The sequence below is a fragment of the Condylostylus longicornis genome, unplaced genomic scaffold (genome assembly GCF_029603195.1).
Source record: "Condylostylus longicornis isolate FDR11 unplaced genomic scaffold, ASM2960319v2 ptg000038l, whole genome shotgun sequence".
Taxonomy (NCBI): Eukaryota; Metazoa; Arthropoda; class Insecta; order Diptera; family Dolichopodidae; genus Condylostylus; species Condylostylus longicornis.
In genome coordinates, this window is record NW_026578007.1 from 8,902,366 (window position 1) to 9,190,723 (window position 288,358).

At 24.8% G+C, this 288,358-nt stretch overlaps 16 protein-coding genes across 19 annotated transcripts; 7 read left to right on the top strand and 9 right to left on the bottom strand.

Moving 5' to 3' along the window:
* Positions 1-32,511: 32,511 nt before the first annotated feature.
* Positions 32,512-157,474, top strand: LOC129609266 (myb-like protein I). The gene is given in 6 exon segments (XM_055521201.1): positions 32,512-32,549; positions 88,514-89,756; positions 154,260-154,544; positions 154,621-156,217; positions 156,309-156,571; positions 156,635-157,474. Coding segments are annotated over 6 exon segments (3,906 nt in total). The 3' UTR covers positions 157,115-157,474.
* Positions 157,475-163,208: 5,734 nt separating this feature from the next.
* LOC129609106 (40S ribosomal protein S12) lies at positions 163,209-164,265 on the top strand. The gene is made up of 3 exons (XM_055520984.1): positions 163,209-163,346; positions 163,405-163,539; positions 163,875-164,265. The coding sequence occupies exons 1-3, from the start codon at positions 163,330-163,332 to the stop codon at positions 164,140-164,142; spliced, it is 420 nt and encodes a 139-aa protein (XP_055376959.1). The 5' UTR covers positions 163,209-163,329; the 3' UTR covers positions 164,143-164,265.
* Positions 164,233-171,479, bottom strand: LOC129609267 (zinc finger MYND domain-containing protein 10 homolog). The gene is made up of 6 exons (XM_055521202.1): positions 171,249-171,479; positions 170,862-171,136; positions 165,137-165,402; positions 164,914-165,065; positions 164,427-164,848; positions 164,233-164,324 (listed from the first exon to the last, which is right to left on the bottom strand). Exons 1-6 carry the CDS (start codon positions 171,477-171,479, stop codon positions 164,252-164,254), a joined length of 1,419 nt encoding a protein of 472 aa, XP_055377177.1. The 3' UTR covers positions 164,233-164,251.
* LOC129609105 (fatty-acid amide hydrolase 2-A) lies at positions 167,862-170,993 on the top strand. Its single transcript, XM_055520983.1, has one exon. The coding sequence runs from the start codon at positions 168,109-168,111 to the stop codon at positions 169,846-169,848; it is 1,740 nt and encodes a 579-aa protein (XP_055376958.1). The 5' UTR covers positions 167,862-168,108; the 3' UTR covers positions 169,849-170,993.
* A 184-nt stretch (positions 171,480-171,663) lies between the features above and the next one.
* On the bottom strand, positions 171,664-174,048 carry LOC129609116 (GATOR complex protein NPRL3). The gene is made up of 4 exons (XM_055520996.1): positions 173,183-174,048; positions 172,522-173,121; positions 172,304-172,462; positions 171,664-172,236 (listed from the first exon to the last, which is right to left on the bottom strand). The coding sequence occupies exons 1-4, from the start codon at positions 173,971-173,973 to the stop codon at positions 171,912-171,914; spliced, it is 1,875 nt and encodes a 624-aa protein (XP_055376971.1). The 5' UTR covers positions 173,974-174,048; the 3' UTR covers positions 171,664-171,911.
* Positions 174,049-175,045: 997 nt separating this feature from the next.
* LOC129609082 (general transcription factor IIH subunit 4) lies at positions 175,046-176,983 on the top strand. The gene is made up of 5 exons (XM_055520945.1): positions 175,046-175,300; positions 175,354-175,458; positions 175,568-175,976; positions 176,029-176,361; positions 176,420-176,983. Exons 1-5 carry the CDS (start codon positions 175,152-175,154, stop codon positions 176,891-176,893), a joined length of 1,470 nt encoding a protein of 489 aa, XP_055376920.1. The 5' UTR covers positions 175,046-175,151; the 3' UTR covers positions 176,894-176,983.
* Positions 176,984-176,987: 4 nt separating this feature from the next.
* LOC129609083 (probable prefoldin subunit 6) lies at positions 176,988-177,769 on the bottom strand. Its single transcript, XM_055520946.1, has 2 exons — positions 177,597-177,769; positions 176,988-177,431 (listed from the first exon to the last, which is right to left on the bottom strand). The coding sequence occupies exons 1-2, from the start codon at positions 177,667-177,669 to the stop codon at positions 177,133-177,135; spliced, it is 372 nt and encodes a 123-aa protein (XP_055376921.1). The 5' UTR covers positions 177,670-177,769; the 3' UTR covers positions 176,988-177,132.
* A 173-nt stretch (positions 177,770-177,942) lies between these two features.
* On the top strand, positions 177,943-179,032 carry LOC129609166 (DDRGK domain-containing protein 1). The gene is made up of 2 exons (XM_055521079.1): positions 177,943-178,142; positions 178,202-179,032. Exons 1-2 carry the CDS (start codon positions 178,052-178,054, stop codon positions 178,954-178,956), a joined length of 846 nt encoding a protein of 281 aa, XP_055377054.1. The 5' UTR covers positions 177,943-178,051; the 3' UTR covers positions 178,957-179,032.
* A 1,711-nt stretch (positions 179,033-180,743) lies between these two features.
* Positions 180,744-220,846, top strand: LOC129609293 (uncharacterized). 4 transcript variants are annotated; one of them, XM_055521231.1, is made up of 12 exons: positions 180,745-181,094; positions 204,714-206,131; positions 206,215-207,236; positions 207,305-208,100; positions 208,197-208,803; positions 210,600-211,300; positions 211,402-211,609; positions 211,706-214,728; positions 214,829-217,965; positions 218,036-218,180; positions 218,908-219,288; positions 219,671-220,845. In XM_055521231.1, exons 2-12 carry the CDS (start codon positions 205,675-205,677, stop codon positions 220,069-220,071), a joined length of 10,878 nt encoding a protein of 3,625 aa, XP_055377206.1. In that variant the 5' UTR covers positions 180,745-181,094; positions 204,714-205,674; the 3' UTR covers positions 220,072-220,845. The 4 variants fall into 4 exon arrangements, with proteins under 4 accessions (XP_055377207.1, XP_055377206.1, XP_055377205.1 ...); XM_055521230.1 differs by having other exon boundaries at positions 207,305-207,430; positions 207,494-208,803; XM_055521229.1 differs by having other exon boundaries at positions 207,305-208,803.
* A 7,246-nt stretch (positions 220,847-228,092) lies between these two features.
* LOC129609084 (T-cell immunomodulatory protein) lies at positions 228,093-230,463 on the bottom strand. Its single transcript, XM_055520947.1, has 4 exons — positions 230,106-230,463; positions 229,987-230,042; positions 229,014-229,921; positions 228,093-228,949 (listed from the first exon to the last, which is right to left on the bottom strand). The coding sequence occupies exons 1-4, from the start codon at positions 230,231-230,233 to the stop codon at positions 228,236-228,238; spliced, it is 1,806 nt and encodes a 601-aa protein (XP_055376922.1). The 5' UTR covers positions 230,234-230,463; the 3' UTR covers positions 228,093-228,235.
* Positions 230,464-231,100: 637 nt separating this feature from the next.
* LOC129609113 (protein MON2 homolog) lies at positions 231,101-236,453 on the top strand. The gene has a single exon (XM_055520992.1). It carries the CDS (start codon positions 231,197-231,199, stop codon positions 236,171-236,173), a length of 4,977 nt encoding a protein of 1,658 aa, XP_055376967.1. The 5' UTR covers positions 231,101-231,196; the 3' UTR covers positions 236,174-236,453.
* Positions 236,454-237,677: 1,224 nt separating this feature from the next.
* Positions 237,678-243,522, bottom strand: LOC129609020 (glutamate receptor ionotropic, kainate 2). The gene is made up of 5 exons (XM_055520854.1): positions 242,757-243,522; positions 242,418-242,611; positions 238,373-238,671; positions 238,175-238,287; positions 237,678-238,096 (listed from the first exon to the last, which is right to left on the bottom strand). Exons 1-5 carry the CDS (start codon positions 243,520-243,522, stop codon positions 237,678-237,680), a joined length of 1,791 nt encoding a protein of 596 aa, XP_055376829.1.
* A 15,580-nt stretch (positions 243,523-259,102) lies between these two features.
* On the bottom strand, positions 259,103-267,826 carry LOC129609269 (collagenase-like). The gene is made up of 6 exons (XM_055521203.1): positions 267,772-267,826; positions 260,390-260,392; positions 260,076-260,277; positions 259,662-259,831; positions 259,496-259,594; positions 259,103-259,311 (listed from the first exon to the last, which is right to left on the bottom strand). The coding sequence occupies exons 1-6, from the start codon at positions 267,824-267,826 to the stop codon at positions 259,103-259,105; spliced, it is 738 nt and encodes a 245-aa protein (XP_055377178.1).
* A 1,848-nt stretch (positions 267,827-269,674) lies between these two features.
* Positions 269,675-270,731, bottom strand: LOC129609270 (chymotrypsin BI-like). The gene is made up of 5 exons (XM_055521204.1): positions 270,599-270,731; positions 270,481-270,511; positions 270,243-270,406; positions 270,084-270,182; positions 269,675-270,015 (listed from the first exon to the last, which is right to left on the bottom strand). Exons 1-5 carry the CDS (start codon positions 270,729-270,731, stop codon positions 269,675-269,677), a joined length of 768 nt encoding a protein of 255 aa, XP_055377179.1.
* Positions 270,732-271,620: 889 nt separating this feature from the next.
* Positions 271,621-276,892, bottom strand: LOC129609271 (brachyurin-like). The gene is made up of 6 exons (XM_055521205.1): positions 276,886-276,892; positions 273,764-273,901; positions 273,655-273,685; positions 272,200-272,369; positions 272,027-272,125; positions 271,621-271,952 (listed from the first exon to the last, which is right to left on the bottom strand). Exons 1-6 carry the CDS (start codon positions 276,890-276,892, stop codon positions 271,621-271,623), a joined length of 777 nt encoding a protein of 258 aa, XP_055377180.1.
* LOC129609272 (leucine-rich repeat-containing protein 9) lies at positions 276,852-279,069 on the bottom strand. Its single transcript, XM_055521207.1, has 3 exons — positions 278,764-279,069; positions 277,367-278,102; positions 276,852-277,299 (listed from the first exon to the last, which is right to left on the bottom strand). The coding sequence occupies exons 1-3, from the start codon at positions 279,067-279,069 to the stop codon at positions 277,013-277,015; spliced, it is 1,329 nt and encodes a 442-aa protein (XP_055377182.1). The 3' UTR covers positions 276,852-277,012.
* Between the last annotated feature and the right edge of the window lie 9,289 nt (positions 279,070-288,358).

Here is a 288,358-nt window from a genome sequence, read left to right on the forward strand (position 1 = left end):
GTATACCATAGAAAACCAAAAAGTGTAATAATGTATTTCTTTTAGTCTCTTGCTTTTCACCTCTTTGGAACCAGTCACCTAGAAGATGAAGAGGGTAGAATTTGTGTACAAGAACAAAATTTATATGTATAACAATTCCGTCCTTAAGCTTAACACTTATGAATCTATAAAATTTGTGTTTAAAACGGTAGATTGAAATTTATATGAAAAATAAAAGATTTAGTCACAAAACGCAACTTCATTCCATATATTTAGAAATTCCCAGACAACTCAATTTAATTGAATCAAATCGAAAATAAAATTTTGAGTATTTTCCAGATCTTATTGCACTGGAGTTCCGAAATAATTACTAAACAAAAAGCCTTAAAATTTTGAAAAACTTTTTTTCAGCAAAAGTTTAGAATTTAAAATGCATGACTTTAGATTTCTTGCCGGAGCTGGATAGAGAAAAATATTTGTATAGGTTCTGTTTTCAAAGTTTTCTTGTGTTTGTTATTAAAAATTGGAAGATTTCGTATTTATGTGCTGCACAGTAAAAATTATCGTTTAAGTGTTATTCATTTTTGAGAACAATTGCAAATTTAGTATTAGAAACAGATAAGTTGTCAATTTCGAAAAGTTAATCAATTTCTAACACATACTTAAAATATTCAGTTTTAGACCGGAAAATCGTTTGAAATTAATGAATTTTTCCTATTTCTATGCAAAATATTTTTCGATTATTTAAAGTAAGAAACGCTTTCTTTGAAGATTGATTCGAAATCTCGGCTTAAGATTTCTTATTCAATTATTATATTTAAATCGGAATAGGATAATTCATTTTACCCCTGTGGACAGAGAAAAGGTTACAGAAACTTATGTTTTGCCCTTATTTTTCTGCACAAAAGATCTGAGTTCAAACCCAACTCTTTTGTGCATAATTTTAATAACGCTTTGAAAAGAATTCTAAGTCGATAGATAAAAATTATAGTCACATACTTTATAATGTGCTAAGTTGAGTATATTGAAATTCTATGGCTATGCACTGAACACATTCACAATGAATCCGTTCTTGAACTTTATTAAAATCAATTTTTAATAAAACTCGGTATAACTAGTGAGACCATATTATTATATTTCATTATAATTAAGTAATAATGAAGTGGCTTCCTAAGAGAGTCATTCAAGTGACTCGATATTATTCTCTTGTTTTAAAATATATGATTTATGGAATAATGCAATTATACAAGCGCTATGAGACCAATAATGTATGATATATTCATGATATGATGAATAATGAACGAACATAATAATAAATTATAATGTTGATAATAATAATGACAACGATAATGAAGAGAGGCGTTTCTCAAAAATAAAATAATAACAAAAAAAAAAATAAAACCGGGACTAAAAAAACATATTTTTTTTTTGCACGCTATAAATTATCAGGGATTAAATATCCTTTATTGTGTTTTGTTTCTACTCAGTTTTTTCTTCTCATGCACATTTCATACTGTTATATAGATCTGGTCTTTATTGTCACTGTTTTATTATATTTTCGTTTAATACACAAATTAAAAGGCTACGCAGGGCTGGATTTATATAATGAAAGGTATAAATATTAATGAAATAATGCCTGTACTCGGCCTTTATTCCTACTACACGATAGAATTGGCAAATTTTGAATAAAAGTCGTTTGGTTCTCAATTTCAAGGAAAATTCTAAATTTGATAGTTAACAAAAAAGAATCATTTAGGTTGATTACATATAGCATGGATTATCAAATCAATATACAAAGCGCCTTTACTCTATTGTACTGTAAGTAATTTTTATTTTCAAAAATTTTTTTACTGTTCTGCTAAAAATAAGTTTGTAATTACTGGCTCGAGTGAAATAATCTTACGTTTATGCTAAATTAAGTACGAAAATCTTTAACATCATGTTAAACAATTTTGAGAGATGTTGTCTGTCGTTACTTTGCCACAATTTTGTCACAACATCCATGATGTGAGCTACAATTTTCATTTTCCAGGTTTAGATTTTTAAGGCCTGGAGTTAATCTTCGTTTCTAAATAAATTTAGGTAATCTAAATATCAAAAAGAAATTTTGTAAATTAAAGCATCAAAGTATCAAATATTTTTCTACTCTGATTGCCAGTTTTTAACTGAATTATTCTAATAAGAATTTATGTTTTAATTTTTAAGGCCAAAATGTAAGAATTTACGGTAGGAAGAAAAGCAAAATTTATTTTCGAATGATATTTATTACATTTAATATTATTTTGAGTGATTTTGAAATTGAATTGATTCTAACACCCCATTTCAACTGATAACAAACACAAACATTGTTAGCGTCCGAGGTTCGATTACCAAATTAATTAAAGTAGCGGGATACTTCTAATGCAGAGGCAGTAATCTCCTGATACTTGTTCTATGAAAAAGTTTTTCTTTAAGCATTTGCCTCATCTCTCTTTTTGTGACGATCCGACCCTGTAGCAAATGTATAGTTCAAATTTACATTGCATATTGTTATTGTTTATTTTTTCTTCTCGCATAAATTATGAATTTTTCTTTTAATTTTTCCATGTTTTCCTTATTTTCTTGATTTTTTATAAATTTAAGAATATATGAATTATAATTTCATAATGTTTTCCCCTCATTTTTTCACCATATATTTTTTATTTTGTTATATAAAATTATGAAGTGTGTATGTAAACTTTAAAAATGAATTAACAACATTTTATCACTAAAAAACAAACCACAAACACACACCACATATTCTCTGCATAAAAAAATGCGTATTTAAATGAAAATTTACATTTTAACACACAAACAAAATACAAAATTTTTTATAGACATTGTGCAGTATGAAGAAAAATAAAGTTGGGTCAAACCAATGGTTTGTATTGTAGCACTTTTCCCTTCAACAAGTGAAAATTCTGCTTTTAAATACAGTCTATTTGTACCTACCACACTATTAAAATTATTTTCATTCATATATAAAACTATTTCTAGGATTGCCTATATTTAGGATGAGGCATATATGCAGTCTTTGAAATAAAGCAAAAATTAATATAAAGAGGGGTTAACATAATGCTCGATTTTAAGGGTTATTTGTGTGAGTTAAGAAAAATAATTATATTTTTTAGTTTTATGGAATTTACCGTTAGTTTTTTGCCTTTATAAAAATTTGAAAAAACTTACGGTTTCGGAAATATAAGGTGTCAAAAATTCAAATTTTACAAATTTCAAGAGGCGATAACTAGAGAGGGGGTGGAGATGAAAAAAAATTTTCTTCTAACGAAATAAACTATTTATTAATGTCTAAAAGCCCCTAAAATTTCAAAGTTCTACATTATGGGGTCTAGAAGAAAAAGAGATCAAAAATTTGGAAAAAAAGAACTTTAGATAACGGTAAATTTGAACGGCCATTTTGTTTTTCTAAAATTTAACTATAGTATACCGCGCTAGGGGAAGCAAATCGCTGCCTTTCTGCGTTTGAAAAATTTCAAAAATGCTTATGGTTTCATTGCAACAAATATTTAAAAAAGGCCATTTTTAGGGTTTTGGGTGGGTATAACTTCTAGAGGGGGGGAGATAGGTAAAAATTTTGTTCTACGGAAATAAGTTTCTAGAAGATCTATGTACGTATGAAATTTCAGCTTTTTATCTTCAAGGGTGTAGAAGTTTTGTAAACAAAAAAAGTGTCCACGGACGGACGGACGGACAGAGTAAAACTAATAAGCACTTTTTTCAAAAAATTTTTTGGAAAAGTGCTAAAAAGTAAAGATTAGGAAAATAATTTTTTTTTTATATAATAAGGATATTTGCAAGTACATATTTGAAATGAAAACAAAAAAAACATTGAATATTATGCATGCAACATGAAAACATGAATATGTAGGCACCACATTAAGGATAATAGTAACAAAATTAATAGTGGAAAAAAAATGATGAATAACGAATGAACGCAATGAACAAATAGTGGATAATGGGCAGGTTGAAAATGATGTATGGGTAAGAGGAAAATAAAACTAAAAATTTAGGAGAATAGGTCAATTCATTCTTAAAAAACCAGACGCGAAAATGGAATGAAAACTAATATTTTTAAAAATATAAAAAACTCAATTATGAGAAGTTTGAAAAAAAGTGTAATAACAACTAAAAATAGAATCGATTAAACCCCACAAAGCTACATAAAATAGCACTCTTTTTTTCTCCAATTTAAATATAAATTTAGAATTATATGAATAGATTTTATTCAACTAATTTTCGGATATCACAAAAGTTTGCATAAATTTAGGGGAAATTTCAAAATAATAATTTTAAGAAAAAACTTAAATTTTTAGCAAGGATAATTACTCTTTAATTCCTGATTTTATTGAATTTAGAGAATACTAGAGAAGTTTAAAGAAAAAGAGAACCGAAAATTTACATTTTGCACATTATTAGGGCTAATTACTCCGGGGAGCAAAAACACATTTTGTTTAATTAAATTGAAATATTGAAATTAAAGTTATTGACTTTTAAAATTAATAAGAAATCGGTTTCGAATTCCGGTCAATTTACCAGTTCAAAAACTTAGAATTTGCTAGCTGTTTTGTTTTGTGATTAAAGAATAATAAATATCAGGATTTACAAAAATTCATAAAAATTCTCTGTATACATCGGACAAAATTCAATTAATTTTCCATACTTTGGAGAACTGTATTTCGAAAAGAACAGGGGTCAACGTAACCATTTTATTCTATAGAAATAATAATAGAAATTCTGTTGAAAAAATTATTTTTCGATGAAATTACGAGTACAACGTTTTACTTTGAACAGTGCGATAATTTAACAAACAAGACCGATGGATAAGCGGACCGACAGAGTGAAAATAATTTTTTTGGAAATATGTTGAAAATTTGTAATAGTCAGTTGTACATAAAAAATAATATTCTTAAAAAAATAAATTACAAAATACTTAAAAAATTAATTAAATGAGAAATTTTATGAGAATTTTGTACAAGTTAATATTAAATACAAATTTGAATTGAATTTAATTCTTTAAAAATGGCTCTGTTTTTTAAGAACATCATAAGAGACATTAACACTTAATTTACAAAACGTACATTGAGTATTGTAATTTAGATAACATTAAACTTCAGAAACAAAAATCGAATTGGAGAATGCTTTTATAAGAAAATACAACCAAATATCTAAGAGTGTTAAATCAATAAAAAGAATTTTAATATTCAGAGAATTTTAATATTCAGAGGGCTCAAAGAGAAGCTTAAATTAATGAGATTAGAGATTTCGAGATTGGAGAATAAAAAGAGTTGATCAGTAATCATATTTTACGCCAAAATACAGCTTTAGCATAAAATATAATTACAATAATAAATCTATTAAAAAAAAAAATTTAACATTAAAACAAAACTAACAAAAACCAATAAATTTCGAAGCTCAAACACTAATAAATTAATAAGAAACTTAGTCAAATAAATATTAAAAATGCTATTTTTAAATTATGTGCCAAGTATGGTTACCCAACAAAGTTTTACCCATAAATTTATAAACTTTTTATTTATAAAGTTTTTTTTAATATTTTTAGTTTTTCATATAACTTTCTGTAGTTAGAGTTTATTTTTAGAAAAATAAAATAATAAATAATTAATAAATAAATAAAATTTAGTGAAAAACCCCATGTGTAAACATAATTAACAAAACACTAAGGATAGTTTTACTTTAGTACAAAAAAATCTGCCAATTTGTACGTACACGCTATTCAGTTAAATAATTTAAGAATTAAAATAAAAAATTCAAATTAAATTCAATATAAAATTATATTGAAAATAAAAATTCACAAAATGTTCAACAAAGGACAAACTCCGATATTACTATAACGGTTCAATAAACAATGCTATTGCATAATAACTAGCAATAGTAAATATTAAACGTGATGAAAAATATGAATTGAGTACATATATGCATTTTTTTTTAATACATACAACGATTTGATTTGATATTTTTCAAAGCCACGGCAGAAAATGCCATTTTGTTCTTTTCTGCAATTGTAGAATTCTGAAAATAATGTAATCACTGATATTTCGAAAAATTGCATATGCTGAGGGGCTGCAGCTTAAAAAAACTAAAAATTTGAATTTTTTCTACAAATTTAAAATATTTGTTATTTTAATTAGCAAAAATATTTACTCAAAATGTGTATGAATTAATGCACTTCATACAACTGCTCTAAAACATGAAATGAAATACTCAAGATTTTCTACATTTTCCAAAAGAAATATGATATTGGAAATTAGTTTTAAAAATACATTTAATTTGCAACATAATTACAAGAAATTAATGTCTCCTTTTGCCTTAATTATGAATTGCATTCGTGATTACATTGAATTGTTAAGATCCCGAGAATACTCCAGAATTATTTCATTCCCCATTTCTTTCTATCTCTCATTTCAAAGCAATCTTAATTCAAAGACGTCATGGATTTCGTCTTTTGTTTTTTCATAAGTTTTCTAATATTCATATGTTTCTAGGAAATAAACAGGTGGAAATTCTGTTTTCGGAGCGTTCGGCGTCAGAACTATTTATTTAAACTATACAGAGGACTATAGAACTTGATAGGACGCAAGAGCATTCTATTTTTTATAAGATTTCAAGAAAAAAAACATTACGTTGAATACGAGTAGTAACAATAGTAATAAATTATACGTAATTTCTATATTTCACAGTAATTAATATTTGAAAGCTCCAGAAAATTATACAAATCTCATATAATTCGAATCACTAAACCCGTTTTGTATTAATACTTTTGTGACATTCAAAATTCATTTCCTAATTTATATAAATATTATTCCGAATTTAATATAAAATTTCATATTGTAACGTTGGAGAAAATTTGCACTAACAATTATTATTATTAAAAACCATATTCGCCTAAAAATATGCAAAATTTTCAAAATTTAAATTTAATCCTCTTCAAAACCATACAATGCATAAATTAAATTTTAATATAGATTTTAAATAGAATTAAATGACACAATCAAATAATTAATAGTCAATCATCAATATTTTTGAAATTTCATATAACTATTATCCTTGCATTCAATCTTTCACTCAACCAACTATCATACTTCAAAAAGTTATCAAATGTAAGAAATTTTTACATTAAATTCTCTACTATTTATTCTACTTTATGTAAAAAAATTTCTTTATAAATTTATAGTCAATTGAAAGGTTAAAACTATAATATATTCGAAATTCTAGTACGTTTCAAATAATAGAATATTCGGAATGAGGAAGAAAATAATTTTGCCTAAAGTGAATGCAATTTTTAACATAAGTTTCATATTCCGTTCGACATAATTTTTAAGTTTCTGATGAAATTCTGAAATTTTTCATTATTTAACAATTTATTCAGGATTAAATGTTAAATTTCAACAAAATATATATATATTTAAATTTATAAACACACACATATGTATGACATGTACATAAACATTTAATCATACATACATGTAGAGTATATCACTTGTACGTCATATTTTAAACTTCTTCGTCATACTTTGCAGTCATTTCCTTTGCTCCAAATTTTTCTTGTCATTTTCTTTCTTTTTTTTTGTTTTTTTCTGTTTTTTAATCCATAACCAGTTCTATATTTAGTGCATGGCCTTATGTATATATACTTAGCTATCATAAATATAATGTAGGTATATGTAATGTACACGTAGTCCTTTTAATAATAATATAGGAAAAAATATTCATTCAAGGAATGTTGTAGGTATATATATGAAAAAAATTTTATATAAAATGGAAAAATATCATACCATCCGATAAAATGTCTCAGGTGTGACTTGTAAAAAATCATTTCCCTCATAAATTTCAATGAATTATAGTACGTGATGGATATGATATGGGATCTAAAAGAATAATAAGCAAAAATAATAATAATAAAAAAAAGAAAAACGAAAACACTGGGTGTTCCCTAACTTAATGATATTTCAGCAACTGGCTGACCGAGATCCTAGATGAAAAAAGAATCTTTAGGAACATTTTTTCCTTAACTTATTCGAATGTGGAAATATTGAACGCTAAAAGCATTCATTTTGTTACATAAAATAATTATTACGTCTATGGAAATTTTTTAATATTTTTAATCCAAGGCTCAACTTGCAATATAAATCTATTTTAAAATTCATGAAATTCTTTACTTGGCCACCGTACACGTTTCCGGTTTGAATAGTTTGAATTTCATAAGAATACGTAAAAATTTTGAGCCTATACTCAATAGCTGAGGGAGTAGAGAAACACAAAAACTTTCCAATTGAATTTTTCGTTCCTTAATTTCTCCATTTCGCTTTGAAAATACTTTTAAGCCCAGAATGTCCTGTACATTTTATATTTTATTTTTGATTCTCTACATACATACATACACACACTTGCATAACTATCCTTATTTTTATTTTTCCACAATCCTTCTTTTCTTTTAGTGGCTGATTCTTCCTTTCCTTCTTCATATATCCAGTTTTTTTTTTTTTTTTCTTATAGCCATTCATCTAAAATATGATGTTTCGTTTATGAAATGAATATATTTTGTATACATGGTTACTATATAACATATTTTTATCTAGGCAGTAATTGTGAACCATATAATTCCATTTTGGGTCGGCATATAGAAATTCATCTTAAGCCGCCTGCAGACATTATTAATACATTTCGTTGCAGAAATTGCATAATATTCCCCGGATTATTCTTAGCTTACGGGGTTGTTAATTATTCGTTTTCATAAATGTCATGAAATTGCTTAATAATAGAAAGTAAGCTTTTCTCTTAGTACGATGTAGTGTTTTCTCGCAATATTAGTGGAAGATATTAATTAAGAAATTTTTTAAAATTACAAGGAATTTTTAAATTCCATTAGTGTTAAAGATGAAAATTATAATCAATTTTAGTTTCAAATATTGATTTCTTTGGCAGTCTCGGTATATCTGAAGTTCTTATCAGTTTGACTTCATTTCATTAAAATTTCTATCTGAATATATAAAATCGTTCGCTTTTAGAAAGAGCTAATCGAATTTTAATTGGACTATACACTTGCCAAGTAAGCTCAGTTTAATTTTTGATTTGAACTATAAATTTGTGCTGAAAGTCTCGATTATAGACAAGTAAATCGAATATATTTTTTAAGTCCCTATTTAAGTACATTTTGTGAATTAAATTAAAGTTTTAAAAAATATTGAATCTATTATTGAATTGCCCAACTTTATTCAAATTCATTAAACCATCCACAACAAACAGAATTCAAAATTTTGTATATGGGCCAAAATAATTAAATTTTTGTACTATTTTGGCCCGTATACAAAAAAAAAAAGTTGTATAACTTTGCGCTAGGCCTATATAAAAAAATTTTTTAATATAAACCTTTGCATAAATGTTACACATATATACACACACACATATATATGTACTCATATTTTATCACTTAAAAAAAGGTTTTTTTTTTTCTTCACTTATCATTTGTACGTATAAAATTTCCTAAATTCTCTGACCTCAAACTGCCAAGTCATTTTTATGCTATTTTCGGTTCGAATCATTCTTATAACAATTTATGCTTTTTATCATAATATATAAGAGATTCATATTATATGTACATAATATTATGTAAAAATAAAAATAGAAAAAAAAAACATGAATACATTTATGTACTTGACTTCTATCTATTCTGATTATACAATTTTAAATAGTCTTATATCATATTTAATCGCGTCCATGTGGAAATTTTTTTATATCAAAAATTCACACATGTGGCTCCTAAATATATCAAATATACATGAGATAAGGATATTTTTTAAATTCATATATATATATATAAATATGTGTATATAGCACGCATATTATGTATAAATTTCGTTTCTCTAAAAAAAAAAAAAGTAAGTATTCTTAAAAAAGGAAATATTCACAACTCTTATACATAAAATTATCGTAGTTAAATAAATTATTATAAAAGAATGCAAGAAAATGCAAATATAACAAAAAGCAAAAAAAAAAAAAAATTAAGAAATTTATAGTAGGTCAAACCATCTTAAGGATATCCGCAATAATGAATGAATTTTACCCCAAAAACAAAACAAAAAACTGAAACTTCTTATTAGAAAAATGGGAAAATTCCCCATAATAATTTCTAAAATAGAAAAATTTTACAAATTAGTTACAACATTAACAGGTTGTAAATTTAAAATATGATTTTTTTCGAATATTTGGATGAATTGGGGCAGATAGAAAATTAATTCGGATTTAAAAGAAACACACACAATGGGGAAAATATGAAAAATAATTTTATTTTTGAAAAGATTTTTAAAAATATCTATGCTTCTTAGCTTTTTTATGCCATCCTCGTAGCATTCAAACAATACACCATGTTGATCTAAAATAATGTGGAGCAGAAGTTTCTTAACCTATATATATAAAAAATTCTAATTCATAAAATTACAATAAAAAATCTTATTGGACACCTAAAAATATGTAAGCAAAAACTTACACACAAAGTATAATTTTTTTATAGTTGAATATTTTTAAGATTTTTTAGTTTAATTTTGGTTTTGTCATAAATTCCATCATAATAAATTTTCTAAGAAAGTTCCTAATTACAAATTTTCAATAAATTCTTTTTCAATTTCGATTCTGTTTCAATGATATACCGCAACCCGATATCCCTGAAATAGCAATTTTACTTTCTTTTATTTTGCTTTTCACTTTCCGAAATTTTTAAAAACAGGTTCATGGAGTTTTGAAACAATATAAATTTGATTATATTGCGCTCGGAACCTTATTTATTAATTATAAAATTGCAGAAAAAATTATGCAATCTGATTTCGACAAATTCTAATAGATTCACTCCAAAACTATAGTAACTATAATTCACTCAAAAAATAAATTAACATGAGGAGTTCAGTAAAATTTCCTCGAAAACGAACTAAACAATTGGTCGTGTCTGAGACAAATTAAAATCAATCGGAGTATTAGAAATCATTTTACATTTTAAGACGGATTTATCTCGTAAGCATTTCTTAATGAACTGAAATTTTCAAGTCATAAGGTGAAAATAGAAAATTTTCTCATATTTACATTCTTATATTCAATAATAATCGCATTTAGTTTCTCTATCAATACAATTATAACTCAGTAATATCCGCTTAAGTGCATCTAAAACAAAATCAAATTTTTGTAAGCACTCTACTTTTGTAAGGTAGAGCTCTTAACCAAATCCGTTTAACTGCGAAAATGTTTGACACATTATTCAAAATATTGAAGTAAAGATGAAATTTTAATGTTTATCATTATAATATCATTAGACGTATGCGCATTCTATGAAAACAATTTATTTATGTGTAAACGACTTATTGGATGTAATGGAGGAAGTAAAGTTTCTAAAAAAGATTGACGAACTTAAATTGGAACCTGGAAGCAGCTGAACAGGTATTACGTATTGGATTGTATTAGTATTTTATGCACTATGCTTTTTCAACAAGTGGGTAAAATATAAAAGAAGAATGAAAGCACTAATACAATTTATGTCTTCATACAGTTTTTACAGCCCCGATTAATTCCAAAAATTTAAATGTTACAATATTTTATTTATTCAAAAGAAAATGTGTATAAGAGCGGAATAGCCACACTTTCTAAGTTGGATGAATTATTAATTTTCACCTAAATAAATACCTATTCATAATTTCATAATCAAAGACATTACAAATGGAAAACGTAAAATTTTATATTATTTCAAATTCTCTTTAACTATAAAAGATTTAACTGGATATTTTTAAAATAGTGATAAAAATCCTGATTTTTATATCACTTGTTTTAAATATAGAACTACATTCACAAATATCCTCATAAATCGTTCTATTTACCTTATACATAAACTATAATCATAATCTTATATACTTACCTGCACCTGTATTATATTATACACATATATACAAATTATACATAATATTTAAAATGTGCGTGAATTTGTATAACATTTTATTTTTTAATGGGAATTTAATTATAGTAATTAAAAGTATAAAAATACTCGTATAAGAGAAAAAATACAAAATATTCCAAAAAAAATTGTACATAAATAATAAAAAATGAATTTATTTTATGGGTAAGGATATGTTCATGTTTTGAATATTGAAATGAAGAGAAGAGAAATAATAACAAGAAAATAAAAAATTAAGAGAAAAAATATTTATAATCCAACTTGAAAACTCTTTAAATATACACAAATATTAAATACAAAAATGTGTAATTGTGTATGTGTTATACAACATATACAATATTATGTACGTAGCTTTTCATATACCAATTAAAAAATGAAGATAAAAATCTTTAGAAATTACAAAAAAAAAATTTACAATTTAATTCTGTAACACACTCAAATTAATTTGAATTTAAAAAAAAAAATTGTGGGAGAAATTTTACAAAAACAAATTTTTAAAAAAAAAAGTAAAAGCATAAATTAGAAATTAAAAAATAATTTTTTTTTTTTTAATATTTTTAAAGCTCCAAGAATGAAAATTGCCCCCAGAGTACTATAAAAGTTTACATATTTTTATTATGAAGGTATACAGATTTAGAAAATTATTTTAGAGGTTAATACTCTGGGATTTTAAAAATGAGAATTCTAAAAACTTGAATATTAAAAATTCTCTCTCATCACTTAAGGGATTGAAAAAAAAAAAAAAGAAAACAAACATCTCTAATAATAATTGAAATAAAATTTTAATTTTACATACCATTTACCAATATGACAAGACAACAAATATTAAGGCTACAATTATAACAGTATTACTAATACTGTTGCTAAATACTTCTCTTGCTTGAATTAATTATTTGTTCTAATTTCTCTTCACTACCTTCTCTTTTTGTTTCTCGCTCTATATGTTGCTCTGTTTACTACTTTCGTAATAATTTGACATAAATTGTAAAAATATGACATACAAGTATGTCATATTTTTGACCTCGAATTTCATAATATTTTTTCTATTATATTTAAAAAAAAAAAATATTTATTTTAACCTTTCCGGAATAAATTTCATCCATAACCTCAATATTTTAAAATTTTTTGTTTTTTTGCGAAAATTGCGTTCTTGTACACACGCAAATATAGGTACAATATGCAACCATTAATCAGTGGTGGATTAAAAGTATTATTAATAAATTTTTTAAAATTATTTATAGTTTTTATAATAATTATTCGCTTCAATAATATCAATATTGTTTTATATTATAATATTAAATGTATTAACTATATGAGCATGTATTAGAAATTTAAATTTAAAATATTTCTTAATATTATTAAATAAAATGTTGATCTTCAAAATGTGTAATATAAATACAACAGGCCCTATACAGAATTATTAAAAATCCTATCAGTTCATCTTAAATGACAAGAACTTTTTTTATGATTCGCAATCCGTTTATATGCGCACTATATTTAGGTCCTCTGACAAATCTTAGTATTATACATTAATATAATAATTACTTATAATCCTCATAATTAATATTCGTGAGACCTCCGTATAGACCACAAATTTTCACCTGAAGTATCTTAGCCTTAAGCGGGCCATAGTCTTATATTCACACAGCAAATGTTCAGCTGTTTTATCCTCTTCTAAGCAGAGAGTATACAGCTCACTCTCCACGTTTTCAAGCGAACGTTATGAATGGACAAGTATATTATATTTAAAGTATATTATTAAATACATTATTAAACTTAAATTTAAATAAATCAATAAATTCCGAGTTTCATTAATTCATTTTAATAGAAAAAAGTGAGTTACATTTTTGAATTAGCCTAAAAGTTTACTGTGATGTAAGGATTCATTAAGAACATACAATTCAGTTCGAACAATAGTAACTAATGCTAATGATTATAGTTTACCAGCTACTAAGCCTGTTATTAACCCTGTATTTAACCCAATTGGTTCCTGAGATATAATTCAAATTCATTTTAAAGTTGTAAATGAACGCTCTTCAAATCAGTGTTTTCATCTAATTGAAATTTAAAAGTATTCTGATACTATAGTGTCATAAATTTTTAGGGAATATTTGTTGAATATTGCCAAATTTAATCTCGAGGCATATTCGAGTAAATGACCAGTTAGTTAAACGGATAGACGAACAAATATGACTAATCAATTCAGAATCAATGGCTATAATGTAATTTTTGCAGCATTACAAACAGTGTGGTGAATTTAAACTAGACTATAAACATACTTACATAAATATGCATAATTATAATAACAAAATGAAGAGGTAAGTGGACAAAGTGGTTAGCTAACATTTTGACGTAAATCGAGCTTTTCGGATAGAACATCATTAAATTTCATATATTTTCAACTGTGATTACTCTTATAGCTAGAAACTTCTCGCTCTTATAACTAGAAGAATAGAATACCAAATTAACATAGGAGTTAAATAACAAAAAAATTAATAGTCTTACAATTTGTTAATGAAAAAATGTGTCAAGATGCAAAAGTAAGTTAACTTCTTGTCCACTTACCGCTTCAATCTTCACTTCTTGTTAGTAACTCGAAAATTTTAACTCTCAAACGTTTTCTTTACAATTTTTTTCTGCTCTACCAATCAAATTTTCGTCTTCTCAGTTTTTTCGCCTTCTCGTTGTGGGCCACATACTTGTATTCTTAAATTAATCCGACTCTGGATCGTTGAATAATTTTTGCTCTTAATTTTAAAAAAATATATTTTAAAAGGTACTGTTATGCGTTAAGATTATATACAAAATCTCTTATGTTATACTTGTATATAGTCACACACACACAATATTTTAAATTCATCTTTATTAGAGAATTTAAATTCTAAGATTGCGAACAATTTTTTTTTCTGTTCTTAATTAATTTTAATATTTTAAACATGAACACATGTATTTCATGCTCGAGTAAATCCTTTTTTTTGTTCTTGCTTTTTTCTTCTTGTTGTTTTTATATTTTCTCCTCTTGTATGGTTTTAACTCTTTTTTTTTTTCTTATATTTTTTTTTGTATTGTTTTTATTAAGGATAATTGTTTTTATGTTGTTATTTTTGATTTACTTTTACGCTTAATTTATGCAGAATGATTTATATATATAAAAAAAAAATCATAAAATATGAGGAGAAAAAAAAGGGTTAAACAAGAGATCTAGAGATAATTTGAGGCAATAAATTGAAATCGTTCAAGTCAAATATTTTAATTTTACAAATTTTCTTTACAAAAAAATTATTTATAAAAAATGAGATTAATTAAAATTCATATTTGGTTTTGAAGGTTGAAATTTATAGGAATATGCACTTGTCAAATCAATTTATAATATTGTGCTTACGTCAGTTAAAATTTCTAAATGAATAAAAAAAAAATTGTGGCTGTACAGTGTATGACTCCATAAAATGATTCGTAAATTGTAAGTATAACAATATTTAGTAAATGTATGTAAAACCTTGACTAATTGACAATAAAATTTTACTGCTTGTTAATCATATTTAAGTTATTAACAGGGTAAAAATGTGAACACTAATATAGTGGACGCACACGAAAATTTCAAGCGGAAATCGATTACGTTTTAATCGATAAGCAAAAACTAAGTGAAACCGGCTAAAACTGGCTGAAGTATTAAAACCAACACCTATATTATTCAAATCAAAATTCATTAGAATAAATGAGAGTTATCGGGGTAAAGGGCTATTTATACCCGATTACCTTCTTAAGGATTAAGGGAATTTTAGACAGTTACAAGACTCTTATTAATATATTACAAATTTTCTGCAGTGCTCATTCATTCTTTTTTTTAGTACTAATAGATTAGATTCGAAAAAAATTATAATTCCTTGCAAAACTGTTATACTTGTTACACTATCACTACATTCATTAACTTTACTAATGATTTATTTGTAACATTGTCATAATATTATATTAATAATTTACAGGTTATTATGAACCTACTCTTGAAATTTGTTGCTGATTGAAATAAAAAATTCAAATTCTTTTTTTTTAATTAATAATTTATAATATTAAATCTCAATAGCGGAGAAAATTAAAGTGACAGTAGCCTCTCTTTTTAGTACATTTTCACTCACTTACTCTGAAATCATGAGACTCTGATGAATTGTATTTTATATCATAGCAAAGGATGACATAATAGTATTTTATATTATAGGAAAGAAAATACTAGTACTATAATAATAAGTATAACAATTAAGTAAAGATACAAGAAATAAAAAAAAAAAACAACTCAAAGAGAACTCTTAATTTTTCAAAATTTTGTAAAATTTGTGAGAAAATAAATTTTCAATTCAGTCTCTTATTATCTCATTTCTCTTCTTATGTTGACTTAAACGAGATTATAATTTATTGCCATTGTATAACAAATATTATAACATATTATATGGAGATACTTATATAAAATTTAATATAATATTTTTATAAAATATTTTAATAAAATATTATAGAATAAACAAGCACATAATATATATATATATATATATATATATATATATATATATATTTAATATTAAATATTTATGTAGAATTTATAAATGTTATACATGTATGCAATGTGTACGCAATATTATTAGAAAAACATGAAATTTTGCTAAATAAACGAATACAAACTGTATGTACGTTTGTATATACACACACATTTATGTATATATATATGTAAATTCATCATATGTTACAACACAATGTGAAAGGATGTGATGAAACTCAAATATTTTTACGTTTTTCTTCTTCGATTTTTGTTTTATCTGTTTAAAACAAGGACAAATTTACAGAACGTAGCATAGTAACAAAAAATATAAATATTTGCTATGAATATATATACATATAAGAAGCATATACCCTTGCTATATAGCAGTATAACACTATATTATATATAAAATTCTCAAAGTTATATAGGATAAAATAATAATGAAAAATTTTCATATTTTTCGACCTAGTGCCATATTTTTCGCAAAAAAAAAAATAAAAATAATTCGAAGTGAAAATCTAAAATGCAAGAGAAGGAAATTTATAGGGCTTTTATACATTGTATAACACAAATCTAATATATATATAATATATATATGTTATCTCTACATATATATATACATCTTTAAAGGATGCTGTTACTTTAAATTTAAGCTGACAAAATAATCCAAGAATTTCAAAATCTTTAGAAGAAACGAAGATGACATGAGTTTGTTTAGACAGTTATAGAAATAAAAAAAATTATATTTTGAATAATTGCCCAAAGAATCAATTGGACTATCATTGTTTTCAATTACTTTCCATATATTATTTTGCATTTGACTGTTATATTAAAATTACAATAAATCTATAGTAAGCTCTTGGAGTATATACTCAATACTTTATTATTACAAGCTTCGAATATAGTAAAATTTTTCAATTTAATTTAAGTAATAAGGAATTATACAGAAGAGAATTGAATTAACTTAAAAGTAACACCTTAAGTAATTTTAAAATAAATCAAAATATAGTATCATTTCTCACGGGACAATTAGGAAAATTAAATACAGAATTAAGAAATTAAATTACTTATAATTAAAAATACTTGTACGTGATTTTTAAGCAATACAGCATTTATATTCATTGTAACTCCTGAATAATTATTAAATTTGTGCAGGCACTCTTCTCCATATATAATACTTAAAAAATTGTATATGACATACTACGCATAATATAACAAGAGAATGTCATATGAACAATAAAACCAATTTAAAAGACGGGCAGTAGGGGAATGCTTCTAATTGAGCTGCGGACAAATTTAGAATAAAACATACAGAAATTGAAATTATTGGCAATTTGTGTAATCGGTTACCAAAATTAGCTAAAATTAGTATTGGCCAAGAATATTTAAATATTGAATTTTATAATTTTTCATCTTATTTCCGTTCTCAAAATACATTCATTTTGCTTATCAAATTTTTAAGATTATTTTACTATGCTCATTAAAAATGGAAATTTCAAATTAAATTAGAAAAATTATAGAAATTTTAAAAACCACAAAATAGCAATTTTAAACTTATATGGAATTTTTCAAAAAATTTTATGTCCTTTTTCAATAACTTTAATAATACGACACAAACTTTCAATATACATTCCAAACTATTTAACAATTCTTTTTCAGTAAGTGTTAATTTTTAACAATCATAAGAATATTATTCACTTAAAATTCATTCTATTGTAAATTTATGATAAAACCACAACAATATTGCATTGTAAAATTAAAAGATAAGTCTGGAAATATGAAATTATTTTTTTAGAAAATTAATGAATCTACTTAAACCTTTTAAAATACGAAAATAACACAAAAAAAAAAAAAAACAATCACATGGCAAATATTTGAATTTTTTGCATCTATATTTCAACTAGTTCACATATTTTGGATTCATTTCAAGACAAAATTGTCAAATCTTTTCATTTTTAATAAAATTTACGATATGAAATTGTATACGTACATATATGTATATAAAAATATGCCTGAAAAGTGTAACAATATGTAGAACAAGTATAAGTGAAACTTTTCAAAAAAATAGAAAATTTAAATTCTTCATAATTCCAAAAACTCTTAATGGAATATGTATAGATGGAGGCACAATAGTAAAATATTGTAGAAGTAGTTTTTTTTTACTTTTAAATAGCAAAATTTTTACGATATGTACAAAGTGTTCGAGTATCGATGTTGAAATAAACGGAATTGAAGAAAAATTATTAAAACAAATTTTACAATTTTCGCATTTTTTCTTGATCCATAGGGATTAAAAGCTTTAAAAGCATCGAATTTTTACATTTTTCCTCATAAAACGTAAAATACAATAGGCAAAGCAGGCTTGATATATGTTCATATGAAAGCTCACTCCCTTTCTAGTAACATGTAACAGACAATTAAAAATTTTTTGTTTTATGGGATATTTGAGACCTAAACTCAAATTTTAAGAATTCTATTCAATTAAAATTTTCATGAGGCACCAATTTTACACACAAAAACATATGAAAAATAGTTTCAGAAAGGAACAATATTCTTTAGTATTTTTTTTTCGTCACATAACTCTAACATATTACTACACCCTACTTTCGGAGTAAAATGAATTTCACTTCAACTTTAGAAATACTATAAAATTTCAGCCAGCCTGTAGAAGCAACCTTCTTAATAGGCAACCACTTGTATACTCATGTATTTTCGCGAACATTTTGTAGTAGGTACTCCTATTGTATATTGTTGGAATTATTGTTCAGTTTTGTGTACTTAAATACAAACATATATTTTTCCCATTTTCATTCATAAATTTGAATTGCATAAAAGGATGAGTTTTTAAAATTTGTAACACAAAAAGGAAGAATAAAATTTTCATGAATTTGTTTTTATTTTTATATTTTCTTCATATTTTAGACAGTGTTTTTTAGAGCAAGTACTTTTGTATATTCGAAGAATTTTTGAATTTATCATTCCCATTGTGCCATAAATTCGAAAATAAATTTTGTAAGAATTAAAAAAAATGGTGTATGAATTTAAATTTTTTTGTTTTTATTCGGAAAATTCTAAACATTTTTCAAAAATCAATTCTGTTACTCTATAAATCTACGAAATTGTGATGATTTCAAGAACAAAATTGAAAAATAATTTTATGAGTAAAGTATCTACTCCTTATTCTCCTTATCTTTTATTCAATTATATTAAGTTAAAGAATTTCGTTTGGGAATTTATTCAATAAAAATGCTCTCTGAATATATGAAAAATTTTAAATTTAGAAATGAAAGCAATCTGTTATACAATTTACAGCATATTATTTAGTTACTGCAAGTATACCAGTTAATTGTTAAAATAAACGCAATTCAAATATGAGGTTTTTAAAGTTTATAATTTTATATATATACAATAATGCAACTCATTGTTTCTTCCCATTCTAAATAGAGAAAAGTGCCTCTACTTATCAAATATGTAGCTGGAGAATCCTTGAATTTAATGGAATGATATTGTTCTTTTTACTTTAATATTTTTTAAAGTTTTTATACTATTTTAGAAAAAAAATTAATTTACGATTATTTCATTTATGGAGAGTCGCCTAAAATAATGGAATTCAGGTTTAGTGTTCTGTACACAACATTAATCTCTCATTTAAAGTAATTTTAGAAAATGTACGACTTTAAGCGCAAAATTACTCATACACTTAAAAGGAAATGAGGTTTATATGCCCAATTTTTTTATAAGAAAAATTAATTGCTGTCATTTTTGGATTATTTACAGAAAAAACAAAATCACATTTAACGGGACTTAAATGAATTACATTAAAGAAATGTATTAAAAATTTCCAGAGATTTATACCGAATTTTTCTGTGAAGGCACAATTTTGTAGAAAAGATTTCTGTATCTGAATATTTTAATATTTGTTTTGATTTTTATGTTAAAACTTAACAAGCAAAATATAATTTTAAGTAAGAGCCAAAAAGGTCATGTTTTTAAGTAAAATTTCTTTATGTCAGTACATTGCTATTTTTCAATACATTTAAAATCACTTAAAATTTGTATAATGAATTGATTTCGGTTATTTTAGTAAACAATATTAAAAAAATTAATTGAAAAATTTGAAATTTTGCTTGTCCATTTTTTGTTGAAAGAAATTGTAGGAATGGAGCCCAGGTTAAAGCGCTTGTCCAAAATAGAGAAAGATTGAGAGGCTTTGTGGAAGCCCAATGTTCCCCATATTAGTAATAAAAAAAAAAAAAATCAATTTAAAATAAAGGCTCCAATTGCAGGCTTGTTGTACATAATTATATTTGAAGTCGTTCTAATTAATTATTAAAAGTATTTAAACCCAAATTAAAATAAAAAATAAATGGATTTTTTGTTATTTTTTAAATAAAACATTTACTTGCTTTATAGAGGGTTAATTTACAATATATTAAATGAAATCCTTTACAATACCTTTGCAAAATTAAATATACATAAAAAACCAAAATAAAATTATATTATTAAAATGTTTTTAAATATTATTAATTACCAATATATTATTACAAACTACGAAAATGTAATTAATTCACTCATACAAAGAAAAATCGTATATGTATGCAGTTATACAAGGTGTTTCGCATAAGGTGGCAAAAAAATTTCAGAGATGACCATTTTGCAAAAACAATCTGACGAGCTTTATTTCGAAATTTCAAACACTCAATCGCCTATGTAACCCCGACAGTTATTCTATGTCGCATAGTTCCGAAGTTATAAGAATTTATTGATATGCAGGAAAAATCTGATATTTTGTTTTTTTTTTAACAAGGTGTAGCTTGAAAATGAGTATATTTGTACCCCACACCCTCGTCCCCCTCTTATACAAATTTATGTTGGAATTGATGCGTGAAATTATTTGCATCTTATGCAAAACACCCTGTATATTATCATTTATTATGCATAAAAATCACTTATTCATCTACTCACTTGTATATATATATTCACTTATTATATTAAAGGCATAATATGACTTTTTAATAATATTCTTAATTATTTAAAGATAAACTTTTTAACCTACTTAAATCTTTATTTATTAGTTCAATATAATGCACAATTTTATTTTAATAAAATATATGTGGGGATTAATAAAGAAAATATGGAAATGAAAATAAATAAATAAAGAAATAATAATAATAGGGAAAAAAAGCCAATGTTCCTCAAATAATACTGTAAATTATGTGTACAAGGATTATTTTAATGTAAAAGGAAAAAGAAAAAAAATTAAAATTAAAAAAATGTACGCATATGTTTGTAACAAAAACTTATAAAAATTACAACGAGAACTCTACAAATGCAATTTATGAAATTGTATAAAAAGGAAGCGGTTTAACATAAAGAAACTTTCAAATGTACTATGACTTTTCCTCTATAGTAACATTAATAACTTTATATATGTACACCTATGTACACTACGTTAAAAGAATTAGAGATTAAAAGGAGTTTGACTTCAAAAAGAGCACATGCACTCTTTGGTTTTTTCTCCCTTTTATAGTCAAAGTAATGTAATATGCAACTTTTTATAGTTGGAGATTTTAAAATGTTTTATACGCTATGAATTAAAGGGAAAAAGGAGTATTTTAATGCATTTACAAGCTATAATTTGAATATTCTATAGTTCAATGTTCAAATATAAAGCGTACACAAAATTAAATAAAAGAAAATTATAATTTGTTTTTGTTTTCAAAAAATTCAACAACTGCTAATTATACCTACAAACTAAAAGATCACGGCAATTATTAATTCAAAGATATTATTTTTTTTTAATAATAAAGTGGGTCAATAGTATCAGAAGATTCGATAGATAGCCCTGAAATAAGGTGACAGAACGGATTCAGACGAATAGAAAGTATTAACAAAGATTTTAACTGTCTCGTTTTTTCAAAAATGGTTTTGCCGAAGAAAAAAATTCAACTTTTAAGATTATGATGCACAAATTATGATGCATTTTCCTATAATAAGTTTCCAATGGACATCTTAATTTCACAGCTCATACCACATATAAAAGCATTTAGATTGTAGATTATAGGTTATTGAAGGAAGATATGGGCAAAGAAACTCTTCCCCTCCGAACACTGCCACCAGTTATAGCTTATTTTAGCCCTCCGATATTCCATAAAAGCATTTAAAAACTTGGAATTTAGGGGAATAAAAAAAATCTCATTGCATACATTTAGGCGAAATTTAATATTATTTATTTATTTTTTGCTCTGATACAATAGTATTGAATTTTTATAAATTATTTAACAAATATTTTGGAAAAAAAATTTATAATTGATTAGAAATTAACGGAAGATATACCTAGTAAAGTAATGATAAAATAGGAAAAAAATATTCTTCTACCAAAAAGCAAATTCGTTTTCATATGAGGAGCAAAATTGAATTGAAAATTTGAATTGAACGCAATTTCGTCTTTTTTGGAATTTTGATTACTAGATCCTACTAAATTGGTATAATAAATTGGAATTTTTGGTATCATAAATGGAACAATATAAAATTCACACAGGCAATCCTGAAAAAGAATTCTCTTGGAAAGATATTAAAATATTTGCAAAGAGATTAGAGAGGAAAGTAAGTTATAATTATGATCAAAATCACTAAAGAGCACAATATTAAACGGAAATTAATTTACAATATATTAATTAAAAAATGTGATAAGTTTAGGCCAAGTTTCGGTAAAATTTGATTACGAATTTATCAATTTTAATAAGAACATTTTTAAGGGTTATTATGTAATTTCAAGAACTTCACTCAAAATTATAAAAAATTGAATTCGTTTAACTTAATTTTATTTTAAAATTTTTTACAAAACTATTAACACAAAAAATTAGAATTATCTTAAAAATTTTCAATTTTTTCAGGTCTAATTCGTAATTTTTAAATTATATTATTTTAAGATATTTGTAATAATGTTTTCAATTTTTTTTCTTTTTCAGGTAATGATAAATTTGGGATTATCTACAATATTCATAGTAATTGATCAAAATATGGAGGGGTAAATAAAATATTTTTTAATATAACAAAAAAAATTTAAAATAATTTAGCAAGATTATATTTTAGCAAAATTATTATACCATGCCGAACTGTGTCAAGAAGTTTATTTTTAGCATCATTTCTAAAAAAATTTTTGGGAAAAATAGTCTTATTAATTTCACTTTATAAGTCGGAACTTTCTTATCATGCTAAGCTAGTTTTACGTATAAGGAATAATTTTTCTGTCCAAAAAGCAAAAATGTTACTTTTTCTAAATATTATTGACTTCATTTTATTAGGAAAATAATTTTTTCCATTCCCTGCTGAATTACTTAAAATCTTTTACTATTCTTTTGTCGGACAATAAATTTTTGTCGAAATTCTATAAAAACAAGTTTGTAACAATATTCGTTTTCTGATCCAAAAATATGCTTTATTGAAATTAAAATACAATTGAAAGATGGCGCGCTATTTGCAAATCATTTAGAAATGCAACCAAATTTTAAATACACTCCATACTACAATTTATAATGTATTCGCATTTTGGGATGACAGCTTTTGCAAATAACGTTTCTGATCGCAAATAATTAAATTTTGTTGCTTCTAGAATGTTTGCAATATGTTGCATTAAATTTCGTCCTATAATCATATGCATTATATTAGGGTAACAAAAGATTAATTATTATTGAAATAATTAATTATTTCAATAGAAAACATTAATTAATGTAACCCTAAACTAAGTTAGAAGATATTTAAAAAGAAATGTGCTGCTTTACAAAACCATAGTTCAAATATAACCAACCATTTCTATTTAAACTCATATACATCAATATTTTTCAAATTAAATACATATTACGAGAGAAAAAAATGTATGTACTTTACAACACCCTAACAAATAAAAATTTTTTTTTTGAATCTTTGGGGAATAATTTACCCAAACTGTCTTATCTCTCCTCTATATCCTTATATAATAGAATATTTTTAATATTGAAGGATTACGCATTTAATTAATAATTTTATTATAATTAATTTAATTTAATTATAATAAGTAATATATGTATAAACAAACACGTGTACCTAATATTAATTGAAAAATATTCTTGAACATTTTTCTAACCACATTTTATTCCCTCGTGTATAATATTAAATTTTTTTGTATATTTACTTTTTATATTGAAAATTATTAATTTCTCCCCTTGTTAACAAATTGTGTATTAAATGTTATGTACATAAAATGCGTTATATTTGTGGTATTTAAAATACCCTAATAATAATATTGTACTTCTCATCGAAAAAAAAAAAAAAAAATTTTACAAGAAAATTATCTTACTGATTTTTACAGTACATAAAATTATAAAAACAAACAAACAAACAAAGATTTTAATTAAACTAACAATTCTATACACACACACACACAAATACACATGTGAACACATTAAAATTGTTATATTCTTTTATTACTCTATTGAATATTACATGACTATTACATTGTAAGTATAAACACATAAGAACCGCTTTTATAAAAAAAAACAAAAACAAAGTCAATTTCAATACAATAAATGGGAAATCGGAAGGCGCATTTATAAGTAAATGAACTTAAATAGTATGTATATGTATAATAAAACTCTTTGTTATATAATACGAGTATAACACAAAAAGACTTGATTTTCTTTTAAATTTCCTTTACATTTCCTTTTATTGAACAACAAAACCAAAAAAAAAGGTAAAAAGGGCACTTATAAAATGTTAAAATCAGTATTTTTTAAATACCGTATACGATATAAAGTACATATTTAATTCCGTATTTGAAGATTAGCAGTCTGTTATATTGAAAATATTATTGTTCTCTGTTCACCATGTAATATGTATGTATGTATAAGAGAGCTTGTTAAGCTTGTATATTCGTAAAGTAGCTCTACCTGTTTATAAGCTTTGTATTCTTATATATATATAAATATTAAATACGCAAATTTATTTTATGTTTCTTAATCGAGTACTTGTTATATGTCAAGTGGTTGATTAAGTATTTTGATTTTTACAATAACAATATTGCATATATTGTATAAAAGTATAAATTGCCAGGATCTATCGTTAAAATATATTGTGTACATTAATGTATAATTGTAGTAGGAGACAATATGAGAATTTTTTTTAGAAAACCAATATGAAATTTACAGATTTTTTTGTTGTAAAACAATAGCAGTTTAAAGAAATTTAAAAAAAAAAATTAGAGAAATTTTCAGATGATCTCAAATTTGCTGATTGAAAAATAGTATTTTAATTGAATTCTCCCAAGGATTTTGTTTCAATAAATTACTTAAAATTTCAAAAATTTAAACTTCTTTTAAATTTACGCTTTAAATTTCCTAAATTTTGAAGACAATACAAATGTAACGTAAAAATATTTGGGTATTATAGTGCAATTATTTCACAGTAATCTATGATTCTTATTAAAAGACCGATAATAGCCGATATAAAAAAAAACCTTTCCTATCGATATCGACTTGAATTAGATTGTATATAGTTGCAAACAACAGCTAAAGTTAAGTTGAAATTTACACTTAGTAACTTTATTTTAAATTCGAATTCTCTATTTATACTCGTATGCAATTTAATTTATTTTCTAGAAAAATTTTATGAACTTGACCATGAAAGTGGGACCAAAGTTTAATATCTTTTTAAAATTAAATTTAAATTAAATAAAATAAAGTTGGGTCAAACCAACTTGTGCGAGTTAAGAAAAATAATTATATTTTTTAATGTCAGGGAATTTATCGTTAGCTTTTTGCGTTTATAGAAATTTGAAAAAGCTTGCGGTTTCGGAAATATAAGGTGTCAAAAATTCAAATTTTACAAATTTCAAGAGGCGATAACTTGAGAGGGGGTGGATAATGATATATTTGATAATGTCTAAAAGCCCCTAAAATTTCAAGCTTCTACAGGCTGGGATCTAGAAGAAAAACGACATCAAAAAATTTGGAAAAAAGGACTTTAGATAACGGTAAATTTGAACGGCCATTTTGTTTTTTTAAAGTTTAACTATAGTATACCGCGCTAGGGGAAGCAAGCCGCTGCCTTTCTGCGTTTGCAAAATGTCAAAAATGCTTATGGTTTTATTGCAACAAATAGTTAAAAAGGGCCATTTTTAAGGTTTTGGGGGGATACAACTTCTAGAGGGGGGGAGATAGGTAAAAATTTTGTTCTACAGAAATAAGTTTCTAGTAAAGATCTATGCACGTATTAAATTTCAGCTTTCTATCTTCAAGGGTGTAGAAGTTTTGTAAACAAAAAAAGTGTCCACGGACGGACAGAGTGAAACTAATAAGCACTCTTTTTCAAAAAATTTTGGGAAAAGTGCTAAAAATACATTTTTCGGTGTATGTTCAATGTTTTCCATTGTTTCTTAAGTTTTTGAAAAATTTCCCTTAATGATTTAGCAAATAAAAGAGTTAATGAATAAGGAATTTGTAAAAAATTTGTTGTCTAGCAGAATATTAACCTTAAGATTTCCAAAATTCTTCAAACAATACCAGTATGAAAGCGAAAACATGTAGGTATTACATATTAAGTATAGCGCAATTTTTGCATAATAGCCTATGACTCTTTCATAAAAAGACCCATAATAATTTGTTAAGAGACTTTCCTATCAATTTCGACAGAATTTAATAGCACTCTATAGAAAATAAAAATCTGATATATACAAGTAATGATACTAGAAAAAGCATCTCAAATATACAAAATATACGACACAATTTTTTTCTCATTCAAGTAATACGGAACGATACCCATTTTTTACGCAATAACAATGTGTTTATAACATATTGTTCACTTACGTTCTTGTAAGAAGCAACGTAATACGAAACAAAATATATTTGAGTGAATTCTCGACCTGTATAATCATTGTTTTAAGAAAATATAAATTATCCAGAATATTATCCACAATAATAATCCAGAATTAGCAGGAATAAATAATTGCACTAGGCAAGGCTAGCCCATACGCTCCGCATTCTCATCTAACAATTATTTTATTAAATAAACAACTTTCGCACTTATAAATACAAACCAACAAAATTAGTACATATATAAAATGTACTATAATTTTTAATTTACAAAATAAATTTATTATTTTTCCATTTTATTATTTTCATAACAAAACTTTGAAAAATAATCATTTTAAATTTCAAAATTTAGAAAAAAAAAAGAAACAAAATTCAAAACTTTCAATGTGAAAATTAACTTCTTTATTCAAGCAATTTAACTTCAAAAATCAAAACTATATAAACTTCATATTTTTATAAATATCTCTGTAAAATTCAAAATTTAATATTATCTATTGAAAACTATTTTGTTAAACAAAAAGTAATGTAAAAGTTTTTTTACCGACCGTATTGTGTATACAATAGGTAGGTTATGTGATGGCAACAAACTTTGCATATCAAGTTTTCGGTGGCAATGCACTCCTCCATGTTAGAGAAGTGTAAATAAACTATTTTTAGCAACCTGTCGGTCTGTCCGTCTGTGTGTGCATGCGTGTATCTCAAGTTCGACTGAACCGATTTCGATGAAATTTTATATGCAAGCTTATTTCGACTGTGGCACGAATTGATCAACTTTTGGGATATATCAGGCCTCGGGAACTGAACTTTTTAGCGGGCTTGTTTTACATTTTGACCATTTTGAAGAAAATATTCAACCGATTTACTTGAAATTTCATATATATAAGCCTTGCTTGATCGTCTGCGAAACCTTCTAACTTTTGGAAGAAATCAAGCATCAACAACTGGACGTTTACTAATATAATTTTTGAATATATTTACGAATATAACTTTTTTGCGTATATAAAGTGAAATAATCAACCGATTTAATTGAAATTTAATATTTAAATTCTTCGTATTACAACAATAAATCTATGAATTTTTTAGAAAGATCAGGGCTCGAAAACTGGAATTTCTTGAAATTTGATATTTGAGTTCTGGTTGGTACTGAAACTATCTGACGAGCATTTCAGGGAATCCGGGTAGCACAAAATGAAACTCTACTAAGAGCCAAATTTACATTTTTCTAGGTATGTTAACTATAAGCTTACTAATGACCTAAAAATTAGAAAGAAGTATTTAACAGACATTTTTAAAATATTCTACAACACTTTCACTTAATTAGACAATACACAATGCGGTCGGTTATATGCTGACCACATCAGATTTTTTTTTCTAGATTTCAACAAAAATCAACGCGCTCCTCTACACAACGCTTGTATTATTAAATTTTCCATATATACAAACTTTTCCACACCCAAAATAAATGTGTTTCGTTCCGTAGAAATTCAAAAAAAAAAAAACTTTTAAAATTTCTAAAATTTCAAAAAATACCTTAAAAGGATTCCATCTCTATTCTATATATTTGTACGTATTGTGTGCGTTGTTGTATTTATAAAGTTGAAAAATATTTACAAAAAAAAAGGAACAGAAATCTTTTGAAAATATTTGTTAACAACTTAGAAAACTTATAAATTTTTTTTTAACACAAAATTTAATAGGATTTTGCAAATAGGATTTACAACATTTATATACGAAAAAATGGAATAGTTTTCAAAATGCTACATCAACAATTTATTACAATATAGAAAATAAATGCATAGAAAATTCATAAAAAATATTGTCGAACAAATTTAAATAAAATGTTTAAAAAAATTTTTGTAATCAAAACTATTTCGAAAACTTTTATGCATATAATATAGAAATAAATGAAGTCTATATATGAGCAGTAGTCTGAGTACTATACCAAGAGTCAAAATAATTGCTGAACTCACTTAAAAATCCGAGAGTCTGAATGAGATTTCTCTATTCAGTTGAGAATAGTTTAATTACTAGAACAAGATTATTATACTTAGATATGAGACAGAGCCTTTTTAAAAACAATTGAATTGCTATTTTTATACGCGTATACGAAGGTATGTTCAAAGGGTATACTAAATTTGCCTTACTGTAAGTAACTCTAAGTAAAAATGGTTTGAGATAAGACGTAAGTGTTTGTTTTTGATCAAAGTCGGGAAGACATGGTTAAATCTTCTGAGTCGATTTCATCCGTTCCAACTATAACTCAAAAACTAATTAATCTAACCTCACCAAATTTTTATAAATGATTTAAAACAGTAAATCAACTTAAATTGAATGTGATTGAGGCAGTTGTTTTACTAGCTGTTGTACAACTTCAAAAACTATTTGTCTACATCTCAAAAATTATTGAAAGTGATTATTATATTGAAATTTCGCACAAGCAAAATATTATAAGAACTGTTATGTGTAACAAAAATCATTTAAATTATACTTGATTCCTTGTGGTAGCTTCAAAAGTTACTTGGTCATATCTTACAAATTATTGATGCTACAGTATTGAAATATTTAAAAAATAACTATATGGTGAAAATGACCATTATTTTCGGAAGAAGCACTTATGATGATAGCTGCCATAAAACTTCGAAAGTTATTTGCCCATATCTCAGAAACTATAACACTTTAAGAACTAAAATTCCGCAAAAGAAAATATTTTATTAAGGCTCTTATTCAATAAAATTAGTTGAAATTTCTTGACTTCTGATGGTAGCTCCTATACAATTTGAAAAATCATTTGCTCTTATATTGTGGAACAATACAGAACTTAAAATCATTCACTCGTATCGGGGAATCAAAACGTTGACACGGTCACTTTTATCTATTCTCGTGTTTTTTACTTATAAAATTGTAGTCGATTGTGAAATAATAACCAACAACATTAACATACTTCCGATACTCGCATCTTCTCATAAAATTTAAAGTGTTGTATTTAGTATATAAAAAATTAAGCTAACGCAAACTAACTGATTTATTTTCTTTGTATAAAAGTTTTTTCTTAACAACACTATATTGCGTTTTCATATGAATTTCATTTCGGAAAAAGGGTTAATTTAATTGGAAATTCTTATTAATTCATTGTTATTTTGCTCCCATTTTGACCATTTGTTTGCAAATTTCTCAATTTGTTTTGGAGATTTATTTTTGGAATTTTAGCAAATCTTTTTTCCTTTTATGTAATTTAAATTAAAAACTCGAAAATAGAAACAAATATTTTCAACTTTAAACAATAATTTTAATTATTTTACAAGATTTTTTGCGAGATACACTTTGTTATCCAAAATAATAATAGGTTTTCGAGCTTATTCTCACAATAAGTTGTGTTATTATCCAAAAATTTCACTTTTAATTTGTTCAACCTCTAGAAAATAAGTTTTAACTCTATTTATTTATTATTTATTAAAAATCATATTTGGTATTGACCCGTTTGGTCATTGCAATATATAGCAACCAGCTACCCTGTGCTATTCGTTAATTCGAATGCGCTGATAAAGGTAGAATTTTATAATGGTCGAAGGTAGCATCAGCTCGGCAAGATGGAGTCCTACTGAAGAAATAACAAATTCAAAATTACACTATAATATTTAAAGAACAAAATATTAGAGCTTAAACTTTCAAACTACAACAATAAGATAAAAAATTTCTTTAAATTTTCCTGCATTTTCAATGAATTGTTTTCTATTTTACTATCCGTTGATTGCCTTTTGTTATGGTGAAATTTTAGTAAAGAAAATTATATTTACTTCTTATTTATTAAACTTACATAAATTTTGTTTTTAAAATTATTAGTCTAAATTGAGATTTTTACAAAATTTTACAATTATTTCTTATGTTTACTTCAAAAAAATTTCCAAACTACAATATAAATCAATAATACAAATTGTCAGAGTTACTTTAAGGATAATAATGCTTAATTATTAAAGGACGGGTAAAAATCGGTCACTGTTATATTGAAATAATTGAATGATTGCGATATCCAGCTGCAAGCGTCTATTATAAAGGATGAATTGAACGAAATAATGGCAACATTATTAAATCTATGATTTTATCAATTATTGAAAATCGTAACCGAATAACAGAAACTTATTAATCATTCTTTAAATAAAATATTTCTATATATACGATCTTCTATAAATTCGAAACACAAGAATCATTATTTAAATATCCTATTGTCTAAACATTTACATTTCAAAAATTCCATAATTAATTTAAATTCAAAAAATATTTTATCTAAAAATATTCTATTTCTATATTAAACACCTTGAAATAAATAAAAACGTTCCTCTCCTCCCACAAAAAAAAAACACCTTTTAATATTCTTTAAAAATAATTGACTTATATTAATGTACACATAAACATTGTATACAAACACACATATTCACATTAATTATAAAATTGTTACAATATTTTTGACATTTTAATTCTTTAATTTACCAAAAAAGCCACTGTACTTTATATTTATACAAAAAACCTAAATGAAGAGACTTATTTACATTTAAAATTATTATGTAGGAAGGTACATAATGTATATATATATATATATGTACATAGGCATTCAATATTTTAAATACTTAAAATTTTCTAGGAAATTGTTTAGGAAAAGAAAAGATTTCTTTCATTAAACATTTAAAACATTTATATTTAAAATTACTCAAAACAAAAAATGAGAAAAATTTCCCCTTCTCTTCTCTTACTTGTTAAACCATCATAATTTCCTTTTTTCAACTAACTTTTATACTTCTCCTTCTCTCATTTCAAACCATTCAACTTTACTTTTTCTTTTTCTATACTTTAAACTTCTTATTAATGAAGTAATTAAGAAACAAATCCCTAACACGATGATGATGATAATGATAACGATATGATGATGATGAAGAACAATAATGACGAAAAATATAAAAACAACAACAATAACAACGGCAACGACGAGGAAGACGACGATGACGATGACACCCATGAAACTTTTAACCATAACCATTAAAATAAATAAAGTTCGGAAAATTCTTCAAAAAATATTTCTCATATTTTTCCTACATTTCTAAATAATATTATTTATCATTGACAAAAAAAAAGTTAAAGTTGAAAAGACAAAATATAAATTTGGAATAAGTTGGGGAGTAAATATGAAAAATGACGAAAATGTCAGACATGTTATAGATAGGTATTTTTGCGAGAAGAAAATGTACAATATGTAAAAGAGAGAATGAAATTATATTTATGAAAAAACTCGGATCAAATCAGCGTATTTTAAAGTAGCACGTTTTCCTTAAACAATTTAAGTTTTTCTGAAAGCCATTTTTTTTTTAAAATCGACAATATTTTATTTACATTTCAATCTCCTGATTCGAAGAGAAACCCATGACTGCAAGCCTCAGAGCGGAAACATAAATCTAAAAAGAGATCAAACATTAACATAAAGGCCGAATTTTGAAGCTAGTCGGAGGATAATTAGGATACACAATACATATCTTGTTGTATTTCTTCAATAGAAAATCTTTTGCAGTTGGCTCCTCTGTCTTTATAGAAATTTTGAGAATTTCTCTCAATTTCGAACACTTAAGTTTTTGAATTTTGCTAATTTTTGTTAATTTTTGATAATTTGAGAGAAAAGCCGTAATAAAAGAAAATTTAATCCCAACAATATAAGCTATTTATTCATGTCTATAAACTGTTAAAGGTCATCTCTAGGTTGGCAACTCAGGAATATTAAACATGTTAAATAAATTTAAGTTTTTAAATAAAACTTATTCACGATAACCGGAACTTTAAACAAATATTTTGTTGATGAGTAAGATTTGCTTTTGTTATTATTATTGCAGAAAAAACAAGTCGTCAACTTTTTAAACATTAGAGGAATAATCAATAGAATAAAGCGGCCGAAAACAGCTTTTTCAGGACATTTCTTTTAGAGAGCTTTAATTTCTTACAAATTTCAAATGGTCTTCCATATAAAAATTGATTCCTTACACAATGGGCCAACAAACATTCAATACAATTAATAAGAACAATTTTATCCAGATATTTTAAAAATGTGCTAAATAATAACTTCGAAATACTTATAAATAAAATACCAATGTCTGTCTGGTTGATTACTGGTTGCGTATTACTTATCCAAATATTTATGCTTGGAATTTATAATAGACCTACATGTAGACTCATATTGTATGCCTATATTACATTATATTTCGACTTATATTCATACGCACATATTATGTATACATATATGTATTTTACCTACATACATAATAATATTTTGTAATGTTTATAATAAGAAAGATAAATGTCCTTAAATTATTACAATTTTTTGAACAAAACAATTATTCTCATTCCATCAGCAACAGAAATATTTTTAGTTTTAATAATTTTTAGTTTTATAAGAAAATACACAAAAAAAAAATAAAATAGAAAATAATGTAAAAACTTATACTTCTACATACATATACATACATATATGTAGTAATTCATCCACTATCCACAAGGGGGTTATAGTTTTTCCTTATTTTTTTTTTGTTATGTTATTCTTGTTCTTATTTTTCTTACTCCATGATATTTAAGTTTTAATTCTAGACATTCATATATCATTATTATTCCATACACTATAGAAATATTTGACTTACATATTCATTGTAAATATACTTATATTATATATAGACACAATCATGTGTAATATCTAAATTTGTATATATATATATTTTTTATATATAATATTTTAAATATATGCATTTGTTATATTTGCGTAATATAATATGAATTTTCATACAATTTTGTAATGTAAATGGAGTGTATATGAAGATCAGGGTCGTTTCCAGAAAAAAAAATAGCTTTTTTTACTCTAAAACTCAATAATAACACCAATTGAGTTGAAATAGATAGATAACCGAAATTAACAAATGATTTAGTTTCGGTTCGAAAAAATATTAAATACCGTAAAACTTCAATACATTTTTACCTCTATAGCGAGACCACCTTCATAATCTATTCATATTTTCACCACCCTTGAACTAATTCACGGTCTTCTATTAAAAATAATGCCTCTTTAATGAGCAATACTCTATTTATATAGAAAGTTTGAAAAAATGTACTTACGATAAGAAAAAAATTTCTCTGAAATTTCCTTCAAACTCATTTCAACTTATAAATTTTAATAAATATTTTCATTTTAAGTATAGACAAATAAAAATAAAAACAAAATGAAAATCAAAAACTCAAGGGAAAATGTTATTAGAATATTATGTCTATGTATATATACCTAAGTGACTAACTCTAACCCAAATGTCGCTTTAATGTTCAATTTTATTTGATTTTATCCTACTTTTAGAAAACATTGTAACTATTTTAGCTAGAGCAAGAATATCGAAGTAAAACCATATTTAAACATCACGATTCTGCATGTGTTCAAATCCATGAAGACTCCACAAATATTATTCATTCATATAATAGGAATATTCATACGAAAACCCCAATCTTCCTCGCCCTATAACAAGGAAGCCATTTTTAATATAATAGCATTACGATATAAGATCTTTGAGTATAGGATTTTTGTTGAACTTAAAATAAACCATCTTTTTCACAATTTTCTTACTTTTTACACTGCGTGTGGAAGAAATATAATTTATGCAAACCTAAATATCTTACGATATTACGATTATGAGGATGAAGAATTCCAAAATCAAAAACATGAAAAATCCAATTATTTTAAGTTGCATTTGAAAATTATTAGAAATACAACCTTTGTAAATCAATAATGCCATCAACTTCAACCACTATTCGGTACGCTTTTTGGAAAAATTTCAATCGTACGGTAGGAGCAACACTTAAAACCCGACTCTGTTTAAACAACAACATTTTGTGCAACTCCATTATTTATACAGTTAAATATTTTAAATTACCAGACTACTATTAATAAGAAATGAAATATAAGGATAAAATAAGAACAAGAAAAAAATATAACAAAAAACTGAATGAAAAATTCCACTCCAAAAACATTTATTTGTTTTTTTTTTTTTTTTATTTTCTGCTGAATTCCTTAATTTAGTAGTAAAATGTGTGGAATATAATGCATTCCACCACCATTATTATAAAAATGAAATTTATAACTTTTGTACTATGTCATTATATTCGCATCTTATTTAAATATATAGTTTAATATTATACATACCACGCTATACATATATATAGTAAATATCTAGACATTTATTTAGTATACAAGTTAAATTAATACTTATTACACATACATAACCATACGAATACACCATATATAATTACATGAATATTAATAATGTTCTTGGATCCTTTTACAGGATTTTTTCTTATATCTACTTATTTTCTACAATACACATAATATGTACTCGTATACTAGATAGAATTTATTGGCTTTATCATCGATTATGTCACATATACATTATATATACAATATAAGTTTTTTGTACAAAATGAAACAAACTAAAAGTATATGTACTCGTACAATAAAGGATGATATATTATAAGGATATAATGTATTGTGAAGAAATAAAAATCCTTAAGAAATATTTTTCAAAAATACATGTATAGAATTCATGTATATTGAAGAAAAAGTTTGAAGAAAATATTGTTTTCTAACACATAAACTAAGTAAGTATAGATGCTGGAAGGTTATATTGTAAATTGTTGTTTTGTATAATTTAGTATAAATGTTATACTACGTTACTTACGTTAAAAGCTAGTATGTAAAAATAAAAATTGATTTGTTGCTAAGTAAAAGTGTACTCAATAATTAACAATAGTTTATAATAGTTCTTGTATAGAAGCGGATTCTGTTAGTCTTAAAATTTCCACATAAATTCCAAATATCCAAGTAATTTCTAGATGAACCCTGACTTTAAAACTGCTATTATACGATTTATTACGCAATTCATTAATTAAAACAAGTTGAATTCACAGTATTCATGGAAATCACGGAAATTGTTTTTTTTTTTTTAAATTAATTATACCGAAAGTTAAAATTAACCAAATTCAGAGCTCTCTTGGTTATTAATGAAATTTCAAAATTTCTTGCTGTATAGCCTTTACATTTTGAATTTTGCGATTAGTTGGATAAATTTCAAAATTCGAATGATAATATTGCAAAAATTCTATAAGACTGCAACTATTATTTGCTACATACTAGCTGGTAATCCTCTGGTCTGTCTCCGATTTATATAGCGTGCAGGATATCAAAATTTTTAAATTTGTAATTTTATAAAAACCTGTAACTTAATAATTAGATTGAATTTTTCATATAATTTCAAAATATATTTTTTTTTGTTGCAAGTAAAAATTTGCCAAATCAAGTAATGAACTTCCTCACAGCTTAATCTGAAATCATCTAAAAAATTGACGTAAAGTTTCGGAACTTAAAGCAACATTGCCAAAAAAAATGCATTTTCACTTTTGAAATTTTAATATAAAAAATTATTAGCCAAATTTAACTGAGGCCAAATTTCTTAAAATCAAAAATTTAAATAAATATCACTTGTAATTATAATTTTTAATTTTACACTGAGGCCCATTATTTGCACATGTTTGTATTCATTATAATTTTAAATGCTATAAAATTTGCATAATTTTATTACGCTTTTTTTATACATTGTTTATTTCAATTAAAATTTTTCACCATAACGAAATTCATTGATGGTCACACATGTGGAATATTTCAACATTTTAATAACAATAAACATTATATGTGACTTCATATATACATAAAAAACAAACTTCATATCGAATGATCCAATATTCTGTTATAGAATATAACAGTTCGAACGATTTAACTTAATACTGAATATAACAGTTTCACTTAATTCTGAAATGCAATAATAATTAAATTTTATTATTTTTTAAAATTTTAAATAAAAATTTAAAAAAATTTCGAAAATAATATAAAATTTTTTTTTTCTTAAACATTTCCATTTAAAATTAAATTTTATTTAAATAAATCACTCTGTATGTACACATTATATGGGTATAAAAGCACTCATTCAAAAAAAATGTAATACACATTATATATGGGTACATTAAACTGCGTATAAATTTATTTCAAGAATTTTTCACCTTCTTTACATAATAATAAATTGTATGTATATATATAAAAGGCGGAATATAATATTTTTTAGATCATTAAGAGTTGCCATATACTTTAAACTTTAATCAATGTTTAAATTTAATTTTGAATTAGATAAATATTAATTTATTTAATTTACATGTAATTTTCGGCAATTTCAAATTTTTAACACAATCGGAAGCCGAATCTTAAAAATTGGGCTTCTAATTAGAAATTTTTACTTTATTTTTATTATTCATAAAAATTGCGCTTCTAATTAGAAAAAATTTATTGAAAATTTATTTTTATTTTGACAAAACATAAATTAAAATTATAATTAATATAAAGTTAGATTACACAAAAAACAATAAAATCACATAAATTTTTATAAATATCGACGCAAGGAACGCCAGTTCTTCCGAGACTAATAAAGTTAAAATAGATTTTTTCGCAAATACTTCTTAGTAATTCATTAACATCAATTTGCATTTCTAAATTCGAATCTTAAAAATTATATTTGACTGTTCACATACGCATACTTATTTGTATCACAATAACTTCTTCTATAATTTGTGACAATATCAGTGCTTTTACAATCAAACCCAATTTTGTCATAATAGCAAATATTTTTAACACAGCTTTTATTATAATGACAAATTAATCAAGAACTTACAATTTTGAAAAATACTGGTGCCGTCAACCAACTTGTGTTATAACAGTAACGGCCTCGAATGCTTTATTAAAATTATTGTAGTATTCGCATATAACAAAACTTTTCAACGAATTTACAATAAAAAATAATTTTTGACTTTCACAGCTAAGAAGTGGTAATCGAAAATGATTTTCTTGCATCAACCACAAATATATTATAATTATATATATATATATATATATAGTAACATAAAAATTCATATTATAACTCTCGTAAAGTCTCAAAATTTTGTTAAGAATTTTTCAGTAACAACAAGTTTTAGAATATTCAGTGGTGTTGGCAACATATTCAAATTACATGTAGGTATACCTTAAAGCATGAACTGGAAAATACATATCCATATATATATATATATATATATTATATATATATATATATATATATATATGAATATGTCACACATATACCTGTTATAAATTCATACATCATACACGCACACATACACACATATTAAAGGATATGTAAGAAAATGATTTTTCTTAAATTTCTATATGGAAAAAAATAATAAGACTTATGAGAAGAGAGGAAAAAAAAAATTTTTGCTAAAAAAAAAATTGGAAGGAAAAAATTCAGATATCCTTTAAGCGAATCAAGCATTAGTGTGCATGTATGTATGTATATCTATCACTATATTTATATATTTTTTGAATACTATACGTCATATGTTCGATGGTTCAGAAGATCAAAAGTTTAAATGAGTTTTGCCTCACGAATGGTGTAAAAAGGATATTTACAAAAGTCAAACTTTTTCCATTAATTTTTTTTTTGTGTCTTTTTTTTTTATTTTTTTTTTTCTTTTATTCATTCTTTCGATATTATTTTTCTCTTTTATTTCTGTTGTTTTTGTTTCTTTTTTATTTTTTCCGATTCGGGTCCCTACTTTTCTGTTTTCTTCTTATAATATTTAGACGGTGAAATTTTTTTTTCTATATTTTATAATAAATTTTTTACAAAAGAAGAAGACAACATTTTAAGAAAGAAAGAGAACACAAAAAAAAAACTAAAGAAATATAGACAAAGAGGGGCTTAGAGTATAACCATAGTAGTAAATAGGGCACACACAGTGAGAGTTTAAAGGTCCCAGAATGAAATAAATTTTATTTTTGCTCTTCTTGTTTTTCTTTATTTTTAACGGTTGTTCAGTTGTTCTTCATTTTTTTTTTCCAATTTGTTTCTAAAAGATTTTTTTTTCTTCAATATTTCTGCTAATGCTTTTTTTTTCTAAAAAAAAAAATTATAATGCGAAATATTTTATGATGAAAGTGACTACTGCGGTCCGCAATTTGTTTCAAAAACAAAAAAAAAAATTTAAAGAAAAGCGAACATTTAAAAAAGAAAATCCATAGTTGTACAAGAAAAGAACAATAAAATATACAAATAAAAAAAAAAGAAGAAAAAGGAAGAAAAAAGGATAATAAGAAAACGATTGGGAATATGTTAATGTACGACAAGGTATAGGACTATGATGACGACGGACGTCGCCACTTAAAAACGATTGAATAGAAATTTTTTTTTTCTTTTCCTATATACTTCTACTTTTTTTTTAATAATAAATCAGTGATGTTGAAAATATTTGAAATTATTTCAGTTTTCTTGAATTTAGTGAAGAAATTGAATAAGAATTTCCCGTGTCAAATATTGTATGTTATTAAATATACGAGTATTATATGGGTTTATACGGTAAATGCCACATTTGCATAAAAGAGTGCTAGTACCAGTATGCGAGACGGTCAATCCTACATATTCTCGTTTTTGTTTTTCAGCTTAATTTTCATATTTTAAAATTTTCTTAAATATGTAGGCAAAAATAACTCCAAATAAATATTAAAATTATCCAAATTAATATTAAATTAATTTTACTCAGTTTTCTCATAATATTGTTTATTAAACTTGTAATACAGTTGATTATATGACAATATTTAAGTATATAAGATTTGTTTGAAAATAATTTTGAAAACCTTACAAGATAAACAATATTTTATAGTCATTAATCAATTTTATAAATTGATATTTTATGTACATAATATATTAAAAATTTATTTTAAGGAATCTTATTCATGAATTTTATATAAAATATGTAGATAATTTTTTCATTAATCATATTTAAAATCATTATTCATTAACAAAATAATGTCATACTATGGGTTGATCATATTATATCTAGAGTTTCAAGTCAAGATAAATTAAAATATTTGTAAAATTTTAAAGGTATATATTCGATATTGTAATTAATAATTTTACATAAAAGTTACAGTCTTAAATAATAAAGGGGTTATAGTCTTAAAATGTTTACAAAATATCTAATAGGTATCTATATATAAACTAATATTTTCGCTCTAAATAATTTCATATTTTGAATTAAAATTTAAAAAGTTTATAATAGATTTAAATGGAATAATTTGAAATAGTGTGGTTTTAAGAGATTAAAATTTAATTGAACTAACTTAATAAATTTTACAAACATTAAAAAAATGTTCTCAAAATTTATTGTAAATTTGAAAAATATTATAACTGATTCCGTATGGCGTTGAACCCGAAATTGTAGACAATAGAAAAATGTTAAATAACGAGCTACGAAATTATTTGAATGTAAATTTCTTTATACAATTGCAGAACAGGTGGATGATGTAATCAAAGGAACAAGTGAGGGTAGAAATATTATAAAATTTTTCTTCTTGAATTGGAGTCGAACCAACGAACTAATGCATTCTAGCTCTGATGTACAGGGGTATGAAGAAATTGCAGACAAATTGTGAGATGTTATAGGCAATCTTCTATCTAAAAAACACAAAAACAAGAATATATAAATAGGTGCCTGTTAAACTAATGATATTATACCTAATTACTCTATGTAATTGCTTTGTAGTTCAGTTGGTAGAATGTCCACTTAGAAAGCTGTAGGTTACTGGTTCGAGTTCGGTTTGAGAAAAAATTTTTTTTTAATTTTTTTGCCTTGGCTCGTTCCTTTGATTACGTCATTCACCTGTTCCCCAGTAATATGAAGAAATTTTCATTAGTTCATTCTCATAAGAATATTTACAATAAATCCAAACAACTACACGTTCTATTCGTAATTAGTTATAATATCAGTTTTTTTTTCTATTTATATTCAAGAACTCTTCTTAGAAATATTTGGAATGGCTCGAGATACAATTTGTCTCATTTTCAACTTATTCAATGGAAATTTTAAAGTGAAAAACAAAAAATTTGGAAAATGTTATTCATCAGTATTGAGGAGCTTACTTCTTGGATTGTTCCGTTCCTCATATTCTATATTTTCATGAATTTAAATTACTTGAACTAAGTAATACGAGTATAATTTTAAATACTTTTACCGAAAATAATGTTTTTCGTTTCGTTTGTGTTCGTACTGCAATTCGTTTGTGTAAAATTTCAGTACTCTAATAGCACTATTTCCTATAATATTTGACAGAATAACTTTCGCAGTTACATGGTCATGCAATTTCAACGGCCCTTATCCATACTGAGAGAATCTTAATAAAACTTTTGCTCGTTTCTTTTAATTTCCAATATTATAGTTTCATTTCAACAGTTTCCAAGGTATGAGAAAATAACTTTTGCAGTTGTATGGCTTCTACTCGATATTCAACAATAACATGCTATTCAAATATGGTTTTAGAATTTACGATTTAAAAATGAGTTATCGCTGAGACAGGGGACAGAAATGGACAAATCAATCCACTATTCAGTGTTGATCTAAAATATATATACTATAGCGCCTGTATCTTAAACTTTATTTCATAGCACTGCAAGCTGAAGTTCCATATTTATAATGCCCTTTGAACATGCGTTCTTTCAGATTCATTAATAATTAATATTCACTATAAATTTTCTTAGAAAAAAATTTCGGAGCTTCCATTACATTATTATTTTAAATAAAACAGTCACATTAAAATTTAGAAAACTGGGAACCTTGTAAATTCGCATGGATCAATTAATCAAATATTTCTTCTTGGCAATTCTTATGATAATTTTTATCTTTATTTTACCTCGTGTAAGACTCTGTAGCCAACATTTTACATCACTGTTTTATGAATGCAAGTTTAATTTAACAAAATAAAAAAATTAAATTATAAATTGTAAAAAGAAAAAAAACACAAATTCAAAAGCAAAAATAGCAAAAACAACAAGAATAGCAAAAAAATTTTCATAAATAAAGTAAAAGACAAAGTTTTTTTCGTTTTTTTTTTCAGGAAAAATGGTTCTGCTGGACATTTCGATTTTCCTATTTTAGTTGGTTTTCTTATTGTGATTTTCACAATATTTTTTCCCTTGTTTTATTTTTTCGCCGTTTTCGACTTATACTCCTTCTTTTTTTTTTTTTTTTGTGTTTTGAATTCTTGACTTTTGTATTATTAAGAGGGTAACATCAGGACCCAAGAAAAAAATCAAATTTATTTTTTATGTTAGTAGTAGTAATAAAAATAATAATAATGCAAGAAAATATTTATTATACAGGAACTGAATACATTTGGAAAACATCTTCTATAATTAAAACAGATATTCTTTAATAAGAAAGCACAACGAAAATTAAACAATTCATTAGACTATGAAGGCGGAACACGACTTACTTCAATTGAGAGAGGAGAAACTATTATAATTGTGTTATGATAGGCGGCCTTATGATAGCCGATATTTTCAAAACGAACCATTTCAAAGAACTTTAGCTTGAATTTAAGCAGAAAATTTTTAATTGTGGTATGGAAAATTTTAGAGTACCAAAATCGTATGGTACACTGTGGACCTGTCAAAAATTATCTCTGATTAACACTTTATTCAGAAAATTTATTGAGAAATTTTGGTCAATTAGAAAACTGAAAAACTTTCTATTATTTAGTCACTGCGATTATTTCAATGACTATGAAATAGTCATTGAAGAAAAGGCGAATTAGGAGACAATGTCATTTTGAAGCGACGTACATATTTCAAAAAAATAAACTTAATATCTTTAAAATTGGTCTGTTCATACAAGTTCTGTTCACCTAATCATTAGTAGCATTGCTTTCCTTTTAAGAAACATCTAAAACTTGTTTTATCCTCTAAAAAGTAGGATCTTGTCACATTGAACACAAAAAGTTACGTGTTTTTTCAACTATATGTGGTCGTATTTGCGATAGAAAATTTCATTCAATCTGACACCCTCTAAAAACTTTTTATTTCAAAAATTTGAAAAAATAAATTCCATTTATTGCATTTTTCATTCTTTGATGCTCCAGTTAAAAATTCGAAAATTGAATCTGTCATATAAAAATTTACGCATCATTTCAAATTTAAACCTTACTATATAAAATTTTAAAATTTACAAAAATTTTATTCTATTTATTTTTTATATTTCAATTGAATCTTAAAAAAATTTTATTTGACAGTGAAAATCATGAAAATGGTGTATGAGTGTTTTTGGTAAAAAAAAAGGCATCAAATACATGATCGTGTTATGTGTGAATGTCTGAGTAAATTCTTTTCTTGATAAATTCTGCTACGACTAATTTTCTGCAGCTTTAAATATTATGTATGTCACTGAGGCAGTTTTTCGTAATGAAATGGTTTGGCCACTCCTTTTATGTTTAAAATGGAAAGAAACGGTATAATATTAAAATTTTCCCGACCATCTGGAATTTATTTTCAAATATTTGGATATGCATATTTAAAATCTTAACTATAAGGAAATGAATTATTTTTCACATGTTCTCGTAAAAAAAGTCTTTTTCGTTAATTAAGTAAAATTCTCTTAGTTCTTAGGAATGGAATCACTGAACGAATATTGTATTATTTATCAACATACGGAATCAAAACAGCTGTGTCACATACATATATTGTCACGTAACGCTCTAGTGGTGGTTCGACAATTTGGCTCCGCAAGGAACAATAGGTATTTTGAGAAAACAAAACTCATTTTGGAAGAAGAAGAGGGAACCAGTGAATATATTAAATCTCGTTACAACAGACATTCATTACAGCGAGAACTACTGAGATTTGAAAGCAATTTAAAGAGCAAATCATTACTTACCCTGATCCATGACAGATAATCGACCATGCAAACTCTGGCCATTTTATATAGAAGAAAGAAAAGCAATAAGACGCAAACATAGTGAAATAAAAAGAGTAAATGAATAATTTAAGAACGATTAAACTTCCAAGAAAACTTAAACCACTTACTGTTTTTTTGACTTAAGAGGCAAATACCTTCGTTAAAAATAAGTAAATAATAGCCCTTCTAGCTCTTTTTCTTATTTCTCAATTATGTATTTGCACATTTTCATTCATAAATCACAGCATTTTTAAAACCCCTATATTTAACTCCTCAATTTGATCAATTTCTCACTATTTACTTTCTCTTTATTAAATCGAGAGAAAAGACGAAACAACAAAAACAAAAGTAAAACGAAAATTTTTATTAAATGATTGCGGAAATGGCGACGACGACAGTAGCGGCATTATCGGCGGCAAAAAACTTTTCATACAAAGGAAAAACGTATCCGTTGTGTGCATTTTACAACAATAATTGAGAAAAATTTATTTTTTTTTTTTGAAAAATGGTTCAAGGAAATAAGAAAATAAATTTATTGTAATTTTTTTTTTTCTGAAAATTTTTAATAAATTTTGAACTGGAAATTTTCTTAATAAAAAAAATAAAATAAAATTTCGTTATACAATTTAATTTTTTTCAAAATGAATCGATTTCGTGCCCTTCTTCGCCTTTTTACCCCTCCAAGTGTCCTAAATACAATGTTTAAGTTAGCGATGTCAAGAGAATGGGATACGGAAAGGATATTTATTATTGTATTGAAAAGAATTATTTGTTTCCTTTCTCTTTTACTGTGAGATTTTATTAAATAATAATAAAAAAAAAAGAAAGTTTATAAGTTAAAAGATTTTTCTTTTTTGGGTCGATTATTCGCTTTTCATTTTTTAATGCACTTCAAATAAATGAAATTTAATTTTGGTTTGTCAATCGATTAAATTTATATTGCTAGTATAAAAGAAAGTAGCAATTTCACCGCACGAATAAATATAACAAAAAATTTAAAACTTTCATACGAAAAAATATCGGATACAAGAAAGAAAATAATATATCGAGTGAATTTTAAATCAGGCAATTCTGGAATTAATTCTCAGTGAAATTATAAAGGTATGTTTCATTTCAATATATAGTCCTACTTAGTTGGATTTTATTCTACGAGTATTCGTTATCCATTCAAAGAGCTTAAATTTTTATTCAAAATATTTAATTATCCCTTCTTTTAGCATATAATTTCGTAGAAAATTAAGATCTCTCGCTTTCTTTCGATCAGATTAAGAACTCCTTAAAGTTTAAACAAAAGATGCTCAGCGTTCCCACTTGGATACAATTTTTGCTATAAATTTAGCCTGGATATACAAATATATTCAAATCTAATAAAATGCCGAAATTAGCTCGTATATTTCTCGTTTACTAAATAAATATTACAAAACTGTTATGGTACTGTAAATATTAAATCGCGAAATTACTTCATCTTCAGCAAAAATGTTATTTGCTGGCTTTGCAAAGCAAATTTTCAAATTTGTTAGAAGAAAGTAAATTAAAATTACTGAATTAAATGAGTAGCCCCTTTTCCTGTATTCAAATCTAGAACATTAAGACACGAACGTACCAGAAATATTTTGGTGTAAGCAAAAAGTTGTTTTTAGCACTTTTCCAAAAATTTTTTGAAAAAAAGTGCTTATTAGTTTCACTCTGTCCGTCCGTCCGTCCGTCCGTCCGTCCGTCCGTCCGTCCGTCCGTCCGTCCGTCCGTCCGTCCGTCCGTCCGTCCGTGTGTCTGTTTACAAAACTTCTACATTCTTAAAGATAGAAAGCTGAAATTTAATACGTACATAGATCTTTACTAGAAACTTATTTTCGTAGAACAAAATTTTTACCTATCTCCCTCCCTCTAGAAGTTATACCCCCCCAAAGCCCTAAAAACGGCCTATTTTAACTATTTGTTGCAATGAAACTATAAGCATTTTTGAAATTTTGCAAACGCAGAAAGGTAGTGGCTTGCTTCCCCTCCCACGGTATACTATAGTTAAATTTTAGAAAAACAAAATGGCCGTTCAAATTTACCGTTATCTAAAGTCCTTTTTTTCCAAATTTTTGATGTCGTTTTTCTTCTAGATCCCAAACTGTAGAAGCTTGAAATTTTAGGAGCTTTTAGACATTAACAAGTAGTTCATTTCGTTAGAAGAAAATTTTTTTCCATCTCCACCCCCTCTCAAGTTATCGCCTCTTGAAATTTGTAAAATTCTAATTTTTGACACCTTATATTTCTGAAACCGCAAGTTTTTTCAAATTTATATAAACGCAAAAAGTTAACGGTAAATTCCATGACATTAAAAAATATAATTATTTTTCTTAACTCACACAATTAACCCTTAAAATCGAGCATTATGTTAACCCCTGTTTATATTAAATTTTGCTTTATTTCAAAGACTGCATAAATGGTTCATCCTAAATATATGCAATCCTAGAAATAGTTTCGTTTATAAATGAAAATAATTTTAATAGTGTGGTGGATGTACATAGACTGTTTTTAAAAGCAGTATTTTCACTTGTTGAAGGGAAAAGTGCTACAATACAAACCATTGGTTTGACCCAGCTTTATTACTGAGTGGGAATACTGATGATGCTATTTCTTGCACACTCAAAACAAAGCTGTACAAAAATTAGATGTTGGTGTTCTGCATTTTTGCTTCATGAGTTCCAGCTTTCTCTTAAAAACCTTCAGAATATCCTATATCGTTTAATAAGGAAATGATATCTCAGCTCATAGCATGAAAGAATAATATTAATCGCAGTTTACCCTTTTATTATCACAACAGAAAAAAACACTATATTCTATTTGACTTCGTTCTTTATTGTTTGCAGATTAGAATAATGTTAATGCAGGTTGCCTTTACTAGGACTAAAAATTCAATTATTACGATGTTTTAAACGAGTATCTTAATTCTATATTGTATCGCAAATATTCAGTATTTATTTGTCAAATTCACAATAATCTCAAAGTACGGTATTCACAATATATTAACTTTGGAGTTTAGATTTATTTTTCAAAAGTAAAAATAAGGCGTTTTACACATTTTAAATAAATTCATAGTTAAATTAATAAATTGCTTGTCTGCGGTCACAAAAATACAAATTAAAACACTTTATTAATAATAAATTTTTTCAAAATGTCCAATTCACATACTACTTACCATTCAGAACTAAAAAATTTTATTTTGCTCCACTTAATTTAATAATCTTTCACATCATCATCCCCAATCATCATCATCATTATCATTATTATTACAATTTTTATTAGTGAATTAAATTTTCATATTCCCTTATGTTTTCTTCCGACATTTTTCCGTATACTCGTACGAGTATTAAACACAAAAATCATCTTACGTTTAAATCGACCGAAAAACTTCTTACTCACTTCATTCATTCTATATAACCGTAGTAAAATTTTAATTATACATTTTAAATTTTAAATATTAAAAAATTTTAATATTAATTTTTCCTTTCCCTTTTTACTTTTCTTATATTTATTTTCTTTACTTTTACGATCCATTTGAATATCTTAAATATTCAAAATATAATTTAGATAAAAAATATTAGAATTTCAAAGATTTTTTAATGTTCATAAAGGCGGCAGCGTCCGTCAATATTAGATTAGTATTAAAAAGAAAAAATATTATCATAAAATATCCATATGTCTGCTACCATTGGTACTTATAAGAAGTGTATATTAACATTTTTATTACTGACACTCAATTTAAATTTCAATGACACACATATTTTTCCAGTAGTAAAAAAGAAGTGAAAAGAGCCAAACAAAAATGAATTTTTTTTTTTATTACCATTCATTCACAGAATAAATTATTATTATTCTTAATAATCGTATAAAAATAAATTTAATATAAAAATTAGGATCCGAATAAATTATTTTTTTCTTTTAATTTTTCGGTCAACTTTAAGATATCTATAAAAAATAAAATTGGGTCAAACCAATGGTTTGTATTGTAGCACTTTTCCCTTCAACAAGTGAAAATTCTGCTTTTAAATACAGTCTATGTATAGATATCACACTATTAAAATTATTTTCATTCATATACAAAACTATTTCTAGGATTGCATATATTTAGGATGACGCATATATGCAGTCTTTGAAATAAAGCAAAAATTAATATAAAAAGGGGTTAACATAATGCTCGATTTTAAGGGTTAATTGTGTGAGTTAAGAAAAATAATTATATTTTTTAATTTCATGGAATTTACCGTTAGCTTTTTGCGTTTATAAAAATTTGGGAAAGCTTGCTGTTTCGGAAATATAAGGTGTCAAAAATTCAAATTTTACGAATTTCAAGAGGTGATAACTTGAGAGGGGGTGGAGATGGAAAAAAATTTTCTTCTAACAAAATGAACTATTTATTAATATCTAAAAGCTCCTAAAATTTCAAGCTTCTACAGTCTGGGGTCTAGAAGAAAAACGACATCAAAAATTTGGAAAAAAGGACTTTAAATAACGGTAAATTTGAGCGGCCATTTTGTTTTTCTTTAGTTGAACTATAGTATACCGCGCAAGGGGAAGCAAGACACTGCCTTTCTGCGTTTGCAAAATTTCAAAAATGCTTATGGTTTCATTGCAACAAATATTTAAAAAAGGTCATTTTTAGGGTTTTGGGGGGGTATAACTTCTAAAGGGGGGGAGATAGGTAAAAATTTTGTTCTACGAAAATAAGTTTCTAGTGAAGATCTATGTACGTATTAAATTTCAGCTTTCTATCTTCAAAGGTGTAGAAGTTTTGTAAACAGACACACGGACAGACGGACGGACGGACGGACGGACGGACGGACGGACGGACGGACGGACGGACGGACGGACGGACGGACGGACGGACGGACGAACGGACGGACGGACAGAGTGAAACTAGTAAGCACTTTTTTCAAAAAATTTTTTGGAAAAGTGCTAAAAAATTAATATACAAAAAAAATTGAATTTAAAAGTAATGATATTTTTGACTGTAAATAATTCCAAGATGGCAACACTCTTCAAGTAGCCTATAAATAAACTAGTTTTTCTCTAAATTTCAGTATTGCTTTAAAATTATTTAAAACTATGTTTAACAAATTTTAAAGAAATTGTACGATAGTTGCCCTTCAGCTACTTCTACGGCTAGAATGGAACCGACTTATCTTTTATATAAAAATCGTGGCAAATTCTTTGTCTCATAAAGTTATTAATTTTTTTTCAATACAAACAATACCATCTTCCTGTTGAATCTCCAAAATTATTATTATATCAAAATTTTCATTAATTTTTAATGAAATTAAAATTTTCATTAATTTAAATGTTAATTTTCATTAACACAGGCGTCACTATCATTAAGCCTGTTTTTTCAATAGTAACTCTTAGACAATGTTATTTCAAGAATATTTCGCAATATAACTCAAGTAGGTATTAAGAAATCAATTAGATTTTTTTTTTTCAATGTAGGCTTCAGTTCAATATCAAATAAGTATTAAATTTTTTTTATATATGTATAAATTTACTCTATATTTGCTATTGTGTATATATAAAATTTATTTACCTTCAAGATGAAGTTTATAATGCAGGTATACGTAATGACAATTATGAGCTGACAATTATTACAAGTTCAACCTAAAAATCTCACATAAGAAGCATTTTTATTCAAAATATTGTGCAATATTCCGTCACATAATGAAAAAGATTCAAACTGAATTTTTTCGAGATTGAATGCATATGAAATAATAAACTTGACTGACATTATAGAAACTTGTGAAAAACCGCGTGAAAATTTATATTGGCAAAACAAAAATTCAATTAACCAATCATTCTGTTATGGGTTATGAAAGTCAAAAATCAGAAATAAAATTAAATGAAGTTTTGACCTTTAAATTTAGAATTAGTAAAGCCTTATATCTAATTTGGATTTTGATACTGAATTTGATAAACCTTACCATTAAGAAGCCTGTCAACTCGCTTTGTTCAAATCTGTCAACTCGCTTTGTTAAGTCCAAATGTTGTTTCACGTGGTAATTCAATCTTTAATTTAGTGAATTTCTCAATTCCACACAATTTTTTCAACCATTATAAATGGAAAATTTTTAATATTCTTTGAACATAATATTGTCTCACCTACATAATAGTCCTATGCTAGCATAAGAGCTCAATATGTCCCTATTAATAATCAATTTTTCTTCTTCATATTTCTACTGAAAAAAAAATAAAATAAAAAGGATTTTCTTCAATCAATATATTATTAAACTTATAAGTACGAATGTATGTAAGCACATAATTTAATAATTTTTGCAAAGTCCTTTCTAAAGAAAACGAGAAAAAATAGAGTTGACCATGACCACTCTGTGATACTCGGTGATACAAATTTGTTGCGAAAAAAATATGCCATAACTGACTATGGGACAGACTATGACTTTAAGTTGCCGTATTAACATATTAATTTATGCAAAATTTCAGTACTGTGTTTTTCAAAATACTGTGTGTGCCAAACTACTATTGCAGTTGTATGGCAGCTACCAGAAAGAGCTAAGCAATTTTAACGAATTTTATCAAACACATCGGCCCTATCAATATATCCGCTTGTGTGAAATATCAATATTACAGCTTTTATAGTTTCTGAGATATAGCCAAATAAATTTTGAAGTTATATGGCAGCTACCCGTACCAGTGCCCCGATCATGTCCAATTTAAATAGGGCTCTGGCACTTACTACAATAAATTATTTGTAAAAATTTGGTGAACTTAACGCAATTGGTTTTTGAGTTATCGCTGGGAAGGATGGATGAATGGACGGACGGACGGACGGACAGACAGACAGACAAAGCTTAACCTACTCAGAATTTGACGCTGATCAAAAACATATACATGAGTCTATATCTCAGAGCATTATTTCTTAAGGTTACAAACAGTAAGGCAAATTTAGTATACCCTTCGAACATACGTTCGTACGAGTGTAATAAATTTATAAGTAAGTGGAGTAAGTGTTGTATGAGTTTGCACAAACAAAATATATAAAATATACTTGGAATATGGTTAAGGATATAAAATATTGGGTTTGCAGTTATTTTATTATCGAAAAATTTCAATATCTTAAAAGACCTTTGTAACACTTGGTACCATAAAGCTCATTAATATTGTTACGAGTATTATATACGTATAGCGAAATTTTTGTAAGTTTTTGTATTATGAATAAATTATTGAAACAAAATATGAATTTAAATTTTTATTTAATTTTTTTATAGTGAATTAAGGTTCCTTAAAAAATCAATAACTTAGAAAATTATTAAATAAGTTTATAAAGTTGCCCTTGTTGTGTAATAAAATATTAGACTTTAATAGTATTATAGTTTTACTTAATAGTTTCAAGAAATCATAATTTGCAACTTAACATTGTAACAATATAAGAGAAACATTAAAATTAAGAAACTTTTTTAGAAATTAGATTTTCGCTAAGAATATTTTCTTTTTACAACATAACGATATTTCAATGAACTTATAACGTGAATTTCAGTGAACAATAAACTCATAAAATTTAGTTTATTTAAATTTGATCAAAGCGACGTCTGAAGCTGGTTTAAATCTAAAAATAATTAGAGTACTATTTACGCCTTTTATCGTCTTACGAATTCTTTAAAAACATTTTCCTAAGAAAACATACCGTACAGGATTAATTGCATAATCAATCTTAAACCGTTTCTTGTTTTTTACTTGTACATATATGCTTTAGAAACTATTATGTACCAACTTTTATCAAATTTTTGAATTCGTAGTATATTTACTCAAAAATGAATTAGATCAATTTTTTTAGAGATGTTTTCCTAAATTCAAATTGAATTAGGGATGGAAAATGTGATACAATTGTATCAAAGAAGCTCAACTGGAATATGATACCTTCTGTACATTCATTACATGAAAATATTCTTTTTATAAGAAATAAAATCCAAAACCTTTTTTTGCATTCCATTGAATGCAAAAATTTATTTTGTTCATCAACTTTATTACTACTACTATTATTTATTGCACATGTAAACCCATCGTATATTGTTATTTGCGATTAATAAGCCATGAATGATTTGTCAAAAATGTTAAATTTTTTGAAATTGCCTAACACTAACGTATCACTATAATATAATATACAAGTATGCATATTTATATTGTTATTGTAATGCATTATGTAGTAAATATTACACAGATTGATATATTCGCACTCTTAGTTCTGATTTGGTACGCTGAGAAAGCCTACAGTGGTACTGTAATATTTTTTGTATTTCCCATCACGGTTTTGCATTCTATGAGTTTCTGAAGAATGATAATAAAAAAATGATAATGAAAGGTTTGTGAACTTTTGTTCAAATTGCAATATTTACTAAATTAATTGCTTTAATTTCATTTTTTTTTCACTTTTTTTTTAATATTAAAATATTCAACCACAATTTTAACAATTTAAATTTCTTTTTAAAAATTTAAACAATTGCACGAATTTTTCAATCAAAATCATCTATTGAAATTTATTATAAAAACTCTTCAAGTCAGAGTGTTTTAAAATTACTAACTAAGGCTCCTTAATACATAAGTGTACTTATTTCTTGCGTCCACTATAAAATATAAATTTTTCAATATCGTTCATACACTTTTAAACTTATACATTAAAATTCAATACGATTGACTAAAAAAAAAACTTTAATCGTGTTTAAATTCAAAAGTTAAACTTTTACAATTCATATAAGCATGAATTATTCAATATAATGGAATACGAGTATTTATTCAATATTATTGCCAGAATATAAACTTGAAACATTAAGTGTTCATACATGGTAACTGCGTATAACAAGTGTACATATAATATTTTATATGTATACCCTTAGAATACGCACATATCATACGAGTATACACTTAAAATGTAAATAAAAATGAGAATTTATTATGCAATTTAGTATAACAATTTATTTGATCATCTAATTTAATTGCCGTAATAATTTCTGAAATGAGTTAAAAATTATTATTTTGTCTTCACTTTATAAATTGTTTTTTCATTATTGTAACACTCACTATAATTTTATGGACATCAAATAAGATTAAATCAAGTGTTCGTGCAATGTTTGAATAACAAATTTTCAATTTTGAATTTTATTATTGTTGTTTTTGTTTATTTTTAGATTTTACAATAAGTACGAATTATTTGCAAAATTAGTAGAGTGTCAATGATATACTTGTCTGAATAATCAAATGGATGTCATTTAATTACCGATTAGTAAATATAGACCTAATAATGAGTGTATGTAAGGTACTTGTAAATGAATTTTGGGAAAGAGTATTACAAAATCAAAATTTACAAAATTTACCAATTTTTTTTTATATTGACTGTTGTGACAGTAAATGATAGGGTGAATATTTTTTATGTTATACACTTATACTGGCTTTGTAACAGAATAATATTTGCTTTATTTTACTAAATTTTGATTTCTGAGCCAAATTTAGAATAGAAACAATATTGAGAAAAATTAACCCTTTTTCTTTATATTTTGATTTTCCACCCATTGGTACATTTATTTACAAAATTTGAAGTGATCAAATTGGAATTTGAGTAGGAAATGAAATTGAAAATCCACGATAATGAGTTGAGCGGACGTTACGCGCTCCGAATCGTATAAAACATATAATGCTCCGAATTAAAGCGTAAAAGCCGAGCAAAACATGCATTAAAAAAATTCTTTTGCTTCTTTAGTTTTAATATTAAGTTTTGAAATCAGCTTTATATATGATCGACAATACAATATGGCAATACGGAACACTGGCAATGTCTCAGAGTTCTAAAAATATCTCGATAGTTTGAATATGATGAAACCTCAATGAAATTTTGAATCAGATCAATGAAGAAAATTTCTAACTTAATAATTTCAATGCTGATACAATTTCTCTCTTTATCGGTAAGTCTCAATTTCTTTAGAAGTTATTAGTATAGCCCGCTATACTTTACGTATATTTATAATAAGCATGTAGTGGGTTACCTACTAAAAATAGTAAGTGATTCTAGATTTTGTGTCGAATATTTTATAACATGTTAGTTTACAATTTATAGCTGCCTTTTGAGCAAAATCTTGATAATTTTTAATTCAATGAAAAGATTTTTCAAAAGAAAACAAAAATTTTAAATAATTTAAAGTGAACAATTTATATATACGTATAAGTTCATTGTTCGTATACTTTTTAAGAAGAATAACATAATTTTGAACGTAAGAGGCACTTAAAGTATGTAAGACAATTATTATAGATTTTTTTTTTTTTTACACTTTCTCTTATGTAAGAATATAAGTGGAGATGTAGAATAAAAACGACAAGTTACTTTAATTCTATATTTAACATCATTTTATACTTTCGCTTTAAAATTTTCTTAAATTTTCATATTCATATGTATAGACATTATAAACACTATATAGGTAAGCATACATTCGTATATACATATAGTCAACTATATAGCTACTATACCAGCTTTATATATAACTTTCATACAAATAATTTTTAAATTGAAGTTTGTCAGCATTTTAAAGATTAGGTGCCAATATGCGTAAGTTATTGGATATGGAAGGGTAGTGTAATGGCCTACTAAAGAAGATTTCAATGAATGAAAATAAAACTAATAATAAAAATAAGCCTTTCATACTTATATTTATGCCTAGTATTCATACTTAAATTTTGTAGTTTATTTAATCAAATTTTTCGACACTAAAATTAAAATTCTTAAAATTTTTATTTTGTAAAATAATTAAAAGAAAACTCATCAGGCATTTCTTTAGATTTAAAAGTCGTAATCAAAAGATTCTTTCAAAAATTTTTTGATTTCTTTTAAATCATAAACTCTTTATATTTACAATTCCTAGATCTCTGGTTATTGTAAATTTTTTCGTACTCGTAACTCTAATACATCACATATTCGAAGTTATAGTAGCTTGAGTTTTTAAAATAGTTATAAGATATTTAAGTGTAAACGACAACATCGAATTCAGTACTCTGGTATCGATATGACGTCGTATTGTAGTTGTAGTTGTAGCGTGTAATTCGTTTAGCTTATTAAAATTCTAAGTCATGGATTTTAACTGAATGAAAATGTTGCTGTCTTATATTCTACACACATTACACTTACAATAGAATTACCTCTGCGTATACGTATATATAAATTTGTACCATTGCATGTAAATTAGAAAAAATTTGTGACACACATTTCACTTTCTAGCAAAGGATAAAAATAAATAAGAAAACGACAAAAAAAAAAAATGTAAAATTATTTCCTCATTTTGTAATTTAAAGTGTTAAATACTTTTTGATTTAAAAAGTATACAAAATAAATTCATGTTTATACTCCCCTTCCGACCGCCACCGCCGCCTACCCTTCTTTTATCTTCCTTTGCTCCGTCCCGGGTTTACATTTTTTTTTGTTTTATATTTAAATTAAAATACACAAATTTGCTATTAATGATGACAGGCGTCGCTGTATATAATAATATGTAAAATTGTGCTACCATCAAAAATTTTGGTAATAAGAAAGAAATGGCAATTTTGACAGAGGGGAGGGTATAAGTCGATGCTTGTATTTGTAAAACAAGAAGATTATATTAGAGGATATAAAGTTTATTTTTTCTTTGTTTATTTTTTTAATTTTTTTTAGAAAATGTGAGCCTTAAATTGAATTTATAATTTGATTTTTACTCTTTTGTTTTTTTTTTTGCTTTTGTCGTTTTTAATTTTTTTCCTGCTTCCTTATTCAACTGTGTTATTCTTCATTCATATTCTTGTACACAAATTTTTTTTTTAAAAATTTAACATCAACATTTTTTCTCATCTTGCACTATATACTAATCATATGATATCCTTAAAAGAGAACAACAAAAACAACAAAAACAAAACAGTAATGAAAGTGAAATAATTTTTTTCTATTTTTCCTTTTTTAATTTTTGTTTTTTCATAAGTGCTTTAAGGATTGTATGTTGTAACATATTGTTAGCATTTTATATAACGTTTTGTCATATCAAAAAAAAAATGATACACATATTTACAAATACGTATATTTATATGTTTGTACTTATATAAATTAAACGTAAATATTTATATGGTTATCAGGGCTGTTAAATCCTTTTGCAATAAAAATTGAAGCGAAGCAAACCTCTCGATTTAGCCTAAAATAGCATTCTTCACAGAATGTAGACCCAAAAATACGGTAGAGCAAAACTAATTGTTAATCAGTTTGTCTAGTTTTCCACCTTACTGATGAGTGTCTAGTATAGTCTGCTTGGCTCAAATTTGCTTTATTATTATGATTAATTTAAGCATGCATGTTGCTTAACAAAAATTTCTCTTTCTTTGAGAATCAGTACTCTGCACTGCTCCCACCGTGCAAAAACAAACTTTGGTGAACACGAGTAATTATAACACTCATACTTAGTTAACAGAATTCTGTAAAATAACAGAATGTAAAGAATTCTGTAAAATAACAATGTAACAGAATTCTGTATTAAGTAAATTTTGAACACATTAAAATTTATTTCTGTGTTTACTTAAGCGTAAAGCTAGATTATCATTCTAACTGATATCTGTAATATTAACTTAAAATTTATATCGAAATCTTATTGCATATATCGAAAATTTTGTTTTGCAAAAAAAAATAGTTCTGGAATTAATGTTTTCAATTTTGAAAATGAGTAGCTGAATTTTCAACACACACAGAAATAAGTGAACAAAGGGGATAACTAACATTTTGACGAAAATTGAGCTCTTCGGATAGAAGAACATCATTAAATTTAAAATATTTTCAACTGTGATTTTTCTTATAGCTAGAAACTTCTAGCTCTTGTAGCTAGAAGAATAGAATACGAAATTGGCAATGCACATAAGAGCTCAGTAACAAAAAAATTAATAGCTTTACAATTTGTTAATGAAAAAATGTGTCACCAATGCAAATGTAAGTCAACACCATTGTCTACTTACCACTTTATTTGCTAACTATCACCAGTTTGTTGTACAACCCTGATATGTGCGGTAAATATTTTAACGGTATAAATATATGAATGCCTGTATTTAATTTATTTTGCTTCTTCTTTTAATTTTCTTATGGAACTATAAACATACGAACACATTGTGTAGACATTTTTGTCGTCATAATTTTATAACTTTTGATTAAATTTAAATTTTTTCTCTTTTTAATAAAAAAAAATAAATAAATTTGTTAATTCGTAATTTTGAACGGAAAAAATCTTCATTTTGTTTGTGTTCTTATTTTTGGAAATAAAAGTAAATAACTTGACTGTTTTTTAATAATTCTAGACTATTTTGGAAAATTTTATTAAAAAAGGAAAACAAAAATAAAAAAAAACATAAAGGAAGAAATAATTTTTTCTTTGTTTAACAATAATTATGTAAGAAATTAAATTAAATGGAAAATTTTTAAACAAAAACAAAAAACAATAGAAAATAATGGAAAATAGGTGAAAATGAAAATATATGAGAAAACAAAATTTAACACTAACCGTCGTTTCAGTGCTTGTTTCAGACAAGGGCCTTACAACACTTTTTTTGGAAAACCACTTTGAATTACTCAAAAACTGTTCGGTAAATTTCATCAAAGAAATTTTCAATTTTAAATGAAGGTAGTGTGCTCCGTTATTTCTTAAATTATAAGAGTTCAATATATGCAAATGAAGTTACAAAAGATTTTATAAAATAATCGTTTTTTGCCATTAGCCATTCTCTTATCTCCAAAAATTTTAGTTTCATGATCATTAAATTATCGAAATCTTTTTTGAGTGGTCATGGCCATGAAATTGCTGATCTTTTTTCAGAAAGCATTGGCTTAGTGCATGATATCGTAGATAACCATGGACCAGTTTCTTGCGTCATTGATTTTTTCTAGGTAGGTTACAAATTACTTACAATAAAATATTCGATTTTCAGGAAAATTCGCGTTAAAAATTACTTGGCACATAAAATAACAAAATGATTATAAAATATTTTAAATCTTATTGAAGATATAGGATAAATTTATAAAGGCTATATAAGAAATCATCCCCAAAGAAATATTACAAAACTGTGCAAAAAATTGTGTTTGTTCAAAACAAGCGTTCATTCAAGTGACGCTATATATGTGTTGAACAATTTATGAGAATAAAATTTCATGGGAATAATCAAAACAAAATTTATTATATCCTTAGAGTATAAAATTTTCACTGCTATTTAAAAAATAATTAAATAATTTTATATTTATGTAAATATACACTTTTTTTTTTTACATATAGACAATGTTATAGTCTCTTTAATTTTGATTTAATTAAACGAAATAATTTGATTAATTTCATTTACATTTTTATTATTTAATATTTATATTTACATAATATATAAATATATATACGCGTAAACATATACATACAAACATAAATTACATATTATACGAATTTAATTACTAAACAAATATTTAATTGGAATTATTTCACAAAAAAACCAACAAAATAAAAATTTTAACGATAATTTAAAATAATAATGGATAAATTATAATTATGCCTAAAAATATGCAAATTGATAAAATTATATGCATACTTAAATTTATAATTTATTTTAAAGTATTCCGGTAAATAAAATTTAAATAAATAAATTATGTCAATAATAAAAAAATTTATTTAAAACAATTGCAATTTTATTGTGGTTAAAATTTAATAGCCTTTTTAGTTAGAAAAGAAATTAATCATGATTTTAATTTAATTTGTCATAATATATTTTTAAATAATCATCATTATTTTCGTCATCATAATATGTTCAACATATAGGTGCTCCTATATCTAAGATCTTTGAATTTCAAGTACTTGAACTAGTAAAATTACATAAATTTATTATTTACTCAATTCAGCTTAATCATGAGTCTCTATGGGTGGAATCGAACTATTTGAAATATAATATAAGTTATTATTAATATCCTAAATGCCTTTTGTGTGAGGTAGAGTTTTTGTAACCGAATTTTTGAAATCTTCATGCAAATAACCATAGTAAACTTATACCATCCATAATATATAGTATAGTCTCAGGCTTAATATAAAAAAATGTCCATGATAAAAAGAATTTGGAAATTGCTGTTTGTTCCAGATTGACCTGGAAGAGTCTTTTTAAGAAAAAAAGCTCAACAATTCAGAAGAGACTCAAAGTGGATGAAAAACAATTTTTCATACTCTCCACATTCTTATGATTATTATGATTATATGAATATCCACATATAAAGTGAAGGTGTTTTGTTGCCACATGTTACCGTAGAATTTTAATAGATTAATATTGTAAAACAAACATCGTATATAATTTGTTAAAAATATATAAGTATTTAGAAAATATTATAGTTTCCGCTAAATTACACTGGGAAGTAGATGCTTTGCACAAAATTTTTACTGAACAGGCAGATTTGTAGAAAAACAAAACAACACACTGAATAGATAAAATTATCCATGATAAACGTGCTATTGAATCCAGTCTATTGATAATGTGTTATTATATTGCAAGTCTTTGACAATAAAACAAATTAAGAACTATGAATTAGAATGGATTCGATCCAGATATTTTATTTTCATCGAATATTTAACTGTTAAGGTAATTAACCAGTAAAGGCTTTAAATTAACAACAACTCTCTTATAACGTTGCCTCCGAAAACATATTTTTTTTCTAAGCTGTTTTTTTTTTCATACAACCTTCCTAACCCCCTAATATATAATTAATTCCCTTTTAATTTTTTCCGCAATTAGTATGATATAAAAATTAGTGTGAAAGAAAGAAAAGTTATTTTTGCTACCCAATTTTATGTGAAAGAAATATTCACTCTTAATTAACGCAACACTCTTAAACAAGGCATCTTATAATTTACTATTTTTAATTAAAATTTTAGGTACATTATACATATGTACTTTTTAAAATTAGATGCTACTCATCAAAATTTATATTAAAATTTAATCTTATTTGTAACATCAATAATATATTTTCATGTGAAACTATATTGTAGCCGCAGATTATTAACCTGAAAAGTATTCTATATTTATTATGATAAAATTCACACACAGTGCTCACTTATTAATCCCTCAAAAATTTTGATTTTATTTTTAGCTACATATACTTTTATTCTAAGTAAATAAATTAAGTATGTACACATATTTTTCTATTTTTAGAATAATAACATACATTTATAACATTGTCTAAATTAAATTAAAGTGTTAACATGTATGAATATAAAATTACAAATTTTAGAAATTTTTTTTTAACATCCTTTTAAGTTTTCTATTAAATTATGAAAATTTTAACATCTGTTCACATAAAGTACACACACGAACACATTTAATAATAATTTGATTTTAATTCTCCCCCGACTTCAAAAATTCCATCTATTTGTAAGAAAATAAAATGGGTGCTTTTAAACCACGAATAATTTCTACTTTTTATATGAAAATTTTTCATATTACTATTTTCATCCAAAACCACATAATCTACATTAATATTCTATTTTGTGTAATTTCTAAAAATATTCTAAAAATAAGTTAAATTTAATTATCATAATTTTCATGTTTTTCCTATATAATTACAAATTATGAATGCAAACTCTATGATAGATTAAGAAAGAAAAAATCAGTTTGATTAAATTTTCTGAGATACGTTTTGTCAGATTTCGAAAAAAAACAATTTTGAGAAAAAAATGTACGTATTAGTGTCAATCTGTCTGCCCGCATTCTACTAGACTATTCGCGTTCAAATTTTAATCTGATATAGATGTTAGTATGTAGCAGTATTGCTCTACAATAAATTGCGTCTGTACTTCTCGTTCCTCCTTCTCAAATTATAGTTTTTCAAAGCCGTGAATATATTTAATCGAATGTAATCAACTTTGCAAATTAATCGCTATCTCCAACCAATTACTTCCGGAGCAATTTTTCTCCTTAGCAGCAAAACCGAATATGTAATTTAGAAGTTTATAAATGTTGATAAATTTTTTTGCAGTAATTTTCTCAAAAATCCGTTCTCTGCAGAGTTATTCACTGTTAAGGTTTACAAAATGTAAGCTTATAGGGTTCCATTTATCTTTCATACTGTATATGAACTCTATCGAATATTTCTATAAGAGAAAAATGTTAAATGACTTTCTTCTAAAAGTTTACCATTATGTTTTAACTTCAGTTGTAGAATATATACAATTCAAGCTCTATACATTAGTGTAAAATTTTAGAAAACATTGATCTAACGACCACATTTTACTAAAAAATTTTTACAAAATTATATAATAATGAGTGAATTATACGATAATTAGTGAATTTGTTCAACATAGACGATCTTAAAACTTAAACCTATTGTTGAAAGGAAATGTGCTTTTTTACAAACCATGGTTTTTAAATTTTTATGAATAATATTGTAGATAATTATTATTTTATCTAATTTTAGCAAAATAACAACAAAAAATTTTTAATATAAAAATTTTTTTGTTGATGTGCGAACCCTACCACCTGATAAACCATCTGTCAAAATTTTTTATTTTTTTTTTTTGCTATATTTTTACATAATTTTATCCTTTCATTTTTAATATTTCATTAATATAATTTGATACTTTAGGAAGTCATACTTATATATTGACATTACATTTATACATTTATATACCATTGACATACTTACTATTAATATTAACACCCTGCCGTTCCTTTTAATTTAAATTTTTTGTAAAATTTGTTACTTATTTTGTGACAACAAAGCGTCTATCATTTCATTTTCTTTTTTTTGTGTTTGATGAGTAGACATTTAATCAATAAAAATAACTTTTGAAGAGGCAAATTTTATTATATACAAGGGCATACATCTAACATTCATAGTATGTGTATATGTAGTATAATTTATCAAGATTATTTTGTCTATGAATTTTTAAGATTTTCAAAATTTTTACTAGGGTAAAAAATATTTTTTGGATGGTCATAGAAAATTGCATTGAAAATCACTATTGAAAAATATTTTAATTTTAAAGTTAGATATTTCAAAATTAACTGAGATTTATGAATCATGGATGGTATTATTGAATTATTATTTCGTTTATAATAAGAAATTTGAAAAAAGAGTTCGTGGATGATATCGCGTTTTCAAAATTGTTATTATATAATTTGCTGGCATAATCATGCAGTCAAAGTGGTTTTTTTTGCAAAAGATAATTTAATGTTGTTTTATGTTTAGTTTTATTTCAATTTTTGAAAAACTAAAATTTAAAAGTCAATATTATTAACAGATACGTACCATGAAATGATCAGGGAACCTTCTGTCCCAAATTCATTCTGCTCAATAACTGGTTAATGATATTTTGCTTCAATTCCTTATTCTTTCAGCATTTTTGTTCCCTATTGGACTTCTTTGAAATATCTTTTTATTTGCAAATCAGAGGATCATCTTGAAATTTTGTAGAGAACGAGCGAAAGGAATAGAATAGACGTGCAGACTGAAAACAATTTACTGAAACAAAAGCATTTCTTTTTATGCTTACATTTGTTACATTATTGTAATCTAGCTCACTACAGCAGCTCCTTAGTCATCTTAATTGATCTTTAAATATTAAAAAAGACGATTTGAATTTTGAAAAATAACCTACTTAACGTTTGGACCTTATTTTAGAAATATGCAATTCCTACCATTTTTTTCATCTTGTTCTCATAATTATCAAGAACAAACCTGTTATATTAAAATTTTCACCCCATATATACGTCATTTATAGACGTCATTATAGACACACACACACATATTTTCATTTTACTTAAAGTGTCGATATAAAATTCCCACTTTTAGCACTACTTTTATTGTAAACCGCAACAATTTTACGAGTATTGTAACTTTAATCTTAACTATTATTTTCGAATAAGTGAATGGGAAACAAAAGCAAAAAAAACAACAACAAAAAAAATAATAACAAATGATTGACAGTTTTTTTCATTTATTCCCGAAAAATTGAACAAAAAAAAAAAAACCCTAAAATGAACGTAAAACAGAACATCAAGCGTTATTTTGCTATAAATAAAAAGAGGGTGTCAATTAGTGTGTCCTTCTTCTTCTTTTTTCCGATATTTTTGTTTTTCTTTTTTATTTTATGTACAGCAGCTTTCTTGAAGGGTACTCCAGATCCCTTATTTCTTTTAACATTTTATTAAAGTGTTTAGTTGCTCTTTTGTATTTGATTATTTTTGATTATAACTTTTGAAATCCAATTCCGAAAAATAGATAAAAGCGTGTTATAGAATTTTGTATTTTCAATACAACACGCTTTTGTCTATTAAAGAGGCAAATCACACAAAAAAAATTTGTTTTTTTTCGTTTTTTGAAAACAAAAAATAGAACAAAAGAAAAAGATGAGTAAAGATAAAAGAAAAGCATCGTGGCAATACCAGGGCCCACATCATGAGGGTATAAATCATTATTTTGATGCGACTGTCTGTGGTAGTGAAGCAAATATGCGTAAAGTGAAATAATATTAAATTTTTGGTACGTTTTGAATCTCCGTAAATCAATATTTCTTAAAACAATGTAGTTCAAAAAATTCCAAGATGGTCAAATTAAAAGTGAAAAGTTATATATTCAAATAATTTTGCTTAAAAAACCTACCACTGCGAGTACGTAATTAAGCTTTTTAAACTTCGCAAATCAAGGGAAAATTCAAAATCTAAAACGATAATATTGAATTAAATTAAGCGAAATCAGTTCAAATTCCATTTCTATAAATTTTTCGGGAAACTAATTAAGTTCGACTTACGCAACACTTCTTTATTGCCACAGAAATATTGATAAAACTATTTACATACAAATTTTCTAATGTTTTCTTTTTATAACTGAAATAAGAAGTACATTATACAATCTAAATTTTTTTTTATTTCGCATAAGATATAAAATACAAACCAGTCGATAATTTTTAAATTCATATAATAAAATGATACCTAAAATTCGGACATTATTTCAAGATTTCAATATTGACATTCATATGTTTCAATATCGAGAGCAAATGCACACCTACTCATAAAATGATTCCTTGTATTACAAATTGGATTTTGTACAAAGGTATTTGTTTTGATAGAAAAGCTATATTCATAGACTGATATCAATTAATTATAAAAGTATTTCTCAAATGAATCAGTTAAAGCCTTACCAGAAAGTAACAATACAACGAATAGATTTACTTAGAGTTTATAAATATGTATAATTTTTTTCAGCTCCAAAAAATCAAATTTCAGTTTAAAATATTGTATTTGCCGAATTGTGCAGCATCACAGTATTATTATGGCAAACCGAATTGTGCCGCTTGTTATACTTTAATTGAGTTCGAACTCTATAATGCAGTAATACAATAAAGTTTTTAAATCTTATTGGACTTAAAGTTTCTTGAAGTGTTAAATTCAACTGCAACATAAATTTTTAAAATAAATTTGAAATCATACCGGTACCGGACATCATTTCAGTCACTGAATGAATGTTTTTTTTTCAGGACTTTAATAACACTTAGTTTTGTAAGTAAAGAACAAAATTTCAAAGTTTTATTCAAAATAGACATGTACATATTTTCTTAAACAACCATTCACTGGCACATTGCAAAAACAAAAATATATCGAATCGAATTACGGTATATAAAAAAAATAAGTGTCATCAAAATATGTTTTTTAATTTTATATAAGTGTGATGACAATACGTGTACTCATAATTCTCAATATTCTCCAATTTTAAAATAATATTAAGTGGCAACATGTTTAAAATAATAACAATAGCTGCCATTACTACTTATAGATTCGAATGATATGATGTCAATCAATGTTGATGTCTATTGTAAAGGAAAATAAATGACCATATAAATTGGTTAAAACAACACTAACAACAGCAACTCAATAACTGTTATATAATTTTTTTTCATTTACTCTTATATTATATTTTAATTCTAAATTAAAATTATCACTTTGAGATTGTGATGGTTTTTATCTTATATTTACATGGAATGATATCAAAAGGCACATGTGTATTTATACATATGTAGAAAGATGACAATGTAAAAATACTATTATGAAGCAGAAGTAAATAATTATTAAAGTAAGCAAATCATCTTCATAGCCAGTATTAAGACTGTGGGCTAAATGCGTTAAACCTGGCTCATTTTTCTCTTTTAAAATTGTTTTGGTTCTATGATCCTTTTATTATGTCGCATTTAGTCGTAGAATGTGTTGTTAGTTGTAAAATACTGAAAAAGTAGTCCCAAGAGTTTTCATATTCACTCTTGGTTGCATTAGGTGTTTTACATAAAAAAATCAGCATTTTTGGTTCTTTGTGCCCGTACAAACGTATGTTTGAAGGGTAAACTAAATTTGCCTTACCCTTTGTAACGCTAAGAAATAAGGGTCTTAGATATGGATTCAAGTGTATGTTTTTGATCAGCGTCGAATTCTGAGTTGATTTAGCTTTGTCTGTCTGTTTGTCCGTCCGTCCGTCTATCCATCCTTCCCAGCGATAACTCAAAAACCAATTGCGTTAAGTTCACCAAATTTTTACAAATGATTTATTGTAGTAAGTGCCAGAACCCTATTTAAATTGGGCATGATCGGGGAACCGGTTCGGGTAGCTGCCATACAACTTCAAAATTTATTTGGCTATATCTCAGAAACTATAAAAGCTGTGGTATTGAAATTTCGCAAAAACGAATATATTAGTAGGGCCAATGTGTCTTATAAAAGTCTTTGAAATTACTTGGTTCCTTCTGGTATCTGCCACACAACTTCAAGAGTTTTTTGGCTATATCTCAAAAACTATAAAAGCTATGGTATTGAAATTTCACACAAGCGAATATATAAGTAGGGCCAATGTGTTTGATAAAATTCGTTAAAATTGCTTGGCTCTTTCTGGTAGCTGTCATACAACTTCGATAGTAGTTTGGCACACAGTATTTTGAAAAACAGTACGAAATTTTGCATAAATTAATCTGGTAATACGACAACTCAAAATCATAGTCTGTCCCATAGTCAGTTACGGTATATTTATTCGCACATAGGACAACAAATTCGTACGGGTATCACAGAGTTGACAAGGTCAACTCTATTTTTTTTCGATTTGCCTAAATCTGGCGATTTTTGCTTAAATTTTATCCTTTTTTTTTTGAATTTTTTAATTCTTGTTCCTTGTTGCAATCAATTATTTTCTGTAACAAAAACAATACTTAATATTTAATAATCCAGTAAAATTCGATTAATGCTCTAAATTTGACATTACCTATATGTAATTTTTTTTCTGTTTGGTATATGTGAAAATATTATGAACTCGTTTTTTCTCTAGAGACTCAGTAATAGAATAAGCAAATATCTGATCAAAATAAATCATACTTAGAAACAAATAACAGAAAAATAATATCCAAGGGTCCAATACCCAGTTTAATTCTTACACAAATTGCTTAGTTACAGTTGGAGTATTGGTTTGTACAATATATATTTACTTTTATATGTCTATAATTAATCAAATTACACAAGTACGTCTACATCTTTCCATGTGATCGGAATTCGAAGAAAACAATATAATTATATCGAATTGAAATGGCATTTTAGATAAACAAAGTAATTTAATTACCATCAAGAAACGTTCACAAAATAATTAAAGTATTAGAAATTTAAGTGTATTGCACAGAATTGTGGTTTTAAAATTGGCCGAATCGAATAGTAACAGTTACCTCAAATTCTTGCATACAGTTAAAAATAAGAATCCGACGCTGTATAACAAATACTTATTAAATTTTAGTACAAAATATTTTATGAAAACTACAAGCATTCAAATTTCAATCAGCAAACCACAACAAAAGTTACCACAATCCTATTGACAATATTTTCAACTCCTGATTATTTCAACTTATTCTTAAGGATATTCTCAATAATAGTTTGCTCTATAAGAACACTAAAAAACAAAAATAATTATGAAAAGAATTTATGATAAAAAAATTTACAATTTTCCTAAATTTCTAATTCTATTAAAAACAAAAAGTTTAATTTAATTTTAAATCAAAACAACAATGAATTGAATTGCCTTTAAAGAAAATTTCACAAAAAATTCTGAATGAAAAACTTTAATGTTATTAAATTTGAATCCTTTTTTATTTTCTTTTCTTATTACTTTTCTTCTTCTTCTTTTTTGTATTTTCTTATGGTTAACAGCTTGTCTCCGATTTCTTCTTCTGCTCCGTCACTCTTGTACATAAATTAAAAGTTTTTCACTCATCTTTTACATGATAAAGAAAAAACCAAACTGAAATGAAATTTATTAATTTTTTTTCTCTCCTGACAAATTATTATTATTTTTGACACAAAAATTTCAAAATTTAATTCTCTTTATGTGAAAGTGTTTTGTTTTAAAAGTAATTTTATTTCTTAAAATAAAAAAAAATCTTCTTCTGCTTTTCAAGTGTTACCGTGTTTACTTTTCCTTAATTTTCAAAGTTTTTCTTCATTTCTGAAAAGTTTTTTGTTCTTTCTTTTTTATTTTGCTTTTTTTTTATGTTTTTCATCATTTTGACTTTAATGCTACAAGACAAAACTGATGTTCAGTTCATAAATTTATTCTTTCAATAAATTTTTTCCCATATTTTGGTATTTTCCATCATAATCTCTTAGTTTCCTTTTTTTGTTTTCTTCATATTTTTATTTTTACATTTCCTCTCTTATTTCTCTTTCTTTTTTTTGGTTTTGGTTTTATTTTGATGAATACTCGTGTTAGTTTTGCTCTCTCTTTGCCTTTCAAAATAATTTGAATCTTTTTGGAAAAGACAAGAGTTTGATGAGGAGAAAGGGAAGATGAGTGAGTGAACACACATTATAAATTTTCTTCAAAAATATTTTATATATAAATTTGTTTTGTATTCATTTTTATTTATCTTTCTCTTTCACTTTCTATATTATGGAAAGTTTTGCAAAGAATTTAACTTATGTTTATTTTGAAATATGATTGACATTCAAAATGTAAGTGAAAGTTTATAATAATAAAGTATAAAAGAGTATAGAATTGAAATGGAATTGAACAGGGCTCTATTGTACCAATGAATCTAATATTTGCCCGTCCGCCGTCCGCGGATCCGTTTACATAACTTGAAAATAGAAAAGACAGAAAGCTGAAATTTCATATGTACGTAGATCTTTACCAAGAACCTATTTCCGTGGAAGAAAATTTTTACCTATCCTCCCCTCTCTCTCTAAAACTTATAGACTCTTAAAGGCCTTAAAATACTATTTCTACTTATATTTGAAAAAAAAAAACCATAAACATTTTTCAAATTTTGTAATCTAAAAGTAGAGTCGTGCTTTTTCTGCAGGAACACAACATAATCAAATATTAAAAAAACAAAATGGCTGCTAATATTCACCGTTATACACCATTGGTTTTACCCAAGTTTTTTAACTTTTTTTTTTTTTGATTAATTAATTAAATAATGAGTGTGATAGAACAAGGCCGTGATTTATCCTCTTTTCTCTGTCATTCGGCATATCGTCAAAAAAGTTTGAAGAGATCTATGAATTTTTGAAATTTTTAAAAAAGTAGTATGAGCAGCTACACACCCTGAATGTCAAATAAATTCGTATAAAAATATTGTCGAGAGAACTCTACTTTTTTTGTTCCAATATTTTTTGAAAATCGAGGTATCCAAACATCCAGATCCGGAAAATAGTCCTTGGAAAAATTCAGAAAAAGTTTATCTAATATAATCAATCTTCTAATAATTTTGTTCCTCACCAATTTACTAATTGCTGACGACTTGAGCTCAACCAAGGCTAATATTTCATCATAATATTGCAGGAATTAATTTGCTTTCAATAATTTTACTACAATTTTACTTTATTGTTTGGGCTAAAAATCTGGTATTTTCACTAGGACTCATTGAAAACTGTCAGAATATATAACAGACTCAGTCGAAAATATGTTATGGTACCCTATAGTTACACAAAAACTCAATTAATATTTAACATTTTTAATTTTTTTTTTTTTTAAGCAAAAATTCATATTTATTTTTAGTCGTGTAGAACATAAGGCGAATTTTGAATTATAGAGAGCAACAAGAAAAGAAAATTATGTGTTTTTTTTTCATTTCTTCAATAAAAATAAATAAAATAAAAATTCAAACTTTTTTTTTTATTCAATTCAATTTATAACACAGCCATTTTTAGGGACCTTATAGAACGGAAAAGTAAAACAAAACGTAAAGGGAAGGCAATAACGTAAAACATTTTTTGGTATTTTCATTTTTATTTTGAATTTTTTTTTTCCTTCTCTCTCTTCAAAATTTAAGTGTGTTTCCTAGTGATAGCTGGTTGGCAGTAGCTAGAGCTATAACAATTATACTAAATGCCATAAATTATATTTTCAACTTTTGTTTTATTTTTTATTTGTTATTTTGTATTTTGACTTTACAACCAAATCAACTCTTATAATTTCTAAAGTGTTCTACAAGTAAAGCTTTTTAAAAAATATTAATTTTTTTTTTTTTACAAAAGAGATACCAAAATTTATTTACCTATTATACGTATGTGAAATAGTAGCAGCCGTCACATCGCCTGTTCGATATTATACTTTACATTTATGGTTAAGTAGTGCTAAAGAATAAGGAAGGAAATTCTAAGTATGTAATGCTCAAAAATGAGGAAGATGCATATGGAGATAGAACTGAAAGGATTTGAGGTTGGATATTTTGTAAAGATTTTGTTATTTTTTTAATTTTTCAATACGTTTAGATTTTTTTTAAATTTATTTCTTTAATATTGCCATTCCAGAATAATTTTCCAATTTTTTTTGTCTATTTGAATTTAAAATCAAGAGCTTACAACAAGCCGAAATAAAAAAGTAGGCCGTTGAAATATAGTTATTAATTCTTCCAAAAACAAAAATTTGATTGGCTCAAAGTGTCGTAGTAGGAAAAATTTAAGGACCCTTACTCTTACATTCAAAATGGAGTTTTTACTATATTACTGTACAATTCAGCTAATAGATATGATTTGCTGAATTGTTCAGTTATTTAATTCAGCCCAAAGTTTAATTTGCGAGTAACTAAGCAATATTAGCCGAATTTAAATGTTAACAATACCATTTCCTTGAATTCTGTAAGGCAATAATAAATGGAGCAGAATAGTTAACCCAATTCTGCGTTAATATGGATAGCTGAATTTCGCTTACATAAAAATTTATGAATTTGACTTAGACAAATTTTTTTTTACTAATTAATTTGTGGAATTCAAGGATAATCATATTTCATTTTAAATTCTATATAGAAGTTCTCTAAATATGGGAAATAAAGCATAATTACTCGACTCCCGCAGCAGTTATATTTAAACTGTCTAAATGCGGCAAACAATGAACTTATTGACGCCATAAAACTTTAACATAATTATAGATCCGAAACGAAGATAAGCTAATTAAAGCACATCTGATGTTACCTTGACTTACTTAGCAGTAAAATATTCCAATTACTTACTGAGTAAGTTAATTTTGAATTAAATCTGCGTTTGGGAATGCAACTGTAGCTAAAATTTTGTTTTCCCTACAAGTGTTGCAAAATTTATTAATTTATTAATTATATATTAACTATTGCTCACTTTATTTTATGTCTCCTCAAAAAATATCATATTAAATGGTCACCTCATATTATACAATAATTGTATTACATGATTCATATATATGTATACAAACCAACCATACCATTTTATTAAAAGAAGGAAATTATAATGTGAATTGAGTTGGATATTATGGAAAAAAAAACGAGAACCAAGAAATAAATTGTCTGGTGTCGAAGGAAAAAAATCTTGCATAAATTATACATAAATTTATTTTTTATATTTATTTTTTATCTTGTTCTTTATTTACTCTCCTTTAAAGAGAGCTCATGTCTTTTTCCCTGCCCGTTTTATCAGTTCAACAATGTACATAACTACAAAGAACAAGGAACTTGTTTCAAGGAGGAGGAGAGAACATTGAAATAAAAAGTGAAAGCAAAGATAATATGCAATTAAATTTGATAGTAGCAATTTTGGAGGTTTTCTCTTTGATTTTATTTTTTGTATATTATTTTTGGAATTTATTTTCTCATCTACCACCACCCTTCTTTCCTTTTATTTATTCTTCATTCGTCGTTGAGCTGATCTTATATTCCTTGCTATTTTGCTACCATTCTGTTATTCTTTATAAAATATTTACGAAAAAATTTCTTTTATCATATATGCATAAAGAGAGAACTAAAACACAATATTCACACACATACTCACTTATAATGCACACATAAATGTGTAGAATTTTATATAACAACACAAGGGTTTTATGAGATTTTAAACAGTAGGTTTTTGTATGGTAAATGTGTGCACAGTGAAAGCTAACTAACGTTTAACAAGAAGACAAAAACAAAATTTGTGATATTATTTGATTAGCTTTCATATATACGGTAAAAGAGTTTATAATGTACGGTAAAATATTGACATAATTTATATTTGAAAATTTTAACATATTTTTAGGCGTTTCAAAAGAGGGTTTGATTTAGAAGATCAAAAAGTATATTTTTTTTTTTTGGTTTTTCTTGTTTTTAGGATATATAAATAAAATTGGGGAAAAATTTAGCCTAATTTAACTCGAGTACCCAAAAATCTAGGATACTTGCATATACACGTGTACACATACTTATATATGAGAGTCATTAATATTAAAAGTGAAAATCAAAACATGAAATTTTATGATTAATTATTTTTTTGGAAGGGAAAATTTTTTTCGAAAGGAAATTCGAATAATTATTCTTTTTTAATTAAATGAAATAGAAAACAAAATTTTAAGGATTATTTTTTTCTTTCTGCTATTTTCTTTTTCACTAAAACGAGTGGGACTAATTAAAAAATTTTAAAAATTTTTATGCCTTCAGATTTTTATAAATTTAAACAATAATTTTTTGATAAATTTTAATTGAATCGATTAGAGATTTAATTATTAAGATGAGGGAATTTTGGTTTTTCATTCTGGAATCCAATTTTTAATTGATTATGTAATCCAATTAAACAACTTAATGTTCAAGGATGGCATACTCAAAACAAATAGTATAATATGAGTGAAAAAATAGTTTTAACCTAGTTTTTAGTTAACTGAATGAATTGAATACAATATGAATTGAGGGTAACTGTATAATACTCGAAAAAATGCGTTTTTTCTTTCCTCCTTATGGAACATGGAAAAATTTAATTTTCCATAAATTAGTATTGTATCGGTAATTTTTTGTTCATCTTAATTTTACTCATAAAATCCTTGCCAATTCATTGATTTTTTTCAAGGAAATTGTGCTAATAATAAATGTTATAAATTCAAAAATTGTTACTGTCAAATGCGTACGAGTTATGCGCTAATCAATTATTTACTAATGAGTAATAAGATTATGAATTAAAATTATCGTTTGTAATAATTTGTAAATTTTATATAATATGACTGTTTTCTCCTCATCGAATAGTATAATATCTTGGCTATACTAGTTTACTATATCCTGATTACACCTAATTACACCATTTTGCCACAAAAAATAGCTGACAAGAGTAGCTAGGTGAAACGAAAGCTTAAAAAGTGAAACTAATATAAAAAAAACTGCAGAATAGAAGCTACTCTATACATGAAAATTAACGAAAGGAATATGTAATTCGAAAGTCCTACATATCTTATACAATTTTCTTTGGGTTTTCTTATGAAACAAGTTCTAAATTTTTTTACATCCTTTCAAATTCTATGAATATTTAAACATGGCCTTGTAAGTTATTGTATCGGGGAAAGCTTAATTATTTCTTCTCATACATTGTTTTGAACATTTATAAAAATTAATTTACTAAGTTTATAAGTACACATATCTTGTTCTAGAGTTCGTTTATGCTCCGAAGTAGGCAAACAACATAATGGAAGGATAAAATCGATTTGGAGGATTTTTGTTTTATCTTCAATTTTAAATTATTCTACCTGTGAGTTTCGTTACTCTATTTAAAGTCATTTGCTCCCTCTTAAAAAGTAAAATAGTTAGAAACTCCATAGGAAGTCTTTTAACTGCTATTTTTACTTGGGATTATACGTTAAAATCGGTCAATAAAAATGCCTAAATACAAAGCAATTCTTTTTCCGTTCTTTGAATATCCTAAAATTGAGCAGAACTAAACTATTTACTCCTATCATTACATAATAATTATTTTTATTTTATTTTTGAACATGATACACTGAGCTCATTACGAATTCTTTTTTTTTTTATTCAGTTTGTTAATTTCTAATTGTTCTACTTCATCTACAATTTAATTAGTGAAGAATAAGAACAGGTTTAATGCTTACGCACATCAGGATTGTCACATTAATTCGTTCAATGTTTTTCATCAGTAATTTTTTCTATATTTTTAATTATTTTTTTTTTTGTTCTTATTTTTGTACAAATACCATTTATACATTAAATTAAATATTAGAAATATTTAGAGCAGGAAGAGTTTATGTTTTTTAATATTCTACACGTAACATGTGAATGCTTCAAGAGAAATTATATCAGTCAGTTATAATACGATTTGAGCAATAATGTATTTGCAAAAAAAGAAATTCTTTTGTATAAATCTAGCTATCATTAATCTATCTCAAGCTAACTGCTTGAAATTACATTATTTACAATATGAAATAAAATTTTATTAGTGTATGAAGACGAGATTTTTTGGATATATATATACTGGACTTATTACCGTAGGAAAACGCATTTTTTTTAGAAAACATATGAAATTTTCATATAGAACTCTGAAGCTATCCAAAAATATTAGTTTTACGGATTGATTTAGTTTAGAATCAAATTAGTGTCCGTTTAATTTAAAGGAAAAATTTCCAATATTAGAAATTGAAAATGTGTCCAAATTGTACTTGTTCTCACATTCAAAGAAATTTTTTTCAAACTGTTGAAACTTTTTATAAAAATTTACTCTATGTGTTCAATATCAAAATATTTAAATTATCTACTAAAACAAAAATAAGGTTTTATTTCATTCCAAAAATCAAATTGTTCAACGCTTTAAAAAATGACTGGACTCATCAGAAAATAAATCAGTTGTATATATAAATAAACTTATACACTCATTCAATTCAATTGATTCATTTAAAGTTTTCGACCCCATGTAATTGAAACAACTAAAACAAGAGATTATTTGGAATACAATAATACCGTATTTGGAGAACGTAAAAATAATTTTAATATTTTAAATAAAAAAAATTCATATTATCTGGAATAATTACCCAATTTCCAAAATTGAAAAACTCTGAAGACTTTGTACTCAATAAAATTTGAAATAAAATCCTAGAGCCTTTATTTACATAAATATGACTAAGGTGCTAGATAACAAAATAAATTCACAATAATCAAAAAATGCAATCAATAAATTTAAATTGATTTCAATTTTCCCCTAATAATATTTTGATTATAAAATTCAGATTATGTTACTTTAGAATTGTATTAAATTTGAAAAAGAACAAAAGGCAGAAAGAAAAAATTTGAAAAATATTTTTTGGAGCTTAAATGATTTTCTCGAATTTTTTAACTTTTTACTTCAACATTTCAAAAATTTTCCCTTTAATATTAAAGTTTTTTTCGTTTTTTTCCAGAAAGAAAAAAAAATTAATAAAAGAAAACAAAAAAAACCAATCAAAACAGAACGATAACTAAAAAATAAAACAGGAAAAACCAAATCCATCCTGATTTTTCCTTCTTTTCTTTCCTCCACCACCCATCTCCTCCTCCTTTTGTACTTTTCTCTGTTCTTCTTCTTTATATTCCACGCACATAATTTTCTTTATTTCCTATAATTTTTTTTTATTTTCTTCTAAAACTTTTCTTAAAAAAATGTTGATTTTTTTTTCTCAAATATTTTTTCTTAAACTCTTAAAGCCTATACTCACGCTTTAACCCTCCATAAAATCAGAAAAAAATAAAATTTTTGTTTTCCTTCTAAATTTTTTTTTTTAACTTTTTTCATATTTTTTCTTTTAGTTTTTTGTTGTATGTGCGCTTTTCATATAAGAGTCTATTGTTCTCGTTCATATTGTCGGCAACATTTCCTTCTGATAATTCAGGAAATTTTTCCTCTCTATTCAATTTTTTTTCTTTTCTTCTTTTAAACTTTTTTTCTCTATACATTTTTTTTCGTTCCCCTTTCTTTTCTAATATTTCATTCATTTTTTTTGAAATATTGACAAAATAAAAATTGTTTTAAATTTACACAATGTATTAAGATGTTGGAATAAAATAAAAATTTCATAATTTCGCACTATGAATTTAAAATTGTATCCGATACTTTACCAAGATAATAATTGGAAAAGTTTTTTTTTTTAGAATCCCCTATAATTATGCAATATATATTAAATTACAGTAAGATAAATAATTTCTCAGGTATATTTGAAATAATTATATATATATATTAGAGTAAATTCGATTTAACTAAAAAAATAATTTATTCTTACCCTGCTTTATGTCAAAAATCCTGCAATTCTATAAAAATTCAAATTCGTTTAGATACTCCTCCTGAAATTATGCAAAATATAATGCCAAAATTCACCTCTGGTTTTGAAAAATTATAAGAAAATTTATTTATTCTAAATATTCAAATTCAAAAATTTTTCAATTCCATTTATTTATTGAAATTATGTCGTATATTTGATCAAAATAACTAAGATAAAAATTTAAATATAATTTAACATACTTATATTTTTCTTATAGAACATCTGACGCTATCAACTGGAATAAATATACCCAATTCCTCTCAACTGTACTAACTTACTAATTATTAAATATTAACAAATATATTTATATATAGTAACCTTTCAAATGTAGTATTCATTCTGAAAAGCTACAAAACCATAATTTTCAAGTATTCGCCTCACGATATGCAATATTAAAATAAAATTCCTGTTTTAATTCATAATACCATATTGAAAATTTATAGAAACAGATGTTAAGAAGAATGCCTCACTTAATCTGAAAACAAAAAGAAAATAAATAAATAAATAATAACAAAAAATAAAAAAAAAAAAAAAACAAATAAATACAATAAAATCACTTTCTTTATTGAGCATTTCTTTTTTTTCTTCAAAAAATAAAAAAAATGCCGGCACAATAAAAAAGACTAAAAACTTTAAAACATTCACAAACCTATACATTTTCTTTATATTCTATATTAAATTTGTATGTGTATATATTCAAGAACGAGGGACATGGTTATATAAGCCGACATACATAAATATATATGTATACAAACGGCTATATGTTTCTCTGGTAATCTTAAATGTTACTACCGCCTTTTGTTGCTATTTTTATTATTTTTTCTGTTATTTCTGTTGATTTTACGATTGCCACTATTTATTTAATTTCTTTTTCATTTTTTTCTACTCTATATAATATATTTTCAATATTTTTGATATTATTTTTGTTATTATTTAAGATGGTTGTTCTTTAAGATTGCTATTTCTTGTTTTATTTCTTCCCGTTTTATATTGCAATCTACTTTGTATAGACAATGATTTTGTAAAAAGGACAACAGTTTTTTAAGTCGCGGAAATTAAAATATTAAGAAATTTTTTTTTAAAATTATTTTTATGATTTAAATTTTAATTTACATAAAAAATTAAATTAATTAAGGTTAGGTTAATGCGGCACCCCAAAGAATACACATAGAACACCTAGGCCCAATGTTGTGCCGCTGGATCTCTCCTTTTCCATCACTCATTTAAATGCGCCCGAACTTCTCAGAAATCGGCCAAGATTTTTTATGAAATCATGATGGTAACTGAAGCTATCGCAGCATATCGAAACAATTAACTTTAGCTTATAAAATATTTAGTATATTCGTAATAGAACAGTACATTTTCGTTCATCTCATGTCATGACGACAACAACAGCGATTACACCATAGCATAATAATTAATTTTAAAAATAACATATTCTATAAAATATTGAGCATTACTCGTATTAGAACAGTACATTAGTATCTCATCTCATATCATGGAGGCTTCATGTCATCTCATCTCATTAGTAGTATCTCATGTCATGGCGGCAACAACGGCGACAATAGCATAGCATAACAATTAATTTAAACATTTAAAAGTTTCGTAAATAATAATCGCTACAACAGTATATTTTCGCTCATTCCTTTATTATTATTACGCTCCTTAACATTGTGTAAAATTCGAATATTTAAATTAAACTGTTATATATTCATTATTTTTATAATATTCGTATAGCATTGTTATACATATTATATAATTCGGTATTATACAATAATGTATGTATTTAATTGAAATTTATATTATAATTTCATCTCATTCAACATGCTGAAGGTGAAATAATGTAAATATAACTAAAAATTAATGTAATATAAATCTAACTATAAATACTGTTATACAAATATATTTTCAATATTAATGTATATGTATATATTCAATATACATGTAAGTATATTGAAAATTTTTAATGTGCTTATATATTTCTAATATTTACATAACTTCGTTTTCCTACACATACCAAAGAATCTATATGTAATGTAAATTTCGAGACCTTGACATAAAATTTCTCTCCCACATCTCAAAAATATCATCTAACAGAAAATTCAATCGATTATATTTATTAAATTAAGTATAAAACATCTTAATATCGATAATACGGGTATATAATCATCTAAAGTAATTGAAATTTCGCAGTTAATTAAATATTTATTATGGCAATATTGAGCACTTACTTTGTGTGTGTAATGGAGGCGGAATTCTTAAAAAAAAAAAACAAATCAAAGGTATAATTAACTTTTGGTTTTGTTTTTTTTTTTTCTTTTAAATTTTATACACTAAGGTTACATTATATTTAAGTTACTTATATAAATTTGTTATACAAATATTAATATATAAGTTTTATATGTATAAGTGTATATAAGCAAATTATTTATATATTATGGTAATTTATATACTCTTAGTAAAATTAAATTAAAATTGAAAATGTGGCGTATAATTTTTAATCACAACCAAGAGAAAAAAGCACAATATTATTTTGTTTTTTTTCTGAAAATAGGTCATTTAAAAATTTTAGAAAAAAGGATATAAATTCAATGCTTGTAATAAAATAATTTGTATAATACGTTTGTTTTGTATACTGTTCTAAAGTATAAAATAAAAAATTAAATTAAAATTTTTGAATAAGTTTTTACACGCAGTAATTTGAATATCGCCGGAATAATAAATTAAATTAATAGCAATAATATTAAATTAAATGCTAGAAAATATTGAATTCCTAAAATCAGCAGCTGTTTATCGTATATAACACTTAATTAATAGTAAGTAATACAAATTGTTTAATTTGTTGTAAATAATTAAAAATGTTTTAACTCCTCTGTGCCTTTATTCAAAATTATCAATTTCGGCTTTAACTTTATGGTTTTTATTAAAAAAGAAAAGTTGCCGAATTTTCCGGAACCCAACAATTTCTCATTTTCATTGTCGGTGCTTTGACTGGTTATTTTTGAAATGTGTAAAATTATTGAAAATTAGAATTTTATTTGTAGTAATCTTCAATACTTTAGAATTTATTAAACGACGCTAATATTATTTTAATTTTAAATTTAAACATATTACCTAACATTAAGGAATATATTGCAGGAACCAGTTAAGCTTTTTACAAAATCTTATTTTTTAAAATTTAAGAATTAGGAAAATTGTATAGAAAACGTATAACTGGTGGCATGAAAGGGTTAAAATGTGTTCGAAATACCAACATTCCTAACCGAAGTAGAAATGTAAAGTTATTTACCGTCAATAAATGTGCATAATTATATGTACTCTTTTAAACTATTTGTTGATATCAACAAATGTCTCTTGCGTTTTATAAGCTCCAAATTTCATAATTAAGAATTCCATATGCTGTTCTCAAATATTTACATAAATATATTACACTCTTTTGAAATAAGGTTCAACTTATATCTTATTAAATTTTTACCGATCTCATTGTATACATAACAAGAAAGGTTATGTGATGGCAACTAATTTCGAATGTTGAATTTTCGATATTGTACTTCTCTATATGATAGGGTAGCGTAAATAAACTATTTTTAGAAAGATATCGGAAACTGAACCTTTTTGCGAGCCGATTTTACATTTTTCTGTGTAGAAAGAGAAATAATTAATTTCTAAATTAACTGGGCAAATTTTTTAGAGAATTCGGCTGGCTCAACGTTAAAATCTTCTAAGAAACAAATTTACATTTTTCTTGGCATGTTAATTTAAAGTTTGCTACTTTTCCCGTAATTGTAAAGAAGTGTTTAAAACGTATTTTCATAATTTTCATAGTAAAACAATCGCTTAACTAGACAACACAAATTGTGGTGAGTTATGTTTTGGCCACATCAAATTTTTTTTTTTAATAATTAATAAATATTTTTCTTTATAAATACTTGTGTAAACGCCTTTTTATTTATAGCAAAAATTTGTCTTAGCTTCTTCATTCGAAATTCGAAACTGAGGTATTCGAAACTGAGCTATGAGAAAAATAGGTAACTGAGGGTAACAATCTAGAGTGATAATAAAAATTCAAAGGACACAAATTCTATTCAAAAATCTGGAATTAATCGAAAATGCACTGCTCAAGTCTATGCTTCAACACAAAATTTATTCAATGTAAAAAATTAAAATTTAAAAATTAGTCTCTTTATTAATTTAATCTTCCCCATTTTATACCAAATTTAATGCAATAAATTTAATTCATCAATTTTTCTTCCGGTTTTTTTAATTTGTAAAACAAGGTTAAATGTAATTGGTAAATTTTTTTTTTTTTTGTTTCCGTTTTTAACTTTTACACATGAAAAGACCACTTTGAATTCAAAGCTTTTCTCTGTTTGTCTTAAAATTAAAAAAGTTGTAAGTAGAAAATTAGAATTTAAATTTGATTATTAAAAATTATTATAAGCATAATTAAAGATTCATTTCCCAAGGCCAAAATTCTTTCAGTTTTCTAAAATAATGTTGTACTCGTATAGAACGAGAACAACAATTTTTCTTTTTCTTTTCTAATATTTTTGTTTTTATACTTTCTAAATATAAATTATCGTTTATATTATGTAATTTAAAGAGAAAAAACAAAAATATGAACAAAATAAATTTCCTTATTAAGAAAAATTTTTAGATTCTTAATTCCAGGAATCCAATTCCACAACATCAGCAGCATCAATAACCAAAAAAACAGCAAAACAACAAAAAAAAACCATACAAAAAGAAAACAATAAACAAAAAAGGAAAAAAAGAGAACGCGAGAAGAAAATTTTTTAATTCTTTTACTTTTTGTAAATTTTCTTACTCGAATGGCGGAACACAAGTTGGCAAACAAAAACGAAAAATAAAAGGAGAAAAAGAAAACTCTTTTAACAATGAGAAATCCTTTAAGAGCAAAATGAAAAAAACAGTTTTAAAAGAAATTGAGAAAATCGTTTTCTACAATTGAAAAATAGGATTTTTTTCTCTTTTATTTTTGCTATTTTTTTTGTTTTTGCTCGCTTTCCATTTTGTTTTTTTTTTTTAAACGTTTTCGCTTTTCATCAAAAAGAAAAAGAAACTCTAGAAAATTTTATAAAGAGAATTTTGTATTGCTTTTTGAATTTTTTTTTTTTTTTAAATTCATTTAATTTATAATAAAAGGGAAAAAATGGGAAAAAGTAAAAGAGAAATCGAAAAAAAAAAAAAATAAAGAAAAAAATCGTGAAAATTATAAAATTAATTTAAGATACTATAGGATATGGGTGGCCCCCAATAGGGAATAATGAAGAAAAACGTAAAAGAAGTGCAAGAGTTTCTCACATTTTAATGTTTTTTAACTCAAATGTGCTTAATTAGAGGAACTAAAAAAGCGAGTTATTTGATATTAAATTACGATAGTGCACAGGAATCTTAAATCTTAAGACGTTGTTACCTTTACTTAAACTTAATCCAAATTCAACTCAAACACAAATTCTTAAATTCAATCAAATTATTACCATATTATATTGGAGTTTTATGAGTTCTGGATTGTAAGCTTAATTCTACCTCACCCTGCTTGAGTAACAGATAACACATAAATTATCTCGATTGTATAATTTGAACTTGGAAATTATTACCACAGATAATATAATTAAATCGAGAATTTTTTGAATCAAATACAAAATAAAATGCAATAGCTCATTTAATCAAAATTTGTGTGAGTTCTTTTGTATTTATTCAATTCCTATTTAAAAGATTTTCAAATTTAATTTTAATAAAAATGGTAAATTTCACTCAGTTATTAAAAATTGTCATTGAAATAACTTTTATAATGTACTTCCTTAAAAAACAGCAATATCAACTTTAAAATGAAGATAATTCGTCGTAAATGTAGTTTCATTCAGCATTTAACTACATGTATACATATTATGAAATTTCATTCAATTCACGATTTTCTAAATTAAAATTAAAATAAATTGTAATTTACGAATTTGATATCTTATAAAGGAAGAAATTTTAAAATAAAAAGAATATGGCACAATCTTTTATTAGTTAATATACTTGTATATTTAATGTGACAGTGCTATTCCTGCTTATACTCGTACAGTAGACAAAACTTTTGTATAGAGAACATGTTCACATCTCAACAGATTCGGAGTTATAGGGGCTTTACGCCAGTTTTGACTGATTTTTTTACTTTTTAATATTTTAAGTAATACTCCTTGCCTGTGGTAAGACAAGCGCATTATTGAATAAGATTAAGAAACCTCAGAATAAGAGCTTTCTTATAAAAATACATAAATTATTACGAGTATAATCTGTTCAAATTTCAGAATCTCATGATTTTAAAGTGCAAAAAATTTGAAATTTTAAGTTTTCATTCAAAAGTTAATTTTCTAGGTGACGTAACGAGGGAGTTTTCTTCAATTAGCAACTAGTTGTCTACTGATTTTCAATTTTGTATATGGGTCATTATCGTACAAGTTTTGGTTTAGAAGTTATTAAGAAAAATAGAGTACTGCAAATTTTATTTGATACCAAATTTTTTTCTTCAATGTTCTCTTCTGTTATGTAAATGTTCAACTTAACAACCGAGTTTCCCTCACATTTATAAAAATTAACGGCCTGGAAAATATCAGTTTTGGAAAGTCAGTTTTGATTTAAATAATCTGTATAAAAATTTTAAATATATTATCTTGATGATTTCGATCTATTGTATACTATTTTAGCGACATATGAATTCAATTATGGATCCAGTTTGGTTGGAAAGCAAACTACGATTGCTTTCCAACCAAACCAACGCTATCTTGATAAATTAAATTAAGCTTTTGTAAAATATTAAAAGATTAGTAACACAGAAAAATGCCTACATATACATTCATCCAGTATTATAAGCGAAATATTAAATTTAATTAATACCTTACAAATTATTATTGCAAAAAATCAAATACAAAAGATTCTATTAAGAACACTTTTATTGGAGCAAGCAAGAAGAATAATAAAAATAAAAAGAAAATTACAAAGGACATAGACAGTATTGTGTATATTGACTACATCTTATACAAATACTAAAAAGGAGTGCGCTTATACTTTGAATAGAAAAACCATAAAAAAAATGCTCTAAATCACAATTAAATGTGTTAAGACTTAAGAAATTGGTTCGGGTCAAGGTTTTTCCTTTTACAAGAAAACAAAGAAAAAAAACACAAACTCCTTATATTAACATCCTTCCACTTTTTGATTTTTTTTGATTTTTTTTTATTCCATAACCATTTAATTTAGTTATAGGATTGGTTTAGATTTATGAAGATAATAAAAATAATAATTATTTTTAATATTGTGTATTAAATTGTATTTTTTTTTTGTGTGTTATTAAAGTAGATTATCAGATTAATTGTATAATAAAGAGGAAAAAAGGCTTTTTAATTATTTTAATCTTTTAATTATAAAAATATTAAAATTTTTACAGGAAATGGTAGAACATGCGAACTATAAAATGGAAATAAATTTATTTTTTATTGTAATAGAAATAATTATTATTATAGAATTTAGAAAAGAAAATTTTAATAATTAAAATATTATAAATTAATTAGTATAAGAAAATTAATTTAATTATAATAATGATGTTAAACTTTTTAAAATAACAAAAAATAAATAATTATATGCTCTTCACTTTGTTGTTGTTAAGAAATTTAAGCTATATAGGAATGGGTATATGTTAGAAAGTGCAGAATATGAGCTTTAACTTCTAGATTGTAGGGACACTAAAAATATATGCGTATTGTGCTCATTAGAATTGTTTATAAATTGAGTTTTGAAACTAGCTTTTTCATAAACAATATTGGAATTTTGTAAAGCTCAAGATCTTTAATTAGAATTCAATTTATAATAACAATATTGTTTAAATCAACATTACTTGTCCTAAATAACCATTATTATTTTGGGAAAGTAATGTTAATTTAATTTGAATATATTAGAAGACATTTTGAAAATATTTTAAATTAAAGGAATATTATATGTACATTAATTTCGAAATATTTATGACCTTAACATGGTCTTAACCTTGTTTTGCCTTAACATTGGCAGAGGTAAGGACGGAACTGTACAAGGAAAATGTAAATTTACCTAAAGCATAAAAAATTTTCATTAGAACCATTAAATGTTGTATTGCATAAAATGCATTAATTTGATTGATCTGACGAGAAATAAATATTATTGTTCTGGAAATTGATAAATCCAAACTCAAAACACAATCCCTATTTTTAAGTAGATCAGATCCTTTTCATTTATACTCTTATTATGAGAAAGGCAGTCTACATTTTAATTGAATATTTTAGCTGAACTCGAACCATAATTAAAGAAATGGCATGTAAGTACTTAATAAGCCCTAAAAGTTGTTCAACTACTATAATTTTTTCAAACTGACACATTCGAAATTTAAAATTTTGAAATTTGATGAAATTTTTCAGATTAAAAAACAAAATTTCCAAGAATTTCATTTAAAAATTTCTTATAAGAAAATTATTCGTTACAATCATAATTAGTGGTGCTTACGTGATTGAGCAGTGAAAATAACAAAATACTTGTTAATTATGTAATTGTGATTGAAAATTTCAAGCTTTCAAGAATATTTTAAAAAAATTTTAACTCACTGTTTAATAAGGTGTTAAAATATATGAAAATCTGAAAAATTCTTAAATAAAAATCCCCATTTTCTTTTACACTTACCCTATATTCACGAGTTCATGTCCCTTTTGATTTTATATTTGCAAGAAAAAAATTCTTATATTTACGCTTAGTGAAGAGTAAAAATTTATTTGAAGAAAATCTCAAGATATAATATAAATTTTTTGAGCAAAGCATTTTGATTAAAAATTTTTTTAACCATTTACCAAATTTTACTAACCTTTGAACCATATTTAAATTTAATCTCAAATTAAATGCGTCACAAATATCACAAATTCAAAAAATTCTTGTATAAAATTTTTAATTTCACGGTTATTATGATCAAGAGAAAAAAAATGATTTCTGGAAAATGTTATACTCGTAATGGTGTGATTAACATTGTTTTTGCTTTCGTGTTTCAAAAATGAAAATTTCATTCATAATTTAATTTTCTATTTAAAATAATTCAGGATTTTTGAGCAATAATTTTAAATAAAAATTTTTTTTTTAAATAAAATGAAGAATTGAAAAATATTCTTTAAGGTTTTTTCACTAATCTTACAACGAGGAGGCTAAATTACAACATTAGAGTATTACGGGTTTCTCAATTATCTTGAAATTGTATACACCAATCTTGTATTGTAAATAAATATTTCACCGAAAATTTTAGGAGCCCTTAATTTATTTGGAAACTTGAACTAAATATTGGAAAAAATTTGAAATTATTAGAAATATTTTCTAATATTTTAAGCTTCTATTAAAAACATATTGTATAGTAAGTAGGTCGATCATTCCGCTTTCAATATATCACGGCCAATACTGTCTAAATAAAAATTAATTTATTTCAACATAAATCATTTTTGAAATGCTATAGAGCTAACTCCATGAAATTTTATTAAAGTTGAGAATTCAAAATCAATTTTATTATATACAATGGGCAAAAACTGAGGTTTCCGCAATATAAATTCAAATTTAATTTTGTATTCAATCATTTTACCATACATTTACAAAATAATTATATGCTATAAAAGATGCAATTAAATACATAAACAATAATTACAATTAAGTACTATACAATTAATTTCATCACAATTAAATACTCGTGTAATTTCTATTAAATATCAAATTAAATGAAAATATCTTAGAAATTTAAATTACTCCTTCTATACCTTTGATATTGCTTTTCTACTAATTAACTTAAATTTCAAATTACAAACAAATTGAAGTATTAGATTGCATGCCAGAATCGCTATTATAAAATTAATTATACTAAAATTAGTAATTGTTACTTTACTACTGTACCGTGTACGCATAAAGTGGAATTGAAATCAATTATTTAGAAATTCAACCCTGAAAAACACAAACACAAACCCCCATACATTCAATCAAACGCAACACTCAAAATAATCTAAAAATAAATTTTTCTTAATGAAGAGAGAAAATTTTTCTATTTTTATTTTTCTCAAACTTTAATTTTTTTTTTAGTCCTTTCATCTTTTATTACACTTCTTTAATTCGCCTGCGTATATGCTACAAACTAACTGTGTATAAAAAATTTGAAAAGAAATAAAGGGATTAAAAAAAAATTTTTTAATTTTTTTGTATGCATATTTTAATCCTTGACTTGGATATTTTGTATACACCAAAAATAAAAATAAGAAAAAAAAGCAAATTAAACCTTTTTGCAATTATTATTTGTTTTACAAATTTTAAATTACTTTTTAGTGTTTTTATCGTTTTCTTCCAATTTTTTCATTTTATTTTTTATTGTTAGCACTTTGCCAAAAAAAAAAAATTTAAAAAATTGTGCTTATTATTTTCACTCTGTCCGTCTGTCCTAGTACATGTTTACAAAACTTCTACGCCCTTTAGAATAGATACCTCAATCATATGTACATAGATCTTTACTAGAACCTTATTTCCGTAAAAGAAAACTTTTACCTATCTGCCCCCATCTGAGAATTGTAGCCCTCCCAACGATCCTAAAATGCCTTTTTTTGACCAATATATTATGTAGCAAAACCATAAGCACTTTTTAAATTTTGCGATCACCGAATAATAGTGGCTAATTTAATCTCTCCTATCGCGAAACAGTACAGTTGAACCTTAAAAAAAAAAACGGGCATTAAAATTAATCATTATCTGAAATCCGTTTCGTTTTCATATTTTTGAAACAACTTTTCTCCTAGACACGCTGTATGAGTTAGAATTTATTTCGTTAGAATAAATTTCACAAAATTTATAAAATTTTAATTTTTGACATCTTATATTTTCAAAATTGCAAGCTTTCTCAAATTTATATGAATGGCGAGAGCTAACGGTAAATGTCATGCAAACCAAAAATAAAGTTATTTTCCTTAACTGTCGCAATTAACCATTAAATTCGAGCATTATTTTAATATTTCTTTAATTTTTTTTTTTTTGCATCATCCTAAGTGTATGCAATCTAAGTGTATGCAATCTTTGAAATATTTTTGTGTAGGAAGCAAGTAATTTTAATAATGAAGTAGATTGATTTTAAAACCGGTATTTTTACTTGTTGAAGGCAAAAGTGCTACTTTACAAAACACAATTGGTTTGATCCAACTTTATTTTATTGTTTGAATTCTTTCCCTTTAATTTCCCATATTTAAAATCTCACTTTTTTTCTGTAAAAATTGTGAATTGTGAAAGCACATAGCGCGTATATTTTTTTTTTTTTTTTTGAAACAAAAAAAGTAAAAAGTTATAAAAAGTGGGAATTAAAAAAGTTTCTTTTCTCTTTAATTTTTATTTTGCAAGCGGTTATTAAACTTTTTTCTGGTTTTTTTTTTTAATTTTCATTTTCGTTGGGCAGTCAAAACCTAAATACATAAAAAAAAAATTTGAAATTGAATTGGAAAATAAAAAAAACGAAAATGAATGAATTGCAAGCCCAAAGGAATTCAAAATATTTTTTTTTTATTTTTTTTATGTAGAAAACAAACTAAAATGGTTTTACTAACCTCTGAAAAGATAAAAATAAAAGTAACAAATAGAAAGAGAAATCAAAATAACCTAAAAAAAAATGGTAATTTTTAATTTAATTTTTTTTAGACCGCGTGTCCATGACCTAGAAAATAATTTTTATTATTTTTCTATATAAAACCTTTACTGAGCAGTCTGTAATGAGGTTTCCGATAGAATACATAATTTTTTCCACCATAAATTACAATGTTCACAAATTTTGATTTTTTTTTTTTGTTTGTGTTTCTTTAGAACTTTCGGACAGAACTGAAAAAAAAATGAGCTTAACGAGTTCATGTTGTCTATATAGTAATTTTTTAATTCGCTTATCCGCCCTCAGTTTATCTAAGTACAAAAATTTCTGCCACCCTTTGATGCGAAAGCCGAAATTTTACAAGAAAAAAATAAATTTATTTGGAAATTTATTTGTTTACAAGTTTAAATGGGCACTTTCTGAGAGTCCGATAAATTCCATTAAAAAAATTCATGTTTGACAAATTTTAAAAAGCTGGAATCTTCCTCTTCCTACTATAAAGTATCAAATACCAACGTGAGAAAATTGCTGCTCAAAGTTATAATATTCGGAGTCCACTTCGCTTTTGAATTCTTAAAAAATCAATTTTTTTCATAAGAAACTTTATTCCCCCTTATTCCTCTGCCAACCTATTGTATAATTGTTTGAAAGCTTCATCAAATTTCAGTGAATTTTGATAGTAAAAATTTTGTCCATATTGACCTGACTAAACGATCAATTTGACCATCAATTATATTGCTATTTCTACTAATTTTTTGCTCTCGTCCTGTATGTAACTATAAGAGAATAAGAGAATATAAAACGAGAAGAATTTTAGTAAGGTATTATTTTTCTCAATATTAAATTTTTTTAAAGGAAATGTGCTGCACTACAAATCATTGCTGCGACCTAAATTTATGGAAATTACTTTTATGAAACAAAAATATTTTCTGTTTTTCTTTTTCTTTTTTTTTTTCAAAATTGTGTAAGAACAATAATAAAAATTTCATTTGATTTTTTAATTTAATTATAGAACGGAAATTTAATTTTAAATAAAAAAAAATAAAATTGCAACTATACTAACTATATTGTTATTATATTTATAATTTCAGATAAATGGCATTGATGTTAGCCAAATGCCTCATGAAGAGGCTGTACAAATGTTCCTTGAAGCACCTGAACCAATTGTAGTTGAATTACGTCGTAGACAAAATGACACAACACTTAAGGAAATTAATCCATCATCAAATTTATCAAGATCATCAAGTTTTTCACAAGTAATAACAACATCAGCAACAACAACAACAATACCAACATCAACAGCTATAACATCTTCGAATGTACAACAATCACATAATAATAAATCACCAATAAAATCATCAGTAAAATTAGATAATGATGGTAATAAAATATTAGAAAATAATGATTTAAATAATATTAATAATGAAAATATAAAAAAATTAACAATACCTCAATATAATAAAACGCCGACAGCAGCGACTACATCAATAACATCAACAACAACAACAACAACAAATAATATATTACAACAATCAAATTCAGTACCATCATCACCAATTAAAATGTCAACAATAACAATAAATAATAATAATAATTATAATAATATTAATAATAATAGTAATAATAATAAAATAGGAAAATCACCAATAAAATCAATAAATTTTAATGATAATAATAGTAGTATTGCTATTAATAATAGTAAAAATTTACAAAATTTAAATTTAGAATTTCAATGTAGTAATAATGATACAAATAAAAATAATTCAAATTCAACAACATTAATTGCCTCATCAACAACAACAACAACAACATCAGTAGGAACAACACCAACAATATCAAATACAATAATGATAAATAGTAATTGTAATGTTACATCACCTGTATGGAAAATAATACGTATGGATGATCAAAATTATTTAACAACATCAAAATCATTACCAACATCACCATTATTAAAAAATCATCAAACAGCAATTATACAGCAACAACAACAACAACAGCAGCAGCAACAGCAACAATCAATATTAAATGATACAATAATTAATAATAGCAGAAATCAACAGCAACAACAACAACAATCTATTCAGCAAATGTCTGCATCAACATCATCATCATTACAATCAAGTCAATCATCACCATCAGTAACAACAGTTGAAAATCAAAATAAAAAATTAATATCAACAGCTGTACAAACTGAATCATTTACAACTGAATATATTTTTAGTACAACTGAACATCAATCATTAGTTGATGATCAATTAATTGAAAATGAACATAATTTATTTGAAGAGTGTCTAGCACCGGAAATTGATATTGAGGTAAGTTTTTTTTATTTATTACTATATTCTATTATACATACATTAGTATATGCATTATAAAATACTTAATATATGAGGGCATCTTTTTTTTATAACATCCCTTGAAATTTGAAAAATTTTTAATTACCTACTGTACGTGAAATACGTGAAGATATGTGATGAACTATATACTTATAGGTTAATGCAGTTAATCATTTTATAATTTTTAGATGAAAAAAGGGGTCCCAACAAAACACAAGAGAAAATATTGTAGTTTAATATTGAAATATTGAAAAAAAAAAATATTTTTATTTTTAAATTAAAAATTTTTTTAAGAGTATGGAGGTATTATTCATACACACATGTGTATGTATGACAGGATTTTTGAAAATTTATTTATATGTTTAAATGTGATTGGGGTTCTGTGAAAGTCAAAATATTAATTAATCTCTGTTGGAAAAGAAAATGTTATTAATTTCAATAATAAATAAAAAAAAAAGCATAGTATTTAACGGTGGCTAAATAGTGGCTTTTCAAGGCAATTATAATCGACTTTTGACAAGGATAGGGAAAACATTTTTGTACAAATCGTGCTGGAAATAAAATCAATGACAAGAAATTTTTGATTCGTCAAAATGAAAATCAATAAAATCAAAAATAATGAAATTTTTTTGCTTTTTAGATTTTATTAGGGCCCTTAAAATTTTGGCATACAAATGGTTTTCGTGCTATATCTTCTGTAATATAAAAGATTTCTCAACATTTAGTGACTAAAATTAAGGTTGGGAAAAGTGGACGAAATTCTGTAAAAAAAAATTTCGAAGTTTCAAAAAATTTCGAACCAAATTACCTGATTAGAAAACACTGAAAAAATAAAAAAAGGGAATAATTTGATTTTTTCTAAAGTTCGAATGATTGGTATTCCGAAAGTAAACAAAATACATAATCAAGTAAGTCTATTTTATAAGTAATCTAGTAGGTTTATTTTAAGTCCTTTACTAGACCTTTCAGAAACAATTTGTTTAAAACCTCTATCTTTTTCGGAACGGAAGTTATAATCAAAAAAGCTTAGATAACTAGAAATTTCGTTAAAATCCCTGTATCTCGAAAACTCTTGAGATTTCGCACCTAGTTCGGAACAAAAGTTTTACCCATTTTCGACCCTTTAACCAAAGGAAAGGGTGCCTAGTCTGCCAAAAAAGTTGTGCGAAAACGGAAGCCTCATTGAAATAATTAAAATTAGGTCGGGTGTTTTAAAAAGAAATTTATATACCTCTCTTTATACATCTCTTTAATACCTTTAAACATATAAATCCAATTCTTTTAAAATCTAATAGGACATTAAATCAAAATCTTAATTTATAAGTTCTATAACAAAAGTTCTTAGGTACAAAGGTTTATCTATCAAATTTGTTGTAATATAGCGTCCTGATTAGAAATGCAGCTAGCCAGACCAATAATAAATGTTTGAAAAAATCTAAATTTTCTAATTTTCAAGCAACTGTAGCTAACTATATTTCTGTTAAAAATATTTCTAATCTATTATTGCCACATTAATTTTGAATATTTTACAAAATCTATCCATTACTTTTAATTTCAATTAAAACCCATTCCATATATTTTTTCCAACTTCAATTACTATCCGACTAATAAACTTTTCTCATATACCCTATAGTAGAATAAAAAAAAAACTTTAATTATAGGAAATTGGATATCTATATACGCTTTTAAATAATTCCAATTGTCATTTCAAATAATGAAAAAGCTTAACTAAAGAATATGAGATCCTATTTTAATTTAATATTTATATTAAAGATTTATCTTAATTTTTAATGGCATTTCTAATGGTTTATCATATACAAATAAAAAAAATTTTAGTATAACATTTTATACACGTTTGTATATAATTATATATATTTTAATAGACATTATTACAAACAATATTAAAAGTTCATATCTTTTATTATCTAAAATCTTTTAATATTAATTTATATAAAATGGAATATTTTTAATAATAATAAACATTGAATATCTTTTTGTTTGTTTGTTTTATTATATTTATGCAAACATATAATGCCCCCATATATACATATATATTGGTATATGTTTTGATATATAATATATATATCCTTTATTATAATATCATTTTCTATATTGACAACAATACACAAATGGACTTCAAATATCCTTTATTTTATTAATATCCTTATTTTCCTATACATTTATATATTTTTGTATTATATACCATTTAAATCGTATATAATATTATAGTCGCATTATATTTTATATTTCGCATGGATTATGCTTAATTTCATATTATTAACTTCCTTTTAAAAAAAAAAAAAAAAAAACAAAATGTAGATCACATTACAAGCCATTGGGGATTATAAGAAATAAGAAAATAAAAATAAACAAGAATAATAATATTATGATTATTATATATTTGCTCAATACTTACACACATACTATACGATATTTGTATATTCGTTATTGTTAATATCGATACAATCGATTCTCGATAATTTTAATAAGAGAAATTAGAAAAATAAAAACTCCTAACTATATTATCAGTGTTTTGTTATGGAAAATGACTGTGTTACACTCAACGTTCAGTGAGAACGACAATTATATCGTAATTAGGTGATATCGGTGAAATAACACTCAATGGAAACGACAAAATTCAACGACCTGTTTTAAAATAAGTAAAGAATATATTGGTGAACAGTGATTTCATAATATGGCTTATTGGTTTGCTAGATTCAATATTTACTTTGCTACTTTTGTAAAATCAACTAAACTGAAAGAAAATAAATATTTTTAAAATTTTTAACCAGTTTCAACAACTGATTTTTATTATCTTCCAAATATGTATATTAAAAATTCATAAATAAATTTATTTTATTTAAATACATTCACTTGATAAACATTTGTTTATAAAAAAAGGTCATCTCTGTTTTGAATTATTTAGAAATTAACAAACAGCTTTACAACCAAATGTGTTCTAGTTCCATTAAGTTTCGTTGGTCAAATTTCCAACTGTAATGACTAAATTAAAATTTCATTTAATTCAACGACACCGAAATTTTTTTTTTAGTAATATGTAGTCGTTGTCGGTATCGTGCGGCATTTTTATTGAGCGTCAAGGGTCAGAGAGTTATAAATTCAATATTATAATGGCTTGTAATAAACCAACTTTGAATGAAAATTTTTAATTTCATGACTGTCTCATAAAAATTGTAAAAAATTTTTAATGAAATAAGAATGAAAAAATATAAAAATATTTTGGAAATTTTTCACTATAGCCTCAACAATTTTAAATGCAAAAATTAAAAAATAAATTTTTCATAAAAATTAAGAAAAAAACCAAATTAAACCAATTATATTATAAATTTTACTAATACAACATCATAGTTGTGAAATTAATAAGTAATGTGCTTATTTACACTAATAATTTAACTTAATGGAAATTTCTTCATGCAACTGCAGAACAGATGGATGACGTAATCAAAGGAACGAGTTAAAGGCAGAAAAATTAATTAAAAATTTTTTCTCCTCGAACTGGACTCGAACCAGTGACCTACCGCTCTCTAGACGGACGTTCTACCAACTGAGCTACAGAGGCATGAAGAAATTGCCGACGAAATGTTCTCTACATTGCTTTACACTGTAATCCACATGATTACTAAGTATTCACATATTAAAATTCAATTAATTGACTATAGTATTTGTAGCAGTAAGAATATTTTGAGAAAATTCCCAGTAATATAGGGTCAAAGAAAATTTGCCCAATATCGCTTTATGAAATGAAGCACCAAAGAACAAATATTTTCATTTCCGTAAAAATTCAAAATTTCCTTTTAACTGCTATTTCTTATACATTTATAAAACATCAATATAAATTTAAAAATTTTTCAAAAAAATAATTTTTCATAGTTTTAATTTTAATTGAATTTCCAATTGTCACAATTCTTTTTAATCGTAAATGATTATAAACTAAATTTAGTAAAAGTATGTATATATGAAATTTTAAAAAATGTCTATATACAAACTATTACATATACTAATAATATAATAAATTTATACATAACGTACATATTTTGCACCTAAAGAAAAATACTCAAACAAATGAAGTATATTATAGTAACAACTATTGTGAACGTGAACCTAAACTCTAATTTACTACTCTAATTTACTGTGGAACTGTGGTTGTCCAATAGTCAAGCTAGTTTAGTATATTTAAACGAAAATTACCGTGACATTTGGTAAAATTAGAGCCATTTTGTCAAAAGACTGTTACTTCATTTAGAAATAAATGCAATCATCGTCTATATTATTTTATGATATTAAGGTTCTTAATAATGATATCTTCCATAATTAAACAATATCATCTCGAAATATTCTAAAATTTTTAAATTATAATAAATTTTGTAGTGTTAATTTACGATTTTCATAAAATATAATGAAAACGAGACTAGACTAGACTATAGTTGACAAGACGGTCAACTAGATGATTTGTAAAGTTGACCGTCTTGTCAACTATATGATACCCGGACAAATGAAAATTTTTACGAGTCATTTAATTTCAACGAACTTTATCATGAATTTAAGAGCCATAATAATATAAATATTTGCTTATACGTATTTACAATGTTATACCTTCAATAATTTCTGAAATAAAGCCAAATATCATAAGCGGTCATGATATTTTAACAGCTTCTATCAAAAATAATGACAATTTCATAAAATTTTGTTGAAAAATTTTGCTTCGTAATGATAAAAAGAGCCGACATCGAAAGATCAGAAAGCAACGTCGCTATTAACGCTTAGATTTGAAATTTTCAACTATTGAAAATCTCATGCACAATTAGAGTTAATCAGATCGTTATAATGCATGTTATTCCAGGGATAACTTTTCTGACACCTGTTGTTAAAAACTCTTTGAACCAAAAGGATCGATAGGCCGGATTTTTGCTGTCTCTATGTCTACTGAACATCGAAGATCAAATTTTTATCATAAAAAAATTTCAATACTGTATTGCCTAATGATCTTAGTGTAACATACCAATATAATATAATTGTATGGGTGCAGGTGTGACAAACATACATAAATACATTCCAATTGACATAAATATAAAAGTTAAAAGTTAAAATCAAATATTTAAACGTTCAAATTAATTTGAGTCTACTCTATTTAAATGAATAAAAAAAAAGACAAAAAAAAAAAAATAAGAAAAACAATAGAAAAAATAAAAATTTCCTTTTTTAATTCTTCTCTTTTTGTATATACATGAGTATTAGATATCCTTATCTTAATAAGTCTATATAACTGAAAAAACAACAAAGTAAAAACTAATCAAGGATAATAATAAAAAAAAAACCAAACCAAATGAAAACCAACTAAAAACCAGAAATAAAACCAAAAAAATCAAAAGAAAAAAAAAATTGAACCACTATTAAAAGTGCTTAAAGCCAAAAAGGTTCACTAACATTTTTATTTACTTTAAGTATATTTTACATACAAATTATATATATATATATATATGTATTCTATGTATATAAGGTTATACCTAAGTTAATATTAATTTTAAATACACACACATACAAAATATGCTTCTTATACAAAACTTCTTATATTTCATATTTTTTTTTTGTTTTTGCTTTATTAAAGTAAAATCAACAAAAAAATAAAAATCATTAAACATTCTGTTAAAAACTTATATTATTTTCATCATTTAGAGATGGAAAAGGATAAATCTAGGATCATCAGAGAATTCTGTTTATATTCAAATGTAATTTGTAAGAAAAATTTAATTTTTTTTGTATTTTTCTCTCTGCGTTTTGGATTACAAAAATTTTAACCCTATGTAAAATTATAGATGATATTTTAACCTCGCACCCTGAAAATATCAAAATAAGAACAAAAAAAAAAACAAACACAAATTATTGTTATTATTATCCTTCATTCTTCTCTCTCTGTCTCTCTCTCTCTCTCCATTTATGTGTGTACATTAATTTGTACTGTTCCTTAAAATTTAATTTGTTTATTTTTAACATCCTTATATTTTTTCGGTTCATATTGTTATTGTTCTTCTTTTTCTTCTTCATGGTATTATTATTCTTGATTTTAAAGGTATACAAAATATTTTTTTGAAAGAATTTTAGTTAATATTTTAGTAAATATAACCGCACAGCGTTGACGCTTCATAATGGTAAAACTTTTTAACTACAAATGCTATTAAAACTACAAAAAAATAAAATGAAAACAAGAAATTAATTTTAATTTTTATTATTATGATTTTTATGTATTCTATGTTTGTCTAAGTATGTATATAAATGTAAATATTAAAATATTTTAAAAGAATTAAAATGAACTTTAATGAACTTATATATATACAATATAGTAGTTAAAATATTAAAGAGAATATTTAAGGATTTTCTTAAAATCAGATCGTGAAATTTAATGAAATTCTTATAGTAAAAATAAAATGTATAAATAGATGTATTAATGTATATATACATATATAGACCATAATATGTATATGTGAAAGGTGTAAATATTTATTTACATGCTATTTATTTTATTTATACAAATAAGTTTTTAATCATATTATAACAAGAAATGATGACACTATTAAATTACAAAGTATAGCATATGATGGTTTCCTTTTTGAATGAAAATTAAATATTTTTGTTTTTGAAGGAGATTATTGTATTACTTGAAATTAATAAGGATATTATAGAGTTAAAAATATATAAGAGTATGTAAATAGATATTGGGTTATTTAGGGCAAATATAAATATGAGTATAAATTGACACGCAAGCTTTCAAATCCAAAAAGTATTTAAAGGCGAGAATTATTGTTAGTTTATCTGAAAACATAATATGGGGATCTTAATATAGAGGAAATAATTTCTCTTTAATATGAAGAAAATAATTTACTTGGAAATATCATTAATTCAATTTCGAAATCAGAAAATAAATTAAAAAAATCTGTTGAAAAATTTTTAAAAAATTAAAAAATTATAAATTTTTTTGAAAAAATTTTTTCCTTAAATATTTTGTAAGGTACTTTTAAATAAACGACAATATCTATAAAAAATTGAAAACTGTTTAAGGTCTGATGACTTTTGATTAAACTGAATTGATCTGAAATTTATAACCAAAAATTAAAAACATTTGATAGTTCTTTTAAACTCTCAATAAAAAATAATTGCCGCCATCTTATACTTTAAAAACATTTAAAATATTAGTTCTGGCTAAAATAGATAATTCATTCTTCTTCTTCTTCTTTCCTCGCCTTTGTCTCTATTCTGGGTCGGCTCGCCTTGTCCTAAGCCTTCAGGAAATTCTATTCTGAGTTGTCTCTGGCGGGATGTTATTTACCACCAAATCTTTCTGGATATTACCAAGTCACGTTGATTTTGCTCTTCCATCACCTCGTTTTTAATCTCTGATGTTAAAAGCCGTCTTTATAATATGGTTATCTCCTCTTCTGCTGACATGTCCATACCACCGCAATCCGTTCTCTTTTAATTTTGTATTTTGAAAGTAAAATAGATAATTCGTTATAATACAAAGTGAAACCTGTTCTAGGTATCATAAAATTGAGAAAAATATGTGAGTTATTAATAATTTTTTTAACGGGCGAAAAATAAACCATGCAAAAAATTTACAAGAGAATTTTATTTTAGGAAGATCTATTATTTACCGTTAGACAAAGTCTGAGGTAAATAATAGATCTTCAATAAAAATTTTCAAAAATTTCTATTGTATCATCTATTGTAAGGGTCTTGAAAAATTCCTTCAATAAAAATTAATAAATGTTTTTTTTTTATTTCAGAACTTTCAATTAGTTTATATTTTAAATTTTTAAATTTTCACAATCTAATATACAATTAGAGTTATCGAGTTTCAACTTTAAAATTGGAAATAAAAGATTCACAAATATTAAAGATTTCAATGTTGTCGCTGATAATTTGTAACCATTTACATTTACACACACAAATGTCATTACACATTAAAGCAATTTTACACCTTTAATTTTCAATACAAATAATTTATTTAAAGAGTAAACAACAACAAATTACATAATTAAAAGTTACCCGAATTAATATATTATCGTAATGTGAGTAAATTGTTATACAAGTAAAAAAATTGGGGAATTTTTTTTATATATATATAAAGCACTTTAAAATACCTTTAGGTTATTTTAAAACATATTTAATTTAAAAATGAAATTCCAAACATATTTGTACAATTATTTTAATGATTAATTATTATATAATGAACAAAACAGAAAAACAAAATGATTTTTGAGGGTAAATAAAGGATAAATTAAAAATAAAGGGATTGAAGGCAATGTGGAAATATTTAAAAATGTTAAGTCAATATTATATAAAATGACAATGATATCAATATTAAATTTGAAAAAAAAAGGTTAAATAAATTTTAATAAATTAAATAAAAAATCCTTTTAAAGGAAATTTATTTAATAAATATAAAAATCTGATGTGGTCAGCACATAACCGACCGCAATGTGTATTGTCTCGTTAAGTGAAAGTGTTACAGAATATTATAAAAATGTCTGTTAAATACTTCTTTCCAATTTTTAGGACATTAGTAAGCTTATAGTTAACATACCTCGAAAAATGTAAATTTGGCTCATAGTAGAGTTTCGCTTTGTGCTACCCGAATTCCCTGAAATGCTCGCCATTTAGTTTCGGTAACAATCAGAACTCAAATATCAAATTTCAAGAAATTGCATCAATTCGTTCCATAGATATGGTTAAAAATGTAAAATCAGCCCGCAATCAGTTTTCGAACCCTGATCTTTCTAAAAAATTTATATGTTCATTGTCTTAATACGAAGAAAAAATTTATATTTGTCCTGTAGCAAACGTACATTTGCTGACGCCTGATTTCTTCCAAAAGCTGAGAGGTTTCGCGAATGGTCAAGCGAAGCTTATATATGAAATTTCAAGTAAATCGATTATATATTTTTTTCAAAAATTCAGTTCCCGAGGCCTGATATATCCCATAATCCGTGCCATGTTCGAAATAAACTTACATATAAAATTTCATCAAAATCGGTTCAGGCAAACGTGAGATACACGCGTGCACACAAAGACCGACAAGTTGCTAAAAATAGTTTATTTACACTTCCCTACCATGGAGAAGTGCATTCCCACTGAAATCTCGATATGTAAATTTTGTTGCCATCACATAACCTACCTATTGTTTACACAATACGGTCTATAAATATGCGTGCGAATTAAATGTCATTATTATAAAAATCAGTTATTTAATGAAATCAGTTTTTTTTTTCACCTGAACACTTTTTAATACAGTTATACTCGTACGTATATAATGTCATTGTAATTCTTTTAAAGAGATTAATAGAGTTACAAAATTACTACATATGTTATGAAAATAATGTATACGTATAAGTGTAGTATTTTGCATTATCTGAGCTACTTTTAGGTTTCTCTGATAATCAGCTTACATGAATCAATCAATGTGATTAACTTTTATGAAATATATATTATCGCCACCCACTGGTTCCTTACAGTTCTTTTAAAGTTTAGTGTATAATTTCAGATGTGTATCTCAAGTGTTTTTAAGGAAAATATAACTTGTAATCAAATTTCAAAATTTTCTTATCAGTTGTTGCGGTTCCAATTATATTCTAATTTCATATCGAACTTAATTAAATCAAATGCAATTCTCTTTCATTAAGCAGATCTAAATTCAATTTTCAAAACTCAATAGATTTGCGTTATTTATCTGTATATTATATTATTGAGAATTTGTAATTAAATATATTGTTGTACTTCAGGTAACCTTGTTTACTCTATACAAATACAGGGTGTACGGGACTTAATGGTATTTCCGAAGCAAGGTGATAGAATGATTTTAGACGAACAAAAAACACATATTGACATTTTACTTTTGATGCCTTACTTATACGGGAAATGCAATTAAGTCGCAGACACCCTGTATATTAAAAATACAGGAGCAAAATCTTATTCCGCTTTATCCTCCGAAATGGCTCAGAATAAGATAAAAAAGCTTCTAGTTTTCACATGCTGTTTTTCTTGCATTGAGTTTTTTTTTTTGATACATTTTTTCAAGGTTCTGTTCTCAAGTTAAATTCTACAGTACTTTTGAATATATCGCATTAAGAAAGATGTTCTGTAATTTAGCGAATTAATGCAGAAAAAGGAAAAATCTACTCCAATTTACTCTATGTGCTCAACGATTTTAATAATATATATAGGAAAGATCCCTATAATGTCTAATATTTTAATATTATACAACTAAGTAGTATAATTCGTATTTGCAACTAAGTATTGAAGTTAATTTATCTTAATTAACGCGATTACTTTAAATTAGAGTGTAAAGAAACAATTAACCTTATATAAGACCTTGCTACAATAACATTAATGCGTACACTTTTAATTTCAAGGAAACTCTTTTTCCTAAGCACATTTAACTTTCCCGAACTTAGTTACTTTCAAGATGATTCTTCAAAAATTAATAGTAGAATTTTTAAAAAATGTTAAAATTACATAAAAAGTATAAAATTTAAATTTTTAAATTAGTCTTGATATTAAATAAGGATTTGTTATCCTTTTTCTTTATTTTTATTTTATTATTTTGTTTTGTTCCATTTTAACTCTTGTAATAATATTGTTGAAGTGTACTGTGTGTATAAAAAAGAGTGCTTAAATCACCATAGAAGATAGTGAAAGTACTTACTTTTTACTGTATACTTTGTTGTGTTGCTTTTTTTTTGTTTGTTTTTTTTTTTTTTTTTGGTTCCTTTAAAAATTTTTTTGTAAAGTTTACCATTAATTTGATTCTTCGTGTGTAGTTTTAAGAAAATGTTATTGTGAGATCTGCTTGAACAAAGTTTTGATTTCAGTGGTACGTGACTACAAAAGTAATTTCATGTCCTTTGAAATAAATAAACAAAATTGTCACTGTTACTTCAATTATATCCTGCCATCTATTATATTCAAAAGTTGTTTATGCACTTATAACGTCCAATAATTAGATAAGAAGAGTGTTTAAAAATAAGAATTTGCGTTGCATCTTTTTTGTCTCTCTCCCTTAGCAGAAGTATTCGCAAGACTCGGACATTCTTTATTAGTCATGAGTATATAAATTAAAGTTGATGACAAACATGACATTATGAATTTTAACGAAGGTTCTTGTTTGTTTATAAGCACATTCTTTTTCTGTATTAAAGTTAAATCTAGTACGTTGTGTGTTGACATTTATGTTGAGCACTTAAACTAGAATCGACTTAAATGAATCTATACAATTCGGAGGATTTCATATATATACATTTGTTTCTCTTACAAGTTATTAACAAAATTTATATTAAAAAAATTAATTTAGAAAAATTTCATTCTTTTGTACTTCAATTGTTACTGCAATTGTAAGAACACCATCTTTGATTGATTAGAAGTATATTGTGATGCTGTCAGCATCTTTTTTGTAATCTTAAAATATAAAAAAACATACGCTGCTTTGAGTGGGACCAATAAAACGTAACTGACCATGACAAATTTTGCATATTTTTCAATTAAAATTATCCTAAAATTGAGGAAGACAACTATCCAACTAGCCTCGTTTTAAATATATTCATTACTTTAACTACATCTATTCTTGTATAATTTTAGAAGTTTTTCATATACACTATAATATACCTTACATATATTCCATATACATACATAAAATCTTTAAAGAGTCACTTTTGAATTTACTGTTGTTTTTTTCCCCCAACTTTCTAATTTTTTAGTTTTTAGAAAACTTTTTCTTTTTATTTAGTGCGTACTTTGTGTTGCATATAAATTTTTTTTTTCTTTACTAATTGTGTCAAGTGGAGACTTTTATATCCAAAAGTACCATTTTAAATATTTAGATAATATTATTAAAGTATATAAACCACTACACTATTGTAAATATTATAATATGTGTATGATACTAGAACTATACTCATACATTATACACGTGCATATGCACACATACTTTAATTTAATTAAATCAAAATGTTTTAATTGAATGAAAATGAAAATGTGCGTTTTAAAAGAGTTTTCATTTTTTTTTTTTCGTTAATTATTATTGGACAGCCATGTCCATACACGACAGGATATGCATATGTATATATTTATGCTTCTCATTCCAGTCTACATGAATTCATATTATATGTGCTTGATTTTATAATACTTGCATTTTAAGACTTATTTGTACTCGTACATTTATTTAAAAATTTGTCGAGAATTTTAATTTGTTCATCCTTGTAGAATGTTCTATATTTATTTTATGCAAAGTTTATCTTCATAATTTTTCAATATTTTCATAAAATATATTTATACTGTTATTTAATTGATATAGGCGCTCTATAGAATATATATATATATATATATAGAAGATTTAAAACCTTGAATTTAATAATTTAATCAGAAATTTAATTATAAAAATTATTCTACTAAAATATAAAAAACGAAAATTTAACAAGTACATGGATGAATAGGGTTTGTTTTATTTTCTTGACCGTTGCATCCTGAGATTTGTTTATTCAGGACTAATTCATTAGCTTCATTAATTCAGAGTTCAAATTGGCATGCGAGGTGTAAAAACCTTCTTGTTGTCATGTAGAGTTACAATAAGCCATAAAATGCAAAGCAATATCTAGTCTTTTGCAAGGGGGAAGACAAGATATTGATGTGACTTTGAAGGTTCTTGAATTTGCTGTAGCATGAAAATGGTTATTCGCTGGATCATTACCGTCAGCAAATTTGTTATTTAACAACATTTTTCTCTCTCCAAAGCATAGCAATTAATCTACAAATAAAAAATAATTAAAACTTTTTTTCTAATTATATTCTTTGTGGAAAATAATTTTAATTTTTTGATCATTGTTTAAAAAATCAATTAAAGCAGCCATTCTGAATTCATAAATTGAAATTAAAAAAAAATTTTAATGAAATATTTTGAAATTTTTTTCATTACCTTTGTCAATATAATTCATTTTCTTCTAAGGATTCTAACCCACAAATTGACTAAAATTAATTACAATAATTTTATCAATAAATTTTTGTTTCATTGAAAAAGGGATAAAGGTCAGTTTTCTATTTCAGTTTCAAATAATGACCCTTAAGAAATAATATTTATTATGTTTATTATTTTTGATGCCAATGATATGTTAAAAAAAGAAAAAATTATGATTAAAGTTAGAAGAATATTTTTTAAAATTAGGTCAAGCACTGATACGAGTAAAAGGAGCTTTAGAGTTAATTTTAGAGTTAATTAATTTAAAATTTAGAATTTTAGAGTTAATTAATTTTAAATTTATAAAAATATGTATATAGGTAAATTATAATAATTTTATATAAAAAATGAGCTTAATGACAAATAAGTTTAAAAATTTTTTAGTATTATCAAATTAAAATTAACAATCAAATACTAAATGATACTGGTCTTAAAATTTTATTATATTATAAAATTGAATTATTTTAATAAATTTAGAGTTAATTGAAAAATATATTATAAAGTAGTCATATTAAATTTTAAAATCTTTTTGCTATACATTTTTTAATTATATAAGTTATTTTAATATTCTGTAACGAATTATAAATCTGGTTCTACTATGATGTTAAATGCTGTACTGCGGATAATCGGCAACCTCCATATTAATAATCCGATAAAAAATCAAGAAATAATCCAAAAAAAGACAAATTCACATTTTCTGAGCCTTATACCTTTATACCGAACCGCTTTCCTTGTATACACCCAAATGGTTACTGAAAGGTTTATATAAAAATAACTTTAGTGACAAAACGAGGAAAAATAGAGTTGTCAATTCTGTGATACCCGTACGAATTTGTTATCCTATGTGCGAATAAATATGCCATAACTGTCTATGGGACAGACTATGACTTTAAGTTACATATTAATTTAGCAAAATTTCAGTACTGTGTTCTTTAAAATACTGTGTGTGCCAAACTACTATTGAAGTTGTATGGCAGCTACCAGAAAGAGTCAAGTTATTTCAACAACTAGACACATTAGCCCTACTAATATATCTGCTTGTGTGAAATTTCATTACCACAGCTTTTATAGTTTCTGAAACTATAAAAAACCAAATAAAATTGAAAGTTGTATGGAAGATACCTGAATCAGTACCCCGGATCATATTCGATTTAAATAGGGTTCTGGAATTTACTATAATTAATCATTTGTGAAAAGTTGGTGAATTTACCTCAATTAGTTTTTGAGTTATCGATGGGGCGGACGGTTTTTGACGCTGATCAAAAACATACACTTGAATCTATATGTAAGACCATTATTTCTTAGCGTTACAAATGGTAAGGCAAATTTAGTATACCCTTCGAACATACGTACATACGAGTATAATAAACATAGAAAATTGCTTGATGCAAATGACACAATAACTGAATTTAAGAGTTGTACAAGTGAATGTTAAATAAAAGTAATAAATGCAATTTGCTGGGAAAAATATAATTTTTAAACAATTTTAGCAGATTTTAAAACGGACATTAACGACAATATCACAGAACATACTCGCATATTTCGTTTTTTTCATTAGCCTGGTGAAAAAAACGATTTTTCGAGAGAAACCATATACTCGTACAAGGTATCCGATACCTATTTTTTTTACAATCCACTCTCTCCTCTCCCCCCTCCCTCCTTACAATTTCTTGTTGGAAATTGATCAAAGAATCATCTTTGAAATTATTTTGCCACTTTATGTGAAACACCCTATATATACAAGTATATAATATACTTTCGCCTTTTATACCCTCATAAGAACATTTTCGAATGATATCCCAAATAATTTTTCTTTCGAAATTCAAATATACATTGAATATACAGTTATTATTTTCGCTATAGGTATTTCGTATTTTACCCTAAAGTTATGCAATATTTTTATTTTTAAATTTATTTTTATTTTTCTTATTTATTTAATAAAATTCAACTTAATTACATTAATTCTACTTTATTAATAATTTGTACACTCATATTTTATTTCCCATAATATAATTATTAAATGAACACAAATTAATTTAAAAATCATAATGAATCTAAAATAAATAATACATAAATATTTTAATTAAAATTCAAAAATTCTACGCAAGAAAAAAAAAATATATTAAATTTAAATTAATTTGCTCTAAATATTCATCTCTAAATTTTTACATATTTTCGAATTATTATTAATTAATTGAAATTCATGAATATTATGTAATGAAAGCAAAAATATTTAATATATAACAAAAAATAAAAATTAAATAAAAATAATTTCTTAATTCAACATGAAATTTTCATAAATTCATTTAAAATATATGAAATGCATTATTTATAATTTTATATACAAATTTGTGTATGGAGGAGTGTGTATATAGAGAAGGAAGTATAACAAAAAAATATAGCATATTTATTACACATTTAATTTCTGCATTAATTTCATGAATATTGTATTAAGTACAAACATACGAGATTCCTACATTCTCATATAGAAATTTATATATATATACGCACACGATTCCGGACTATCACATATATACATGGATAACTGTACATACAATATAAAATATTCAACTTTCACCAGCATTAATTATTCTCTTTAAAAAAAATAGAAAGAAACAGTGAAAGCCAACATTAATATTTATATTCTTAATTTCTCAATTTAAAATTTAAAAATAAAATGCATATATGAATGCATATACATATTTACATATATATAAACACACATATATATATATATATATATATATTTGTTTATTTACATTTAAATTTAAATTATTACACAAATATACGAGTACCATTATTGTATACACATTGTATATATTTATATTTATTTTTCAACACGATTCACAATTTTCACCTTTTAAAACAAATATTCAAATATGTACACAAACATAATATTGTGTGTAAAAAATATTTATGTATATAATGTTCCTGTATATTTTTGTTTCTGTAAATTTTTATTATTATTAATATTTGTATTTTTTTTTGTAATTTTTGCTTCCTTCTTCTTTTCATTTGTGTAAATTTCATCCTTTTTTTATACATCGTCATGTATAAATATTATAAAAGGAACGAAAAAATATAATAATAATGGGATCCTTGAAATTATATACAATTAAATAATGCAAAAAAAAGAAAATAAAAATAAAAGCACATATAAAAGAGAAAAATATTACAAAGAAATTTTAATTATTACGAGTATTATTACAGGATAACAATACATAAAATATGAATTTTCTTTAAAGAATATTACATATTCCAAACAATATTAATTATATGAAAACACCTACAGAGTGGTCTCAAATGCATATGTAACAATTTGTTTGATCATCTGAATATTATTTAGGAAAAATGGTACATTTATTAATAACAAAACTGGTAAAAATGATTATCCAATTAATAGGCCGAATCGTGCTATTCAAAATTGTAGGTAAACCTTTAAATGTGCCTCGCTTTGGTTAGAATTTGTATTATACACATGTCAATGTTGTTCAAGAACTCATTTGTATTATACACATGTCAATGCTAAAATAAACAGAAGCTCCATTTTAACATTGACCACAAATTGAAAATTCCAAAACAAGAAAGTTTTGATTTAAAACAAAAAACGAAATTTTTCTCATGTACAAACAATTAGTTCAAAATTGCAAACAATAGATGGGAAACACAATATTGCAAGAAAATAATGTAATGAATTTGCGATATATTTTTAACTATTCTATGAAATCAAAAGAGTTCATATAATTTAACTGTGCGATACTCATACTAATTTCGTTATATTGATGATTATTTAGTCACAAACATACTAAACTAGCAACATTCGTTTATAAGTGCAAATATAGCACGGGTCCTGCTTTATATCTCGATATACTGCGTTTATGAAAAAATGGTTAGCAATTTCTCTATCTCTATTTTAAATGAGTCTCTTATAAAGTCATTTGTGAGTAATGCTTAAGTTGAAATGATTTCAATACGTTTACCTGTATACATTTACGCTGTTAATTACATGAAAATATATTTAGTATTTCCATTTATTTATGACCAATTCAATTGCCATCTATTTAATGACAATCAAAATACTCCGTATGAACAATTAACCACCGATTAATTTATATAAGAAATCTCGTATTTCATTATTATCAACTGCATAAAAAATTCATCTCGATTTCCCCACACCCGTACCTCTCTATACTGTATACGCGTTATCATAAATATTTTCAATGACATTCAACTCTATATATCTTTTATATGACATAATCAAAAGGGTCATAATACAATAGTAAATTTAAAAATGTGTAACAGTAAATGTCCATTAACATATTGAAAGAGAAAAAGAAATTATTTTTGTGCTTTTCTGGCACTTCTCAAATACGCGTATATTTATATAGTGCTATTCATATTTACTTATTTTGTGCGATATAATTACAATCACAAAGACTAAATTATGATTATACTTTGATATGCTTTCACTTGCAACTTAACATATAACAATATACAAAAATAATAATGAAAATTCTTTATAATTTTTTTTTACTTTAATCTTATATACGAAACGCACAATAATATAACAATAGTTTAAGAAGAAAGATTTTTCTTTCTAAAATTTCTTTGACACTTTAATGTATTGTATATAGAGTTAGAAACAATGAGAAATTGTATTATGCATACAAGTACACAATTTAATTGTTATACAAGTTTTAACAATTATTATTAATAGTTGACCCTCAAACCAAAATTCTATTTCGATGTCAACAGCCAAATAGTTACAAAAATAGAAAAAATTTCGGAAAATTTTAGTTAACAAAGTTTTTAGTTTAGTTTGCTAGAATTAATAATTTATATATGAGGGCCGTATTTTTTTCGAGAATTTAATAATTTTATAAACTTATGTCCTAAAAAGATGCCTATATTTTTACAAGCACTTTGTTCCTATATATTCCAGTGATTACTAATATGTTTAAGCGCGTGACCTACGAAATATCCTCAATAATCAATTTGCTTACTTAAATATAGTATGGATTTAATTACAAATATAGCACTTTGTTTTAAGCTAATTGCTCCCAATTAATGAAATTCATTGTACAACATATAACATATGCGAGCGTCTGTTATATGTTGTACAATAATATATGCAATCATATTTGATCATTTATAAACGCACAGCTTCTGTCCTCTAATTGTAAATAGATAAATATAGAATTACTCGAAATTTTCAGTTATGCGGATCAAATTTAATTCGAAAATACTCCTAGAGGAATTTCGAACAATTTTTGAAATAATTTTACGACTCTCTTATAAAACATTCTTATAGCATTCTAGAATTCGCGTGGCCTACCGATTGAGGAACATTAAAATATAGCTTAAAAATAAATATATTATAATTTACTATATACACTTATACATCATATTATGACAATGAAACTATACCCTTGTACCATTCTATACAATAGTCATAGGTTTGTACATCCATTATCAAAACCTTTAATATACACAAGGTAATCAGTACAATAACGTTAATATATGAACATTTTTTTTTAATATAACATTGAAATCATTTACATATACACAATTTCTTTAGTAATAAACCATTAATCTCACCATATACCTTTATTGTTCTGGTATCATATACTTTTATTCTAATAATATGTGCATAATTATATGTAAAAACAAAAAAAAAGTATAGAATTTATTCTTTATCATTTACCTTCAATGATGGAAGAAAATCATCATAAAATGTTAATAATCCATAATATGTGCTCATATTATTCTATTATTAAATCATAAAATTCGCACTTATTCATCATAATAAAATTTTAATATCAAAATTCTATATACGTACATAATATTATTTACACATTATTTACAATTTATATACACATATGCAATACATAATATGCAATAATTTACCTTGAAACTTAGTTAGATAATAGTTTGACCTGTATGATAAATAAGTAATGGATATATATATATATTATTATTGTTATACATATACGTACATTTGAAAGTATACTAATACATATATATAATATTGTTGTTATATTATTACTCGTATGTACATAAGGTTTAATTACAATATCAGAGCAGACACAATACAAATAGAATATAAAATTACTTTTATTCCGCTTTTATTACTAAATCTTTGCTTTGAGATTATTTACATATACATATGTATGTATATAATATAAAAACACAATATGGGAATATATACGAGTATATATATACACATATATACATATATTTGTAATTTTTTTTTCTGCAGGAAATCCTCTTTTTATAGTCTCACATTCATTTATCTATATTATGTACTCATATACACCGTCTCATTTTTATTATAATCCATACAGTATTAAAGCTTTTGTAATCATTTTTGTAGCAATTTGATATACATATAAACATATATGCAAATACGTATAGTATGTATTAAGAGGTAAAAAGCAATGAATTAGTAAGTGACAAGATGGAAATAATTAAAATTTTAGTATTTACCATACATAGACAAATTGAAATTGGTATATTGCAATTTCTTAGGTAATTACGATAATAAACCTGTCCAAAATTATCTTATATTTTTGGTTTTACTTCATAAATTAAAGAAAATATAACAAAATATAATAAATTATTGATGCTAAATCATAATTGTTAATTAACAAATAAAAATAATTGAAATTTATATATTCTAACTTGCAAGATTATAATTGAAGTGTCTGCCATTAAAGAAAATAATTTATTAATGATTAATTTTTTAAAAACAATTTCACATATTCGTGATTTCACAAATGAGCAGTGAATTCGGTTAAGCACGTAAATATTTATATTAAAATTATAAATTATGTGTTAAATTTTCTTGATTTTATTCGTATTGCATACTTCTAGGGGACCAACAAAAAATTAAAGAAGTATCCCTTTTTTCCAGTGTTCGTTAACTTCAAAATTACCATAAAACAGTGTTGCTACAGCATTTAGGTATTATTATATAGAATATGTACAAGTATTAGGACTGCAACTTGAAAATCATGGATAGTGTTAGATACTCTGTTATACTTTGCATTGGATTAGTTAACATAAATAATAGAAATATTAATCATTTCTAAAGAAGAACAAAGTACAACAAGAAATTTATTTTAGCCGAATAAAATATTTTTCAATGTCCAGAAATTGTTCAAATTTCAGACACTTGAAATTTATACCCTCTAAGAGTAAAACTGTGTTAAGAATTTAAGAAAAACGAATTCGAGATAACGCTTAGCTTTAATAGAACAGTTTTTCTTCGTTGTTTTTACATTTGAAGAAACAAAAACCTATACGCTCCGTTTGCATAATCCAAAAAACTGAGGTGGGTAAAATTTTTAAAGGATGGTAGGTAATTAAAAATTTTTGTTGTAGAAAAACGAGTTTCGAGTAAAGTCTCATTTATAAGTAATAGCAACTTTCAGTTGAGAGTAGAAGTTTCTTAAACAGATATTTGAAAATTCAATAAAATGGAAATTAAATTAAAAACCACAAAGAAAAAATTTAAAAAACTTTAAAATTCTATTTTTTCTTCGGACTAAAATGTTTTAAGTTTGGACCTTTTTCTAGACGCCATTTTTTGCGTATACATAGTCTACAGTTATTACGGGTTTGTTTTAGAAGAAAAATGCGTTTATATTCATTAATTTAATATGGAGAAATGATTTTTCCAAATTAATATTAGAATATTTTTACAAAAATATATTAGAATTTTTTTTTTAAATTTTATTTTGTTGACCGACATTAATAGTCATACATAAATATAAATTTTACTTGCCTATATTTGTAGGTCATGACATATTGAAAAATAATTTCAAATAATTTAAGGAATTATAACAATTTATCGTTCCATTTTATTAATAATTAATTGAATTAATTTTTAATGATTACATTTTTTAGCCCCAATAGTTAAATTAATTTCATATAAATGAGAATATTTGTATATAGTACGATAATTTTAGAAAATAATATTTGATATTGATAAATACTTTTTATCAATTTTAAGAATTTTCATAAAATCTAGAAAATATTCGAGTAACAATTTAGTAAAAGTGTTTTCGGAACTACTTAATTGAAATTATGTTTAATCAGATGTACCATAATAATTATAACAACAAGATTTTCAATTATTTAATATAATTTGATTTAATATTCGGCAATAAAATCGATTTATTGTAATATATTTCGAATCTTCTTCTATCTGACCAGCTAATGGAAAATACAAATTTACTACTTTTGCGATTTTTTTTGCTATCATCTCGCAAAATTTATGAATTATCACGTTTAAACGAATGCAATGAAAAATATTTTGACTGTTTTAATTACTCTTGCTCTTTAATTACTGCTAATTACACTTCGAACTTTGTAATGTTTTTTATTCAATTTAAGATTTAATTTTATTTTAAATTAAGGCATATAAAATACAGTCCTTGAAAATTGTAAAAAGTATGCATGAATTTTTGAAAAATCTAAACCTTTTTAGTAAAAACACAATGCAAACTAAAGGAAATTTTTCAAAAATTGCAAAATTTTTGTCTATAATAAATTCAAGTGTATCAAATTTTTCAAAAGAAAATCTAGTCTCGTCTATCAAAATAATTTACATTATACAATAATTCTTATAATAAATAACCTTTAAAACCTTTATTAAGAAAATGTTCGTATTACAGAATTTGGCCACATAATTTAAAAGTAAATGAAAAAAAAGAAATTCTTCTGAATGAAAAATACTATACATACATATATAATATATTTGTAATAAAAATTTTGTATATACACTTGTGTAGTACTCTAAAAAATTCTCAAAAAGAAAACTGAAAAAAAAGAAAAATTTCATTTATAAAAATTTTGATATTCTTGGATTAATTTAAACATAAGAATTTTTTTTTGTCTTATTACAAAAAAAAAAAATTGGAAAAAAAAATTTATTTTTTCTCATACCCCAATATTTTATTAAAATGTCACAATACAAAAATTGCGGTCACATAACTTTGATACAAAAAATTTGCTTATACAATACACACACACACACATTCATATACATAAGAGTATATTCAAAATATTCAAAGAAAATAAAAGTTGTCCTTTATTGTTCATTATTTTGAGTTTTTTTTTTGTGTTTCTTTGTATTTTTTGTGAACCTTCAGAGAACTTTTTAAATTTCTATAGAACAAATGACATTTTACGTTTATTGCCGTCGTATCACAAATTATTATCAAAGAGATACAATTTATATTTACATACACACAAACATTCATCTTAAAATTCCAATAATATTCGGTATATTTTATATATGTGAATAGTATACACAATGTAAATATATATATATATATATATATATTCTCTCATTTTTAACAACAAAGAAAAATTCTTAATGAACCTTTGATTAAAATTTAACAGAGTCAATTATCCTTTTTTTCTTTTTGGTTTGTTATTTTTCTTCTTAGCATATTTTGATTTTGTTTTATTTTTTTTTTAATTTTTTGACAATTTTTTTTATGTCCTTTTATTTTATTTTCCTGTATGTCAATGATATATATATATATATGTATATGTATATAGAATTAAAAAGAGAGAAATAACAGAATAAATTAATTGTTTCAGTTGCTGTTTTAAGAATCCTTACAAAAAAAAAATGTAATAAAAAAAAAAAAAGAAATTGAAAAATGAACCTTTTTTTTGTTGTGTTTCTTTTGTTTTTTATTCCAATGGTTTTTACATTTTATTCAAATGAAGAAAAAGGAAATTCATTCGCTTTGTAAAATTAAAATGATCTCATGTTTTAAATATCCTGAATATTTTTATTTTTTTGTTTTTCCTTTATTTTTCAATCATATTATTTGAGAATTCTTGCATTTTTTTACACTTAATATAATCGTATACATACTTATGCGCTTATAACTACGGTATAAACATTTATGTACATTATGTCCCGCATTTACGATGCACCCTATATGCGACGATTTGAATTACGACATTTTTGTTTTAAAATTTATTAATTCGCACAATGATTTTTATTTCCAGTTACGACGCTTTTAAACAGAGTATTACAACAAAAGTTAGGTATGGTTACTGTAATTTTGGGTACATTACAATTTAAGGAAAATTTATTGGAAAATGTTTTATAAAATTTTTGACTTTGCATTCGAATATCTTATAAAATAGTGGGACAATATTTGAAAATAGTAAAAATTATACGGTTTTCAAATATCGCCCCACGTGGACATCCTGTATATTTACTTTTATCCTGTGAATTAATTTTTTTAAAAAAAAATACTCATTCAACGACAGTTCGATTTAGGACGCAGTTATCCGGAACGCATCACCGTCGTAAATCAAGGGCCAAGTGTATATGTATAGATATATTTAAGAATGTAATTTTTATATGTATGCATATTAAATTAAAGTGCAAGTATGCTGTAAACAATATGTTAATGTTAATAAAAAGAAAATCGCATTTGTAGGGCATTTTCAAAAGAAGTTTTGAAAATAATGAATTTTCCATTGTGTGTTTCAAGTTGTCCGACAATAGGTTCGTTTAAAGAACTATTCAAAACCTTAAATTTTAATAGTTTGCGTATATCAATAATCTACTTTATTTTATTATAACACAATTCCTAAAAGTACATTTATTAAACAACTTTTCTTTTCATGGAAATTTGGTAAAATCGATAATATGACAGTATTCATCTACTCTCTTAGAAAAACACCCACATGCAGCTTAATTAAGTTATAATTATAAATCGAATCTAATTTTTTTATTATTGGAAATTGTTTCAAAATCATTATTTTTAATTTTATCCTAAAAGTATGCAAAATTATACGGTAATAAGAGAATTATTTCAATAGATTAAACCAGTATATGAAAAATTATTGTTAGAAGACTAACGTCAATATAAATCTTCTCAAAAATTTCAAAGAAAAAGAGACTAATAACTTTCGATTACATTCGATAATCTTGAAATTACTCATAATTAAAAATTAAAATTGAAATCGAATCTCCATTAAGCAAATCACATTAAAGACTTCATTTGACTATAAAATTTACGTATAGAAAAGTTCAAAAACATAATTCGTATAAATTGTATTTGCGATTACAATATTGAGGTTTTGCAGCGCAATAAAATTTTGATGTCGCATTTTAGAAGGAAGTACATGCTTCTTCCAGGATTCAAAAAAAGCGGATAAAATTTTGCGTAGAAGACAAATAATTTATTTTTTGGAAATTGATCAGTCTGTCTGCCTGTGTTGTTGAAAAATTATATTTGAAATTATTATGGGGATGCAAGCCTTAATTTAATTTTAAAATTGATTGAGTTCCTATAATTGAATTTTTAATTTAAACAACAATAATTAGCGAAAATTAAAAAAATTGAAAGAGAATGAGATACATCTCTCTCAATTTTTTTATGTAATAGTTTCATAAGTGAAGGTAAAGTAAGGTGTGAAAATAAATTTTTCAATATAAGCCTTCCGAGTTTTTGTTTTAAGTTCAACAAAACTGTGAAAAAGTTTAAAATGGCAACCAAAAATAAAAATTTTTAAATTGCTTTTTGTCATAAGGGACTACCACTAGCGTCCAAGACAGCGTTTTTAATTTAAATTAAAAGTTGTGAATAGTAAGTTGTTGACACAATTTTCTCTCACTCTCTTTTGATATTACTCGTATATAATAATGTATTCGAGAAACAAAAACACATTCACAAGAATAAAATTGACATTTGAATAACAACATAAAACAAAACAAGCATTTCCAAATGAATGATTTAACATTTTATACACATATACGGACATACACACACATAATAGAGCATCTCTATACACGCTTTAAATACTTTGACTTTTAACACAACTTTTACCAATTAATAATGCCGATAGCGTTCATTATTTTATTTAAACAATTTAAAAAAAAAATTTTTTTTTTAATATTTTATAAGAAATTTATTAAAGATGCTGGCGTACACACATTTATTGTAAATAACATTTTCATTTCTTAAAGAATTTTTCAAAGATTAAGGTGTATGTAATTTCATTTTCTTTTTATTTTTATTTTTGTGTACCAGGCATTTTGCACACGTGTATTTAATATATGCAACTATATTATGTAATATAAAATGTCATTTTAAGTATTGTGCATTTCTCAAGTATTACACTATATACTGTAAACAATTTTACATTTATAACATGCTTAAGTTCATATATGCTATAAGGAATACACACAATATACTTTACAATTTTCAAGAGAATAATAGCAAAAAAAAATATACACCTGTGTACAAACATAGATATGTTTGTATTGTGTACGTACATATTATGTGTATATTACGTATAACACATACATATATATAGTTTTATTTTATATGTATGTATTCATAAATAATATATTTTACTGCATTTAAAATTTTCACTTTAAAAATTAATCACTGTTAAAAGACTTTTCCAAAGGTTAAAAGGTTTTTCGCTTTATTTTTCTGGTTTTTGCTTTTTCCTGTCTGTCTCAAAGAATTTAAATTGAAAATTATATTTAAAATAAAAATAAAATAAAAAATTTAAAGTAATTTTTTTTTTTATAAAAAAAAAAGGGTAGATAATTGTTTTGTAACTGGTTTGAAATGAGAGAGAAAAAAAAAAAAAAAACAGAAAAACTTGACACATTTTGAACTTTAATTACAAAGTTTTATGACCCTCTCAGTGGTATTCCTCTGTGTGGTCTTTATAATATGTAAATATAATGGTAATCGTAAATCGATTTAAGAGTTATTAAAAAAAAATTAAATGTATGCCCTTTATAAAGGTTAATAAAATATTTTTATTATCCCCATATTATTAAGTATTAAATTTTTTATTATCCTTATACATCGAAAATTTCCATATCCTATGTAATTTAAAATAATTTTCAGCAGAAGGGGTTTAAAAAGTTTTTTACTTAATAGGAACTTTTGCATTGATTTAATTTAATTCATTTGTCTCTATATAAAGGGTGACGCACAAAGTATATACAAATTATACATTAAACTTATCTGCTTCTCTATAAAAAGAAAATTACAGGTGGTATATTCGAGTTATTTAATGACCCAGCTTTTCATACTTTACAGTAAAATTTTTAATTAAAATTTCTAATTTTACTGTAAACTATGAAAGATACTCGTAATATAATAATAAAATAATGTTTAACGAAGAAATTTTGGAAAAAAAATATTGAGTTTTAGTTATAGGCAAATTCCTTATTTAAAGGATATGTAGATGAAATACGCCCTTTGATAATCTTAACGATTCTATTGCAAATATGTTCTAGATATTATGTTTATACTTCGGAATACTTATACTAAATTGAAGCTATATAGAATACATTTATAATTAGGAAAGAACTTAAGAACAAAATACTATGGAATTATTTTAGTTTAAGGAAAGACGTAATTAAAAAAAGGTTCATGTTATTTAAGTCTGAGCAAGATTGTCACTCTGTTTACAAAGGATGCTTTTGGCTCCCTTTTATTTTAGTTTGGTTTAGTATATCGTATACTGAATTTTACGTTCCGATTCGCTCAATTTTTCTCTATAATTAAGCTAATCTTCGAGGTTATTATAACTTATGAGCGAATAAACAAAAGTATAAATTTACAACTTCGTCTTTATTGGTAAGAAATAAATGTCTAAGATATGAAGACAAGTTTATGTTTTTGTTCGCTATCGAATTCAAAGTTTATTTAACTATGTCTAAACAATTGTCCGTCTGTCAACATTTAAAAAAAATCAACTAAATATCAGGAACTTTAAAGCTATAACAGTAATAAAATTTTGCATAATTGAATGTAATAACACGGCTATTATTCTAGTAAACAATTCATTTCAAATTGAGCTTTTGAATAATATTAATATTTTTGATAATAATATTACAAAATAATAAACATATGAAAAATACTAGTACGGATATCAAGGGGTTAACACTGTTATATTGTAAAATTGACTAAAATTTTAAATTATAAAACGACATATCTGTTCCTAAACCACTAAAAGATATTTTCATAGCTTTAATCAAAGATAATCATAAGGAATACAAAATAAAACTGATTCTTAACTTATTTAATTCGTTTGAAAAAAAATAATCCAATGATGGCAGAACTAGCAGAACGATTAATAAAATTTTAATTAAATTATTAATATCCAGTTCGAAGAATTATTTTTAACATTAACTATATTTAATATAACCAACTTATTACCAACATAATGAAAAATTTCTTCAAATATTTAATTTACGTATACATACGTTAGCATAAATATTTCAAGGTATATTTTATTACAAATTTTAATTTAAGTATAAAGATTGCCTTCATAATTTTATTCATTTTAGTTTATTCTTTTTCTTAATCCTCTCACTGTCTCTATGTAATCCAATAATTATCATTCCTTGTAACCTATTCAATCATTTATATGCATTGTAATTCATTATATTATACACATATATATACAATGATATAAAGGAGTGGAATCATTCCCGCAAATTTTTCAAGAACGCATATTATAAGTAAAATTGTAAATGTCACCACAATTTTTTTTTTATTTATTTGTTTCAAACATATTCGTAAATATATATATATCCTATTCAATGTATTCACATACCTATAAATATTATAACAATACAATATTTTTTATATAGCTTAATTATGATATTATATAATATATACTTTTGCATATTATTATGCTTGCAAAAATAAAAAAATAAAAACGCACTCATATATAGACAAATAAATTTTAATTTAAAATGCATTATTATATGCATATACAAACATACACTCTTAACATTTATTCCCTATTATGTACATTAAAAAACATATGTTTATTATTGAATAAGAATTACATAACATTATGAAATTGTATATACTAACATAATATGTACATATGTACTTAACCAATATTAGAAATGCATTCGTAAATCAATAATAATTTCTATTGCAGCTTCAAATATGTATGTATGTATATATAATATAAACAAATGACATGTTATTCATATTATACATATGTACATGTATATAAAGATATAATAGCACACATATTGGTCACTTAAAATAAAAACATAGTAACTGAAAAAGCAAAGAAAGTAGTTATGAGAGTGAAGAACTTATCCTTGAGTAAATTCTTATTCTACAGCAAAATATGGAGACATGAACAATATACAAGTTGCAATCAGAAGCATTACTACTCAATAATCCTATACATCTGAACGCAATTTCATTTTGGATCATAATAATCTATTTTTCCAAGCAACACCCTGATATCCGTCTTAGTAACTGAATATCACCTAAAGTTTTAATAACTGAATATCATAAAAAAGTAAATTAAATTATGCCACAAAAAGAAGAGTTTTTCTTAAACTATATGTAGACAGTTAAATTTAGCATGGCCACAACATCTTCCTGTTATTGATTTTGCACCATTTGATCGGTTAAAAAAACAAAAATTAATTTGATCGTGGATTTCATATACTTGTTACTTAATTTTTAACTATAACCAGAAATTTCACAAGAAAAAATCATTCCTTACTAAAAAAAACAAAAATACCCTTTTGAAATATTTTGCTTAATTTCTCAATATCGCTTCTCTTGCAATTATTAGTCTTTCCTTTAGAAGAAGACAATAATAGTACATAACAATATTATGTAATAATAAATGATTGCAATAGAAAACAAATGTTATATTATGTACTCATATAATCATCACTTTTATCATGTTTTTTTTTTACCATATTTACCAGCACAGAACAATAATGTACAGGTCCTTATCTTGTATACACAATATAAAATCTTAATATGTACACATGTATACAAATGTATTATAAAATATAATAATGTTATAGTCTCTATATACATACCATTTATTTATATTTCAAATATAATAATGAGAACATACAAATCTACACTGTTTATAATTGAAAATGTCTTTTATCAATTACAGTTACATTATGTTTTCATTGCTATAATGTCTACATTTCTTTATTTTATATTTCTCTTATAGAACTTGAAAATTACAAGAAAATAATATAACAAAAAAAAAAATCTTTTATTTTGTTATTGTTATTTTTTTTTTACATATAAATAAGAATCCTTTTACTTATTTTGCTTTCTTTTTACAATCATCTCTCTGGATTTTATAATATCACATATATTCTTTCTCTCACTTCCTATACCATATATATAGTTCTCCACATTATTTTCAATTTTTATAAACTCATTTTCCTTCATATACACGAGTATTTTCTATTTTCAATTAGTAGAGAAATTCTAAATGCAATATTAAAAAACATTGTTGTAATTTAAGCTATTGCTAAGATTTTTGTAAGCTTTTATACAAAATAGTAACTATGTTGTAGGGATATTTATATACATGTATGTATATGTAAATATGTGCATTATGTCATAATATATATACATATATGCAATAGTCATTCCCTCTATATAAAAATTGAAAAAGAAAATGGCAAGAAAGCATATACAAAAAAAAATAAGAAAAAAAAAATTAAAACTACATCTCTAGATTTAATGAAAAACTCCTCTTTTGTAATAATAATAATAATAATAATATAAAATTACATATAAATGAATAGAATGAACAATCTATATTATATTTTACAAGATTTTTCCAGTTCATGAACAGGTATACATATAATCTAATAAATAACAAAAACAAAAAAATGAAAATAGCAAAAGAGAATACTGGGTAGAAGCATTACTCAATTGATTATACATACTGTAAAACAAAAACAAAAAATGAAAAGCGAAAAGCGAAAGAGAATAAAAAAAGGGTAGTAATATTTTTTTTGTTTTTTTGCTTTACTACCATAAACAAAAATAAAAAGCAAAAGGAAGCGAAATATTTTAAATGAGTTAAGTAAGAGTAAAATAATTTTTTGTTGTTGTATTTAACATGGAATGGAATTAAAAAAAATAAAACTAAAAATTGTGAGAGATATAAGAACACGAATAACTAAGGCAATTATTCTTCGTGTGCTTGCGAAATTTCAAATGAGTAAGTAGCCAAGTCAGGTCTGTATAAAGAAAAGAGGCATTGATTTTTTATTAATTCACATTTACTTTGGTTTTAAAGTTTAGCGTAAAGGTACTTTTCCTTTTAATTTTGTTCGGCATCAGTTCCCCATCCGTCTTGCATATGCCATGACACCAAGGGCAAACGTTTGAAAAGGTTGGCCTCTATCTCCCCCAGCCGTGCTTTTCGCATGGGCAATTATACACAGTATGTTCAAGAGCCATAGACTCCAATTCTTTAAAAATTCAAGTCAAAGATACGGTTCGTCAGGGAAAAATCGATGATGGAAATATTTTAACAGATAACGTTGTTTATAAGGAAATTTTTCGTTCTTAATTGTTAACTAATTCTTAAATTGAATTTTAATCATATCTATGTAATTAACAGTGACACATATTACATCTTAAAATTTATTAAATTAAAAATATTTTCATTACTTTTATTTATCATTAGTATTCAAACCAATATGATATTTATGTATATACAAGTATATACCTGCATATGTATGCCATAATATGTACAAATTTTTCTAAACTTATTTTAAAATTGATTGCCACAATCCTGTTTTTACAACAGATAATGCTGCTTATAAGCAAACCACAGGGGCCCCTAGTTCAATATATTACAGCACACGGCACAAGCATTTCAACGAAAAAAAAAAACTAGAATCGAATCAGTTAAATGATTTGAAAAGAAGCACATTTCCTTGAAACAATTTGTAAAATTGAATGCGACAGCAAATATTAATATTTTATAAAAATTTTCATTTTGTGAAAATTCTTAACATAATTCCGTTCTTTTAAACTGACCACACGCTAAAAATTTTACTTTGACTTTAGTTTTACATATTGATAATTACAAATTGACAATTGATAAACACTACCAAAATCATTCTACTTTCTACAGATTATTTTAAAATTAAAAAATAGTAAAAGGGTAAATACAATATAATTCTCATATATAATAATATTGCATACTTTCAGGGGAAGAACAAAAATTAAAATAAAATAATTAATATTGTAAATAGTTGATTATTAAACGGCTAATTAATTTATTTATATTTTAATTTATATTTTAAATTATAATTCGAGCCAAAGAAAAAAAATTTTAGTGAAATTAAATATTTAATGCTTTAAAAATATGAAAAACAATAATAACGGTGGTCAGAGAGCAACATTAGCTTTATACTAAAGTAGAAAATAAAATCTTCTATTTGCATGGGCTCGCAAAATTTCAAGATCCTTTGAAGTCTGACACAAAAAAAAAGAATATTAAGAATTTGAAGGGCTATAACTTGAAAAGAAGATAGAGTTGAATTACCTTAAAATTTCTTTTGTGTGCACAAATTTTAGAGACTAACGTAATGGAACTTCAAAGCCAATTTTTTCGTATTTGACTAAAAATTTTCTAAAAAATCATATTAAAATACATACAATCTTTTAAATGCTCTTCATATTATACATTTTCCACATTAAGTTCTCCCATACGTTTAAATATATACAAACATTTTTCAAAATACTTAGTAGCATTTTATATGTTTACATATGTATATATTATGTATATGCATATATAACAATTTCAGTCGTATAAATTGTTCTTCCTTATAAAATATTGTCCTTATTATATGTTCATTTTTTTTTTTATTTCTATACACGTTTTTATTTATAATGAAAAAAGGACAAATAAATAACAACTACTAGTACATATATGTACATAATTATGTATCTATACTATTGCATATATACATAACATACTTCTTACATATCACCATTTTAACTATTTCATACACATTGCAAAAAGAATAAGAAAAAAAAATTTTTTAGATATTTTTTTTAATTTTTTTCATTTATTTTTCTTGCTTTTCTTAATTTCACATCATATTACGTAAATGGGATATATATATTCATATGTATATATATATATATATATATCTGTATAATATTTGTACCCAGTTGTTAATGTTTATATCCCTACTGAGAAAATAATTAAAGGACATTAGTTTTGACATTGTTCTATTATAATCTTTTTAAAGGTTATATAAATATAAATAAATATTATTATATGAAATATAAGTATATTGTTTTACATAATGTATCAGAATACAAATATATACATATATAATATATATATTGTAAAAAAAAATTCCTTTAAAATTATAAAGAAAATTAACATTACAATATAATCCATACGCAAATGTATGTACTTATAAATATAGATTAATAAGATATACATACAAGTATATAATCATATGTGATGTAAATATGTCATATTATATATATGTATATATATATGTATATGAATTACAAAAATTATGTGAATTGGTTTGCCTAATTGAATCCAGATTAGAATTAAGGTATATATACATACATATTTATTATTATATTACAGATGCATATGTGTATAACAATAATACTAATTTACAATGTCACAATATAAATTTTAAAATACATATTGTAAATTGCATTCATATGGAATTATAAAAATTACATTGTTTATCATATATACATTGTAATTCAGTGTAAGGAAAATTTTTGTAATAGAAATGCAAATTATCAAATTACTTTAGTTAATATGTTTTGTAACGAAAAATTTTATTTGCATATTACAAAATTCTTGAATAATTTATTGTTATAACAGTGAATTGAATTATATCATACAGGCCATAATTGAATTATAATTCAATTATAATAGAAAGTTAAGTTTCTTTGCGATAATAATGAGTAACTTAGATTTTTTCATTCTATAATCACTTATTTGATTTAAATGAAGATGATCTTAATATATCATAGATGCCAATTATTATTATGGTTACATTAATTGGCGTTTGTAAGCCTCTTCTATTTTAAATATATATTTTTAACACTATCTCAAATCTGTACATATCAATGAAACTCTAATAAAGTTCTAATCAACTGTAATGAACTCTGTAAAATTTTCGCAATTCTTATTTAATTTAAATTTATAATTATATAAATATTAAAACAGTAGACTAGACCTTTCACATTCTATTTTAAAAAAATAGAATTATTTTGAATGTAAATAAATATTTGTTTTACAATTTGGCAATTCAAGTTTTCGCCTATCGCAATTCGTAAAATTTCAATTTTCGGCTCCATATATTTCCGAAACTGAATGCTTCTACAAATATCTATAAATGCAAAACGCTGACGGTAAAATGTCATGCCATCAAAAAATATAATTATTTTCTTTAACTCACTTGTTTAACTGTGCAATTCAGCCATTATGGTAATGATTCTTCAAAATTTTTTTATTTTGTTCATCCTAAATGTATGCAATAGTTTTATATTATAGTATAGATTTATGAATTAAACTAATTTAATTAAATAATGTAGTAGCTAGCTGGATTAATTTTCGAAGCAATATTGTCACTTGTTAAAGAGAAGAGTTCTACATTATAAACCATTGGTTTATAAATTTGTTCTTTGTCACTAATTGAGGTTCATTAATTTTAATTTTTTACTGTTTAAGAAAGAAGAGTCCGAATCCAGTTAGGACGAGATAAAAATTATCTTTAATTAATTTATAGGAATATTAAAATTTTAATATTTAAAGGCTAACATTTTAGGAGAAAGTATGAAAAAATTGTAGAGAAGAAATGACGGAGAATTATTATTTTTATTTAAAAAATTAATTAATATTAATTAAATTAACTATTCTCAATCAACTTATTCAAAATTTATTTAACACTGGTTTCTTCTTCTTAAAAATGCTCAACTATATATTTTCTTTTTAAAGCTAACTATTAAATTTTTAAATGTAGCACTTGCACATTCACTAAAAATTCTCAACTAGGCAGACTAATTATTTAAAAAACAACTATCATACAACACAAAAAAACATTTTTAAAAAATATTTTGAAAAAAAAAACTAAAACATTTTAATTAAATTTCAAAATTTTTCAAAAATAAAAATATAAATTTTTTTTTTTTTAAATTTCCACCACACAAATTTCTACAGTGCTCTACAATATTGCATTTTCATTTTTCTCTTTCAAATTATTTAGAATGTAACAAAAATTTCAGTTTCATTCTACTCTAAAAACCTTAATTCAACTCTGAACATTTCATAAATAAGAAAAAGTTTTTTTATTTTCCATATTTCTATATTATGCTATCAACACATATATATTACTTGTATACACAAACACAAACATTCGACTATTATTAAATGTATTACACTAAAAAAAAAGAAATGCTCACCAGCTATACTTATTTAAGAAAATGTAAATGGCCTAAAGTATACTTCTGTTAAAGTAGCATTAGAATTCATTCCAATTAGTCAATATATACCCTGCACATGAGTTTCTAAAATTTTCTTCATCTAATATTATGAATACTCGTATGCAATAAAAAAAAAAAAGGGAAAAATAAAATGTAAAAAAAGTAAAATTTATCCTTAAAGGGATTTAGTTATATTACATATCCTTAAATAAAAATAAGAATAAAAAAAAATAATAACAGAACAACAGCAGAAATTAAATTTTTTTTTTTACTGTTGGGAGAGAAAGAGAGGGAAACAAGGAGAGGAAAACTATCTATAAAATAAAAAAAAAAAATGAAAACGTAAAATACTTTTTGCCTACATTACGTATATTTACAGGGTGATTCAACGAGTACTTTGTCATATACCAGAGATGACCAGAAATGGTCAAAATTTTTGTTCAAAAATATCTGCGTCAAATTTCCGAATAATAGAAAAATTTAAACTGTCGCTTTGTATACCTTCATCTGACAAACAAGCATATGTGCAGGCAGCTGCACTTTCTGAACTTTTTCTTTTGTTTCTTGCAATAAAGGCTCTAGGCCAAGAAAAAGGCTAAGATTGAAAGTTTTTTAAGAAAATATCACATAGTTTTTGTTATTTTAACAGATTTTTACCTATACAATTTCCCGTCATCAGAAAAATAAAAAGTTCCCGTTAAAAGAAAAGTTTCTAAGAAGGAAATGAAAATATATACAAATTACTTGAATTATTAAAAACGACATGGCTCATGCATGAAGGCTATTCTGTTCATTTAACGAACTCGCTCTCAGATATTGTATTTTGATAATAATAATTGAGTTGGCAATAATCATAAAGTCAATAGTTAAACAATTCCATTATGATTCAGATTAATTAAGCAATATTTAAAACTCCTTGTTTACTAACGTACAACCTATAATTATAAAATTTTATTTATTAAACACTTGTTGAAATTGAAACCGAGTTATATGATCGCACGAGTAAGGAGATTATAACAGTTTATATAAAAAAACTCATAAATTTGTTCTGAAATTGCAATATTATTCAATTTCAGAACAAATTATGCAAACTTTGAAGAAATTATGACTAGTGTAGACATTAATACTCGTATTAAAAATCTGAGCTTTCAAAATTACATTTTTCAACGTATGTATATTTTATACAGAAATGAATTTATATACTTAAAATTGTAAAAAAAAAATAATAAGAAGAAAACCCGTTGAATTTAATTTTAAAATTTTCTTAATATATGTATGTCGAGCTGTAAACTTCGGTTTCATATAAAAATTTCATTATATTGTTACAAGCATGTATGTATACTCGTATAGACCACTGCCTATAAAGACCTATCTTGTGCATTTAGAATTTTAACACCCTGTATATCAATACATGCATTTGTATATAACAATTCGTATACTATATACATATCATATTATACATATATATATAAAATATTTACATAGCCCTTTAATGGACCTAGACATAAGATTGGAAGGAAAAGATTACAAGGATATTTTGTTTTATTTTTTTTTTTTTTATATTCTAAAATCTATGAGCATTCTGATGCCTTTTGCCTCTAAACTTCTCTTATTATCATGTTGATTTTATTCTATTCAATTTATTTTTTTTTCTTGTGTTTTTTGATTCCTTAAATTTTTCATTATTAACATTGTTAGACATTTTACATATAACATTGTACACATATTATTTTGTATTATGTACAAATATTTGAAAAACCTTAAAAAAAAATTTTTTTACATTATATTTTATATACATAAGTATATATATGTAAATGTACAATGTATACACTAAGTGTACAAGTATTTGGTTTATTGTGTGTATAGAATTTTTGTGAAAATATCCTTGATACTTTGTCTATCTATGTCTATTTTAGTTTTTTGTGTACCTATATTATAAAAATGTTTTTTAAGTCCTATAATTTTTTTTTTGCTTTTATAAAAACTATAATGTCACATCAGCATAATATTTTATTATTACATAAATGTAAATATATATATACATATATAATATGTATAACATTATTTGTTAGTTTAAAATCCTAAAGATTAATAAGAAAAAAAAGAAAGAAACAGAAAACAAACGAAAAAAATAGAAGTAAAACCATTAAAGAGTTAAGAATGTCACATAAAAATAATCATTTAATGTAAAATGTTCTAATTTTCTCCACCTACAACAAAATTAAATATTGAGGCTGACACTTGTACAATATTATAGACTCATAACATACAAGATATAATATATGTATATACAGCCTGAAGAACATATTATAATAAGGGAAATGAAAATAAGTGAACAAGTCCTGTACGATGGAAAACTAAATTTCCATAATTGTGTACATGTCTGTTTGTATGTATAAAAAAATGACCAAATCTGCCTGGTATAATTAGGAGCATATCTCAATTTTATAAAATTTATATACCATTTTTGTTTTTTTTTTTTTACGTGTGTGCTTTTCTTTCCTTTTATATTATGGTAAAAAAAAAAAATTAGGATGAATATTGACTGCCCCTTTTTAAAAAGGTATGTACCCAAAGGTGACTTTAAATAAATATCGTGTGAAATTTTATTTTTTCTTTCTCATTTTTTTTAAAAAACCGAGTAGAATTTACATTACGGTTTTTGAGACGAAAAAAAGAGTTTTAATATTAAAGAAGGAAAAAAAAGGGTGGTTAAATGCTTTTAAGAATTTTTTTTTTTTTCAATTCAATAAAAAAATATAAAGCCATTTTTCTTTTTCTTTTTTTTTCTTTTATAAATGAAACGAGAATTTTTACACAAAATCAAAGATTATATTATTTATTTTCGGTTGAATGAGTAGTTGGTACATTTATATATATACATATATATATATGAGGAAATATAATTTAATGTTATAATATAAAGGATAATCAACTTAAATTTGTGTTATGATTTTTGTAATAGATGAAAAATTTAAGATTTAAATCATGTAAAATAATTTTGAAAAATGTTAAAAAATTTGGTTGTATAAGGGAAAAAGGTGATTTAATTTTACATTACAAGAATAATCGGTAGAATAATTCCAATAGTCGTCTAATTTTGAATATTTTAATTATTATTCAAATTTAAAAATATCAATTCGAGTCTATGATGGGTTAGAAAAGAAAAGAAAGCCAGAAAGGAGAGAAAGTAAAAAAGTGCATTTATATAAATTTATCTTAATGGAAATTTCTTCATGCAACTGCAGAACAGATGGATGACGTAATCAAAGGAACGAGTTAAAGGCAGAAAAATTCATTAAAAAAATTTTTCTCCTCGAACTGGACTCGAACCAGTGACCTACCGCTTTCTAGACGGACGCTCTACCAACTGAGCTACAGAGGCATGAAGAAATTGCCGACGAAATGTTCTCTACATTGCTTATACTGTAATTCACATGATTACTAAGTATTTGTTTTGTTTACATTGATTGCTACATACAATCTACTATTGATACACACAATAACAAGAACAAAGCATTTATATAAATCAATAATTCTATCAGTGAAATTAAAAGTTAAAAGTTTTGTAATCAAATATGTCAGTTTTTCAGTCCGATTTCAATAATTTTATCGTTAAATTTGAGATAACCAATATGGTATAAAACTTAATTTTATTTAAAGTACACCCCTTGCACTGTTTTAAAGATCAATAATAATAATTACGGCTATATAATTCGAGAAAATACATTAAGTTGGAATACATTAAGTAAATTATTCCTTCAAGAAATCTTTGGTGCAAATTTTCATTTTATTCTGTGATCGCATTACAAAGACTCCTATATAGTCAATTGATTTAATAATTGAGTTTGTAACAAATTTTAAAATTTAAGAAAATAAAATTGACATTATTAAATAAAATTCAAAAATAACCAATAAATATTTACAAAAAATGTTAATAACTTCCAAGATGATTTAAGCGAATTTCTATATTAAAGATATAAACCGGCTTAATCTTAAAAATTAAGAATCAATTTAAATCCTGCTAATCTTATTATTAGTAAAGAAGCTATAGTTATTGTTAGTAAAACTGAAACGAAATTAATTATTTTTCGTTTTTATTTATTTATTTGATCAAATTTTTCGCAGTGTAATTAAAACTAAAATTGAGTGGTTTAAATAAAACTTTTCGCTCAACTCAATTTTCATTTTTTCCATATCCATACGCATATAATATCTATACATACATTTCATATCCATACATATAGAATTTACTCATGAACTAATATAGTAACAATAAATTCTTAAGTTAAGAGAAAGAGGAAAATGACAATAAAAATTTAGTAAATTCAAATATATAGTATTTTATTAATTTTTATACCCTGCAGCCAAAGTTCTTTATGCTTGCAGTTAAAAACTATTCATTATAGTAAAAAATTTAAGATTCGAATCATACATTATATGTCAAAAATTACTTAAAAATAATAATATTTAGCAATTGGAAATAATTTCGATTTGAAGAGAATCTCCAGCTACGCTTTATTAAGTTTTATTTAAAGTATAAACAAATATTATATTATCACTAATATAATTAAAAGCATTATATTTGATAATTAAATTTTCAGAAAACTTCAGCTTGAAAATTCCACTAAAGTATGTCCTACATTATTATAACACTTTAAATTTATAATATAATTTTATGTATTAGATGCAAAAAATCTCTTATCACATAATAATCTACAAATTCTACTTTACATTCTACTAACTAAAATAATAGTAAGTTTGCAATTATTATGCCATATCTATTATCATAATACACAATACATCTATATATACATACATATATGCACATTTTAATATAAAAGATAATAATTATGACTGACACGCACCTCATTCTAATTAATTTTTCGTACTAAAATAAAACGAAAAATTTTCACTCCAGAAAATTTTAATACTGCTATGTTTTTTTTTTTTATTATAAGCAGAATTTTAAAAAACAGTTTCCATTTTTCTTTACTGTATTTTTGTTATTTATAACACATGTTATTTATACATTTTAATACTTGAACATAATATAAAATAATTTTTATTCTACATATTTTAAAATCTGACATATATTTGGGAACAGACCTAAAAAAAAAAAAAAAGAAATTATAAAAATTTACTTAACTTTCAGATTCAAATCTTAAATATAATATGCATAATAATGCACAGGATACAGAATGGAGCTTATGTTGTATAACAAAAACAAAATATAATAAACTCTTGGAACTTAAAAATGTTGTCTAAAAGGTGTTAATGTATATAGCATTCTCTTTAATTTTGAGCTACTCAATATGTCTTGCTTTTCTTTAATATTTCATGACGCTGTCCTTTTTCTAATACGCTCAAAGAAAATATAAAACGGCAACTAGATTTAATTTCCCGAACGATGAATTGAAATCTGAAACTTTAAAATTTATAAAAAAAATTTAAAATTTATAAAGAATTTTAAAAAAGGTTAAAAGGCGCTTTAGAATCTTAATTCACCTAAAATATCAATTTATCAAAAAACAAACTAGATACAGATTCTTACATATAAAAATTTAAGTATGTATATATATGTATATGTAGATTAAATTTAAACATTGAGAACCATTTCTAAATTTTATAAAAAATATTTACAATGTGGCACTAGCTCGACAATTCGAAAAAGTTGTCGCAGTGAAAATGGAAAACAAAACAGAATGAGTATTCAAAGTAATTCCCAATTACATATTATAATTTAAAATTTACGACTCTACTTATTTATATAGTAGAACATTAAAATTCTTTCACCGTATTAACACCGCCTACGTGTATGCAACAAAAAATAAACATTTTTGTTTCCAATTGTATTGTTGTCTTTTCTACCTAAATATTTGTACATATCTTGTATATATACTATAAAATATTTTGAGGTCATTCTTATATACATAATGTATATGAGAACTAATTATTTCTTCAATATTATTACAATAAAAAACATATTTACATATTTGTGTATGTACATATTATGCAAATGTATTTTTTATTTAAATTTTTGTATTTTTGTTTTTGTTGTCTCATATATTGTGTATATAATATAAAATGTCATTTCCATTAAATCATAATTTCATGAGAATATTATTATAAATGTTGGCAAAAATGCAAAAATTACAGACGAATGAAGAAATAGAATAGAATAACCCATAAACACAAACATAACCTACGCTCACAAATATTATTTATACATACATATATATACATATGTATATAATAATGTTCTTATAATAATTTCTACTTTATTTCATTATTATTAAGACACTTGTTCTATATTTTTTATTAATATTTAATGCGTATGTACATAAAATGTGTATAATTATATTACAAATATAAACGTATATATATATATATCATAATATATATATATACCTGTTATACGTATATAACAAATATTAAGGAACTAAGTTTTATCTTAAGTGCATGCACTCGGTAAACGCACTTAAAAAATGAATTGAACAAAAACGAAAAATCACAAATATAATAAAGAAGGAAAATATTAAACAAAGAAAATAAACTTTAAAGGACATTTTTATAGCATATGTATAACAAAATTAAAATAGTAGAAACGCGTATAACAGACATACACACATGGATATAAATAATATACGTGTATACAATGTGAATGAATCGTATGTGTATGCTGTATGGAGTGGAGTTTTCTTAACATACGTATAAAATATTTGACACACTTGTATTGTTTTCTTATGCACTCTTGCTCTCTCTAAAAAATTAAACTTCTTTTTCATTTTTTTTCTTCCTTGCTTTTGTTTGCAATTCCTTATTTTTGTTATTTTTCTTGTTGATTTTACAATTTGCAGAAATTATGTTAAAAAAGTAAAAAAAAGAGTCAGAAAAAAAATGTGCTAGAAATAATTCAAGTCTAGAAATTGGTCTAGAAATAATAATGGCAAAATTATCGTTGAAATAAAAATCATTTGGATATTTCTAGACTTTTGTATACAACGAAACTCATTTCGTACTAATTTCGTTTGAAAACTGTCCTAAAAATTTAATTGAAATTGTTATAAAGTTCAATAATAAAAAAAATTTTATGCAATTTCATGTAATGCCTTTATTATTTTCTGTGCAATAGTAAGGTAAAATCTCATACGTGGGCTCAAGACAAAAATAAAGTTTTACATTATTTGAGTTCCTCATATGCAAATTTATAATCCAATCACTTCTGGACATTTTTAATTAATAAAGGCAAATCTGAGATCCTCCTCGAGCAGTGGTCCTTAGAAAAATATGCTTTTTATTTGTTTTCACTTATATTTTCAACTGTAAATTAGGCATTCTAAATTAATAGCAAACCTACACTATCGATAATTCTTTTATAAATTTCAATCAGAACAGCTTTAATTTTGACAATACCAATATGGAACCGATATTTTATTGTAAAACAAATTGAAACTATAACATATACAAACTGCATTAGACAATGTTAAAAACACTAATAACATTTAGCGTTTCATTGTATTCATAATATTATAAACGTTAAAACTTTAACTCATTTAACATAAAGATCTTCTTATAATGCATCAATAAAGTGTCTTTAAATGTTATACATTTACACATATTATACCTTAATATTCAAAAAAAAATCAATTATTCTCTTGTAACTCAACGTTATATAAAACCTCAAGCCATTAGCATGAATTATTTTTATATTATAAAAAAATTGTTATGGATTTATGGGTATAAATATAGTTACGTAGCTATATAACATAAATGATGGACATTATATACATGAATGTACGATATACACTCAAATAAATTTCTATATCCTATATTGCACGTACATCTTAACACATATTGAATTGAGATATTCAATAGCACGTATAAAGATTTGATAAAGTAATAAAATGGTGATTGAATAAAATGTATAAAATCTTATGATGAACTATAAGTATAATTCGTATATTATCGTAATAAAAGGACATAAAAAAGGATAATAAATTTATTATTATTATCGATATATTTCAATAAACCAATATATAGATATATAAATTTTTATAGTTCTATTCAATTATGATTATAACTCAATAAATGTTATTAAATTGCATATAACGTACATTCATATACAAACATTCTATGTATATCGTAATATTTTTTATTGTTATTACGTGCTTATTGCATACTTACATTTTATATTTACATACCATCTATATAATGTGAATTCAAAAATTTGTTAATGAATTTTTATGATTTTTTACCTTTCTGAAGTGGTTTTTTAAGATTCTTGAAATTTTTTTTTAAGTTTTCAGTAATTTGCTCTTATCATTTTCGTACTTTGTTACAAATCCTCCCCGATTCCGTATTCAATTTTATATTTTAAATTTTTTATTAAGAGAATTATGTAATTTTTATAATTCATACAAATCTCATACAATTCTAAATAGTAATTTAATTTTTAAATTCTTTATTTTTGAACATGTTTTAGGAAATTTTAAAAATTTAGAAAAAATTGGCATTTTGTGAAAATTTAAACGATATAGTAGCTCTATTTTTGCATAATTGAAAGAAATCATTAAAATTTAAAAATTTATTGCATTTGTTCGTAGAATTTCATTCAAAAATTATTAACAGTTGCATTTATTCCCAAACTTTTACAGAACATTGAAAATTTTATCTAATTTCGAATAAAAATTCGTTCATTAGTTTATTCCAAAAAAGTTTAATAAGCTCGTATTGACTTTGGATCTTTACACAATAATATCTTATTAGACGTACACTCTATCTGTTAGTTCGAAATTTTTGATATCGCTTTTATCTTAGACATCAAGTTGTAGTAGTCTAAAATTTTTGCAGCTATTAGATATTGACAAATACTTTATTTCGTAAGAATAAAGTATTTAATGAGAAAAAACTTTTTTTCCATCCCCACACCTTCTCAAGTTACCAACTCTTGAAATTTGTAAAATTTAAATTTTTGGTACCTTATATTTCCAAAATTATAAGCTTTTCCAAACATCTATTAATTTAGAAAACTAACGGTAACTATCGAATTATTTTTCTTAACTCATTTAATTTTATCAATTATTTTTCTTAACTCATTTAATTAACCCTAGTATTTGAGCATTATGCTAACGTCTCCTTCAATTTTTTTTATTTTGGCTCACCCTAAATGTATGCAATATTTGAAATATTTTTTTGTAGAAAGAAAGTAATGTATGTAGTAAATTGTTTTTAAAAGCAATATATTCACTTGTTGAAGGAAAAAGTTGCGCTTTATACAAACTATTGGTTTCATCCAACCACGTATGCTTATAAACTTGTTGGAAAAATTTGAAAAAAAAGAACAAGATATTAAGTCATATCTTGATTCAAGAAATATTAAGTGAAATCATAATCGAAATGAAGTGAAAACGAGAATAACATTTACTTTCATTAACATTCTTAAATGAAGTTTATACAATTGTAGTAATTCAAATAAGACCGTGTCAACTGAATTATTATATTCAAAATGGTACAATCTAAAATGTTATAAAATTTTTTCAATACCTTGGTTATTGTATTTACATTTCATGGTGTTAAGTAAATATAGTTTTAAATCAGACTTCGAGACGTGTATATTGTATTATGTGCTTTCGAGAGTAAATATGTGAGTATGACACTATACTTGAATGTTAACTAGATTACATCTGAAAACACAATATTAAAAATTACTTTAAAAATCTATAAATGTGTAACATTATTTAAATTTTATGTCTAGCATTATGTCTTATGTACACAATTTTAATAAAATAAACATTTTAAGATTATGGAAGAATTGAGGAAAAAGAAAAAATTTAATTTTGCTTTTTATTTATCTTTTTCTCTTTCTTACTATTTCATATCAATTTCAAAATTTGCGTTCTTCTGACACAAATATAAATCACATAGTCTCATGTGATGATCAACAAAAATTATAGTAATATTACCGCTTTAAGATCTTAAATTGTATAATGTCTAAAAAACTATAGCTTATAGTAGGAAAACAGACTAATTCTGATTTGTGGTTCGTTTCGTGGAAAATAATAACTAATGGTAAACTGTGTTTGTTACCTTAATGTGAAATCACCTTCGAATTTTATTTATACGGTATCTTGGGAAGAAGTCAACTGATAATATTAATTGACATTACTAGTAAACAGTAAAATAAGTAATTGAAGCGTAAGCTATATGGTAATGTAAGACGGGGAAAAGTTAAAAATATTAATTATCTACATTAATTTTAACTATACGAATTAGATTATACAAAGCATTATCAACTGTTATAATATTTAGTCCAAATTAGGCACAAAAGGTAAAAAAAAAATTTGAATCAAAATTTTTTTTAAAAACTCTATAGATTATTAAGTTCTTGTAATAATTTCTGATAATTTATTAACATAATAACGAATATAGTATTTGCTCTGTAAGTAATTTATCCAATTAGTTTTAATATTGGTTTTATTGAAAGAATACTGTCTCGTTTTCAAAAATGCAGACTATATTGAATCCATATAATTTGATAAATAGCAAAATTCCCCCAAGCAATTTAATTTTACATTTTTCCTATACCTTTAGAAGTTTCTTTGGATAAATTTAGGAACAACATTAAAGTGCCTATTTAAAAAACAAAATATATACTCGTATATTGCATACTTCCTTTTAAATTGATTTAAATTACTTACTATAATTTAGTTAAACAAAAAAGATTAACTAATGGATAAGGCGGATATTATTTTGAATTAAGGACCAAAAATAGGAATTTCCCCAATTTTTTAGGGGTATTAACTCGGGAATATTTATCCATTTTTAAAAATTTTCAATACAGATTATAGCGTAGGAAAAATGATTATTTTAAAAATAAGCGAAAAATTATGTGGCATAAACCTTTCTTTATAGCTGATTAATTCACCGAACTGACATTTTGCTGAAATTACAGTTGTTAATAATAGAGGAAAACACTAAGAAATTCTAAATTAATTCTAAATTACGGAATTCAATATTTTTGTTTTAGTGCAAATTTTTGCAAGTTAAAAACAGGTACTTTGAAAAGCTATTAATTGAAGCTATTAATTGATTGGGAAATAAGACTAATATAAATTTTGTTCTAGAGAAATTATGTTTTAACTAAGATGTATTTAATTACATCGGCTTTCTATCTTGAACCAAATAGAAGCTATGGTAAATAAACGAATAGACTGACTGACAAAATTTTTGGAAAATAAACTAAATATTAAAAAATTCATTTAAAAATCAAAATCTTTTTAAAATATCAGCAAAATCGGTTTTAGTTTCAAATTCTAGCAAGGTAATTTTAAAATTACCTTATGGCATTTCGCCCAAATTCTTCTTTATTAATAAATTTCTTTTATTTTTCTCTGAGAATAAAAAAAAAACACCATTAAATTTTCCCTTTTTCAATATTATTCATTAAAGGGAGAGAAAAAATTTTACTTTTCTGCTTTACCTTATTTATGTAAATTATAAAAAGTACAAAGATTTTCCTCAAAGGAGCGTCTAAAACAAAAAAAAATTAACTTATTACACAAAACACAACTATACAAAAATATTTATGAATGCATAAAGAACTGAAAACATTTAAAAAGAAAACAATAGTTAACTTTTGTTTTACCATTTTTCGTTTTGTTTTTTTTTTGATAAAAAAAATGGTTCAATGGTGATTTATTTGATGAGATTTATTCAGGAATAAATAAAATCCAATATTTTCTAGGACTTAATAATGAAAACAAAGAAAGAAAAACAATCAAATTCGAGTATAATTTTAAAACCTTTGATTTACACAAAAACATTTTATTTTTTTGGGGAGAAGAAAAGAAAGTTCAAAGGGTTATCAAAAAATTTTTATAATTGAAATAAAACTTAACCTACTTAGATTATTCTTACCAAAAAAAAAAAAAAAAGAAACCAAAAAAATACACTCAAAGAAAGAAAAAGTGTACTAAAAGTTTTCTGAATGAAATCTGAAAAATCTTCAACTTTTTGGACCTATATACCAAAAATATTGAGTAGGCCTTCTTAAGATCAAAAAATTTAATTTTATTTTCATTCAATTTTTCTTATAATTTTTTATTTTTATAATTTTATTCCTTTTCGAACTTAAAATAGCTCCTTTCTATAATAAGAAAAAAACATTTTTAAAAATATTTTAATCAACTTATTGTAGTCGATAAACTCTTTACAAAACTTTCATTTAAAAAAAAAATTAAAATTTCTTATTTTTTTTTTCTTAATTTATAATTTTTATTGTTAACAAAATTTTTCAAATAACACTCAAAAAAAAAAATGATTTTTTCTGGGTTTAATTTTTTGTTTTTTATTTTTTTTATTAATAATTCACAACTTGTATACGAAAAATTTATTTACAAAACTTTTATTTCTATAATAATCTTTTGTATTTAAACTTTCAAGATTAAACGCTTTAATTAAATTCAAATAAAAATTAGGTAAAATTGTTAAAATTAAAAAAAATCTGATGTGATCAGCACATAACCGACCGTAAAATGTTTTATCTAGTTTAACGAAAATGTTAAATGAAGGTTATGACAATGGCCTTTCGTATTTAAAGGGCTTTTTCATAATCATTTCAGTATTAAGAAAGTTAGTAAGCTTCTGTTTAATCTGGAAAAATGTAAATTTGACTCTTATAGTAGAGTTTAGCTTTGTGCCATTCGAATTCCCTGAAAAGTTCATCAGTTTTCTTCAATTCGTGACAAATCAAAAATAAACTCACATATAAAATTTCATCAAAGTCGGTTTAGCCGAACTTAAAATACACAGACCGAAAGACCAACAGAATGAAATCTCTTTAAAAATAGTTTATTTAGGCTGATCTACCATATAAAAGTGCATTTCCACCGAAAATTCGATATCTAAAATTTGGTGCCATCACATAACCTCTCATATTGTATGCGATACAGCTGGTAAAATTAAACAAATAAATATTCAATGAAATAAAGCAAATTATTATACCCTACATAATTAATATTGTTATCAAGAAAATTTCAGATTTTGAAGGAAATTCAAAATAGCAGAGTTGTTCTTATTTATCAATGGTATAGTTATCTAGGAAAGAAAATTGTATCAAAATTTAACACTTTTATTTAAGCACCTTATTTTTAACAGTAAAACAACGTTATCAAACAATACAGGACGTGTGAACTATTTTATTTAAAATTTGGTCAAAAAATAACATTATTGTAATTTAACCCTTAACGAATGAATGCCGCCATACAAGCGGCATGATTTGATATTTTGGAAATCTGTTAAGTTTGGCATCAATTATGCATGCAACAATTAAGGTCTATCGGCAATTGTTTTCTATGGACATGTATTTTCATATACTACCATATATTATTAAATATATAAGTAAATTTAATTATGGACCTTTTCTCGTTCTGGACATGAATCACTTAAAAATGCGTCGACCTACTGGTCATAGTTTTAGAAAAATGCTTTCGACACGAAGTCATTGTGAATCTTAGAGTATATTTACTTGTAGGGTATATAAAATAAATTTAAATAATTTACATACATTCTATAAATTATATATTTGATTTTTCTTCTATAGACCTCGTAAATAATAATTATATTAATAATAATACACTTGCATATGTATATAAAATTTTTATATTATATATAAAAACCAAAATCAATATGTGCCCAATGACACATAAATTTTGTGTTCATTGAATAAACTTTCCATTCATTATTATATTATACTATTATTATTGTTATAATTATTATTATAATTTTCTTTCTTTATTAATATATTCTGGCTATATACAATAAATTCTTCATATCTCTGAATTTATTAAGTTAGTTATGAATATATTACCAATTATTATAAATATTAAGTTTTATATAATTAAAAAATATATAAAAATTTACAAGGTGTTTTTTTTAATACGGTTAATAATAACAGAAATTTCCTCGTATATTGAATTTATATGTTTTAATCAAAATTTCTGTATAACGTAAACTATATGTCTGGACTGTAAATTAAAAATTTTTTAAACACTTTAAAAATTACATTAAATAAATTGAATAGAACGAGTCTGTAGATCAATATGGATCACAAAACAAACTACGATTAATATTCTACTTCAAAACTAAATATACATAATAAGAAGCTAGTCAAATTTCTATGCGAATTCCCAAGAGGTAATTCAAACCTTTCATTATTACATTAATTATTTTTCTATGTTTGAACTCAGTTTAATTTACATGAGCGACAAAGTTTTCTCAACAAAATACCTTAATAATATTGATTGAATATTTTCTGCTGAGGAAAATTTGAATATAAAGCTCAGATATGTATGTACGTTCTATGTATGAGTTCATATACATTCTAATATGATTAGCAAGATTTCAGAAAAATTCGAATTTAACCCCATTATCAAAGATTGAATTTCTTTTTCTGTATTGTTTTCATTGATTTTCACATAATTTAAAAAAAAAAAACAATAGTTAATCTAGCTTGTCATTTAAATTTTTTGTACATGCCGCATCTATGTAAAAAATAGGTCTGAAAATTAATGAGACAATTAAAAAGAGTTATGCAAATCTGTTGTAGAACTAATTTCTGTCATTTGTATTAAAAATATTTTATTATATATGATATAAAATTTTCATTCAACAAGACAACTACTGTAACAATATTCTTATATTAATTAATTTCAAGTGTCACTTTGAAATTTTATTTAACAATATATAATTTTTCACAATTCCTTCTTAATAATTTCCAAAATTTATATATTAAGAAGATCATAAAAGTCTCTTGTTTTCAATATGTTATACGAGTATATGCATTAAATTATATTGGATTTCAAGTTTTCTAATTAATTTATGGCGTTTTAATGCCGACAAGCAACATAAAACCTTTAAATAGCATCGTAATTGTATAATTGCAAAAAAACCTATTATTTAGGCAAAATGATCTCTTAACCAATTAAAAATTAAATTTATGCGATTCTTAGAATATTTAATTGCCACAATTTAAAAAAAAAATACCCATTTTTTATAGCATACCATAAAACATCATCAAAATCATCATTTTATCGTAACAACTAGTTATAAAAAATATTCACAATTCACAATTATACAATAATCTTAAATCTATCTGTAATATAGCGTGACTTTTTATCATAATTATAATTGACCCTGTTAAATTATACTTTAAATCTTCTGGTTTTTTTTTTTCTTATTGTATTTAATATTATTTTCTTTTATTAAATCTAATATTTTATTAATATAATTTCATATTCTTTACCTCCTTATTATTTTTTTATTTTTTTTTGTTGTTTTTTTTGGTCCTGTTAAAAGTCTTGAACCTTTTTTCTATTTTTCATCTGATATTTCTATTGTTAACTTTTATTTTTTTTTTTATTATAATTTTCACTCTTTTCCTATTTTTTTTTTCTATTATGTACAAAAGATATTTGTGTATTATCCTTTTTACTTAAGTTATAATTTTTGCTTTTATTTTATTTTTATCTTATTTAATATTTTTTTCTTTTTTCTATTTCATCGAAAACACAATCCCTTCCTTGTAAAGCAAGATACTTTAAATTTATATTTAATACACAAGTATTAAAGTACATAGAAATTTAAAAAAAAAGCAAGCAAATTGTATACACAGACTGAAATATCAGAAAATTTTAGAGAGTTAGCGTTCCATTTAAGGGCATATAATAAGAATATACAGAAGAGAAAAACGTATAACACACTCTGTAAGAGTATAATAATATTGTCAACTACCCCAAACAGTATAACAGAGTATAGTTGAGAAAAGTACTGATCAGGTTTGTCATTTTAAAATATTTCTTCTAAATCTAAAAAAGTTTTTTATTATTCATCGAAGATTTAAAGAATCACTAACAATCTTTTTTTTTCATAGAATTCACAGAATACGTTTTACTATTGTGAACTTCAGCCATTAACTATTGTGAACTTTTTTTATATTTTAAGCAATTTTTCAAAAAAAAAAAATGAAAAAAAAAAATGGTTTAGAAATTTGGAAATGAATGACAAAGCTATTACTGACTCATATTTATTCCGTCTAACATCATATTTATAACAGTTTTTATTTTATCACGGCCTAAATATATTTAAGGACCAATTGAGAGAAGCCGTTTAAAAAATTCATTCCAATATAAATGGCTTTAAAATTTAAAAAAAACTAAAAATAAACAGCAATTCTTTAATATTTCAATTAATAATTTAGATTTTACTCTTTTTATTATATATTAACAAAACTTTTATACAAGACAGTTTTCCATTTAAAAATTCCTCCCAACTATAAAACTGTGGAGTAGTTTGGAGTATTATATTACTTTAAAAAGAACGTGAATATATAGTCGTGTATATATCTATGTTAAGAATAGAGTTTGCATTTTGTATAACAGTTAGGTATAACATTAGACAAAGGTTATATTATTATATTGCATAGCTTAGACTATATATAATAAAGAAAAGTAGGTTAAAAATTATTTTCAGTTCATTAATTTAAAATGCTTATTATACATGGATATTTAAATATGAGATAAAATGTATACACAAAATTACAAACGCATTAAGTGGTAATATATAATGTAAATACATAAATATATCATTTAATATATTATATTATGTACATATATGCTTGTATAACTATATCCTTTATCCACTAATACAATATCCTTTCTATTTGAATAGTCAATTTTGTGAATATTATTTTCCTTTTAATTTTCTTCTTTTATATTTTGTTGTAGTTTTTATTGTTATTTTCACTTATTTTTTTTCCTCTCATTCTTATTTGTTTTTTTTCTCTGAATTTTGTATTTTTTTTTTCTCTTGTTATTGTTATTGTGAAGTAATTCATCCGAAGCAATTTTAGTAAACGATCTCAGCTAACAATAATTAACTTAATTAATTTCAGAGTCCTAACAAAACTATTTGGATGTTTTTATTTCTCTTTTCTCATTTTTCTCTTTTCTCTTTTTTTTTATTGCTTTTTGTTCTTATAATTATTATTTTGTAAATTTTTTCTTTTTTTTATTTTCTTGTATTAAATGCTTGTAAACCATTTACGTCAACCATAATTAAATATACTGAAAATTTATGTAAAAATGCGGAAAAAAATAACATACATACAAACATTTATGTACTTATGTATTTATACAACTGTGTATATTAATATGCATAGGTTTTTACATTGATACATAGTACAACATGGTGGTACTAAAATTATTTTTTTATTTTTTTTTCCGATTTTTTTGATTTTTTGATTTTTTTTTGCTCTATGAGAATATTTCAAATATTATAGAGGCACTTGAATTATAAGGTAATTTAGAACAATGATGAAATCATTAAAAATTAAATTCAGTTCATAATTTTTTTTTGTACATTTGCATTTGAATTGTAAATTTTTTATAATTAAAAGTAAGTTAATTTTGAATATTTTTGAATTAGCTTAGAATAACATTGCGGTTAAAAGGAACTCAAATTCACTTAATGCATGTTAAAGAACTCTGAAGCAATTAAGTTGTTCACTTTACTTGTTCATATAGTTTGTATTTTGTTAATTAATTATAGTTTATATTGCTTACTTTATTAGAAAATTATCACTTATAACATGGTGTTATTTTTAACTTTAAACGTTTTAAAGCAAGAACGTCCCATATTTAAGAAAATCTATAGAAATTTTGGAATTAATTGTAATAAATTCTAGACCAATTTTTTTTAGCAATTATAATTTGTCATTTGAATCGAATTGTTAATTTTCTATTTAATTTTCTTTCTGTACTGTAAAATTTATTAACTTTAAACATGAAATCCCTATACTTTGTATAAAATCTAAATTAATTTTGAAAACGTTCAGAATTCATTCGGTCTCTATTGATAGTTGATTTCAGAAAAGAAGAGAATGATTTTCAAAATAAAACTATTTAAATTTTTCATTTAACTTGGTTTCTTATTTAAAAATTTCTCCCTGCAACCAGAACTTTGAAATCTGAAAAAATTTTTTAAATTCTTAAAATTTTCTATTACCCTAGTATACACATTAATCTACAAATAATATAGTTAAATTTTAATTTTTTGATTATTTCTAATATTTTAAAATTTTTTATTTAATATTTTTTTATGTAAGACCTTTAGTTATTAAAGTAAATTGAGTTCGAAATTTAGTGTCTTAGAGTAAATTGCGTTCAAAACTAAAACAAAACAACTATTAGTTGTTTTTAATACCACCTTGCAAAATCATATTCATCAACATCTCAACATTATACGGATATTTTATTCGCATATATAAACACCTGGGAATGTAAAAGAAAAGAGCAAAAAAAAACAGTAGAAAATCACAATTTTTTTTTAATATATAAAACGGCTTAGCATTAGTAAACTACACAGCAGTAAATATCAGAGCAGAGCTCTTTACTATTAGCAAAAAAAAAAAAACAAAAATTATAATAAAAAATAGGATGTTTTACCCTCTCTTAAAATCTTCCGGTCTTTATTTTGGGTATATATACACAAAGTTTTTAACATATTATAAACTATAGTATGAAATTCTTACACCATTTATAACGCCTTAACAAAGGGAGATGTTTTTTGGGTTATAATTTTATATAGAACCGTTAATAATGGGAATGTAATTTGATTTACGAGTTTAAGTTAATCATTTGACTCAATTTAAAAATATAATTTTAATTGCAATATACTTAAATTTTATCAGGAATTCCGGTAATAAAAAATTTTAAATTTTAAGCTTAGATAAAGCAGATCATAATTGAATTATTAGAAAGTTTCAAGAACTAAATCAATAAGAATAATATGTCATTAGAAAAATAGCATTACTGCAAATGATTTTCTTGAATTTATAAGCAAATATAGCAATTAACTCTGTTTTCATGTAATATTGGAGTAATCTCAATTTTAAAACCTCATATTTTTACATTGAAATATTTTGTTAGTTAATAAGCACCAAATTGTTAAAAAACTCGTGATATAAGTTGATGAGGAACTGAATTTCATAGGTTGTAAAATGAATTCCGCAAGTTAGCACTTCCTGTCAACTTTGGAACACAAATTTTCAAAAAACAGAGACATGAAAGGAAAATGTCTCTTAATATTGTTTATTCGTCTGATTCCATTCTACTAAGCTGTTTCACAAATTTCTTCTAAATTATCTAGCATTCTGTATAAAATTTCACTATTTTTAGCTCAAAACTCATGTATTATTGCTTCATCAAGCCAAGGATAAAAGGATATCCCAATGTTGGTCACCTAATGTATTCATCTTCATATTTATTTTGTTCTTTCTTTCTTGTTCTTTTTTCCTTTTCATTTCAATGTGAAATTGTGTGGACCGCAAAAAGGATATAAATTTTATTCCTTTTATTCGTTTATTTTTCTCCGTGTATACCTACAAATTATATACATACATACATGCATATATATATATATATCTGTTATATAATAGTATATTTTTTTATTTTTATAAATTTTGATGATATTTTGGATTTATGTATGTTTTTCTTCTGTTGTTATTTTGGTTCTTAATTTTTTTTTCTCTTGTATTTCGTGAAAATAACCAGTTATATGCGATAGGACGACTCTACGACAATGAAGAAAAATGATGATGATGATAATAATTGTGATGATGATGCTGTTGATGAAAATAGTGGTAATGATGTTAATGATGATGACTATTATTGCCTCAGTATCATAACACTAAATGAAAATTTAAATAGTTAGAACCATAAAGTATGTTAAACAAGTGCACATGTCCCTATACATAATATATGTATATAGGAATTGTGTGTGTATGGAAATGTATGTATACATTGGTATATTACAAAAATTTTCAGGTAACGAATTAAGCTTAAAGTGATTTCTATGATAGTTCTTTTTTTCCCCAAAATTTTCGCAGACACAATTTTTTCGTGTTGGATTTTAGTTTTTTTCTTCATACAGCTCTTATGTTGTTTCTTGTTTCTTTTTTTTTGGGTTTTAATTTTAGTTTATGTCCTGTGAAAAAAAAAAGAAATGAGGAAATAAGAACTACTATAGTCATTTGAACGGTTATTTTTCTTCTATGCTGAAGTACATACATACATACATTTGCCTCATATACTCTATGTGCTATATGTAGCAGTGAATTGTAGAGAATTTTTATTTTTTCTGTTATAGTCTTAAATCAAGTCAAGATAAAATTCATTCAATTTTTATGAAAATTTATTTACATTGTTACAAAAACGTACATGCACATATGTATATGCATTCCTACAAAATATTGTATTCTAACGGTAAAGTCTTAAAATTCTTTAAACTTTTAACAGGAATTATTTTTAAAGAAAACTCGATAGGCAACGTCACGTTAAAAAAAATCACCAAAAATTTAAATATATGGTAATACATTTACTGTTTGCTGTGTTGCAAATTTATAGTAAATTTTTGAAAATGGTGCATGATTTTGGAAGAAATAAAAATAACATAAATAAAATTTTTAACCATTTCGATAGTTTTCGAGGTTGAACTTCAGTGTAAGCATGAGGTGATAGCAGTTAAAGCACAGAGATAGTGGAAATATTTTATTCGCAATAATCATTATGAATTTGAAGAGATTATAAGTTATGAGTATTTGATAAAGCGAAATGATATGAACAGTGCTAAAAATGTAGAAGAGTTTGTTTCTTTCATGATGTTTATAACAATTACAAGTATTACCAATTAGCATTACAATAAGCTTATTAGCATATTACGGTAGCAATTAATTTTTACTCCCAAGAACAGAATTGTCCGTAGTTCACTCCAATTTGGGCAAGAAGGTTAATTGGTAAATTTTATGTATATATAGGACAAAAACACCTTGGTCAAAAATTTTATTTCACTTCAGGTTTATATTTCTGACCATAGGGTTATTATTGTGTGTTTTCTGTAGTATTTTGTTTAATTCTAGAAATTAATAACAAAATATTTTAAGTATATACACTTGATTCAAATAAGGCTTTCATTTAAAAATGATCTTGTTAATTTTATTTAAAAGTAAAGCTTCTTAAAAAATTATAGTATTTTATAGAAACTCTTCTACATAAACAATTAAAATAACACAAAAATTTGTGCTAGCTTTTAAAATTTTTATATTTTCAAATTGACCCTAATTTAAGTATGCTAATTTTATTAAATGATCCTTTTTAAATTTACAATTAGTTTTCTCAGGAAAAAATGAGGAAATTAAATATTATAAAATAAAAACTTACATAACTTCCGTGTTATCATCATCATTATTATAGCATTAAAAGGATTTCACTGTTACACAAGTATACAAGAAAAGGGTGTTTATTTTTTGCTTAAATAAAACATAGGAATAGGGTAACAGTTAAATGAATTGTCACACTTTACTGATTTTTTGACGTTAATAATCAGTTTACTCTGATTGACTGACTTGAATAACAAAGCTCAAAGAATTGCTAAATTGTAGGAATTTGACTTAACTTGAAGCTCTTTGCCTTGAAGATTTTATTTTTCCCGATGACGACCATATTAACTACCTTATTTCTGCTAAAAAGAGGCTTGAACTCGCGTTAGAATAATTAGAGATTTTCTTTTTGACAGATCGATTTTTGTACGAAATTTATCCGAATCAAAATAATAATATGAAATCCTATTGCAAAATTTTGATATTAAATTGGAACTGGTTATAAAAAATTGGTCTCAAATACAGTCATTGAAATCAACTACTAAATAGCAACATTTTACTTAACTTTAGACAGTTAACCCCTATTAAAAACGAAAATTTTAGACATCAATCGTGACACGTTGGTGGTTGTAGTCTTCGATAATTTAAAAAATTTTGATAAAAATTTAGATTTTTTCTACTTTTTTTACAATTCTAAAAAGTTCTATTGAGCTCTAAAAGAAACACCCTACATTAAACATATTACTACTTATACGTACATATATATTTACCTATAAAATGTTTACTTTCCCGATGTATACCGGAGAGTTTGCCTGGTTCCATGTTTTACACGTGTACTTTTGCACTATTAAAAAAAAAGGAAGTAAACGATTCATTTTTTTTCTTCTCCTTTTTTCTTTTTATTTCTCTTACTTTTTCAAATAAATAAATGAGAAAAATATAACAACCCTAACCCCAAAGTAAAAAAAAACAAAAATAGTTTTGGCTGCGAATAAAATAGTTTGGCTTATATTATTTACGACACGATGGTGGTAGGTAGGTACTACTACAGTTATAATTTTATTATTCATGGTCTAGTAAATTATCCTTTTGCAAGAGAGTTATAAATAAAGAGGAGAAATTTTTTTTTTAAGTGATAAATTTTTAATTTAAAAAATTTTGCTTATGTATGTGAATTTGTGATTGTTTGCACATAGAGATATGGGAGTGAAAAAAAAGTGTTAAATTTTGAATATAAATTTTTTTATTTCTCTGAAATTTTCATAGAAATTTTTTTATTTATATTTTTGTCCTTTTCTACAAGTATTACAATAAATGTCCTGTGTAATATGTAAATTAATGTTTTTATTAAAAAAAAAAGGCAAACTTTTTTCAGATTTTTACTTTTTTAAATCGTTCCACTTTTTCTAGAACTTTTTCAAAAAGTTTTTGAAAAAAAATGATTATTACTCGTAGTTTTCCTCTGTCCGTTCGTGAATATGTTTACGAAACTTCTATATCCTTGAAAATAGAAAGCTGAAATTTTATATGTGCTAAAATCTTTACTAGAAACTTATTTCAGTCGAAGAAAATTTTTAACTATCTCCCTCCCCCTAAGAGTTATAACCAAACCATAACCCCATAAATGCCATTCTTCAACTACTTATTTCAGCGAAATCATAAGAATTTTTTTTAAATTTTGGGAACGCAAAAAAGCAGTGCCTTACTTTTTTTATTACAACATACTATATTTGAACTTTAAAAAAACAAAATGGTCGTTAATATTTATCTGAAATCGGTTTTTTCCCAATTTTTGATATTGTTTTTCTTCTAGACCTCAGGTTCCAATAGTCTGAAATTTTAATAGCTTTTAGACTCTCTAATAAATAGTTCATTTCGTTAGAAGAAATTTTTTTCAATCTTCACCCCTTCAAGTTATAGCCTGCCGAAATTTATAAAATCTGAATTTTTGGCACCTTATATTTCCGAAAATGCAAGTTTTTCCAAATTTCTATAAACTCAGAAAGCTAACGGTAAATTCCATGCATAATTATTTTTCTTAACTCACACAATTAACCCTTAAATTGAGCATTATGTTAACCCCTTTTTAAATTAATTTTTGCTTTATTTCAAAGGCTGCACAAATCGTTCATCCTAAATGTATGCAATCCTTGAAACAGTTTCCTATATGAATGAAAGTAATTTTAATAGTGTAGTAGGTACAAATAGATTGTTTTTAAAAGCAATATTTTCACTTGTTGGAGGGAAAAGTGCTATATTACAAACCATTGGTTTGACCCAAATTTATTTTTTTACTGTTTTGTTTTCGTTTATTCTATACTTCTAATTAAGTATATTGGAATTTCAATAATAATTGTGTGTGGCTTCAAAGTTTCATTTCCCATTTTTTTTTGTGTTTGCTTGAAATATTGTAAATTAAACGTTAATAGCTAAAAAAAATTCAAAGTACCTATACCCGAAAATGAAAAAAAAAATGGAATTTGGTTTCAATGATTTAATTGGATAAAATATTTGATTTTTTTTTAAAACAAAATTTTTTCATTTAATAAAGCATAAATGGAGATTTATGTGTCTTTTTAAAAAAAAAATTATACCCTGATACCATAAATATTATATATATATTAAAAACTTTATTGTTTTATAACTATAATTGGGACAGGTAAAACTAAAAATTACTATAAAATATAATTTTATTTTTATTAAATTTGTTTGTGTAATTAAATTGAACCAAAACAATAGTTTGTATAGTAGCACATTTCTCTTAAATTTTCGAAATCAATGCTTTACCTAAAACAATTAAAATGAGGCTTAAATAGGCATACAAATTCCCCCAGGTTCTTACTGTCGCATACTCTTAGAATAAGGTTTATTAATTATTCATTAGTACAATTTCCATTAGTACAAACTTTGAGAGAAAGTGATAGAATGTTTCTGACAGTTCTTTAATTATGACTCAAAAACAAAAGTATATAAAAACTAATTTTTTCAAAAAAAATAAATTATTTATAATTATTATGTATAAACGCCCCAGGTTTCAAATTGTCACTATTTCCTGTTAATAAAGAAAATTATATTAAACATTTTTTTATTAAAAAAGTTGTCACTCAGTCATTTGTTTTATAAGTTTCACAATATAGGGAAAAAAACCTAATTTGAATAAATGCAAGGTTGCAAAATAATTGCAGATAATAAAATAATTTTTTTTCAAAAAAATTTGTAAGTTGAATTTTTGAAATGCTATGAAGTACTCCAAGCAAATAATCCTTAGAAAAATTGGTTTTTTATTAAAAACTCTTTGTGTATAAAATTTTAAGTTGTTGTCTTAAAGATTTTCCTTAAAGTAAAAGAAAGAGGACTTGACAAACAGTCAAAATAAAATTTAATAGCGCAATTTTTTTCCCATTTTCTTGATTTTTAAAAATATGCTAAAAAGTAACAACAAATTAAAACAAAATGTTGTTCATCTGTGGCGTTTTTATTAAATTTGTTTAATATTAAATTTTACTTTGTAATAAAAATTTAGGACAATTCCGGTATATAGAATATTCATAGTTCTGATCCAATATTAAATTTCGATGAATAGAATTTTTTTAATATTACTTAATCATAAATATTAATAATAACAAAATTTCATCTCAAATATTATGAATTTTTTATTTATGAATGCCTCTTAAAAAGTAATTTAGTTTACGCATAAAATATAAATTGAAAAAATTGTATCTTCCTAAAAGTATGCAATTTTTATATATTAAATTGAAAATTTTAAAACACAAGTACATATTCCCAACAACATCGTTTAATTTTTAATGTTCTTAACATTTAATAATTCAAAAATAATTACAAAACAATAGTTTCCACAAAAGTTATTTCAAAAGTTTTCCCGCCAGGGAATCAAATACGCCTTAATAGCCAAGAAGTAATAACAAAATTAATTAAACAAAGTGAAAACATAAAATATAACAATAATTCATTTTTCCAACTTTTATGTGATTGTAATACGTTGAACTAAAAAAAAGTTAAACATATTCCGAATAAATTTCCTAGACGAAAAGGAAGTTGTCACTGCACAATACGTAGCATTGTACACATTGTATACAAATGCATACATACATAATATTTATTATTACTTCTATACTGGGATAACAATTAAAAATATGACACAATTACAATTTTGAAAAAAATGAACTATTTTGAACCATATAAAAACTTTTCAATTTAAAAAAAAAAAAAAACAAAATGGAAAAATAAAGTAATTAATTAACTTTAAAAATGCGATTTTATAAATTGGAAAAAAAAATTTTTTAAAACAAGTCTAAATGACTGTAATTTAGGTTAATCAGATTTCTAAGTTGGGTAAATTAAAAAAATCGACTATTTTGATGATACCAATTGCAAGTAACACTACAATTTTTGGAACCAAAATCGGCTTTTCCCAACATTCAATCAATCGGCATTCAATCCAATCGGCATTCTCAATCAACTTTATCGAGTTGTTATTTCCCCCCTGAAAATTATCTCATAATTTTAAAGAAAAATTGTCAAGAGTTCTACTAATAGTATATACATACATATATATATAGTTTGTTGAGAAATGAAACAGTGTATAACATATACAAGGTATACGGATCATACACTGTTTTATTTCTCAACAGACGTGGACCACATATATTTCGTTCTCAAAGTAAAGCTTTTTTCATTTGCGAATCACTATTATACAAAATTTGAATTTTAAACGTTTTTTCAACAATTTATTTTTCGTGATATTACGCAAGTTTCGGTATTTTCCTTAAGCTCCAGTGCATGTGACTTAAATTTAAACTATTTACTTAATTTACCTTGGGAATTCATTATGGACGATTGTAAAAATTATTAATATTTGACAAATATTAATTAATAATACTATTAAATTATTAAATTTCACAGTTTTAACTTATTATTAATTGGGCGAAGAAACGATTCGAATTCACGCCTATATAGATAATTCTAATATGATAATGTAAAATCGATGATTTATATGGATAATCCTGCATCGTATAATAGTTTCTTTATAAACACTAAGGAATTGATAATATTCTTGCCGAAATGTATATACGTGAAATACACAACACGATATTTTCCGAATTCACTATACCTTAAATATAATTGTTACCAACACTACAAAATGAAATTACATTTGAAAAGTAATTGATTTAAATAAAAAAATTACAAAAAAAAATTGCAATTCAATCTAAATCAAAATGAAATCACCGACAAGATTTAAGCAAAACTTCTCTATATCTTTAAAATCAGTTTAAAATTTTCCTTGTCCTCCATTACTTGATGTAATATTGTATTTCATTGAATCCTATACGTTGAATACATTCACTTATAATAATCCCGGATAATACAAAAAGAGATTTTTGAATAAAATACATACATACGAGTACATACATACATACAATTAAATTCCGAAATAAAGACATTTTTAGTCGTGTTAATAACATTATTTTTTTACCTTAAGTAAATAATAACAAATATATACGAGTATGTATGTAGAGTAGACGATTATTCCACTTAATCCCATCAGAAACAGCAACATGTAAATGATTACTTTTGAAAAACAAGAAACACAACAAAAAAAAACTTATATTTATTTAGGTAAATTGTATAAATGTTTAAAAAACCTACTTACATAATAATTATAAAGTTCATATGTGCATGTATACCAATTATAAATTTATATACATATGTACTTGGTATACAAACACATTATACATATAGGAAACAAAGCATAAACAATTAAAAGTTTTTTATAAAAAAAAAAAAGTTGGAACAAATTTTTTTTTTTTTTGAATTAAACATACACTTAATTTTTTTTTTTTTGTTTTTTCATTTTTTATGCAAAACTAATGAAAAAAGTAAAGTAAAACTTTACAATTTCCGTACAGTTTTTACACTACTTTACTTTGTTACTTTGGTATGTTATGGAAATAAAAACTATAATTTGTACATAATGTACACATGGCAAGAAATAAAAGAGAAAAATTTTTTATTTTTAGTTTTCAAAAAATTTTAAATTTATCCTATATATACAGGTACATTATATTCAATTAAGTGATGTTAAAAAAAAATAAGGAGATTAACCAAAGTTAAATAGTATCCTAGGTACATTCATATAGGTATACCTTTATAAAATTTTATGCACATTAAAGATTATTATAATTTCTCACTTTCATTTAAAAGGATTTTAACCCGAATATGTTTTAAAAAAATAAAAAATATTTAATAAAATTATAAATGAAAAAGAAGAAAGACAAAAGAAAATTATATTTTTAAAGGATATACAAAAATGTTTATTTTATTAATAAAAATATAAAAAAAATTGAATTTAAAAGTTGCTTAAACTAATTACAGTATTTTACTTGTAATCATACAATATTTTATGTGTGTATAGCGTTTAAGATGTCACATGTTTCATTTCAAAATTAAATTAATTAAAAATTTATTAAATTTCTTAACGATTAAGTGCAATCATGCAAAATGATTGCGGGCCGGCCTTGCATGAACATGCAAAGAGAATGGGCCGCCCCGCAAACGATCTTTGTAGGAGTTGCTGTGACGAGGGGGAGGAGGAAACGGTGACCCAACTTCTATGCTCATGTCTGGCACTGGCGAACTCCAGGCAGAGATTTTTTGGGTCTTACTTCTTCGGGCACTAAGGACTTGGCATATGTAAGCGTTAGGAATTTGAACCGATTTTTAAAAGGTTCGGGCTGGTTCAGATGAGGAGCGCGAGAGAAGAGATCCAGCGGTACCACAACGGGCCTAGTTGTGGTACCGTTGGATAACCTAACCTAACCTAACCTAATCATATTACATGTGTAGATTTCAATTTTATATACAATAAAATTTTAACCAAGTAAAAAAATAAAATTTGGTCCTTTGCCAAAATTAAATATCCGCCTTTTTTAGATTTACAAAAAATTTTTTTCCATATAGTTTGTTTCAAAACCTGTCTAATAATAAACGGCAAAGACCATATTACTTTAATTTTTAACCGGGGCATTTTCTCAGGACCTGAAACCCTAAACCACTGACTTTCAAAAAACAATTGTCGAAGAAAAGTTGTAGAGATTTTGGAGAGCATTTCAACACCCATGACGCATAACCATATTTGATGAATTTTTTTCAAAACCACAACCCAAACTTTGTACGGGAAATACCAATTCCAACGATTATTCTTGTTTATTTTCAATAATGATCTGCGAGCAAAATCAAATATGTATCTTCATTACATTTGAACTCTTTAACTCTTTGCATTCTCAAAAAAAAACTATATAGAAAAAGAAATAGACGAACGGGCGGACATAGACATATAATTTTATTTCAACCAAAAATCTGTACATATAAATTAAGGGGTTGCACACTTTTCTTTTGCATAGGTATCGTGATTGTGAATATACCTGCTTATATATAGAATATACTCCTATAATTTTGGAGATAACCTACCGATTTTACTGTTATCTTACTGTGGAGATAATATATAAATTTAAGTGATTATAAATGCAACTTCCGAATATCGGTAAGCCGATAACCGAAAGAAAAGATCTGTTCAAATCGCGAAAAAGTTATTATGTGTACCGACTATACGAATGCAATGTCACATATCAAAAAAAAACAGGAGAAACAAGAGGTGAAAAATATATATACATAGAGTTTAGATGAGATAAATTTTCTATTGAGACATAAACTTCGTGACAGAAGGCAAAAAAAGCATTCTAAAACAATAAAAAAGTTTAAAACAGTAGTTTTTATTTCTAAGACAATTAAAAGCGAGTATATTTTTATAGAACATTTAAAAGTGAGTACTTTTTATCACAAAATATTCATTAGGATTGAGGAGGTATTGGTTATTCTATATTACCAAAACGAAATAGGACTATAGTAGCTTAAAGGTTTTTATTTTTTTTAATTAAAAAATTAACGAAAAATTTTTTGCGGACCATTGTTTTACGCAATGAAAGCTCTAAATCCAGTGGCGTTTAAATTATAAAATTTGGATTTTTGAAACTTATGCGATCACAAGTCGATTAGTTAACAATATAAATATTTCAAAAGTATTGACTGAATAGCAGTCGCGAGACTTTTGTCAACTATTTTAAAAGGAATATTTAAAACGATTTAAAAAAATTTTTCATAGGTCATGCTCTAAATATGATTCAAATATTTACATCAAAGAGTTATAGAAGCATGTTATATATTAACGGCTTTAGAAAATCTCCTTTACTCTCAACAGTACTGATCGATATAACAAAATCTAGTACATTATTTTAATAAATTATGTAAAAATTTTCTACATTACCTTGTTAATTAAATCAATTGATATTTATTTCTCAAAGAAAATAAATAAAAATGACCTTAAAGCCTTTGTGATGCTATAGTATAAAAAATTAAAAATTTAATTTGCCGGTTCCTGTCTTCTAATTTAAAATAATTAAAATGATTTCTTAATTGTCTTATTACAATTGAATGGTTCACTACAATAGACGATTATTATTAATTTAAACTATTTATATTGCACGTAAATACTTTAAATTCAATTAACTGGAATTAAGTATAATTAAAATTTAAGGTGTAATTCATTTATTGTGTGCATTCAAGATAATATTCACCTTGATTCAAAAAGAAAATTAAATTATAATTGCGTACGTATTATTGAAAATTTACTGAACCTAATTAAGTACAAAGTCACATATTATTATCATGTATTTGGAAACGAGACCAATGAAGGCAAATTTTAGAGGAGGCCAAGACCCAGTCCGGGTTGTAGAGCCATTGATGATGATGATTTGGAAACTTTTAAAGCGACTTAATACAATTTAAATCTTTAACCCCTTTTGAATGAATCAAAAATAATTTTATTAAAACAGTTGCAGCTTTAAAATCATTTAATATTTTATTTTTTTTTTCGTATTTTACAGGAAATTACTTTACGGAAATCAGCAAGTAATGAACGTTTAGGATTAACAGTTAGTTACAGTTCTGGTGGTAATGGTTCAAGTTCTGATGATACTGATGCTTGTACAGAAGTTTATATTAGTGATATTCAACCGGATAGTATAGCTGCAAGAGATGGTCGTCTAAGGCAAGGTGATCAAATTTTACAAATAAATGGTCGTGATGTTTCAAATAAAGAAGAAACTGAAACATTAATATCAGAAAATAAGAACGCTGTAACATTATTAGTTAGTCGTTATTTATATAATGTAAGTAATTAAAAAAAAAATTTAAAAATAAATTCATTTTTATAATTCTTTTTTCTTTTTTTTTTTGCATTTTAAGGACGAAGATTTTAATGAACAATTAGAAAATGATTATTATGATGATAGAATATTAAGATATGAAAATTGTATTGTTGAAACATCAAAAAATACACCAACAAGTGCTAATAATTTTATACCTACATCAACAAATCTTCCACTTATGATAAATTCTCGTGGTTCAACAGCAAATTCAATTTCAACAACATCATCATCACAAAAATCATCTGTAGCAAATATGCAATGGCCACCACCACCACCTTTATCCCAACTTATTAATATGGATTCAACTGTATCACAAAATATAGATGAACAAAAAACTCGCAATTTTATTACATCAGCATTTTCACCATCTGATCCTTTAAGTGATATTAATATTAAAGCACAATTAGATTCTGTTAATGATGAATTAGCAATATTAGATTCAAAAATGGAAAATATGATGTTAAGTTGTACAGCATCATCAAATAATCAAAAGAAAATTGATAAACTTAAACAATATTTATCAAATGATTGTAATAGTGGTTGTGATAGTAATAATACAACGACAACAACATCAACAAATCAGTGCGTTTATAAAGCACCAATCGATGATATGAAAAATAATGACTCTCATAATTCTAATGACACTAAATTATCAACAACTCCAATTCATGACAATAATAAAACTTCATCACCAAATTCAACAAAAATATCGAAAAATTTAGAAAAATCTCGTCATATACATGAACCTAAAATTGTTGAACATATTTATGAAACGATACCTGAAGATTCTGAATCTGAACCAGTTTATTGTTCACCATATGAAAGTTTAAATGATAAATATATTGTTGAACATTGGATTGATATGCATCAACAACATCATTTACACCATCATCATCAACAACAGAATTTAACACAACAACAACAACAGCAGCAACAACAATTACTGAAACAACAAAAGAAAAATAAATCTGGCCAATCACCGAAATCAAATCAACAACCTCCACTGCCACCAACTCCAATACAATCAATGATATGGCAAAAAAATCTTGTTAATTCATCAACTATTATTACAAATAAAAGTAACAATTCATCAGATGATCAAGAGAATAGTTCAAGTGCATATAATACAGGCGGATCTTGTAATAGTAATAATCAGTTAACACTTGAATTAAACTGTAATACATGCCAAAATAATTCGAATACATTAAATTCTAAAGGACAAAATAATACATTTATATTAAGTTCACCTCAATCTATGACACCAAATCCTGGAATACATGGAAATTGTGATGGAAGATCTCCATCAAATTTAGATCAACAAACATTATCCTCAGCACTCTCCTTTTCTATTAAATCAGCTACAACAGCCGTAAACACAAATAATAAGCAGCAAATGCAAAATATTTTAAATTCAAAAAGTGAAACTAATATTCAAGGTCAAAAGATTTTCTTCCCAGATATGAATGATAATTGCAAACAATGCCATATTTATATGAAAGAGAAATTGAATAGACTTTTGAATAATGGGGGTAATAATGTTAATAGCCCAAAACATACACCGCAAATAAAATTTCCAAGTCAAATACCAGCGCATCAAGTTCAACAACAAATACAAAATAGTTTACCTTCAACTAGTAAGTAAAATGCTAGGATTTTTTAATTCTAAATCTATTTTAAATCAAATAATTTTTTTTTTGATTCTTATTATTTTATTTGACTTTTCAGTTGATCCAGCAATTTATACAAATGAAACACACTTGCAGCAGGCAATATTTTTGCAACAAAAACTAATGCGGCAGGTTGTATCATCACAGCAAAATAAACAACAGCAACATCATCAACAACAAGAACAAAATATTCAATTTATTGGCAATACTCCAATACACCAACAAGCATGGATTACAATACAAAATAGGCACGGTATACGACAACCAAATCATTTTACAGCACCAAATTTAAGTCAATATCATTTTGTAAGCAGTAAAGAAGTAAGAAAATTTAATTTAAATAAAATTAAATTTTAAAACTATAAAAATAATTTTTCGTTTCAGGCTCCAACATCAACAACAAAATCGAATTGTGATGAAGAAAAAATGGAATGGAAAGTAAAACGTCGTCAAGATGGTACACGTTACATTGTTAAAAGACCAGTACGAAATCGTTTACTTAAAGATCGTGCAATTAAACTTACCCAAGAACGTAATGATTTAACAACAGAAGATGATACAATATCTGAAATAAAAATTGGAAGATATTGGTCAAAAGAGGAACGTAAAAAACATATTGAACATGCTAAAAAGAGACGACAACGTCAACAAATTATAATACAAAATCATTCACCATCATCAGATATTTTTGTAACATCAAATACAAATACACTTGGAAATTATAATAATCAGCAGCAACAGCAACAACTATTAATGAGATCATCAATAAATGTTCAACAGCAACAACAACAGCAACAACATAAATCTATAGTTAAAAAATCAAAATCTGAACATAATACAGTTAATATTGATACAATAATTTAAATGAAAAAGGATGCTATTTTAACACTTTGTAATTTTGTAATAGTAATCAGATGAATACTCAAAATTCTATTAAAATTACACCAATAGATAATAAGTAACCAATAAATTTGGAATATTGATAATGTACGATTGAACTCTCATAACCATGTTTCATATGCGCATGATCAATATGCTCAAAATATAATTGGATCGCAAAATCCTTAAATTTTTAGAGAGAAACATTTTGAACATGATATTTAAATTTTTTTAAGCCCATATTAAGGTTACTTGATTGGGCATATTTAATTAATTTAAATTTAATTAAATAAAATATTTTCTTTTTTATTTACCCGGTTGAAGTTGTTATTAAATTCTGATCTAAATTTAATTCTTCTGGCCTAAGTTTATACCAATTGCATTAAAGTGAAGATTATTTTTCATACTTTAATTAATTTTTCAAAATCACTTAACAAAAATGTTATATACAATCTATCCAATTGCTTAAAGTTCCTATATGTAATAATTATTTAAAATAATTTCAAATTTTCTAAAAATTTATTCTATGCTTATCATTATAACGTATATATATATATAATTAAAATCACAATAATTATTGAAAGTTAATAAATAAATAAGATATTCAAGTTAAAAGAAAACAAATATGTATATGTAAATTTATTAATTAAGATTTTAAATGAAATAATATTTAATTTTTTTTTATATATTGTACATAATAAATAATAATTCAAGTATTTTTTTTTAATATAATATGTAAAAGTAAAATTATAAATCTTAATTATATATTAATAATAAATTATATTTCTGTTATAATAAAAACTTCAAAATTAAATTAACGCAATGTTCTCTAAATATTCGAAAAAAGAGAAAACACGAAATCCAACTATAATCATTGGCTTTAGGTAGCAGTCTGCTCCCGAATTTTATAAAAATTTTTAACATAAATTTCATGTAGAAAATGGAATAAAATAGATGTCATTTAGTTCTACCTACTAATTCTAATTCATATTTTAATGTGTTTGCCCATTTTGTCATGCTTTTAACAGGGCTATTTCAGCACTTCTTAATCGATTCAAACAATTTTAATTTTCTCTCTTTTTGTGAGTTTAGTTATTGTGCACGTGTAAATTCTTAAATGCCAAATCAGAGAAAATTTGGATTAACTGAGTTATCGGATTGCGTATTCGATTTGCCTGCCACATTTAATGTCAGTCAGAAATTCATTTTTTAAATACCAAACAATAATAAAATGAAAATAATCAACTACACATCAGATTATATTAAGTTAACAAATATAAAATTAAAAAAAACTTTTTATTTTTGAAATTTTAGACAATATTGTTTGTTAATCAACAGTTTTATAAATTTTGGAACAAAATTCTCCTATATACAATACCATGTTCAATTGTGCTCTACAACAGCCTCCAAAAGTCTAAATTTGGCTAATTCAATATTAACATTAGAAAAGAGATTAAAATTAATTTATTTTACCCTGTAAAAGCCTAAAATTTGTTATTTAAGAATTTACATATTGCTAAAACGTTGATTTCTAAAGAAAAACTACAATTAAAATATTCTTAATTAATGGTATTACTTATGCATTTCAAAAACTAACATTATTTTCAAAAATTTTGCCAATCTGATATAGCTTTAGAATTTATACATTTTTTTACCTTGAAATAAATCGAAAATAACCTTTAAGCTTATGTCTTCAAAAATTTGCAGTAATAAAATATTAATATGAAATTCAGCATTTAAATCTCATAAGCCGGATTGTGTATTAGTGCAGTGTTTACTGCCATTTTTAATTCAGAAATACTTTCTTTCATCACATTTTATAATAATATTTTCAACTTAAACTTAATGATAAAACAGATTAATCTATAATGTCTTCCTTATTATGATAATGATAAAAATTTATTTATTATATATTATGAAAAATAAATTATAAACCTATAAATACATAATATATCTATTTAAAATTTTGAAACTTTTATTGAGTTTTGTATATCTATATATATGAATCACAAATACGAATAATCCGCAGTATTTAAAACAAAATTTATAGCAAGTAATTGTAAATAATATTCTTCTTATTGTATAAATTAGTAATATATTAACTAAAAAAAAAAATATTTATAAATTAATAAAATAAAATTTTCAAAAAACCACTCAAACAAATTCCTTATTAGTTATTTAAGTAACACTAATTCAATAATAAAATAATAAATGATGCAAACGAAAAACGAAATTCATAAATAAAAATAATAATTATATTTCACTTAAATTTTTAATATAAAATAAGTAAAGTATATAAAATTTATAAAAATAAAATATTTATGACACCTCAAAAGTGCATTAAAAATTTATTATTATAAGACATAATTTCGATTTAAAGTTGCAATTGCTGAATTGTCTAGTAATAAAGTATTAAGCCCTTTTCATAGTAATCAACAATTTGATGTTCACTAAAAATAACTATTCATAATCATTTTGACGCATCAATAATGATTTCATAATCTATTGCAAGCTCAAAAATTTACAAAAAATCATTGCAACAGCGTCACTTTTTTTTTGTGATTGCAAAAAAAGTGAATGACAAAAATCATCAACACATGAATGTCTAATTGTTGACAACAATGAAAAGTACTTTATACTGCATTTTTGAAGTCACGAATTTTATAGATATATAATTTATTATGTAAATGAATAAATAAAATTAAAAAGCAAAAAATGTAATAATTTCGTAATGATAAGAAATGACGGCTTTAAGCTTAAAACAGTAGCATATAATATATACTATTTGAAATAAAAAAAATTACAACATTATATTAAAAACACACTTTGTAAAATAAATTATTTTAATTTAAAATATTATTTATTTAATATAATGTTCTTATATATAAAAAATATTAATTTTTATTTAATTTGTTTATTCATTTAACAAAATATTTATAAACCGCGCTATAAATATTATTAAAAAGATCTTTACATACAATACAACATACATGATTTTCCATAAACTCACAAAAAAATATTAAGAAAAAAATATAAAATAAAGAAAAATGTTTTTAAAATTATAATATCAAATTTTAAATATTTATAAATACATATGTATATTGCTATTAACAAGAGAAAGTCTAATAGACATACAAAATGAAAAATATATTTATTATATAATAATAACGATATTTAATATATATAAATATATATATGTGTATGTATTTGCATTAGCAAGAGTTTGATAATATCCTTGCTTCTTTTTACTAATTTTTAAATAAACTATTTTTGGTTGAAATGTTAATTCAACACTACCGATTTAACGTGAAATTGACTTTATAATTGCATCACTGCAAACTAATCTGTAATTTCCTCTATATTCAGTATAAATTGCCGAATCAGTCAATTTAAAATTTCGCCTGAATTTTGATAGATACTCAGCATATATACTCACACTTGTAATTAAAATATATTCAAAAACATAGATGTATTTGAAAAAAAAAAATGGAAGATTTGAGTAAAAGTTAGTAAATTCAATAAAGTAAATTTATTTCTAACTAGAATTAATAAAAAAGAAGTCCGGCTTTGAAATTTTCCGCAATAAAAATTGTGTTGCATTACCCTATAACGGAAATTTTACTGGTTGATATCCAATATTTTTATTTCAAATTTTCAAGTCCAAGTATTTTTTCGAATATATATACATATTTAAGGGAAATTTACACATAATATGCGTATTAATTCATAAATAATAGATTTCAATCCCTGTACTAAACTAAAGGCAGATTTTATGATCAATATAAGTTAAATAAAAATTGTTATCCAATTCAAAACAATATGTTCAATGTACTTACACTCAAATAAACATATATAGAAATATATATAATATAATATATCGCAGTTTGTTATGTAGTTCTAGTAAATTATGAGAAAAAGAAAAAAATTATTAAAAAAAATTAAATAAAAAATATCATTCCGTTGATTCAAATAAGAAAAAATAATTATGCGTACAACTTTATACTTGAAATATAAATATAATAACATTTTTTTGTAAATAATCAATTAAAAATTAATAATGATAATAATATATAATTACTTACACCAATATATTACTATGCATTTACAAATTAGGCATTATTTAAATTTCATTGAATGCATATAAATCGAAATTTATAAGAGTACGAATGTACACATATAAAAACAAAATGTTTAATATTTAATAAATATTAAAAAAATATATAAAAATAATTTGAAAATTAAATAAATATAAACTAGTCTTGTCCAAATACGATAAATGCTATTTGTGTAAAATTACCTAACGCAAAAAAAATTAAAAAATATAAGAAAAAATAAAAAAAAAATAAAGTATTTTAAAACTCTCAAAATAATATTTTTCTAAATATTAAGATTTTTAGATAATTTTTCAATATTACATTATTAGTCATTTACATTATGCAAACGTTTTCTTTTCTCTTAAAATTTATATAGAAATATTTAAAAATTAAAAAAAAAAATAATAAATTAATATAAATAAATTGAATAAGTGATTTTTTTTTCGTTTTTTTACCCGTCGTCAAAGAAAAAGAAAAATAGTTAAATAAATTCTATTTGATTTTCGTCGTTCGTTAAAAACGTCTATGTAGAAAAAAAAATAAATGAAAAAAAAAAAACAAAATTAAACTATGTATAAAATTTAAAAAATTGAAAAATATAATAAATTAGAAAGAAAATAAATAAAATATAGTTAGTTGTTAAAATAAAAGAAAAAGAGTTTTTCATTTTCCATTTTAGTTTTAAATTGGTAAATAAGAAAATTCTAAATGCTTTCCAACTATACCAGATTAACGATATACAACTGCTAATTTGCCTACAAAATCAGCTTGAACATGCAAGAATAAAGAAGGTCCTCAAATTTTTCAAAATTAGCTACAGAAAATTAATTCAATAAAGAAATCACAAACATTTATTTTTATATAAAAACAAAAAGAGAATTTATATTTACTTACCCTGAAACTGCACTAATTAAATTAAACACTTAACACTTTTCAAAAAAAATGAATTATTTATTAAATAAAACTGTTTTCAACGGAGAATCTATTAAGTTCTAGATTTAACTTTAATTTGACTTATTCATCAATACAATTTCAAAAAAATTTGATTAAAATTTTGAAAAGAATTTGATTAATTAAAATCAAATATATTTTAAATTGATGTCAGAAAAAATGTCAGACGAAGCTGTAATCTAATTTTTTAACACAAATACTGAATAACAGATGGCGCCCCAAACAGAAAAAAGTATGTACATGTTTTTTAGCAACTCTTATTATGTTTACACTTTATTATTATTATATACATATAAATATTAATATTTTTTTCTTCAAAAAAGGAAATATAAAAAAAATAAAAAAATCTAACAATAATATCATTTACAAATATATATATATATATATATATATATATATATATATATATATATATATGTATATATGTATATATATATATAAATGTATGTATATATATATATAAACAAATATAAAGAAAGTTTTTTCCATTAAATCAGGCTAAAGTTACAATCAAATTTATATATCTAAGATTTAATCCAATAAGCATTGATACATCATGTTCATTTTATATCTTTATGTCAAAGTGTTGCGACGAACAGTTTCATATATTTACATCGAGAGATTGAAAAACAAATAAAAAATTTATTTTACGTCTTCTTGTTTTTAAAAATTTGACAAAAATCACATAATGGTCGAATAATTTTCTATTTTTTCTAGAAACTTCAATTACATATGAGATTCATATTGAACCTGATATGTAACATTCGTCTTAAAAAAAATATAAATATTGACTTGATGTGAAATTAAAAATGACAAATAAAAATGGAATTATAGCCATATTTATAGCGACATTTAAATGACGAGTTACACATAAAAGCATCGCATTATCATTTACTTTCTTTTTTTTTTCCGTTTGCAATTTTCCAAGAATCACCACAAGAGTTCTTATATTGTCAAAAATGTAGACATTAAATGTCACTATGAGACAGCTTTCCAAATACGCAACCCTGTAAAAGTTCTTTTTTCCGGTTGTCAAACAGGTAAAGAGCAATTTTTTATACTTTCTTTGAAAAATATTTGAAAATATCTATAGCATCGATATTAAATAGAGAAATATTTACATTTTTAGGAGCTACAATCTTTAAATATTTTAAAATGGCAGATGTAGATGTGTAAGTTATTTCAGCATGTAAATATAATAACCTTTTCATGTTACATATTTGATTGTAGAGATGTTCCCTCGGCAGCACCAGTCGTTGGTAGTTCTATGGACATAAATTTAGCTTTACAAGAAGTTTTAAAGCAATCATTAAGGGTTGATGGACTTGTTCATGGAATTCATCAAGCCTGTAAAGCTCTTGATAAGTAAGTCAAATACACCCTCATATTTGTTTATTTACATGCATAAAAAAGAAAACTAATATCAACATTACCTAATAAAACACGAATAATCTGTTAAATTATGACAAAAAACTAAATATTTACATCGTGAAGAACTGTTGGTTAAAAAGTAAACAAGTTCACGGTTCATTCAAAAAAAAAACACCGGGCTGTTAGTAACAATTAAAATTCTAACCAATTTCAATTTTCAACTTTCGTTAAATATCAGCTTTCCAAATCCTACATGCTTATTCATATTGACAAATTATTTTTAAAGCGATTAAAGCTTATTAAATAAATTTTTTAAAATTTTTTTTTAGGAGACAAGCTGTTTTATGTATATTGGCTGAATCATTTGAAGAACCATTGTACAAAAAACTTATAACAGCTCTATGCAATGAGCATAGAATTCCATTAATTCGTGTAGATTCACACAAAAAGCTAGGCGAATGGTCTGGTTTATGTAAAATCGACAAAGAAGGTAAACCACGTAAAGTTTGCGGCTGTTCTGTAGTTGTAATTAAAGATTACGGTGAAGAAACTCCAGCATTGGATGTTGTTAAAGAACACCTTAGGCAGTCAAGCTAAGAAAATCATTTTTAAATAAAAGAATAAAACATGTGAAACAAATTTTTTTATTTATAAGCAATTATATAAAGTAAGTGAACAAAGCATTTTCAGCAATTTAATAAAAAGCTTATTTTACTGCCACTTTTTGTTGAGTTAAACAAATACTTTTATGTGCCGACCAATGTTCAACCTGACATTCTCTATAAAAAAACAAAAGTAAAATGAAATTAAAATGTATTTTATAAAGCCAAAAATGAAAAAAACAATTTTATAATTGAAAAATATAATTTAATGTTTATTACCTTGAGCAATAAAATGCCGTGAGACAATTTGCACATTTTTTTTCAGCTTTTTTCTTACAATTTTGGCATTTACCTTTTTCAGCTGGAAGTGTTTCCTTGTTTTTATTTTGAATATCTTCAATTTTAGCAAGCAGCTCTGTATTATATGCCATATTCAATCTTTTAGCCAATTCAAATATTTCATCTCGTTTGTTTAGAAATATTTTCTCTGCCTGACCAGCAGCAATTTGAGTAAAACCACCAGCCTGTTCGACTTTTTTATAAATTTTGCTTTGAATTTGAGGAATTTCCTCTAGAATGAGATTTAGTTTATTTTTGTTAGAAGTTACGTTTTTACTTATTTGCAAAGTGGCTAAGTGATGTTTCAATTCAGCTAATGGTGGCAACTGATCGACAATGGTTTCATTCAAAAGCCCCTGACACTTTAAATAATAAAAAAAAAAATAAATTGAAATTCACTAATGTTTCCAACTCAAAGATTTTTTACCTTTCCTAAATGTCTTTGCCTAAAATCGTTAATTTCATATGATGACATTAAATTTTGATTAAATAAAAGTTGACGTAAACAAAACCAAGATTGGGCTTCCAGTTTTTCGACTTTTAAGAGATCATCACTATCTACCAATTTCCATTTTTCTTCTAAAATGTGGAAGAAATTAAATACAAGTTTACAAAAAAATTAATTCATGTAAGAGGTCATGATTTTGAACCTGAAAACTTTTCAAATCCTTTATTAGTTTTTCTCAGCCAAGGCCTTAAATGTAGTACATCACTCAAAAGGCACGGAATATCATGAACAAATATCATACGAGATCCAACACTCAACGGTAAAACATTTAGTTTATCAGCAAGATAATTTAGTATGGATATACACCGTAATCCTATCTTATACAATAAATCTCTTTTTTGACGCTCCATTTCAGTTAGAATTGATTCATCAATACTGACTTCCGTCGAATTTTCATGATGTCCCATACTTTAAAAAAAAATTAATGTTTTGTAAAGTATACTATTGTCAAAATTTAAATATTTATGAACTAAACTTAAAAAGCCGTTGCTGATCAACTTGCAATTAAAAAGGGTGTTATAATTGCAATTTAAAAGGGTTCATGTATATTTACTTTTAATAATATCGTTATAACAAACATACACACATTCATATATGTGTCTATAAAACCGAAAACAATATGAATGGATGGCCTGTCATTGCCTTCATGCACTACTTCTGTACTATAATAAAACCGGAAAAGGCTCCGTGTTGCTCGAGAAGAACCTTGACAGAGGTAGTTTCAAATTAAATACGTTCTCTAAATTCTCTAAAAATTGTCTTGACCATATTTTTTAATACAAATCTTTGCCCTGCTTACGTAGGTATTACCGTGAATAACTATTTGTCTTTTAACGTTTTCCATCGGGTCAGTGACCTATCATAAAGTTAAGTTCACATTATAAGTAGTTTGCTCGAACAAAAAAATTATATAGGATAGACGCTGCTATAGGATAGAAAAAATCTATTTGGTACCATTTATCACCGAACTTTGACTTCAAGGGCTTTTTCCAAATATTTTGCAAACTAATGCATTTATCAGTACTGAATCATGTATGTAAATAAAAGTATGTACATATGTATATAATGCAAAATTGTAAAAAATTAAGCTCACATCTACAACATGTATACAGTTAAGTTTTGTACTTATTCCCAATCAAGTCAGTTAATTCTTATATGTATATTCAGAATCAAATTAGTCATGTAAAACAAACAGCCGGCGGGCCGATAACGATTTCTTCAATGAATAGTTTACGGGCTACCAGTACTTTTTAAAATCTTATAAAAAACAAACAAAATACATATGGTATTTAATTATTAATTATTTTCAAGTAAAATCAATTTTATTATTTTAATTATGTTAAATATGTTAATAAGTACATAACCTTAACTTATTTCAGTTAAGTACATTCATAAACTAGTTGCAGAAAACGCTTTAAATTTTCATATCAATATCAATAATTTTTAATTTGAATAGAGTTGAAATAGGGATAACGTAAGAGAACGCGCGTTATATAGCTACACATTATAGAAATTAGCAAACCCAGGCGAAACTACATCATTTTATCTCAGGCACACATTAACGATGATGCAAAATAATGAACAATAAAGAACAATATTTGCTTATTCATTCAATTATGCCTAATAGTGCTATTTTATACTACATATGCATGTACATACATATGTATGTATATTTAAATTAGATTTTTTTTTGATGATATTAGAGTTATAGAAATGTATTTAATGAAAACAATCAAATATCATACAGGTTTACATGCTTTGTGTAATTTATTACCCTATTATAACATATGACTATAATTATGTATTTTAAAATAAAATGTATAAGTACGTAATATAACGTATGAACCTAATAAGTACATTATGTAAGTTAGTACGTATAGATTGAAAAATATGTATATTATTTATTTATTTATATACATATATTAGTTTTATGACTTATGTACATAATGTATAATATACAGAGTGATATAAATTAATTAGTAAACAAATAAATAAACCAGTTTCTGAAAACCGGAATTAATTTTAATTAAGAAGTTGTTTTTTTTTCTATTAAAAATTTTAATTGCATATATTTTCATTTTGCAAACGAAGCTTATAAATTGTTTGAATGTTTATGGTTGAAAAAAATACAAAATTTATTCTACAAAATGTATAATATATGTACTTATCACCAATGAATACTTTAAGCTAATAGCCTTAAGGTGTTCGTTAAGTAAACATAAGTACATAGGCATTATGTGAGTATGTTATATGTTTTCTAAGGCAAATTCGAGTGAAATTGAAATCAATTGAATATTAAAATAACATTGACATGGCAGAAATAATCAAAAGATTTCTATTACCTCTCTGTTATTACCAAAATTTGATTCTAATACTAAATTTTACTTTTTGTATTTAAGAATATAATAAATGAAAATTAAATATTTATGTACATGTAGGTTTGTATATACCTACATAATAACTACATAAATTGTTAAAAAAAGCATTTAAATTGGAAATAATTATTTATGTACATAAACTTATGTACATAAACATATGTACATTTATCCAAATATGGCTAAACATATAAATAATGAAATGTTGGTATTCAATTATGTAAATTGTAATTTTATATATAATATGATTACATATTTTATTGTATATAATTATTTATCTACATATATATTTTATATACATAGTGTATATAAATAACGTTCCTATTGAAACAAAAAATATGTAGGGTCAACAACTGCTCTGTTACCTTAGTAGCAAATATTTTAAGTAATGAATGAGAAAATCAAAAGCACGATAAAAAAAAATAAACAAGTTGCTGTCATCCATCCAATTCAATTCCAAAGCTATTTCAGTCAAAATTTCATTGAATTCGTAATCATTGTTAGTTGTTTTTGCAACATTGAAGCAACACAAAGCATTTTATTTTGTATTCTATATTTTTTATACTTCGGGTTTTATAAAAAAAAAAAGTAAAAAAAAGGAAAGTGATGAATTCGGTGTGTAGAAAGTAATTTTAATGTAAAAATCCTACCTCGACTTAAAATTTATAGTGTTAATTTTAATTAGAAAACCACCTGTTGTAGTAAATCTTTCGTGTAAATATTGAAATTTACTTAGCTAATGACGAATAAGGAAAAAATTGTCGATAAAACAAAATTGAAAACGATATTAAAAACATTCCAGACAAAATTTAATAAATTACGCAAGAATAAATCAATGATGGCTGGAGAAATTTTATATATAAATAATGGTAAAAAGGATACAAAACCTATACAAAAAAATAAGATGTCATTATGGAGAAATATTTTACAAATAATTTACAGAATATCTCTGTTATTGGTTAGAAATATTTTACAATTATATTATGGAAAAGGTAAAATAATGCCACCAATAAAAGATTTAACATTATTAGAATCGGCTACGTCATTAGCTCATAAAATACGAACAAAGAAACTTAAAAGCGTTGATGTTGTAAAATCTTTTATTGATAGAATAAATGAAATAAATCCGATATTAAATTGTGTTGTTGATCAACGATACGAAGAGGCTCTAAAGGAGGCTGCTATGGCAGACGAATTAATTGAATCTGGTAAATTAACTGAGGATGAATTATTAAAGCAGAAACCATTTTTAGGTGTACCAATATCAACTAAAGATTGTATACAAGTAAAAAATATGATACATACAGCTGGATTATGGAAAAGACGTAATGTACGTGCCGTAGAAGATGCAAAAGCTATAGCATCAATGAGACAAGCTGGTGCTATACCATTTGCATTAACAAATATTTCAGAAGTTTGCATGTGGTGGGAAAGTTTTAATACAATTCATGGCCGTACAAATAACCCATATGATACAAGTCGAATTGTTGGTGGCTCAAGCGGTGGTGAAGGTTGTATTCAAGGAGCAGCAGCTTCACCATTTGGTATTGGTTCAGATATCGGTGGTTCAATACGTATGCCAGCATTTTTTAATGGTGTATTTGGACATAAACCAACAAAATTTATTGTACCAAATCATGGACAATTTCCAGCACCATTTAGTGAAGAGCAAGATTCATTTTTAGGAATAGGACCAATATGTCGTTTTGCAATTGATCTTAAACCAGTACTTAAAATTATCGCAGGTCCAAAAGCTGATATTTTAAAATTAGATGAACCAGTTAATTTAAGTGAAATAAGATATTTTTATCAAGAAGATGATGGTGGTGGATTTTTAGTTCAACCAGTTGAAAGGGATTTACGTGAGTGCCTTCATAAAGTTATAAAACATTTAGAGCAATCTGTTACTAAAAAACAACCACCACAACGTGTACAATTTGAAAAATTTAAACAATCTGCAGCTATTTGGTTTGCAAATATGAAGGATTCATCGGGAAAAGGTTTTGACCATCAATTAGCTAATTTAGATGGTGAAATAAATCCATATACAGAATTATTTAAATGGTTCTTTGGAAGCTCAAATCATACATTAGTTGGCCTTTTGACAGCGATTATTGAAAAAGGTCAAACACAACATGGAACTGATAAGCATTTATATCTTGTTTCAAAAAGAGATGAATTATTATTAGAAATAAAAGATTTATTAGGTGATGATGGTGTATTAATATATCCAACACATCCAACTGTTGCACCATATCATACAGAACCAATTGCAAGAACATTGAATTTCTCATATACGGCAATAATTAATTGTTTAGGTTTACCAGCAACTGCTATACCATTAGGTTTAAATAGTGAAGGTTTACCATTAGGTTTACAGGTTATTGCTAATCATAATCAAGATCGTTTATGTTTAGCTGTTGCATTAGAATTAGAACGTGCATTTGGTGGTTGGACAGCTCCAACAATAAATGTTTAACAAATATATATACATACATACCTACGATTTACACAAAAAATATATACATATATATATATTTTATAAATTAATTCCATTATCGAATTTTTCGGATTATAACACGACTTTATATACATACATACATATATATATTTTTATGTAGATATTTTTATGTATTTAAACTAATTATATTTTTGCAATCGAACAAATAAATTTAGAGATATATATACATATATATAGTATAGGTATATATACTTATTGATATTGTTATATATAATATAATAATAATGTGTAATTATAACTCATTTTTATTTTATTTTTTTATTAATTTTTTTATCATTAATATTCTTTTGTAATAAATAAGCAGTCTATTTACAAGTACATACTTATAATGTAATCTATAATATGTTTGTAATATTATAATACGTTTTCTATGTAAATTTCTATGTTATATTTGTGAATTTATATGGTAAAAAAAAATAATTGGAATCTTTTAACGTTTATATAACAAAATTGTTTTCGTTTGAATTAATCAAGTATTTTTAGATAAGCATTTTTTCTTACAAATTTTATTTTTATACACATATATACATATTATTATTATTATTATTTATATATTTAGTTTTATAATAGTTGAGATGTTATTAAATCCCAAAAACGCTATAGTTTTTCATACATATTTTATTATAAATGTTTTGTATTAATATATGTATATGTTTTCTTGAAATTATATATTTTCGTATACGTAAAATATTAAAAGTAAATTTATTAAGAAAAAATGCATTGTATATGTTTTATTTTTAGAATTGAATAAATTTGAAAATTATATAGAACGATAAACTTGGTGAAAGCTCCAATAACATAATAAACAAAAAATAATTAAAAATATTAAAGTGAAAATTTTACTTGTGTATGTACATATCTATCTAATTACCTACAAAAAATTTAAAAATAAAAGTTTACAATTTAAGAACTTGTATAAATTATAATGTACTTGAAAAAAAAATAATGTAATAGCATACATACATACGTACCTCACCAAACCAATAAGTTGTGATATACCTAAAGCGCAATAATCTGTTAAATCAAGAGCTGTTTCACCTAAAGATTCACATCCATTTTGATGATAAAGTGCAACTTCTAATAAAGAAATTAACGATGCTTCATGAAATAGAATTGAATATAGCAAAAAACTTGCTGGTGGATTTGGATCAATATCTAATAATTTTGGTAGAATTTTTGTTTTCCAAATCATTATCAGAAAAGCTTCGTGTACTAACATCTTTAGTTTTCCATGTATAATCAAGTACTTATATTTCAAAAAAAAAAAATGCGTTGAATCAATTTAAATAAAGTAAAATAAATCCATATGTATTTATATATATATATATATATATATGTGCAATCTTGAATTTGCAAACCTCTTTAATTGATTCCTCACGATATTGGTTAGCCTCTAAAGCAGCTTGTTGACTTAGTTTAATAATTATTTCATGATTATCAATCCATTTATTTGAACCAATATCTTCTATATGAAATTCTCTAATACTTTGAATAAAATATTCAGCTTCTTCTGGAAAAACAAATTCTATTGGTACTGAAGACTTATTTGAATCTTCACTTTTTGTTTCCGATTTTTCTATTTCAGACATTGTTTACTTTATAAGAGTTAATTTCTCTTTTAAAACTTAAAAATTAAAAAAATTAAATAGTTTTTTTTTCAATTGCATTTATTGATTAAACAAAAATTGGATTTATTTTGAGAAATTAAATCCAAAAGTGACGTTTTAAATAAATGTGCTCCATGGTAACATTAATTTTTGTTTTTTTAAATATTCTAAAACAAGGTATGTAGGTATATAAATATAACAATTATGTCATAAGAGTACATAAAATGAAATCACTTAAATATTGCTATTATGCTTTTGTATACCATTTGTTACATTTGTATGTATTTATAATTTCATATTATATAATTTCCTTATTTAAACAATATTTCTTTAAAAAATACCTTTGTTTTTAAATTAAATGAATTTAATATTCTTACAAATCAAAGTACGTAAATATTATTGTTATTATTATTATTAACTTTGGGAATATAATGATGCAATTGCAGGATCTTCTGTTTCATATATGATTAAAACATCACGAAATTTATCTAATAGTTGTAAAAGTTGGGAACGTCTCAAATTTTCAAAATACATTATTTCTTCCAAATGATGATCCCCCTTAAAGTAACCCGCTTGCCAAAGTTTTACCATAAGTGATAAATCATCTATATTGGAAGCGGCTGGTATCCTTCTTACAGCTGATCTATCTGGTTCTTGAAAAGCATTCAACAATTCTTTAATTTTTTCTTCATCATCAATCGAATCTATACTGTCGCAGTTTTCCGTACTAAATGACATACTAAAATTTTTTTTTGTTGAAATTTTACTTAGTTCTAATATAGATCAAGGAATATAAATAGTTTTACCTAAAATTGGATTTATGGCTTGAAGATGGTTGCACAGCTATATTATCAGAAACTGTTGAATCACCTACAGAAAAGTGTTCATCTGTAATAGATCTTCGACTTGTATTTGGAGGAACTGGCAAAGGTTGACTTGAAAGACTCATTAAAGACCCAGCATTTCTAAAAATATTGATATATTTTAAAACAATTTCGAAAATTTTACAATTAATAATTTTTACAACTCGTCCTCTATTGGGGTTAAGCTTCGGTTATCTTCAGCAAGTTCATCTGAAGGTCCAAGATCATATTCAGCGCCAGAAATTTCTTCACATTCGCCATGATCATTTGGCATAAATTGTACGTAAGTATGTAACTGCATCAATAAATGATTTTGAAGCATCCACAATACCATTTGTGCTAAAATACCTTGCCTTGCTGGTTGTTGCAATGGTGTCGTAAGATGACCAATTGAAGTAGGTAGAGAAAAATCACTTATTACTTCGAAAAGAGACATCCCCGGGAATCTTGCAGAAAATTTTTCAACTAAAGGTGAATTTGTATATAGAGGCGCATCAGGGGCTATTACATAAACATTTGTTTCGCACAATGGATAAATAATCGTAGCTTTCGCCCAATAAACTAAGTGCCCAACTAATTGATACACATTTTCAATAGAAAGTTCTGCGTCGGCAGCCATTAATTGTAAACTCTTAAATGGGTTGTATACTTCTATAAGTTGTAGAAGGAGCCTTGCTCCAGTTGGTGGAACACAATCTAGAAGTTCAGCAAATTCTACCAATAAAAGCATGCCATGGTAAGGCTTTAAAGATTGAAGGCACCTAAAATAAATCAATGCAAATAAGTTTTTGTAACGAAAATATTTAAAAATCATATATAAACCTGTCAATAGTTTCTGGCTCTACGATAACACCCTTTTTATGAAATTGATGAGCCTTTTGTGGAAGACAAAAACTTAATATAACGTATTGATTAATAGTAATATTTAGTAGGCCATTTGTGCATAAATCTTGATAAACTGTTTTTAAACATTGTGCTAAGGTTGACCTTTCAAGAACTAAATCAAAAGACGAAACATTTTCTGTGTTCGATGTTACTTCATTTGTGATTTCCTCATGTTCTTGTGTTGCTGCCACTTCGTCGTGAGTTTTCACCATTAAATTCATTTCATCTGATAGATACCCAACGCGATTCTCTTCGTAATTCAACGCATAACCTAATTTTTTACTTAATTCATAATAACATTTTACAATCGAATAACTTGCTTGAGCGTATAAAGCAAAAACGATATTGATTAATATATGTGATGTTGAAGTTTGACCTTGTCGTTCGTCTTGTTGTTTATTGTTTGCTTGCATCAAGGCAGGATGCCCTACAAATCGCACATCATTCACTTTTAACTCAAATTTTTTGTTACATAGTTCTTGCTTTACAGCGAATAATGTTGACAAAACTTCATCAGAAAAACCAGTTAATTGCCCTTTAATTATGTTTGATGTCTGAGAAGAAGAGCTTTGAAGAACATCATCAGATAATTGCATAGAATAAGGATTTTGTCTTTTTGTTTCTTTATTTATTGTGGGTGCTTCCATTCGGTATGGGTATCGAAAAAGTAGTCGATCACCTTTACTATCCGATTTCACCAATATTATACTTAAAGGATTCACTTCCATCTTGTTTTATAAATAAATTTAAAAATATAATGAAATTGTTGTCATTGCAGAGATAACAAAACAAAGCATAACTGATTAATAAAATAAATATGTATGTATATTAAAATGAAAACACAAACACATGACTTTGACATTTTTTTTTAGAAAACATGCATTGCGGCGAATTCAGATATTTTAACCTTAACGTACAACTTAAGTTTTATGCTATTTAGTATCAACGAAAAACAATAATTTAAATTAATACTAAAAGTACTTTCACTGTTTCGGGTTCTTCAGTCTCTTTTCTTTTCAATTTTGTATGATGATTGACATAACGTTGAGAAGAAGAACTTTCTTATAAATACTACCCGAACAAAATCATCCCGCATGAGTTGTATGCATTTCCTAAGCGCGATTTATTGTAGGATTGTACGTTCCGGAATCGTTTTATTTTCATTTGAGAATAGAAATTTTTTATATATTTTTTAAATGTATTTTGAATCGGAAAACTGTGGTTGAAAATAAGGTTCAGAATCAAATCCTGGCCGTGGCAAAGAAATTATGTAAAAAGGATATGTAATTTATGCTAATAATTGCAAACCGACAAAAATTATTTTTAGTTTTTGTTTACTACCATGTGAAATCAACTCGAAATCTTAAAACCATGATGCCAATTATGAATGTGTACTGAGTTTTGATCTTTTCCTGTAATAGAAAAAAGTGCACAAGTTTGTTATCTGAAAGCCTATTAAATCGAATAGGAAAAAGCTGAACAAAAAAAAAGGACTTTCAAAATTGCGTGACTCTTTTTTGAATAGCGAGAAAATTAAAATTCACGATACATTCATAACGCTTTTGTAAATAATCATACAATTGTGTTCTGCACTAATTACATAGTATAAAATCAAAAAAATTGCAAATTTAAAAAAAAAATCCCTCAACTTATTTCACACGTACTGAGCCATCAAGAGAAAAAACAATTTGATTGGAAATAGCTCAGCTTAAAACTGAAGAAACAATAAATACACCTTTAGCATAAACACAGCCAGTTAAGCAGAAATGCACAAAATATTAAAAGCAAAAACGTCAAACCGGCTCTTGTTCTAGCAAAGAAATTGTTGATTTCTTTTTATTTTTAAATTTTTATTTAATCTAAACTAGAAAAAAAAATATACAAATATTTATTAAAATAATAACATATGTCTGAAAGTAAATCTAAATCGAATGCTTTAATTCCAAAGCAAGAAAATTTACAATGTAAAAACTTACAAGAATATTTAAAAACACGTCCTGCGGATTTGCTGGAGAAATTGTATAATTATCCTTCAATATGTTTAGCTGTTTACAGGTATTTATACATTTTGTCTTGTCTAAATTATTTAATCATATGATTATTTTAAGAGAACTACCAGAAATCGCTAGGCAATTTGTAATACGAATATTATTTGTGGAACAACCAGTTCCACAGGCCGTTGTTTCTTCATGGGGCTCACAACATTATGCAAAGTAAAATCTATTTTATAATTTTGCGCTTTCATTATGGTTTACGCTTTCATCATCTTTGAAAATGTGTACCAAAAACTATCATAAAGATAATATTAAATTTTTATTTTAGAGAACAAGCAGCAGCTACATCAATTTTAACAGAATTAAATGTATGGCAAAGCGCAGCTATACCAGGTGGATTACCTGCTTGGGAACTTTGTACAACGTTTAAAAAGAATTTAAAAATCGCATTGCTTGGGGGTGGGCGTCCTTGGTCAATGAGTTCACAATTAGAAGGTGATCCAAGGCATAAAGAAATTTCGTTTTTAGATAATTACGCAATGTCAAGATGGCGATGTGTCTTACATTATATGGTTGGAGCTGGTTCGTCAATGAAAGGGCAAGAAAATGAAGGTATAAGTCCAGATGCAGTTAGAATTTTATTACATGCAAATTTGATGAAAAGAGATGAACGTGATGGAGCCCCAAGTATAACCAGACAGGGGTTTCAATTTCTTCTTCTAGATACACAGGCTCAAGTAATTCTGAAAAACTTAGCATTTTTAATATCAAAACAGCAATTGTTTTTAGGTATGGCATTTTATGCTGCAATATTTAAATACTTGTGAGGAACATGGATTAAGTTTACCTGAATGTCTTTCTATGTTATTTCAATTAAGTTTTTCAACATTAGGGCGCGATTATAGCTCTGAAGGGATACCTCCGCGCATGTTAACATTTTTACAACATTTGCGAGAATTTGGTCTAGTTTATCAAAGAAAACGTAAAGAAGGACGTTATTATCCAACAAGGCTTGCTTTGAATATAACAAATAAAAATTCTGTTGTTCCAGCCGTAAGTACAGATGAAGAAAACGAAAAATCCCAAGATAGTGGTTATATTGTAGTTGAAACTAATTATAGGGTATTACATTTGTGTCTAGTTATTTTTTTACTGCCTACAAAAAGTTTTCTAATTTTAGGTTTATGCATACACTGACTCAAACCTTCAAGTTGCTCTATTAGGATTATTTACAGAATTACTTTATCGTTTTCCAAATTTAGTTGTTGGTGTGTTAACTAGAGATTCAGTAAGATCTGCGCTTCGTGGTGGCATAACGGCTAGTCAAATAATAAGTTATTTAGAACAATATTCTCATCCAAATATGATCAAGAGTCAGGCAGAATCTGCTATTTCAACGAAATCTCAATTACCACCAACAGTTGTTGATCAAATAAAATTATGGGAAAATGAAAGAAATCGTTTCACTTTTACCGAAGGTGTTGTCTATAACCAGTTTCTGTCACAAGCTGATTTCATTACTCTTAGAGATTACGCTCAATCAATTAACGTATTAGTATGGCAAAATGAAAGAAACAGGAATATGGTTGTGACGAAAAATGGTCATGATGACGTCAAAAAGTTTTGGAAAAAATATTCAAAAGGTGGTGGTTAAATTAATAAACTTTGTTAAATTTAAACTCATTATTATTGATAAGGTTAGAAATATAAGAAGAAATTACATAGAATTTTTTTTATTTGATAATCTTTATTAACTTTTTAATTAACTTTGTTAGTATTAGTTCAAAATGCATAAATTCTCGCTGTATGTGCGAGAAAGAAACAACTCACCGAGATTGCCGTAAATAGTGAGTTTTTTAAATATATTTGCAGATGTATTTAAAATACATATTTTCATTTCATCACAATTTGGTACTGTTGTTGTAATTTTTTAAGGTTTTCTCTATGTTTATCCTGTTTTTTCTCCAATGTTTCTAGAGTATCATTACAACTTTTTGATTCCTTTTTGATGTATTCGATACGTTTTCCAACATTTTGCCGAGCGTCTTCTAAATCTTGTTTGACTAAGACTGGACCATATAATTTATATACTTTGTTGTCGGGTCCTAACAAATTTAACTCATCTAGGACACATTGATTTTCATTCAACTGTCCTTCTAAAATTTGTCTTTGCTGTGCCAATTTTTGAAAATCTACAAATATGTTAAGTAACAAATTTTGCTCCATAATAATAAAATAGCTAAAAAATCTTTAGGTATTTGAGTTTTTTCATAAATATTAGTCCCATTTCATATTAACATATGGGAAAAAGCAGTTGAGAATTGAGACACTTAAAACTAAAGCAATTGATATATTACCTTTTTGACCAGCTTGATAAGCATCTAATTCATTTTGTAATTTCTTTTGGATTGCTGCAGTTTCTTTATCCATTTCTAAATAAACTTTATTAAAGTCCGGAAAACCTGTACGAGCAAAGTAATAATCAAACCTTATTAAATTGACTAGAATAAAAGAGAAAAATCAAGCACATTGACGTTTACTTTTGACGTTCACAAAAAAGAAGGTTCTCAAAAAAGACACAAACAACAGCTCTTTCAACATAACTCAATTAGAATCGAATTAACACATGAGCTACATTGTTGTATATAAAATTTAAAACTTCAATCTAGCCTTGTAGTGTTGCGAGGTCAAGTCAACTAACGGCGAAAAAATTCGCTTTTATTTGAGTGACAATGATGACGTTTCCTTGTTTTTGCTAAATAACAAAATTGCAAAGTAAAAGGTTGTTCTTTTTTAATTTTTTGAAGATCAAATGGATTTAATACTCTTAATCGGCATAGCTGCGTCTTTACTCATAATTTTGATAACTATATTTATTTTTCAAAAAAAACAAAATAAGGAAGGTAATCATTCTTAATAATAAAATCTAATGTTTTTTACTAATACATTTCCAATATATCAGACTCTGATAAACAGAATAATAGAAATGTTCCTGTTCGAGTACAAGAAGGTGTGCCAAGAAGAGCCCAAATTTTAAGAAATCAAAGAAATAGAGTGAGAGCTCCTGCAACCCCGCAAGCACAAGCCGAAGAAAGTGATGAAGATGCAGATGAAACAAATATACATGCAGCGACTGATGAAAAAATGGGTGCCAAGAAAAGAGCTAAATTAGAAGCTAAAGCAGAAAAAAAAGCTCAACGTGAACAGGAATTAAAATTTAGAGAAGAAAAGAAGAAAAAAGATGCAGCAGAAGAAGAGGAACGTAAAAAAATGCAAGAAAAGGATGAGGAAGCGGAAAAGAAAAGAGAAGAAGAAGAGCGTTTAGCTCGAGAGGAAAAAGAACGAAAAGATTATGAAGAATATTTAAAGATAAAAGCAGGATTTGATGTTGAAGAAGAAGGTTATGAAGAAGAAGAAGAAAAGGATGGACTGCTCCTTGAATTTATTGAACATATAAAAAACAATAAGGTCGTTATTTTAGAGGATTTGGCTACACATTTTAAAATGAAAACTCAACAAGTAATCGACCGTATTACTGAATTACAAAAGAATAATACTTTAACGGGTGTAATTGATGACCGCGGGAAGTTCATTTATATTTCAGAAAAAGAATTAAATGCTGTAGCTAAATTTATAAGGCAAAGAGGCCGTATTTCAATTTCTGAATTAGCAGAAAGTAGTAATACTTTAATAAATTTAGCGCCAGTGAAAAGTTAAAATTAAAGCTTGTTTTGTTTTAGAATTGAATTTATTTAATAAAAGTTAGAGGAATTAATTCCTTTCTTATGGTTAAATAAAACTTCTTTTGTTTTTACAATTAACAGTTCTACATTGGACAAATACTGGCTTCACTTTGCAACCCTATCTACATCACCATTCTGATTATCATGTGAAACATAAATACAAATACAAACGTATGTACATATTCACCTACACACTTTCTATATATATCCCGTTACGACTTTACGTATACAAAATTAAACTGATCATACACTATGGTCAAAATCACGTTTATATGGAAAATCCACTGTGGGTATACTTTAACCGACATTTTTACCTATGCATTAATTTACGGTAACATGAGCCACTGTTGTCGCTCTTGAATGAAATATCAGAGACGTAGCTGACCAGATAAGTAATATAACAACCTACATAAAAACGATATGAGGTTATATAAAATAATGATATATTATCATTAATTTATATTAATATATATCATTAGACATATAAATTAATTTTTCATTTATTAATATTCACTTAACTAATTGATTTTTGGCTTAGACTTTTCAGCTGAACTATTTCAAGTCGAATTCAATTTCAAGGAAAAAATCTTTGTTGCGTTTTTTTTTGTAAAATATTAAATAATTTTTGATAAAAATAGTGTATAATTGTAGTAGTATAGAATATATTATAATATAATTTAATAATAAAATTGCTTTTAAAAAAAACCTCTGCATTTAAGATGAATTTGGTTCAATTTTGACGCTTTCGTTTTTTATATCAGAACATATATAAATATATCGAAATATAAATTCTATCAACAATACAATATCGAAAAAAAATTTTGGCTCGGAAAAATAAAATTTGTTGTCAGAAACTTTGAAAGATGCTTGAATTTTTATGTCATTTACTTTTTTTATGTTTGCATCTAAATCCAATGAATTGAAAAGAAATAAATAGAGTGAATTTTTAAAAAGCAATTAAAAATTTTCATTTAAAAAAAAAAAACACAGTAGTTGACACATCTAATTTCTAAATGACTTAATAAAACTTAGACAAACTCAATTCAAGTTTAAATAACTAAACTAAAAATAGTGTCAACTAAACTTGGATAGTGTCAAGATATTTAGTTATTATAGATAGCCGAACATCTAAACTTGTCATAATTCGTTTTTCTAAAAAAACTGATTTTTGTTTCGTTAAAATAAATTCGTAAATAAATGTAACATAACCTAACAAGATACGCAATAAGTACCCACATGTGTGTGCTTTGGGTTCAGCTTTTAATCAAAAGTTAAGACTTTAAAAAATCAAAAACTGTTAAACCATTTCAGTTTTGCATGTGCAAGAAACACACAGAGTTTCAATTAACTTTGAGTTTAGACTTTTTGATAAAAAGAAGAAAAGTATCGAGTCAAGAACAAATCAAAAAATTTCCATGAATAAGAGTTTATGCTAATAATTCTTGAACGACATCTTTTATGTACGCAAATGACATTATGTATACTAGATTAATATAATATGACGTATTGAATTTCGTTTTTAATTTCAATTGAAAGATGTCACTGTGCTTAATATGTCGTTACTCGTTGCTACATTTATTTTTAGTTAGATATTATATATCTCTCTCTTCAACAATAACTATACTTGTTTCTGTCACACCTTTGAATATATATTGCACAGATTACTTATGATAGTGTGCGTTAAAAAATTTTTTAAAAGGAAAAAAAATACATCGAAGTACAAGTTTTATTAAACTTTGTGAACTGCAAAGATCGAAGTGCTTTTTTTTTAGTGGTGAAAAGAAAAGAATTTTTCAAATTGAAATTTTGTGAAAACAACTTTTTTTTCAAAAATAAATCAAAAACTATAGTGAATTAAAAGCAAGTGAATTAAGTTTAAAAATGAAAATTTATTGAAAACGTTTAAAAGTGCGGGATAAATTTGTTGACATTTTTTTAAAATCATTTTTCGCGTTTTGGAAAATTTTAAGTCTTAAAAATCTTAAGACTAATATTTTCTAAAATGCAATTGTAAATCGATCTTATAATTAAACTAAACAAAAATATTCGAAGTGTTTTAAAAATCCTATACAAATAATATGAAACTATTAAACGTTTTCCTTAAGGGAAAAAGTAAGTCTTAATATGTACTAAGTATAATTTCATTTTAAAAATCTTACATAGATTGTATAATTAAAAAAAAAAAATTAATTTCGTTACCTATTTACGTGGTTTACAACAATTATAGTAATTGTTTTGCAGGATTTTTTTTAATATAAATAATAAAGATTTAGGCTTTAATTGGATGGTTAAAGAAAAATTCTTTAAAAAAATAAAGATGGCGTATTTTGATAATTTAATATTAATTTTTTTTTGGTAGATAATTATATTAAATTTTTAAAAAACAATTCAATTATAAAATATCTCTCAAATATATTTAGAAAAAAATGAATTTTTATGATGTTGACAAAAATTTTTTATCAAATAGTACATCCGCCATGATGCTTTTTTTTTCATAGTATTTTGCACGGCCTAAAAATTTTCATATTACTTTTTCTCCCAGAAAAAGATTAATTTCTCCTTTCAAAATGATTTCATTCGATGACTTGTTAAAATTATTTTGAAATTAAATTATTTTCAAATTGTTATAATTTTGATTTAAGGCGATTTTTCGAGAAAAAAATAAACCCTAAATGATGATCTATAGCGTGCTGCCATTTTTATTTTCGTCTGAAAAAAAAAAAATACAAAAACACTAATAAAAAAAAATGCCTAAATACATTGATTTTTTTTTGAAACGTCTGAAGATATACGTATACGAAATTTTGCGCAAGTGTTGATATTGCAAAAGAAACGCGCATGTCATATAAATAAAAAATTTTTATTATTATTATTATTTTTTTATATATGAAAAAAAAATGGGCAAATATTGTGTTGAACGCTTCTTTCATAGTGTCATTTTAATACTAAATATGGTTGAAAGAATGAAACAGATAAGGTTCTTTTTTTTTCAATAGAATTTTTTTTTTAATTACGTCTTATTTTTATTTTTTGTTTTTCTTTTAATTTTGTGTATTTGTGTATTGTGAATTATAAAATTGAGTGAGCGAGGTTTTATTGAAGTAGTGTTGTATGTGTTTCACATATTTTACAAATTAAGTTTTTGTGAGTTGGTAAAACTGAATAAAAAAAAGGAAAGAAAAAAAAAGTATCGATTTTCTATCTCTATCTCATTCTTGTTTATTAAAAAATTGTCAAATGGCAAGGAAGAAAAGAAAGAGTAGTAGATTTTTTAAATGGATAGATTTGTTTTGCTTTCTTTTTCATTTTTATCTCCTTTTTTTTTTTGGAAAGATAAATTTCCTTTAAAAATTTTATTAAATAAATAACAAAGTTCACATTAAATTCTAATTAAAATTGGTTAGAATTAATATTAAATTATATTTTCAGAATGAAAGTGACAATTCTTTACTGTTTTTGTTATTTTATTTTCTGATTTAGAGGAAATTTTTTAGTAAAACGTGTATAAAACCAATGAATATTTTCAAATTTTTTCATTAATACTTTAGTGTATATGTATGTACATTTTATTCCCACATATAAAATATAAATAGATAAAAAAGTTTTTATATGCATTTAAATATATATATATATGTAAAGAAATTTTTATATAGAGCAAAATTCATAATATATATATATATAATATGTACCATTATTTCTAAACATATCACAGTCACAGAATGTGGGAGAGGGAAAAAAAACTACAAATATGTAAATATTCATTTCAATCATATAAGAATTAAAGAAGCAAAAGCAGCAGCACCTAATTGAATTTGTTGAAACGCGCTAGTATTTATACTTTTTTTTTTGTTTTGTTTTAATTTTTTTTTTAGGCATCAATTTATTTTTATTTTTTTGTGTTTATTATTATTATTTTTTTTTTTTTAAATAGGTATTATAAATAAAAAAGCTGCCATTTTCCCTTTCTTTCTCTATAAAACTTACACAAAAAAAGGAAATGATTTTTTTTTTTTAAATAATAGAATTAATTCTATAGTAGGTAGACTACACTCACTTAAGCGAAGCTATATAATATAAGTCTATGGTGTTTTTGTGTGTGCGTCTCTACTATAATTAATGTTATGTCATAATAATTTTTGATATATAAATATATGTAAGTAAAAAAGTGGGAGAGAGAATATTTTTATTTGTGTCAAATTATTGTGTAGATAATAGTACAAATTTCCCAGATAACAAATAATATCAACTAAATAAAAGTAGATTATTTTAAATTAAATACTATTGCCACATTACAAAAGTATTTTAGCTATATATTTACTTAAAATACAATCAATACATAAATATGTACAAAAATATTTATTATAAAAGTGTTTGGGCTATCTTCAAATACGTCAATTTCTATTTTCTTTTCAATTTTGTACTGGTTAATTTATCCTTTAAGTAAAACTTGTTTTTGTTAATATGTACATACTTTTATCATATGGATATATATTTACATATACACATAAACTTAAACATTTTGGCATACAAACATATGTATAAACAAATTTGTTTGTATTAAATTATTATAGTTATATTTTGTATTAAAAAGATTTTTAGTTAAAATTAACTATTACTTACTCTGTTAATTCAATTTGCATTTAGTTGAAGTGAAATGAATTGATTTTTGAGTGAAGAGTTGGCAAAAAATGTTACTAAAAAAAAATTTTTTTTTTGTTTATTTATACCCACCCCTGTTGTTGTAGTTTTGATTTTATGTATACCCCTTGTGTTGCAGTTTTGATGATGTGTTTTCTAAAATTAAATTTAGAAGAAAATTTTTCATATTTTATAAATATTCAATAATAATTATATGAGCCATGCCCGAATTCTCAATCTCTTAAATATATAGATAATGCAAAAATAAATGTTATTTTTTTCGTTGTCATCTCAAATAGATCCTCAAAAAAGAATTCAAATCCCTTGATTTTTTACAATAAATCTTTTTTTTTTTTGTGTTATACATATGTACTTTTATAAATATAAACAACAAACAACTACACATGTAAATAGTTTCGTATCTTCTCGCTGCTTGTCATTGTTTTATAGAGGAAATAAACTCTTGTTTTTCTTTTTTTTTTCTGTTTTTGTTTTGTATTCAATTTTTTCTATATCGCTTTAATTTCTATATAGAAATGGCGTATTTTTTTTTCCTTTTATAATTTTTTTTTGTTTTTGTTTTGTTTACTCGATACAGAAATGCTGCCTGCCTTGGCTGCCTGGCTATGTTTGATATGATGGCATACTCTTTTAATAGGTGGTGTGTGTACACTGTACAATTTTTTTTTTTAATACAATAGAATAAAAAAAATGAAGCGAAAAATGGTCTTTTATAAAACGCCAATTTTGTTTTTTTTTTGATTATATTAATAATAATATGTATCGAGGTACCTATTTACCTAACGTATCTATACATGTAAATGTGAAAATTATTATTCTAATATGAAGTAATATAGAAACGTACTTATAAATAAATTTCATCATAAATACTCTAAAATTTTAATGCCGATGATGTAAAATAAAAAAGCTTTTATACCAGCTATAGCAGCACATTCATAGAATTTAAGCACTGTTTTCACAAGGTTTTCCTAAAATAAATTTAAAGTCAAGATTAATAAATTTGGAATAAGAATAAATGCCACTTTGAATTGTGATTTTTGCCAGAGAGAATTAAATTTGAAAACAATTTTCAAATTCTTCACGTAAACCCTTTTAATTGTATTATAGGAAGATAAGTATGTATATTATATTCTACGAAGGTAGATGATAGGTATAGTTAGGTAGGTATGTACCTACAATTTTACTTATACACAAAATAATGCATTCATCATATATATTTAGGTAGGTACATACATAAAAAAATTAAGGAAGAAAAATAATAATAAGAATAACGAGCTATGCATGCGCATGTTTTTAAAACATAAAATATTAAATACAAAAATATTACAATATTTTTCTTATTTTCACCACTTTCTTCTTGTTTTATCAACGTAACTCTAACTCTTATATTAAAAATCACAATATTGCATTATTATAATTTACAAAAAAAAAAAAAATCTAAAATAGTTTATATTAAAGGCGCAACTAAAATTTTGTTTTAAGGCCCAGATTTTTTGAATCACATAGGTATGTGTGTGCTTATCTACTACTATATTGACATGTAAACGATATGGTTGGTAGGGGCCCAGGGAATGGTTGCCAATATTATGATTAGTTTAGGGTTAGTTTTGTTTTTATATTTTTTTAAATATATTTTAATAATTCCAATTCGAAATTTTTGTATTGATAGATTATACATTTATTATTATTATTGAAACATTTATATTATTATTTGCTTACATTTGCATTCATATGAGAACATACATATATTAAAATAAATGCTACAATTAAAATGACAATATACACTCCACGTCCTGTCAAATTCGAACACCTTGTAAAACATAAATTTAAGCTTAGATAATATTATTCTTTAATATTGGTAAAAAATCTATGTATCTGGATATAAAATTAAAGCTTGTTTATTTTAAATATGTTTGTATAAAATATTTTCAATTAATTTAAGCCTTGAAATGTGTTGCAAAAAATTGACAAATTAGCTCTTAAAATATATACTATTTTAAATAATTACCTAATAAGAATATAAAGCTCATACTGTGCGCACATAAATTTTCTAAATATCAAAAAATGTGAATAAATCTAAGTCTCACTCTGCAATTTAAAACCTAATTCAAAATTTCTGACTCTAAATTGATTAAAAAATAAAAAAAAAAACTGTGACACATAAAGAATGAATGAGTTTCAACAGAAATGGTTTTCAATATTTTAAGTGTCCGAATTTGATTTGACGTATCTGTCCATATGTATATATGTGTACATATACTGAATACTTATTCAATTTGAAATTTAAATGTCTTTTTTTTTCTCTTTGAATAAAATCACCTTAATCAAGATCAGTTTCAATTAATGCCAATGAAAAATTCATGTAGTAAATTCTAAAAATTGTAGAATAAGTAAATCTTATGGGTTTCATCAATAGTGTTCTCACTGAAATATAGATGGATTTTACTTCTTAGAAACACCAAAATTTATTTGTCATATTTATGAAATTAAAGAAATGGGTTTTAACGAATTTAGTCAGAAAAAGCAAATACTTAATTATTTTTTTTTTTTAATTTTATTAAAAAATTCAATTGTTTTAAACATTTATGTTGAATAAAAATTTTATTCCGACCAGTTTTATTATACTATTTTATTATGTATGTATGTCAAAGATTTAATATGCGCGCTTATGTTTAATAATATAAAATAAATTGAAATTTTTTGAAATTTTCTTTTTATCTTATTATTTTTTTATACATACATACTTCTTACTTATTTTACAGAATTAAAATTTTATTAGGTACTTATTTCAAATTGTTTATACATTTTATTTTATATTAAAATCTGTACATACAAATATAATAATTACATGTATTAATATGTCTATGAATTTCTAAAATTTACTTACTGTCCAAATGTGATATTTTATATCTAAATACCATGTATACTTATTTCTAAATTGCGCATTAAATTTGTGACTATTTTTACATTATGGACGTTTGTATGTATATTGAAAAATTAAAAAGAATAAAGCTTATAGTAATGTTTATAAAAGAATGATCAATTAATTTGTATGATCGATAAATTTCTATGGATCAAAAATTTGTATGACCTATAAATTTACTCAAAAAGATTAAGTATTAAGGGCCTAATGTGAAAAGAAATTATTAAGTAAATAATTAAAATTTAAAACTAATCCCATGATCGTAATTACAATTATAATCGGAATTATAGTTAACTACAAAATTTCGAATTTCGTAAAGCAAATACAAGCCAATGGCTAACCCATTTCGATTGTAGTTCAATGCCTATTAAATTCATTATAAGATAATTTACACTTATCCGAGACCCAACTATTCTATATGTGTATACAAAAAATTACATGTTCATATGTTTTTATATTCCTATTGAATTTCCTATTGATGTTTCTAGATTTAATTTTTATTTAACACTTATAATTTAAATATTATAATAAGAATATCACCCACATTCTGTTAGTCGCACCAGCTGACGTAAGTAATGGTTTCTTATTCAAAAATTTTCAGTTTTTCGAATAAAATTAATTTCGAAATTCGAAGTGCTATATTGTATATTTTAAATATAACTTAAATATTTTATATAAAATCTCAGTACTCTAATTGATACGATTAACAGTATAAGGGTGAGTGACTTTTCGAAAATTCAATTTGAACTGCAACAGTTTGACATGTAGAGACATTTGTTATTCAAGAAAAGTTTTTAAAGTTCAGCAATCATAATTTTTAGAAGTAAATTTTCTAAGAACTTGCCAAATTTTTTTTAGTTCTATTAATAATTTTTTTTAATTAAATTCTATTTAATTTTGATGTTATATAACTAAACTTTTTGATTGCATTTCATTTTAACACATATTCAATTTTTGTTTCTACACTTTCTATAATAAAAAATTATATAAAATGGAATTAACTAATAAAACGAACATTTTTTTTAATATATTTGTATATAATGTGCATACATACATATGTACTTAGTATGTAGTTTTCCATAGTATTAATTTTATTGATTCAATATTTGTACCTTAATATTCATTTAAACTTATTTAATTTTTTTTTTAAATTTAAAATGCCTTTAACAAAAATAAAACTTTCAATTGAACTCTTACAATAAAAAACAGCACTGAATTATTTAAGAAGGAAAAAGAAAACAATAACGCAAATATGTAAATAAATAAATACGAAGACAGATTAAAAAGTTATACAAATAATTTTTTGGATTATTCTTTAACAAGTTTTAAGGGTATTTCTTACAGTTTCCCATTATTTGTAAATTGGTATATTTTGACAACATCAATTGATTGTGATTAATAATAATCAAAATTCTTATTTTAAAATATTTTATATAAATCTGGATTCTATGCGCTAATAGTTGAATAAAATAACATGAAATTTTTAAAATTGAAAAATATTGAAACATATTTTGGGAATAAGAACTAGAACACATTTCACAAATTTATAAAAATTAAGAAACACTGGTTTTATAAAAAAATATCGAAATCAAGTCTTTTATTTTTTATTATGTGTAGTATATGTATTTTTATTATACGTAGTATTTAACACTTCTTAACTTTTTTCAAATTTTGCTTAATTCGATTGTATTCTATTCAAGCGATTGTCATATAATCAAAATTACTTAACGAAATTGTCTCGAAAATAAATAAAAATAAACGAAAATAAAAATAAACAAAATTTCGTTTTTAATAAAAAACAAATTATGTTTCATCCAAATTAAGTTTAAGAGATTATTTTAGAACTACAGGCTATTTATTTTAAAACATAATCTTTGATAAACTTCATCTATACATTATAGTTTTCTCTAATTATGAGCCGTATTTCGTTTTTTTTTTAAATAAAACAAATTTATTTGATTAAAAAGAAATAGTTTACAAACTACATAAACGTGTAAATGTGAATGATATACAGTGAGCCTTAAAAAAATATATACAACTCAATTTTTAATTTACTAGATTTTAATAAAAAAGTGGAATGTAAAGAAATATCAATTTTCGAATACTAAAATAGTAAAAAAAAAAATATTTTAAAATTCATGTAATAAATTTTGTGCCTCTTGATTTTATGACGCCGCAATTAATGATATTCTGTAATTTGAAACCTATTCGTTATTTACGTTAATGTCGCACGTATACTTGAAAAGTACGTTCTGATTTAAGGCCAAAGCTAGACATGATATCAAAAAACAAGCATAATATTCTAATACAGATTAAACTTTTCGAATTTATATGTCTCGACTCTCTTTTCTTTGTTGGTTATTTTTTGTGCTGAAACGAATTTTTTGGTTTATAATTAAATATATGTACATAATTTTATTTTTTTTGCAATGTTTTATTTTCAATGCATTGTTGAAATTATTATAAATTAAGGAATCTGTCGTGATTATTTTTATCATTCACATTTTTGTGAGCATCTCATTTTTGGTGTCATCATTGAAAATTAACTGTCAAAAACAGTTACCATTGCATTGCAATTTTTTATGGAAGAAAGCTGGGTGTCATCTTAAAAAAAAAAAAAAAAATTAATAATATAGCCTTGTATCATTCACTCATTTTTTTTCTTTTATTTACTTTTTTGTGGCAATGTTGATATGAGCCTAAAATATAAATGGGATCGGAATAATTAATAAAAATTTTGGCATTTTGTTTTGACGCTCACTGTTTATACTAGTACATATACATTTACGTACATTACATTTAATTTCTTTTATATATATACATATATATATATAATATTTTTTTTAATGTCGATTACTCTTTCCTCCCCTGTTTAATTTATATTACTATATTTTTTTTTTTTATATTTTGTGGTCCAATTTGAAAATTGTTTTTCCGTAAATGAACTTTGTATATATATATTTTATTTATGTTAAATTGTATGTTACTTACAAAATAAATAATGAAACTATCAAACTCTACTATATATTTTTTAATTACATATTACAAATGTGCATTCATATACGTCGATAATTATAATATCGAATTATATTTTTCGATTATATTTATTATTATCTTTCTTGTGTTATATTTTAACCTTATAATGGTGTTTCTATTTTTTAAGTTATTTGATATTTACCATATGGATATGCATATAATGCATTAACGTAAATATACATATATTTATATCACATTACTTATACTTAGTATGTTATGCACAGTAGCGCCGCGCCGACAATTATTGAAATTTGATAATCACAAAATTTATTGTAATATAAAACATTAATTTCCTTTATGGTTTTACAATTACATTATGAGTAAAACTATAAAAAAAATTAATAAAATGTTAATTTGACTTTAAATTTTCATTACATATGCATTCTGAGCTGAAAATTTACTTAGCTAATTAATTTATTTAATTGATAGTTGTGAAAATTAAATTTATATTTAATAAATACTTATATTTTTTTTTTTTAATTAAAATTATTTTGATTAATTAAATTGCACCGCATATAGCAACAAAATAGACCTGATCAAGAGCAAGATAGAAATGAAAATTACAATAATTATATAAATTGTGTTTGATGCTTCTATATTTGCAATATTATATTTAACGTTCATAAATTAAATATTATAGGTACTGTATTGTTTATATATACGCCAAAATCTAACATTTAATCTGAGTCTGATGGTGTGTAGTATGTGGAAACAAAGTTTGTCAGATTGCAAATAATATAGGTTACTTTATTCTCATTAAAACTTTGCCAAATTCAATAAATTGATTTCATTATTCAAAATATAATAGGTCTTTGAAACGGTTAAATGTCACAATTTATTCAGTCCTTCTCTCATTGATGACAATCACCTCAGTCTGCAAAAAGTAATAAATTTTATCAATATTCAATTGTTTTTTTTAGTGTTTTTTCATGATTCGTACAGTTTTATTTGCAGGTCACAAGTTTGAATACAATATTAATTTTTTAATATAAAATTTTTATATACATACATATACATACTTACTTATTTTCCTTTTGTTTTTAATTTCATTTCATTTTCTTTTTTCTAGGTAAGTCTATTAAATATGTAAATTACTTTTGATATTATTGTATATTTTTGTAATATTTTTGAATTATACATAGATATAATTATATTTATATACATACATACATACATATATTTAATTTATTATAAAAGGTTTTATTATTTGTTTCAAATCGGTGATTTTATTTTCTAAAAGTTTATTATCAATAAATTTTGTTTTTAATATATTATACATGTGCATGTTTATATAAGTACATAGATACTAAATACAATATTTTATTTAATTATAAACAATTTATTAAAAAAATTTTTTTTTTTGCTTATTCTACACTAGTAATTTATTGTGGCTGTATTATAAATAGTAAAGTTATAAAATTCTTTGTGCAGTAGTGGTCAAATAATTAAAGTGCAAAAAAAAAAAACCTACCGAAATTTAAAACGTGCTCATTTATGCAAACTTTAGATTTCATTTCTGGCATTATACAAAATTTATTGCGGTAGAATTAGTAATTAAAAACCTGAATTATTTTTTTAAAAAGGCTTCTAACTCACATTGGTTTCGAATTCGACAAATAATGAATTAATGAAATATGACAATCGATTTCAATTCGAAAAATTTGCTAACTGTTAATATGAAAAGTTTCCGATAGATTAAAATTTACAAAATGAACTTGAATATTTATAATTCTTTTTACTCCAAAATAATTTATCGAAAAAACAAAATCAGCACTTTTAAAACACTGACAAAAAACACATGAATTTTATTAAGCTGTTATGTGCTTTATATTATTGTTTACTTTAATAACAATGAGGTTTAAATTGAAAAATTATGGGCAAAAGAAATTGACACAATTATGGCCAATACCAAAGAACAAAATAATTACTGATTAAAAATTGATTATTGAACCGGTTATTCAAGATTTTAGACAAAAAATATGGTTATAATGTCACTAAAAATTGAATTTCTTTAAAAAAAAATTCGAACATAATATTCGGGACACATCATTAACCGTGATAGGTTTTTTAAAACTAAAATTTCTTATTTGACAATTGACTTTATTCGGTTGATGGGCTTTAGGGAATAAGAGCGAGACTTTTCTTTAATAGATAATTTGAGTATAAACAAAAATTTTAATATTTTTTTTTATTACAACCCTTACAAATATCAACAATTTCAATTCAACTTTGCCATTTTGTCATCTTTTTTTTTTCAATTATATTTTAATAAAAGAGAAGGGGTAATAATTTTTTTTTTTATTAAAATTGGGGTGGTTGTAATTATATCTTTTTATACATTTATCTACATTTTTTATTAATTGAAACAAAGATAAACATAAAATGTATGTTAATGATTAAGTTTTTTAAGTAATGCAATTAAGTAAAATAAAAGCTCTTCACTATTAATTTATTAAAAATATTTTATGTATGTATGTATGTACGTTTTAATTTATTAATTGATGATTTTGTTATTTAAGTTTTTGTGAGGTGACTTTTAATTTGGCGGTAAAATAAAATTGTTTTTTATTATTTTTTTTTTGCTGAAATTCTAAATTTATTTTTAAATTATTACTAAGCAATTTTCAATATTTAGTAAGCATTTGGTTATTAACATTGTGACGACAAAGAAACAAATATTTTAAAGTTCTAAAGTTGAGCTTAAAACGAATTATCAAAATTCAAATTGTGCAATTAATTGAAATTCATAAATAAGAAATTTTCATTACAGTTTTTCTTGAACTTCTTTCTGTTTCGTACATGTTTTTCATGCTGCATGATAGATTAGGATTTCGGGACATTATTTTTTTATTAATAAATAGGGTGTACGAGATAATATTTCATATTTGAAAATAAAATTTAAGATCAATTTTGTGTGTCTTATGATTCTTATTGCTAAAGTAAATTATTACTATTGGAACCACTCGATTTTTTATCTTACTATTCTTGTTGTAGATTATTAATAAATTCTCTTATAAATAATAAGCTTTAAATTTAATTGTTCCCAACTAGAAATAATTATGCATACGTGCATCACTTCAAGTGGTAGGATATCCATGAAAAGTATTTTGTTTTTCAGTACAGAATTTCAAGTGATTAGAATTGATTTTATTCAGAATATTACAAAATTTTGGATAACAAGCCGTCACGTTTTGTCATGCGTCTAGCATAATATGGATTGATTGTACATAAATTTTACAAATCCATTCATTATTTTGTTGAAATTTAAAAATCTTTATTAAAATTATTTTTTTTTATATATATTTATATAAGTAAATTATTTGGCATACTGGGGAGACTCATCAATTTTTAATTCACAATATTGTTTAATTTTTAAAAATACAGTCATTCACGTACATTAATATTATTATCACTGGTGCGATATTGCAAAGCTTTTCATCGCAAGGTGTACTATTTAACTGACTCACAAAGAAAATTCGTGATTTTACTAGTGCAGATAAGTATGTTACTGTTTTCACATTCACCTTTTCGCAATATACAGATTACCTGCTCATTATTTTTTGATTTTTGAAATTTTTTTCTTTAGAAATGTTTTTAATATTTCAATTTGTATTTATTGGATTAGATACATACGAATTCACAATTATGAGATTACATTGGTATTCTCTTGCGTATTATTAGAATTATTGCCATTTGTTATTTGTTTTCACTGATTTTTAATAAATATTTTAATTATTTTAAATAATCTATAATAACAATAAGTAAGGGGATAAGCCATTATTTTCTGATACGTGTATACACATGTATACATTCATATTTGGAAATTTAGGTATATTATTCTTTTAATTTGATTTGAACAAAAAGAAATGATTAATTTAATTAAAATTAGATGATTTGTTTTGTTTTCTTCATTTTTTTTTAGATTTATTTTTGGCAAAATATAATATGAGAATTTTTAGGTGGGTGATTGCCATATGACGAAATAAATTATATAACAAAAAATGTATGTTTTTGGTGTATAGGTAAAATTTGAATAATTTTCAAAATGATATTCAATTGAATCATAAAATGCTTATTAGAAAATTTGAAAAATGTTCGAGAAATGGTTAACTAAAAATCAATGAACATTTAATACTAAAGATTTAATTTTAAATTCACTGTTATTTAAGAAAAAGAAGAATAACAAACATAATAATTAAAAATTTTTTAATTTTTCATTTCTCGTGTTTGCGTACTTTTTGTTTCTAAAAAAAAAATAAATTTGATGTGTGCATATTTGAACTACAAACAAAAATATGATATGAAAAAGAAAATTTTTTATGATTTTACAGCGCAACGCAACAAATGATAATAAAAAAAAAAGAAAAAAAAAATGCAATATTGCAATACAGAAAACAAAAAAAAAAAAGGTAACATAGAAAAAGAAGAAAAACAACAACAAAAATATAAAGGAAAAATTTTATCGAATTTTCATCATTTTTTATCGAGAATTTTCACCGTACATTATTTGAAATTATTTGAATCTGTTTGTTGTTTACAGTGACGATAAAAAGTAATTGAACAAACAATTTTTTTTTTCTTTTCTTTTTGTGTCTAGTACTAGTTAAACGTTTTAATTTTTAGTATTTTTATTTTGATTTCTTAATTTATTTTGATTTCTGTCATAGTGTATAAAATTTTATAGAAAAAAAATTATTATTATATTTTTTTCTATAAAATGTTAATTTCTTACATTAATTTGAAGGTCATTCGATTTCATTTTCAAATAGCTGCCTCATCTGGCTACTCGTTTTGCTATTTAAAATTAATGTTCACTTGTTATCTATCCACCCAATTGCAATACTACAATGTTAAAACAGATTAATGAGTATTTCGAGCATAGAAAAATTTATATTATGCTTAATGTTTCCTTTGTCACAGTTGATTTGACGGCAACGTAAATAAAAAAAAAATCAGTACAAAATAAACTTTTTGTTGAATGATTGAATTTTAAGATGTCATTTGGTGTTATGCTCGCACAAACTTCATATGCAATATCAATAAATTCAATGTATATTACAATATTATATATAGATTATAGGCAAACGTAGTTTTGTTGCAGTTATAATGCGTACATGCATATATCTCCACAATTGTAATCTTCTTTAAAATTTGGTGTTCTCTTGCGAAAAATTTTATACTATGCAGCAAATTTGATGCTTTATTTTTTTTTGGGAAATATAATAACTCCAATAATTTTATTATTTTCAATTTCCAATATAGAGGATATTCGATTATTATGTATATATAATCGATTATTATGTATATATCCGTTTATGTATATATTACAACTTATTTAACGACAAATTTATTATATGACTCCCAACTTTTATAAACATTTATTATTACATTTTCAATTGAATTCAATGACCATAAAGTAATATAGTACAACTGTTTATACTAGTTTATATACTTACTTATATTATACTTACATACATATGTACATACATGAAAATTGCTGTACTTTTATTCTTCATATTTTTTTTATACAATTACCTTAAATTGCCACATATTAAAATTTATCAAGATATTAAGTATTTTGTTAGTTGTTACAAACAAAATATAAACAAATATACATATATACACACATATATACATATATACAAATGCTATTTTTAAATACATATGTACATATATATATACTTGCATCCTACTTTCATTATTTTTTATTCTCTTCCTTATTTTCTTAAATAATGAAAAAACAAGTAAAAACGTTTCAGTCGGTATAAACCGATTGAATTATACCCTGCACCTTTCGTTATTGTGTAGCAATTACTCGAACCCGTGAAGTCATTCTATAGAAACTTCACGGACATGTCTGACCTATAATTGGATATCCGACTGCCAAGTTTCATGAATCTGACTTTATAATTTTTCCAAATATTTAAAATTAGCTTTAGGAGTTGTATAGCAAGTACCTGAACCTGTTAAGCAATTCCATCAAAACTTCATATATCTGATCTACAACCGGACACACAACTGCCAAGTTTCATGAATCTGACTTTATTATTTTTCCAAATATTAAGAATAAGCTTTTACACTTGTATGGGAGCTACTCGAACCTGCCAAGCAATCCCACCAAAACTTTACAAATATGTCTGACCTATAATTAGACACATGACTGCCAAGTCTCATGAATCTGACTTTATTATTTTTCGAAATATTAAGAATAAGCTTTTAGGCTTTTATGGTATCTACTCGAACCTGTCAAGCAATTCCACCAAAACTTCAGAAATATATCTGACCTGTAACTCGACATATAACTGCTAAGTTTCATGAATCTGACTTTATTATTTTTCCAAATATTTAAAATAAGCTTTTGGAGTTGTATGGCAAGTACTCGAACCTGTCAAGCAATTCCACTAAAACCTCACAAATATATCTGATCTACAATCGGACACACAACTGCCAAGTTTCATGAATCTGACTTTATTATTTTTCCAAATATTAAGAATAAGCTTTTAGACTTGTATGGGAGCTACTCGAACCTGCCAAGCAATCCCACCAAAACTTTACAAATGTGTCTGACCTATAATTAGACACACGACTGCCAAGTCTCATGAATCTGACTTTATTATTTTTTCAAATATTAAGAATAAGCTTTTAGACTTATATGGGAGCTACTCGAACCTGCCAAGCAATCCCACCAAAACTTCAGAAATATATCTGACCTATAACTCGACATACAACTGCCAAGTTTCATGAATCTGACTTTATTATTTTTGCAAATATTTAAAATAAGCTTTTGGAGTTGTATGGCAAGTACACGAACCTGTCAAGCAATTCCACTAAAACTTTACAAATATATCTGATCTACAATCGAACACGCAACTGCCAAGTTTCATGAATCTGACTTTATTATTTTTCCAAATATTTAAAATTAGCTTCTGGAGTTGTATGGCAGGTACCCGAACCTGTCAAGCAATTCTTCTAAAACTTCAGAAATATATTTGACCTATAATTGGACACATGACTGCCAAGTTTCATGAATCTGACTTTATTATTTTGCCGAATATAAAAAATTTGCTGTTGGAGTTGTATGGCAGCCACCCGAACCGGTGCAGCCATCCCATTATAATTTTTAGAGCATGTGTAGAATATAATTGGACACATGTATACAAAATTTTATATTTATAGCTTTATTAGTTTTCGAAATATTTAAAATAAACTCTTTGAGTTGTATGGCAGCTACCCGAACCCGTTGTCCGAATTAGTCCAATAACAATAGGGCTCGTCCTTGGCACAAAAGAAAAAACTTGTGAAAGTTTGGTGTCGATAGCATTATTCGTTTTTGAGTTATCGTGCGATCGGACGGACGGACGGACGGACGGACGGACGGACGGACGGACGGACGGACGGACGGACGGACGGACATGTCTAAATCGACGCAGAATTTTACGCTGAGCAAGAATATATATATATGTCCATACCGCAGATGACTCCTTCAAGTAGTTACAAACTCCATACCAAAGTTAATATACCCTTCACGAAGTGCAGGGTATAAAAAACGAACAAAACTGTTCGATGTTCATTTTAATCTTAAAAAAAAAAAAAAAATGAAAATTTAATACAAGATACTTTTTAATTTTTCGAATTTTCTTTTCTCATTACTCTTTGAAGATTTTTTTTCTATTTTAAAGAAAAAAAGAAAAGTTTAAATACTCATTTTTTCTACTTTAAATTATAAAAAATCTTCCTATTTTTACTATGTATGTGTACATCTATATAAAATATTTTTATAGAAGAAAAATGCATTAGTATGTATATATGTGTGTATAAGAAAAATTTATGATGTGCTATTTTAGAAATTACAATGTACAACTTTATAATTTGCACAATAATAATTACATATGTATGTATGAATGCATAAAACTTGCATATCTGCACGTCTTTATAAAATTGTCATTATAATGTCATAAATTTTTTGTAACACTAGAATTACCGATCGGTCGATCGCTTTTTAATATGAAAATTTGAAAATATTTTGGAAATTCTGTTTTTACTCAATGTTTTACAATCCAATAGCAAAATATTTATATTTTTTCTAAATATGCATATATGTAAGTTTTGTATTGAAAACGACATTAATAGAAATTAAAAAAGAGGTGTTCAATATCTTTCAATACTTAATTTAAAATTATTGATTGAACCATTTCGGAATAAAAGAAATTTGAACCTAAAGTAAAACGATCTAACGAAATATTCTATAATTAGATTAAAGAATAGTTATTAAATTATTTACCTTATGTGCCTTATAGCTTATGTAAAATGGAATATGGAGCAATTAATTTTTATAAATTGGTTATTAATTTTTTACAACTATGATTATTATCGAACCATTCATGTCAATCATTTCAATACTCGTATAAATTCTGTACTTATATTAATTTTTAAAAGCAGTAATTCGAATAAAATTAATTTGTTGTGGCAGTTCTAGTGTTAATATTTAAGTACATACAAGTACCTATGTATATTAAATATAAATTAAAAAATTCCACTTATTTTATTAAAAAAATATTTATTATTATACTCGTATTATTATTACAATACATTAATATTGTTTGTAGTATACCTATCTATTTGAATTAATATGGAACAAATTTATTTCTATGTACTTACGTGCAACTGTTACATTTGTTTGTAAATATAATGTAAAAATATTAAAATATATATGTATGTACATATTATAATATACATACTTAGTATAATGTATGTATGTATGTATATTATTTCTGGTGATCCAAAGTATATTCAAGACTAAAATATTTAACATACATACCTACATATTTATATGTATAGCACAAATTAAATAATTTTCTATATGAAATATTTCACTCTCTTTCAATAAGTATTTAGTTTTTCTATACAAAAAAAAAATTCTTGTAGAAATTGTAACCTCCATTTTCCTTCAATTTTTTTTTCACTCTATGATTATTTTTCTCAATTTTTTTTTTAATGCTTAAAAGGGTTGCCATGCAAAAAAAAAATTAAAATCATTTTGACATAAAAAAAATTGTCCAAATACCTACATATATGAAAAAATTAATCCATATTAAAATATAATAATTCATTTTGCCTTCTAACTTGTTTAAACTCAACTCACAAAACAACAATTTACTGTTGCATCATATGACTCATTAGAATGGGGATTGTGATCAAATATTTGACAGTTTAAGTATCAGTAAACAGTATTTTTTTGGGGAAAATGCACAAAATTATAAAAGTTCACAATAGATGATTGTTGCATTTTGAAAATTAAAACAAACTCCAAGAAGAGTATCTCCTACAAAAAGAACCAATTGAAATATTGTGACACAAAATTTTTCCAACAAAATAAACAAAGATTCAAAAAGAACCTTTCCAATCTACCATACATACTCGTAGTACTAATATAATTTTGAAGGAAATATTTCAAAATGGCAACACTGATACTTACTAAAGTTTTATTTTGTTCAGCTATAATTTTTTTTTTTTAATTTTTTTTTTAATGCAACTGCGCAATGATTTCTAAAAGACTATAAATGAATATGAAAAGAAAGAAGAAACTGCAAAAAAAAAAGAAAAATGAAATAAATGGGAAAAATAATGTTTAAATAAATAAATAAAAAATTATATGAAAAGAAGAGAAGAAAAACAAGGAAAAAATTATGGAAAAAAAGTTAGGCTTTTGTATGAAACTAAACTTGCCTGCTTTTTACTAACTTCTTGCTACTTTTTCATTAAAAAAAAAATAAAGAAAAGAAAGAAGAAGATAAAAAAGAAAAAAACAACTTTTTTTTCCACAATTTTTATGATGGTTAAACTTTTTTTTTCTTGTTTTTTTTTTTTTTGTTTTTACCTTCATCATTTTTATATCTTTTCCCCAATTCTTTTACATGAATTATGTAGTACATGTTTGAGTTATTATATGTATGTATCTATATTTTTGTACAATTTATTGAATGATCGTCATTGAATTCATTGAATGTTGATATATATAAATATGTATGTATGTATGTATGTATGTATGTATGTATGTATTTTTGGTTTTATCTTAAAACTTCATCCCGTATAGTTCTTGTATAAATTATAATATGAGTTGAATTATCAAAAAATTTTTTTTTATAATACGTTGATAAATGAAAGAGAATAATCATATGCTATTGCTAATATTCATCAATGCGATGAAAAAACATTTCTTTAATAATGACAATTTGACAGATAAAGACAGGAATTTGACAGATACGAGTATTAATGCATAAATTTTGATTATTTTTTATAAAAAGCTGTTTAACAATAATTTTCCCCTTAGTTTTTCTTTATATCTTGAAACTAGTCACTGAAACTCATTATTAATTTAACAACAACCTTAACTCAAATTAATTTAACCCATTAATATATTGGAATATTTTCATAAAAATTTTTAAAATAAAAGTAAAATTCATTTTACTATTAAGTACAAGTATGCGTTTTAGTTTATACAATTTTTTATGAAAATATTTTTAATTTTCATTCCTTAATATACTCGTTAACGTAAACTCTTTAAACTCTATAAGAATATTTTGTCTGACTTCAAAAATTCAAAAATATTGCAACTAAAGACCATACGCAGATATTTTTTTTATTAATTTTTAAAGCATTTATTGCTTAACCGTGCTACTGCAATTTTAAAGTCAGTGCAATAATATCCCAGTACATATTGGCAAAATTTTTTTTCTTGAACACATCCATATATACATACATATGTAATATATATGTATTTTGAGATTTATTATTTTTATTCCAGATTTTTAGTGATAGAATAGCTTGCACAAAAAACAAAATATAAAAAACTTTTTTTTTTTTTGTTTTTTTTTCTTTCAATTTTTCTATTCTATTTCTTTTTTTTTAATTTTATAGAAAAAAGAAGTAATTAAAGTCTCTATATTGTAGTAGTATGTACCACTTTACAAAACCAAAACAATGTAAAAAAAATAGAATGCACAATGTACTTACATACTACTATGTACATGTGTATGTATGTATGTAATCTACATAATATATAACAAGCTAACCTAACAAAAAAAGAATATTTTATTCCATTTTCGTTTTTTTCGTTTTATTTTTTTTCTGCAAGCATTCTAACTTGTATATTTTAGCAATAACTACTGATTTTGAAGAGAGTTTACAGACGAGGAAATTTATGCATCCATGCAAATGTATGTATGTATGTATATGTAAATAATTTATATGTTTGCATACAACCTTGATGAAAATTTCTTTTCGATTAAATTTTATGCATCCATATTCCATATATGTAGGTATGATTATTAATAAATGCATCGTTTTTTTGTTAAATTATATTATGATTTGTGTGTAAATCAAAAGAAATATTATGTTTTTAAAAAAAAAAAAACATTTATGTGTGTATGTATTTATGTATTCAATAGAAAATATTTGACTTTATATGGGAAAATTTTATTTAAAATTATCATTTGTCCTTACACCAATTATTTATCGAACAAATACATTATAAATCTAATAAATTTTAAATGTTTTTATGTATATTTTATAGTATTTATGTCTAAGTACATATTAAATTTTACCTATAAATTTTAGATACCGTTTTTTACATATTTCATTTCCTACAATTATTTTATTAATGATTATCATTATTTTATAATTATTCTCCTAAATGAAATGATGAATTCAAATATTAGATCATTTTTCATTTTCTATACAGATTATTGTAAACAATGTCACATTATAACATTCACAATAATGTTATATTTTATCGCTAAATTTAAAATTTATTAGTATGTAATTGCAATTTGTTTACAGATTGTATTGTAGGCTTATGTAATTTTTGAAGCATAATAGGAACGTTTTAGCAATATTAGGTATTCATTTGTAGATTTTTTTATACTTACTAAAATATTACTAGCTTTTGATCAGTAGTCACCATTTTAATCTTAATTAGGGTTTCAATTTCATTTAAAATGGTTTATGCAACACTTTTTTATTTTACTTTTCAATTTAATACAAATCCTTTGATTTTGATCACAATATAGCCAGTTAAAATTACAATTAAGTTAGTTTCCTTGTTTTTTGCGATCTCTGACTAATTAATTATTGGGCAGTCTTTTAACTGTAAAGGGAAAAATACGAGTATAAAATAAATAAATGAATTTATATATTAATATCAACACAAAAAATTAATTTCTTAAAAATTTTAATTTTATATTTTAAAAATTTTCTTAATCCTTATTTTAATAAAATATTGAAATTCATATTAAAATTGATAATTTTTGTTTGAAATCAAAACCAAATTATTATGATTTTAAAAATTTATTTTACTGCGTTTTTTTTTTTTTTTCAATTTTATTTTTTACTATAGTCTCTATTTAATTAAAAAAAAAGAACAGAAAAAAAAAAGATGAAAAATTTATTTTCTTTTCAAACTTTAAAATGACAATTGGGTATATTTTTAGCGACATCTTTTGCATTGAAAAATAACTTCAAATTTTTATCTTTTTTTTTATATTATTTTTTATTTATGTATCTACATATTTATTTTATATTTTTGTTGCTGTTGTGTGTTTTCTTTTTTACACATAAACACTTAACATTTTTAGTTGTAGAATCTGAATTTAATTTCAAACTACTGAAGTATTTTTATGTATTGTATTTGAAATTTTTTTTTTTATAATATACACAAATGTACATATGTAGTTATGTACTTAAGATCAGTAGATATAAATACATTAAATGTGTAATATTTCAAATTTTTCTTATTTTATTCAAAAAATTATTTGGTCTAGCTTGAGCTAAAAGAATAATAAGATAAAAATTAAATCTTATAAATATTTATTAATATATAGAGCTAAAATATACAGAAGTTTATTAGAAAAATATGCATGTACAAGTTTCGCTTGTACTTTTGTTTATATGTACATTGTATTTTTTTTTTTATAGAAATTGTTATGTACATAATACAATTTTTATAGATTAAAAAGAGAATAAAAACAGCGATGGTGAAAAGCGGGGGCCCGAGGGGAAGCTTGATCTAATTTTATTTATTTATAAATTAAAAATAAAGTGGACAATTTTTTATGCCCATACAATACAAAAATATGTTTGTATGTACATATTGAAATATTTTTAAGTATAATTTTTATTCATATACTACATACATATGTACATATAAATATATGTAAATTTATATTTGAAATAACTTATAAATAAGTATATTGTTATATTTTTATTTTGTTTTAAAAATATTACGAAATCTAAAATTAAAAATTTTTTTTCTCTTTGTTATTATTATTTTCTTTCTTTTTTTTTGTTTCCTCTCATATATTTTATGTATTTAAGTCTCTATGTATTTCTACATACAGGTAACCTTCCTAAAACGCGGTTCACAAGATGAGGAAAATTTCTTATTTGACAAATTGTGAAAACAGGTTCCATTTGAATTTTAAACTACATAAGTACTTATTTTAATTTTACAATAAAAATTGCTTATCCGCGGGTGTATTGCCTCCTTATAGCATGACTATAATTTTATTGATGGCAAAACTACAGCGAATTTTTTCGTTCAAACATTTACACACATATTTTTATTTTAAAGAAAGAGTTTTTAGAAATTTATGCTAATCTCGTTATGCACAGTAAAGAAGTCGTAAAGAATTGCATTATTAACAATTTGCTGATGTGATTATTTGTAAAACGTTTGTGAAATAATTTTTTTTTATTTGTTGTTTTAATAAATAAATTGTTCTTAATTTATGTTGTTATGATGAAATTAGTAAATAGAAAAATATCTTAAATAAAAACATATTAAAACATTTTTTTTCGATTAGGATCCTAACTCTGATTTATGTAGTTTAAAGTTTCCTATAATGCGATTTCCCATAATTTGGAATTTTCAGGAATCTATTAACCGCGTTTGTAGGAGGGTTACCTGTGTTTCTATTATTTAAATGAAATTTGGTTTTTGAAATAACAAAAAAAAATTTTTTTTGTTTTCTATTCTTTACTTGAATCATTTAAAATCAGTTTCATTATGAAAAACCTTTAGAATGAACGAAACTAAACAAATAATTTCGCTTTTTTTTTTTTGCAATAGGTATCAACAATTTTAAAAATACAGTCATACAATGTTCAATACCCTTTATTAAATAGTCAATCTATATTTCTAATCATAATTTTTACAAATTTTCCGGTAATAAGAGAAGAGAATTTTAAGATAACGTTACTTTATTTAGGTTATTAAGAGGAATTGAAAATTTGTTGTGAGTAAGGCTTGAACCTTAATTTTATATCCTATTTTCAATAAATTCTTGAATAGCATACAAAAAATGCGTTTAAGACCCTAATACCATATGGAAGCATTTATTCTCAACTGAAACTGAATTAATGAATTGAATTACAGAAAAAAAATATTCTAATAGTAATTTATAGAAAGAATTTTATTTAATAGTTATTTAAAATTTTAAACAACAGAAAAATTTTCGGTAATAATCCAAAATATAACGTCAATAATGAACAAACTAAATGAGTTAGATTAATTATTTCATTACGTGCATAATTAGGATTATGCACGTTTAATATTAATTTATTAATATATCTTGTTCTTGTATAACAATTACCACAATAGTCTTATATTTATAGATTTGTTTACTTTTTTAATGCAAAATACTCCATTTCAAAATTATGAAAGGGTACCTTATTTCAGTTCTAAATTTTATTACTTGATCAATAATAAATAAATTTATATTTCAACCGCCTAGTCAGGGATTATACTTACAAAATATATTTTATGTATTATATAATATTTCATAAAAATTTGATAAAAGTTTGATGTGAAAACTTTTGTTTGATTGGAAAAAATATAACTCCATTCAATTTGTACAAAGCAAAATGCACGAACAAAGTTTGATGTCTAAACTCTGTCTTGTAGAAAAAAGTGCCTACCAAATATAAATTTAACATTATTTTGAACTTAATTTTTATTATTAATAATTTAAATTAAATTTTATAAAAATTTTACTCTTTTTAATAAAATTTTTTTATTAAAAAAATTTTGTTTTTTTTTTTTTTTTTTTTTTTTACAGATTTATAAAAAAAAAACATTGCTTCACAAAAATGGATTTATAAAGCTAACAGAAAAGTTTTCTTTTTCAAAATAAGAAAAAAAAAGGAAAAAAATCAATACCACCTCTTATTTTTGTGATTAAATTTTGGATAACGAAAATATTGATACAAAAATTAAGAGTTCACACAATTTTGGAGGAAAAAATAATCAAAAAACACATTTTTGATAACCAAGCAATCCAAATTTTCTAATTTCACGTAATGTTACTGAATGTGATGGCAAAAAATGCATCGATGTTATACAATAATAAGAAAATTTGTCAAAAATGTTCAATTTTTCCAACAATTATTGATAAGTCTCTAATTAAATTAAATATAAAAATAAAAAAAAGAATTAATATTAAATGCCATCGCCCCCATATTATTGGGGGGCCACCTAAAAACTTTATTACAAACAAAAGAATTATGAAAGTTTCATCGTTACTCTCAAAAAATTTTTATGATAATAGTTAAAAAAAAAATCAAAGTTAAAAACTAAAAACTTCTAAATGTGAAAAAAATACAATGATATAAAAAAAACTTAATTGAAAACTTAAGAAAATTAAACTATCAACTTTATTAAATAAAACTGAAATAACACAAAAAAAAAGAAAAAAAAAAAACAAAAGTAAATTCATCATAAATAAAAGAAAAATTAATGGTTGTATGAATTGTTCTTGGTTTTTTTTTATTTTTCTTTTATTTTTTTCAAATAATATTTAGTTTTCTTTTTAAATTTGAATATTATTATTAAATTTTTAATATAATGTAAAAAAAACAAAGATTATATATAATTTTCTTCTATTGATTTCACTAAAATAATAATACATACGTACATATATTTATTTAAAGTGTTAAAAATTTGATTATAATTTTTTTTTTTTGAAAATAAATATAAATATAAACAAAAATTGTAAAAATATTGCATAGAAATTGCGTGCGATGCCATTGCAATCTAGTGGTATCATTGTTGTTGATAAAACATCAGTTATACCACCTAATTATAGCAATAATCACCAGCAACAACAGTTTATTCAGCAACTACCACAGCAACAACAACAACAGTTGCAGCACCAAAATTTACAAATAAATACAAATTTGAATAAAACTTCATCATCTATATTATCATCCGGATCTTCAACTGTGGTACAACGACAACAGTTAACAAATTCAACTGGAATTATTTTACCAAAACAACATTTAGGTACTATAACTAAACAAAGTCAATCACAAAAACTACGAAACTTAAATAATATTGGAGATGATAAAATTATTAGTATTCAACAAACAATAAATAACACTCCAGTTACAGCAACAACAATAACAACGACAAAAAATTTGATGCGTCGAAATCAGCGAACTATATCGAATTCTTCGTCAAATTCTTCGATTAATATTGGTAATTAAAAATTTAGTTTTGAGGAATTTTTTTTTTCGTTTATTACAGTTCTTATAGCTTTATTTTATTTTGTTAACCTTTAGGTGCATCACAACAAACAATTACTTCACTATCATCACCTTCTCATCAACAACAACAACAGTCTTCAACAACGACGAAACATATTCAATTTTCTTCTTTAAATCAACAGCAAACTTACAATACTAATCAAATGAGTCAACAACAACCTCAACAAACAACAACACAGCATCATATTATTCAAACTGCTGGTGGTCATCCTCAGGTGATAGTCAGCGAAGAATATTTAGAACATGCAACCGCAACCGGTGCTGCACAAATCGTTAATATATCAGCAAATGATTTATTGAATTCACAAATAATTAAATTAGTTAGCGCTGATGGAAATGGGCAAAATGTTTTAATTGATTCATTAGGTAATGTTACCACCACTACCTCAAACAGCGGCAATGGAAGTGGTGGAGTCACAACTGGGGCCAACGGAAATTCAAAATTACTTGTTGGTAATTTGGTTTTATCATCGGCATCTCCAACAACAAACATCAATACTAATAAGGGACAACAGTTAACGGCTGCTGGTCAGCCGCAACAACAAATAAATTTTGTTAGCGCTAAACAAATACCCTATTTAACAGCGTCAACAACTGGAAATGTGACAACAAAAAACCAAACGATTCAAAAAATTGTTAACATACCATTAAAAGCAAGTAATAGCGTTAAGGGGGCACAACATCAGCAACAAACATTTCAAGTTGGCACAAATAATCAAATTATTCATCAAAATCCAAATACTGCTGGCGGGACAACGAATACAACAGGACAAATAATTCAAAAAGTAAATATGCCAAGAAATGTACATGTAGTAGCGCGAGTTCAAACAGTCAGCCAACAGCAACAACAGCAAACACAGCAACAACAACAACAGACACAAAATCAATTAATTATGCAGCAGAAATATGTGCATGGTGTTGCTGCAGCCCCCAATAAGGCAAATAATGTAAATATGATCAAAAAACAAACAGTTAACCAAATGAAGGTTCAGCATCATAAAATTTCAAACGTAAATCTTTCAGGACAACAACAACAAGTATTTTATATTAAATAATCGTAATCTACAAAATAAAATTATTGAAAAATTTTGATATTTAATTTCAGGTAAAAACATTTATCCACCAACAACCAGCGCAACAAAATAATACCCAATTTTCAACGGTTATTAATCAAAATATTCAACCAACTACTTTAACTACAACAACAAAACAATTGAAAACACAACAGAAGGTAATTAAGCAATTTAACAATAATTTAGGTAATTCTACTACGGTTACTTTAATGCAACAACAGCAGCAACAGGTGCAACAACCACAAAATCAACAGATAAGTTCATCAGGAACTTACACAATAAATAATAAAATTAGTGGCCTTCCAATTCAACAACACCAACGTATTATAAATACAACTGGAAAAAATTCTTTAAATCAAAATACTTCTACTACGAAATATGTGATGCAAAATCATATTGTTATACCATCTAATGGTAACGCGGCAAATCAACAGTCAAATAACAATATTGCAACCAATAGTACACAACCACAAAAGAATAACTCAAATTTAAATAATGCTTTATCAAATAGTATAGTTGTTAATCAACAGATTATTAATACAATTAATAATAGTCACAATAATCATAACAATAGCAACAATCTACAACACCAACAGCAGTTACAACCTCAAAGTGGAACAATAAAGTTCGTAAATGCTCATGGTACTGTTTTGCAAACACACCAACAGTCAACAACAACAACAGTTGTTGCAGCAAATAACCCGCAGCAACAAACTAGACTTCGTGCTTACAATCAACATCAGCCGCAACAAAATAATCAACAACAATTTTTGGAAAGTAATAATAACAATAGTAACAATAATAACAATAATAATACTAATATTAGTGGTAAGTCGAATCCTGTTAATGATAATCATGTTTTATATCAAATACAACAACCAACAACGACTTTTTTGATGAATCAACCATCTACAAATTCTACAGTAGTTTTACAAGGTCACCAACAACAACAGAGATCTCAAATGAATAATACAATGAGCGATAACATTGTGATTGTAAACGGAACAAAAATGACAGATGAAGAGTCGGCGAGAATTTTACAAAGTATGGCACTAAAATCTTATGGAAATCAAAGATTTCAACAACAACAGCAACAGCAGCAAACTAAAATTATCCAAAATTCTCAAATTATCCAACAACAGCATCAAATAAATAGTCAGAGCAACCAGCCACCTCAGGGCTATGTTATATCACGTGAATATCAATTTACTTCGAATCAACAACAGCAATCTTCAAACCAACAACAACAGCAACAACAGCAACAGTCTCAACAGCATCAACCGCAATCACAACAATATCAAGGATATGCAATACAAACCACAACAGCAAGGCAATCATATAATCAATCAAGTGGTGCTAGCAACAGATCACAAACAATATCTGAAAGAAAGCGTGAACGTGAATCTAAAGCTGCAGCGGCCGCTGCTGTAGCAGCTGCCAATGCTGCAGCTGTTGCTGCAACCGTTAGTGTATCACAAGCAACGACACAATCAACGAGCACAACAAATACGTCAGAATTCTTTAAAGTCAAGTGAGTTTTTTTACTAATTGATTATCCCTTTCTGTGTACATATATTTTTTGTTTTTTTGTTATATATGCTTTTATTTTTTTGCGGCACATCTGTATGTATATAAATCTATAAGTTTATTATAGTAAATTACTGTCTGTTGCTAAAATTTCTTACGTTGTAGATTGTTAACATAATTTTCATGTATAGATTCTCTTTTTTTAAGTTTTTTTAAATGTTTTAAAAATTTTTCCTGGTGAAAAATGAAATTGAACATAAAGTTAACAAAAAATATGCATACTTAAGTATGATAATTTTTTAAAGAATGAAATAAAAGATTTATACATATAATTTTGTTTTTTATCAAAAACTTTTAAAAACTTGGTTTTTAATATCTAAATTTATCGATAAATTATTAAGTAAAAATATTAGTTAAAATAATTAAAGAATAAATTTTTTGTTAAAATTGAAACTTACCACAATATTTCAAGCACTATTGTGCAATTTTATTATCACTTTCACGTGCCCATGCTTGTAATAAGGTTTTCTGGGTGTAATACCGAAATTATTTCTACAATTTGAGAATTTTAAAAGAGGATTGCAAGAAGCATTCAATTATATTTTGAAAATGATATATAGAAATTTTTAGTAAATAAAAATTTATCGTTTTATAAGTTTTTAAACATAATAACTAAACAATAACAAATTATTTTACATAATAACTAACTTTAAATAATTAGTTATTATTAAACATAATAACTAATTATTTAAACTAATTATTTCAAGTATGAATAAAGCAAATAAGTTTTGTCAGGTTCTAATATTTCTTCCTTAGGAAATGTTTGCGATTGGCGAATTGTTAAAAAAAGGAAATAAAACGGAGAATTGTTTATGTTTTATGAATTCATTTTATTCAAAATTTTCAAAGAAATAATTAAAATAATTATAAAATAAATTTTATACAAAATAATTAAACCAATTTTTATTCTGAAAAATTTTCGTTAACAATCTATAAGAATCAGATGTTATTGTTAGAATGAATGATTCTTTTTTTTTAATTCAAGATTTTTCTTTTTTTTTTCATTAAAATAATTTTTTTTTTATTTTTCCACTATAGTATCGCTTAATTTTAATTTATGTTTTCTTATTTTTTTTTTATTTTTAACAACTGTTATCATCATTATCACCAAAATAAAATAAAAATAATGTTAATATTTGAAAATGCAATTATCACCGCTTCTAATAATAAAAACTTATTAAAATTTTCATATAATTAATAATCATACTTCTTCATTAATAACAATAACCATGTAAATAATTGCACAACATTCATTTAATATACGTACGTACATATGTATATATATATGTGAATAAAACCCTTTTTTAAATTAATTTGCCTTTCACAATTCGTTTTTTTTCCTTTTTTTCCTGAACAAAATCCATTTCTTTCATATTATTATTATTTGGACTTGGGGGTTTTTTTCTATCAATTAAATAAAATAAAATATATAATATTTTCTTAAAATCTTTCCATTATTAAAATTAAAAAAATAATTCCATAAATAATTTGAAAAAAATATACATATATATTTATGTATATAATATAAATATATATACATATGTATATTATGTATATATGTATGCATACATATTATTATATATAATATAATATTCTTGTGTGTCCTTCATTTTCACTCATTTAAATTAATGTTATTAAAAAAAAAATAAAAAACACCCCATTCAGTTCTAATGAAATCCATAAAAATTATTATTCACAACCAATTTGTCCAACAATTATTGACAATATACCATTACCAAGGGGTGATAATACACCGGCAGCACAACAAGCTGAGCACGATGATGATATAATTGGTGAAGAAGTTCGTCCAATACCGATATCAACACATGATACAGTTTTACAAAGATTACATGCTGTTCTTCAAGATCATACATACCATGTACCAATGCCTTCACCATTACCAAGTGAAATAATGACAACAAATGAGATTATTTCGCCATTAGCGACAGTAGTGACTTCATTATCTGCATCCGGCACTTCAACTGTTACAATAACAACAGCAGCAATTAATGCTGCACAAAATAATGGAAATGGCGCAGTTATTGGTGTAAATGCATCACCTAATAATGGAAGTCAACAATCGATAATATCAAACTGTTCTAGTGTACAAAATTCTATAATATCACAAATTCAAACGTCTCAGTATTCTTCTCAGCAACAACAACACCAACAGCAACAACAAGGGCAAATAATTAACAATAATGACGGATTAGTGAGCAATAATAATAATGATAAAATTTTTGTTACCAGCGGTGGTAATCTTATTGGACAAAATATTGGAATTTTATCTAACTCGCCATCAGTAACCAGTAACAATAATTCAACTAATTTAATCGGTAATATCGTCCAACTTAAAAATAATAATAGTGGAAAGAATTTACCAAATAGTTTGACAAATATTGCTGGACCCTTAAATTCTTCAAGTTATTCCTCTCAAAGTGGTAAGTTTTTGTAATCGAATTAATTGCAGAAAACCCAGCACAAAATTATTCGTGTTTAAGTTATGTGTTTCACTGTAATTTTTATTTTTTTTTTTTTACAGTTGGACAACAATCACACCAAGCAGATGATGATGCGAATTCTGTAATCAGTAACGAATCAAACCACGGTGGCCAAGGTCGCTTAGAAATGGATCTTGGTGAAGAAACCGAAACAGCACCTGAAGCAGAGGCTGAGGACGATTCAGTAACAAGATGTATATGTGACTTAACCCATGATGATGGTTATATGATTTGTTGTGATAAATGCTTGTAAGTACTTGAATACATATAAATAAAAAAACAGTATAAAATATATTGAAGAGTAGTATTATAATTAAGTAAATTTTCATTTTTCTATATAACTAGTACTTGGCAACATGTAGATTGTATGGGAATAGATCGGACAAACATACCAGAAGAATATTTATGCGAAATATGCCAACCAAGACAAGTTGATAAAGCTCGAGCAAGAAGTTTGCAACTAGTTAAGCGAAAAGAACAACAAGCGGCATTGCTTTCAAATATGCAGTTTAATGCTACAAATGGAGCCAATAATTTAAACGTAGTAAGTAATTCCTTACAAGATGGACAAAACGTACCACAAGCTGTGCCGCCGGAACATGTGAAATCCGGTAAAAAAGGGAAGCCCAAAAAATCTGAGTTGCTGAAGAAAACAAATGCCAAAAAGGAAAGAGTACAAAAACGTAAAGAAACAAAACGTGTAAATAAACGTAAATCAAAAGCGCATGATTTTAAAACAATTGATAAAAATGCTGATAACTTACGACAATGGATAGAAAATTACGAAGTAGCAGTGACAAATCATTATTCGCCAGAATTAAGAGCTCGTTTGCAAGCAATAGCTAAACAGCCAAGCTTTTTACAAGCTATTAATGCCCATGAAAATAAATGGTTGCGCAACTATTATGGAAAGTTTGACATGGATTCAAAAGGCACTGTGATTCCTCATGCTGGTGGTAAAATTTTAATAAGTAACATGGACATACTACCAAACAGTCCAATTATTGAGCTTCGTGGTAAATATATGTTAACAACCCAATTTAAAACTCAAAATCCGGCTTTAAATATGAATTCCCCACCACCATTATTGATAACAGCTTCGAAGAATAATCGAACACCTGGTCCTTTTATATTTTTTTATCAACTACCAGTGGATAGTGCGAGTTTAGTAGCAGTTTCAGGTGCAAATTCTAGTAGAGGAATAGCTGCGTTGGCTGCTGCAGCCGCTGTTACATCCGCAAATGGTTTGGCGACTGAAATTTGTGTGGATACAAGAACATATGGAAATGAAGCTCGTTTTGTGCGACGCAGCTGTAGACCCAATGCTGAACTGCAATATTCCTTCGAAAAAGGGGCAATACACTTGTTTATCGTATCTCTTTCAAATATAATGTCCAGTACGGAGATAACAATTCGACATGAACCGCATGATTTGTTGGCTCTGGAGAACAAAAATTCAAGTCAAAATTTATATATTGCACCAACAAGTACAATTTGTGCATGTGGATTGACAAAGGATTGCGCTTTTGGTCAACTTCCACAATTACCTACTTTGTTATCTGAGCCAAGTCCAACATCAGCCAAGAAAAAATCAAAAAAGAATTTGCTAAATGGAACACTTTCATCAAAAACAAGAGCTGGTGTAAAAAAAGGTAAAAAAATACATAATGTGAGTGCATCTAGGGCTAGATCAATTTCATCAAGTGGTGAAAGTCAAAACGAAATATTAAGTCCTAACTCATCATCAAACAATATCAATACTACTGTGATAACAACAAATCCAAATAACTCTGAAGGCTTAACAATGATTGCTAATAACAACATCAATAAATCGACTGAGGAATCTTTAAGGTACATACAAGAATCTTTAGTGTATTCAGCTCCAGTAAATACTTCACCCGCTCAAATATTATCTTCTGGTGCAACTGCAATTTCGCAATCGCAAATTATACAGCAAACTATAATGTCACCAAATACATCACTACAAACACCTGTGAGTCCTCAACAACTTCCACCTCAATTACAAGGGATTCCAACAATTATTCAACCAATTTTACAGCAAAAAACTCAACAACACATGTCGCCACTTTCATTAGCTTCCCCTCAACAAACTCAGCAGATGATTATATCTCAAATTCAACAGCAGGATAAAAACATTCAACCAGTTTCTATAGCTGCATCTCAACAGGTACAACATGTAGTTCAAATTTTACCTTCACCCGGTTTAAGCTCTCCAAATTGTGTATCGCAGCAACCATCAGTTGTACAACTTATAACCCATCCTCAAATTGAAGTACCCGATACGCGACAGTCTATTGAGTCGAATACAAATCAATTTGTAAAAAATGATGATGGGAGTGTCATAAATATAGGTAAAGATCGTCAAGATATACCAGCACAAACAGTTTCAGATGATAAAATAAAACAAATACAAGCTGACCCACCGCAAATGATAGAGTTAAAGTTTCAATATTCGCAGAAATCCCAAAATAATAAAGTTTTAACACCGGAAAACGAAAACCAATCAAAAAATTTAGAGTCTGAAAATAGAACTATTCAAACGCAAAACAGTGTTACGACTGCAGATAAAATTAATAATTCTACAATATCTTTACCGCAAAATACTATTCTAAACAAAATAGTTATGAATAAAGATCAATCAAACAAGAAAATAAATAAGAACATAATGGAAAATACAAACTGTAATTCAGAAAACTCGAATAATATCATTGATAAAAATATGAATAACATTGAAACTCAGGATAACACAAATGATATTCTTTCTGATAAACGAAATGCGGTTAATAAATCTAACACTAATTTCCAAAGCAATATCCATGGCAACACAAGTCCAATTCTCAATAACAACACTTCATGCATCAATAATAATAATATTGCTACGGATCAAGTGGACTCTCCTTCAACGAATAACAAACTTTGTAATACATCGGATACTTCAACACCAACGAAAGTTTCCCCACAAAAAGGTCACGTTAGAAAATTTTCAAAGTCACGAACAACTTCAGCTTCTGAGGATAATGTCACACCAAATATATCTGTCGATCAAACTAATTCTTCATCATCCACAGAACCTAATAAACGGGAAAGCCGAAAATTGACTAGAGAGGAGCGAAAAATGGAAGCTATTGTGAGAGCTATTGAAAAAATGGAAAAGAACCAACAACGTAAAAATGAACTAAAAAATGCAAAGACTATTAAACGTCGTAACAGTAGTTCGCCACAATCTCCAAAACGCGCAAAAACCTGCTCACAAAGTGAAGACGGTGGCGAAGATGATAAGAATGCATCAACACCAATTGCAAAAACTGTAAATAAAAAACCTTCAATACGCAAGAAGAAACGTAAAGGTAACTTTATGATTTAAAATATTAAATTTTGAGTTTTAAGTTGTTTACTTTCTTATAATCTATTTGTTGTATAATTTTTAATTTGATTTTTGTTATTCAGGAAATCGGTCATATGCTATGCACGCAGCCACTCAGAGGAAACGAAGAAGAAGTCGTTTAAATAGTAATGAATCTGATGGGAATACTTCAGACGACTCTCCCTCAGTTAAATCTCCTTCGATAACGTCTAGACAGACACTATCAAATATGAATAACTGTAATGAACAAAATTCTGAAGTATTTTCAGCGCCACATCCACAATATCAGCAGCACAATATGCTACAAAATGATCAACAAAATCAAATGACTTTGATGACTGATTTAATACAGAGTCAATCTCAAATGCAGCAAAATAAATTGCAAACATTAGAAACTAATTCTTCAAACCAAGACGCTGGATTATTATTGGCATTTGCCAATATTGAAAAAACTAGTGAAGAACCAGGTTTGAAATCTTCTCCTAAAAGACAATCAAGAAACAGCACGGATTTGAAATCTCCGCAAACACCTACTCCAGCAATAAGTTCCGCCTGTTTATTAATAGAATCTGCTCTTGGACCTTTAGAAGGCCTACATAACGACGAAAGTAGCGACAGCTTTAAGATTCCATCCAAAACAGCAAAAACAAAAAAATCATTAATGAGTGAATGGTTAAACCAGTCTAGTGACGATCAAGAAATACAATTATCAGAAAATAAATCACATAGTGAAGCTAATTGCATTATTCGAAACTCGCATGTGGGAGGAAATACTTCAGTTATTCACTTCCCTCAAAATTCACCTAAAGGATTTGAAACTTTGGTACAAGCTGCAATGGTTGATTACAAGCCTCCAATAGCAGTTAATAGTTTGTCTTTTATACCACCTCCATCAAACCTTTTACAACAGCAACAAATGCAAATTGTGAATCAACCAATATTAGCATCTAACGGTGAAATGAAATGTGAAGATATTCCGGAAAATTTATGTCTTGCAGCGAAAAAGGTTGAAGAGTTTATCATACAAAATGATTACTCATCCTCTCAAGGAATAGAGTATTTACCAAATTCATCGAATATTCAGTTAATTAGAGACACAGATTCTCCTTCAAGTATTGCAAGTTTTCCACCTGAAAACCAACCATTATTAAATACTTGTAGCAATAGCGCTGCTAAGAAAAGATGGCTACGACAAGCTATTTCAGAGGAAACGGATGAGCACCAAAATTTACTAACATCTGGATCTAATTCACCAACATCTCAACAAGTTCCAAATGGTTTTACAACTCCTTTAAAAAAGAGGCGTCTTGTTGTCGTAAAAAATGAACAAAGCACAACATATACGGAGGAAATGGTTTGTGGGAATGGTACAAGTGAAGATATTAATTTGTCTAAAACTGGAAGTGATTCTAGTCTTAGCAATGATGAGTATAAAACAATTAAAGCAGAGGCATCCGAACACGGGGAGTTTAAAGAAGAACTGCAAAGCGAAATTAAAGGGAACGAAGACACAGAAGAAGAAATAAAAAATGAGCTGAAAGCAATTGATTCTAATTCAGTTGATAACGATGTTGATATTGTGGGCTTTTCATCGCCAAGCAGAAAATTGAACATTGAAGAGAACTACAATTTAATAAAAATTGAGCCAGAAGATACAAATAAAGACATAAAAATTGATATAGAAAAAGAAGAAACTTTGCCATCGCCAACAGCAAATAATGATAGCAAAATTGAATTAAAGCTCGAACCCAAATCCGAAAACAATATTTCTGTAGATGTAACTGATAATGAAAATAAATGTGATATAAAAACAAAAATTCAAGAGGAAGAAAGTAGTTTTAAAAAAGAACACTCATTTGAGAATTTGCTACAAAATAAATTATTAAAAAATCCGAAAGAAGAAACTCAAATCAATGATTCTCCAAAGTTTAACTTAAATAGAAAGCAAACGAAAAACTCTTCAAGAGTAAATTGTAAACCCAGTAAAAAACCAAATACTCCAGTGACAAATGAAAATAAAGATATTCCATCGCCTGAACTAGAAAAAAATTCAAATTTAACTATAATTTCAGGTAACAATAATGCAAAAAATGTAAATGAACCTTTGCAATTAGACGAGTTAGCTGATATACAAAAAACTTTGCATTCTTTTCATACTGAAAACATAATGTTACTACAATCGCGTAACAAAAAAACTAAGAAAATTGATTTAGAGGGTTCGACAAAGGAAAAACACAATTTTAAAAAGGAAAAGATCTCAACGAAATCGGATCTAAAATCATCGAAAAGAGAAAAATCATCGAAAAAAGATAAAAATAATAAAAAACGTGATAAGGAAGATACTTATAACAAACCTAACAAACATGATGCAAGCTCAAATAAAGAAAAGTTAGAGTATGATAATTCAAATAATATTGAACACAAAATTCCATCAAATGAAGATATTTCAGGATCAAAATTCATTGGAAGTGAAGAAAATTTAAATAAAACTTCATCTATACCTACTTCGAAATATGTTACAACAATACAAGATCAAACTGTTCTTACACCAAGTGTGCAGAATCCTTTAAAAGTAAATTCAAATGTTTTGCAACATTTATCAAAACCGGAAATGATGCAAACTAGTTATTTAAATATTCAAAATGTCCCATCTTGTGTGGTGTCAAATAGTACTGAATATGGAACGCAGTCAGCACTATCTCAGTACAGTTTTAGTTCAAGCACTCCACAACAGCAAATAAATCCTTTAGGATCAAACTTAACTCAGACTAATTCTAGTACTCAAATAAATTCACAATCTGGTCTTAATATTCCATATTATAATACGATATATGGAAAATTATTAGATCCGGCGAAAACAACAATGGCACCAGTTTCGACAGTTTTAGTACCTGTTGGGAATCAATATCAAAATTCACCTACTGTATCACAGTCAACAAATATGTTGCTCTCAGACTATAAAAGTTATAGTACATTAGGAGCTTATGTAACATCATCTACGTCATTTTTAGGTACTTCAAGTATTGTTACATCCGTTGCACTTAACATGGGTAGTGTAATTACATCAAATAATAACAATAATACGGGAAAAAGTGCTAATACTAATTCATCATTGTTGGATATTGGGGTTTCAAAAATAATCACTAAAACAGCTAGCCATGATCCACGTTTAAATCCACAATTGACTATTCCAGAACCAACACCTGTTCCAAAGAGAAAAGTAAGATCTCTAATACAAATAGAAAATTTACGAGTATTTATTAAATTTTTCTTTATTTTCTTTTTTTAAGCTTTCAATAAATGAATACCGAAAACGTAAACAACAATCTACAGAAACGACAACAAATAGTATCGATAACAGTGACTCAAATTCTTCTAATATGGGCGGGAAAAAAACTGAAAGTTTTGATGATCAAGTTTCCGATCCAACTAAAGGTATAGTAATTTAAATAAAAAAAAAAATCATTCAAATTTATTATTTGCATATTTGCTTACATATACTTATATTACTATATTTTACAATATTTTGAGCTGTTCCAAAATTTATGTGTACAATTTTTACTTTTAATTCTTTTGAATGAAGTATACGATAAGAATTTTAAGAAGCATTGAGAATAATGAAATTTATTTTGAATTTATTATTACATTCTTATACAATTTTAGGGTTAATTTCGAAAATTCAAAGATATTGTAAATTTTAGGTGGTCTTAAACTTTCTAATAAGTCTATGCATATAAATATATATATATATGGTCATGTTATATGCATCTACTTAGACTATATGTATTTTTCATATGAATTCGTATACTACATTCATTCTTTAATTAGTTTAGAAACTAATGTTAGATGTTTAAGTTGATTTAATCAAACATGTAATGAAAACTTTTATATGTACCTCAAAAGAATTGCATTATGTTTTAAATTGTATTTAATTTAATAGACATATTTTCATTTTCATATAATTTTGTACGTTTTTCATAAATTTTTGTGTCTAACTTATTTCATTATTTTTATTTTTTTTTTTCATTTTCTTGAATTTTGTGCTGTTTTTTCAAATGTGTGTGCCTGCTTCTTGGGTTAATTCTAAAAAAATAAACAAAAATTCAAATATGTTAATATGAATTGACAAATTTCAATTAAAAAAAAAATCAAAAATGAGTAGTTCAATTTAGTCCTGCTCCAACATTACTTGAAAAACAACAAGAGATTTTATGTGAACGTTTGAAAACTTTGAAACAACAGAAAAATTTAGCCGGTAATGTGACTCCAGCAACACTTTCAACATCAACTTCAATTAATAATAATAACAATATTGTTGTTATTGGAGGAGATGGTGGAGGAAATGATGCTTTTACAAATACTTTAGTTACTACTGCTACGTCCACTACTACTGATTCTGATTTAATTACAAATTCTGTTATTAATCCTATCGATGGTAACGCAAGAACAATATCGACAATGTCATCAACTGATACGTCGTCATTAGTTACTAATAAAAATTTAATTAACAATAATAAAGAAATAAATAAAAAAACAAAATTAGGTAAGAATAATAATTTTAATCTTATTAAACATTTGCTATACGTCTAGTAAATTATAAATAAATTGCTTCTATTTTTGTATTATTATTAATAAAGTATTTAAAAAATATATAAAGTAAACTTAAAAATTTTAATTCAGTTACTGAAGAGCGATTTTAACTCTGTTTGCTTAAAATAAATTAATTTAAATATACTATTTGGGTATAAATTTAGTGAATTAAACAATATGTATTAAAAACTTAGATTTTCCTGCAAAATATTTAAATACTCATCTACACACTATTTAATTTCTTTCTATAATTTTTGTTCAAATTTTTAAAATCTATATATAAAAGAAGGATCAATTGAAATTATTAATTTTTTTTTTTCACATTTTAATTATAGATCATTGTACATCGATAAGATCATCATTTTCTAGTTTTAATGACAGCACAAATGATTCATTATCACCGAGTTCTTCTCCTCCATCATCAGTAACATCAACGCCATCATCACCATCGTCTATTACAGGAGCAAACCAGGATGATAATAATATTAGTGGTGATTTAAAAGATTCATTAAATGTGACAGTTGATAAATTAGAACAGAAAAAATCAAAACTTTTACATCGAAATCGTAAACTGTCAATACAAGATTGTGAAGATGATAATAAAAATAATAATAATAATATTTTAAGTACAAACAAACAAATACTAGAAAATGAAATTGTTGACAGTGCAAAAAGTAATAATGATCACAAAAGTAAAGATTTTATCAATAAAAATAAAATGACTTCTTCAAATTAATCTGGGAATATCCGTACTTTACAAGTTATTAAATAAAATTAGAATAAAAATTTCAAAAGAAATGACTAATTATATTTTGAATAAATAACAAATGAAATTTCAATTTTAGGATTATATAAATTTATGGACTAGAAGAAAGGAAACATTAATATATTTTAACGGAAATTTATAATAGTGTTTTCTTAATAAAAACTATAATGTCATAATTTTGAAAAGTAATAATCTCTATTTTTTATATAATATGATTAGCTTATTAAACGGAAAGAAAGAATTAAAAAAAGAAACTATAAATAATACCATTGTAAATACATTAATATTTAAAGTTTTCTCTATTTTTCTTTAAATACATTTTTTTTCACAATATGTTTAACTAAAATATGATAAACTCTAATTGTATGTTATATAATTTTTTTTATATTTAAGAATAGCGCGCGATTTAAATAATTTGAAATAAATTTGTACAGTAATTCGTCAAAAAATTTGAAAAGTTTAAGCACAAATAATAATGATTGCTATTTATTTCAATATTTTTAATCGTAAAAGTAAAAATAATTTAAATTTTTAAATGAAAAATGGTACTCCAAGATATCATCAAGCAACACTTGTTTTTTTTTTTAATAAACATACTGTATTTTGTTTTACATTAATTAGACTAGTATTAAATTTTCATGCTTTAATACAAAATTTACAAGTCAAGTTTAATTTTAAAAGTTAATTCATTTCTTTTTTTTTAAATCTGAATTGCTTTTACTTTAATTTCGATGTATAATAAATAACTTTTAGATGTTTAAAATAATTAAAATTATAAAAATTGAAACTATTTTTATGTATCTATATCTTGTATATGAACATATAAATATATAAAATGTATATTGGTATTTAAATTTGAAATAGATATAAAATTTGTGTATGAATTATCATGTAAATATAAAAATAACTTAAAAATACAAAGATTATAGAAATAAATTATTTTATAATTTCATAGTAATATAAAAGACGTTTGATAAAGAAGAATTTGATAAATTTAAGAGCAAGTATAAATTAAAAGAAAAAAAAATGAAATTTTGTTACAATAGTAGTAGTTAATATTAATTGATTGAAAAAAAAAATAAAAAAAAATTCAAAAATAATTATACATTTTTTTGTTTTTTTTTTTTTTTTTTTTTTTTTTGGGTTAGTATAGTTATAATAATTTATTAGGTCTACGTAGTTAATAAGGTCCTGTTTATTTTTTTTTATTATCTTGAAATAATGAAAATATTGCTTAAATATAATATGCATTATATTTTTTGGTATTTCCTAAATATTATTTAATATAAAATAATCTAATGAGAAAAAAATAAAATGATATATTTTGAAGAAAAAATTGAATTTTGAATTTTCTTTTAAAAAAAGTGTAATAGAAAATTTGCAAGTCATTGATAATGATTTGAAATTAATACAAGTTGTGTATGCGCTCTACGCCCTAAATTTAAAATTTTCCAAATGAATTCTTAATTTTTTATTCATAATTCTGATATATTTTTACGAAAATTTGTAAGTAAAACGTAATAAAAACTTCGTAATGTTGGAAATATTTAAAAAAAAAATCAACTACATTATACCCAATGGACTCATAGGAATCCATCATTATAGACAAACAAAATTTACATTTTAATAATAATTACTTTAGTACCAATAATTTAAATAATCTGAAATAAAATCTATGAAAAAATATATCAATTTTTAAACCATAGAAATTTTTGAATTCTGAAGTGCCCCATTATGAGTACAAGATTTGTTATAACAAACCATTAGATGAGGACTTACCATTAGAATATTTAACTTAATAAAATTTGTGAGTCAATCTAAAAATTATATTTCCACATTGTTCCAAAATTGTATGAATAAATTTAACGTATTTGGCTGATAAAATAAAATTATGCAATATAATAATGTTATATTTAAAATATTTAATATATTTGCGCATATTTTTTAATTTTTTAATTTTCGTTAGTATAACTGGTTAATAAATAAACTAACTAAATAATAAACTAACTTGAGAATTTGAACATTTAAAAATTTTACACTTATATTATTTAAAATTAGTGAATTATTTAAATTCAATAAAGTTTAATAAAATGTTTTTTTAAAGTAAATTTTGTTTAAAATTAATAAATAAATTTATTAATTTACATAATCCATTTACAATTTCTTCTAATATTGCTTATATATTTTTTATTCCTTTTTTTGAGTAACAATTTCATATCTAATTTAAAATGATTGTATAAGTATGTTATAATATTAAATTACACTGTTAAAAAAATTGTATATAAATCGAATTATAATAATTGGGAACTCTTTGACACCACGAAAAAAAAAAAAAAACAAAAAACTAATAAAGTAAGTAAAAATAGAAAAAAACTTAATTAAAATTAATTTGTTAATTTTAATTTGTAGATAATACTTATATAACAGAAATAAACTATGTATAAAAATAGTGTAAATGTAATTAGAAAATAATTTAGTTACGTATTTATTATAAATAATAGATTTATTTTGTGTTTCTGGAGTTCGGACTCTTATTTTAGAGACAATTTTAAATTAGTGGTAGCTGCAATTAAGTATAGTGTAATACATTATGTATGTCATTAATGTTAAAATTAATTTTAAAATAGTTTTTAATAAACAATATGAAATTTGAGTGATTCAACGATGTAATTATGTAATAAAGTAAGATAACATCATCACCGATTTAATTTTTTTTAATATTTTATTTATAGAGGAGAAAAAAAATTGATTTGTTAAAAGGCCTAGGTTTAAACGGACAAGTATTTGTACAGAAAAATTTATGTGTAAATAATTTTATGTTATTAATATTGTTAGAAAATATTTTAATTTTCAATTGCATATAAGTATAGGAATTACATAGTATGCATATATAATTATGTGATATATATATTACATCAAAAATCATTTAATAGCTAATATTAAATGATTATTTGTGTATATACTTTCGTGTGAATATGTATATACATATATATATATATGTATATATAAATCTTATAAAAATTTTGAAATATATTATATAAAAATTGAGTACAAATTTAAAATAAAATATATTATAAAAAAATTAAAAAATTTGAAAAAAAAAAGTAAAATACTATGAATAAAATCCAAATAAGTTGTTAATAACTTTAAAAATAAAAAATCAAACACTATAAAAGAACTACTAAATATAAATTTGTTTTTCTTCATGTATAATTTAATTTTGGAATTTAAAAAAACCGAAACAATAACAAAAATTATTTGTATATAATATTCTTTTATTTTTTATAATTAAATTATATTTTATATTGTTGCGTATATAATAAAGATAAGTATATCTATATATATTATATATATTATTTAATAAATGTATATAATTAAAACTAGTAAATTATTTTTAAGTTAAAAATTAGTAGTGAGTGGTAACACAAAAATATTCAAATCGTAAAAAATAAAAAAAAAAAAACGAATTATTCAATAAAAAAATAAAATTATATTTTTTGAATAAAAAAATTAAACAAAATAAAAGAATTATTCTGTATATATATAGGTATATATGCATAAAAACATAAAAACCAACAATAGTGTTAATTTAAAAAAAAATCAATGAAAGCCTAAACTACATTAAAAATAATATAAAGAATTTTATTTTGATCTTGCAAATGAAGTACAGATATTACACGTCTTTTTATTGTTTTTAAATCTGCATTTACCTTTTCATTTATTCGGAACTTTATTCTAATAAAATGGTTTATTTTATAAATCTATTTTGAAATTTAGTTTCATTTGTAAAAACTTAGGTACTGTTAGATAAACATTTTTTTTAATTAATGAATAATTTTACTATTCTATTTCTAAATAATTTCAAAGTTTCGTATAATTTAAGTGTTTAAATATAAGTTTTCCTAAAAAAAATTAAATGAAAAATAAATTTATCCACCAGAAAATAATTCAAAACTTATTTATTTAAAGAAATTCTATCCTATTTTGAAAAAAAAATAAAACCAATCAATTACAAATAGCAGATACATGAATTAATATTTAAAATTTCGTTGGCCTTAGCTTACATTTTTATTAAATAATTCTTTATAAAATAATTTTAATAAATTCTTTACCCACATTCTCCCTTCGATGCATCATTTGAGATAATGAGATGGTTGAGTTTAAACTTGATTTATTTAATTAAAATTTGAAACATTTTAAATGCATTAAGATGCATTAAGATAAATAATCAAATAACTTTACAAACAATTAAAATTATTAACTTTTTCGTTTTCAAAAATATGGGTCAACCTACTTATGTAATTCAATGTAACGATATATATTATACATACCTTAATTTTGTCAACTTTATATTGAGTGATAATTGTTTTTGATTTAATTAAAAATTAATTTGAACAAAAAACGATATTTGATAATAAGAAATACACGTACATTGGATTACAGTATCGCTTCATACAATTAGAATTTTATAATTTCTAATTTGACTTCATTAGTAAAATTACATTCAGAAGTTCACTTGAATTTTGTGAAATTAAATTATTTTGGAACTGTTGTTGAATCCAAACTACTCTTTTTGTTGAACTTATATAAATTTAAATTAATAGTTTTTAAAAGGCCTATTACTTGGAATTATTGTTGTAAAACTCCTTTAATTTGCTGTAAAACTCCTTTAATTTTCTGTATTAATATATTTGAAACTCTTTACAGAAAATCTCAATATTCTTATCTGATGCGCTGAGGAAGAGAAAACGGGTGCTTGCTAAGTGTAACTTCGCATTTGAATTAAATTTAAATTGAGTTTAAATTTTTTTTTCATTTTCATAACATTTTAGAAACATCATTATCTTAAAATCTTTAACTCATTAAAGTTTTTTTTAACTAGTTTTTCTTATATAAAGCCCAATTAATAATCATTCTTTAATTTTCTTGTAATTTTGATTAATTTGAAAAGATCATAATGTTTTGATTTTGTAACGTAAACTTTAATTAATAATTCTTTTCTAATAAAAAATAAATTAAAAAATAAATAAAAAAAAAATAGTAAAACGAAAACTACGATTTTATATTTTTAATGTTTTTAATCATGTTTTACGATTTTTTTTTATAAAATATTTAAATACAAAAGAACAAAAAAAAATTCAAGCATTTAATGTTTACTTTTGAAGTTTTAATCTTATAAATAATTTAATAATAATTTTAAAATAAATAAAGAAAACTCTAAAATAAAAGGAAAACCATAATAAACCATGCAAAAGTATTTTATAAATTTTGTAAATAATTAATGAAGAATATAAAATAACAAAATTATAATAACACTAGAAAATATAAAAAATATTTTTTTTTATAATTTTAAATTGTATAGAATCAAAATGAAAAAAAAACTCATTTTTGAATATAAAATTTTATTATTCTTCACTTTTCGGATTAAGAAAAAAGAAGGTCGGTCCCCGCAAACCTTTAAAAATTCAAAAATTGAATGTGGTGTTTCTATCAAAACCCAAAAAAGAAGAGATAAATCATAGCTATAAATGTAAGAATATAAAAAAAAATTAGTTAATAAGATGAATAAATTGTAATAAATACTAAATATGTATATATACATATGTTTATATAATTATATGGATAGTTCGCATAATTTAAAAAAAAAAAGGAAAAATAGAAAAAAAAACTTATGTTTATTAAAAAGAAAAAAAAAAATAAATAAATTTAATTACAAAAAAATGCATAATTTTTTTTACTTATTTAAGAAAATTATATTATTATATTCTTGGATAAGCCTTATTCTACTAGACGCGTAGCACATAAACATGAGTCACTTGACAGATTTGCAATTCTACTAAATGTGCATTTCACTGTTATTTGTTACAAATAGCGTCCCGAAACGAAAGTATGTAAGGAAATGGAGAAAATATACTTAAATATATTTTGATCGAGTTAATGTAAAATCCATTTTTTCATGTTCTTCATTACTTTCGCCCAAAAAACAAAAAAAGTTCGAAGATATCCTTTTTTCTCTAACTTATTATTTGTTATTCGACGTGGCAAAAAAAAAATCGGAAAGTCACCAACATGACGTGTTTTGTGTAAGAAGGCTACTTAACGATATAAACATACACATACAATATATTAAAATAATTAATATTATATGTGTACATATGTATACAGGTAATTTGTTTTTTAAAACTTAAATTATTTTATTTAAATAATCTTTATGATTATATAATTTTTAATTTGTACAATATTTTCATTATAATTAGTACATTTTTTCTTTTAACTCTCATATTAATAAAAGATTCATATTATTTTATAATTATAATTATGTATATATTTCAAATTTTTTGTTATAGTACGTTTTTTCAATTTTAGATGTTTTTTCTTTAATTTTTGTTTTAATTAAAAAAATACAAAATTTGTTTTAGTATTGTAACGTACATACAAATATTTGTAAATATAATAAATATACAATAATCAATAATAAATATAATAATACATATTACGTATTTTGATTACAAAAATTAATTTATAAAATAATATTAAATACAAAAAATTTTAATTAATTTTTTTTTTGTATTGTTGAACCAAATATATTGCAGATAAGTATGTAGTACGAGATACTAAAATTAAAAAAATCTATATATGTTTGTAAGTACTTATTCCTAATTACTTTCGAATTCAGTAAATTAAAATTTTAAAAAAATTTTCAATAAATTTTTTTTTATTAGGATTTAATTGCTAGTTATCTTTCGCCTTGTGTAATTTAGGTTGATTTGATCCTCTCAGGTTGTTGCAATATAACGAATGGCTATTATTTATGGGCTTGCTCTAATCACTGATATAGTTTTTATTCACCAATTTGTTTCGCTTTTTCGTGAAAACAGGTGTTAGGAAAAATTCGATTAGTTTGAGGCATTAAGAACTTTTCATATTCGTCATCATAATACGGATTATGGTAGAAATTAGCCGATGACTAAGGTGTTGCGTGCCGCTGATTCGAATTCAGGTTGCTTTATTCTTGTTGTTAGTCAAGTATGAATTAATTTTTTTTACCTATGCGTTTTTACCAGAAAATAAGTTAAATTATAATATTATGTAATTATATATTTGTTTGCAACGATTATTTTTTTTATATTTTTTTTTATACAATTTTTTCATTATCACACTATACAATTTTTTGTGTTAATAATTGAATCTATTGGTAATAACTTTTATTTACAATGAAGTAGAGTAAGAAGTAAATATCAAGACGAACTACACCAATTTTTTTTCTATTTGAATAACAAAATTTTTTTTACTTTTTTAAATTTTTAATTGATTTAGAAAGAAAACTATAAATTAAAAGTGCACTTAGTAAGTCATTGACAAAAAATATTTGAACAAAATAACAATAAAAAAATAAATTTAAAAATACGAGTATGCAAGCAGTTCGTCTCGACGGAGCGTTTAAAATGCGTGTTTATTTCATTATTTCAGTTAAATCCAGAAATTATTCATTTCAGTTTGAGGTTCCTTTATGTTATTCCTATTATTTAAATGTGAATTAAAATACGTAAAATCAGGAACCTTTTGAAACATGAAAATTCAAGGTTAACCTTATTTTTAAGCAAGGTATTATGTCGTATCATCTTTTTCAAATTTCTGTACTGAAATATAGAAAAAGCAGTAAATGAAGTTAAAATTGGATTTTATTATTTTGTATTATCGTCACCTTATGAAAGCTACACACCTATTAAAATCATGGGAACTCCTGTTTAGTACTAAAATTATAATAATATTTAATATTTGGAATATACTTCTAAAATCATCGAAATCCTTTTTTGCTTTACTCCTAATTTGAATTACGTTCAATAAAAAATAATATCAAAATAAGAATTAATCAAAATATTTAAAAAAAATATATTAATTTAAATTATGTTCATTCCTTAATGTACATAATTTATACATTCATGTGAACAAATTGCTCTTTAAATATTCAATGAATAAAATAATTTTCAATAAGTTTTTTTAACATTTATTTTTATTAAAACTAAAGTTATATGATAATATTAAATATTATAATAAAAATAAAATCACATTTAAATTAAAATAAAAAAGGAAAAATGTCGTGAATTTTAAATACCATCAAATTTGAACTAATTCACATAGCATCGAAATGGAATCGATTTGCTTCCATTAATTTTTCTTTCTTGTCTTCACGTTTTTCTTTGATATATAATCCTAATATAATGATCATAATCACTAAGCAAGTGCCACCTAAGGCTACAACACTCATTAAAATTAATTTGCTTGGTGTAACAAATAACTGCGCTTTCCATTGACCAGGATCTCGTATTGGTCTTGGAATAACAATCATTTGTGAATTAGGAATTAGCTGTGTCCAAGTTCGGGAATTATTATTTAATCCTACAGTTAATGAATCAACGAAATTTGGTGTTCTTCCTAAACCGAATATAGTATATGGAAGTTGAAGAGCAAAATATGCTGATTGAGGTAATTGAGAGCTTGCACCGTGCTGATTATCACCTTCTTGAGTAATAGTGTAATATTCTATTCTAGGACCTGGTAGATTAGTACCATATGTTCGTTTTTTCCTTCCTAAAGGTGTGATAGCTGTAGAATTATTTTTGTTCATTAACCCGGTGAGAACTATAACTTTAACGAAATTGGCATCATAGTCCAACGTATTTCTAAATGCTAAGGGTCGGTATGTGTGTCCTTTCTTTTCAATCAAAATAACATCTAAGACGCCATCCTGGTAAAAATCGTAAAATGTTCCAGCAATGGTATTATTTCCTAAAGGTATTGCATACCATTGTATTTCAAAAGTCCTTTTTAAAGGTTTGTTGCAGACCTATTTTTTTGGAGGAAATAAATATATCGTCAGATGTGAAAAAAGAATTTTCTTTTAAACTAACCTTGCAATGAACATTTTCTAGTAAAAATGTTTGAAATCTTTTTTCATTTGATAATGTCTGTAAAGTAACTAGCAGGTCAGGATAACCGTCCATATTAAAATCTCCACTTCTCGCAGTAATAACTTTTGAATAAGGATTATCGTCGCTTCTTGGAATAAATCCCCAAATATTTCCTTGTGTATCTTTAAAGTTCACATGTAAATCCCAGAAGTGGTCATTTTCATACACTAATATAGTAGAATTTTTACACATTTTATCAAAACATACAGGTAGTACCAAGTTTTGGTCTCCTTTTAGTTCCATATCCAAAAACAGTGACTGCCCTAAAATATAATCATCATTTCCAACAAGTTTCAACTCAATCTTTTTATGGTAGTCAAAATCTTCCAATTCATTGGTGCGTCCTGTCCATATTTCAAAATGATCTACAGTTTGTACAAACAGATCAGCCATATAATCCTTATTTAGGTCTAAGAACGCATTTGCATGTGGAATTTGAAGTCTAGCTAATGAAGGGGTTCTATTTGTTAAACTAGAATTTTTGAAATTCTTGGTATTGGGATCTGTTTGAATGATCATTTGTGGTTTTTGTCTATCATCCGAAAACACCCAGAAACAGCGTTCACCTTTGTCATTTTCTCCGTACAAATCTAATATCATATCTCCATTGAAATCTATTACCAATGGTTCTCCTATGGTATTTAACAAAATTTCTGAAGTGCAGTTTAGGTGATCAGTTCCACCCCAATTCACCAAAACATCGAGGGAATCTTTTCTTGCCGACTTAAGCGTGACCATTACATCCATCAAAGCATCACCATCGAAATCTCCCGGTATTACACTGGTTATTTCACGGTTTTCAAATGTACAATTATAACCAGCTCTCAGGAGTGGTTCTGTATCATGGCCTTGAATTTTTTGAATTTTTTTTAATATTTAATAAATTGACAATAATTTTGGAATATTTTCTTACCTAGCAATATTTCCACAGTTTTGGCATTGTTTTTCAAAATGAATACATCAGTAAGTCTGAAATTGCAAATTACATATATTTTTGTCTGAGGTTTGCCTTTCAAAATCATGTTTACTTACTCATCAGAATTAAAATCCCCAAAAGCAGCTATTATACCTTCTATACTTTTTCCAAAGACTTGATTTGTGATGTCGTTACAAATACAATAAGGAAGTAAAATAGCAAAGGAAAGAATTAATGAAAACATTTTCAATGTTAAAAATTATCTGCTGCTAAACCAAATCAACACAGTCTCATGTTTGCATCAACGCCTAATTTCTTGTTTTGTTGTTTCTTTGTTTTCACACTTGATTTGAATATCTCTTTTCAAATTAATACTTTTCAAATCAAAAAGAATCATAAAATAAATGTAGCTTTCAATAAAATATTAATTTTCCTTTTTAAAATTTTGTGACTAATATTCAAGAAAAGTTGTCATTTCACATTTGACAAAATGTCAACTGTCAACTAAAGAATATGTCAGTTTCAAAGAATTTTAATATGTCATCTATCAAAAAAAATCTTGCAAGCTTTCAAATATTATGTTAAATATAAAAAATCGACTCACGCGAAGAAGAATTTTTTGACACTATATAAAAATTTTTTTTATTTATAATTATTCCCTATTTTAAACCTTTAGTCTTCTGTAAATTATAAATTCAATTGTTTTTAAAGAACTATCGTCAAAGTAAATCTATCGTCAAAGTTTGTTTTGATTTGATAAAAATTTTAGAGAAATTAAATGATCTCAATAAATAAGAGAAGGAATTTTTAAATAATTATTACTTTCTTTGATGCTTCTTCAGAACTATAACAGTAACATAATCATAAATTATTTATAAATTAAATATAAACTTAATTAGATATATAGTCATAATGTTAATAATGTTAAAGCCATTTAATTTAATTATAAAATATTGCATAAAAAATATTGCAAATCAGCCCTGAATATATCTAGCTAACAAACTAGCTTTAATTATTCGTGTGAATGACAGTTATGACATTGATGACGTTTGGTAAAATGGAATTATGAAGTAAAAGCAACAACAAAAACAATTATTGATGATTTCGATAGTTTATTTGACATGACACATCTTTTATTCGAGTGTACTTTATTAAAATAAGAAAAAATTAAATAATATATTTACGGTTGTAGTTAAGAATAATAAATATGTTATCGTCTAAAGGCGAAAATCAATACGACAACATTAAGATTCTTGCAGACACATTAAAAAATGATTTTAAATCTTTGGCCTATGAAACCAGAAAAAAGTATCCGAACATTAAAGAATCCTGCGAAGAAGCAATTGTTAAGCTAAATAATTCTGTTTATGACCAACAATCATCCATATATTATATGGTTAATCAAATATTGTACCCCTTAATACAAGGATGTGAAACTAAAGATATAAAAATTGTAAGATTTTGTTTGGGAATGATGCAAAGATTAATAACCCAACAAGTAGTTGACCAAAAAGGTGCTTTATATATAACAGATGCTCTATGGATGTTAATGGAAAATAATGTTGAGGAAGTAAAATTAATTCAAACAGTTACGTTACTTTTAACTACAAACTCTGTGGTTCACGGTGAAACTCTTGCGAAATCTATGGTTTTGTGTTTCCGATTATATTATTCAAAGAATCCTACAGTATCAAATATATCGGGTGCCACAATAAGACAATTGGTGTCTTTAGTATTTGAAAGAACATCCCAAGCAATAAAAAATTTGCCTAAACAAAACATTGAAAACACCCAATCCACTGAAAATAAAGGGGAAGAAAATGAGGTTGAAAATTGTACTGCAGATGCATTTTTGTTATTTCAAGATTTAATTAAGTTAATAAATTCTGATCAACCTGTATGGCTTTTTGGCATAAAAGAAATTTCAACAACATTTGGTCTTGAATTAGTCGAAATCATATTAAACAACTACAGTAATATTTTTTTTGAAATACCAAAATTTACAATTTTGTTAAAAGAACAAGTTTGTGCTCTTATTATAAAATTATTTTCCCCAAATATAAAACATCGAGCTACTAGTGCTATGTATAATACTACAATTGCAGCTGATAAACCGCACTTTGCTTTGAGCGTTAGATTATTGAGAGCAGTTTCAATATTGGTTCAGAAATTTCATTCCATTTTAGTAACAGAATGTGAAATATTTCTCTCGTTAATAGTTAAGTTTTTGGACTTAGACAAACCAAATTGGCAAAGAGCGTTAGCTCTAGAAGTTGAACATCAAATGATTGTTCAGCCAAAATTAATTACATGTTTCTGTAGATCTTATGATATGAAAGATCATGCAACTAATATTCTAGAAGATATGGTTACGTCTTTTAGCATATTTATAAGAGATCTCTTAAAAAATTTTATACAAACAGCTTTTAACAACCAACAAACAAGTTCACAAAATTCAATTTCATCTACTACAAATCTGTCTAATCAATGCGGATTTTCTGTTAGTGGAATTTGGATACCTCTCTTGTTTCCTTATTCACCAGGAAAGTGCAAAGCAACTTATTTAGAAATGTTAGATAAAATTGAGCCGCCATCTGTAGCAGAAGGTTATGGAATAACATTAACATATGCAGCTGTTCTCGATATTGTGAGATCAATACGTTTAATTATAGATAACAATAGTAGCAGTTCGGACAAGAAATCTAAAAGTGATCTTAATAGCGACCTCGAGCTTAATTGTCAGCTAATCAAATCTACTTGGACTGGGTTATTGTCAGCTTTTATTTGTCTCTTAGATGCTGCAGCTGATGAATCGACAATTTCCCGAATATTAAATGCTATGCAAGATTATTTAGTACTTTGCGGAGCGTTAGAACTTTTTGATGCTCGAGACGCTTTTATTACAGCAATTTGTAGATCAGCGTTTCCGCCTAGTTATGGCAGCACTATTGTAAACATAATTAATCATGATAATAATAGTACAAATAAATTTAAAAATATGGATATTAATTTACACGGAAATGATAATTTTAATGAAACGGATTTCCGTAATCAACTTCAAAATTCCGTCACGCATTCGCAGTCTGCTCTTTTGGCTGCAAGTGTAACGCAAGGACCAGTTATGTTAAGTGCAAAAAATTTGCAGTGCATGAAAGCGGTTCTAAACCTTGCTAATCATAATGGAAGTATTTTGGGATCATCGTGGCATATAGTTCTCATAACCTTGCAAAATTTGGTTTGTATTTTAGGTTTAAAATTGTCTACCGGTGGAGGTTTACAGATTACAAAACCACCAGCTGAAAGTAATATAGGGATTCAGACAGCAGTAATGGCAGATTTGCCTATAATTTCCCAACTTCTAAGCGAAGTATTCGAGTCAAGTAAGAATTTAGACGACGTCGCTTTGCATCATTTGATAGATGCGCTCTGTAAACTAAGTTGTGAAGCAATGGAGTTGGCTTATTCAAATAGAGAACCGTCCCTATTTGCGGTAGCAAAATTATTAGAAATAGGGCTTGCCAATATGTTTAGAATTGAGACTATATGGAGATCTTTAACAAACCATTTATTGGAAGTATGTCAGCATAGACACATTAGAATGAGGGAATGGGGCGTAGAAGCTATTACATACTTATTGAAAGTTGCTTTGCAGTACCAATATCAAACTCCTCTTAAAGAAAACATGGTACTGCAAACAATGCTTTTAAGCCCGTTATGCCAACTATCATGCGTACCTCATGGAGATGTCCGTCAACGCCAATTAGAGTGCGTCTTGCAGATTTTGAATTCTTCTGGAGAAATAATATCTTTCGGTTGGCCTGTAATTTTAGAAATTATTGGGGCTGTAAGTGATCATCATGGCGAACCACTAATAAGAACAGCGTTCCAATGTTTGCAACTTGTCATAACAGATTTTTTACCAATAATGCCATGGAGATGTCTTCCTTTGTGCATAAACACTGCATCAAGGTTTGGCTCTCAAACGCAGGAATTGAATATTTCTTTAACAGCTATTGGATTAATGTGGAATATTTCAGATTATTTCAATCAAAATCAGGAAAAGTTAATTCAGGCTGAAGTTGGAGAAATTTATGTCTTACCAGATTTCCCAGGAATCGTTAATATTCCGCAATTTGATAAATTATGGATGTGTTTATATGCCAGAATTGGAGACTTATGTGTTGATTCTAGGCCTGCTGTCCGAAAATCTGCTGGCCAGACTTTATTTTCTACTATTTCTGCACATGGAACTTTACTAAGCTCGCAAACATGGCAAGCTCTTGTTTGGAGTGTGTTGTTTCCTTTACTTGATAAAGTACGAAGTTTATCTAGTACAGCTAGTAATGAAAAAGTGGACACAAGTGGAAATATTTTAATCCATCATTCTAGAAATACAGCTCAAAAGCAATGGGCTGAAACTCATGTTTTAATTTTATCTGGAGTATCACGAGTTTTCAATGCACAAAAAAATCTTTTACAAATGTTGGGGGATTTTTCCCGAGCCTGGTCCTTAATGTTAGAATTTATTCAAAATGCAGCTTTAAACAGAATTGATGAGGTATCATTAGCAGCATTAAAATCCTTTCAAGAAATAATGTTTTATACTTGTGATAAAAGAGGCAGTAATAAGATTGAAATAAAAAGCGAACTGGATGCAAAAATATGGAATGAGTCTTGGAAAACTTGGTTAAATATCGGAACAGAATGCGTACAATACGTAGAACATAATGCAAATTCTAATGAATTTTATATACCAAATCAAGCTTTTTTGACAGCATTAATTCAAATTTTTCCAGCTATTTTCCAAAATATCCGAACCCGGTTCTCTTTTGATGATTTTAATAACCTCAGTAACGTGCTTACAAATGTCATAGAGATACCATATCAAAGTGATTCTGTACCGTATATAATGACCACTTTATCTGAATCTGCTTTAACTCCGTTACACGATGCAGTCCTGGATTCCATTGATTTGATTCAAAAGGAAGCAACTAATGATGGTTCAAAAATTCGTTATTTAATACCATCTCTCTTCAAACAGCTATTATCATTTAGCAAATTATCCTGTATTCAACCAACACAATTGGAAAATAAATTAAGAAATGATCATTCTGGGTATGCAAATTTTCCAAGCGTTGAAACAACATGTGTAAACTATATTCCTTTTGGAGAAAAAGCTTTCACATTAGCTGTAAAATTATACAAAAAAACTGCAACTGATGAAGATGTTATTAAAGAACATATTTTAGAGAATATTATTCAAGCATTGAAAATTCCACTCGCCCTAAAATATAACTGTTTGTCATCAAGTACGTGGAAGTTAGCTATTTCAAGTTTATTTGAAGTATTGCAAACTGGTTTAAAGGTAGCACGAACTCGTCCAAATGATTTTACTGAAATGTGGAATGTTTTAGCCGAAACATTTGACAAATTTTTATTTCCAACAAGTGTTTGCACAATAGAAGATCGGGGACTAGAAGAAATTGTTTTGGATGAAACCATAGATTGCCAAGTCATCGAATTAATACGAGAAGAGATTTTACCATATTCTCATGAAATACCCCATCAATTTATAATAAAAATTGTCGTAATTTTAAATAAAGGTTCTATACATTCCGCCGCTGAGACTTCATTATGCTGCGAATCTGATTGGAAGTTAAGAGAATTATTTGCAAAAACTTGTTTCGAAACACTATTGCAATTCTCATTATTGATTGATTCTAGTAATAATAATAATTTTAATGAAAACATCAATGGCAATACAAATAATAGTAATAATTGTGTTAATGCAAAAGAAGATTTTGCAGGTCGTTTAGCTATAACTGCCCTACTTCATAGATTTCAAGAGGTGTTAAAACGTTACAATGATGATGAGCGTCATAGTGGGAAATGCCCTTTACCGCGTTATAGACTTTCAGAAATTTCATTTGTTTTAAAAGCTATTGAAACATTAATTTCATCAATGAAAAAATCTCCACCAAGTAAAGTAAACAAAACTGCTTGGAATCAGATAATTGCATTATATCCATTCTTAGTTGATTGTACGGTTACAACGTCTCAAGAAGTATCCAGGGCATTAAGAGAAACACTATTACAATATGCAGAGTTATTACACACACCGAAATTGCACGAAAGCACGGCCACAACAACAACATTACCATTATCTGGGGAAAGTGTATCATAACTATATGAGAATGATGGTGCTATATCCAACCGAAGGCTAATTTGATCGTAGAAAAAGGTCTTCACTGTTTTTTTTATTTTACTGTTTTCACTACACATACACTAGAATGCGAATAATTTGTAAACCATAATTTGAACGGTGTTTAAATTTTAAAGGAAGTTGAACTATCCTTTTTTTAGATGCAAGTATTATTAACTAATAAATAAATTTAAAGTAAAATATTGTTCACAATGAAAAAAACAACTTTTAACATAATTTACAGAATAAAATAGATAATCGGTAGAAATTGGTTTTTTATTTATTATTCATAAATATGTTAAGTTTTTATGTAAATTAAAATTGAATTAGGTATTGAAAAATGTTTGAGACCCACAGCTATAAGGAAAACTAAAAATAGGCCAGAGAACTAAATCTGTTTCCATATTGTTTCTTATCTGTTTTTTTGGTATTGTTGCAGAGCTATACTAAATTCAAATATATCTTGAATTATTTTAATAATATCCATTAATACAATGTACAACAGATAAAATTTTTATTAAAAATATATTTATAACTCTTTTGCAATCGTCAACATACATATTGTATATATAAATATTATTGTGCTTTGCAAAAATTTTATATTAAATTAAATAAAAAATGATAAATCAGTTTCCATATGATTTAATTGTTGCATTTTGCACATCTTTATAATGAAAGATTCAAAGATTATAACATTATTTGTATAATATAATCTTGCAATAAATCTTTATTATGCTATCCATTTAAATTAATGAATTATGTACCAAATAATAATTGCTATTCTACAGTTTTTATAATATCAACGTACATAAGTACAGTCAAAATGTCTTATTTAGCAATTTATAAACATTGAGCTAAAATTGCAATTTCTAGAAGCAGAGCCTAAAATTTTTATATTATGATTCCATTATAGAATAGTTTACAATGCTTGCTTTTTAGAATACTAATACAAAACTAAATTCCAAAAAGAATATTTCCTTATAACTACATACGATGGCCAAATAAGGACGAGTATACCATTAGTTTTGAAAGTATGATGCAAATCTTACACAAGATGACTTAGTGCAATTTAAGGTTGATTTACAAAGCAATGTAATATCGAAAAAGGATTTTTTTGCAGAAAGTGCATTTATGTATGAAAACTATTTTTAAATAAGAATATGTATTAATACTATTGAATTATTTTGATTATCATAATTACCTGATTTTATATATTACAAAAATGCAACAATTATTACTCTAAAACATTTTCTATATTCTTAATTTTAAGTGCAAAAAAAAGTGTTTTCTTTTTGTTAATAGTGTTAAGTAAAATAGTTGAATTTTTTAATTCCAAGTCAAATTGCAATTTTGTAAAATTTAAAAAAAATTTCAACTTAAATAAAAATTTTTGTAATTTATAATATAACACATAGTACATAAATCTAAAATTATAATTAACAGTAAATATAATATTGATTTTTATTTTATATAATTTATACAAATTTTAATCTACATAACTATACTGGAACAGCGTTGCTGATGGTGCTCTTAATGGTATTAATTGATTTTCACCTTTAATATTCCGATATACAATATAATCTCGACCATTTATTAATTTTTTAACAGCTGGCTTTTCTGGATCAATTTCATTGATTCTATTTAAATTTTGCATCAATTGTCGACTTTGATTATATATACTTGTATATGGTGGCGGTGGTGTTATATTATTATTTGATAATGTTTGTATACCATTACGATTTTTATTCCATGCAATATTTTTAACATTGCCACGTCGAAGAAATTCTTCATCTTGGAAACGTTCCCGTCGTGCATTTAAGCAACGGAATATTAATTCTGTGAAAAATACAACAATTGCTGTTGCAAAACCAGCTAGCATAATATAGTAAGTCATCATTAGATCACCTAAAATAAATTATTGAAATATTTTTTTTTTTTAGAATTAACGTATGTTTAAATTTTTAATTTGCATCATTATTTTACCATTTCGTAATTGACGTTCTGTACTGGCTAAATTTTGTGGGCAAATTTCAGCATTTGGTAAATTTTCTGCACTTAAATGTTTTACAATTCCAGATTCAACAAGATTTAATAATCTAATTTATAAATAAAATTACAAAAATGTAATCGTTAGAAGGTTATTTTTTTTCTAAAAATGTATTATGTATAAAACGAACTTACTCTGGATCAAATATTAAACTTAAATTGCTGTTTAAAGGATATGCAAACGCTCGTTTCTTTGTCATAAATGGATTTTTTGCCTTTGCAAAAGGACAATGAATTTTTTCCTCTTTTATGTCAATTGTTTTTCTGAATTTATAATCGTTATATAACATATGATCAGTTGCAGGTCGATCTCTTATATATAGAAAAGATTTTTGTTCGACGAATGTTCTTAAAATTGTTGTATCGCTTGTGTTAACAAATTCAACTTTGTTTTTTTGAACCATTGTATTCAATTTAGAAAGAATTTCATTTTCCTGTTTTATTTTAGAAAAAAAAAATAAAAATTTAAAATACAAAAAGATTTTAAAAACAATTATAAAAAAATAACTGAAAAGATAAAGTCAACTCTGTGATGTTTTTGCGAATCAATGATATTGATTTTAATATTTGCTAAATATGATTCAAAAATTTTGGGAGTTGTGTGACAGATGACGGAATTGTGCATACATTAGCATATAGCTGAATCGGCTCTGGATTCGATGCTGAGCCCGAATATATTTGTGTGTCCTCAGACTGATCTTAGCATTTAAAATGTAAATGGCAAAGAGTATAATACTCCTTGAACAAAAGTTCGTACAGGTATAAAATTTTTATATATTGAAGTGTCAGCCATATTTTATGTTTCGAAACTTTTAAACATTGATGTATATACATACATATGTATATGTATATGATTCGAGAAACTCTTGCAAATTATCTTGCAAATATTTAGAGGTTTTAGATCTTTTTACTGAATGTTTTATTATTATATTTATTAATATACATCATTTATCTATAAAATTAATTGGATGAATTGTTAAAAATTATTATCCGCAGTTTTGTAATAAACTTAATCTTAGCTCAATACAAATCATGTTCTTTGAATTTTGGCGTTCGAATAAATAAGCCAGTATAACAGTTTTCTTTTATATTTTAATTTTCAGTTTTTCTAATGTATTAATTTTAATTATAATTGATTAATTAAAATTAATTAAATTAATTAATTAAAATTAATAAATTAATCAAAATTATCAATAAATTTTTTCAGAAGAAGTACATATTTAAACTTGTTCCTTCCCTACATTGAAACTTTCTGAATATTATGAATGTACATATTATACATATATACATATATACTGCATACATAATATACTTGCGATAGTTATGATATTGACCATATAGATTTTTGCCCCCGCGGTATACAAGTCACTTAGTGATTTAATTATAATTATCATACATAGGTTTTTATAGTATTTTTTTTTTTGGCATAACCAAAAAACAATTCAATTTGATGGCTATAACATTAATTAACTAATTAATAAAATAAATTTATTATGAATTAATTGAATTAATTCTTAATTTTTTCATTGTTTTCAGTGTATTTAGTTTGATTAGATAATCTTAAAATATCATTTAATTGTAATTTTAAGGGGAAAGTAAAATATGGCATTAAAGTAAATTGAATACATTTATATGCACAACTACATTATACTTACAAAGTTTTACATTTTTAATATAAACTCATATATTATTTAACATAACCTATTCAATTTTATTTTCAACACAATACTATTCCGAATTATTACTGTGTTTTTCAATTCTATTAAATAAACAATGTGTTAAAGTTGTCAAGAACTTTATATACTCGTGAGAACAACAATAAATATGTATTGATATTCCCGGTATAACGTTATTGGTTATATATTATGTATAAATATAAAAAGAATTAATATTTATATATGGGGTGGGATTATTGGCAATTCAGATGAATTTCGTGGTCAGTATATTATTCTAAATCATAAAAATAATAAATATATTTTAAAACAAGATTAAATATTTGAACTCTATGATATCCCATTGTGCATGAATGATTCTGGGGATTGCATTTAATAGCTACCATTTAAACTCATATAATTTCGTTTGTATATAGTGTTTTAAATATTTCATGCCGGAGTGTAACGCCCTAGCTTAGCTGGTAACAATAATAGAATTTTTTATTGTTAAACACTTTAACTTAAGCGTTTCAGAAATACGGTATAGTTAATTGAAAAATTACTTAGATTTTAAAGAAATTATTATCATTTTTGAATATCAAAGATGATAAGAGACAAAGTATGCAATTTAATTTACGATTTTCGCTCTGCTAAATTTTTTAAGAAATTACTTGAAATATGCAATTGTTTTTGATTCAACGTTTTCATTTAAATTACTTTTATTTTTTTTAAAAAATCGATGAAATTAAAACTTAAATATGTATGTATCTAAAATTAAAAAATTTTTTTTTCAGCTAATCGGGAAATTTACACATTTATTAATGTTAACACTTCTCCAAAAACGAAATTGGAAAACAAATACTTAGTAGTTTTACTCAGTCCGTGTGTCTTTTTACTCAACATCTCTTTAAATTACTACACACTTTAAATTGAATGCTGATATACAAATAGATCTTTACTTTTTTTCATACAAATAGATCTTTAAAAGTAAATTAACTTTGTAAAAGAAAATTTTTACTTATCTCCCTCCATCTTTTTTGAATATTATATCGAAATCATAAACGTTTTTTTAGTTTTGCAAACAAATTCCGCTGAAATGTAGAAACTGGTTTCTTCTGGCAAAACAACATGGTTAATTATATCACATTGATTAAAATTATTTTTTAAATTTTCGATTGACACCATTTTCTTCCAACTTATCGTTGTCTCACAACTCCAGTAATTTGTAAAATTTGAATTTCTGAAATTGTAATTTTTCCGAATTCGTTTAAACGCAAAAAGTTAAACGCCATGCCATAAAAAAAAATAACTACTGATCTCAGCCCATTATCTTGAGGTTTTTTTCATTCTTATCCCAAATGTATGCAATAATTTTAAATATTTTTGTATTTTAATTACAGTAATTTAAATAGCTATAACAGTCTGTTTTTTAAAAAAGCTTGTTTAATTGTACAAGGGAAAAGTGCTACTTTACAAACCATTGGTTTGGCGTAAAGTTATTTTGTCAGGCTGTTAATACTGTTGTTATACCTTTCATATATTACAATCATTAATCATTTACATGGTTAGAAATTAAATTAATTGATATTTTTCGCTGTTTATTAAAACATCATGACAAAAATGTGTTTTTTTTCTTTTTTTTTTTTGATTTTTCGGGAAATTATTTTATGATTCAATGAAGGTATAGGTATGTCGTGTACATATGGGGGTGAGAATAAAGTAGAAAGTATTAATTATTTATTAAATATTAAAATCATTTCAATATATGTGAAAGTGAAAATGTATAATGACTTAAGAAAAACGAAAAGAAAACAATGACGATTGAAAACGAAAATACACAATTTTCAATAAATTATTTTTGGAAGAAAATTTTCAATACACTAAATAGCTATAATAAAAATTAAAAATTTATTAATAACTAATGAAAATTTAAAATGCGATAAATTGTAGACTTAAAATTTTTAAGTCTACAAACATTAGGAACATTACAAAATTAGAATTGCACAGAAAGCATAAGAGTGTCTAAAAGACTTTTAAGACAAATCCTTGTTATTTTAAACTAGGGCACAAAGCGGGGAATAGTTAGCTGAGGTTAGTGGAAATTAGTTTATATATCAGTTTATATATCAGAGAAAACATCACAAAAAATTATTTAATATGATAGAGTCATCACGAAAACAATCTTAAGATATGAATGAATCATTGAGTTACAATTATTTAATTTGCTATATATAAGAAAGTAAAGAGTTTAGGGAACGTGTATACTAAATACAAAAAATGAGAGCGACTTATAACAGTGGAACAAAAAAAGTTCTCAAAATTGATTTAAAAACATAGAAAATCAGTGTCCATACAATAAGAGACAGTAACATTTCTAAACCTGTTAATAATAATTTATCTAGAATCTGGATTAATTAGTGGTTACTTTTTGATATTTTGTATTTAAGTTCTAGACCAAACTAGAATTATTTTATTCTCAACTAATTTTGCAATTTACTAAAATCTTTCAATTATAATTCAATTCTTACCGTTTTTATAGCATATTCCAGACCTCTTCCACGTGATGCAACAAAATTTTTTTGTGCTTTTAAAACATCATCAACCTCATTAAATGGTAAAACAAATTTTGATAATGTTAAAAAAGCTGTTAAATTTGCTGTATAAAATGATGTTAAAATTGTTATAAAAATCCACCATGTTGCAAAAAGTAATCTTGTAGAATCTGAAAAATTTAAATTTTTTATAATTAAAAAATACATATTAAAATATTAAGAATAATTGAACCATAATTAAAATTAGAATATTAAAATTTAAAATTTCTTCAGATTTTATGTATTATATGTACATATATATATGTATGTAGATACCTGCTATTGGTGACAATGTACTTCCTTGTTTCATTAATGCCCCATAAACAAACCATACACAATGTCCCAATGAATATGGATATTGTGAATCATCTTTTGTTAATTTATTACGTAACATTATTAAACCATATATAATTGGTCCAACAGCCAATAAAGATATCATAATTAATATCCATACATCAAATGTAAATGGTGCTAATAGACCAGAACCAGATGCTGAATCAGGTGGACGTTGCATTATCATAATCCATTCACCTTCATCTAATGTTGTTTCTGAATATGCAACATGTTGACGTATCAGACTTAATAATGGTATAAAAGCAGCAGCCATATCAGCACGACTTTGATTTAATAATTCAATTAAACTTTTATCCATATCATATGATGAACCAATAATATCATTATCCGGTTTAATAACATCATATGTAAAATTATATTTTTTAGCTAAAAAATCAACTAATGCAAATGAAACACCTTTACCAACAATTTCACCATTTTTTTTTTCAGTATAACTTAATGGGAAATCATCAATTGTAGCTATTCTTAATTTTCTTCCATTTAACCAATTTTGCATTTCTTTTAATCGATTTTGTTTTGCCATTTCTGTTTTTTTTTCATCTAAAATATTAATAAATGATGAATTTCCATTTTGTGAAATCATTGAAAATTGCATAGTATCGGAATTATTTTGTAATGGTATCCCTTGCATACATGCTGTACTATTTAAACAAATGGCTGCTAAAATCAATTCAAAACCAGTAGCCATTTTTATTTAAATGAAATTAAATTTGTATATATGTATGTTAATTAAATCCCAAATCCCAAATAAATATATGTAAAAAAACTCGTTTTTAAACGTTGCTAATGCAAACTATATGAAAATTTTATTTAAATTATTTTTAATGTTAACAAATTAGAATTTTGTGCTCTTTAAAATTAAATTAATTTGAAAAAAAAAAGCTACTAAGTTTGATTATTATTTTATAATAAATAAATTTGTGCTTAATTATGGTTATAAAATATTTGGAAAATTTTCGAATTATTTTTTGATTTTGTCAATTTAAAACGTTTCTTCATAATAGCTTTTAATTTTAAAAATGGTAATGGTATTTGGTAGTATCCTTAAAAATAACGGGAATTTCACTTTTGTCTAAATACACCTAAAATTTTATATATGTGCAATGAAACAAAGTTAAATCTAAACTAAACCTTTTTTATTTTATTTATTCATTCTTTACATCATTTATAATTTTTATAATTATTATAGGTCTCTTGGGGGAAGGGTTTATTTATTAAAATGTATATATTGGGGTTTTTATTAGTAAAAACAACGAAAATACAAGTTTATAGATTTTGTGATACATTTTTTTTATTTATTAATTGGTCATGCAGTATAAGTTGGATTTAGGTCCCTTAAAATAATAATCCATTGGGTATTAATTTGCCGTCTGTTTTCGATTTTCTCGAAGCATATTACTGTATATTTATCATATATATGCATATCTTTTTTTTTCAATCTTAAGTTTAGAATATTTTTGATTAAAGCTCAACAAAAGGAAATTTTTAGTTGAACCTAAATCAAATTTTTACTTGAAATAAATTATTTATCAATGAAAATATTAATTCTAATGATTGTCCAGTAACTAAACCCATTCGTTGAAAGTTTGACTATTGTCTTTTTTGATAGAACAATATTATTTATTACAATTAGAAATTGGTGAAATTTTGTTTAGTGGATTTCAAAATATATCGCATTTAAAATTTTTTAAAACGAACACACCACCAACGGATGGACAGAACATTCGTTCGTGTGAGCATAAAAATTTAGTTGATACACATTGCATATGCTTAGTAGGATATTCAAACTAATTGACACTAACTGGCTCAGTAGGAATTGAGGAATTGGTACTAATATGTGATTTATAATATTCTGATCATTTCAATTGTATTCAAATAATTTAAAATTAAATGCAAGTCTAAGATTGCCGACATTTTTACAAATAGAAAGAAAATCAAAATAAATATATTTAAAAAAATTTATTAAGTACGTCCTTTTTATCCTTTGTAGTATAAAATCTTTTGCATAGATTTGGTTTTAAATATTGCAAATACTATTCTTGTTTATATTTTGGGTTAATATGTCTTTGCTATATGATCTTTATGATATTTGATTAACTTAGGAATAAGTATTTAAAAACCAACAAATTTTTGTACAAAAATTGCTCTAATAGAATTGTTAATGCATAATTAATGTTTACCCTTTAATGGGTAATTTATGAATTTGAGTTAAATTATTCAGCTAGTTTCTTAACTCAAAATTTTTGGATTTTATAATTTTTAATACTCTTTTTGAATATTAGTTATTTTTACTTTTAGAATATACAACTAAAATATTACAGATATAGATATGCAATATACTAATAATCATACTGCTCATACTAATCTCGCTATTTTATAAATTACTCATGCTCTTGAACAAATTAGGTTAGCAACATTTGTCTATTAACACAAATATAGTGCGAATTTCGCTATTATCGCAATATACTGCGTTTATGAAAAGGTCTAATATGATACGAAAAACTCTTTTAATAATTAAACTTTTGTGGCCTCTTATTCTTTTTTATAACAGTAACACTCACAAGGTGTAGGAGGCTCAATTTACACTTGGGCTCTCAATAAAATCTTAATATTATATAAATTTTATGAGAATTAATAATATTTATTTAATTTTTTTTTTATTTTTACTTTGCTTTTTTTATAATAATTTTAATAAAGAAAAAAATTGTACTTTATTTTTTATTTTCTTTTATTTTTTATTATTTATTTTATATGCACACAATCGTTATTTGTATAGTGTTGTTCTTTTAATTTTGTTGACTTTATTATATACGTGGTCCCTTTATTGTATGCTAATATTTATGTGTACTTGTATATGTTTGGATGTATGTATGACTACAAGATATTTTTTATACAATACTTATGTCATATATAGTTGATTAACATGACTGGACTTTCATTTGTCAAATTAATAAAATAAATAAAATATGTTAAAAAAAAAGTTATATTTTTAAATAATTTTTATTGGAAAAATTAAAATAATGTACACATGTATACTTACCACATACATATATACACATATGTATGTATTTACATACAGGGTATTTGTTTTCTACTTCTAGTAGAAACTACGAGTTAACTGCTACTTCTTCGAAGGATATACAGTCTCAAAAATAATTCCAACTATAATTTTTTTTTAATTTTTCTACAATTTTCAGTATAGTTTATTTTCTGTTTAAGATAGTCATTGGATATGATTTTAAAAATTCAGAATTAGGGTCTGGTATCAATACCAGTTAGAAATTTGTTCAAATTTTAGAACCATTTGGCTCTAAAATAAGAAAAATTTCATAATTCTGAATGACAATCTTTTTCAAAATTTTATAAATTGCAATGATGCCGGATATTCCGGAAAGTTAAAGGGAGCTAATTGCATTATTACATGACTTAAAAAATTAACAAATCCTTAAAAATTGAAAATTGAAATATTGTATTAATATATTTCTGATTATTTAATTTAAATTAGTTAAAAAAAAAAGAAATAATGGCCAGTGTATATAATAATAAGAAAGCCCTAAATCTAAGATTTCGAAATCATATTCAGCAGCAACTGTATTTATATAAACAAACGAATTTATACTAAGATATTCATCGAATAATAAAAGAAAAATCAAAAATTTATTTTAAGCTTTAGTAATTCGGAATCTATTGAGTTGTCTGCCAACATCGCCATTATAAAAATATTTTCATACTCACATAAGACTCTATGCAACGGTATAGCAATAAACTAAGAAAATCGAATACCCTGTATACAATCTAACATAAATATTCATACTTAAATTTGTACAAATCGGTTATAGAACATGACTTTGGTAAAAAAAAAAGAAAATATATATTAAAAAAAAACAGGACATTAACTAACAATGAATTTATTCTTCCATTTTATTTTTTCCATGTATACATACGTAATAACAGTAGTTTACAATGAATTTATGACTTAAAATGTAAACTAATATATAAGATAAAATAGTGTTCATAATGAAAAAATTATAATGTTTGTAATAAATTAAAGTACAGTCAGTATATACGAGTAATATGGCTTACATATATTGTGGGCTCCTCTATAGTCTACGATATTAATAAAAAATAATTTATTATAGTCTTCTTATGTGTTATATACGTACCTGTTATAGAGACCAGGAACAATTTTTTATACTTTTAAATGGATACGTATACGGCAAGCAAATATATATGCAAATAATTCGAATCGCTATAGATATTTACATTATTAAATTGCATTTTAAAATTTTAATTAAACAACATTTTTATTCTGTATAATTATGGCAAATTTGTGTTTTCTTTTTCCGGATTTGATAACATCAAATTATATTTTATATTAAACGTTATGAATTTATGGGTTAAAATTAATTGATTGAATAAATTATTAAAATTTGTTGAATAAAAGATAAAAAAATGATAAGATAAAAAAATGTTAATTTTATTACAATAATGATAATAATATGAAAATAGAAATTGCATGTTTGCTAAAATTTAGATTGTTTTAATTAAATAAGAGAAATTCGGAAGGATAAAGAAATAAAATTTTGCATCAAGCATTCTTGGAATTATTTTAATAATATTTTTTTAATATTTTTTTAAGTGATTTTCATACTAATTTTTTAATTAACAATTTAATTAGATTTTGAGTACTTGGTTTCAAAAGAATTTGGTTAAAATTGTGTTGCTACAAAATTGAATTACTAAATATGTTTAAAGATTAACGAAGATAAGATTGGTGAAGCAAATTATTAAATGAAAAATTAAATTAATAAATTTTCTTTAAATATTAAAACCAAAGTATAGGGTTGCAAACATTTTTTTTTGCATATAAAGACTAAAAATCAAAGGTCCATATATAGGCTCATATTTTGGTAAATGCTCACAATTTGGTAACAAGGATTAGAGTTAATGTTACAGGGCAATGCACTTTATATTGATATTGTAAATTTTCTTTTCATACCCAGTGTGAAAAATTGATTAAGTGTTAAACAAATTCGTGTACAAAACAAAACATTTATAATTTTAAGTGGTAATACAAAACATTTTTGAGATGCCAAGCTGAAATATCAGAGAACAAATTTAAAATTTTTTGAGTTAGAAATTCTTTGTTGAAATTTATTTTTCCGTCCGTCCGTTCGTGGACACTTTTTTTGTTTACAAAAATTCTACACCCTTGAAGATAGAAAGCTGAAATTTCATAGGTACATAGATCTTTACCAGAAACTTATTTCCGTAGAACAAAATTTTTACCTATCTCTCCCCCTCTAAAAGTTATACCCCCCCAAAACCGTAAAAATGGCCTTTTTTGGCCGTTATATAAAATCCATTTTGTCCGAATTTTTTATGTCGTTTTACTTTTAGACCCCAGGTTGTAGGAGCCTGAAATTTTAGCAGCTTTTAGATACTAGCAAATGGTTTATTTCGTTAGAAGAAATTTTTTTTTATCTTCACCCTTCTCAACTTATCGCCTTTTGAAATTCGTAAAATTTGAATTTTTGACGCTGATTTCCGAAACCGCAAGCTTTTTCAAATTTCTATAAACGCAAAAGCTAATGCAAATCCTAGAGATAGTTTCGTATATGAATAAAAATATTTTTAATTGTGTGGTAGATATACACTGACTGTATTTAAAAGCAGTATTTTTACTAATTGTTGAAAAGAAAAGTGCTACAATACAAACCATTGGTTTGATCCAACTTTATTTTGTTGAATCTCAGTTTATTTCAGTAGCGCTATTATATAAGATTCTGCTAAACTTTTACTGTTTTTTTTGTATAAAAATTACTTATTTTATGACAGCCGATTGTTGTCTCAACTTTAAAAGCGTATACCTCTTTGACAAATTTATTGAAAGTTTAAACAGATACATACATATATACAAAAAAAAAATTATTTTTAGCTATATTTAAACTTAAAAAATAACATGTAGCATGTTGGGTAAACATAAACATGATAAACATATTATTAATATAATTTTTCGAAATATTTCCAGAAAACATGCTTGAAGAAGTAAAATTCCCATTATGCAGGAACAAAATGCAAAGGACCAAACGAAAGTTCGGAGCTATTGTGGTCCTGTTCATATATATTTATTATATATTAACTATTAAAGTTTAAAAAAAAAATTCTACGCAACCTAATGGAACATGCAAAATATAAGAGTGAAAATTTTACTTGGCAACAAAATTGAGAAGGCAATAAGGCAGATGAAAATCCTTTATACTTGTGGAATGAAGAAGGGGTACAATTTGGGTAAAAGTAAAAGGGAAAAGGAGAAAAAAAATTATTAAATGAGCATTTAATTTTGTAAAAGCAGAACATATATGAATATCTAGAAGTAAATTTGATTAGCCTCTAAATTTGCTTCATAGATCTAATAATTTTATTTTTCTAATTGCCTTAAAAATAATAAAAACTTTATACGAACACCAAAAATTTAATTATTGGTTCAGATTAATATTGATTCAGACTAGTATCGGTTCAGACTAATTACGATATGTATAATTTTTGGTTTTAAAATTAGATTAAACATGATAAATACTAAAAATGATTGACAGATGTCCATATATTGCTTAAAACAACCAGAAGCACAATACGATTCATAGTTCTTCAATAGAATTGATGATCGTATAGAAAGAGTTGGTACACAGATGGTTGAAAGCGGCTCTTCCCATATGGAAGAGATAAATAATTCGTCAGATGACGATATCTTATCAGTGACTGCAAATGAGCAGTTCGAAGAGGTTATAACACCATGACCGTATACGTGCCGATCTCATTTAATCACGCCTGGAACAAATTCTACTGCAACGTGTCAACTACGTTGAGGGATTAGACGTGTCAGATATACCCTTCCCAATAATAGAGCAGAGAGGTTAGAGGCTAATGCATTTCATAAAATCCTTCACTATTCGCGAGCAGACAGAGCATATAGCTATAATGACTCCAGTGTCTAATACGAGACCATCAATAGAACATCTAAATATATTTCAAATAGCACAGAATTTAAAGGGAAAATTAATTAGAATGGAGATTGAAAAGAGGTCAAAAATGAATCGGACAGAAATAATTCGGTCAATTGTTGAATATAGGAAAAATTTTGTTGTATTCTCACCACCACATTTGTGGCAAAACAATAGCTGCGCTTGCTCTTAGAGATTATGGAGCAAAGGCGTATGATACAGCTGAATATTATCGCACACTACATCAGGCTTATGAACGATATCCTCCACTGTATTATACAGATCATTATTTTACTATCGTTTGGAATTTTTTGTTTTTGCAAATACTTCAAAAATTAATTGGATCTTAGTTACAACTTTTTCTACAACCACAATATGTATAATATATGCAACAAATGAATGAGTGTAAAAAAAACAACTCTTAATTTGTTTAATATTTTTGTCTGCTGTTTTACTTTCCTTTCTTATGAAATTTCTTCTTTATATTCATTAATTTTTATTTGAAAATAAATTAAATAATAAATTTTATTTTTAAAATGCAAGACGATAAAGACAATTAAAAAGAGAGAGAGAGCAATTTAAAGAGAGAGAACAATACTGCTAGAACATATTATGCAAGATAGAGGAAAATATTTTACAAGATAAAAATGAAGAGAAAGAGAAAGTTAAAAAATCATCAAATAAAGTTGTAATTTAAGTTTCTCAAATTATCGACTGAACGAGCACTTTTAAGAAATCACTCTCAAGAACAAAGTGAATAAATTTTGTATTCATTTTAGAAAAAAAAACGAGATACCCAATACGGAATAATTCTTCTCACTTCTCACTTTGTGAGTATAATAGCGATAATGCACTATCATTCTTTTTATTCTAAATAATAATTTTTAAATTTTTTAATTTTAGTTAATAATACTCTTTCAAACATTATGGCTTTTACAAAAATTATTGATTCATAAGAGAATTGTAATCAAATTAAATTCTACATGATAAATAAATCACAAATGGTCCGAAACCAAAATTTCATTTGAGGCCAATAACTTGGGAGAGATTGGAGGTTGAAAAAAATTTATTTTCTAATGAAATAAACAATTAGTTTCTAAAATTTTCTGAAATGTCAAACATCTACAACTAAGTGTCTAGAAGAAAAACAATATATAATAAATATAAAAACTGTTTTTGGGAATTTAAAAAATATTTGTGATTTCGATAGAATAAATAGTCAAATAATGATATTTTTGGCTATAATTTTTTAAAAAGAAATTAAAACAAGATTTGGCAGACAGAACAAAACTAATGACCATCTTTTTTCCAATTTCTTTTAGAAAAGAACTCCAAACGAAGTGTAGTAAGAAGTATTAATGTTATAAAAATAATAATTAATTTGTATAAAATGAATATAATTTTAACAGCTAAACTGAGATTCCCACTCTTTATATTACAATTATTGTGTACGTACGTATATAAATTCCACTCGTACATGCTCTTATGTATTAACTTTAAATATACAAATTTTATTGTGTGCTGCTACTAAACACTCCTTGTAAATTAAAAAGCCACTGCGAATGCTTCTTTGAAAGGAAAATTTCTTCTAAAAGATGATTCTATCTTGAACAGTTTTGGTAAGATGCAATGAATGGAATGCATTTGAAATTTGTGCTCGCTTTCTCTGAAACCTGAAAAACTAATTCAAATAGTTGGAAATTCTGTTAAAAATTTTGTTACTTCCATAACTTTTATTTCTCCAGCCGCATTCACTTGTAAGTTGTTGCAAAATAAATTTCCTCTTCTATGGTATTTCATTTTCATCCATTTTGTTATTATTTATTTTATAATTTTAATTTAATTCTAATTATTTCTTTTTTTCCATAATTTGACTCTGATTGATTTAAAAAAGAATTTTGATTTATAATATTTTTTCTTACTTTTGAATTGAAAAGAAATTTTTAATTTTCATAAAAGAAAAAAAAAATTATCCTCATAAATATTTATAAATGAAAATGAAAAATATGTGTATACAAAAATTGTGTAATTCAAATATAAATTTTGTTCATATTCTAGTCTGGTAGGGTTTAGCTTAATGGTGTTATAATGGGAATCATTATTAGGTTAGATTATTGGTTAGGTTAGTTTAAGTTGTTGAAACGTTTTCCATGTGCATTATTTTCCAACCGCAACACGGCTATAAAGGTTCTGGGTAGTATCTTGTCCACTCTTGGTCCGGATTTAGGTCTTAATCTTTAAAAATTTTAAAATTTTCTCTTATAATATGAAATATGGGGACCTCAGTTCAAATCCAAATTTTACCATTTTAAAAAAAAAATTTTTTTTTGTACTTAATATTTTTTTTTTACAAAATTTTATAATTGATTTAGTTTGATATTAAAAATTTTGTTGTATTCTAGGGACTCGTTTGAAAACAAATTTTGCCTCAAAAGAGAAACCTTTTTTTTGTAATTAACAAAATAAGTAAGATATATACAAGTTAAATATTTTCTTGTTCAAATGAGAAAATTGTTCGCACCGCAAAAGGAAAAGAATTCAAAAGAATTTCAGTTTTATCCATTACTCAATTAATTACAGTTTGATGCAAGATTGATCTTAATAGAGACTAAAAGATTAGAAAATCTAAATACAAAATTTTCAATTAGATTTAAAACGCTTTTTCAATGAATTTTTAGAACACCTTTGAAGTGAAAGTTTTCCAGCTTTTAAAATCAATCAATTGAAAAAATTCAAGTAATATGAGTAATGTCCGATAGTGTAATGCTTGACTTAGTCGTTGCCTTTGACATCAAAAGCTAAAAGTTAACTGCAGTTTTAAAGTGAGCTTAAAATTTAAGCAATAAAGTTAAGTTTATGAAGTGAAGAATATTTGGTAATTTTATTTTAAATAGAAAGAAGATAATATCATCAAACTCTTTGAACATTTAAAGGCCTGACGAACAGAATTTGAAATTTACAAGTATTACAACCGTTTACATATTTACATTTCACTATATTTACAATAAAAATAAAAAAAACAATGCCGGTTCATAAAATTTTCAATTGTCATTAAAATATGACTCATATTTGTTATTAAAGGTTGTTGTTGTTCCAAGTTTATTCTTTATACTTTCTATTAAGTGATCAAGAGTGATCACTTAATAGAAAGTATACTTACACATACTCTTATATATGTATTAACATTCAAGGTTTGGAAATGTTCAAAAAGTAAATTGTTCTAAATTGCTCAATAGAAGTTTCTGTTTACACCTGTGTTAAACAAATATGTGTATATATATACATATATGTATATAGATACAGATTTTAAGAGAAATTTAAAAAATAATATACGTATAGAATTTCAATTTCAACAATAATTGTAGAAAATTCCTATTAACACTATTATTGAAATTTGTTTTTAACAAAAATACTATTGTTGTGCAGCTTCCAAGAATTTATCCGATTTATGAAGAAGTCTAATTGACTATTGCAAATGATGAATAATTTCAAAATTTGGACAGAACTATTTATAGCTAGTATAGTGTGAATTCACAATTAATTCTGAAAAGTAAACAATATAACTGGGGTTTTATTTTTATTTCTGTGTTATTATATATTAAAAAATTTTTATTAATCTGTATTTAATACAAATTAATAATGTCTTTTAAGTTACTGAAAAATAAATGGAAATTATTTAATATAAAAATTTAATTCCATTTTAGTTAAGAATGATATGAAAGTTAGGAATGATAACTTTTTAATACAATTTAAATTTTGGCTCTCGAAAAATTTCAAATTTTTAAATATGGCTTGGATTAACGAAAGCTTGACCACCCCTCATATAATAAATTTTAATAAATCTCTGCGAATATGATATTTTTGCTTATCTTTTTAAATTTAACTGAAGTATTTTTGTTGTGACCAAGTTCAATAAATCCAAAATTAATAATTGTATTTTTAGAAATGTGATCTAAAATTTAAATTTAGATCTTATTTTTGTAGAATAGAAATTTTGAATTCTAATCACATAATCATATAAGTCGTAATTGAAATGTATGAATTCCACGTATGATTGTAAAATTGTTATTGTTATGCCGAAAAATAGAGTTGCGACACAGAATGTGGTTTTATAGAACTAAAACAGTGAAATTACTATGTATTTCGAAAAAATTAAGTACAAGATCTACATTAATTATTAATTCAAGATATACGAGAATTTTGGCACAAATTTTATTATTCATGCGAGAATTTCATACATGGTTCTACTACAGTTTAATTATCCCTGAGATCGAACTTGTAATAATATTGGATTAATGTAGAATTCAGCTGATAAATTCTAATTGCGAAATTTTATACTGTATTATGACAATTTGGATGTCAAGGTATGTTGATAAAGTAATACTGTAAGTATAAGTATAAGTATAAGTATAAAGTAATACTTACAGTATTACTTTATCAACAGTACTTCTAATATTTTAATGTAAATATGCGACAGGGGAAACAAAACTCGGAATGATCATTTATGGAAGAAATTGTGATTGTTTTGATAAACTTATCACGGGAAACATCGATAGTGTAAAATTTTCATAAATCTGACATGTCCGCCTCACAAGTTGTTTAATTGGCTTGCGACAACATTATTAAAATACACTGGTTCTAATAAAAGAGCCAAATCAACTGAATCTAAAATAAAAGTGAAGAGGAAACAACATTTTCCGGTTGCTTCAATATAGCAATATTATGATACTACGTATGTATATACATACCCGTACGAACATATGTTTGAAGGATATACTAAATTTGCCTTACCGTTTGTAACGCTAAGGGAGCTGTCATACTACTTAAAAATTTATTTGTCTATATCTGAGAAACTATAAAAACTATGGTATTGAAATTTAATACAAGCAAATATACTAGTAGGGCTAATGTTTGATGAAAGTTACTGAAATTGCTTGTCTCCTCAAATGTTACTTGGCTATATCTCAGAAATTATAAAAGCTGTGATATTTGAATTCCACACGAGTAAATATATAAGTATGGCCGATGTGTTTGATAAAATTCGTTGAAATTGTATGGCTTTTTCCGATAGTTGCCATACTACTTCAATAGTAGTTTGGCCATATCTTAGAAAATATTGAAAACACAGTACTGAAATTTTGTATAAATTAATATGGTAATACGACATCTTAATGTCATAGTCTGTGCCATAGTCAGCTATAGTATATTTACTTGCACAAAGGAAAATAAATTCGTACGGGTATCGCAAAAGTGACACGGTCAACTCTATTTTTTATAGTTTTTTTCTGCAAGAAAACTTATTCCAACTTCCAAACCTTTTTTAAAATCTCATAAAGTATAGTTATAGGTGGAATTCGTGTTTGTGAATTCGAGATCTCCTGTAAAGTCAACAGCATAAAAATTTTTTCATCTTTTGTATTCATAACCTTAATTATTAGAGAACTCATTCTTGTGGGAGCAGAGAGACCTTATTGAAATTACGTAAGAGTTTTTTTCGTTCGCAGCGCTGCCAACGCTTTAGTAGTCTTATTGCAGTGTAAATTTAGCTAATTGCGGAAAGTGTCACATATTGTTTCATACCTAAAACAAATGCAAGTTTTAAAATGTATTAAAGTCTATCTGAAGAGTTTTATTAAGCATAGCATATTTAATAAAGAATTCCTTCCACTTTTCAAATCATTTGCTTTTTAATTATGTATTTTTTTCACATGTTATTTCTTCATAATTATCGTGCATCTTCATTAAAAGCACATCGAACTAAAATAGAAACATATGTAGTACATAAATTTGCTTTAATTAAGTTATAGAAAATCTTACACCTGTGAACGAATTCTTTAACTTATTTTTAAAAAATATTCCAATTTGATCAATTGTATTAAATGGTGTTGAATCTAGAATATTACCTTCACCAAAAAGAATACAATCTTCATGAAATTTAATTGTTTTACTCCAATATTCTTCATAATTTTCATCATTATTTTCAATCACTCCTCTCATTGGAATAATTTCAACTTGAAGACGATGCCATTCCCCATCATAAATCTATAAAATTTATTGAATTATTATTTTCAAAATAATGATAAAATTTTTATTAAATTTTCAATATTATTAGTATCATTTGTTGTAATACTGCTCTTGTATGTTCATATCCTGAATTTGATTTGGCAATATAAGTTAAAATTTTTCCTGAATTAATATTAATTGATTGAATTATTTCGTCATTAAGATTTTTAAATTTAAATAGACACATTTGACCTTCAATAAGTCCAATATGTCGAAAAATGATTTCAAAATAAAAGTTTCTTAAATCTTCTTTATTTGTAAATGATTTTAAAACGATAAAAATGATTACTTGTATGAGGTACAGAGAAACGTCCAATTTGACGATATTTTCGACCAAAAATTTCCAATAAATTAAGTAGGGACGTTACGTTTTTGTGTAATGTTGTTAAATCAGGGCATGTTTCTTCAGTACTTTCATTATCATCATTGAATATTTTCTGTTAATTGAGTACTTCTTAAAATCAATCTAAAAATGACAATCTTTATTTGATTCTTGAAAAAATTATAAAATTTCAATTTACCGATGAGCTTCTATCTAAATGAGTATATGGTGAAATGAATAAAGAATAAAGTTGAATTTTTGAACCTTCAAATAATTTTAATATTGAATTTTTGTCTCTAACAAATTGCTTTAATACAAGATTGCAATCTAATCAAATTTTAGTAAATTGATTTGAAAATGAAACTTTTAAACGATGCCAGCTTAAGTCTGTGAAAATTGGCTGCAATATAAAACAGAAACAAAAATTAAAATTAAACTTGTTTAAAAAAAAAATTCTTCTGGTTAATAATTTCGTTTTGCATTGTCTACAATTTTTTGATTGAAGAGAAAATTTAAAGATATTCTACGTAGATGTTGTAGAGTTCGTGAACGAACAGAATCAAAAGACAATTACCGCCATTTATGGAATGCTGCCACCTATGGGGTGGTAAGTCAATTAACAAAAAAATTTGTAGACCCTTTTATATGTAGAAAAAAGTACTTTTTGGTGCAATTTACATAATAGACTGCTTCTTCAGATGATCTTTCTTCTGAAATGAGACTGCCTTTATGATTACATGACTGTACTACGATCAGTGATTGTTTGTTTAGCAATATGAATGGAATTTATCCTGTGAAATGTTATGAAAAACAACGACGTATGTCATGCGGTGACTGCAATCATTGTTTGCAGTAATAAAAATTTTGTAATAGATTGATTTAAAGTAATTGATTAACCCTCCCAACCGATATAAAATGACACCTTTCGAACTATTTTCTGTAAGGTCCCTTGATGTCACTGATTTATTATACTTGATCATTGCTAAATGTATATACATATACATATGTATTTCGCCTTCGCTTCCTTGTTCGTTTTTTGAATGATTAAAATGTTGATTGAACTTTCATTTTTTTTTCTGTTGCTTTTTGCCAACATTTAAAATTTTTACAACAAATTTGTACAAGCAAATTTTTTACGTTTTCTCCTAAACCTGAAAAGCTAATTAAAATAGTTTTGAATTCTGTTATAAATTTCCCAGTTCCTCTTCTTTATAGAATTGATTTCCTTAAAAATTTGTCCACATTTCCATTGTATTTCTTTTTCATCCATTTTGTTGTTATTTATTTTATAAAATTTTAATTTAATTCCAATTATTTCTTTATTTTTAATAATTTCATTCTGATTTATTTAAAAAAAAAATTTGACTTATAATATTTCTTCTGATTTTGAATTGATAAATAATTTTTATTTTTCATTTAATAAAAAAAAAAAATTATCCTCGTAAATATTTATAAATTAAAATGAAAAATATGTGTATACAAAAATTGTGTAATTAAAATATAAATTTTGTTCATATTCTAGTCTGGTAGGGTTTAGTTTAATGGTGTTATAATGGGAATCATTATTAGGTTAGATTATTGGTTAGGTTAGTTTAAGTTGTTGAAACGTTTTCCATGTGCATTACCTTTCAACCGCAATATAACTGTGAAGGTTCTGGGTAGTATCTTGTCCACTCTAGGTCCGGATTTAGGTCTTAATCTTTAAAAATTTTAAAATTTTCTCTTATAATATGCAATATGGGGACCTCAGTTCAAATCCAAATTTTACCTTTATTTAAAACAAAATTTTTTTTTTTGTGTTAAATAATTTTTTTCATAAAAATTAGTGAAATTTTCGTTTGATTTTATTATAAATTCTAGAGACCTGAATTGGAAACTTTATTTTGCGTCTTTGAAAATTTTTTTGGAAATAGCAAAGTAGGTTAAAGATAAGTGAGATATTTTTTTGTTCAAATAAGAAAAATAGTTTGTAACGCAAAAGGATTTTTGCGTTAGATTTTAAATTTTGAAGAATTTAAAGCAATTTTATTTTCACTTATTACCCAATTATTAATAGATTGATTGAAGATTGAGTTCTTAGTTGAGGCTAAATTGTAATTGAAACTAAACACAAAATTTTCCATTTAATTTAATATGCTTTGTCAATGAATTTTTAGAACGCCGTTGAAGGGAATTTATTCAAGCTTTTAAAAATCAATAATATGAAAAAATTCTAATAACATGGACATTGTAATTCTTGAATAGGATAATCCTTGATTTATCCATTGCCTTTACAGTAAATTTTTCAATAGAAATTTCTGTTCACATCTGTGTTAAATACACATTATGTATATAGTTGCAGATTTTAAAAAATTACAGAAATTTAAAAAGTTATGGATGATTTTTCTTAAATGCACATATTTTTTTATTTTGTAATAGTATCTTAAAGCGGGTTTGATCAACTATAGGCCCTTTTACTTTCTCAATAATTATAAAATAATTTTCTTTATATTTGTATAACTGATTGTTGTTATTTTTATGTGGTTATTTGTATAATTTGGTCGAAATATTATAGTCGAAAGTCCAAAATGAAATAAAAAAAAGACTTAATAATTATATTGTATAATAATTATTCTTAATGCGAATTCGTTTTTATATCACATCTCATTAAGCAAATTTTGAAAAATCAACCAAGTTTAACATATTTAAGATTGTGAGAATCGAAAATTTTTTTACTTCCAATTACCAATATGTTACATATAAAATAATAATAAAAATATTAACATACTTTTGTTATTTACTTTTTTAATCTTTCGATGCATAGAATTCAATTGATGCATAATTAATTCAAATACGTGTACATTCTTTAAAAGTATATTAATAACAGTAATTTAAAATTATCTTTAACACATTTTCAATTGACCATTTGTATTTTGTCGAATCCATTGTAAATATGAACTAATTTTAAGATAACCCTGCGGTTTATCTTTTGTACATTGTCCAATAAAACCAAATGAAACAAGACCAATTAATTTCTCAATTTGACCATTATTATCTAATAAAACTAATGGACCACCCGAATCACCACTACATGATGATGTACCATGAATACCTTTAGCACAATATGTTCCACCATAATTTACAAAAAATTTTGATTCAAATTGTCTTCTACATACATTAATATCAATTAATTGAATAACAGCATGATTTAGATATGATGGATAACTTCCTTTTACTATTTAAAATGGAAAAAAAATTTAATTAAATTGTTTCATTAATATTTTTTATAAATTTACCATCTGATGTCATTCCCCAGCCAGATATTAAGGCTTTTCTTCCGATATAATTATTGTTTACCTCGTTAAAACAGGGTATTCTAATTGGTTGAATAGCTTCTAAAATTTGAATAATAAAATTAATAAAAATTTATTAAAAAAAATAAAAAATTAAATTCTAAAATACCAGTAAATGAAATTTGAATTGGTAATTTTATTAAACCAATATCATAATATAATCTAGGATAATTAGCATGTACTATGAAATTAGAATTCTTCACAAAAAAATGTTGTTGCGTCCGTTCATATCGATTATTTCTATTATTGGCTCCAAGAATTATTTCAGCTTGACGAGCTCTACATTAAATATAATTAAGAAAAAATATAAAATATTTTCAATAAATATTTCAATATAGCTATTTCCAATAATATTAACGTTAAATTTTATAATGGAGTAATGAAATTTTTGAAGCCTATTTAGCTATAAAACATAAATTACTAAAATTGGCTTAAAGTTTATTTAGTCCGTTTAAACATTGAATTAGAATGCATTATGAAACTCAAGTATATAATATATTTGATCTTTTAATACAAAAATTACCCATATATACAATGTGCTGCCGTTAAAATCCATAAATTTGAAATTAAAACACCGCCACAAGTTATGATTTCATTTGTTTCTGATAAAATTTTTAAAAAGACTTGATAACGTAAAAGATTAGAATTTGATTTGTGACCGTTAATAATTTTAGGTATTGGTTTAAAATGTTTAAGTGACGTTGCAATTGGTGCCGAAGTTTGATCTGCACCATTTGTAAATATTACAGAGAATAATATGAAAATTGTGTAAATTAATTTCCTAAGCATTATTTTTGATAGATAAAATAAATTATTTTTAAAAAGAATTAAACTTACGACCTGAAATTTTTTTGGAACAAAATTCTTTATTTTTAAAAATAAGAATTGAAATTATAATAAATTAATTATTCGTAAAAAAATTAATTAATTGTGAAGTATGTTAAAATTTTTAAAGCCATAAAATAATTTAATGATCTAGAACAAATTTTAAAATTATTTTTATGACTGCAACTACAACAATATTGCATTGTATTTGAAAATTTAAATTAAAATTTTTTTTCTAGATGTAAATTGACTCGGAAAGTCGACATTTATAAATTAATAAAGTTTTTATTCAAAATTTATGTAGAAACACCCAAACTATCTTCAAAAAAATTAAAAGATCCACTTTAGAAGGTTTCTGTAAAAACAACTTCAAATATTCTTTCGCTTGTAGAGATTGAGGTACAGGTCGTAAATAACATATACTTTTAGATTTTAATTAAAAATCCTTTAAGGATTTTTAGATATTCTAAATTTATGCCTAAAATATGGATATGGATAGTAGAATTCAAAATGCTGGCATATAAGAATTCACAAAATTTTTTGAATTTCAAAACAAAATTTCGAACTATAACCTATAATTATTCAAGAATTATTCGAACTAGAATTATAGAATAAATAAGTTCGAAAAATTCTCATATAATATTTTTAATAATTTTGTGTTCAATTCAATTAAATTAAACTAAGAAAAAGGTATTGATAACACAATATAGCAAAAATTTCAATAAAATATTTGTTATACTACGAATCGTATATAATTATACTAAAAAGTTTTAAGGAAGAAAAGTCGAAAATCTTATGTAATGCACGCAAAATAATTTTTGACTTAAGCATGACACCTACTTTCTTTTCTAAAACAATAGTCTACCTAAATCTTTTTATTTAATGCAAAAAATAAAAATATTGCATATTTTTCGGGGGAAAAAAAAAACAAAAATTAAGAACAAACAAAAATTTTATGTAACAAATTATTTTATCAATATTTTAAGAATTTAGAGCAATTACAACCGCAAAAGAAACAGAAATTTTTTTTAATAGATTATGCAGCCAACCAGTTTATTTGAAAATTAAATTATTTTGACAACAAAATTTCAAATTTGTATAACCAAAAGAAAGCAGAACGAATGAATAATAAATTTATAAAATGAGAATGTGTAAAAGGACCCAATTTCCTGGTTTCTAACGAAATATTTTTACCAATTTGAGTATCATTGAAGTTAAGTTTTGAAAGGAAGTTTCCTAATAGCGTGGCCGAAATATTGTTAAATGCAGATATTATTATTATTTATAAACGTTTACTCATAACAAAATTATTGAGTAAACTTAAGATTTAACAGAATTATAAACTCAGTAACAATTTTGTTCGCAATTTGTAAATGCGGCATTACCGATTACGTTCTGTAATTGATTGGCAATATATTGCACAAAAAAAAATAAAATATTTACAAAATAAAAGTACAAAATTAAAATACAAGTGATGTATTTTAAAATTTTCTAATTATAAAAATAATCGCATATGCATGATACCAACTTATTTTATTTACAACTTTAGTCCCACAAATTCCTCATTATTTGATGTGGTCAGTAAAAGCAAGAAAATTGTGATATTGTTGAGTTTATTTATATTTGCTAAAATAAAAGCAAACAACATGGTTCGACTCATGACTCGCGACTCAAGGTTGAAGTAGCTACAATACAACTCTTAAAGCTGATTTAAAATATTTTAAGAACTAATTTTATTATTAGGCAAAATTTTGTAGAGGGAATAATTGATTCGCTTATTATTGACTGAATTACTTGTTCTCCTTTTATTTGTTGTTGTAGAAAATATTCCCAAAATTCAGTCGACTGGCTCATTATTTCAGCATGTCTTTTTGTTTTATTTCGTTTGAAAAATTAAAATACTATTAAAACTATTTTGCATGTTGAAAATCAAAGAATTTTCCATTTCTTCATTTCATTTTTGTGGTAAATTGCATTTCCTTTGTGTCAATGTAATAAATTCATAACGGGTGTATGTACAAATACAATATTCTACGTGTGTATTGGCAAGAATATTCTTTTTTTATTAGTAGTTTTGAAATTCCATATATGTACAATAATAATAATTCCATTTTTCATGGTAAGATTCTACAGAATAAACTTCTCAGTTTAATATTATTTTGGTCATTTCATAACTCTGGAGGAGCATAATAATGTTCAAAAGAATATAAAATACATTATAACAGTATTTGTTATAAATCCGTTGCCTTATAATCTGCCATTTTGTTGTTAACTGAGTTTTGAAACTATTGCCCATAATGGTTGGATTTCATATTTTTTAAGTGCATATTCGATGGATTTGAACTCATTCAAGGATCTGGAAACTTAGATTTGAAAAATTATAAACCAAAACTGTGCCTGAAATTGTCATAAAAATTATAATTTACTGTAATTTTAATAGGACACCGCTACTGATTCATTGTAGTAGTAAAAATGAAAATTTCCAATCAATTTCTAAAGAGTGCGCGGGTAGCAGGCATATTTTCTAATCCATGTTGGTTTCATGCAAGTTTCTTCAAAAATAAATAAGAAATACCATGAAAAAAATATTATATAATGTTAAAAAGCGAAAAAGAAAAATACAATGCAATTTTTTATACCATTTTATGTTTCCTTTCAGTATTTTGTGCACGATTTAGAAATTTTTATGTAGTTTTGATCTCTTTAAACAGCTTTTTACATTCCAAGCACTTTACCAATACACTATGAGATGAAAGAAAATAAATACAAGCATTTATATTGTTCAGTATCTTTTAAACTAAGCGTTGTTTTATTATTAAAAGAGCACCTATTTACTTTTATACCAGTTCCTACATTTATTTATCTTATACCTTCACATTTTGCGGTAAATTATAAGCCAAATTATATGATAAAGTTCAGATTTCGAGCGCTCTATACAGATTGTTTGAATATTATTTGGATAGTTCATTTTTGAATAAATTTCGTCCAGGAAACCACAATCTAATTGAAGATATGAAAATACAATGCTTGTTTAATTGAATTTAACTCTTTAAAATTTGCCTTAATTCAATGTCTTCATTAACTTTGATAATTTTATATAAAATTACAGCTTATTGGTTCAGTTAAATTCTCTCTTCTTTGTAATAAAATTTCTTCTTCATATCTTAATAATATAGTCACATCTCTTAAAATTCTGTCCTATTTAGTGATTTCTGGAAATCATTTGGCCTCAATTCTATTGAAATTATTTTTGTTTTTTCTTTTCTTATTTAAAATTTTATATTTTTCTGTTAATACAATTTTGATTTAATGTAAAAAGTTTTCCAAATCAAATTTGACTTTGAAAGGTCTCTAGATTTCAAAAAAATGTTTGCATCCAAATCCAAATGTAACTCTTTTAAAAAAAAATTATTCAAATTAAAAAAAAAAATTAAAAAAAAAATGGTAAAATTTGGATTTGAACTCAAGCATATTATTTTCATATAAAAAACAAAAAATGTCAAAATTTTGACGGATCCAGACCTGAGTCCGGTCTAAAAATTGACCAGTGACTACCCTTAAGCCTCGCGGTCATACTCCAATCCTAAAAATTTAAGTCTAGAAATTGTTTTGAAAACTTTTAACTTAATCTAATAACACATTCACACAACAACTAACAAACTCAACAACATTCACACAAAATATGTAGGAACAAATTCTTAATATAAACCACCAAATTATATTATACATATATTTTTTTCAAAATTTTTTATTTTTTAAATATTTACGAGGATAAAATTTTTCTTTTTTCATTTTCAATTCAAAATGAAAATATTAAATTTTTTTTTTTAAAAAAAAGGTAAAATTTGGATTCGAACCCAAGCATATTAATTTCGTAAAATAACAAAAAATGTAAAAATTTTCCAGAGCTAAGTCGAAATATTATAAGTCAAACATTTTTTAATTTGATCAGAGTAACAGTTTGAATAGAAAAATTGAATTAAAATTACAAGAACAACCTAATAATTGAGAGCTATGAAAGCAGTTGAAAATTTTAAACAACTTCCAAATTATTTTAATGAATATTTGTTTTTTTATTGTAAATTGAAACGTTCAAATGTACACAAATTTAAAAAAAAATTTTGAATTATTTTAGGTTCATATAGAGGATGTTCAATTCAAGTGAATTATGCACATACAATTTTGGATAAATTGAAATCAATGTTCAAAAACAACTTTGGTATACTATGGAGCAGAAAAATACTCAAATACGCAGTAAAAGCAAGAATTATTTAAAAGCTAAAACATCAAATAACGAGGTCCATGTCTAAATATAATGCCGAAGTTAACAAAATTAGCAACATTTGATATAAAATATAAAATCCTAGTGCATATTTTGAGTAGATGATAGAAGGATACAAGGCTATTGATGTCTTTTCGTTACACTCTTGAACAAGAACTCTATATTACTCGTATATATCCTAAGTGATAAATTATTGCAAAATCAAAATTTTAATAATCACAGGTATTTAAAATAGTATTGTGCAACTATATTAATGATTAATTAATATAAAAATTTACATGATCCAATATCACTTTCTAACATCAAGTTTAACATATTAATAACATATTAGTGTAATTCTTGTATTTTAATTACGTCATAATTAACTTAACGTATGCGTTGATTAATTAATAGCTTTCACTTCAAAACAACGTACTTATTTGTTACAGATATGATCTGAGGCACCATCTATAACGAAATATTTTTTTTTAATATTTACTTTACTGTTGTTACTAAAATTTTTTAAAATACACAAAATAGCTCTATGCCCTAACCATATTTGAAATCTTAATATTAATCCAAAAACCTAATTAAGTTAGTGATACTTTAAAAACAAATTTTCTTTTTAAAATCCAGCTCCATCCTACCGTCTGTTTCGAAGTACAATGGCAAAAGTTTCAAAGAAGCATAATTTTGGAAAAATATTTTCATTTACTTCTCCTATAACTCCCTCAAACTATATTATACAAGGGTAATAGAAATGTTTTTTTTTTTAAAGCACAAGAACAGACAATGTTTGGGATATAGCTGTTGCCGTTTTGTACTAGAAAGTATTCTAAGAATATTTGAGTATTGCAAACTATTTTTCCAAATAAATCATTATTCTAAATTGCTTTATTATTTTCCAAATTTTATTTGTTATGATTAATTTTCTCAATTTTAAGCCCACAATGTTTAAAATATTATTAGAACCAAAGTCTATTTTTAACCTCCTTATTTTTCTAAATTTATCACTTTCCAATTTTTACAAAATTCTTTTTAGATTTTACTACAATTCAGTAAAATTCTAAATAAGCAATATATTAAAAATATCTTCTACTGGCAAATTAAAATGAAGTTTTTTGACTAATTATCTTATTTATTTTTGTTACTAGCTTAAACTTTTTAAATTTATTTCTATTTTTATTTCTCCAGCACATATGCAATAATATTTTGTCGTGAGTGCAATATTTTAATAAAAATTCGTTTTAATACCCAGGGAAGGGTTTAATATCTCAGGGAAGAATATACTAAATTTGGTACAGATTTTTGCACCAGTTGATTACAAATAACCGATCTCCGGATAACTCAAAAACGAAAATATTTAATAGGAAACAACATTAACTTTTCAAAAAATGTTTGAAAACAAAGGCTATTGTAATACAAACAATTTGAAAAACCGTTTCAGGTAGCTGTCATACACCTCAAAACGATCATTTTACATATATCTAACACTAGTAAAGTTATTTGTACAAAATTCAACAGTCACGAGTTCAAATTATAGTTCAGACGTATCCTTGAATTTTTTATGCAAAAATGTCCTGACAAATTCGGTTTTCTGCCCTACAGTCATAAAAATTAATTTAATATAGTCAGGTTTTCAATATATTGGCTTTAATTCAGCTGGTTAAAATCGAATGAAATGCTGTTACTAATTGTGTTTTCTAACTTTTCTCGTGGTTATTGTCAAAATTAATAAAAAATTTTATTACATTCAATTTACATAGTCCACAACATTGTCAAATTAATTAAAAAAATTTTATATTAAATTTGATTTACTAAAAATTCTTTTAAAATTTTCAATGTGAAATTTAAGTTCTACTCTAAATATTCTAAATTATTTTACTATACTGTTATAATATATATATAACAGTAATTCCTAATAACATATAACGAAATATACGCAGTATATAATATAACTTGGAAATATTGTACTTAATTATTTGACTTTTTGTTCCTTTAGAATTTGCTAAATAACAGCGTTATTATAACCTTCTTTAATTGGGTAACTCTGTATAAAGTTTGAATTTATTCGTTCAGTTTAATTCTCCCTTCCTTCTAATACAAATTCTTTATCTTCAAATTCTTCAAAACTGTTAACGCGAAACTCTCTGTCACCTCCATTCAATTGAAGTGAATTTTTTATTTTATTTATTTAATATTTTTCATTTGCAATAAAATTTTCTTAAATTTTATGTTTTTCTATTAAAAATGTAAATATTAATTTGGAAATAGAAATTTGTATTTGAACAAAGGTCCTCTAGATATCATAATATTTTTTTGTTCTAAATAAATTTTATTGTTTTACAAAAAAAAAACTTCAAAATAGAAAAAAAAAAAATTTAAAATTGTAAAATCTGCAGGCTTCGAACTCAATCATATTATTTACGTATAAAAACAAAAAATGTCAAAATTTTGACGGATCCAGACGTAAGTCCGGTCTAAAAATTGACCAGCTTCTAGCCACAGCTTGTGCGGTCATACTCCAATCCTAAAAACTTAAGTATAGAAATTGTTTTGAAAACTTTTAACTTAATCTAATAACACATTCACACAACAACTAACAAACTCAACAACATTCACACAAAATATGTAGGAACAAATTCTTAATATAAACCACCAAATTATATTATACATATATTTTTCAAAATTTTTTATTTTTTAAATATTTACGAGGATAAAATTTTTCTTTTTTCATTTTCAATTCAAAATGAAAATATTAAATTTTTTTTAAAAAAAAAGGTAAAATTTGGATTCGAACTCAAGGTAAATTTTTTTTTTCATATTTCACGAAATGTTATAAGTCAAAAAATTTTTCTTTCAATCAATGAATAGAAAAATGTGGAAAGAAATAGAATAAAATTAAAATTTTAAAGCGAACAGCAAAACATGTAGATGAAAATAAATTAATCAATATGAAGAAAATTTGAAGAAAATTATGAATTTATGCAGATGCACAGAGCTATGGAAGTAATCAAAATTATAACTCAATTCCGAAATATTTTAATGGACTTTTCAAATCCAAAATAAAACGAAATAAATTTACATGGAATATTTCAAATTTATGCAGATTTTGAGCTATTTTTAAAAATACAGATCGCGTCACAACCATCATCATCAAAGCCATCATGCTGCACAGTATGACCCATGCATAATGATGATTGAAGGCCGGCTTCTTCTTCTGAAAAAATAAATATTTTGCTTTTGTTTGAAAAAAAAGTTTTTGATATCGAAAAATTTTGCGATCAAAAAATTTTTTTTATAAAAATTTTCCTCAATTTTCCATATAAAATTTATTACAAAAAATCAAATTGAAAATGTCAATAAAATCTCAAACAAAATATTTTTCTCATAAAATGAAAAATAAATTTCCTTGGAGGCAAACTTTTTTTCAATTTTTATCCACAATTGTCTGCTCTATTTCAGTTCAAAATAATCATCAAGAAGGAAATAATCAAGATTATAATTGAGAATGAAATTGAATCTAACGAAAATTGAGCCACTTAATTCATTGGAAAATCAAGTCTGCCCAAAACTTCGTTGAGCATGTATTGAACTAAAAAAACGGACAGAGAAAACATAATCTAAGTTAATCTGTTGAAATTAATTGCAATATGGCTGCTTATGGGCTTCTCTTACTCTAATATCTTCCCTGAAGGTATGCAATTTTATTTAAATAAAAAAGTAAATTGTTTTAACTTCCTCTCTTAGAGTTTAGGCCTTTATAATGCAAAAAGGTGAATTATTGAAATGAAATTTAAAATTTACTAAAAGGTTTGGTCTAATTAACTGTCTAATTAACTTTTTAGTTGGAAATTCTTGAAATTAAGCAACAATTATGGGTTTCATTCCAAAATAATGTTTTGAAGAAACTTAAATTATAAATTATAATTTTTTTTAGATCAAAGACTATAATAGAAATTTCTGGAATCCGAAATTCGTCAACAGAATTTCTGATAAACTAACGAAGCTAACAGAGAATTCGTTTCAAATCAATTATTTCAATTTATCATTTTTTTGTTGGATTTTTTTCCTAAGTACGACACAAAAATGTAAGAGTGAGACAGTATAAGAATGGCTAAATGTATTTTCAAGAAGAAACTTTTATAATTAATAGTACAATTTAATATAAATTGATGCCGAGTTTTACAATATCATGTACTCATACCGGGTTATATTCAGAAACTAAAAACATTTAGATCAATAGAATTGTAATATTAGAGATTCAAATGAGGATGTCTTAGCTAAATTTCAATTCTATTCAACCATTTTTCAAGAAATACACTTTAAATTAATTATTTGAATTAGTTACCTTTACTCCTTTTTGCAATTCTTTTGCCCAATTTTTGGCTTAGAAGCCCATATAAACAATGTGCTGCAGTTAAAATTTCTGTAAAAATATTTATTTAATTAACATTTTAATGTCAGCCTACATAATTTAAGGCTTAATGACCATTAATAATTTTTGAAAAAATTAGCATTACACCAATATTCCTTAAATTTCTCACTATTGTGGGATCAAATTAAAATCAATAGAACAAATTTTGATTTCATTATTTCATTTTTAATTTCCCGCTTTATAGAATTTCAAAAAGCAAATATTTACAAACCAATTTAATTATTTGGATTGTGTGTGGTTCCTTTTGTAATTTTCAATATTATTTGAAAAGTTTATCAGCAAAAACCAATAAATTGCATATTTAAATATTTATGAACTCTATGAATGTGTAACAAATTTTTTTATGACTCTTTTAATGATGATAATTACAATATGAGCTTCGATTTTTTTTAATGCATTGAAATTTTAAATGTATTTTGATATAAAAAACTGTACTAAGAAGATTAAACTCAAATTAGGGTTGTGTAAAATTGTGTGTCAACCAGTTGTATACTTCACTTTAATAAAACAAAACATTCAATATTTTATTCAACAATATTATTCTAATATTTCTTAATTTAGGCAATGCTTCTAAATATTTGCTTCACTACATTTTGATTCAGCATATTTGTACATCCCCACGTGTTTTTTCATTAATCCATCTCAAAAATGTATCGACTCTAGTAAAACCTTGTGGAAAATTTTTTGCACATTGACCGACCATAGCAAATGAAATAACACCAATTAATTTATCAGGTTTAGCATCAGAATTTAATGAAACTAATGGTCCGCCAGAATCACCACTACACACTGAACTATCAGAAATTCCTTTTGCACAAAAAATGTTTCTTTCTGGAATTTCTAATGCGTTAAAAAATTCTTCATAAATATTAGTACATTCTCTATTAGGAATTATTTTAGAAACAGCATATTTTAATAGACTTGCAATACTATTTGATTCTAAAATAAATATTAAATATTAAAATTTTATTAATAACTTATGAAAAAAAAAAAATAAAATAACCAACCATCTTTTGTTTGTCCCCAACCAGAGACAATAACAGTATTTCCGACATAATTTTTTCTCACATCATTAAAACAAGGTAATTGTATCGGTCTTACAGCTTCTGAAAATTAACTTTGTAATTTTGTGGAAATTTGCCAAAACACTTAAACTTAAAACTTACTATTCAATACGGCTGGTGCTGGTAATCTTATTAAACCAATATCTGCTGATGGAGAATTTGAATGAATTATAAAATTCCTTGGATAAACTTTAAATCGTTGTTGTGTTGGCTCACGTGGATTTTTTCTATTATGTGCTCCTAAAATTACTTCAATTTCCACGAATCTAGAGTCAAAAAAAATTAATATATAAAAACATTTTTATTTAAATATTTTAAAATGTATTTTATTAAATTTTACTCATCCAGACAATGTGCTGCCGTAAGAACCCCTAAAAATCATAAAATTACAAAAAAAATAATTTTTTCTAATGAAAAGTTGCATTAGTCATTTGAACATTAATTTATTCCACACTTACATGATTTATGAATTAATGAACCACCACAACTTACAAATTGGTGTGATGGTGTAAGCATTGTTAAAGCAACTTGATACGGAAACATGTTACTGGCAGCTTCAATCCCTCTAATTATTTTTGGGCGCGGATACATTTTGTAAAGTGGATTGAATTGATAATTTTCATTGATTTGAGCAAAATTCACAGAGCAATATAAAGATAAAATCAAAAGAATATCTACTAATTTTTGTTTCATTTTAAATAAAATTCAAATATTGTGTCCTATGCACTTTAAAACTAATCATTTTCTGGTCAAAAATAAAAGTGTTTTTTTGTTTTGTAATAATTTTCATAGGAGCCTAGATGCATTTATCACAGAAAATTAACATTTTAAACGAGCTGTTCAATTGTTATGGTTTAATTAGAAAATTAATGGCAAATTGTTTTGTTATATACGCTTGAGAAAATTAGATCTAAAAAGTCCATTGAATAAATTAATGTAGTTTGATTCAAATACAATTTTCAGAGCAGAAAAAAAAGACCTTTTAGTTTTTTTACTTTCCTGATATTTTATTCAATAATTGAACAGTTTTATTTGATAACACAATAGCCTGAATAATTTTCAGATACCAGTTTAAATTTTGAAGTTGTGTGGTAGCTATTCGGGTCGCTAACTTAATTCTATTCCAAATTAATCGAGTATTAGTATTATTTCTTACTATAAATATTATTTGTGAAAATTATGTGAACTAAATCTAATTCAAATTTTTGAGACATCGCTGGAATGTACTTCAGATTCGACAGGGAGAAAGAATTTATATACGTAAATATCTTTGTATATATCAGACTACTATTACTTATTAGCTCAGTGATTATTTCTTAATTCCCTCCAAATATAACTTGTAAGGCCCTTGTACTTTTTACAAAAGTATCCCTAACTGTACATTCTAAAATAAAATCATCAGGTTATTTAATTTTTTTTGTTTAATAAATAAATTTAAATTAAATTTTTATTTCAATTATTTTAAAATTTAAAATTTTAATTAACAAATTTTAACATCACCACCAGTTTTTTCATTGATCCATTTTAAATATGAAGTAATTTTAACAAAACCTTGTGGATAACCTTTTGTACAGCCACCAACCATACCAAATGATACAATACCAATTAATTTATCAACTTTACCATCTGATGTTAATGAAACTAATGGACCACCAGAATCACCACTACATGTTGATGTACCTTTTATTCCATTAGCACAATAAATATATGTTGGATCTACAGCTAATGCTGAACCAAAATATTTTTTACAGGTTTCAGATGATATTACTTGTATATTAGTATATTTTAATGTTTTTGATAGACTTCCAGGTTCTTTAAAATTTAAATAAATTAATAAGTAAAAAATATTTTATTAATTTTATAACAAAATTTTCAAATATACTAACTATCTGAAATCATTCCCCATCCAGATACAAGAACATTCTTTCCAACAAAATTTCGTTGAGAATCTCTATTACATGGTAGTTGTATTGATTTTATAACTCCTAAAAATATGTAAAAAAATCGTATTTATTAACATGATAAATTTTTTTTTATTCTTTTATGTTAAAATTTTTACTATTGTATGGAATAGAAGTTGGTAATCTTATTAAAGCAATATCAATCCATTGTTTCGGATAAGCTGAATGTATTATAAAACTATTATTTTTTACTGTTATCCTCTTTTGTGTGATTTCATATAAATTAGTTACGTCGTGTGCTCCTAAAACAACTTCAGCTGCAGTAGCTCTATATTAAAAATAAATAAAATTTTAAATTCTATCATAAAGAATATATTTAATGTATTAAAAATACATTTAATGAAATCTAATGATTTGGCACATTAAGCATTAAGTATGAAACTGTAAAATTTCTGAAACTTGTTCAATAATAACCAAATTTTAGCAAAAAAAAATTTAAGTGGGATTTTAGAAGAAAGCTGTTTACAAGTGCATTTGAAAAAGCTTTACACTTGCATAACAGTAAAATGAAATTGACAGTAAAGTTAAATCAGGAAAGTGTAATAATTAAGAAGCAGCGCTGAATCTACCATATATGCAAAGTAAGCATCTGCAATGAACCCTGAAAACAGGAACGCAATTGAAAACTTAAAAAAAAACTAAATTTTAAAAATATAAAAATTTTTTCAAATATTTTCCATTACGTATTTGCCAAAACATTTTTTCTTTCTTTTACAATGAAATTAACTTGATAACATGTACCTACATACAAACATTGCAAAGCAAAAGGCTAAAAGTTCTTCCGGAAAAGAAATTTCGAGTTCTTTTTCTTAACAATGATTAATCTTGCATTCAGTATGATAAGGTTACAAGAAAGTGATTTATTATGCGTAATATTCTTTTGGAAGCCGCATAGGATACCGAACAAGTCAGATCTGGGTATGCTCAGAAATGAACAGTTTTTTTTTTCTAATAAAATGGAATATGCATTTATGTCTATAAATGCTTGAGACCTACCGTTCATTAGAGAAATCATATCAAAAATTATGAAAAAAATAATGGTTTAGAGTAATTTTAGTTTTCATTTTGCATTCTCAATTAATTTTCTTAAATTTTTTCTTTGAGGTATAAGTTGTAAACTTATTGCAATTTGTGAAATGCAAAAATTTCTTTTGGTTGTACCAAAATATGCTATCAAAAATTAGCAGTATTTCATAACTATCACCTAATAGCTTGAGGAGGAGTAGAGAAGGGTAAAATTATTTAGCATTTTTTGTTAAAAATTATTTGAGGAGATGGAAAATTCTTGTCCTTATTAAAATGAAGTGTCTTTGAAATTTTTGAATGAATGAGAAAGAAATTTTTATTTTCTTTACAAATAAATATAATTTTCTCTGTATATTATAAGCAAAACTTACTCATACTTACAAATATTTACAAAAAGCAAAATTTATATTTAATTCCACAAAAATGGTTTTGTGCATTTTATATATAAATTTTGTTCTCATTACATTATTATATACTCTACATGATTATATTCAAATTATATAATATTAAAAAATATTTATACTTACTTATATAAACAATGTGCTGCTGTTAGTACCCCTTAAAAAATGAAATAAAATTTTTAATATAACTTATTTTAATATTCAATAGACAATATTCTTATATTAAATAACTTACATGAATTTGATATTAAAACACCACCACAAACTTGAATATTTTTATTATTCATTAAAATACTCATAGCAACTTGATATGGAAATTGATTTGGTTGAGCCTCTTTACCACCAATAATTCGAACACTATCTAAATTTTCTTCTTTAATATTGATTTCATTATATAATTTTAATAATTTCTCATTAAAATTATTTTCAGTTTCATTATTAGCTACACTACTTTTAAATAATATTATTAAAATATAAAGCGAATTTATAATATTTGGTTTCATTATATTAAAAATTTAATTTTTGAGGAAGGGTTAATTTTTCTCAGTTATAAGGTCGCTTTTAATTCAACACTCGATAATAATATAAATTTCTATTGAATTATTTTCACCTATTTATATGATATTAAAATTTTGTATATCAATGCTTTTATATTCATATATAATTTTAATTTTTCGTAGGTTCTTGAACTTTTTATCATGAAATTTTATTCACATACGCACTAACACACTTCTTGTATTATTTTATATCTATACTTATTTTTATTTTTTTTCTAGATATTTTTTTTTTCAAAATTAGGTCACGTACTAAAAAAATTTTAATATTATATATGTGAATCATATTCCTTTTTTGACATAGTATTATAATAAAGAACAATAATCAGACTTGTGTTTAAACGCCAATGATAAAAAGTGTGATAATAATGAACTTGAAAATTAAGTCACATTCAATTTTCAAGGAAGGTCAATTATCTCATCATTACTACTATAACACTATAAGAAAGAAAATAAATAAAAAACAAAAATATTGGCTATACATAAAGAGAAAGTAAAATAAAAACAAACAAAAAATTTAAAAATTAATGTTATAGTTCTCTCATTTAGTCAAGTGAAAATAAAGTGTCATGTAAGTAAAAGATAATAACAAAAAAAAAATTAATTTACACTTTCTTAAATATTATAAAGTTCTCTTTTTTGTTCTCTCTTTTTTATCGGAACGATACAGCATATAACAATATTTATTTTTATTTTAATAATAATACGAAAGATGAAATTGAAATTTCAATAAATTTTATTATTTTAAATTTACTTCCATGAAAGTAAATAAGATTTGACCTAAATTTATTAATGAGAAAATTAAATATATAGGATACGGTTAAATTGAAAATTATTTTATGTGACAATGTAAAATGTCAGAAGCATTAATAAAATCGGATAAAATGCATCACTCCCAAATAGAAAGTTTATATTGAAATTGCATGCTATATTCAACTGTATGATAAAATAATGTTGATTTATAAGATATATTCACATTAAAATGAAGAAAATATTTTGTAATATTTGAAATAAATTCTGAATAATTTGAAGACAGCATATTCTGGTATAAAGGTAAATTATTATTTTGTAAATATATTTTTGACTGACTGATTATACAAGTATATTTCAACTCTGGAATAAATAAGCAATGAAAATATTAAATAAATAATATGCATAAGAAATTTTATATAATAGAACAAGTGGGTTCATGTAAATATAACAAATTTATTGAATAGTTAATTTAATGGCTGTAGTAAATTCGTGAATTCGTGAATAGAACATGTTTTTGTATTATTACTATTATGTGATGTTCCTATCAGCGTGCACGACAGCGAGAGTTGTACAAGATACCGCAGAAATGATGTTGTCGCAGTTTGCATAGGCAGCGACAGCGACTAATTTTACCATTACTATTTTTTTTTATTATGGGTATATTTTTTCTTACAATTTTTATTTCCAAAATTAAAAATGATATTTATCCTTCAATTGTCATTGCATTCCGCACCGACAAACATTTAATTTTTCGAAATTCTGCGACTATTTAATGTCCACTATATTTTAAAATTGGATTGAATAATACTTTAACACTTCGTGCGACTGTTGTTGCCGCAGTGTCGCGATAATCTGAGCAGCCCATTAATCATAATAATAATTCTGTTCTTACTCTTATATTACTATAATCTCATCAAGTATAAATTTGAACGAAAGCTTTAATACGTGTCAGATGATGTAATAAGTATCAAAACCATGTACTCATATTAGCTACTATTTGAAGGTAAGAATAATATTGTTTTCTAATTTTGCATTTAAATTTTGCATTGTTGCTTTTGTCAATTTCATCTAAAACAACGAGAGAAATTTTAATAAAAATTTTGTTTAAAAGTGAAAAATATAAAAAATTCTAAGTCTTAAGCCAATTGCAATGTACAAAATCTTTTCGTGTAGCGCAGGTATATTGTATTTTAACATATAATGTTTTTGTTGTTGAACAATTAAAAGTTCTTGTGCAATAAGAAAACATTTTTATCTAATTGCATTTTGTATCTTAGATAAAATATTCTTCTAAAATATTCAATTGAACAACATAATTAGAGCCTTATTGTTCTAAAAGTTCTTGAATGAAAAGTTTACTGATAAATGGAATTAATACTGATAATGACTATTTAACTACATTATTATTAAGAAAGAAGTTTTAAATTTTAGAACATGCAGTATATTTTTCACAAAATTTAAATTGTGAATGAAAATAATCTTTAAAATATAATGTTCATATAACAAACATTAATGAAAATTATGAAAAATATTGTTAAAATTCAAGTACGTTATAGTTAATTTTTAAATAATGGTTATAATTTTATTTAATAATTAAAATTTCTAATAAATTTCAACTTAATTGGAATGGTTGCGAAAGTACAAAATATTCAGGTTTGAAATTTTCACACACCTATTCTATAAACATAAATTTAACAGCTTATTGAAAGTTAAATTTATTAATATGTTCTTATACAGATAAGCAGTCTTATTGTGTAACCTATTGAACCACTGAACTTTTATAACAAAACAGAAGATCTCAATTTTATTTTTCATACGATGCTAATAAAATTTGCTATTGTAAGTTCTTGTAAAATCCTTAATATAGAAATTAAATTAACGTGTATAATAGTAGTAATTTTTTTATAAATAAAAAAAAATAAAAAAATTTGCTTTTACATATAGACCAAAACTTAATCTTTACTTCCTTATTATCGTAACAATCACATAACATTTCAACAATTTGACATTCAATTTAATCCTATACTAGATTATACTATAAAACTTTTACCCGCCATTATCATAATTAATATTTTTTCAAAGTGAGGTGATCTTTGTTTTCTTTTTTTAAATTAAAGCTTTTAATATTAATTTTAATTTTGAGTTGTAACATTTATACATACTCCAATATTAAAATTTTAAGTTTTCTTTTCTAAATCAATATTTAAAACCTCAGATGAACTTAAATCAACATTTGTTTGTGGTAGACGTTCTGGAAAATTTTTTTCAATTAATTTCTTTGAACGTTCAATTGTCATTTGAAAGCTATTCTCGGAAGAGAACGATGAAGAAGAACTTTTATCAGAAGATTCTTTCCATGCTGTTTTCCTTTCTGTTCCATTTAATTTTTTTTTTCGAATCAAACTTGTTATAGAACCACATATTGGTGGTCCTGATGTTAATATTTTTCGCCGATTTTGTAATTCTAAAATAATATATAAATGAAAAGAGTCAATAATAAGAATAAAATAAAATTTTAAAAAATAATTCACCTAAAGTTGTTGCTGTTGATGGTCTCCTAGAGCTATTATTATTATTATTATCTGAAACTCTAATTAAACAAACACCATTACTTGTTGATGGACGTTCCATAATTTCAACTGAATCTAAACTATTATTTAAATCTGATTTTAATGATTCATCAATTGAATTATCATCTGAAAGTGTTGATGGTGAATAATTTTCATTATCATCAGTGCTCATATCATCATTTTTATCAGTTTCATTATCATCATCATCAATTGTAATACCATCTAAACATTTTAAATTCGGCATTGATTGTTTTAATGTTATTCTATAATATGGATTTTGTATTACAGGATTACCACGTAAATCAACATCTTCTAATAATGTACATGCACCCAAAAATGTTAACCAATTTAAATTTGTTATTTGATTCTCTTTTAAACTTAATTTTTTTAATATCATTAAATTTTGTATTGGACCAATTAATTGTATCATATTTTTATCGGCAATTAACATTTCAACTGATGGAAAACCACTTGTACCATCTAAACTAGTTAGACCACAATTTGATACATTTAAAAATGTTAAATTATGTAAATTATAACCAAGATCACGTAATGATGATAATACACTACCCTCTAAATTTAATGATGTTAAATTCGGCATATAAACTGATAAAGTATATAGGCTAACTGAAGCTGATATAACACGTAATTTAATTGAATGAACATTTTGTAAATCAGAACGTCCAGTAACATTACGCTGCGTATAAAAATAAGAATAATAAATATTAATTTAAACAAAAAATGGTTTTTTTATTAATGTTGATGTAAATAATTAAATTGCTATTTATTGAAAATTATTTTGTGTCTGATTTAATAATTAAGAAAGGATTGTAAAAAAGATTTTAAGGAATAAGATGCAAATTAAAACACAACCATGTATGTACGGTGGAATTGAAATTTCAATCGAAAAAACATCTTCCTTTCCATTGAAACAATTGTTTTAAGGTATAACAGTCCTTTTATTTAATTGAAATTAAAAATATAAAACATAATAATTTTCAAAATAACCAAATAATCGTAAATTATAAATTGTAAAAATGAAAAATTGCATAATTTTCGGGGCATATTAAAATTTAATTGCGCGTTAATTTTTGTATGGCACATCCAAAATATTTTTTTTTGTATTTAAGAATTTTCCATGAAAATATTAATTGATTTTTCAGTATAAATTTGTATATACGTTTGTGTGCCCAATTATTACAATTTTATATATATGTACATACATTTTATTGTAGTATGTATGTATGTTATTATTATTGTTATTCCTATAACTTTTAATATTATTATTATAACAATTCTGTCTTTTCTATTATAACAATATCGTGTGAATTATAACTATTTTTAAGAAATTCTTTTACCAATAATACATCCAATGTTGTCTCAAAATGAACTTGATGAGGTAATTGAACTGGAAATAAATATGGTTGATTTGGATTATAAAATTCTTCATCATTATTTGGATTTAAATCATCATTATTTTGTATAATTAAACGATTATTAATATCATTTAATGATGAATTTGAATCAGCTGAATTTGGACGAAATCTTTGATTAATAATTAATTCACGATCTACATTAATATTATGAAGTGATGAAGTTGATGATAATGATGATCCTTGTGAATCATTTAAATTATCATCATTTGGAATTTCTTGTTCTGGCATTTCTTGTATTTTTTTTTTGTATTTGTATTTCTTCTCAAATAATGATTTTACTTCATTTATAATATAAAAATTTTTTATTTTTATTTTCTGGAAAAGTTTTTTCTTCCTTTTTTTAAATATTTTTAATTGATATCTTTATAAAATTATTTAATTTTTTTAAAACAAAAACAAGAAAATTAAAAATCAATTTTATTGTAAGAAAAATTTTCACTTTATTTTCTTGTCTTTTCTCTTTTAAATTTTAAGAAAATAAAAATTTGTTTATTTTAGTTGCTTTGGCAATAAATAATTTATTTCATTTTTTTTTTCATTTTTTATTTGAGGTTGTTATATTGCACCTTAAGAGCAATAATGCCACATTACGGAATTAATAGTTTCAATTACATCTGGTCTAAAGTTTGGAATTTTCTTTTGAGTATGCAAATTCTCTATTTGGAGATAAATAAAGACATTTCTTTTGGTATAGTATAGCAGAAAGCGTAAAGCAAATTTAAGAGCTTTAACACCAATAAAGATAGAAATACTTGGATATGCTTTCATGATCCTTTCATGGGAATATGACTGCAAAATTTCGAATTGATAAAATTTTTCGGAAAAATTGACTACGTAAAAATAGCGAATAAACACATTGTGTATACCAGGCTGATTAGAACAAAATAAATAGAATTTTTACACGTTAAATGGTATACTTAAATCAAAAAATTAATTACTTTGACTTGTTGAGTTATTTTAATAAGGGTGCGATATATTCGAATTTTTTTTGTTGTCCTTGTTTTTCTTTCTTAAAAATAAAGAGTTCATTTTTTGTTATATTCCGTTATAGATTGAATAGATTGTCAAGATTGTTTTGTTATTTTGTTTATTGGTGTCACCATGTATCACATATTGTAAATACATACAATATATTTTACTGTTTATTATTGTTAGTTGGTGACTATGTATATGTATAATTCCTTATTATAAAATATTATACACGTATATGTACATGTATATTCTTAATATATACAAACAAATTTTAATACAGTGCTCTCGTAATTTATTGAAATTGCAATCTGCATACTTTTGTTAAGTATTGTAAAGAAAAAATATCGATAGCCATTAAATGCGTATACCAAAATATTCTTAAATTATTTAAATTGTTTGGGAAAATTTGTAATTACTTGTATACATTAGAAAACAGAATAAGAATACACTTCCAATGATATCCGACTGAAATAAGAGAGTGACTTAAAATAATTGTTTGCATTAGTTAAAGAGGATCCATATTTCTCTTTTATAACAAATTTTTGTCTTTTAGTGCAATATTTTTCCATTACTTATAAAATGTATCTTATATTTTAGCTCAGACATTTTTTTGGACGAGAACGCATGTTAACTTTTTCTAAAACTTGCGTAATTTTTCATATATGTAGTTCCGCACAATTTTCATAATTCTTCTTGTTGGCTTGAAACAGCTCCAGTTTGTGTATAGAGGTACACAATTTCACTTTTGAATTTCCTTCACTTTTGATTTTAATGTTATAATTTTGTGTAAAATAGTTTTAGCCTATAAAACTGAAAATCATAGAAGATTTTAGAGCTAGAATTTATTTAAAATAATATTTGTATACCTGTTTAAAGAATTAATATAAGAAAGAACTTCGTATCCATTTATACATAACTAGAAAGTATAATTAAATAAGAACTTCTACTAGAGCAGTCACTTAAATCACGAAAGTACTGTAGTTATTTCCTCTTGTTTATTCATCGTATATACGTAATTACATTAATTTTAATAAATTAAAGATTGTATATATATGCATGTATGTAGTATATGATTCTATATTTAAAATTCTTATTTTTATGTCATATAATAATAATTAAATATGGTAGATTTATAAATAAACAAAAAAAACAAAAAATAAAGAAAGGATACTGTGTATACGATAACATGCGCGTTTATTATTAAATAAAGGTGGTTAACAAAGTTCATAAAAATAATATACTTACATATTTTATATTTATGTATATGTGCATAACATATATTAAATGGTTTAAAAAAAAATCAAGTTCAAGTTCATTCATATAGGATAAATTAATTTTTTTTTTTTTAGAATAGAACTTAGCGATATCAAAAAATGAAATTTAATATTGCGAAAAAATAAAAATATATAATCTTTATATATGTCGGCATATTATATATTTTATATGGAAACAATTAATACATATACATATGTACATATGTGGTCTTAATAAATCAAAGAAGGCACTCTCAATTAATTATGCTATTATTTTTACTTAAGCGAGAAGTACTGTAGTAGTATTTAGAGATTAAGTAGTACAAAATTACTATTTGAAAATGAAGAAAAAAGGTATACATGTATATGCATAGAAGGTATATATCGTAGAGCAGTTATTGCCTTTCTTGAGCTTCTTAAATTTTTTTATGTAACTGAACTGTATTTATAAAAATTTAATTGTGTGCCTTACAATTCTGTTTAGTAATAATTATATGTATATTATTATTATATAGTTATTGCATACATTATTACGATAAGCTAGTCACGATAAGCTACCTAGTTATGTTAAAACTCTATAACGCAATGAAACTGGGGCGAGATTGTCTGTGATATCATGCACTAGTTTTAATTACATAGTTTCATTGTCCAAAATGTAATTTTCACCAATTGATTAATATGCTTTTCAATTTAATTTCACATTAAAATCGAATAATTGAAAAATACCTTTAAATAATTTACGTATACATGTGTACAACATGTGCCCAATATTGGTACAACTGGTTCTATAAATTATGACTCATACGATTCCTTAAAATTCAATCTTAAAAATCAAAAATTAATTATTAAAATTTTAAAATCTAAAATATAGAGAACGTGTATAGATTGTGAAAATCTAATTTAAAAAAACCTTAAAATTGAATGATAATATTTTCTAGGGTAATGCTTAATAAACGGCCTAAAACATTGGAAGGTAAGATATGGAACATATATATGTAAATATTTATTAATGTTAAAGGTGTCATGCTCAAGTAACCATTTCAGTCTAAATTTCCAATTCTAATAAATTATTTAGAAACCGTAGATAAGTATAACGAAAACACAAAATCATAAAAATAAAATTTCTAACCTGATATTTTCACTTTTTATAACTTCCGCCTATGTATAACACTTTTTAATTTGTATAAATTATTTTTTATTGTTTTAGATTTTTCACTCTTATTCAAAATTTTCTTATGAATTTTAATTACATACAAGTACAAATTTTTATATGTTGAAACTATAACTGTTATATAAATATGTATAACACAAATTAACACACAATATTATAAATTAAATATTAAATATGTGTAATGTGAATAAAAAACTACAAAACAACTACATATTTGGGGGGTTCCTTTTGTGATTTTTTTTCTATTTTCTTGTGTGTGGTAAGAATAATGGTAAAAATATTTGGTAATGGTAAAAAAAAATTTATTTTTCTTTTATGTGTTTTATTTCTGCGTTTAAAATCATTTTAATAAATTATAAATTTTTAAGTGTGTGATGCACAATCTCCTTAAACACAGTTCACAATACCGCTACTAAATTTTTAATTAACATTAATTTGAAAAATTTTAACAAAAAAAACAGAGAAGAGAACAGATTTGTGAAAAAAAAAATTAAAAAAACAAAGACCTAAAAGTTTTGTGTTTCTGGTTATAGCCTCATTGTTTTTGCTTTATAAAAATTTGCAACAAAAATAATAATAATGAAAGTAGGTTATACTAATTCAGGTTATTCTCAAAAACAAAAAAAAAATAAAAGAAAAAAAAAGAAAAACTTCAAAAGGAATCACAAAATTTTTTGTATAAAAAAAAAAGAACTATTTAAGATTGCATTAATGTAGGTCAAAAACACCTGTTAATAATAGAATTTAAAAGAGCTTTTTTCTACAATAAAAATCTTATATACATAAATATATATATATATATAATATTGACGCACCTGTACTATTTAAAATTGAGTAGCTATATATATATATATATACAAACAAAGTTGGTTTAAGTTAATTATTTGTAATGTAGCACTTTTAAGAGGCGTTAATATAATGCTAAAATTTAAGGATTAATTGAAAAATAATTATATTTTTTAAATGGCATGGCATTTACTGTTTCCTTTTCTGATTTTAAAAAAATTTGGAAACAATTTCGGAAATACTAGGTGCTAAATATTCAAATTTTACAATTTTCAAAAGGCGATCCCTTTCAAGTTGAGATGGAAAAAAATTTTATTCTAACGAAATAATCTCTGTATTAGTATTTAAGAGCTGCTAAAAATTCAGGCTCCTTGTTTAAGAGAAAAACGATATCAAAAATTTGAAAACAAAGAGTTCAGGCATTTTGTCAATTTTGTTAATTTTATTTTGTCAATTCAATATTCATGCATATGTCTTTTACTATAATAGAAGAAGCTGCAGCTTTATGGTTTCTTTTAAATAAATAATCAAAAAATTGCAATTTTAGTTCTTTGAAGGGCTGTTATTTTTAGAGGTTTGGAGATAGATGAAAATTTTCTGCTAGGGGAACAAATTTTTTGTAGATCTTTTTACACATAAAATTTCGCACCTTTCTATCTAAAAACTAATAATCACTATTTTTTTTTTTCAATTTTTGTTGGAAAAGTGTTAAAAAGTAATCCTTGCAGAATAAGAAATAAAGTAATCTTTTAAGAATAAGATATGCAATTTTAGTTTGTAGTTTATAATATTCATGTGCCAGTATGTTCTTGTCATAAGCTGAATAGGGGGAGTGGGATTTATTCATCACAAAATAAGGAAATGATGCAAGATAGTGGATGAAAACCTGTCTTCGTCAAATAATGGTTAGACATTATAGCTCTTATAAATGGTAAATTATAGCTCTTATGATTCTTATCATTATCAAATTGAAGAAGTTTTTCAGTAATTTCGTTTCTACAATATACTTAGTTATTGTATTAGTTTAATACAATTACAATGCAATGCTTAGTCTTATTGAAAATATTTGGTCTGCCTCTTCTCTTGAAAAAATTATCAAGCATTCTTAACACCAAAACCGATTTATATATGAAAAAAAAATGTATAAATGAATATATGAATGTAAAAGAGCCTTAGAAAGCCTTATAGATTAAGATTCGCAGAAAATTATACCAACAATATGTTCAATTGCATCGTAAGCATTCAAAATAAATTTCCTGTAATTCTGTTATAACTTATATGAAAATAATTTTGTTATATTTATTTGTATTATTAACATTGATTTTATTATTTTAAATTTGAATAAAAAATCTCATATTAAAATTTACTGTTCTCGTATTGAAGTTTATTATTCCAGATTGAAGTTTTCTATTCTAATTTTGAAACTAAAATTGTAGTCTAATATAATAACAAAATTATTATAAATTTATAATATAAAAAAATTTTCAAGTTAGAATTGAATTTTGTACATACGAGTAGTTACTTTTATAATTATAATGGCATTTAAAATGATTTTCTCTATCTACTATCTGTGATACCCGTATGAATTTTGTTTCCATGCGTTGTATATGCAAATTTCTATTTGATCTTATACAATCGGGGCAACCATTTTTTCACTGATCTTGTTTATGATGTTCTTAATTATAATTTGTTTAAATTATTAATATTTATGTCTATATTATATCAGAACCACATAAAAATGATATACGACATTTTAAAACAAAATTTTCAATGTTAAACTTTTCAAAAATTATTGTCCTATATTAAATTATTGAATGAACTTTCACATGTATGTTGTGTGTATATATAGTTCCAATAACATTGGTTGAAGCTTATTTTATAACAATAAAGTTAATAGAAGATAATAAATTTTACATCTAATCTCTTATCCTTAATAAATTCTGCCCAGGATGTTGTTATTAATGCTGATTAATAATGAATAATTAAATATATTAGTAAAATTTCTTCATAATGACTGCATAAAAGTATTTCAAAAGTCTCATAGCTACAATACTTTTTCAATTTTCAAAAATTACTCAATTTCGAGAATTTCCAACTAAAAACACAGTTAATTAGATCAAACCTTTTAAAAAAAATTTTAAATATCATTTTAATAATTTACCTTTTTTAAATTTTAAAAGCCTAAATTGTAAGGAAGGAAGTTAAAATAATTTACTTTTTTATTTAAATAAAATTGCATACCTTCAGGGAAGATATTAGAGTAAGAGAAGTTCATAAGCAGCCATATTGCCATTAATTTCAACAGATTAACTTAGATTATGTTTTCTCTGTCGGTTTTTTTAGTTCAATACATGCTCAACGAAGTTTTGGGCAGATATGATTTTCCAATGAATTAAGTAGCTCAATTTTCGTTAGGTTCAATTTCATTCTCAATTATAATTTTGATTTTTTCCTTCTTGATGATTATTTTGAACTGAAATAGAGAAGACAGTTATGGTTAAAGGGAAGTTATGGTTCATAGGGAATTTTTTGAGCCGCAGCGTCCGATTAGTTGCCCCAATCCGTAGTCTGCATCCGCTTTAAACACCAATCCGTTCGCGGTTACCGCGTTTTTTTTCTAGAAATTGCTTGCTTTGTTTGTTTTATTATAGTATGTGCTTTTTATAAGTAAAAAATAAAAAGTAAAAAAAAAAATTAAAAGTCAAAAAAAATTTAATAATAATAATAGTAAAAAATTGATGAGTCTATTAAAAGGCTAGTCACCTACCTAGCTAAACTCTCTATGACTATAGAAACTAGGACATGATAGATATCATGCACTAGCCCTATACTCCTCCTAGGAGTGAAGAAGGAAAAAAAAAAAAAATTTATGAAAGTTTACTCCGCGAGCGGGTTGGGTAGGGGTGGTTGGCCGTGGGGACTTACCATTATTATTATTAATATTATAATTCATTAATTTTTGCAAAAGTATGTACTCATATGAATACACGTGCATGTATATGCACCCAAAATATCATAAATTCTACCATTTATTTTAATTATTTGGGTTTACTTGAAGAAAATTTCTTATTCTCCTCTTCCCAAGTGATTAACTTGTTTTAATAATATTATACACCCCCATGTTAATAAAAAAAATTTCGTGAAAATTTGATCAATTATTGACACTCCTATTTTATAATGTTTATATTATATGGGAATCGAGGTTTCAGTAATTTTATCAAAAGTTTATAGTCACGATAGTTGTACACTTTACGCTTGCTAGCTAACTTATTTCTTTTCATTACTCTCTTAACAACATATTCAAATTTTATTATTGCATAACCTTGGGATCAAGATATAATTTAAAAATGCATTTGTGTCCCAATAAATTATTAAAGGTTTTTTATTAATATTATATTTAAAAATTATATTTTGAATTTTGTGAGCCGATCATATTGTAAGGTTAAATGAAAATCTTACTCTATAATGTAGACGTTTGCGACTTAACGTTTAAAATAAAAGGGAAATTTAAAAAAAATTTGCAGAACTCTGGTAAAATCAGTTCACCGTTTTCTTTCTATGTATCTGGAATGCAAAAAAGCTTTTTCCAAGTTTCTCATAAAATTAAGAGTAAAATAATTTGATTTTTAGATTTATTAGGGTCTTTTAGAGCGGAGAAGCTTTTTTTACTAATAATGTTGGTTTCTCACAAAAATCCATCTATGTTAAAAACTGGATATTTAGGATGAACGATTTATGCAGTTTTTTAAATAAAGCGAAAATTAATAAAAAGAGGGTTTAACATGCTCGATTTAAGGTTTAATTGTGTGAGTTAAGAAAAATAATTATATTTTTTAATGTCATGGAATTTACCGTTAGCTTTTTGCGCTTATAGAAATTTTAAAAATCTTGCCGTTTCGGAAATATAAGGTGTCAAAAATTCAAATTTTACAAATTTCAAGAGGCGATAACTTGAGAGGGGGGTGAACATGATAAAAAATTTTCTTCTAATGAAATAAAGCATTTATTAGTGTCTAAAAGCCCTTAAAATTTCAACCTTCTACAGGCTGGGGTCTAGAAGAAAAACAATATTAAAAATTTGGAAAAAACGGACTTTTCGTTTTTCTAAAGTTTAACAGTAGTATACCGCGCCAGGGGAAGCAAGCCACTGCTTTCTGCGTTTGCAAAATTTGAAAAATGCTTATGGTTCACTGCACTAAATAGTTAAAAAATGGTTTTTTTTGCGTTTTGGGGGGTATAACTTCTAGAGGGGGAGTAGGTAAAAATTTTGTTCTAGGGAAATAAGTTTCTAGTAAAGATCTATGTACGTATTAAATTTCAGCTTTCTATCTTCAATAGAAAGACGGACGGACGGACAGAGTGAAACTAATAAGCACTTTTTTTCAAAAATTTTTTGGAAAAGTGCTAAAAAGTACATTCTCTTATATTATTTCTGGAAATATCTATTTAATCTAAGAAATTAATATTTCCAATATTTGCAGAATGACAGTACTACAAGAGTTCCAAACGAAATGCCCTACAAAAATATTACACATTTTTCTTATATTTTAACGACACGTGTTTTTTGTCACAGAGATCATTTTATTGTTTTATTGTTTTAAATTTATTTTTTATTTGTAATAATTATGTACTCGTATATATACATATGCAAATTCATAGATAAATACATAATTTTTGTTCTTATGCGGAAATATACATACATATATTTACACAAATATTAAATTATAGTTGAAATTCATAAATTACAATCTTTTCCTTCGAATTAAATTTATTAAGAAAAATGTAAGTTTACTAAAAAATATTACATGCGTTAACCACGACTCTAATTTTATGATTTCTAAAGAAATATTTGTTTCCTTTAAGTTTTGAATTTGCTGCAACAGATGTATATACAAACGGATATTGTTATGTTTTAAGGATATTATATAAATTTAAAAAAAAATGTCTTCTAATAATATTATAATTAGAATTTTGTTTGATTTTTCGACCAAGAAATGCCTGTATTTTTCTTTAATATATAAAATTATAATGAATATTTCTTAAAATTTCAAAATAAAAAAGTAGGATTTGAATGTGATGGCTATTCCCACCATTACCTTTAATCACATTCAAATTAAAAATGTTTGAACCGCTCGCTGAATATCATATACAAATAATTTGTGAGTAAAACTATTTGGTCTTTTACAATTCCGCAAATTTGAAATTTAAGTTATCTCAATTAAATTTTTATGCTATTTTTGCGAAAGGGACAAATAGATGGATTTGAAGACGAAATATAGATTAATATTGAGTTATAATTCGAAGCTGTTTAGGAATTATATTGTGAATATAATTA

Bases quoted from the DNA above. Each gene is read 5' to 3' on its own strand.
- LOC129609106 (XM_055520984.1), top strand. The intron at 163,540-163,874 runs GTAAGTCAAATA...ATTTTTTTTTAG, and splicing joins GCCTGTAAAGCTCTTGATAA to GAGACAAGCTGTTTTATGTA.
- LOC129609105 (XM_055520983.1), top strand. From the start codon at position 168,109: ATGACGAATAAGGAAAAAATTGTCGATAAAACAAAATTGAAAACGATA.
- LOC129609267 (XM_055521202.1), bottom strand. From the start codon at position 171,479: ATGTCTGAAATAGAAAAATCGGAAACAAAAAGTGAAGATTCAAATAAG. The intron at 165,403-170,861 runs GTACGTATGTAT...TTTTTTTTAAAG, and splicing joins CAACTTATTGGTTTGGTGAG to TATGGGACATCATGAAAATT. The intron at 164,849-164,913 runs GTAAAAAATCTT...TATTATTTAAAG, and splicing joins GGCAAAGACATTTAGGAAAG to TGTCAGGGGCTTTTGAATGA.
- LOC129609116 (XM_055520996.1), bottom strand. From the start codon at position 173,973: ATGGAAGTGAATCCTTTAAGTATAATATTGGTGAAATCGGATAGTAAA. The intron at 173,122-173,182 runs GTTTATATATGA...GATTTATTTTAG, and splicing joins GAGCCAGAAACTATTGACAG to GTGCCTTCAATCTTTAAAGC. The intron at 172,237-172,303 runs GTAAAACTATTT...AAAAAATTTTAG, and splicing joins AGCCATAAATCCAATTTTAG to TATGTCATTTAGTACGGAAA.
- LOC129609082 (XM_055520945.1), top strand. From the start codon at position 175,152: ATGTCTGAAAGTAAATCTAAATCGAATGCTTTAATTCCAAAGCAAGAA. The intron at 175,977-176,028 runs GTAATTCTGAAA...AATTGTTTTTAG, and splicing joins TTCTAGATACACAGGCTCAA to GTATGGCATTTTATGCTGCA. The intron at 176,362-176,419 runs GTATTACATTTG...TTCTAATTTTAG, and splicing joins TAGTTGAAACTAATTATAGG to GTTTATGCATACACTGACTC.
- LOC129609083 (XM_055520946.1), bottom strand. From the start codon at position 177,669: ATGGATAAAGAAACTGCAGCAATCCAAAAGAAATTACAAAATGAATTA. The intron at 177,432-177,596 runs GTAATATATCAA...ACATATTTGTAG, and splicing joins TTATCAAGCTGGTCAAAAAG to ATTTTCAAAAATTGGCACAG.
- LOC129609166 (XM_055521079.1), top strand. From the start codon at position 178,052: ATGGATTTAATACTCTTAATCGGCATAGCTGCGTCTTTACTCATAATT. The intron at 178,143-178,201 runs GTAATCATTCTT...CCAATATATCAG, and splicing joins AAAAAAACAAAATAAGGAAG to ACTCTGATAAACAGAATAAT.
- LOC129609293 (XM_055521229.1), top strand. From the start codon at position 205,675: ATGCCATTGCAATCTAGTGGTATCATTGTTGTTGATAAAACATCAGTT. The intron at 207,237-207,304 runs GTATTTTATATT...ATTTAATTTCAG, and splicing joins TTTCAGGACAACAACAACAA to GTAAAAACATTTATCCACCA. The intron at 219,289-219,670 runs GTAAGAATAATA...TTTTAATTATAG, and splicing joins AAATAAAAAAACAAAATTAG to ATCATTGTACATCGATAAGA.
- LOC129609084 (XM_055520947.1), bottom strand. From the start codon at position 230,233: ATGTTTTCATTAATTCTTTCCTTTGCTATTTTACTTCCTTATTGTATT. The intron at 230,043-230,105 runs GTAAGTAAACAT...TTGCAATTTCAG, and splicing joins GGGGATTTTAATTCTGATGA to ACTTACTGATGTATTCATTT. The intron at 229,922-229,986 runs GTAAGAAAATAT...AAAAAATTCAAG, and splicing joins AACTGTGGAAATATTGCTAG to GCCATGATACAGAACCACTC.
- LOC129609113 (XM_055520992.1), top strand. From the start codon at position 231,197: ATGTTATCGTCTAAAGGCGAAAATCAATACGACAACATTAAGATTCTT.
- LOC129609020 (XM_055520854.1), bottom strand. From the start codon at position 243,522: ATGGCTACTGGTTTTGAATTGATTTTAGCAGCCATTTGTTTAAATAGT. The intron at 242,612-242,756 runs GTATCTACATAC...TAAATTTTTCAG, and splicing joins TACATTGTCACCAATAGCAG to ATTCTACAAGATTACTTTTT. The intron at 238,097-238,174 runs GTAAAATAATGA...AATTTATTTTAG, and splicing joins AGAACGTCAATTACGAAATG to GTGATCTAATGATGACTTAC.
- LOC129609269 (XM_055521203.1), bottom strand. From the start codon at position 267,826: ATGGGTCATACTGTGCAGCATGATGGCTTTGATGATGATGGTTGTGAC. The intron at 259,832-260,075 runs GTAATTTTTGTA...TATTTAATGTAG, and splicing joins GCAGCACATTGTATATATGG to AGCTCGTCAAGCTGAAATAA. The intron at 259,595-259,661 runs GTATTTTAGAAT...TTCAAATTTTAG, and splicing joins AATTCAAATTTCATTTACTG to AAGCTATTCAACCAATTAGA.
- LOC129609270 (XM_055521204.1), bottom strand. From the start codon at position 270,731: ATGTATCCGCGCCCAAAAATAATTAGAGGGATTGAAGCTGCCAGTAAC. The intron at 270,183-270,242 runs GTAAGTTTTAAG...GTTAATTTTCAG, and splicing joins AGCACCAGCCGTATTGAATA to AAGCTGTAAGACCGATACAA. The intron at 270,016-270,083 runs GTTGGTTATTTT...TATTTATTTTAG, and splicing joins TTGGGGACAAACAAAAGATG to AATCAAATAGTATTGCAAGT.
- LOC129609271 (XM_055521205.1), bottom strand. The intron at 273,686-273,763 runs GTAAGTTATTTA...TCATTTTTTAAG, and splicing joins TGTTTTAATATCAAATTCAT to GGGTACTAACAGCAGCACAT. The intron at 272,126-272,199 runs GTAAAAATTTTA...ACATATTTTTAG, and splicing joins AACTTCTATTCCATACAATA to GAGTTATAAAATCAATACAA.
- LOC129609272 (XM_055521207.1), bottom strand. From the start codon at position 279,069: ATGCCAGAACAAGAAATTCCAAATGATGATAATTTAAATGATTCACAA. The intron at 278,103-278,763 runs GTAAAAGAATTT...TTTTATACGCAG, and splicing joins CAACATTGGATGTATTATTG to CGTAATGTTACTGGACGTTC. The intron at 277,300-277,366 runs GTGAATTATTTT...ATATTATTTTAG, and splicing joins ATCAACAGCAACAACTTTAG to AATTACAAAATCGGCGAAAA.